The sequence below is a fragment of the Hoplias malabaricus genome, chromosome 6, assembly GCF_029633855.1.
Source record: "Hoplias malabaricus isolate fHopMal1 chromosome 6, fHopMal1.hap1, whole genome shotgun sequence".
Taxonomy (NCBI): domain Eukaryota; kingdom Metazoa; phylum Chordata; class Actinopteri; order Characiformes; family Erythrinidae; genus Hoplias; species Hoplias malabaricus.
Genome location: NC_089805.1, coordinates 40,870,731 through 41,144,073, shown reverse-complemented (window position 1 = coordinate 41,144,073; position 273,343 = coordinate 40,870,731). Strand labels below are relative to the sequence as shown.

Below are 273,343 nucleotides of genomic sequence, written 5' to 3'. Positions count from 1 at the left end.
ATGTTTGTGTGCATGTTTTTAATGTAGTGGTCAGTGTGTGTGTGTGTGTGTGGTTAGGTGTTAGTACAGTGCCACAGTTACAGTGACCAGTGTTAGAACCATAGTGACTCTGAGACAGCTCTGTTTACATAATCTCACTACAAACAAAACACACCAGGACAGGATCTCTCTCTCTCTCTCTCTCTCTCTCTCTCTTTGTGTCTCTCTCTCTCTATTACACACTTACTCTGATTTGTCAATAGGACAGTTATGATCTGAAATTGAGACAAATTACAGTCATATCAGTATCATCAAAACAGCAGCATGCAGCAGCACCAGGTACAAGTGGAGAAATGAAGTGTGTGTGTGTGTGTGTGTGTGTGTTTTGTGCGAGCGCAAAGAAGAACCAGAGGAGAGTAGGATTAACCCACAGCAATTTCAAACAAATATATTTAACATGTTTTTTCTTCTGATTTCAAACTGCTCACACGTGACTGTGTGTGTGTGTGTGTGAAACTATCCACAGGGGTGAGTGTGTGAGTGACAGAGTGAGTGTGTGTGAAATTGGTCAAGGTTAAGGGTAAATAAACAGTCCAGAATATCGGAAACATCCAAGCTGCTAGGAGTCAGTTTAACTGCTGTTTCACAATGAGAACCACCATCATCATCATCATCATCATCACTGGATAAAATGGCTGACTGCTGCTTTAAAGTTCACTTTAAGAGGAGACAGTATCTGTGATGATGTACAGTACCTGTGACACATCACCAAGAGAAACCATTATGTATACTTACCTGTACTTACTCACCTGCATACGGGTCATGTGAGAGGGAAAAGAGTACTATCTCTTGATGCTGAGTTTTACTTACCTGGTTGAATCCATTCTCCACAGAGGGAAGGGGGAACTAGCATCTAGAAGAGGGAAAATATATTATCTAATAAATAGTGATATTATGAATGAATGTTAAACATGCCATGGCTGTAACTGAATCTTGGTACAGTTGTTAGTTTGTTAATTTTTATTGTTTAGGAAACTTGTGTATAACTTGTGTATCCAAGATACTATAACTTATACCTCTTCAGGGAATGGTATATTCTAAGGGGCGGGGCTACCTATATATATATACCACACAGGGGTAAAAGGAGGGGACTCTGCTAGACCGTAGCGAGAGGAGCATAACCTAAGGGCATAATAAGACTCAATTGATTTAGTTGTCTTTATCCTTTTTGTCTCTGCTTATAGAGAATTTTGTTTTGTTAATTTTTTTTGTTCACAAGGAGCGCGCGTGTATATATATTGTAAATAGTAATTTAAAGTCTGGTGTGTAAATAAAGGTGGAAGGGAACCAAAAATCGAACCTCTCGGTGTTATTTCGAGTCGACCTTATAACATCTCAGGCCTCTCGCCCGACTCTACCCATAGAGAACACCTCCCACCATTTCACTTTGCGATGGTGTAGGGGTGAGCTTTATCACAGTATCATTCATTAATACATAGAGTAGTGTTGAAAATCGAATACTATTTCATTTATTCTTCACAGTATTTTCACACTATGTTCTGGTAAAGAGTGACACCGTGTGTGAAGGTTAATGCCCGAGAAACACACAGTTCAGTAATAAACCAACACAGTCAGGAGCCTCTGACACGAAAACAATAACACGCAACTCAGAGGACATATGTATTTATCCTGACACTACACACTGACACAGAGAGAGAGAGAGAAGGATACAATCAGACCAAGAGACAGAGGGGGAAAGACAGCGAAAGGAAGCTAGACAGAGAGAAATGAGATGAGAAAGGGATTGAGAATGAGACAGAAGTAAATAAAAAGAGAAAGACAAGAGATAGTGAGAGAGGAATGGAACACGAGTGAAAGTAAAAGAAACACATCAGTATGGGGGCGCACACGTGTCCTTCATGAATATCAGTGTGTGTGTGTGTGTGTGAAGAAGCTGGAAGTTGAGGTGTTGATCTCTGTCTCAGAGCTGTGTGTTCCTGGTGTTCCTCGGCCTCTCTGGACTCTGTCTGTGACCCGAGTGTCAATCAGGAACTCCATTTACCTGCCGTCTACTTCCTCCTGCCAATCACACACAATTTACCTCTCTCTCTTTCTCTCTCTGTCTGTCTTTCTCTTTCTCTCTCCAGACTTCATCACTTACCATCGTAAAGCAGAAGACCGAGGAGCCGGACGATTAACCTGTCCATCAGAGCCAGGCTCTTACAGCAGCTTCCTGCAGGACTCTGATGACCACGGCTGGTCAATCCCTCTCCAAGTCGGACCACTAGATCATTCTCACTGAGTCTCCCTTCAATCAGACACAGGTCACTGGACACAGCCTCGGGTCGATCCTCTCTGAGCGACTCGCTCCACCCGCGACATGTCGCAACGTCTGTGGACACGCCTTGTGAAGAGTGGACGTAACACCATTGTGGACACAACTTGTATAACCTCCATAGGAAACCCTCCACGGCCCTGGAGCAGCTGCACATGAGCTCATGTTTCTGACCCTCTTCCAAAAGCTACATAGTGCACTTTCTGCAGTGCTGAGCCCAGAGTACCAATGACAGAGGCTCTATTCTCACTATTACAGTGATAATGACCCGCAGTTCACCCCAAAAACAACATAAACACGGGTCCAGCGCTGTGATGTGAGACTCGGACGAGGAGGCGGAACAAGTTGAAAATGTCTGCACTTGACAAAAGTAAGGCTCTTTACCCATTTAAACACATCAGAAATGGCCCTTTATGGAACCAAAAGTTCTGTGATGGCGTCACTCTAAGAATCTTTAGTAGCACTTTTATTTTGAAGAGTGCAGCTCGTCTGGGTGATCAGACTACAGAAAACCACTGGGTGGTCTTGTTTCCCAGATTCGGAATGGGTGGACTCCAGATACACATATTAATGCACACGTGCACTGAACAGGGGACTTTTAAAAAAAATAATATATCCTCTTTAATAAACAACATCTGCACTTGCATCCTGCCTCCAAGCCTCCAGCACCATCGCAGGCAATTACAGTCCTTGGGCTTGACTCCTAACCCTGCATTAACTTATGTCATTGTAATGTATATCAATGTAAGGCTCTTCAACCACAGAGTGTTATCAGAACTATTGATAACCAAACACTCTCACGAGAATCAACCCCTGATGTTGATGTTAGCCAAACCCTTCTGCATTGACTTCACCATCCTGTGTGTTTCCGTGCGTATGAAAGACATCTGACACATGGCTGATTGTATGTTGTCGCTATGGAGAAGGATAAATCACAGACTTGATGGAAGCTACACACTCAGCGTCCTCTTTACTACAAACACCAGCTTTGAAGTTCCACAATTACAGACTTCAGATCTGCGCAATTCACCAGCGTCCACTCTGACTCACTCTTAATGGAGCCCAGGGCCGCCGCGCAGCAGCAGCAGCCCTGTGTCACTGACATGGTACTCTGTAGGAAATGGGAGATTTTGAATGGGAAAGTACAGTGATGTATATACATTGTGTTCATCGATACACCTCCCTCCATCTGCTCTATGTTTGCTCTATGCCTACGTCCAAACAAAAGCATACTGATCTGCAGTTACTGGGGATTATACACTCTTTTCCATTCTTTTGAAGAACTCTAGAACTTAGACACTGCTCCTTTAATTATACAGTAATTCACAAGCAGATATAATTGCTAAACACACCTGAAAAAAACAGACATTCACTGTATTTCACGCTTGCTTTTAATGTATTAATATAGGCAGCAGATTATCATAATTCAACAGTAATCTGCTGGAAACTTAAGCTGCCAGACATTTCTTATGGGATTCTTACACGGTAGATTGTGCGGGTGTGTGTGTGTGTGTGTGTGTGTGTTTTAGTATTTGTAAATCAGACACAATGCTGCTTAGGGGGATTTCACACAGGTCACTATCACTGCTGTGTAAGAGAGGGGTCCACTTCTGCAAGATATAGAGCAGCTCTGACCACTGATGAAGGACTAGAGAAGGACAGACACATGTCTAACTGAGCTACAGTCTCCCCACTCCCCACCATAGAAAAGATGGTTCTTCAAAGGTTCTTCAGTAAAGACAATGGTCCTATCTAGAACCTTGATCAGTCAAGGAACCATTTAGTGCATGCAGGGTTCTTTAAAAGTTGAATGGGCTCTTCAGACTGATGGAGGATGAGTTGTATATTGTTCTATTTAAATGGATGGATGAACAGATGGAAGAACGGATGGATGGATGGATGAATAACTTTATTGATCCCTGAGGGAAACAGCTTTCCTACAGCAGCAACAAGCACAAAAAGACAAACCTCATAACAGGACAAAACACACTAACACACACTAATACATTAAACATTAACAAACACTAACTTTAAACACATTGAACACTAACTCAAACAAATACAATAAACACTAATTCACACGCAATAAACACTAACACACGCAAAATAAACCCTAACACAAACTAACACATTAGCCCTAACAAACACTAGCACAATAAACACCAACAAACGCTAACACACAAAACACTAACACACACTAACACAGTAAACACCAACAAATACTAACACATCAAACACACTAAACACTAACACACACTAGCACAATAAACACTAATGCACAATAAACACTAACAAATGCCAACACACTAAATGCAAACAAACAATACGTCAACACACTAAACACTAACACACTATATGCAACACACTAAACACTAACACACACTAACCCAATAAACACCAACAAACTCTAACACACTAAAAGCGAACACACGAGACATCAACACACTTAACAACAACACGCCAACACACTAAACATTAACATAATAAACACAATAACACCAACAAATGCTAACACTCTAAATGCCAACACACTAAACACTAACACACACTAATGCAATAAACACCAACAAATGCTAAGACACTAAACAATAGCACACTAAACACTAACACACACTAATGCAATAAACACCAACAAATGCTAAGACACTAAACAATAGCACACTAAACACTAACACACACTAATGCAATAAACACCAACAAATGCTAAGACACTAAACAATAGCACACTAAACACTAACACAATAAACAACAAACGCTAACACACTAACACAATCAACGCCAACACAATAAACACCAACAAACATTAAGACACTAAACAACAGCACACTAAACACAAACACAATAAACACCGATAAACGCTAAAAAACTAAACACTAACACAGTAAACACCAACAAATGCTAACAAAATAAACACCAACAAACATTAAGACACTAAACAATAGCACACTAAACACTAACACACTAAACACTAACAAATGCTAACACAATAAACACCAACTAATGCTAACAGACTAAAGATCAACACAGTAAACACCAACACACGAACACTAGCCGATTAATCACTAATACACACCAACACACTAAACGTTAACAAATGATAACACAATAAACTCTAACACACACTAACACATTAAACACCAACAAACTCATTCTCCATCAGTCTGAACATTTCACTGTTTACCCATAGAACATTCATTGAGTGTTCATGGTTCTGTGTAGAACCATTATGTTTACAGAAGAACCTTTGAGGACGTGGCGCTACAAGAGCTGTGTTTCTGATAAAGTGGCCAGCCCAGTTTCTGCATAAGAAGTGCTAACCGAAGCCCTGCTTTCCGAGTTGGACTGAACACTGTGTCCATTTTAATGACAAGCTTCTTAGCATCAGCTTTTTCAGCAGCCTCCAAATTATCCAGAACAATCCCGGTCTCTCCGTCCAGAGCATGTGCGCATACAAAATTAATCATTTTTTGGTTTCAGTGCCTCAATCAGATCTGAAAATACAGAGCTCCGTCAGCAGAGCCACAGTGGCATCCCCTATTATTCATTAATTCCCTAATTAAAGGAGTTGGTTAGCTCTCTGTTTTGTCTCAAGGGAGGGCTGCCTTGCTGATGAATAAACACATTCACTGCACAAACGCTAATTAACCCCATTTACACTCAGAGACGTCCTGGAACTGCACCTCAAAACACTGCAGCAGGAAAAAACACCCACCTCACACACTTCAGACGCACCTGCCACAGAGCACAGACGCCTTCAGAGCAGCAGCTTCAACAGACGCAGTAACACCAGACAGACTCCAAAGAGCCGCCACTGTGTAACACCTCAGCGTGTAACACCATTTCTTCCTGAACTCTGTGGACACACTGTCTCTGTCATTGTCCTATTTATGGTCAGCTTTTTTTCCAGACAAATCAATTTGGACACAATTTTAAAAACTTAAAAGCTTTTTTTTTCTACCTCAAATAAAAGTTGCATCCAACTGCAGCTGCACCCAATTCTACAAAACATCAGCACCATGTGGAGCTCCACCGCCTCAATCACGAACTGAATTCTGTGACCTGCTTTGGTCAAAACACCACAAGGATCAAACTCCACAGCAGCATTGTTCTCCTGTCTAAACAGCCCTGTTCAGAGAGGCTGGTTTTAGCACCTGTTCCTTTAAATCATAATGAGCCATGTTTCAGTTCAGCACAAGAGCCCAGGAGAGAGGAGTAGCTCTGGGTTTTAGACGTTTTCGCATGTTCCTCTTTCTTCTCGAAGGGGCGGGACCACAAAGGAGGCACAGGTGGTAACACTGATGCTAAGGCGGAGATAAGAACAAACCAAACCAGAGCCATGTGCTGAAGGAGCACGTGAGAGACAAGGAAACACATGGAACAGCGCGGAAACGTGACACTCACATAAACACGGGTCCAGCGCTGTGATTGGAGAGACTCCGATGAGGAGGAGGGGCCTGCACTCTGTGTAAAATGTGTCACAAAATGAGAACGGCTCGTTTGGGAAACGTGAACAAGTTTTGATAAAAGGCTTTACACAGCGCTGTGGTCTGCTGGTTTCCCACCTGTAAAAATCAGCCCCACTGTGTACAGGCCTTTAGTTTGACCCTTCCCTGTGTATGAGGGCAGCCTGAAACACAGCTGCTCACATGCTGTATATTTCTATCACAGAATCCACAGCTGTAGCCCTCTTTCAAATGCAATTTGCAAATGGCCCTTTGAAGCAATCCCTTTAGCAAACTACACTGGACAGTGTTTGTGGGAGATCTATGGATAAATCAATGAACAGCAAACGCAAAAACAACAGCAAAACGGAAAGCCTCTGTTCCCCTTTAGAGCTTCTGCTGTATGAACGCAATAAACACCAACAAACTCTAACACACTAAACGCAAACACACGATACATCAACACACTAAACACTAACCCAATAAACACCAACAAATTCTAACACACTAAAAGCAAACATACGATACGTCAACATACTAAACACAATAACACCAACAAATGCTAACACACTAAACACCAACACACATTAACGCAATAAACACCAACAAACGCTAAGACACTAAACAATAGCACACTAAACACTAACACAATAAACACCAACAAATGCTAAGACACTAAACAATAGCACACTAAACCCTAACACAATAAACACCAACAAACACTAAGACACTAAAGAATAGCACACTAAACACTAACACAATAAACACCAACAAATGCTAAAAAACTAAACACTAACAAAATAAACACAAACAAATGCTAACACAATAAACACCAACACACACTAACACAATAAACACCAACAAACGCTAAGACTCTAAACAATAGCACACTAAACACTAACAAAATTAACACCAACAAATGCTAACACACACTAACACAATAAACACCAACAAATCCTAAAAACTAAACACTAATACAATAAACACCAACAAATGCAAAAAACTAAACACTAACACAATAAACACCAACAAACGCCAAGACTCTAAACAATAGCATACTAAACACTAACACAATTAACACCAACAAATGCTAACACACACTAACACAATAAACACCAACAAATCCTAAAAACTAAACACTAACACAATAAACACCAACAAATGCTAAAAAACTAAACACTAACACAATAAACACCAACAAACGCTAAGACTCTAAACAATAGCACACTAAACACTAACACAATAAACACCAACAAATGCTAAAAAACTAAACACTAACAAAATAAACACAAACAAATGCTAACACAATAAACACCAACACACACTAACACAATAAACACCAACAAACGCTAAGACTCTAAACAATAGCACACTAAGCACTAACAAAATTAACACCAACAAATGCTAACACACACTAACACAATAAACACCAACAAATCATAAAAACTAAACACTAATACAATAAACACCAACAAATGCAAAAAACTAAACACTAACACAATAAACACCAACAAACGCCAAGACTCTAAACAATAGCATACTAAACACTAACACAATTAACACCAACAAATGCTAACACACACTAACACAATAAACACCAACAAATCCTAAAAACTAAACACTAACACAATAAACACCAACAAATGCTAAAAAACTAAACACTAACACAATAAACACCAACAAACGCTAAGACTCTAAACAATAGCACACTAAACACTAACACAATTAACACCAACAAATGCTAACACACACTAACACAATAAACACCAACAAATCCTAAAAAACTAAACACTAACAAAATAAACATAAACAAATGCTAACACAATAAACACCAACACACACTAACACAATAAACACCAACAAATTTTCAGAAACAACTTCAATTTAAAAACAGCACAATGTCACCATTGTGTTTATTGAAATAGAAGCTAAAATTTAGCAACAGCATAAAGATATAAATGAAAGTTGTAAAAATACACACAATATATAAGTTTACTGATCCTACTCCAGCCGTTGTTCAACCCAGAGACCTGCGGCTGACTGCAGCCTCACCTCAGACGCAGATGACGGCCGTTAAAAAAGAAGTCTTGAAGGCGAGCAGGTGTCCGAATTACACAACTGAACAGGATACTACTTCCCAGCTGCACTGCTGATCGCTAGAAAACAACCTGGACAAACTGTCGTCACAACAAACGTCCCTATCTTCCCCTAGTTCCTGACAGGGGGGTTGTGGCTGTGGAGGTGACAGTCTTCTGTTCTTTTCTCATGTGCTGATGTGGTTTAATAGGATTCCAGTGTGCCATGGTTTACTTATTAAGAGATAAACATGCCTCCTTCTAGTGTACGGATTAGTAATTCAGAAAATAATACCAAGTGTACATCAGCGATGTGTGGAACTAAACCATACAAAGGTAACTTCACTGGAAGTTCATGAAACAGATTTTCCTTTAAGCCGTTTTACAGCATTCCTATTGGTCCACGCCTCGAGACGTTTAGACTCCCTGTAAAGCTGGGGATTTCCAATTCACGTCAAAAAAAGCACAACTCCTGCTCTGAAGAGTAACAGCAGAGAGTTGCTTAAAGAGATGGTAAACAGGAAGTTGTGAGAGGGGTTTAAACTAAGCTCTGTGTGTGCACGGTTTTCGAGATGTAAAAGACAACTTTTCCAACTACGTTGATTGTTCTCAAAAAATAAAGTCTGCTTGGGCTCCCACCCTGATTTTTAAGCTCGGAAATGTAATAAAACAGTAACTAAAAACAAATCTGAGACAACTGCAAATGTGTAGTGGCCAGAGCTTATGTGTAAATCTGTATTAGACCAGATTCCACATGTGGACCACACATCTGCTTTGTGTAAACGACACTGCAGCATCTAAAACGGATTTGATCTTTAGGAAAGTGTATTGCATTATGGCAACTCAATTTCCTTTTCTCAATCTCTGTTTTTATTTTAGCCCCAGGACAGGGGGGTCCTCCCAACAATGACACCCTCTCACACACACCCTCAGGGGTAAATATTCTGTACCTTTAGTTAGGGAACATAATTGTACATTATTCTATTCTAAATGTCGATTTTAAAATGTGTGTTGATTTCATACGTCCCAAGGGAACACAACTGGACTTTAACAGCACTGTTATACCTTTAGCGCCTTTTCTCAGAGTGTAATGTTCACCTCTGTTCACACAGACCACTGGAGATGAGAAGAAAACATTCAGCGTAAGATACTGGAGCACATTATTTTCTCCTATCAGAGTGTTTCTATTGGACCATTCAGTGTGCAAGTTTGACAGAATGTATACGGCCACTAGTGTGTCCATAGTACACAGCTGTGAACCTTATAGAGTGTCTGCATTAAACACACACACACACACAGAGTTTAGAACAATGTTGTTCAATAAGTGGACTCTGGTCCAGACCTCAGTGCAGTTTACTACGGATCAACAACAAAACAAAGATTGGAAAAACCTTTCCTCAAAATCTCTCAGTTCTGAGTCCAATCAAAGAGGTTGTAGAACATTTTCCATCACAACAATGCCCTCAGCAGCAGGTAGCGTGTTGACTTGAACTCGTCAGACGTTGCTTAGCAAATCAGGCTAAGGTCGGCTAAAACTAAAGTGACGCCTTCTAAACCGAACTGTCCAAAGGAAAGTGGACAGTGAAAACCCCTCAATTCTGGAGAAACGGACTGAAGAGTGCCTCCACTTGCCTCACTGGTTTGACCTCTGTAGAAATTCATAAGAGGGTCTCTAACATTCATATTTGAGGAACTCTAATTTAAGGGAGTGTGCCAGTGTCCTCTGGTGTGTGTGTGTGTGTGTGTGTTTGTAAGTGTGTATGGACACTTGTCTAGACTCTCACAGCCCCCACTGACACTGCCCTCTACTATTTAGCCCTTAAAATTCCTCTGCAGTTCGATTTCAGCACCATGGACAGAGACATGGCCTGAGATATGACTGTGTGTGTGTGTGTGAGAGAGAGAGAGAGAGATGCTGAAAATATAAACATGTTCCTGTAAACTGCATGTATCCATTTCAGCAGTGTGAGAATGTGTGTGTGTGTTCCCCGATATGTATCTGTTTCACTGATAAGCTCTGCTGCTGGATCCTTTTCTGCCTGTTACTCAGAGTCAAGGACAGTATCTACCGAATGAAAAGCGTGTAATGTAAAGTGCTGAGCAGGTCTCAGGCGTCGAGGAAAATGATGTGTAAAGTTATTTACTCTTTAAAAATGCTAATATTAGAATAAATGCAAATAAACTAGGGTTGGCCTGAATTCCCATCCTGGAGTATTCACTGGTAATGCTGTGTTTAGTATTCAGAAGAGCACGCCACAGTCAACGCAGCCCAAGCTACAACATGTTTCATCAGCGAAGACCTGTGAAAGAACAGTTACCGTTAATACATAACAACGGCATACATATGTTTTAATCGCTAAACTGAGGCATCAGCTGAACACAGCACTACACACTGCACAGCACTTGCCTCCCAAAGCTAAAGGAGCAAAGGCTCCTCGAAATGAATTCCGGGTCTTAATTAAATGACCGTGACATGCTTTGGTCAAAATACCACAATGATCAAATACTACAGCAGCATTCTCCCTCTGTCTAAACCGCCCTGTTGAGAACAGCCGGTTTCAGCGCCTGTTTCTTTAAATGATACAGAGCCACAGCTCAGTTCAGCGCAGGAGCCCAGGACTGAGGAACAGAAGCTCTGGATTTTAGCCGTTTTTGCTCGATTCTCTTTCTCCTTTGTTCTTATTTTTCCCCACTATATTTATTCATATTTATTTTTGATTTGAATAGTGATTATTTCCTATAATTTAAGTGAGAGTTCCAAGATTCAGTGTCTGTCTCTGCTACAGGAGCTAAATGTCCCTATGTAAAACATGTTTAGACATTGTTCTTGATCATTTAGGCTAGAATTAAATCTGCTACTCTTGTGATTTGAAAACTACTCTTTCATACAGCAATTCCGATATAAAAATGATCCATCTCCCCGCCGTCAGAGCACTGCACTATTCGGGAGCCCATATATTGCTTGTCTGTATGAACACATTCATTGTTCTCTGTCTCTCTCTAATTCCATCCCTCTGTGTGTGTGTGTGTGTGTGTGTCTGTGTGTGAGTGTGTGTGTGTATGTGTGTGTGTGTAGGGGGGGTATCTCTAGCTCTTTCCAATAGCTGTGTGAATAAAACATTTTCTCTTCTCCTCTTCGTGTTTTTACATCACACTGAAAGGTCAGCGTGCTTCTGTGGACACATTTGTGTCAAACGACTCATTTGGTATTCGTTTAGTTCTGTCGACACCAGAGAACCTCAGAGAGGGAGTCCGCAGTGATGAGGACACGGTCGGACAACGGTAAAGGAATATTTCAGTTTTCCTCCTGGGAATACTTGGGAATTCATTCATTCATTTTCTGTAACCCTTATCCAGTTCAGGGTCGCAGTGGGTCTAGAGCCTACCTGGAATCATTGGGCGCAAGGCGGGAATACACCCTGGAGGGGGCGCCAGTCCTTCACTGGGCAACGCAGACAAACACACATTCACTGACACACTCACACCTACGGACACTTTTGAGTCACCAATCCACCTACCGTGTGTTTTTGAACTGTGGGAGGAAATCGGAGCACCCGGAGGAAACCCACGCAGACACAGAGAGAACACACCACACTCCTCACAGACAGTCACCCGGAGGAAACCCATGAGACACAGAGAGAACACACCACACTCCTCACAGACAGTCACCCGGAGGAAGCCCATGAGACACAGAGAGAACACACCACACTCCTCACAGACAGTCACCCGGAGGAAGCCCACGCAGACACAGGGAGAACACACCACACTCCTCACAGACAGTCACCCGGAGGAAACCCACGCAGACACAAGGAGAACACACAACACTCCTCACAGACAGTCACCCGGAGGAAACCCACGCAGACACAGGGAGAACACACCACACTCCTCACAGACAGTCACCCGGAGGAAACCCACGCAGACACAGGGAGAACACACCACACTCCTCACAGACAGTCACCCGGAGGAAACCCACGCAGACACAGGGAGAACACACCACACTCCTCACAGACAGTCACCCGGAGGAAACCCACGCAGACACAGGGAGAACACACCACACTCCTCACAGACAGTCACCCGGAGGAAACCCACGCAGACACAGGGAGAACACACCACACTCCTCACAGACAGTCACCCGGAGGAAACCCACGCAGACACAGGGAGAACACACCACACTCCTCACAGACAGTCACCCGGAGGAAACCCACGCAGACACAGCGAGAACACACCACACTCCTCACAGACAGTCACCTGGAGGAAACCCACGCAGACTCAGGGAGAACACACCACACTCCTCACAGACAGTCACCCGGAGGAAACCCACGCAGACACAGCGAGAACACACCACACTCCTCACAGACAGTCACCTGGAGGAAACCCACGCAGACTCAGGGAGAACACACCACACTCCTCACAGACAGTCACCCGGAGTGGGACTTGAACCCACAACCTCCAAGCCCCTGGAGCTCTGTGACTGCGACACTACCTGCTGCACCACCATGCCGCTGAAAAGGCACTTCAGGAGGCTAAAACGTCTAGTTGTGTTAACTACATTTGCACGCTTGAATGATACAAAGGTATTCATCCTGCATCTGAAGCACCTCCTAAATTAGTTTTTCTGCCTCTGTTGCTATGTGCTAAGTTGCTAAATTTAAAATTAAAAAAGAAAATCCAATTCTGTGTCAGAAACAGTGCCCTATTCACTATGTGCACTATTGTGAGGTTCTGCCATTTTCCAGTAGTGTCCAAAATCATAGTGCACAATTTTCTGTGCACAGCTTTTAGTCCCACAATGCACTGCAACAAGCAGTGTACAACCGATGTACCCAAGGGAATATAGTATAAGCATAATGCACTGATATACAGAGCTGGTGCAGGAACGTAATGGTCAGAATACAAAATAAACCAAAGACACCTTCAGAAGGACATTTTAAAGAAATATATATAATATCTACTATTATTTATTTCACAAAACAACATGTTCAGACTCTTCTCATGCAGTTAGACTCTTACGGGCGTGGACTGGTGATATGACATTTGTAGTGGAAGTGTCTGAAATCATCCAGTACCCCCCTGAATTCATTCCCTGTGACAGTGCACTATACAGTGAGTAATGCAGGGAATAGTGAGTAGGAGGTTAATTTGAACACGCCTCTAATCAGAAAAACCTACTGCCTCCAGCGCTGAAAGACTACAAAACACAAAAAATAGTCCAGAGCATCACTGATGGCCACTATGAACAGTAGGTCTTTGTTGATTTTTTTGGAGGTCATATATTAATGAGGGACAATCTTAATGAAGATACTTTAAAGCTGAATGTATTACAGTAAACACTGCGTGAGTTGCCCATAAATCTCCCGTGTTCAGAAAGGCTCAAAAGTCAGAAAGGTGAACTTCCCCTTTAAGAAATGATACCCCTACCCTCTCTGTGTGTCCTTTTCTAATAGCAGTAAAGTGCTGGGGACGCAATTTGGAGCTTCCTGTCTTTAAAACCACACTCCCTGGATGATGTTTTGTAAAATGGCACAGCTGTCTTCATTCATTTTGGAGATGAGTTTTAATAGGAGCCATGCCTTTGGTCTCCCCTTGTTTTTCCTGCGGTGGTGGGTGGCTGGGTACTTCAGGTCGAGTGGTGGGCATGTGGTCCTCAGACATCACACTGAGCATAAACTGATAGCACTGCAACCTTGACTGTGAGCTTTAAAGCTGCTTAGACCAAATCTACAACAAAAACACACTGGTATAAGGCGCACCCAGAGCTACTTCTGAATCCTCCTCGCTTCCAGTGAATCCTGAAGATCTGAAAGCCCCTCGGTCATGTGCTCCACTCTCGGCTTGATTACGGCGGAGCTCTACTCCACCTGCACTTACAACACAGCTGCAGTAAACAAAAGCTTACACATTACCCTTAAACCAACAGAGTAGAGTCGGTGTGGCTGTATTACATCGTGAGGACTAACCCTGCATAACCTCCAGACTGAGCCTCCCAGGAGGAGGTCCTGCCCCCAGCTGTGATAGATGTGTGTGAGGGAGATCAGAGGTTTACTCCGGAGTGTGTGGACGCTCCTCCGTCAGATCTCAGCGCATGGCTCTAAGAACACTGAGGGGCCACAGCCACAACTCTGCAGTCACTGCTGTATCTGTGTATATGTATAAGTCTGAATAGCATTTCTCACACGTCCAAAGTTTTCTACTTGTACACCTGTTCAGTCACACCCCACAAAATGTCTACAGTGTATCAGCACTGTCTGAGCGAAACCTCATATCTGGTGTAGAGTGGATCAGACACAGCAGTGCTGCTGGAGTTTTTAAACCCCTCAGTGTCTGGACTGAGAACAGTCCACCGACCAAAAACACCCAGCCGACAGCGTCCTGTAACTGATGAAGGACTAGAGGACGACCCACACACACTGTGCAGCTACAGATCAGAGCTACTGTCTCTGACTCTACATCTACAAGGTGGACCAACGAGGGAGGAGTGTCTCAGAGTGGACAGAGAGTGGACACAGGGTTTAAAAACTCCAGCAGCACTGCTGTGTCTGATCCACTCTACACCAGCACAACACACACTAACACACCACCAGCATCACGTCAGTGTCACTGCAGCACTGAGAATGTCACACCTGGTCTGTGGTGGTCCCGACCATTAAAGTACAGTGTGAAAGGGGGATTAGAAAGTATGTAGATCAACAGATGAACTGCAAAGGGCTCCTGCGTGGAGAGAAAATGGACATTTTTTGCTATCGTTTGTAAAACAATAACTTTCCTTTACTTTGCACAGTGTTAATGTTGAGTGAGGGGCTTGTGCAGTCGGAAACACTCTGCACCTGTTACAGTCATAATCCCCCTGGCCTCTGCTGTGTGTAACCCTTTAGACGTGTTCACGCTGTGTGTGATGTACGCACCGTGATGTACTGTAACATGCTTAGTGGGTGTGTCCTGTGTTTATGCTGCTATTTGTTTACTATGTGTATTCTGTATTGTCTGCATTGTTTACCCCTACATTCGTAGGAGGAGGTTTTAACTTTTCATGCGAGTATTTCTATTGGTCCATTCATTAAGAAGCTTTCCCACAATATTATTATGTACAAAAATGATGCGATTTTCCGTTCCCACGGTGACAATACGCTGTATTATGCAATGCCTATGCATTCCCCTTATTATGCCTGTAATGTGGTTATATAAAGCAAGTTTAATGATAGTGTTACTAGCTATTTTAAGGGTGCCACATGACAGCTGGCCTCCTGGGCTCATACACAGCTCTGTCGGCTAATGACAACTGCCCCTGACCAATCGATTAAGAGAATGTAAACTGAAAATAAAAAGATCTGATCCCTGCAAGTGGCCAGGAAAGTGCATCAGACGGGGATCCTGCATCAAAGCAGTGCCTTCGTCCACATTAGAGAGAATAACACCCTCCCACAGAGCCAGTGCAGCACGCTGATGAATGCAAAACACAGAATAATGACACTTACAGGAGCAAGGAGCTGCTGGCTTTATTGGAGAAGATCCTAGATCCTTATCTGGGGTCCTTATCCAGTCCAGGGAGAGAGGGGATGCCGAGGTTTAAGGTTCTTGCAGTTGCGCTGGCAGTTATTGCAGTTGAAATAATAAAAACAGTAAAAAAAATAAAATAAGAAGAAAACTTCACAGCAGCTTAATTTTATTCTGAAACAGCTGCTTCAGAATAAATTCACTATTGCGTGGTTGAAGCGTCGAGGCTGGAGATGGACAGGTTCTCAGTCAGCCCACTGGTCAGACTGGTCATTACTAGCAGTCTCAGCTTTCCTGGGAAATGTGGGGGAGAATATCACAAGTTGCAGTGGTCACCTGCAGCCATCGGTAGCCTACAGTCGAGTGTCCATGGTCGTATTGCTTGCTGGGTTTCAACACTTGAACGATGGACAGCACACATATATATATATGCGCGCGCGCACACACACACACTCTCTCACACACCACCTCCGTACAGAAGGCTCAGAGATCCGAGCAAGGTTTACGCACGATACTCAGCAGCAACTGGGGCTGACAAATGTGCCATGCTTCCATCGACTTCTCGCAGAAAATGAGGCTTAGTCCACACCAGAGCAGGCTGGTGCTACCCCGCCGGATCAAAGCCCACCGAGAAAACACGACGGAAACCACGGAAAATCCACAGAACGAGGCGCGCACGGAGGACGATGGAGCATCATACCTGATTCTCTCTCTCTCTCTCTCACGACGTCACAGAGAGGCGCAACGTTACTCTTCTTCCTCCTCCCTCCCTCTCTCTCTCTCTCTCTCTCTGCAGTCCCCACTTTGAAGCCCACACGCTACACCAAAACGCGTTATATCCTCGTTATATATTTTTCCCACACCTCTATTCAGATACGCCCCGCCTTCCTACTCTGTGATTGGCTCCTAGTGCGCTGCTTCGCTTTTCCATTGGCCGGAAAGCTAGATGAGGGGGTGTGGAGTATGAAATAACCAGCCAATCACAGCTCAGAAGGATATTATTTGAAAGTCAGTACCTAATAGGAATACTATTAGCCAATCACAGTATAAGAGTACACACACACACACACAGTTAGCCAGTGGGATCACAGGAACCGGACACTATCGGCCAAAAACAGCAAAGCATAGGGGAAACGATTAAACTATCATAGCGAAGATTAGGCAAAACTACTGGCCAATCACGGCAAAGAATTGTGACATAATTAACTGAAGAGTGTTAAGGAGATTAGAGCCTTTTAACCAATCACAGCACAGTGGTTTAGCTCTCACAGTGTGGAAGAAATAAGACTTTCTCAACCACTGATCACTATTAGTGAATCACAGCACAGAAGACACGACACTATTTGTCAGTCACAGTAACAGAGAAGGAAGATATTAGCCAAAGCAGAGGGCTCAATATTAGTCCATCATAACACAGAATTAAGGGGGACATTGGGGCCAGCCAAGATGCAGGAGATGGGGCAGTATTACCCAATCACAGAATAGAATGAGGGACAGTATTACCCAATCACAGAACAGAATGAGGAGCAGTATTACCCAATCACAGAACAGAATGAGGAGCAGTATTACCAAATCACAGAACAGAATGAGGGGCAGCATTACCCAATCACAGAACAGAATGAGGGGCAGCATTACCCAATCACAGAACAGAATGAGGGGCAGTATTACCCAATCACAGAACAGAATGAGGGGCAGCATTACCCAATCACAGAACAGAATGAGGGGCAGCATTACCCAATCACAGAACAGAATGAGGGGCAGTATTACCCAATCACAGAACAGAATAAGGGGCAGTGTTACCCAATCACAGCACAGAATGAGGGGCAGTATTAGTCAATCAAAGCAGAGAATGAGTGAAAAATATTAGCCAATCACAGCACGAGAGAAGGGACACTTTTAGCAAGTCACAGCAAAGCAGAAGGGACACTATTAGCCAATCACAGCACGGGGACACAAACAATCAAAGGAGAGGGGCTGGGACACTATTAACCAATGGCAGCTCTGCAATCAAGATTCTCCAATCCAATTGCAGTTCAAGAAGTGGCTCACAGACCCAATCCTACATAAGAACCAATCACAGAAAAGAGGATAATATGCTATTAACCAATCACAGCACAGAAACAGAAAGGTGGACACTAATAATCAGTTAAAGCCCAGAAGTGGAGACTTGAATGACCATCCACTTCACAGGATTGAGATACTACTGGCCAATACCAGAGCGAGAGCCCAGACCTTCTCAGCCAATCACAGCACAGGAGGCGGTGTTAACCTGAATTGAAGTCGGGATGTGGGGGTGTGTGTGTGTGTGTGGGGGGGGGGGGGGGGCAGTAAAAACACCAACTCTCTCACTGCTGTGATGAAGACGAGGCTGGTGGAAGAGGGGGAATTAGAGCTGATTGGCTGATGGAGAGACAGATGGTGTGATCTGGTCCTGGATAAATAGAGCAGGCCCCCTCCTCCAGCGAGCTGATGGCTTACAGAGAGAGCGGCCAATCAGATGGCTCCATCTCGCGCCCCCCCTCGGCCCTAGTGTGGTGTCAGTTTGATGTATGTAGTCATTGTGCTGAGCATAATACACACATTTGGTGCTGCTGGAGCTTCTGGGTGAGATTTCATTAGGAACGGCGACAAAGATCAGCCCGTGCTGGAACCCCCTTTTGTCACTGCAGGGATTAAGCAGTTTATTACTATTCATTACAGCTCTTGTTCAGTGTGAGAGCCATCCACACACACACACACACACACAGACAGAGAGAGAGCACACACAGCTCTAAATCCTGCCGCTCCGTGCCTTGGCAGAGGAAAGGGAGGATGAGTCATGGAGGCTGAGAAGGAGATCTGAGTTTACAGTGAGACAAACATTCATCAAGCGATGCTGAGGCTGCATGAAAATGTTCAATTACAGAGCCCCCCCCCCTCCCCTCCCAGTCAAGGCTCCACAGCCTCTGGTCGATCGACCGGCCTCAGAGCAGCCGGACTAACTTCTACAAAGTATGGACACCTGCAAAACACCCAGGGCCTCGTTTATAAAATGTGTGCATTCATAAATTTTATCTTACTTCTTAAATCTGAGGTAAAGTGCTTAAATGAAAACAAGCCTCTCCTGTCATTTACACACCTGTGGACAATTTCACACACTCACCCAGTCACTCACACACTCACAGATCACACACTCTTCTACTAAAGAACTAAATAATCAGACTTAAACCTTGCTGGTTCACCTGGACCATTAGCTAAAACTACTGCTGTCAGAGTAAACTCGGACTTGTCCAGATGATCAGATCAGCCTGGTCCTAAAAACCCTGCACTGGCTTCCAGTTCAATTTGGTGTTGAAACCTTTAATTAAAACCCTCTTACTGACTAATAAAACCACGCATGGTCTTGCTCCTGCGAGACCTCATTTCTAATTACCAATCACCATGATTGCTGTGATCACAGGGCTCTCTGGCTTCTTACTAGTTCCCAGACTTCAGAAGGCATCAGCAGGGAGAGAGCTTTTTCCTTCAAAGCCCCCAACTCCACAATAATGTTCCCGTTAACGCTTGGGTCTCAGACACTGTCTAAGTCTTCAGGTCTACGCTCAGAGCTCACTTGTTTAGTTTAGCTTTACAAATCTAACGTTTCCTGTTAGGTAAAAGTTATAGACCGAGGAATGAGCACAGGGAACTGTGGGAAGCCTGTGTTTCAAGGAGCTCCTCCCCGTTTCCATTTGGTTCTCTCCTTTTAGTTATACTCAGATCTACTGGAGTCGCTGGCCACAGTCTGAAAATGTACTCCATAAATCAAAAGCACAACTAATTCCATCTCTCTACTCTTTTTTGGAGTAAACGACTGCCCACCTGTCCTGCCTGACACTGATGGAAGACTCACTATAGGGGTCTCCTTCTACCCACCTCAGACCAGCTGCTCTCCATCTACTGCTACCCGTGGACAGTCTCACACACACACACACCAAACTCCACGCAAAGGGTGACCCAAGGTGAGGATCACACCCTAGACTCTGGAGCTATGGAAGCGTCATGACCTGTTCAGTGTAAATGAGAAACTGCTGTCAGTTTGAGGGACATGCTTCATTCAATTGAGTTTTATTTGTTTAGCAGTGCCCTTAGTATAGAGAAACCCTCTAAAAAAATGAGGAAGAAACACTGAGATAAGACTCAGAAGGTGGTGGTCTCAGAGTCTCTCGGAGTACGAAACACTAAGAGGAACCAAAACTCAAAAAAATACCTCAGGAACCTATAGGACCTCAGGAAACGTTTAGAGCAACCAAGACTCAGAACAGATCAACTTTCTTACAGCATAATAAAGAATCCCTAAAAGAGGAGTCTCAAAACACACGTAGAGCATATAGGAATTACAAAAGAAGATCCAAGACTCAAAACTCACCAAATCATAAGGAAGGAAAAGGGAAAAACACAACCAGGAACCAAGGATCAAAACAGGAACTCCAGAGGAGAATAAGGAAGAAGAAATCCAAAGAACTCAATGAAGAACGTTCTTAAAATGATGAAGAAGAATAGCCGAGAACCAAGGCTCAAAAAGAGAAACTCTCTAAGAGAGTAAGGAACATTAGATGAGTCCCAAGACTCCAAGGATGGAACTGTCTTGTAGAATAAAGAACCAAGACTCCGAATGATTACAGAAGGGAGGAAGAATAGCTGAGAACCAAGAGTCAAAACGAAAAGCGTAAGAGCACGAGGAAGTAAAGCTAATCTGCCCGGCAGTCGTGTGAAAGTGAGTTTGCTTATTTACTGGCTGTGGCCGTCTGCGGAGCTGTAACGGAGGCTAATGGTTGCAGTATATTATTAAGCTGTCATAGCTGCTCCTGAGTCATGGGCGTAAAATTACTCAAGCACTGATCTAATGGAGCAGATAAGAACATCAGTCCCCAGTCACTACAGGCTCCAGTGCTACTGCCACACCTGCAGTAAGAGCACGGAGTAACAACAGAAACAATATCACGGTTACAGCATCAGCCCAAGGCACGGACCTAAAAACCAACAGACCACAGTTTAACCGCTACCCACCCAGCCCCCATCTCACACACCATAATTACAAGCCAAACCTGTCTGACATCGTCCAGGAGGGAAGACTCAGAGAGGGACTTTTGCATCAAGATCAAGGTGTTAGAAAGGGTGTAATACAATGGTTCCTAAAAGGACCATTCATTTGTGGATGGATGCGAGGCAGAAACATACCCTGGAGAGTGTGTCAGTGCTTCAGAGAACATCACACTCTCTCCCGGACAGACACACACCTGTGGATAATCTCACGCAGCCAGTCCACTTACCAATGTGTGTTTTTGGACTTCATCTAAGTGCGGGGGCCCACTCTGTGGAGCGTAAATTGGTTCATTCAGGGTCTAAAATCCAATCAGTTATTTCATTTTATGTGAGCCGCATACATCTTTTATGAAATGCATTCATTCATTCATTATCTGTAACCTTTATCCAGTTCAGGGTCGCGGTGGGTCCAGAGCCTACCTGGAATCATTGGGCGCAAGGCGGGAATACATCCTGGAGGGGGCACCAGTCCTTCACAGGGCAACACAGACACACACACACATTCACACCTACGGACACTTTTGATTCGCCAATCCTTGTCCGTGTTCTTTTGGACTGTGGGAGGAAATCGGAGCACCCGGAGGAAACCCACGCAGACACAGGGAGAACACACCACACTCCTCACAGACAGTCACCCGGAGGAAACCCACGCAGACACAGGGAGAACACACCACACTCCTAACAGACAGTCACCCGGAGCAGGAATCGAACCCACAACCTCCAGGTCCCTGGAGCTGTGTGACTGCGACACCTACCTGCTGCATCACTGTGCCGCCCATGAAATGCATTGTAATACCAATAATAACAATAAATAATTCTGATAAACACAGATTTCCATTGTTTTTTGCGCCTGATTGCACCTTTAAAAATATATTTCACACAGCCTATACACTTTGAAGTGAAGCAAAATACACTACAGTAGACCACTGAGCATATCACACTGATCTCATTTGTGGAAATTATGCTCAGTTTTCACAGTTTACAGACACACACACGCGCATACACACACATTAATGTAAACGGCCCGACGGTCACACACGGAGAAAAAGGGCAGCGGTGTCTGAATACACTACAGTAATCGCTCATCCACGTAGACTCACACTCTCCAACAAAAGCCTCCGCTCAACCCAAACACTGCATTACACTGGAGTGCTTCATTATTCCAGAGGGGAAATTGTTTTTCCTGTTTTTCTCCAAAGGAGTTCCCATTTACATATGCAAAGGAACGTCGTGGCGTAGAGCAATTTACATAAATACACTTCTATAATTCCACTGTGGGGAACAGGCATTTGCATAAAGATCTACACACTGTGTTTCTACAGCAGGACCATAAGTATTCAGCACACCACAAAGCTCATTGTCACTTATTTACAACCCATAACGTTCAATAGACATATTCTTCCAATGCTCACGTTCTGTACTGACACTATTATCACGTTTGTGGAGCGTACAGTCATTTATTGCCATATTTACATAGACACGTGAAACTCAAACGCACACTTGAGCCATTCCACAAGATTGTTCCCAGAACACAGGGTAATGTGACATATCCACATCAAGAAATCATACATGTTTGTTTCCCCCCCCCCCGTCTCTGGAGTCTCAATTATACACAGCTCTTACAAAGAGTGTAGGGAATTAGTGAAGGGGGCAAGACCTGGTGTAGCCCCAACACCGTCCCCTTACAGTTAGAGAGGAGGAATCCAAGCTCCACTCTGGCTTCAGATCTGAACATCCACAGCTGATTCTGTTCATCCGTCCTTCTTTATTGTAAATGATTAAAATGCTCAATGAACATAAACAAATGCTTCAAGTTCCAGCAGTATTCACTGAATCATCCTTCTCCTTGATGCATCATCCGTGTGTTAAAAGGGTCACATAGCATTAAAATTAGCCATCTCCAGCTCCACTCACTGACTCATTTGCTTTTATATCTCTCTTATATGCCCAAGTTGTGAATTATATTTTATTATTCACTATAAAAAATGTGAACCTGAAAATTCTCAGCGCTGTGAGCGTAAAGAAAGAGCAAGTGTGACGGATTTGTAAAGCCACTGCTGTTTAAGTACGAAGTAATGCTTTCTAACGTGTTTCATAGTTAATGTATCTAAGCAGAAGTGAATTAACAGTGCTGTGTTAACACATTAACAGTGCTAAAATATAAAAGTACACAGATCCATCCTCTGCATACTTCTTATCCCCATTTCACCCTGTTCTTCAGCGATCAGGACCCCCACAGAGCAGGTGTGATGTGATGGTGGATCATTCTCAGCGCTGCAGTGACACTGGTGTGGTGGTGGTGTGTTAGTGTGTGTTGTGCTGGTGTAGAGTGGATCAGACACAGCGGTGCTGCTGGAGATTTTAAACCCTGTGTCCACTCACTGTCCACTCTGAGACACTCCTCCCTCATTGGTCCACCTTGTTGATGTAGAGTCAGAGACAGTAGCTCATCTGTCGCAGCACAGTTTGTGTTGGTCTCCCTCTAATCCTTCATTAGGGTCAATATGGGTCCAAGGCCTACCTGGAATGATCTGCCCTTACCCACTTCCCCTGATGCCATTTTAAGGGTCTTTCCATTTCCAGTTAGAGCAGCAAGGGAACGAGTCAACACTGATGACCATTTCAGAAGCAGAACTTGCATTGTGATGTAATGCAATTTCCATAGCAACAGCATAAACAATTGTAGGCAACGCAGTTTTGCAAATTTTTTACAAATATTTTCATTGTGGTTAGGTTGTAAACACTGAAAAAAATACTCAACATTCAGCTCTTATGATCACTCTTAGAATCGTAGCGTTTCCATTTACACGATGGTGTAAACAGTCCACAACAAACCACAAAACAAATCAGCTGGACAGTATGCTTGTTTGTGTTTGTTGCCAATGTCGAGTGTGTTTCAACTAAAATACCCACTCCTCATGGCTCCCTCCTCCCCTTGACTGTGAGTGGCCACTTGAGTGACGTATGTGCTACAAACGGCTGAGTGGTCAGTAGAAGTGTGCGAGGGCAAGTGAAAATCAGATTTGAAATGACGCTGTGGGGTTCCGCAAGTGTCTGTCTTAGGCCCTGTCCTTTTGTCATCATTTATGCTCCCACTAGGCCAATTATTTGTGAAGATGATTTACAACTGTACCCACCTTTGAACTTTGGAAATCATTACACCCTTTAGGAAAACTCAAAGAGTGCATCATGGATATCAAGGACTGGATAACCCACATCTTTCTTCAGCTGAGTGACAGCACAATGGTGGTTATATTGTTTGGCCCAATCACATCACCTAGGGGAAAACCTTGGCTTTTTAACTCTAATTTAAAAAAAACTAGTTAAAAACTGTTTCATTTATGATACATTCATTCATTCATTCATTATCTGTAACCAATTCAGGGTCACGGTGGGTCCAGAGCCTACCTGGAATCATTGGGCGCAAGACAGGAATACACCCTGGAGGGGGCGCCAGTCCTTCAGGGCAACACACACATATTCACACCTACGGACACTTTGGAGTCTCGTTTATGATTCATAATAAAAATTAGATAAGCAAATAAATAATGTGGTAAAGGGCCATTTCTTCCAGCTTCGAATAATCTCCAAATTAAAATAATTTCTTAATGCTTCAGATCTGGAGAAAGTCTTTCACGCTTGGTTTTACTGGATTAGTGTAACGCACTGTAACTTTGGATGATTGAAATATGTCTTTGCGTTTAAAGTTGGTCCAAAATGGTGCAGCCAGACTACTATCAGATAGAAAGAGGAGAGCACATTACTTCAGTCTCTGCATCATTTCACGGGCTCCCAGTTCAATACAGAATCCAGTATAAAATAACACTGATGGTTTCTAAAGCTTTGAATGGACTTTGGACCTCCATATGTTGAATACCTGTGCCCTCAAGATCTTTAAGGTGGTGGTCCCAATCACTTTAGTCTGTTCCACAGTCTCGTCTCAAACAAAAAGGATTGTGCCTTTGAGGTTGGAGCACCAAGACTTTGCAGTGGTCTCCCAAATGACATTAGTCACACCCCATCTGTGACTGTTTTTAAAATTCAAGCTTAAAGCACATTGTATCATTTAGCATTCGGTAGTTGTTAAACTGCTGAAGAGTGGATGGTGAGGACGGTGTTAATGGATGTCTCTTGTGCTTGAAAGTGGGAACAGGGGGAAGAAATCTGCCATTTACTGTGAAGCACTTTGGTTTTAAATCGCTATTATAGGTAACATTTACTCACACTCAACTGTGGATATTATATACACTCACCCATTCACTCCCACACATCCAGAGGACCTGGAGGAAACCCGCACAGACACAGGGAGAGCACACCACACTCCTCAGAGTGACACAAGGCTGGTATGGAACCCAGAAACCCCGATACCCTGGAGCTATACGGCAGCAGCTCTACTTGTAGCAGCACCATGCTACCTCAGTGAAAACGCTGATATTGTTTTGTGACTCCTTGGTGGTAGAAATGACTGATTGTTCCTTTAACTTGTCCAGCTGGGACTAATCAGGCCAGATGGGAACCTCAGAACACCTCTGTAGATCCTCCTAGCGGTGACTGCACACAGATGGATGTGTGCTCTGTGCAGTTTGTGTTGACAAAACATCCTTAACATCTGCATCTGGGCTGTAGCGACAGCCTGGTGCTTTCTTCCTTATTCCCCTGCACTTTACACAAATATCAGGAGCTTCTGCAGCTCACACTCCTTAATCCGATGACACCAGAAACTGACAGGTGTGGATAATTAATTACTGATCCCCCAGCATCGCGCCTGATTATGTCTCCACGCCAGGCAAGCGAGCTAACCCAATAAAATAGAAACTCCGTGTCTCTCTCTCTCTCTGTCTGTCTGTCTCTTCCTATCTTTCAGTCTTCAAAGACAAGCATCTGCACTGAAGATCCATAGCAGCTTTCTTCCAAATGTCTGGCACCATGTTTGAGACGTGATAACCTCAAATTACAGCCTCAGTCATTAGAATAATCTCTTAAAGGTCAATACACGATTCGGTATTCAGTCTCAAAACACACTGTACATCCAAAAAGTTTGTTGGATCTGGCTTGTAACTCACTTTCTCATGTTTAGCAGGTGGAAAGTTCTCCAAAGAGGGCGTCATTAGCCTTGCAGTCAACGGGTTGGTGTTTCCAAAGGCCCAGTGCAAAATGATTACAAACTCTGGCAGCAAAAAATGTAAAGGCTGCAGCTTGAGTGGACACTTTCCCTGAAAAATTTTTTCTTTTCAATTGTAACTAATCACAAGGCAGACTTATAATATACACTATCAATAACAAGATATAAACACCTCTAGTGCGAGTCTCACAGACTATATTATCGGACAGAGCTAATTATGTAAATACAGGTTTTATCAGAAGTCACAAATGTGGGTTTATGGATACTACAGGAGAAGCTGAAGATTCAGGAAGAAAAAATTGGGTAACACTTTAAATTACAGCCCGCTAAGTACTGGGTAAGTACAGAGTAAGTACCTGTTGAGTAAGCTGCAAGATAAAATAAGTACTGAGTAAGCAAAGGGCAATATACTAGAAATATGTGTTTATTACTGGGTATATCTTACAGATACTTTACAAATAAGGTACGCTGTAAGTACAGAGGAAGACCCTGTTCAGTAAGGTGTATAAAAATGTAAGTACTGAGTAAGTAAAGGGTAGAAAGGATAGTAGAAATATGCGGTTATTACTGGGTATATCTTACAAAGACTTTACAAATACGGCACATAACTTTCCAAATCCATTCTACTTCTAAGCATTTTTATTAGATTAAAAAATTTAATTAAAAGTACGACAGTTCATGTGACCATTACTGTCATTTTTTTTATAAATAAAGTATGTATCCTTTTGAAGTTATTCACAGTGCAGGGAAGGGAACATGGTCAGCTACTTTCAGTACTAAAAACTAGCACTGTTTCATGATGCTTTGTACTCATTAGGTTCAGGACGGCTCAGTGCTTCTTTTATCTTATGGCTTACTTAACAGGTACACAGCAAATTCACCAGTGTCAAATCAACACTATAAGTGTTAAACTAACACTATCATGTGTTAACAGTAATAGTGTTGATTTAACACTGGAGAATTTGCTGTGTACATACTCTGTACTTACCCAGTATTTAGCAGCTGTAATTTAAAGTGTTACCAAAAACCAAGGTGGTTTGAGTGTGATTTCAAGATGTCACCCGTTTGTATGACAGGTAGCCACTACAAACTCATACTTTACTGGGAGTAAATCATTCAGAAACCCAGATATTCAGAAACATGACTGCAGCTCACAGCACAGGTGCTGATACAGTGAGATGATCTTCAGTGATGCAAATAAACCCTGAGAATTATTCAAAATCTGGCTTAGTATATTATGTAAAAGCAATGTGATTAATCAACTTAGAGTCACATACTCACAATCGCCTATTCACCCAGTCACACATGTTTCTGTGACAATGTCAAACAACCAAGCTACCAATCAAAATGGGTTTTTGTGAGGAAACTGGAGCACCCACACAATGTTTTGCTTAGTTTTAAGTGTATTTACAATTATTTACAAGTATTTATATACAGCAAGTCATGTCTCCAGGGGTAAGCTATGCCAAAATAACAAACCAAAGCCACTCTAGCGCCACCCAAAAAGCTTAAACAAACCAAAAATCAAACAAAGGACGGGAAACTAACCTAAGGCACTTACCCCCTTCTGGCAAAGACACAATAAACCACGACACTATCTACACACCCTATATCAAACCTGAGGCAAGTGTGGTGTGTTCTCCCTGTGTCTGCGTGGGTTTCCTCCGGGTGACTGTCTGTGAGGAGTGTGGTGTGTTCTCCCTGTGTCTGCGTGGGTTTCTTCCGGGTGACTGTCTGTGAGGAGTTGGTGTGTTCTCCCTGTGTCTGCGTGGGTTTCCTCTGGGTGACTGTCTGTGAGGAGTGTGGTGTGTTCTCCCTGTGTCTGCGTGGGTTTCCTCCGGGTGACTGTCTGTGAGGAGTCTGGTGTGTTCTCCCTGTGTCTGCGTGGGTTTCCTCTGGGTGACTGTCTGTGAGGAGTGTGGTGTGTTCTCCCTGTGTCTCCGTGGGTTTCCTCCGGGTGACTGTCTGTGAGGAGTGTGGTGTGTTCTCCCTGTGTCTGCGTGGGTTTCTTCCGGGTGACTGTCTGTGAGGAGTTGGTGTGTTCTCCCTGTGTCTGCGTGGGTTTCCTCTGGGTGACTGTCTGTGAGGAGTGTGGCGTGTTCTCTCTGTGTCTGCGTGGGTTTCCTCCCACACTCCAAAAACAAACGTTGGTGTGTGGATTGCCGACTCAATAATGTCAATAGGTTTGAGTGTGTGAGTGAATGTGTGAGTGTGTGTCACCCAATGAAGGACTGGCGCCCCCTCCAGGGTGTGTTCACACTCTGTGTTCCTGGGTAGGGGCCCTGAACTGGATAAAGTGGTTACAGACAATGAATGAAAGAAAATTAATACAACACTTGGTGAGTGGACCAACATTTGTACATGACTGTATGTGTCCTTTATCCGTTTGTTTGCTGAACATACTTTAGCAATAATCTAAACAACTGTTGCAGAATAATCCTCCTTCCACAGGTGACCTTTCACCAAGCAGACATCACAAACTTTCAGATTCTCTGAGTGACTCACGTTCCACAGATTCCAATGGATCTCTTCCAACACCGTCTGTCCAGCCAAGCAGGGCTCGGAGAGGATGACTTATCTCTGTCTGCCGCTCCTGTATCATCCCCTCCATCTCTATTTCCAAGCTCTCAGATTATCTCACTTTCTTCTCACACACTCCCTCCCATCCACTCAAAGCAAAGTCCTCGGTCAGCCACTTTCAAGGTTATTTAAAAACATGTGAGTACAGAGAGATTAAACACACACACACAAACACACAAAACATAACTGCCAAAAAATATGAAAGATTAGTCAAAAAATAAAAATAAAAAATCAAATCAATGACAAAGAGAATCCTGAAGGAACAGGACATTTATAGATGTATATGCCACTGCTTTCTGATGTGAATATCAAAACCCAGGTCTAAACATGTACAAAAACATATTCTAATCTTCTCTTTCTTCACTTAAGCACGAGGCTACAATCAGTTATAATCATCCAGGAGGACAACACCATCCCACAGGTAATGTGATGCCCCAGCCATCCGTAACTATGCTATGGTATCTACACTTGACTCTACTCGGCTCATCTCATTTTGGCGCCTGGTTCGTTTACCACTACCATGGCTCTCCTCAATATGTAGCCTGTGATGTCTCAACCAACATCACTAATGTGATCCATGGGCTTGGAATCCACAACAATGTAAGTGGTAATGCTAAACATTGTTTACTCATTGTGCAGTCAAATGGAGATTTTGTTTTTTGGGACTAATAGAGCTTAGATGTTAGTGAGTTCAGACAGATATGTTTTTTCATTCCCCGATGCACTGTCCAGCTCTCGCTGAAGTCTTTCATCAGTCAGCATTTTAAGAAATGTTTAAACCTCCTCAAAGGACTACGATGTAATTGTATGTGCTGCCATTGTGAGTTGGATAAAAAGAGACGTGACCAATGATGTCATCTGTAGCTGGGAGGTTTTACAAGTGCGCAGTTTGTGCTGGATGTCTGCATTTTGTTGTGACTGACAAATGGCCAATCAGTGCTCTGTGATGTTTATGCGTAATGTTTTAGTCCCTACTCGAATTACTTGGAACCACAAGTGAGCAGTGACTAAAAAAGGTCTCAGTTCCAGTACCAGGTACCAAAATTTGTTAATGGAAATGCAAAAATAAATAAATAAACAAACAAATAATTATTATTATAAAACCATGTAGTGTAGGTACCATGCAGTAGAAAAATGGCACAAGGGAACATAATTGTCCAAGTTCTATCTGGTGTAGTAGGACAACCTTCCCTCATCCCCAATCACTCAGAACATCCATCCATCCATCATCTTATCCGCTTATCCAGTTCAGGGTCGCAGTGGGTCCAGAGCCTACCTGGAATCATTGGGCGCAAGGCAGAAATACACCCTGGAGGGGGCACCAGTCCTTCACAGGGCAACACACACTCACACCTAAGGACACTTTTGAGTCGCCAATCCACCTACCAACCTGTGTTTTTGGACTGTGGGAGGAAACCGGAGCACCCGGAGGAAACCCACGCAGACACAGGGAGAACACACCACGCTCCTCACAGACAGTCACCCGGAGCGGGAATCGAACCCACAACCTCCAGGTCCCTGGAACTGCGACACCTACCTGCTGCACCACCGTGCCACCCAGGTCTTCAGTTTTTTTCTGTGGTTCTTCTAGTGGCAGTTTGAAAAAAAGCAAGAAGTGGGTGGTTTCAAATGTCTCTGTTGAAACATGTACTATATTTGCTATGGTCTCAGTGGGGACATACCAGATTAAATTGGGGAATAATTAAAGATTATGGAGAATGGGGAATGGTATGTAATATTAAACATAATGTTAAAAAAGAGAAAGGCTTGGTCTTAAGAACATCTGAAAGAGAAGAACAGAAATAATCTGCTCCTGAAAGACTGGATGAGGTACAGGGCTCAGCAAGACCTTTGTATCTCAGTGTCATCATCTTCATCATCCTCCAGTTCTCCAGTTTCTGTTCCCTCTCCACTAACAAAAATCAGACATTTTCTCTTCTCTGTTCTCAATCTCCTGGTCTTTATCAGGTCTTCATCAGACTGGCTTCAGGTTCGGAGAGCTCTCACCTCTCCATATTTATACTGCTGAATAATTGAAGTTGGGACATAGAGGATAATCTCCTTTCTCTCTTTTCATTAAGTGTGGGTTTGCTCCTCTTGGGTGGTTTATCTGATCAATCTCCGGAAGCCGGAAAAGCCTCAATATTAAAGCACAATGAAACAGTAGAACTCTGGTTGGGTGTTTTGTTGTGAAAGAACGGCTTATGAGATCAAGATACTCAAAGAAACAACAAGTACTTTGGATAACTCAACTAATAATCTACCTGTCGGTCTACTGGTCTGTTTGCCTCCCTCTACTTATCTGCCCACCTTTCTAAAGATACCAACTTGTCTAACCATCTGCCAACCTAATTATGAGTCTATTTTGTGCATTAGCTGCTATGCCATATGGACAAAATACTGGGACGCAATGGTGTTTCATTCGGTTTCTTTGCCACAGGTGTATATAATCAAACACCTAGCCATGTATTCTGCCTTTACAAATATTTCTGAAAGGATGTTAAGTCTAAAGAGCACACTGAATTTAACATGTTACCGAAATAGGATGAGACCATTGCAATAAGTCAGTTCCTAGATATTCCACGATAAACTGTGAGTGGTATTATTGAGGTGGAAAGGTCTTGGAACCACAGCAACTCAGCCACAAAGTGGCAGACAACATACAGTTAGAGCAGGGTTGCCAAATTCTGAAACGTAAAGTTGTAATGCTTTGCTGATTGGGATGGGTTTCATCACCCAGCAAATGCGAAGCTTCAGATGGAGTGGTGTAAAGCCTGCAGCCACTGGACTCTAGAGCAATGTGAATGAATCACACGCCTCTTTCTGGTGGTCTGATAGAAGGGTTTAGTGAATGCCAGGGAAACGACACCTGCCAGACTGCATTGTGACAACTGTAAAATTTGATGGAGGAGGAGAAATACTACTGGGTTGATTTTCAGGGGGTTGGTCTAGGCCCTTAAGTTCCAGTGAAGGGAATCTAAATGCATACCAAGACATTTTGGACAACTGTATCTTTCCAACTTTGTGGGAACAGTTTGGGAAAGGTCCTTTTTTTCTAGCATGACTGTGCCCCAGCGCACAAATCAAGGTCCGTAAAAACACAATACGTTGGTCCAAATGGTGAATAACGTGCTATGTTGTAACGTGCTGTTGTTAACGTCCACTCATTACACTCTTGCAGACAGTTCTAGCAAGTACTTTAGGAAACCACCACTAAAATAACCTAGATGTAGTCTTACAAACTTTTGCTAAAGGCTTTGGTTTTTAACATCACTTGACTTCATAATATTAAAAAAAATGATAAAATACGGACTTAAACAAGGCTTCAAGATGGTAGTCCACACAAAACAATATCAGAGGGGCGGATGACAGTTTTAACTACTAGGGGTATAAGCTTGTATTACCATAAACCATCACAGTACGCTGCCTCAAAAAATGCAAAAATGACAAACCAATTGGTTGATGTTAAATTCTAGTTTTAATATCCTGTTCAATAATTTAACATTTACATAATTACTACATTAATAGTAAGTATTATGTATCTATATCATACATCGATTTGACCTTCCACAGATTTCATATATACAGAGAGATGGTGTGGAACAGCAGGGTTTCGGCTGATCAGCCCATTTTCTCTAAACAGAGGGTAGATTACACGTCAGCAAGGTGTGGTGAAGTCAGCCAAACTAAAGGACAAGGGAATTTACAGCAAGGTTCAGTATAAAGAAGAAAAGGTCAGAAGAACGCAGGCATACATTACTGACCACAGCTCAGTCCGCTCAAACCGCAACCATTTCCAGCCCAGTCGGTTCCATCTAGGACTGAAAGATTAATCAATTTTATATTGCAGTGAAAACTTGCAAGAGTGCAGTTCTCAAACTGCAAGAGTAGTTGTTTCTATTCTAGTCTTATTACAGCCTACGTCATCCATAGTGTTGTCTAAATAAGTTTTAGGTTGAGCAGGACAAATCAACAGCAAACTTCTTTGACCTATCACCTATGTGCTGTGATATCACAATCATTAAAAGAGGCCTTAACCTTATAGAAAAAAGGAAGAAGAAAATCAAGTCACAGTTGCAATACTGGTCGAACTAATCTAACTTAGATTACATTTCCTAAATCAATCAGCCCTAGTTCCTTCATAAACACATGTCAAAACGAGTCCATGCACATCCATTTCGTACCACCAATCATCCTACGATTACGTTCCAAACGGTGCTTGTAAACATTTTTAATTCATAAATAAAGAAAACAAAAATCCAGCACTAACTTTACACAGAAAATGTAAGGATGCACCCGGTAAACATGACATCTCATTTGTTCTGGAGCTGTTGATAAATGTCATAAAAATCATTAAAAACAATGCCTGAACCTGGAGAGCGCAGACTTCACTCAAGTCAGCAGCATCTGGTAAACCATCGCACAGACGAAACTAAAGGCACTCCACAACCTGCTCTCCTCCAAAACGTTCACAAATCAAGTTTCCAAACGTGAGCAAAAAATAGGCAGAAAAGGCAGAACACAAAGTTGTAAATTTCAGTCAGAACAGCAGCTCATTCCAGTTGTGCAGAAGTGCTGAAATATTCAAACTTCAACACAGTAAACAAGGAAGGTGACTCCAGTGAGAAGGTGGTGGTGATTAGTGTTTTCACGAAACTCCAGCTCATTAAAGCAGCATCGATGGAGATGATAAACTACTGAACTCTATTCATAGCTTTCTCCAATTGTTTCCCCTTATTTTTCTCTCCTGTTTTTACCTCCTCTCCCTTTGCTTTTCTCTTTTCCTCCATCTCCCTCTATATTTTCTTCCTTACTCCATCTTCATTTTGTCTTCCTTTTTCTAGTCTCACCCCTTTTATAGTTTCCCTTTCAACCTATCCCCTTCTGATCTGTCCTTCTCTACCTCATTCCCTCATTCTTTCATCATCTCTCCCTCTCATTTTGTTAATTTAATCTCCCTATCATTTTATTTCTCTCGCTCCAACCCTCTCTCTTTCTCATATACAGGCCTTTGAGGTTGAGCTCAGAGGAAATGGTCAATGCAGCTGATACTATTTTTATAATCAGATCCACCATGTGCAGCAGGATCTATTTTCAGGCTTTTTCGGTTCGACTTCAGTTGCACCTCCTTTTCTTTCTCTCTCTCTCTCTCTCTCTCTCTCTCTCTGTGTGTGTGACTGATCTGAGAGTTAAATTGTGTGAAAAGATCAGAGCCTGAGAACTACAACTCCCAGCGGACACCATGACTTAGCCCCACTTTCCCCAAGGGTCTCACCTCATTGTTATTCATTAATATGTAAAAGAGTCGGATCCAGACTCTTATCCACTGCAGTTAGTGACAAGTCTGCAGCAGATCACAAACAGCTACATCACAACTGCTCTCTCCTCCACAACTCAAGTCTTCTCCCAACTGCAGCACTATTATTATTATTATTTTTATTATTATTATTATAGCCCTTTCCCTTTTTGGTTTTCAGGAAAACTTCTATCTTCAGAGAGAAGAGAAAAAACAATGTTAATGGAAACAACAGTCGAAATGAATACTACCAATATCATTTAACAAGTATTATTATTATTATTATTATTATTAATAGTTAGCTAGCTGATAACTAGCTGTTCTAGCTGACTACACTCAGTTATAATAATAATAATAACAACAACAATAATAATAAAATCCACATCATTACAAGAAAGTTATTGTTATTGTGTAATTATTATGATGATTCATCTCTTTCTTCCCTGTGCTGTAGAGTAAAAGAGAAGCTGTATCTCTGGGTGACAGCAGCGAGGCCCTGGAGGTTGTGATCCAGAGTCTGAGCAGTGTTTCATGTTCCCTCTCCCTCTCTCCCTTTTATTACAGCTCTGCTCTGTCTGTGTCTGCAGGAGAAAAACAGAGTCAGGACCTGAAACCCTGTGCTATATCTGGCTATAGTTAATGCTTATTAAAATACTGGCCTTTTCAATACTGACCTCGCACAAGGCTGCAATAATGAGGATGAGCTCTCTGACCAAACACAAAGCTTCTGTGGGTGTTCTGATGACTCAAGGCATTAAAGTGATCCAACCAATATAAATAAGCCTGTTTTAAAAAGGACTACACCCCAGTAAGGGTTCACTGATGTGTTTGTTGCAATACATCGCAGTGCATACTGCAATCACAAAATGAAGCAATTTAACCGAAAGTTGATCGCAATATGGCACTTTGTCCGTTTTACAGGGAAAGGCTGCAGGCAAGGCCCTGAACCTCCAGGCAAGTTCTCCGGTTTAAAGGCAGGGGTGTCAGACTCCAGGAGGACCACACTGCAGAGTTTTGCCTTATACTTCTTATACAATAGGTATTTGTTATGTGGCCCATACTTCACTTCTTCACTGTACTGAAGGAAGAGTGAAAATTGAATTTACACCTCAGATACACTTCTAATCTCCAGAAATTTGGGCCTTTTTTACTGGTCCATTTATCATAACATCTGACCTTAATTTAAAGGGCATGTGTGACTTTACAATTTTATATATATATATAAACCTGCCATTACATATATATATCTACAAAATTGGAAATACAAGGTTTTTTCCCAATTGATTCTATGTTTGTGTCTTTGTTTAGCACTGGAGCTATGGGGCTAATGGTGCTAGCTGTTTGTGTCTTTGTTTAGCACTGGAGCTATGGGGCTAATTGTGCTAGCTGTTTGTGTCTTTGTTTAGCACTGGAGCTATGGGGCTAATGGTGCTACCAGCTTGTGTCTTTGTTTAGCACTGGAGCTATGGGGCTAATGGTGCTAGCTGTTTGTGTCTTTGTTTAGCACTGGAGTTATGGGCTAATGGTGCTAGCTGTTTGTGTCTTTGTTTAGCACTGGAGCTATGGGGCTAATGGTGCTACCAGCTTGTGTCTTTGTTTAGCACTGGAGCTATGGGGCTAATGGTGCTAGCTGTTTGTGTCTTTGTTTAGCACTGGAGTTATGGGCTAATGGTGCTAGCTGTTTGTGTCTTTGTTTAGCACTGGAGCTATGGGGCTAATGGTGCTAGCCACTTCTCTCAAGTGTGTTCCTCACCACTTCTCACAATTGCATTCATGCCTTCATTAAAATGTCTTGTTAACATGGTTCAGGACACTGTGTAACCTACTGCAAACTATAAATATCAACAAGACTGCTGTCTAAAATGGCTGCCCGCAGCACTCAGCTACACTGTGATGTTTTGCTCGTTGTTTTTGGCTCACATTAAATTACACTGATTCCTAAACCACATAAACTCAACATTAATGAAGGTTAATGTGTTTGAGAAGGCTGAGAGAGCTTTATGATTTATTAAGGAAAATATATAACCGACTATTGGCTTTAAGTATAGGTTAGAAATACTAGCCTCACAGCTCCAATGCTCAAATAAAGAAAACAACTTTACGGATTACATCTGAGTTTAAGTGGACAACTGAGTCCACTTGTTTTTTTTTCCATAAACTATTACTTTAATAACAAATCTTACAGATTGTTTTGTGGTATTAAGGCCTTTTCACACAGAGTCTGATTTTTACAACGTCAATTTTTTTGAGAACAAACACATGTATTTTAATGGTGTCTTTCACAATGAGTCCAAAACTGACGGACTGCGACGCTGCGTCAGATTTTGAATTAGAAACTGTTCTAATCTCTGTGTTTGATAAATGCATTAAAATCAGGCCGACCAGTCAGAGTGCCATTGTCATGGGCACAGACCAAACAAATGAGCATGAAGATGGCAGCTGAAGAGCTCGTCTTGTTTGTGGCAGAACACAAAAGCTTAAAACATAACCAACAGGCTGAGAATTAAAATGAGGAGGTTAAAGAAAATATAATCCCTTTTAATGAGAGGAGCAACATGCAGAATCAGAGCCTCAAACTCCCCCAGTGACCTTTTGGAAACACTGCTGAACTCTGATGTTTAGTTTAGTGCAGCGTTTAAAGTAAAATTATAAATTCATCATTGTTGCTAATTAATAAATACATTTATTCTTCCTCTTCCAGCATCTTCCCCTGATTTCAGAGCGTTGAGACGAAACACGTCGTGTCGGACGTTAAAAACGCATCTGTTCTTTACGTGCGAAAAATTGTAATCGTTGTGAAAAGGCCTTTAACTGAATCATGGGCATAATTTAATATAGAATAATTCTTAAGTTAGGAGTTAAGTAATAAATAAGCCTGAAGTTTATTTAATCAAAGCCAAAGACCTTCATGTGTTCTTCAAGACTTCTGTGCATTAGAGAAAGAGAGAAAACGCACATCTCTGCAGGACCCTCCAGGAAATGAGCCTGACACCCCTGTTTTAAGGTGTGTTGTTGGCTATTCTCACAAGCTAACACTCCTGTGGTGTTGTTTAACAAAACCCTCCCTGTCCTTCTGTTGCTTCTCTGTCCCGGACTCTGCCTTTTCGGCCTCCTTTTCTTGCCTGGGTGCATTCGGCCCCTCCCTCACCACCTTTTTCTCCTCCGCCCTGACACCTATCTCACCCTCTGGCTCTTTCTCCTCTCCGATTATACTCCCAACATCGCTCAGGTCTCCCAGGTGCTCCACCGAGTCGCATTTCTCCAGGTCTGAGGCGATGGTCTGCAGGCTGATGACCGACATAGAGTCGGACCCTGCCCTCTCTGCCCTTTCCCTCTGACCCCAGCCCTGCTCCCTGTGCTTCTCCACCCACTGCCTCGTTTTCTCCTGATCCGCCCAGTCGTTATCCATCAGACTTGCCCCCAATCCTCCGTAAGCCCCAGCCTGTATCACCACCTCTGACTCCGCCCCCACAGGGGAGCTCCGCCCTCCTCTGGCTCTGTTGCGCTTCCTGGCCGCACGGATGCGGCCCCTCTGAGCATGGATCTGCTCACTGATCTGTTCCAGGTTCCTCAGGGCCACTGAGTAACGGGTCTTCACCTTCGCAACACGCTCCTCCAGCTGCACCACCTTGGACTTGTGCTCCTGGAAATGTATAACAGGTAAACAAGAAATTAGCACTGCATACATTTGTTCTTTACATTGTGATTTTAAATAGAGCAATGCAAAAATGTGTTCAGTCATATACAACTACAACTAGATAGTTCCCTGCAAGTCAGAAAAGACCTGGTGCCATTTAGAACACTTTTCTAAAGGATGCTGTATAGAACCACCTGCGATCCTGTAGCACATCCTCCATCACACCACTTCACAATGAAAAACTTACCCTTTAATCATCCACGAGGCCCTTCACATGTTCAGGGTTCTATATAGAACCATCTCCTTTAATAAAGAACCCTTGTAGAACCATCATTTTTAAGAGTGCACTCAGTGCCAAGTGTGGTCCAGAGAGATATAAAGCAGTGTGCCTGACTTTAATGTTGGACTATTCTCAGCATTAAAGTCCATCAATCGGGAAAAACACTGAATTAAATCAAATTTATCACAGAATTCCAGTAAAGTCAAAGTTTTGAAACATAAATCACCAAGGTGAGCGAGGCCAGGGGCGACAGTGGCAAGGAAAAACTCCCTCAGAGCTGAGGAAGAAACCTTGGGAGGAACCAAGGCTCACACGGGGGAAATTTATTGACAAAAAGCTCCCTATACCATCACATAGGTCTGCTGTTATGCTCATGTGTACTGATATAATCATAGTATTAATAATAGATAAGGAAAGCAATGATAATGGTGACAATAATAATAGTAGTAGTAGTAGTAGTAGTAATAGTCATAGTTAGGAGTCCATGAAAACTTCAGTGTATGTTGGGCAGCTAGTCCAAGGCAAGTGGCGGTAGCTGGAGCGTGGAGCAGCTAATCGAGATTTGGACACCCCTATTAAATCTTCAATCTTGAAATACCTATATACACACTTCTTACGCATCTTACCCACAGCGTAATACCCTCTTTATAATACATTATCAAAGCTTTTTCCTTAGGGACCACCAGTCTTCATGCATCAGTCTACTTCAATGTAAACCTAATAATAAAACACTTTCATATCAAACCACCAAGGTTTCAGAGTTTGAAAACTCTCTAATCTCAGACGACATAGTTCACATATGTTTATATTAAGAACTCTTGCAGTAGCTATAAATCGATGCATCCCCCGGGAGTAGCAGGAGTTATGTGGGTGAGATTTTTACCTCTAGGATGTGGTTGAACTGGGCCTTGAGCTCAAAGTAGGGTTTGGACTTCAGGATGACCCTTTTGAGGGCTTTCTGCAGGGTCTGGACCCGAGCCTCAGCCTCTTGGCAAAGCTGAGTTACTCGCTGGTGCTCTCTCTCGCTCCTCAGACGCTCCTCCTCTGCTTCATTCACCTGACAGAGAAACATATCAGCCAATCAGCATACGGCATCTCTCAGCCTAGAAGCCCTTCATCTTATTGTGAAGTTTATATCCAACAATGGGCAGTCAGTCCAACACATATATATGTATATATGTTCATGCATTTTTGCTAAGATATAACAAGGTGATGTTTCAGGTAGGGCGGCATGGTGGCACAGCAGTCAGTGTCGCAGTCACACACCTCCAGGGACCTCCAGGACCGTGACTGTGAGGAGTGTGGTGTGTTCTCCCTGTGCCTGTGTGGGTTTGTGAGGAGCGTGGCGTGTTCTCCCTGTGTCTGTGTGGGTTTCCTCCGGGTGACTGTCTGTGAGGAGTGTGGTGTGTTCTCCCCGTGTCTGTGTGAGTTTCCTCTGGGTGACTGTCTTTGAGGAGCTTGGCGTGTTCCCCCTGTGTCTGTGTGGGTTTCCTCCGGGTGACTGTCTGTGAGGAGTTTGGTGTGTTCTCTCTGTGTCTGCATGGGTTTCCTCCTGGTGACTGTCTGTGAGGAGTGTGGTGTGTTCTCCCTGTGTCTGCGTGGGTTTCCTCCGGGTGACTGTGAGGAGTGTGGTGTGTTCTCTCTGTGTCTGCGTGGGTTTCCTCCGGGTGACTGTGAGGAGTGTGGTGTGTTCTCTCTGTGTCTGCGTGGAAAATGCTGCTGTGCTGTGCTGCCTGTGGGATTTTGACCACATATGTTTAATTAACACCCTACAACTGTGTTTATTTGTGGAATAGGTCTATTATATATCCCCTTTAAAATATAATTGCTGCATTCACTTATATTGAAAGGTGCGTTTTTCATATCCTCCATGTTACTTGTTTTTCCCTTTAGTGACTATACGTTCCGTACTTTAAGATAAAAAGTGTTACTCCTCAAAGGCAGCACATTAAGACAGAACAACCCCAATCCAGACCCCAACAGAATCCAGATGAAGACATGTAACCTTGATCATTAAGTGAAAGTACGCATTAATCACCATCATTGATTGGCCCTAGAGAGCAAGTGTTTAAGCAGCAGGGAGGTCATTAGGATCCAAGCAAAAGCGTTAATGAGATAAGAGCCTTTACCTTTAACCGACTGTGTATACGACCTGCACTCTCACTGAAAGAACAGCATGTGTGTACTGTCTAATTAGCCTCTGCTAATACGTCATGGCGATCAGTTATTCCAGCTGATGCCGTTTCAGTGTGTGCGTATGCAGGTCATTTAAAACTACATTTGTGACGTTAAACTACAGCTCGTAGGACAGTTTAAAACAAACTATGATGATACCTTTTACAGTGAGAAAATCCACATGTAGTAACATATTCACAAAGCTAAACTGCTTCATATAATAATAATAATAACAACATTTTATTTAAAAAGTGCTTTTCAATACACCCAAAGACACTACGATAAATAATGAAAAAGATATACAAAAGTTTAATATAAATATATAAATATATATAAAATAAAACATAACTGTGGAATACAGTAAGTAAAAAAATCTAATGATGTGTTTCATCAATCTTTTTGTGCAATCACAGCCTCATGTTAAACACTGCTCCTTCACACCGGCCCTTTAAGATATACTCACTTAGCTTCACTCTACTCATCCTATTGTTATTGTTACTATGTGTAAATAGTCTCTGTACTTGTTCGAATTTCTACATTTCATATATTTACCTCATCTTTTATGATATCTTACTAAAATTAATAACGACAATATAGCATTGTTTTTTTTAGCTGTGTACATCTGGAGACTTTTTAAATGGCAAAAATATAATAATAATAATAATAATAAGACACATTCTACTGGTCTTAATGAAACATCTGTGATTTGCTTTGGTCAAAATACTACAAGGATCAAACACCGCAGCAGCATTCTCCCCCTGCATAAACAGCCATGTTTAGAATTAGGCAGCCCACTAAAAAGTGAAGGTGTGGTCTTGTTTCACTGAACATGTGATTGTTTCATTTATTAACCACTTTAAATGTCCATCACTTGTTGTGGGTAGTGTACCTTCGCCGTTGCATGATTGAGCATCTCCTGCCAGGTGGGGTCCAGCGTGTTCCTGTCGGCCAGAAGACCCTGCTCAGCCACGTACACCATCTCCCTGGCGGCCGTGTGCATTGAAACGGCTCTCTCGTAGCGCAGGGCAGCTTTTTGGGTTTCCTGCTGGGCCTGGAGGTGAGACAATCAATCACACCTCAACTCAGATACAGCCATCAATCACTCTGCTCTTAAACATGGGCACATCTGTCAGGAGAGTCTTAGAGCCTGACCTTTCAGAGAGAAATAAAGCAGACCAGGACAATGTGAATGCATGAAGGGCTCAGAGAATAAAAGCATGACTGAATAAAGGGGAAAATAATAATTCTGGCTACACATGACAGGGTGAAACTTTTGAATCCCATGCAGGGCCATAAGAAGTCACGTAACAATACCAGGCCAAGGTATTAGCCAATCAAAGAGCAGACACGCAATTACATGACATAACTAAAAGCCATTTAGTGAACAAAAAGGGCTGAGTCGTCAACGGGGAGCTGCTGCGCTCGAATAAAGAAAAGCCCAAACAATCAATAAACGCAGGGAACTTAAAATAGCAGCCCATATTTCAGAGAGTTAACTTGTGGGGAGCATGTCACCACCACCAAGGATGATGTCTAACTGTGTTCTGGACAGAACCCTAGTTGATGAAGACAGATGTGGACTCATGGGGTGGAAAAATACACAAGTGCCAGGGACAGTGCCCAAAAAAAGGGCCTCCACAGATGCACAAGGTTGCTCCAAGTTTAAGGTCACAACAGAGAGATTGATGGAAGCCCTTGTTAGACTGCAGGGATAATTTTTGTGAAGATATGCCTCAGCTGCCTCAGGAGGAGGGAGTAAGCCCTAAACCATTTTGTGGACTGAATACCAATCCTCTCAGTGTTCAAGAAAACAAGCTGCTTCTGCAGAATTTGGTTTAAACTCTGTGGTAATATATTTTTTTCTTTCTCCATCTTATTTTAACTGTACGTGTTTTGGAGTTTGTGCTTTGAGCCAGGCCACTCGAGAATAGGTAAATAAGAATAGGTTTTTTGACAAGTACTTGCCTGGTTTTATTAAGAATTACTATTATTATTCATTCATTCGTTCATTATCTGTAACCCTTATCCAGTCCAGGGCCTACCTGGAATCATTGGGCGCAAGGCGGGAACACACCCTGGAGGGGGCGCCAGTCCTTCACAGGGCAACACACACTCATACATTCACTCACACACTCACACCTATGGACACTTTTGAGTCACCAATCCTGTGGGGGACTGTGGGAGGAAGCCGGAGCACCCGGAGGAAACCCACGTGGACACGGGTAGAACACACCACACTCCTCAAAGACAATCACCCGGAAGAAACCCACGCAGACACAGGCAGAACACACCACACTCCTCAAAGACAGTCACCTGGAGGAAACCCACGCAGACACAGAGAGAACACACCACACTCCTCACTGACAGTCACCCGGAGGAAACCCACGCAGACACAGAGAGAACACACCACACTCCTCAAAGACAGTCACCCGGAGGAAACCCACACAGACACAGGGAGAACACACCACACTCCTCACAGACAGTCACCCGAAGGAAACCCACGCAGACACAGGGAGAACACACCACACTCCTCAAAGACAGTCACCCGAAGGAAACCCATGCAGACACAGGGAGAACACACCACAGGACAGGTGCTCCGGTTTCCTCCCACAGTCCAAAAACACACGTTGGTAGGTGGATTGATGACTCTAAAGTGTCTGTAGGTGTGAGTGAATGTGTATGTGTGTGTGTGTGTGTGTGTGTGTTGCCATGTGAAGGACTGGCGCCCCCTCCAGGGTGTATTCCCATCTTGCGCCCAATGATTCCAGGTAGGCTCTGGACCCACCGCGACCCTGAACTGGATAAGGGTTACAGATAATGAATGAATGAATATTATAATTTAGAATTTAACAAAACATGAGACTTAGTCATTTAACCTCAGTTTTAAAAAAATGATATAAAAATCTAATTAACATGGATTTCTACTTGCACCAGATGCAGCTGATCAGCCAAAACTTATTTGGTGTCAAAATTCTGCTTGTTTAGTTTAGCCCTGGAGCAGAAACATTGCCTTCAGCAATTAGCTACAAACTAATGGTTTTCCCTTCACTTTTCTTATTCACAAGAACTCACACTGTGACCTAAACCATGTCTCCAAGTCTCTGCTGTATCACTGAAGACCTGAATGTGGACGGAGCAGATTGAGAGAAGTTAGGGGCTTTATTTATAGAAAAAAAACCTGGGTGACTATTGACATCTAGTGTTTGTTTGTAACATTAGCTTCTTAACTTCACTTTAAAACAAATAAATAAATAATGTTGAACACTAACAACAAAAGAAGCAAACAAGTCTTGACCTACCGACAGCTTCTGCGTTAAGTGGAAAATTAGTTTTATGACAAAGCAATCCTTTATGAGGGGTGTCACTGGACAAAAGTCCACAACTGCTCTCTTGACACCTCTTCGATGGAGAAATAGTTTGAAAGACAAACACTACAGACTAATGGAAGTTCGTTAGGTCTCAGTAATCATGGTCTACACTCTGAGTACAGTCCACTCCTCCTCTCACCAAGTGTGTTTATAGTTCTTGAAGCGAAGGGCTGACCAGGTCAAACTTACAATCCAATTCAGTTTCAATTGTTTTCAATTACACTGTATGGCCTCTGCTTAGAGTTTTCCACCAGTCCAATTACATATCTGAAATTGGCTCCTAACAACGCTAATGAAAATTGATCTGCAAATCATATCTTGTGTTTCCAGGGGTTAATCATATTAAGGGTCACACACGCTGCATTGCCCCATAATGGTCATTAAGCCGAGGGATATTTTCTGAATAATTTTCAGCATACTCCCCCCCCAGCGGAGGTGATTATTATCATTCACGAGGGGCATGACAACATACACTAGCTGAATGCTTATTTGAGCATAAAGGACACAATCTAAAGTCTTTTGGGAAGGACACCCTCTCCCCGTATTCCCTCATTCACACACCTCTTTAGCCAGTCTCCGCGCTTCGTAGTATGGCCTGGCTTTTTCTATGCAGGCACCCAGCTGCGAGCCCTGAGCGTTGAGTTTACGTGCAGAGTCAGTGAGGATCCTCCTGTAGCTGGATCTTGCCTCCTAAAACCAAGAGTTAACATTAACAGTCAATAAATGCAATAAATTCTAATGCATATTTCTTTGGTTTTCAATACACTGTACAGGAAGTGTTTAAAAAAAAAAAAAAAAAGACATGTCATATAATATCAGGGCGGCACGGTGGTGCAGCAGGTTAGTGTCGCAGTCACACAGCTCCAGGGACCTGGAGGTTGTGGGTTCGATTCCTGCTCCAGGTGACTGTCTTTGAGGAGTGTGGTGTGTTCTCCCCGTGTCTGCGTGGGTTTCCTCCGGGTGACTGTCTGTGAGGAGTTGGTGTGTTCTCCCCGTGTCTGCGTGGGTTTCCTCCGGGTGACTGTCTGTGAGGAGTGTGTTGTGTTCTCCCCGTGTCCACGTGGGTTTCCTCCGGGTGCTCCGGTTTCCTCCCACAGTCCAAAAACACATGTTGGTAGGTGGATTGGTGACTCCAAAGTGTCCATAGGTGTGAGTGTGTGAGTGAATGTGTGAGTGTGTGTGTGTTGCCCTGTGAAGGACTGGCGCCCCCTCCAGGGTGTATTCTCGCCTTGCGCCCAATAATTCCAGGTAGGCTCTGGACCCACCGCGACCCTGAATTGGATAAGAGTTACAGATAATGGATGAATGAATGAATGTCATATTTGAATGCAAGATGCCCAAAATATATGATGTAAGCCCGGCCAATCAAAGTCCAGGTTTCTATAAATGACGAGTTTTTAAAGTCTAGCTCCTTTCTGACAAGAAGAGTAATGTCTAGAACACAGCATGGTCAGAGCAAGGATGAAGGAGCTTAAAAGAGATCTTCAAATGTGGGGAAAAAAGTGTTCTTACAAACAAAGATCAGAACTGTCCAGGCAGAGGTTTTTGTTGCTGTCTTTTCTGTGGCCCTTTACAGATGACAGCTACATAATAAAAATGTGTGATGAGAAAAATACTGATGCTTTTGAACTTTGGTGTGGTGAAGACCACAAACAAAACAAGCAAATGGATCCTTGACCAAACCTTTTTTTAAAAACACGGATGACCACACTGTTTGATTTTGGGCAAATTGTGGCAATTATGTTTGGAAAAGCTGAAGAAAAATTAGAGTAAAATGTCAAATTCATTTCAATCAGGTGAGGAAAACGTCTTTACATAAAAGGATATCCAAGCAGCTCTCGCGCACAGGGGTAGCTTCTCTCAAAGTAGTTAAACAATTTTGCGCATATTTTTTCACCACATTAGCCAACATTTGAATATTCCTCCTGCTGGCTTTTCAGCATCTCCTTGCACAAACAATTTAATCTGTTTTTGAGAGTCAGGGGCAGGGCTTTGGGTTCGGTAAATGTAACCTGAAATACGATGGTTACTGTTGTTTTTCTATGTTGTGGCCTTTAGAAATGTGGGCTTGGGTCCGGAAGGTCCTGGTGTGAACATGGGAGAGGGTGGAGTAAAGGAACAATAGTTCCTCCCTCAATATCCATGGTTAGAAGTGCCCTTGATTAAGGCACATACACTCGAACTGCTTTCTGGGCACTTTGGTTGGTTGCCCACTGCTCTGGGTGTGTGTATGTGTGTTCACAGCCACTAGTGCGTGTTTGTGTGTTCACTACTGCTGGTGGGTTAAATGCAGACTCATTTTCCCCAAGGGGATAAATAAAGTAAAATTTCTTCTTCTATTTATAAATACAGTTAAAGTTAATTATAATTATATAATATAATAATGAGTACAGAACACACTGAACCCTGGAATAATCAATAAATGGTAATATAGTGGTGCGAATGGCATCATCAACTTCATTGTGTGCCACAAATTTCTTTAATTCTTTGTGAACTAACATTGAAACACCTCTGAACAAGCAAACTATTGAAAATATTGTTTCAAGGCTGTTAAATAATAAATCTCTTTTTTTCCTTTGTACTCCAAAAGCAGGAGAGTAACAAGAACACTCACATCCAGCTGCAGCTCCAGTCTGTTGATCTCATCGCTGGCCTGGTTCAGATGTTCTAGCTCTTCCTATAATGAGTAAAAAAGAGAGTGACATACAGCAAATTAGAATGTTTAAATGTTTTTAATTTTGATACGTTAAAAAAATGAAAGGCTGTTTTTTTTTTAACTTAAGTGAGCTTGAATATTACTGAATAGTTGAAGGCAGTGAGTTGTTGTTTTCGTTGCTAAGCTGTTACACAGATTTTTGGTTTGGTTTTCACAGTAGTTTTAAATGTGGTACTAATTGTTTTATGGTATGCCAGGGTGTTGATCTGTGGTGTATAATATAAAAATATGGTTGCTGGGGTGCTGCTAAGTGGTTGATGTGGTGCTAGTACTTGTCGTGATAATATTCCGTGATACTGTTGCTATAGTGCAGCTAGGAGGTTGCTGATGGCAAGTCTAAGTCTGTAGCTACAGTGTTTCCAAGTGGTTTATAAAGTAAATATTTTGGTTGTTTGGAGGTTATCAGTAGCTTGCTTTTTTATCCTACATGGCAGATGATGTGTTGCTAGGTGGATGGCTGTTATCCTAGGTGGTTGCTAGAGGTGTTACCGATGCTTGTAATGTTAACAAAGGTTACTAAGGTATCCATGGGTTGCAGTCGCATGAATATTTTAATTTATTTATTTATTTATTTTATTTTTGCGTGGGTGCCATATTTGGGACTGAACTCAGCTGCTCTTCCTGCACTGGAGAGTGTCCTATAACACTCAGATGCACAGATTCAACATCAAGGGTGTAAAGGATTCCACAATGTAAATAAGGAGGGGAAAGACTGTTCAACTCTGTTAGCCACATTAGCATTTTCATCATAGGGTCTAATGGAAATCTGTTAGCACTATGGATGGGTGGTATTCAAGTTTTTTCATATTGTCATATTCAACCTGGTCTCACACTTACTCGTGATATAGTCACATATACAGGAGACTGCAATTCGTGACACAGTCGCATATTTTCGACATTTTATGCGACAATATCACGATCATAAGTGTATGAGTAATTACCATACAAACCCTATCATTGCCTCGTGTTATACGACAGTAAGACGACAACTCTTCCTCATTAATACTTCCATCCGTTAATACCACTGTCTTATTTATATTTACGGAAAATAAAACGTTACTAATTATTTGCTAAAATATTAACACAAATAAAAGTTAGAGAAATTTCCTTTTCAGTATTAACCTTTAGAAAATTAGTCAAAATAATGTTAAGTGAAGAGTTGTCGTGTTACTGTCGCATAACAGAGGGCAATGATAGTGTTTGCATGGTAATTACCCATTCACTTATGATCGTGATATTGTCACGTAATATATTGTAAAATAAGCTAAATAATAAAGCAATAAGCCACGAGAGGCTGTGCGTTACTTTGATTTTATCACGAGTAAGGTTGGTTTTGGCATGACGTGTAGCAATAATGTATTCTTCCGCCACACATTGTAGTCCATTAACAGCAAGCATTGTTGCCAAGCAACATGAGAGCGATACATAGACATTCCATTGAACAAAATATGTTCACGTGGTATATTCAGGGTTTTTTAATTGAGTAGAAAAAAGGACTTTTCCGTCCTTTTTATGAAGGGACTCTAACTCTAGAGGAGAAGCTGCAGGAAGTATAAGGCTAGCTTTCGGCTGTTTTTTTAGCTCAAGAAACTGGCTGAGTAGGATTAGCTTAACCAAGCATTTTATTGTCTCCTGATTTCATGTTGTTCTTGGATAATAAACTTCAGTGTTCACAGTTCAGCCCCCTCCAGTGTGTGTCCCTGCCTTGTGCCCAGTGATTCAGTTAGGCTCCGAACTCACTCGTCTGTAACCACTCTGGATAAGTGGTTATAGACAATGAATGAATAAACATATGTGAGTAGTATTTATAATAACCATTCCTTCACCAATGTAAACTCTGGTATCTAAGCAGTCTAACATGAAAATTTTGACACTAAACAAATCCCCACTTAATGATTAGGACTGTTGTTTGTAATATTTAGGAATTTAATTAATGTTATATTAATCTGGACAAACCATCCATCCACTGTTAACCCACCATTATCAAAAATGTCAATTTTTTAAATACTGCAAACTAGCTCATTACCAAGATTTAAAACTGTGTCCTCTGAGTATTTTATGTTTTCAGCTTCCATCCTCTCTCTTTTAACCCAAACTCAACCCTAAATTCAAAACTGTGGTGGGCTACTGGGCTTGTGCTGTTTTCCCTACCCATTTTCAGAGTGTGACATCACCAGTCTGTGAGCTCCTACAGCGCCTCCTTCCTGTGGCTCTTTTAAATGCATATTAATTAACTCTTTGGCCTTGTACTGAAATTAGTCAGACACGAGAAATTTGACACACAACACGTCATATATATCGCCCTCATTTTGAGATACCGTTCACTATTTTCAATACCATGTCACGCAGATTTACCCAACCCTAGTTAGCATGTCAAACTGTAATGTGTTTCTCTGCTCTTCTGATCAAATCTGAGTGAGTTATTCATACACAGATCATATACACGCTTCAGTAATCGTCTTATTCCACTCATGTGTGCAACATATACTTTTTCCCATTTACAGAGTAAATAATCTGGTCCCGCTGTCGCTGCGCTCTAAGAGTGGAACAGATATTCGGAGGATAATATTTTATTGTGACTGTCTGCCTAAATTAATTATTATGATTTTGTTTAGATTAATAAAATAGTTCTCCTTGTCTGAAAGTGTGAGGTGTTTCATCACAGCAGCAAAGCCAAGCCTGAATCCCAAATGTCTCCCTACATCCTCCGTAGGGCACTCACGTAGTGCATTGCATGTTTAAAAGATTTTTTTATTGAGCTATAAACTTCATGTTTCCCTGTCGAATTACCAAGTAATTTCTGTCTGGGTGCAGTAATATTAGTTTTGTTATCCGTAATGTGCACTATGTAGTGCTACTTTGGGATGTGAGCCAAGCTCCTCTACTGATTGACACAAACAAGCTCTGTATACCAATGTGACGCGTGCCTAAAGGTGTCAGGGTTCCTCACTTGCTGGTTGCTGCTAACACATGTGTGTATAATATGTCAATGAGGGTCTGTGTAATAAGGCTTCATAATATTATAATTTGTGACAGTTTGAGCTGAGCTTTTTTGACATTCCACTATTCATTTACTTTTTGGCTGATCTATGAACAGACGCTGTATGAAAATTGTCAATCCCCAGCCCACACAACTCAGTGGGCACCACGTGGTTTACACACGATAGCTGGCTTTAAGATGGGCATGAGCCTATGTGGGCTACATATATCAGATAATTGTGGGCCCAAATCGGCCCATAGTGGGTTGTGTATAGTTCAGATAGGATCAGAGTGGGGTTAAACATTGGTCCCATCATAATTTTTTATTATCAACATTTAAATTGCAATTTGTTGCCCTGTGAAGGACTGGCGCCCCCTCCAGGGTGTATTCCCGCCTTGCGCCTAATGATTCCAGGTAGGCTCTGGTCCCACCGCGACCCTGAACTGGATAAGCGCTTACAGATAATGAATGAATGAATGAATGAATGAATGAATGAATGAATGAATTGCAATTTAATTTGCAATTAATTTCTATAAATAAAGAGGACAAGACCTGATTTTAGAACCAAGAACGTCTGGCTTGAATTTTTGAAAACTGAAAGTAGCCCCTAACTGGTGTAAAGCTGTCAAAAGCTAATGGTACTTTTCCAATCTACTTGACCCTACTCTGCTTTACTTGCTTTTTGACCCCTGGTACATGGTGTGTTTTCCACTACAACGGCTTAACATACAATGACAATGACAGTACCATGCAGTGGAAAAGCACCATAAATGTGCCAAGGTAAAATACATTAAGTCATCATTATTCTTGATTACGTAGGGTGACCAGACGTCCTCTTTTACCCGGACATGTCCTCTTTTTTAGACTTAAAAAAAAAGTCCGGGCGGAATTTCACAAACGTCCGGGATTTTGTTTTTCTAGAGCTTACATAGAACTTCGAGAAGCGTTTCGTTCACAAACTAGCCCCTCCCTTACTCCGATTGGTTCACTTGAGTGAGAAGGGGGCGTGGTGAAGTAGCCTAAACTCTTCTGATTGGACGGTCTGACTGTAGAGCTACCGTTATTGGTCGATAACCTTCTCTGTAAACATTTAATTGGTCAGTCTGCACGTCAGTAGTCCTTGTTTACGTCAGACAAAGCTCATGTACCTACCCTCATCTCGAGCAGCTATGCCGAAACGTAAATGTAAGTTCTCGGATGAATTAAAAAAGAAATTCCCATGTTTTCCCATGTGTAGCAAATAAAGGTGTAAAGGACCTAAAAGCACACATAGGTTCAGCTAAGAATACTACAGCAACGAGGGCCCCAACCCAACTGACAAAACCTGCTGGTACACAGTGGGGCTGCCCATATTGGCTCAACACTTGGGTGTTGACTGGGTTATGTTCGAAAGTTTGTGGTTCTAGCTCAAAAGCTGTAGGAATGATTGTGTTGACTGCATTTTATAATAGAGTAATATTAAAAGAATAAACGAAAAATGTTCATAAAACCATTACATATATATTTTTTTATTCTTAATACCCGATGGCAATTTGCTTCCAAATGTGAACTGACTATTGTTAACCATTAGTGGCCACTTTTCCTTTAGGAAACCCTTCATGTCCCATTTGAAAACCAGCTGATGTGTTGGGAAACAGTCAAAGACCCCCGAGTAAAACACCAGGATCATCCAGAAAACCAAAACAAAAATATTAAAATCTATTAGACACCAACAGGAACAAACATAAACGTGTATTGTGTTCTATTATATTATTCTGCAGGTGTTCAATGTCTGTAACCACTAATCCATTTCAGGGTAGGCGGTAACTTAAATGAAATTGTGGGTTGTTTGTTTTTTCAAGGAGAGAAACCTGAAGACGCTATTTGGGGAACAGTGCAGTGTGTTTCCCTTTGTTACTGTGGTGCTATTCAAGCTAACGGTCCGATAAACAAAAGCCGCCTGTCCAGCATCACACTATCCAAAACTTAAACCCAAATAAGAGCCTAATTTACCTGTATTCTAGGGTCTAGCTCTTCTTCTTCATATTGCTCGTCCTCCTCGTCCTCTTCAGCCGCGTCCGGGTCCATGTTCCCGGTTCTGTTTGCTCCAGAGTCAGCGCTCCGTTCCCCGCGGTGCTCCTTCAGCGGCCCGCCCGCCTCTGGCGCCTCCGCGACCGGACTCAGCTCCCTCCAGCCCGCGGCCTCCGAGGCTCCAGAACCGGGAGGATTCTCACGCAGCCTCCCCGGCTCCATACGTGGCCTTGACGGGCAGAATATTCGGTTAATTTAAGGCGGATTTGTGGAGGGGGGGCATGTAATATCACGAGTGTTTTAAAGCGTTTTCCCGGTTGTTTACGTTCATCCTAACTGAGGGCAATGGTACCTCAACCAAGGCACGGCTAGTCTGTTAGCTTTGTTTACCGCAAATATACCGTTAGTGATAATGAGTTTATATACTCAATTTATATCGTTAAGGCCCATAGGAGTGCCAAAACCATCTTAAATGCCCCAATAATGCAATGAAATGTGAGCTACCTTGCTTTGCCTGTGTTAAGTTGCCTCTCATCCCCTGCCTTCCATCCCCTTCTCTCCTCTTGCCTGTCGGGCTTGTTTTTGATTGTGGCAAGGATTTCTCCCTACTCATCTTCAAGTCTATCCTCAGAATTTAGCACCAGTAAAAGGGTTCTCTGACAGAAATGGTACCTTTTTAGAGCGATATACTGGGTCATTTATTTTATAATGTCCTAAGAATCATACACAATATTTCAGTTCTAAACCAATATAGAGAAACATGGTAACACAGTGAGTTGTTTCTTAGGGTTGTCACAGTTCTCTCCCCCTTAAAAGAGATTAAGGAATTATATATTCTAGGTCCTAGCAAATGGTTCTTTGAGCACTTGAATTGGTCTTTGCCTGGGTTTATGGATCCCATATGAAAATGTGTAAATGGCTTTTTTGAAACTTTTTATAAAATATTCCTTATTGCACTGTTAAATATTCACTTGCTGTTATGAGTCAAATTTCCCCATTTTAGTGCCCTTCGTAACCATTGCACAGGTCTATTAAAATGTTAGATTCATTCACGTATAAATTCTCCAACTGATCTCATAAAAAGGCATTAGATATGTGTTCTTTGGGAACTGGAGACTCTCATTAAAACAAGAAACAATAAGACAGAGAAAGATCAAAATCACAAACTGACATGTTTCAATGGATCAATATTACTTTAATTTCACAAGCACATTTTTATAACAGAAATGCAATCCAAGCAAACACTCAAACTCATGTCAGAGAGACATGGTGATACTTTGGGACGTAAGATTTGTTGTCCAGTTAGACCTCATTTAACCTGGCAATGACCTCCAGTTGTAAGTTTGGATGCCCCTGGTCATATTACAACTGTTGATTTCTCCACATTTTATTGTGTATGTGCATAATGTATCTTTCACCAGCATCAACAAATAAATGTCTGCTAACCCGTGTCCCTTCAGTGGTCTCCTCTCCAGTTGGTTTATAAACTGCAATAGCAATCTAAGTGATATAAATGTTTACATCAGCTTGTATATTTAGACAAACCTGGTGGATATTTTATGACAACAAATGCAGCCAAAACAAACAAACAAACAAACAAAAAAACCCTGATGTTGTACCCTCTACCACAGTCACAAAATCCAACCATAAGGGCTCATTGGAAATGCTCTTAAGCCCCACAGAAATTCCAGGTATAAGCAGATATGTTTTGCTGTCAGACCACTCAGAACAGAGGCTAATGCCAGGTACAAATTGAATTTTTGTGATTTATGTGTGACTCTTCTGTCTCTTCCAAAACCTCTTCACCTCACTGTGTCCTTGGGGAGTGACCACCATAACCCTGTGAGGCACATTCTGCCACACCAGCACTCCTAAACCCTGCAGAGAAACAAAGGAGCAGCTGTCAATATGCATAAATGCAGGTTACATTCAACACATACATTTTCCTAAAGAGGAATCAACCCTTCAAAATGTCAGCATAATTAAATGGTTAATATATACGGTACAATTATTCAGAGTGGTTTCCTCTGTGATATACTCACAGACTTGTTCAAACAAATGCCTGAAGTTAATGTAGTTTAAATGCCTCTAAATGCTCTCAGGGAAATGTGCTGATTGACGTCATACATGTAGTTTTATGAGAGCACTTAGAAGTTTCTCCAACAATTTTTTACATACACACACACGTGCACACAAAAAATAATATAAAAAAATAATAATATATATAGGGTGGCACGGTGGCGCAGCAGGTAGTGTCACAATCACACAGCTCCAGGGACCTGGAGGTTGTGGGTAAAGGTCCCGCTCCGGGTGACTGTCTGTGAGAGGTTTGGTGTGTTCTCCCTATGTCTGCGTGGGTTTCCTCCGGGTGAATGTCTGTGAGGAGTGTGGTGGGTTCTCCCTGTGTCTGCGTGGGTTTCCTCCGGGTGACTGTCTGTGAGGAGTGTGGTGTGTTCTCCCTGTGTCTGATTTGGTGATGATTTTGGTGGTGGATCATACTAAGCGCAGCAGTGACACTGACATGGTTGTGGTGTGTTAGTATGTGCTGTGCTGGTTCGGGTGGATCAGACACAGCAGTGCCGGTTGTGTTTTTAATCAGTGTCCACCCACTATCCATTCTGTAAAACACACCTACTTATACTTTGCAGTTGTAAAGACTATGTTGCTGCACAGTTTGTGTTGGTTGTTCTTTAGTCATCAGTGGACACAAGACACTGTTGGGTGGATATTTTTGGTTGGCATTTTCAGTCCAGCAGTGGAGCTCATAAAATGGACAACGAGTGTAGATACACCGACTGTTATACTGCCTTCTATGACCGCCGAGTTCTGTGACCCCAGAGGGCGCTAATTCATGTCCAGCATAGGAGTCACAATTTGACAGTTGTGAATATGAATTTGTGACCCCACTGAATATTAATTACATAAATGTACTTAAATATGAATGTTTATAAGGTTTATATGGAGATTCAGTGGGGGTCACAAATTCTGACAGCAGCTGCCAAGGCTATGACGTAGTGCCCTCAAGGGTCAGAAAACTTAACACAGAATTTGGTGCAACAGGCATTTTCCCATGAAGTATCACTTGGGTTATTTTTTTCCGGAGATGTCAGTATTTTTCCTTTGTTCAACATTTTTATTCATCCCTGGCACCCACACCATGTCTGATGAAATTTCTCGCTATGAATGTGCTGCTCTGCGTCTCTGTGTGTCAAGGAGACGAGTTCATGTTCCTTTACTTCTTTGGTTCTGCATTAACAATGGCCGTCTGACTTCTGAACAATCGCAGTCGTTGCGGTCGGCGTCAATGTGACGGGTAGTTACATTTCTGGAGAGGTGCGTGTCAGGCTACACCGTAGGCTACGGCGTAGTGTTAGCGTTGGCGCGTTGCCTACGGCATAGGGTTGATGCAGAAGTATAAACGGGGATTAATCCAGTGATCATTCAGTCTGTGTGTGTGTGTACAGACAGACAGACAAGAGGGAGAGTGACACAGAGAAACCCTAACCCTAAGGGCTGCCAAAGGTCCCTTTATGTGTAATAACCTGATGTGTACATAAAGTTAAATGAATTACAGGCTGGAGAAGCCATGATATGTTGTTGATTTCCATTGTTTGTGTGTACTCGATGGGAGGATGGGGTCATGGCTGAACATGAAATGTTTGCACCTTTAAATAAAATGGCTATAATTGCAAACCATGGTTCCAATCACCACCACGGTAAAGAAATGTGCTTCTTTGCAATTAACTATTTCACATCAGAACCTCATGTAAATATCAAAAACTCTGTGGAATCAGCAAAAGCGAGTCAAAAAAGGCTGCAAGGGACGATTTTGAAAGTCTACAGAAGGTCATGGAAGAAAGCAGAGAAGAAAGCATCTGCAGAGCGTGATGAATCCCCTGGAAGGAAGAGCGAAGGATAAATTTAGTTACCAACCTGAGCTCTGTCCCGCAGAACCTCAAAATCAGCTTGTGACAGGAACTGGTTGTACAATACTCCTGAAACAAAGAGTGAAGGAAAGAGTGAGTGAACTCAGGAGGGAGAAGAGAATGGAGTAGCTTTCAACAGTCTCTGGATTACCATTAAAGGCACATCAGTGAAAATGCTTATTATCGCTCACATACGCCTGAGTGCCATTGACATTCATAGGTCAGAGGATGTCATTCAGGAGTAAAAAGAGCAAGTCTAGCAGAGACTTCAATCTACCTAGGAGCTTTTATGAGTCAGGCTTTGATTCCAGGCTCACTGAAGAGTCATTCCGAGAACATATTCAGTTAGTCTTTGACCAAATTGTTTCCGTGTGCAGTGTGGCATTTACCACTTTACACTGCAGCAGATAAATCAATCGTAATACCATTATTCTAAACCTCCATGTCCAGAGGTCAAATGCTTATGAAATATGTGATGGTTCTATCAGATGTTGTGCATTATAATATTCTTTATATTATGTCCTAGAGGGAGAACTATCAGGGAGAGCTGAATCCCCCCACACAGACCCTGAACCCAAGACCCCAGCACCCAGGAGCGGTGGCAGTGACACTACCTGCAGCGCCACTGTGCTGCCTTATCATATAATCTATTAATCTATAATCTATTCAATAAATATGTTCCTTTTATGGAGCATATCAAAGCTAAAAATCAAACAAATTACTGCTTTTTGTGACAAATAATGATGGTAATATTATACAAAAAATGCAAGTCTAGAATATGGGTGTATCATAGTTTTTAAAGAAGAGATAAAGGATTATTGACAGATGATACTCAAATATATTTGACATCGATATTCAAGAAAAAAAAGTGTTTTTCTGGCATCTGCTACTCATTTAATGGCGCTTTTCCGTTGCTTGGTACCTACACGGCTTGGCTGGGCACTGTTCTACACATTTCAGTGCGTACACACTTTTCCACAGCTCCAAATGTGGCTGGTAATGTCACATAATGTCATCTCTAAAGGGAACCTTGGGCTTTGAGAAACAAAACAACGGCAGTGGTAAAGTTAATAACTTTTTTCTTATTGTGTAATCACGTGTCATGTTTGTTTTTTTTTTTGTTTTTTCGGGCATCTGGTTCGGATGCCTCCTGGTGAGGTGTTCCTGGTGAGGTGTTCCGGGCATGTCCAACGGGGCGGAGGCCCCGGGGCAGACCAAGAACACGCTGGAGAGACTATATGTCTCGACTGGCCTGGGAACGCCTCGGTATACCTCCGGAGGAGCTAGAGTCAGTGGCTGGGGAGAGGGAGGTCTGGGTTTCTTTGCTCCGACTGCTTCCCCCGCGACCCGGACCCGGATAAGCGGTGGATAATGGATGGATGGATGGATGGATGTTTTTTTTTAATACGACAGAACACAGCTTCACACGTCAGTTCTTACAGATCAGTAGTCTTTTTGTTCCTCGTTGCACAGTCCAGCACTTGCTGTTGTTTCTTTTTTTTTTTTATTCAGCTACCAATCTAAGTAACATCTGAGTCTGACATAACAACGTAATTTCTGCTGTAGCTTGGAGATTTTAGAAATGGCTAGTTTGTGCTGGATGTCTGCATTTTGTCTGCATTAGCCAATCAGCGCTTTGCAAGGTTTACACACTACTAGGGTGACCAGACGTCCTCTTTTACCCGGACATGTCCTCTTTTTTAGACTTAAAAAAAGTCCGGGATTTTGTTTTGCTAGAGCTTACATAGAACTTCGAGAAATTTCGTTCACAAACTAGTCCCGCCCTCCCCTTCTCTGATTGGTTCGCTTGAGTGAGAAGGGGGCGTGGTGAAGTAGCCTAAAATCTTCTGATTGGACGGTCTGACTGTAGAGCTACCGTTATTGGTCGATAACCTTCTCTGTAAACATTTAATTGGTCAGTCTGCACGTCAGTAGTCGTCCCCTTCCCCCCTGGGACGTGTCCTCTTTTTTACCATCTCAGATCTGGTCACTCTACACATCACATTTTATTTCCTACTCGGCTCATTTAAAACTAAATGTGAGCAGAGACTAATCAAAATTTGCCTAATGGGAAAGCAGTGCCGAGTTGAGTAGGTAACATGTGGTGGAAAATCACCATAAGACAGAGTAAAGAACAAAGCTAAATATTGAAGCCTGAACTTAGTCCATGTTTATATATTTCACACACTGTCAAATACAACAGCAAGTCTATTAGAGATTATTTAACAATTTGGCATGGTTTCCAGGCAAGTGTATTATCATTTAGGCATGCAGCCAAAGCAGCACAGTGCTCATTGGTGGTGTACAAGCTTTCATTTTTATGGCAGCTCCAGTGCAAATCTAAAGAAGAAGATATTGGACGCCAAATATGTCTTGGCTTATTGAACAAACACAGGGGATCTTTTGTACCAATCTACCCCTTGAAAAACAAATCTGGAGTACGCTATAGTTCATATACACACATGATCTGTTGACAGCTGTATCATTCTCACGGACCTGAATGAATGTTTCCTCGATTCTCAAGTCTCCATGGTAACTAACTGAAGGCACACGGTGGATTTTAAATGCTAGGGACCCAGATTTTTTGTGTCCTGTGCTCAGCTTTATGTCTTCGTGGCTGGGCTTGGTGTTAAAGAGGATGGTTTGGCTGTTACAACTGTGAGTTTAGGTAGAATGTAAGTAAATGTGCTTATCATCAAAGCACATTAACTGTGTTATTACTCCTAAGCTTACAGTGGGATGCATTATATATTTTGCATAAAAAAAATGCTCTTTTCTTAAATCTTTGCCACTGCATGACATTTTGTTTTAAAAAAGAGCCCCTTTATCTTACACTATAAGAACTTTTATCCCAACTTTCCTTCCAGTAATTGTCAGCAGAGCATAACGCGTATTATTTATTTGTAGCATTTATTATGAGCACCCCACAGCTGGACGGTTCTGCCGTATATTATTATGGCAAGCACAGTTTGTCAGCTAGTCTGCTTAGCATGTGTAAAGTAAGACTTCACACATGATTTGGCAACGCTTTTGATAGAAGCCATCGTACCTTCTGTAAACTGCAGCCGATCTCTTTCAAGCTCCCACAGTCTGATCTGGTCTGTGATAGTTGGGGGAAGCACTGGAGTCTGACAAATAGAGTAAATCAAAGAGAGAGAAATATTTTGTTTTATTTCACTAAAGGTGGAAAAAATAGAGCTTTCTTTCTTCAAGCAGATGAGATAAATCTTGTGAGAATTAAAGGAAAATACTTTGAAGCTACCTGTTTGAGCATAACTGGGTGTGCTCTTGTCCTCAGGAAGTGGATGATCTACAGAGCACAGGGAACAAAAGCAGCCCCAATAATATATTAATTAAATTATATCAAATTATCACTAATTATCTTTAAAGGGAACACTAAACTGTCTCAGTCTGACAACTTCTAAATAGCTATAAAGAACTTATATATGAAGTAGTTACTACGTCCAAAAAAACTCCATTAACGTAAAAGCTGGGAAGCTGGATGCCGCATCGTCTGGGTTAATAGGGGACCATTCAGCGAGTTGTAAGCGCACAGTTCAAAACCCAGCACATGACATGAGTGACTTGCACATCTTTGACGGCAACTTTAATGCAGAATGATATTGTCAGGTATTGGACCAAAATGTTCCAATCCGGACAATGTCAGTACGAGAAGGCCAATCTTCATTTTGCATGGACTGCAACAGCAGGGTTCATTAGTAAAAGTGTCCGGGTACTAAACTAGTCTCAAATTGTCACCCACGTAAAACAACTAGTGCATTATGAAACAAGATGGACTATAATAGAGAACCCATGTTGTTGAGCAGATAAAATTCTATATCAAGCAAAAATGGCAAAATATTTCACTTTCAAAACTACAGCGACTGGTCTCCTTAGTTCCCAAATGTTTACAGAGTGTTGTTAAATGAAGTGATGCAACACAGTGGTAAACATGACCCTGAACCATTTTTTTTAATTCGTGAAATATAAATTTTCAAATATTTTTTCAAAAACAAACTTTCTCAGTTTTAACTTTAAATAATGTCGATGTATTATTCTTAAAGGCTAAGCACCACTTAATGGACCTCCATGAATATTTCACATTATTGTAGTTACTGACATATATAAGTATGAATTAAAATGAAAATAGCAGCTTAATTTACTTTAAAACTGACAATTTTATTAAATTGACAGAAAAACCCGAGCTCGCTACGGAAATTCTTGAACGCGACCGTGACGTCACTGGTGGACAACAGCTGAACAACGCCGCGGTAAAACACCGTTATGACTGACTGTTATGACAGTATCTAGCTCGCTAAATAACCAACATTATTCATGACAATAGCCTAGCAATAAGCTAAACTCAAATGTAGAGGTACCATTATTATTGTAAATGTGATCAAAGTCGAACTCGAACTCATCCGACACTATAAACCTCCGTAATGCAGCTACGTAGCCGAGTATAATCTGAGCCACCGAGTTTAGCGAGTCAAGCTAACGTTAACTAACACCAACTAAAACAGGCGAAATTTATTTGTTTGACACTTTCATATAGCTGGTGCTAAGCCTTTAAATAAAAATATGGTTTAAAACATTTACACCCTATACCATTTGTTTTTATTTACATTTTGCACAGCTTACCAACTTTCTGGAACTAGAAAACACTTTAAATGCAGTGTCTCTTACCTGTTGTGCAGTAATGCCGTTAGCAATAGCCTGCTGCACAGACTCTCTGGTGACTTGGGCTACAACAACGTTAGGAAAGCGATAGAGCATCTCACTGAAGAGAGCAACCAGAGCTATCTGCAGCTCAGAGTCTAAAAAAGAGACACAAAATGATCTGCGTTTTATGTTCGGTGCAACTATAATAAGCACTTACTGTTCTTCAGTTCAGCACTGACATTTAAAAGGCTCAGGAAAAAAAAGCCAGGGCAGACAGAAATAAAGGCAAAATTTTATATTGCAATTAAACTATTTATTACTATTAGCTAATATAACATACATCTAAAAAAAACTTTAGCGTAGAATGGCTAGCAAATAAATGAATAAAAATTAAAACACATTTGCTTCCTGTTCCAGTTAGGTGTAGCCTACTTCCACCTAAAGCTGGGTCTCCTGCAGTTACACCATGCTAACAAGATTGAGGCTAACATTTACATTTAGGGCATTTATTAAATCCTCTTATCCAGAGCGACTTACAAAAGAACATTTCTCTTCACCCATTTTCAAACACCAGTACGGATACCTAGTTACACAATGCCCACCTACTCCGCTTTGTCGGAATGTCAGATAAAATAAGAGATGAGCACAATCTAATGTCTTTAAAAGCTGCAAGATAAGTGCTGGTTTAAGTATTAACATGTCCATCCTCATATGCACACGCGCACACACACGCAGACACACGCACAAAACCCTGTCTTTTCAGACGGCTGATAATGCAACATCACTGGACCTCAACACCCTTGAAGGACAAAACCCCTGTGCAACAATGTCAGCTAACAGACACCTGCATTGGCTTCCCTTCCTGCCAACTGCCAGCCTTTAAGACAGTTTCACAACTACAGCATTATTTTCAATTACAATTATTTATTTATTTGTTTGTTTGTTTATTATGTATTCATATTATCTTAATATATATCTTATATTATATTATCTGAAATGTGTTTGACCATTCTGGATGCCCGCAGCACTAACAACACATGCAGGGATTGAATTGGATGCTTTCATTTGCATAAAAATTCTAACTTCATTGATATGCTGGGCATTTTTATCCCAAAAATGATTGCAAAACTTGAAAAATGGAGGAGAAAAAATACAGATCTCTGAATCTGTCACTGACCTTCAGGTGAAGGTTCTCAAGCTGGAGGTCTACTAGCTGGGAGTGGCTGGTAACTTTCTTCGTAACCAATTCCACCCCATTTTCTAGGACTCCCTCATTTACTCACTCATGCCACTGACCCAGGAGGGTGAAGGCAAGCCTGTGCTTCCTCTGAGAAACACATGAAACCAGCCACAGCCTCCATTTGAATTTTTACTAATGCAATGCTTTTGAACAGGTCAATAAGTGCGCCAACTGCAGCTGAGAGAAACACGCCTGCCTTGCGCTGCACACACTGAAATGAGAAGTGTGGCTATCCCAGCCCCCCCCAGAGAAAAGCCAGATGTGTTCTCTCAGGCTCCTGGACTCATATGACTGAGGCATCAACAGTGATAAGGCCAATGCAGAGTCACTCAGGAAACATTTCATTCATTAGTTTATAGTCTGTAATTGATTATTCAGTTCAAGATTACAGTGGGTCCATTAAAATCACTGGGCATTAGGCAGGAGGAACACAGACTGAACAGAGTGCCAGTCCATTACAGGGGCACCATACACTCCACACCTTTCGATACTTTTGCATGACCAGTCCGCCTATCAATGTGTGTTTTTGACTGTAGTTTTACACTTACTTGTGTAAGCATATACCCGATAGTTGGTTTCAACCACAATGAAGCCAGAGTCTCCTGACCCTGGTGTGGAGCTCAGACCTGAGGAGGATGAGGAGGAGGATGCAGGGTTAGCAGTGACACCTGCAGCTAGAGTTATAGCCAACCGTGTAGGGTAATACCTCCTCGACTTTCTCTGCAAAAATAGGAGAATGTGCATGACATAACATGGACACACTGAGACATCACTCAAATAAAGCACCGATACAGCACCCCCTAATGCTTGGGAAACGTGAGCGTGCGAAGGTGTAAGGCAGCGTGTAAGGCGGTGTTTCTCATCCCTGGTCCTGGAGGCACACTGCCCTGCACACTTATTGATTTCCCTTCCCCCCACAACACGCCTGATTCAACCAAAGAACAAGAACTTTCAGAGTGGCAGTGGGTGTGTAAAAGCAGGGTAACCTCTAAAAGGTGCAGGACAGGGTGCCTCCAGGACCAGATTTGAGAAACACTGGTGTAAGGAACAGACAGAATGCATGAGGGAGGGAGGAAGGGAGGAAGGGACACATGGAATGAGTTGAGTGTGAGTGATGGACAGCTAGAGAGAATAGCTGGGTGAGTGGGTTAAGAAATGAATGAGGAGGTGGGTGAGTGAGGGTGTGCAAAGCATTGTGTGCGAGTATGTTTTTTTCTCTCTCTCCAACCTGACCAACCTTTCTCTGGAAAACCAGGCCAAATTCTCGCAGGTGCTGCAGAAATGTCTGCAAAGACTCACTCATGCCCTCCACCGAATAGTCCTGTAGAAGGGAAAAGCAAAGAGAAATCAACTACAGACTTGCTTTCTTCATGGAACACAATGGTGCATGTTTTTTTTTCTTACTCTAATTAGGACACGGTATGTAATGGTAGCTGAGAAATTGCTGATTAGTTTGATTTACATTCCCTTTCACCTTGTAACTTAAAAAGTACCTAATAAAAAGAAGATCCCTGAAATGAAAAATGTTTTCTACTAACCCTGCCGAGAGTGGAGAAACTCAACTGGAACAAGAAGGAAAGAATCTCCACAAGGTCCATCCCTCTAGACTGAAAGAATAAAGGCACAGTGGTAAGATACAGGCTGTTACTTGCAAAAGGGTCTAAATTAAAGCAAACGTATGTATTTTTATTTCAATCGGAGTTTAACAAATGGTGTAAACATTCAGATGACATTTCAGAATTGATTTCCCAGTTCATGTGTCCACAAATGGAGAACAAAGCTGCAATAACAGCCCCTTTATCAATTCTTCATTCATTCATTCATTATCTGTAACCTTTATCCAGTTCAGGGTCGCGGTGGGTCCGGAGTCTACCTGGAATCATTGAGCGCAACGCGGGAATACACCCTGGAGGGGGTGCCAGTCCTTCACAGGGGAACACACAAATTCACATATTCACTCACACCTACGAACACTTTTGAGTCACCAATCCACCTACCAACGTGTGTTTTTGGACTGTGGGAGGAAACTGGAGCACCCGGAGGAAACCCACGCAGACACAGAGAGAACACACTACACTCCTCACAGACAGTCACCCAGAGGAAACCCACGCAGACACAGAGAGAACACACCACACTCCTCACAGACAGTCACCCGGAGGAAACCCACACTGACACAGGGAGAACACACCAAACTCTTCACAGACAGTCACCCGGAGGAAACCCACACTGACACAGGGAGAACACACTACACTCTTCACAGACAGTCACCCGGAGGAAACCCACACTGACACAGGGAGAACACACCACACTCCTCACAGACAGTCACCCGGAGGAAACCCACAGACACAGGGAGAACACACCACACTCTTCACAGACAGTCACCCGGAGGAAACCCACACTGACACAGGGAGAACACACCACACTCCTCACAGACAGTCACCCGGAGGAAACCCACAGACACAGGGAGAACACACCACACTCTTCACAGACAGTCACCTGGAGGAAACCCACGCAGACACAGGGAGAACACACCACACTCCTCACAGACAGTCACGCGGAGCGTGACCTGAAGCCACAACCTCCAGGCCCCTGGAGCTGTGTGATTTTCCGAGCGCTCCTAATTCCTCAGAATTCAACAGTACACAGGGGTCCTCTGTGTTCTTACACTGGGAATCAACTGTATAAAGAAACGGCACCACCATTCCATTATATAAAGGTAGATGATCAAGAGAATGCATTCAGTACTCCAGGCTTTTGTTTTGAACAGTTACATCAAAACAACATACAATCAATCAACTTTCCTTCTGGTTAAGGGTATATTATGAGGCTTTAAAACCACTACTGCTCTTTTGAAGGAATGTTTTCACTCTCTGTATCTATCTAGCTATCTTTTGTGGACAGTTTTTGCCACTTTAAGAAACCACAAAATCTGCAAAAGACTGGTTTTAACAGTATTCAGAAGAAGAGACACACTCTGCCAGACAAACCTGCACAGTGTTGAGGTACTGCAAAGTGATGTACCACAGCTGAGAGGCAGTGTCCAGCAGGAGGAACTGAAATCCAGCTGAAGTGATACACGGAGCTTCACCAGCCTCACTAAGACAAACAGAAGGAGCATTTAGACACATCATTGCTGTTTTACTGCCATTATCTCAGCTGGAACCACAGATACATGTGCATAATAATCATGTGCACACTGTTTAATGTCACAGAGATCTAACCCAGTGTACACCATATCATCGCTGTCCAAATAAAACATGCATCTCCCAAAATAGTAACTTTATAGGAGAAGGAAAAACCTTCTCAACTTTCAATGGAAGTGAATGTAAAAAGACTTCATTCCAGGCTATTTTGGAGCATTTCTATTGGTCTGTTCATCATGAAATTTTCACAGGATGTGACAGACCGCTGCTGTGTTAAAAAAATGTAGTTAACTCAAAATCGACAAAATGGAGATACATGTTTTTAATTGGACGGCGACGATATGTAATTATTCCCCTTCAATCAGGCACAGGTTTGATTTGATTGATCCGATTTGGGTTTGCAGTTTCTGACATGACACTAGTGGATGAATAAAAATGGCTGAAAAAATTAAAAAACACCACTTTAAATTAAACAAACGATTAACAAATATGTTGCATGGTTAATTCTGTTGTTTTTATAACAACTTGTGTCTGTTTTTTGTTGCAAAGCACTCCGCAGTGTGACGGTGTTGTACCTCTTCATGAGTCCAGCCTGAATGAGGAGTTGAGCGAGGTCCTGACTGACCGCTGAGCTGGGGGAGCCCACCATGAAATGCAGAATCACCTCCCATCGCTCCATCGCGTAACGATCCAGACTCTCCACGTCCCTCGCATGACGATCAGGACCCAGACTACTGCCCTCATCTGCCCACGCATTACCACTGCCAGACGGAGGGTGGAGGACAGAGAAAGAGGAGAATAACAATGTGTTCCCTATTCCCCCATTAAAGTAAGTCAGCATATACATATTCATGTGTTTTAGTTTTGTACCTGAGCTATTCTGCTAGGTAGCATTAGCAATGTGCAAACTGTGCGAACTGGTCGTGTGGTGTTCTCCTCCAAGTGTGTTGAGCACAAACAATGCTTTTAAACAACAATGTTGCATTAGCATCAGTTTAAAAAGATGCAGAGGACCTTCACATGATGGAAACACGAGTTCGGTAGTACTATGTGACAGGAGGAAGCCTAAATGCGAGGATGTAGATATAAATTAGGTTTTTAACAAACTAGAATTTGCCAATTATGTAATTTCTACTGTAGACAAGAGATGTTTATATAAAATAAGTTATATCTAATAATTTGTCCAATACAAAATATTATCTTTACAGGGGAAGGAAAAACCTTCTTAACTTTTAATGGAAGTCAATGTAAAATATTTAATTCCAAGTGATTTTGGAGTATTTCCATTGGTCCATTCATCACGATGTTTTCACGCAGTGTGACGGATAGCTGTTCAAAGGATGTAGTAAACTAAAACTCCACATAAAAGGAAATACATGTTTCTAATTGGACAGCAATGATATGGATGAGGCTGTGCCATATTTTATGATTCACAATAATATCAATATATATATAATTTTTAAAACGATTTTAAAAATCCACAATGTGATAATGGCAATATTCTGACTTGTTTACAAAATGACTTAATGCAGTTACGCCTGAGTACGCTCATTACGAGAGTCGTTAAGGCAGGTCAGCAAGTACGGCGGAAAATGGCTCTGTGGTGGAGGAATTTGTTTCAATAAGGGAGCAACTTAGCATTGGGTTTTAATATATATGAAAGATACCTGTAACAAAAAAGGGGAAACACAAATAATCTGAAACAGAAACAACCAGTTGATAACGAGGAAAGGCAATGCTCAGAGAAGAGCTCAATAGCCACTGTGATTTTGTATTTGTTTACATTTACTGTTTATAAACATGCACTATATTTTCTTTTAAGGTTTGTTATAGATTTACAGTATATTTGACATTCTATATTTTATACAACATCTGAATCTTGTTCAGTTATTTTTGTTTACAAAATAGCCAAATATTAAACATTGTGTTTGGTTTTTATCTACTGAGTACTACAATAAGAATGTAACCTTTATTTTGTCACAACACATTTTGTTCTTCAAATTAATAAAATATTTTTCAGTGTTTTCAGTGTTACCCTGAAATATCATATTATTTTAGAACCATTTCACCCACCCCTAGGAACATGCCAAGAAAGAAAAAGTATACTGCCTTTTACCCGACATATCAGCCAAACTTATCTCTAAGTTAGTGAATGCTTTATGACCCTAGGGTTGATAAGACCAGCTCTCACCCTCCGAGCAGCGCTATCCTGAGGTTGTCTTTAAACACGGGGTTCAGAACGATGCCCTGGAGGCCGCCCTGTAGCTGCTGGTTGTGCCACAGTCTGAGTCCAGTCAGCACACTAACACACTGGTCATGATCCCTAGGGAACATCCAGAGGAGGAATGTGTTATTGATTACGTACATTATCATGGTCAAGTTTGGGATTATAACTTGGTATGGTTCCAGATAAAAATGATTTCAGCGAATCAGTCTGGTGCCATTTCATAGGATTTTAACTAATTAGAAAAGAGCAGCACAAATTAGTAAATGCTAAATATATCAAGAATGAAGCATCGGACTGTGGTCTATAAGAACAGAAAACCCAGAGGACCGTCATGAACCAAGATATTAAATATTTAACATAGTCCTTGAATGTCTCATATTAAAAAAGTGAAATAGGAATCTTTCTCCATTTAGCAGAACAAATACAATGATTTGGTATATGTTTTAACATAAAAACAAAACAATAAACTAATTACACAAACAAGGAATACCACCAAAAACTATTCAGCCCCCATTAAAAATTAGGTTTTTAGCAAAATTTAAGGTGTTTGAAATAAACCAATCAAATAAGCATATTTTAACAGATCAATGCAAAGAATTTTACAAGGGGTTTCTCTAAATTTAACACAAATTGCCACTTCTAATGACTACTGTGCCTCAGAAGACAATAAACAGAAATCATAACAGCAGATATCTGCCAATAAAGTGTTGTCTCAATCACACCTGCTGCAACTAATCAAGGGCTTCATTAATTGCTTTAGATAAACCACATCAAATACCTCGACTGGCTCGGGGTTTGTTGAATGTGATGTTTGATTACATGTTAGAAATATGGCTAAATCAAGAGAGTTCTCCAAAAGATTAAGAGATCGCTGTAAAATTAATTATATCAAGTGTCTGTAAAAATCCAAGGAGAGAATGCTTTCTGTGAGGAAGCTGAAGTCTGGACGTCGTTGGATATTTCAACAAGACAATGATCCCAAGCATACTACAGTCCACCAAGGCTTGGTTTCAGAAGAAATCCTGGAACAGGTTGAGCCCCATAGAAAATCCTTGGTGGTATTTGAAGAAGGCGGTTGCAGCACGCAAACCCAGGAATATTAATGAACTGGAGGCCACTGCCCATTAGCAAAGGGCTAACGTTCATCAGAACCGCTGCCACAAGCCGGTGTCTGGTTAAGCTTTGCATTTGCAGCAGGTCATAACAGAAAAAAACGAGCTCTACTAAGTACTAAAAATGTTTGTCCTAAAGGTGTTGAATGATTCTGTGACAGCTGCAGTCATTAAAAGTGGAACTGTGTGTTGAATTTAAAGAAAACAATTATTATATTAGTTGTGTCAAGCTACTTATGTTGTTCTGTTTGATTGGTTTATTGCAATGGTATGTATAAAACTGTACATGAGTTTGTATAAAAACTGTACAAAAAAAAGAATGCAATGGGAGTTAAGGGGATATCTAATGTTTAAAACAATGCCTGTAAATATATAAAATGAACCATGACATTTCACAGCACCCAGTGCCAAAAAAATCCTTCAAATACTATGTACAAGAACTCACTTCTGACTGTCCTTTTTGACCCACAGAGCCACGGCAGCCTGTGGTAAAGGGTGATCCAAGAACAGCATGCGCATAACATAGTTCTTTGCCAGTGATGGGAGCTCCCTGAAGTGCAATAAAAAAAAGAGTTTTATACACAAAGTCACCCACACAACATCAGTGAAAAGTGGCATCTATAGAGCTGAAACAGCTAGACTTTTCATATTAAAATTACTGTCGTGTCATAAGTTCATGTTTCATTCATGCAAACTGGTGAATAATGGAAAGAACATAACATAGCAGCTGTATGGATACTGATTGCTGTAGTGTAGTGGATAACACTGCTGCTCAATCTGACAGATTAGTGCTGTATTCAAAATAGCTCACTGCTCACTATTCCCTACATTATTCAATATATAGTTTTTACAGGTAACTGAATTCGGGAAAATATGGAAAATGGACACTATCTCATGCAGTGCAGGGTATCCACAATCCAATAGGGTCATTTGTACACTACATGGTGCTTTGTTAGTTATTATTTGAGCGCACTGAAAATTGTTTGCTGGACAACAAATTGTTATCGGACAACACTACAAAGGGATGAAACCCCAAAATAGTGCATTACATAGTAAATAGGGCACAACAGAGGTTTGACAAATAGGGTACAAGAGATATTTGATCCACCTGGGCAGGCACACCATGCTATTTAGAAAAGACTCCTTAGGCAAGAGTCCAAATCAAACTCGGTAAAGGTAAATATTAATATAAATTAAATAAAATATCCATAAAATTAGTCTTTAAACAGACGCTTCCTAGAAATACACTTAGTCTGACTGATTTTATTGACAGCTACAAACATTAAGAGGCATGTGAGATGACAAAATTAATGTAAAGACTAACAATTTCTACACAGTGCTAAATCTGAACCTGTAAACAGCGAGGCATGTTGCTGGATGGTTGTAGAGTCGGTCGAGAATGTCTGGGCTCCGTTCTTTCAGATATTCATGCAGATTCTTACATTGCAACTGCACTCTGAGCTTCATCTTTACAGTCAAGCAGTTTAATGAAAGGCTCTGCAAAAAGAATATACAGAACAAAGATATGTATTATGTATCCAACATAAAGAATGAGTTCACAGCTTGGCTTTGGGGGCAACTGCCTCACACAGTTTTTTACAATGCCAGTTTAGCTAACTAAAAACTGGAAAATGCAAAGATGATGACATGGAAACATCAAAACTGCAGAGAAGCAGGTAGAAGAGAAGCGTTTTCAGTGTATCTTCTGAAATCAAGTTACTGTGCTGCAGTAACGGCTTCTACTCTGATGGAAAGAACTTAAGATTAGATGGAACATGGATAGGATTTGATTGCATATGAGTTGAAGCACTGATGCTGGAGGATTACTCCTGAATCACAAAAGCCCTACTCGGACGGGATTAGTTTCACATGGGAAGCTGGGTAATGTCATTTTTCCACAACACTTCAGTAACGTCTGTGGTGGATTTGCACTGGATAAGATCTCTAGGTGAAAACAACAGAGATGGGATTGGCTACTCGATCCATGCATTGGCATCGCACAGCAAAGTTACTGGAGATTTTAGACTACTGTTCTGAGATCAGCCCTCCCACCAAAAATATACAGCACTCTACGACCTTATCTTCTAGTCCTTCATAACAGACAATGTGCAAAAATGTGGATTACTAATCCTTAACACAGTTATTATAACCAATATTGTAAACCGTTTAATGGTAACTTAATGAGTAGGACACACATTCATAACACGTATGGAAGCTACTAATGTGCACAAAACCTACGCTGCAGGTTTCTGAATTGAACATTCATTCATTATCTGTAACCCTTATCTAGCTCAGCATCGTGGTGGGTCCAGAGCCTACCTGGAATCACTGGGTGCAAGGCGGGAATACACCCTGGAGGGGGCGCCAGTCCTTCACAGGGCAACACAGACACACACACATTCACACCTACGGACACTTTTGAGTCTCCAATCCACCTACCAACATGTGTTTTTGGACTGTGGGAGGAAACCGGAGCACCCGGAGGAAACCCACGCCGACACAGGGAGAACACACCACACTCCTCACAGGCAGTCACCTGGAACGGGACTCGAACCCACAACCTCCAGGTCCCTGGAGCTGTGTGACTGCGACACCTACCTGCTGCGCCACCGTGTCGCCCATTGAATTGAACATAATGAAGAAAAATAAACAAATGTAAAAAACGAATGACATATTTTACAATATTTTTTTCATCATCATTATGTTGAATTCAACAATAAATGTTAACTGTGTATTAAAAGTGCAGATGTGTTTCAAAGCATCCTGTTCCTCATAGAAAATATGTTAGAAACAAGTCATGTCATTTGACAATATTTGGCCAAATCAAGTGTTGTGAAATAAGGAACACCATGGGTTCTGCTTTGAAACTGCAGTGTTATAAAAACAGTCTCAAATGGGTGGACTCACACAGACAGGATTTATTATGTCACAAATCTAAGGAACCAATCTCTTCAGATTTCAGAGCACGGCTTTCAAGTTACAGACAATTTGAGATGGGGCAGGTGGAGATAGAGGTGGGGACTTACTGTAGATCTATTGAACAATGCACTGAAATTAAAGTGTATGAAGGTGTAGAGTAATCTCTTAAACATTTGGGATTTCTTTTCTAATTTTCTAAATATTTTATAGCTCATTTATAAACATCGTTTAGTATGAACCCAGATTTTTATGGGTTTTAATCGATGACTGGAAGAGAATTGTAACTTATTCTTGAATCCTGCACTAGTTTCTTTAACTTAATGTAATATATGAGTTTAAAGAACATTTAACACACCACACCCTCCCCGAAACAAACCCATAATTACACAGAAACCATAAACAATGCCTTACATGAGGAGTTCTTTGATTTATTTCTGAATATTATACGCTTCATATTTTATATTCGGAACTGTAAACAGTGGAGAACACTGAACTCCAGCAGCCTTTTAACTCACTGAAATTAATATTCTGTAATTAGCTCTGAGGCATAATGCGCGCTCTGAAAGTGTGTACGAGTTTTGATTTATATTTTAACAGGGATTTACCTCATTAAAAGATATTACAGATGAATTCAAGTCCACAGAAGAGCACCTCCATACCGCTATTGAGCCGCTGTACTGAAGCCATGTTGGTGAGGTCATGTGACTCAACAGAACCGCGCTCTCTGATTGGCTGACAGCTTTTTCACTGAGTGACGTCAACGGCAGGGTCTTCACATACAGATTTTATTCCTATCATTTCTACAATTTTTTAAAAATGCTATTTATATTGAACTATAGCCAAAATTAAAATACTTAAATTCATGGTTTTAAAACAGATTTAAAATTTATTTTTTATAAATTTATTTATAAATTTACAAAGAGATTTTACACAGCTCAATCAAAATTAAGGGAAAACCAGAGGCTAATATTTATTTACCAACACCCCTTCACAGAAAATCAAGTGTCTGAACAGTTAACATGTCCATGCACTAGAAACCATAACATAAATTAAATAAGATGTTAACAACATGGCTGAGCATTTTTGCTTTGCAACTTTAATGATTCAAGGATTCAAACAGCTTTGGTTTTTTACATCATGAACCCAAAGGGGGCAATCTCATCAACTTTTGGGGCAGGGTTTTCATACTGCATGTAGACAAAGGAGAAGAGTTACATCTTTTAAGTATTTTAATTACTTTTTTCTGTGAAATACCTAATATTTCAATTTAAGGGTTTAATCTTTGCCCAGAAAGGGACTTAAAGTGACCACTGGCTAATAAACTCTACTGCAATAATTTTATTTTAATTTATAATTTTTCTACACAATGTAGGGAGGGCTTGAACTCCTTATATGGCTTTTAAACCTGACTGGAAAGATATAGAATATATTCTAAATGTTGACATTGTCAACAAACCTAAACAGTAGTTTTTTTTTAATTAATAATTAAATAACTTGGGTGGTATGGTGGCGCAGCAGGTAGTTTCGCAGTCACACAGCTCCAGGAACCTGGAGGTTGTGGGTTCGATTCCCGCTCCGGGTGACTGTCTGGCGCCCCCTCCAGGGTGTATTCCCGCCTTGCGCCCAATGATTCCAGGTAGGCTCTAGACCCACCGCCCCCGAACTGGATAAGCGCTTACAGATAATGAATGATTAAATGAATTAAATAACTTTTACAACAGATAAGTATGCATTTCACTATGCCATTATCCCAAGCTGTTAAATCATACAAACAAAAATATCAAGAACAAATGGGAGACATCGTGTATTTTTATTATTGAAACATACGCTTTCTATACAAAGTTTGTGCACACTGAAACGTGTCTCCAGTTCTATCTGTAGATTTTGCTGGCTTTTAAATTTGCAAACATTTCTTCAATATAACATACAGGAATGGATACAGCAACACTCATGAATCCTCCTTTTCTTGATACCTGCAACACAAACAAGCAAATAAGAAGTAGTATATTAAGTAGTACACCAATTACAATTCATTAAAAGATTCAACTTCTGTTTTTTAAGATTCTCCCACTGTGGACTAGGCCATTCATTTCTGCATCTTTTTTAAAATACCCCACCCAAACAATGTCAATATCTAGAGTAAACCCGTCTAAGGTGAGTAGAATCTGTTCTCAGCAAAGAGGGATAAACTACCTATTGATACCCTTCAGCTGTCCACAAACATTCAGCGAGTGAAACACACATCGTGAGCTGTTTTTAGTGTTACCTGCAGTGTATACATGTGAAAAACACAGTCTGTCCTTCATCTGCTGATCTCATTTGTCTTGTGTGGTAAACCATTCCCTCTTTATTGCAGCGTGAACATTTCCTGTCAATCTGGAGAAGAGGTTATGGACGATTAATATATCTCAGTTCAGCACACTGTTAATAGAATATAATACTAGTACAAGGTAACGTACCACAGGGCCTTTGAGTTCAGAGTCCTCTTCATTGTCTACAGTAGAGGAGCTCTGCACCAAGGGATTGAACACCACCGACGACTTGATCACCTGCCCTGCAAGCTCTGAAGAGACAAGGGAAGTCATAACACATCCTCATATGACACCATCTAATAAACATGTCTGGGATAAAATGGAATCTCACTTTGGACAGGGATTTTGAACGAGCACCGAGGACATGTAATAACATCCTGAAGCACAGGGACTGGGAGAATATTACCACATTCAGGACAGAAGTTTATATCTCCTTGGAAACAAGACATCGTTCTCTATCAAACAGAAAAAAATACAAAAATAACATTAGAAATGGCAAGCTTGTGTTGTTTTAGTGTAAAATTAGGTGAGATCAACCTGATTCTATAAACATAAGACGGCTTGGGACTGGAATGTTGCTGTTTCAATTCCCTCAACTGTAAGAAAAAGTGGAGGTGTGCGCTCCCAAGCCCTAGTGCATTTGTGTGTGGGGGTGTGTTCACTGCCAATGTTGGGTTGAAGGCGACATTCACGACTGTAATAAAACAACCAAACATTTTTATAAAATTCAGAAGTTGTTTCCTCACCAATTGCTGCTCTCTAGTGCATTTGCAGCAGTCTGATGTGTTTACTAAGCCCCAGTGTGTGTAAATGAGTGAAAACCTAAACCGGCTCTCTCTCTCTCCTCATGACTGAGGCATCTGGAGTATTTTTAGACAATGGAGAGGACTCCAGGCATTGAAAAGCATGAACCCAATTGAGGATATTGCTCTATTCTTGCTCCATAGGTGGGTAATAAAGACTTCTTTATATCGTTTCAGGTGGAAATGTTACCAAACTCGGCAGTGCAGTGGTGCAGCAGGTAGTGTCGCAGTCACACAGCTTCCGGGACCTGGAAGTTGTGGGTTTGATTCCCACTCCAGGTGACTCTCTGTGAGGAGTGTGGTGTATTCTCCCTGTGTCTGTGTGGGTTTCCTCCGGGTGACTTTCTGTGAGGAGTGTGGTGTGTTCTCCCTGTGTCCACATGGGTTTCCTCCGGGTGACTCTCTGTGAGGAGTGGGGTGTGTTCTCCCTGTGTCCACATGGGTTTCCTACGGGTGACTCTCTGTGAGGAGTGTGGTGTGTTCTCCCTGTGTCCACATGGGTTTCCTCCAGGTGACTCTCTGTGAGGAGTGTGGTGTGTTCTCCTTGTGTCTGCGTGGGTTTCCTCCCACAGTCCAAAAACACACGTTGGTAGGTGGATTGGCGACTCAAAAGTGTCCGTAGGTGTGAGTGTGTGAGTGAATGTGTGTGTGTGTCTGTATTGCCCTGTGAAGGACTGGCGCCCCCTCCAGGGTGTATTCCTGCCTTGCGCCCAATGATTCCAGGTAGGCTCTGGACCCACCGTGACCCTGAACTGGATAAGGGTTACAGACAATGAATGAATTAATGAATGAATGAATGTTTCCAAACTCAAAGGAAGGCTAACACCATTACAGAAAGTGCTACAAAACTAAACAACACAAGTTACATATGAGTTTCTGTGGTAATTCAAACAGCGAATAAAAACTTACAAACAAGTCACACTTCAGAAACATATACAACAAGTCGGTTTTTACATTCAAACACGCCGTTCCACATTAGAAGACACTTAGCTTCTGAATGTAAACAACCAGAGAGAAATGCAATTACCCACAATTGTATATGTTCCATTGTAAGTACAAAGGCACTGTTTTTCTGCTCTGCAATTCAATTCCATGAGAAACATGTTTACATCAAGCATATTTTTTGAGTCAGAACATATCTGTACCTTGAAAGCAGGCATATATATTTGGAATAAGTTATTTTGCTGATCTGAAACACACAGAGTCTCCTATTTCTCTGCCCACTTTGTCTCCCATGTCCCCGTCCTACCCCTCAGCACTTCCCAATACAGAGTTCTGTGAAAGTCGCTGACATTTGTGCCAATGAGGAACTGTCCACATTCTCACTCCACTAGCTGAAACTATCATTTTTATTTTATTTTATTTATTTATTTATTGTTACACATATATAGCGCCTTTCTAGATACTCAGAACACTCAATCCACACACAAACTGGTGAGAAGCAGCAGCTAAACGCGCACAGCATACTCGACCGTCCACCTGGAGGACTGCATCGAGCACTAGGATATTCAATTCACATTCACTCACACACCAGGACAGTTATTAGAGAAGCCAATTCACCTACCCTCCATGTTTTTGGACTGTGGGAGGAAACCCACGCAGACACAGGGAGAACATGGAAACTCCACCCAGATGGGACTTGAACCCAAGATCCCAGCGCTGAGAGGCGAACGTGCTCAACACTTAGCCACCGTAATGATGTTCGCCTTTGGATTCATTGTGGATTCTCTGGAGCTCTGCCACCTCATCAGTGGAATCCCATTTCTGACACCAGTGTTGTGTTGTATAGGGTGACCAGACATCCTCTTTTACCCGGACATGTCCTCTTTTTTAGACTTAAAAAATGTCCGGGCGGAATTTCACAAACATCCGGGATTTTGTTTTTCTAGAGCTTACATAGAACTTCGAGAAGCGTTTCGTTCACAAACTAGTCCCGCCCTCCCCTACTCCGATTGGTTCGCTTGAGTGCAAAGGGGGCGTGGTGAAGTAGCCTAAAATCTTCTGATTGGACGGTCTGACTGTAGAGCTACCGTTATTGGTCGATAACCTTCTCTGTAAACATTTAATTGGTCAGTCTGCACGTCAGTAGTCCCCCCCGCCCTATTCTGGTTGAAGCACTTGCAGAAGATGAATTTATGAATGATTTATCTTTTCAGAAGTCTGCTACATTCACCACACCTGAAAACAATTCTGTCTAGGTTTCAGGAACACCGCGTTTAACAACAATCCACTCTTGAGTGTCTGTTTACACCTTAAATATGTCGTTATGGAGAAATTTTGAGAAATCGGTGATACTCCCCTGTAAATTTCACATGTGCGTAGTGAAAAACATACACAAAACATGGGGATATTTTAAAGGATTTAAAACATGTATTGACAATATTCAGCAAACTTCTCAAAAGCGTTTAACCACGTGTTATGGCAGAATATGAAAGTTATCCAAGTTAAAGTTAGGATGAATCTGCTGAAACGTTACTAACTTGATGTAAACACGTGTTAGCAACCAGAACGTAACAAAACAGATTTATCCTGCTTTTATTCCACTTACTGACAGAAAAGACACTCCGTGTGATGATGCGGAAGCAGATCTGACAATCAAACACGTTAAAATATCTATACCCAGAAGAGATAACGACCGCAAAGCGTTCATTGGAGACAGAATTGTGTTAAGGCGAACAGGAGGGCAGCCGTTAGTCGAGACCTGGGCTCCATCCCAAATATCCCCCTACTCCCTCTGTAGGACACATTATGTAGGGATTGAAGTAATGGCTTGTACACAATTATTGAACATATTGTGTAATAAAAAGCTCATTACACTTATCCGTGAGCTGTAGAGATACTCTACGTGCACTGTTTGTGTGTAAAAGCCCTAGTTTGATGACGTTTATAATCCGCTATGTAGGGAGTAGGGCGGTTTTTGATATCGAACCCAAGTGTTAGCTCGTCGCACAGCAAATGGCGTAAATGAGAAGCAGGGAGCAGGTGAAATAGGATCATATCGGAGAGTTTCTGGGTAAAACGAGGTAAAGGTGTTTTTAGCAGCTGATAAAATTAAACCAGATGGATTATGTACAATGTCTGTGGCTAGCAGTCGTAAATTTAACATACCAACAATTTGTCAATAAGCTCCAAATTGTGCATCGTGTTAAAACGTACAAAAATACCCACGTATCTCTGTTAACAAACATGAAAGTAAACATGTATTAAATAATTTAAGACTTAACATTGTCTTTAACGTTGTCCAGTTGCACAATAACGATGACATGCACATATTTTATTCTGCAGCTTCATGAGGTAATTTTACGTTCCACCTTAAATCATGCTTGGGTTCAATGCTCAGGCGTCCGAGTCTAGAATGTAACTGCAGCACCATTTAAGGAGGAATGGTCCATTCCAAAAAAGAACCTGGGAAATAGCGTTCCAGCTTCAGAAAAATAAATAAATAACAAGGGTGCATTCCTTAATAAGCAGCTGCGGATCATGTATTTGAATTGATTGCTTTAATGTGAGAGTTTAATCTAATCTTGTATCCATTAGTATGGGTTTATTTGGGCAAAACAAAATGGATTAATGTGAACAGAATTATTCAGTTGTTATTATTAATAATATGTAAATGTTTAATGTACTCAGCTGCACTGTAATTTGTGACATGTTTCTCACTCACTCACTCACTCACTCAATGATGTTTAAGAACTGCTCCACGAGAGACACTGTGCATTTCTTACCTTTAAGGCCAGTTGTAAAACTGACTGCCCACAAACTGTTTATGAAATTATATGTAATATGCCTTGAATTTGTGTCATAAGACACAAAAATGGACTAATTGTGATTTTCTTTTCATTTCTCCAGGATGACGGAGAACGACGTGGAGAACGAGCTGCTAGACTATGAGGAGGATGAAGTGGATGCAGCAGGAGGAGTCGGGGATGGGGTCCTTGTGGGGGACAGTGGAGCTGTAACCATGAGGAAGGAGGGTGTCAAAGGCTCTTATGTATCCATCCACTCCTCAGGTTTCAGGGACTTCCTGTTAAAGCCTGAACTTCTGAGGGCAATTGTGGATTGTGGCTTCGAGCATCCGTCTGAGGGTGAGGAGGAGTTATTCTATGGAGTGTGTTGGACTGGAGACACAATCATTAGTGAGGTCAGGTACTTATTGTGGATGTTTAGTTCTGGATCACACTCAAGCTCCACACAAACTCACACCAAGTGAATTGTATGGAGCTTCATAACATCCACACTACGTTCCACTACTCCACAACCCAATGCTGCACTTAGGCTTATTTTGTTTTCAGGTATTTATGGCAATTATACAGTTATACAGTGTGTGCACTACAGCACATCTGTGTCCACAGTGAGTGCACATTCCAGAAGCAAAATTGTCTGCAAAGCTTTGCATTTCTATATTGATTGTGTAGTTTCAGTGGCACATGTCAAGGTCTGTTAGATTATTGATTGACAGCAAGCTCGTGTGGAAGGCAGGAAAAATGGCAGTGCATGAGGTTCTGGTGCAGATGAATCGTGCACTTCCAAAATGGCACATTTTCTTAGTTTTTCCCATTATGCAGTGGTTGGTACCGACAAAAAAAGTCCACAGAAAATAGGTCCCCATGTGAATGTTTTGGAATGATTTTGAGCATAACATTACAGCTGTATGAAAGATTCTCACTATCTCTGCAGTTCAGCATGAGTGCATCCCTCAGGCCATTCTGGGCATGGATGTGCTGTGCCAGGCCAAGTCTGGAATGGGGAAGACGGCTGTGTTTGTGTTGGCAACTCTACAGCAGCTAGAGCCAGTGACTGGACAGGTAATTATACTGCCTGCTCAAAAGAATACAGAAACAATTCATTACATTCTGATCAAAATGTTAGATTTCCAAAATGGCCGCTTAGCTAATGAAGTAAAAAACCTGCTGTGTCCATGAGGACGGACTAGAGGACAACCAACACAAACTGTGTAGTAACAAATTTTACATCTACAAGATGGACCAACAAGGTAGGAGTGCCTCATGGGGGGGGATGCAGTGTTTAAAAACTCTAGGTGCACTGCTGTGTCTGATCCACTTCCTTCATGTCAGTTCCTGACCATTGTAGAGAAGGGTGAAACAGGGATGAGAAACAAATGGACTAAATGCTGTAACTGTAGAACTACAAAGTGCTCCTCTGTGGTCAGTGGCGCTGATACAGTTGACAGTGATTATAGACATAAGGTAGACCTTCCTTATCCAGTGATTGTTTAGGTAATAAATGCTATAAAAGTAAGAAGATGGAGATGAAATGGGTTTTTCTTCCTACAACGTCAATTAGGCTAGTGGCAGTTCCATTAAAAGCTAATAGGTGAATGCAGTCTGAGCCAGATGTGTATGGATTGGAATGGGACTGACTCAGTTATTCCTCCCGTGCAGGTTTCAGTGTTGGTGATGTGTCACACTCGAGAGCTGGCGTTCCAGATCAGCAAAGAGTACGAGCGCTTTTCCAAGTACATGCCTGCTGTCAAGGTACAGAACTGTCCTGAATACACCCGGGGGCTGTTCCACAAAGCAGAATTTATGAGTTAGACAGACAGTCTGAGACCAGATTTGAGTACTGCTCTTTTGCTACTGGAGGCTTTAACTGAAAATCCTGCTTCGTGGAATACCACCCTGGTCACTGGAGGTGGAATATAACATGTAACCTCTTGTGTGTTCCAGTGGTGCCTCATTTTGGCCGAACTAAAATAATTATAGTGATATAATTATGAATAGATACAAAGATAACAATGACAGCAGTAATAAGAAAGTGTGTTATTTGTAAATTTGTTTTTTCATTGAAAAATTACTATTCCCTTCCTCTGACTTTAATTTTAATCTTTAAAGTGAAACATCTCTAGAGATTCTCTTACAGAATAATCATAAATATGAATATTCAATAGTACGCAGCCATAACGCTAAATTATTCAGATACTACTGTGAAACTGTGAGTGAGGGATGTGGGTGCGGTGTATTAACCCTGCTATATCATAACCTACACTTCCTTCTCAGTATACACTCTGTTTGGCCTGTAGTAGCTTGTTTTAGTTTGTTCTGTGTTTCTCCCGCTCTCCCTGAGGTGGCAGTGTTCTTTGGAGGTTTGTTTATAAAGAAGGATGAGGAGGTGCTGAAGAGAGAGAGCCCCCATGTGGTGGTGGGGACTCCTGGCCGAATCCTGGCTCTCTCCCGCAACAAGAGCCTCAACTTGCGCCACATCAAACACTTCATCCTGGACGAGTGCGACAAAATGCTCGAACAACTCGGTGAGGGGCATTTTATTTATGATTTAAAGCTCCAGAAAGAGTGTCCCCACAACATTACAGCACTGAGAGCCAGAGTTTGTTCAAACAGCAGTCCAGGCTGCATAAATGATGGGCATTTACTGTGTGTGTGTGTGTGTGTGTGTGTGTGTGTGTGTGTGTGTGTGTGTGTGTGTGTGTGTGTGTGTGTGTGTGTGTGTGTGTGTGTGTGTGTGTGTGTGTGTGTGTGTGTGTGTGGCGTATTAGCTGTTTCAATAGGAAATGTGTGTCTCTCTCTCTGTCTCTGTCTCACTCTCTGTCTCTGTCTGTCTCTCTCTCTCTGTGTCTCTCTCTCTCTCTCTGTGTCTCTCTCTCTCTCTCTCTGTGTCTCTCTCTCTCTCTCTGTGTCTCTCTCTCTCTCTCTGTGTCTCTCTCTCTCTCTCTGTGTCTCTCTCTCTCTGTGTCTCTCTCTCTCTCTGTCTCTCTCTCTCTCTGTGTCTCTCTCTCTCTCTGTGTCTCTCTCTCTCTCTGTGTCTCTCTCTCTCTGTGTCTCTCTCTCTCTGTCTCTCTCTCTCTCTGTGTCTCTCTCTCTCTGTGTCTCTCTCTCTCTGTGTCTCTCTCTCTCTCTGTGTCTCTCTCTCTCTCTGTGTCTCTCTCTCTCTGTGTCTCTCTCTCTCTGTGTGTCTCTCTCTCTCTGTGTCTCTCTCTCTCTCTGTCTCTCTCTCTCTCTCTGTGTGTCTCTCTCTCTCTCTGTGTGTCTCTCTCTCTCTCTGTGTGTCTCTCTCTCTCTCTGTGTGTCTCTCTCTCTCTCTGTGTGTCTCTCTCTCTCTCTGTGTGTCTCTCTCTCTCTCTGTGTGTCTCTCTCTCTCTCTGTGTGTCTCTCTCTCTCTCTGTGTGTCTCTCTCTCTCTCTCTCTGTGTCTCTCTCTCTCTCTGTGTGTCTCTCTCTCTCTCTGTGTGTCTCTCTCTCTCTCTGTGTCTCTCTCTCTCTCTCTGTCTCTCTCTCTCTCTGTCTCTCTCTCTCTCTGTGTCTCTCTCTCTCTCTGTCTCTCTCTCTCTCTCTGTGTCTCTCTCTCTCTCTGTGTCTCTCTCTGTCTCTCTGTGTCTCTCTCTGTCTCTCTCTCTCTGTCTCTCTGTCTCTCTCTCTCTGTCTCTCTCTCTCTCTCTCTCTCTCTCTCTCTCTCTGTCTCTCTCTCTCTCCCTCTCTCTCTGTCTCCCTCTCGCCCTTCAGTAAACAAACAGCTATTGCATTTGACGCAGCCTCAGATATATATCCGTGAGTTCTGTTTTTTAGACAGATGGGGCCCACAATCAAAAAAATAAACTTAAAGCTGCGCTTAGTTACCTGTGGAAAGATTGAAAGCTTCATGCACACGTTTGCAGTTCTTTTAAATCTAAACCAGTTAATACCTTGGGCTGTTGCTGTGCAGTTTATTATAACACTCCCTGTCAGGTGTGATTTCCGCCTGTCAGACCTGCTTCCACTGATTCTAACAGCAAGAACGGAGTGATTGAGTCTGACATATAAGTGTTTGTGTGTAAAGGTCTGTGTAACTCAAATGAAAAGCCTGGCACTTTTGATTTATCTTTGATTATTTGTGAAGTGTTTGTGTGTTTCAGTGGTTGAGATGTAAACAAAGTCATTCAGTTTTGGGAAGTATTTCAACAACAGATAATGGTTTAGAAATGTACACTTGGACTTGGAGCTTGTTACAGGGCTGAGTATAGAAACCAGGGCTCATAATGTCTACAGCCCGTATATAGCCATTATACTGTATTTACCCTCTACCTCCACATTAGAACCGCTATATTTTGACTGTGTTTATATATTGTGTCATGCTGATACTGCAGAAATAGTGACAAATCGGATGCATTTTAAAGTATGAAGTATAAATACCTATTTCAGTAGATCTGACATTGTTTCTACACTTACTGTCCATCTACACTTCTCTCCATTGATTTGGCAGTGACTTGCTGGCAGCATGTTAGTTTGTATTGCTCTGGTAAGAGTGGATCAGACACAGCAGTGGGGAACCTCGTTGGACCACCGATAGATAGTACATACAGTTTGTGTTGGTCATCCTCTAGTCCTTCATCAATGGACACAGGTCGGCAGGATATTTTTAGTTGATGGACTACGCTCAGTCCAATGACACTGAGATATTTAAAACTTGAGCAGCACTTCTGTGTCTGATCCACTCATACCAGTCCAACATATATACATATAAACATGATACACCGCCTGCTCTGTGGTGGTCTTTTGGGAGCCTTTAATTGATAAGGGGGCCTACATCAGGACATCAGAGTCTACTCTAAACCTATAAGGTCAGTGGAGATTGTAGGAACAAAGTGGCCATTTTAATGCAATGACAGATCTGTGTACACCTCTGCAAGGAATGGATTTATTCAAATAGGTTTTAGGCCAAAATCTCATTTTTATGCCATTTTGAAAATGTGTTTCTCACATCAAGGAACAGTTTTGTGTAATAGCTTTCTGTGAGGGAGCTTTTAGAGGCATTAAACTCTGGCATCTGGTTCCTATCAGCACCAATGTGAACACATCTGACTCATGCCTCTTCCTCTGGACCAGCATTTCATGTCCAACCACTCTGAACGACTTTGTATAAAATACCACCGTTTATTCCACATATATTTTTGATTCCTTTGAAATCCCCAGGTGGGTTCTGAGATATTCAAGTGGGATTATGAGTTATATCCTCTCACACTCTGTTTTCCTGTGTTTTTTTTTAATTCCTCTCAGACATGCGTCGTGACGTCCAGGAGATTTTCCGCATGACCCCCCACGAGAAGCAGGTCATGATGTTCAGTGCCACCCTGAGCAAAGAAATCCGACCAGTCTGCCGAAAGTTCATGCAAGATGTAAATACGCATCCTCTCCTTCTGCCACAGCAACAGCTCCTCCCACTGACCCTCCCCTTAGCAACAAACCCCACCTCAGATCTCAGAAAGGGGTGAGGTTAGGGGAGGAGTCATGTCACAGCCACTTTACGTTTTCCAGACACTAAGTTCTAGAGCTGAATGAGCTGTTCTTCAGTCAGTACTTTTAACAGGCCGCTAGCTAACAGGGGCACGCTGAAAAAACGTAAATACCTTAAATCCCTTCTTTGGCTGGCAGTGCTAAACAGTGACAGTTGGCACGTTGTAGCCTCTCTGTTTTTTGGCAGTCGTACTGTGGCTCATAGATAATAGACAATCCATCCAGTCCATCCTAAGGCAAATACAAATAGGAATCTCTTCCAGAACCACATCCTTAGAAGATCCTACATGCAACACGCTGCTTACTCACAACAAAGGACATGGGGAGCACTCAGATTTGACAAATTACCTTCAAATTAGTGAGTAGCATATTGACAGGGTCTGAAAAGCAGAAGAAGGGCTGTAATTACTGAGCTCTTCAAAAAGCACTCGTTTTGAAGAGCTCAGGTGCTTCCGTTTATGGGAGCCTTTTATTTATTCAGGCCAGAGAAATGGGTATAATTAGGGTAACAAAAGGGCTCAAACAAACCGCTACGTGACTGTCAAATACACAAGATGGAAAGCAGGGGATTGTGAGAGAGCCCTAATGAAAACCTGACGTAGGAAAACAATGGAGGAATACTTCCAGTTTCACATTGTTCTCCCTTTTTATTGTCCATTTATTAAGGCTGCTGGCAGGCTTGTCAGCTCGGAGCTTAGTGCCCACAAATCCTCCTTTCCTTTCATTAACGCAAGTCCCAGGTTGGATCACATGAGGTTAGCAGGCAATAGCCTAAGACTCCTGAGTGTGGACTGGAGCTAATTAAGTAACACGTGAATTATACCCCAAACAAACAAAGAAGGCAAAGTTAAAGTCGATAGAGAGAACAGAGCACTATGGGCTTCGCCATCCATTCCCTTCGGAACAAAGACGACAGCGCAATTAAATCGCCCTCTTTCAGCAGAGGAAAAAAAATAGGCCCTAAGTCTAAAAACTACTTTTCCTGCCCAGTGGCGGTGGCTATGAGCCAAAGCCGCCTGCCTGAAAACAGACGAGTGTTTATAATCCAGCTGTGTACAAAAAAACGTCAGCTCCAGCGGTGCCTGGTGAGCTTCAGAGAGAAGAAACAGACCAAATGGAAGAGAAAGAGGAGGAGTGCGAGGGCGTGAGGAAAGAGGGAGAATAGAGTAAGGGAGGCTTTAAGCTGCGGAAGAAGTCACGGGAAGGAAGAAATGATGAAGAAAGTTGGACGGGTTGTAGTAGAGAAAATGGCACAGAGAAGGTACTCTACTATAGGAAACCGTCTTTGCGAAGTATCAACCAAAGCCTGCATCACCTTGATGTGAAGAAAAACCATAACATAGCTCAGAGCCAGTCAGGATTTATATGAAGTGATCAGGGGCATCCCAACACCAAGATAAGACCGTAGTACACCTGCACTTTAGCACTGAGGCTAGAAACTAGGCCAGAAATGTCGAGTCAGGCTGTAGAGAGCAGTTATATCTCAGTGGCAGGTACAAAAGACAAGGACAAACTTCCAATTCCACCTCATAATCCTTCTCTCCCTCGGCTACACTGATCCCAGTCGTGTTCAACTCAGACTGGACACTGACCTGTGGTCAGTGTGCCTTGGGAAAAGGAGGATTCCAGATTGAGATGAGGCTTTAGACAGGAAAGCTGCACCTGTCGGGATATTCTGACAGCCGTGCTCTCACTGCCAGCTTTCTGCAGGTAAGTGGAACGGTGTGCATTCAGCGATGAAGCTAAAGACTGACAGTAAGAAGTGTTCGCATTTTCATTAGTGTCTCTGTCAGTCATCAACCATCTCAGTTTCCACATCTGGCCCTCTGCTAAATCACAAGATTGATTTTTTTTCAAAACTTTATTCACTCCTCGATGAATGCACACTCGTGGATACACTCTTGGGAGTGAGTGTCGGCGTGCGTGCAGTAGGCCCAGGCATTGCTTTAATCTGGCCCTGTACATGACCATTTGCTATGTAGGAGATTGGGCAGCTGATTCATTCGACCAATAATTAGGAGCAGGCTAGATGAGTAATCTTTTTTGCAAATAAATCCCCCACAAAATCAGAGACCCCCTTTTGTTTATTTCATTTCTACAAAAAACAGCTGTTTAGTTTGTGTTTGAAGCTATTCATTTTTCAGCATCAGGACTAAAGTTGAAAACTGAAAAATACACAATAACAAAATATTATAGCTTATCATTTTTATACGTGTTCTCTCTGTGACTGCGTGGGTTTCCTCCGGGTGCTCCGGTTTCCGCCCACAGTCTAAAAACACACGTTGGTAGGTGGATTGGCGACTCCAAAGTGTCCGTAGGTGTGAGTGTGTGTGTTTTGCCCTGTAAAGGACTGGTGCCCCCTCCAGGGTGTATTCCCGCCTTGCGCCAAATGATTCCAGGTAGGCTCTGGACCCACCGCAACCCTGAACTGGATAAGGGTTACAGATAATGGATGGATGGATGGATTTTTATACATTTTGTCAGCTCCACTAACCATACAGGAGCACTTTGTAGTTCTACAATTACAGACCGTAGTCCAATTGTTCCTCTGCATACTTTCTTATCCCTAATTCACACTTTTATTCAATGGTCAGGACCCCCACAGAGCAGGTGTGATGTGGTGGTGGGTCATTCTCAGCGCTGCAGTGACACGGACGTGGTGGTGGTGGTGTGTTAGTGTGTGTTGTGCTGGTGTAGAGTGGATCAGACACAGCAGTGCTGCTGGAGTTTTTAACCACTGTGTCCACTCTCTGTCCACTCTGTGAGACACTCCTCCCTCGTTGGTCCACCTTGTCGATGTAGAGTCAGAGACAGTAGCTCATCTGTCGCTGCACAGTGTTTGTAGGTCGTCCTCTAGTCCTTCATCAGTTGGACATAGGACTCTGTCGGCTGGATGTTTTTTGATGGTGGACTATTCTCAGTCCAGCAGTGACACTGAGGGCTTTAAACACTCAAGCAGCACTGCTGTGTCTGATCCATTTGTACCAGCTCAACACACACCAACTCATCGGTGTCACTGCAGCGTTGAGAATGATCCACCACCAAATCACACCTGGTCTGTGGTGGTCCTGTGAGGGTCCTGATCATTTGAAGGTCAGGGTAAAGTGGGGGTAAGAATATATGCAGTGAAACAGGTGGACTACACTCTGTAATTGTAGAACTACAAAGTGCTTGTGTATGATGAGTGTAAATACATGGTAGGTGTTCGTAATCCAGTGAGTGCAGCGGTCTCAGCGTCGGCTCTGTTTGTGTGGGTGGGACGGCTGCCATCACCTAGCTAGCCTGGGCATCTGTCAACTAATGTGGCAGATCTGGACCCAAAAGAAAAATAATAAATATGCAGGGATATTTCTAAAGTTTAGTCTTAGAAGTTTCTTGCATTTTCTAATTGTCCTTATTCAAGTAATTCCAAATAGACTACGTAATGTCAAGGGCCACTCACTGGGGCGGTCACTACATTGTTCTTCTTCATTTAAGTGGCACGCTTTGTCTATTTTCCTAGTGTTCTAGTGTCTTCTCACAGTGGAAGACTGGACACAAACAACACTTGATTTTTTTTCAAAAGTGTTGTTTATCAAATGTTTTTGTGCGAGAGCAGGTCTGGTGTGTTTGATAGTGGTCCTGTGGATATCTGATGTCCATAGAGTTATCTCCTGAAAAATGAATAACTTGCACTTGACGGCCATTTCAATGAGGGGTGTTCTCTGACTTTTGACGGAAGTTAAGTGGTATTTTGTTGTTTACTTTCTCATTAATTAGTCTACATAGTGTGTGTGTGTGTGTGTGTGTGTGTGTGGTTGGTGGCTTTGGGATGGGAGGGGAGGGTGTATCTAACCCCCATCCCTTCTCTCTCCTCCTCCCTGTATCATACCTTTTTCTATACCACCTCCTTCCTGAAACCCTCAAACATCTTTTTGTCTTTCTTTTTCTTTCTGCTTTTGTCCCATTTTGACTCCACTAACGTCCATCATGACTTTACACATTCCTGTTTTAATACTTGGTTAACATTTATTAACCTTTTAAATCACCTCCTCACCACATCCTGTCTGTGTCCTCACACCTTACTTTCTGTAACCTTCCATGCACCATTCTACCCCCGCCCTCTTTCTGTAACCCTAACACCCTTGATCCCCACCCCCACCCCCACTCTCACTCCCCTGCCTCACCGTCTGCTGGTCAACATAGCCGATGGAAATTTTTGTGGATGACGAGACCAAGCTGACTCTCCACGGTCTGCAGCAGTATTACGTCAAGCTGAAGGACAACGAGAAGAACCGGAAACTCTTTGATCTTCTGGACGCGTTGGAGTTCAACCAGGTATCTCCACATTTCATCACCTTTTCTTTAAAGGAACACTAGGTAAGATTAGGTATTTTTGCTCTTGGGCTCCCCCTACAGCTGCAGAGGGTAAATAACTTATACAGCACTGTCCTGAAATCAAGGAGGAACAGGGAGGGAATGGGGGTGATATCCTACCCTCCTCCAGAAATTACATAGTGAAGCTTCTGCAGTGCTGAGCCCAGAGTAGCAAGAACAGAGTCTCTGTTCTCCCCAATGATTTTGAAGGTTTATATATGACCTAGTGTTCCTTTAACCGAGACAACGAGCCTTGATGAGGTTAAAAATATCACACACTTAACAATCTGTTCGTACACAGACACATAACACAAAGATTACACATCAGCAATTAATTTGAACCACAGCAGTTATCTAAAGCTTCTTTTAATCTCAGAAGAATTAACCTTCACTAAAGACGCTCCAGATAAGAGTAACCTTCAGACAAGTCTCTGTAGTGCACTTATTGCTGTGCATCTTGCTGGCAACACTTCTATTCACTCACTGCTGTGAACTGGTCAGAGTGGGCAATACGATGGTACACTAAACGGTCAGTTTTCAGAGGCCTGTTCACTTAAAGTTGTCCCCCCACCCCCCTCTTTGTTGCTTAACATTCTCTACACTTCGTAGAAGATTGAATGTGAGGAATGCATTGTAATCTGCCTTAGATGAAGTGATGGTGTGTTATTGAGTTCTGGAACCCAAACAGCACTCCAGATCATCTCAGTGACGTTGGATGGATCTACATCCATCAATCCCACTACACTAAACACTGTTAGACTGCACTAGCACTTTATAACAGTGGACAGTTTAACTGCTATGATCTCATCTGTGTGTCTGTACATCTGTACTACACTTGTAGCTTTGTTTTTGTTTTTGTGTCATCACTTCCATGATTTGTTAGGAATGGTACACATCTGCAGTACTTCAGTGAATCACACAGTCTCGTACTTTCACTTTAAGAATAGCTTTTACAGTTGTATTTGTAATTTATACATACACATACATCCTTGATCTACTGTATATTCTCTGTTTATTAGAAATAGTATCTTTCATAATCATATTTTTATTTTATTCTAGTTTGTCTTATTTTGTTTATATAGAACGTGTTAATCTACATGCAGTCTGCTGGAGCACTGGCATTCCTGTGTGTGAACATCTAACACACTATAAGGGCTTGGTGACTTTAGATTAATTTTGCTGGCAAATATTTCCTGTGGAGATTATACAAACTCTGAGGCATATACACTGCATACACAATGATATGTCTCACAGTGAATATATAGAAACCCTAACAGTGCATGTATCTTAGGAAATAAGATTGTTTTATTAGGTGAACAAATAGACGCAGCAGGTAGTGTCGCAGTCACACAGCTCCAGGGGCCTGGAGGTTGTGGGTTCGATTCCCGCTCCGGGTGACTGTCTGTGAGGAGTGTGGTGTGTTCTCCCTGTGTCTGCGTGGGTTTCCTCCGGGTGACTGTCTGTGAGGAGTGTGGTCTGTTCTCCCTGTGTCTGCGTGGGTTTCCTCCGGGTGACTGTCTGTGAGGAGTGTGGTGTGTTCTCCCTGTTTCTGCGTGGGTTTCCTCCGGGTGCTCCGGTTTCCTCCCACAGTCCAAAAACACACGTTGGTAGGTGGATTGGCGACTCAAAAGTGTCCGTAGGTGTGAGTGTGTGTGTGAGTGGGTGTTGCCCTGTGAAGGACTGGCGCCCCCTCCAGGGTGTATTCCCGCCTTGCGCCCAATGATTCCAGGTAGGCTCTGAACCCACCGCGACCCTGAACTGGATAAGGGTTACAGATAATGAAGGAAGGAAGGAAGGTGCACAAATACATCTTACAGCATTTTTGTGTTTGAATTGTAATTCAAAATGCAAAATTCTCCTGCTGTTTTGTCCTCGCATAGCATTTAAAAAGACAATTTTCCTTTTATTAAAAAGAACAAAACAAAAAAAACCTAAAAACATAGTTATTAATTTGCTACATTAACGATGGTTTATATTGAAATCACCATCTTTAAATCATTTAAACCAAAACTCACACATACATCTGGACACAATATTATCCCCAAGAACAGGACAAATCGATACATATGCTTTTGCAGCACTTTTTTCTGATGGAACTCATAATGAATGCAGCAACGAATAACTTTTTCTTGCTTGCCATTTTCAAACTACTTAATATTTAGGATTTTATTTTGTTGAAAAACTTGAAAACAGCACCCCCTCCTGGGTGTGTTCCCTCATTGCGCCCCATGATTCCGGGTAGGCCCCGGACCCACCACGACCCTGAATTGGTTAAGTGCTTACAGACAGTGAATTAATTAATGAACTTGAAAACAGCAGAGATGATATGACAGAAGAGCAGGAGAATGTTTGAACTTTGAATTGCATTTATGCATTACACATATGCTGTGAAACATAATTGTAGTCCTAATAATGTTACCATATGCACAGTGTATATAATGCTAAGAAATGGGCTTTAGGATTTTAGCTCTGTGTTCAGAAATGCAGGGGCCAACAGAAAGAGCTGTTCTTGTGCTGACGTCTCAGTTGAAACAGTGTGTGTCCAGGATGTGACGGGTTTGTGAAGACTTTCTTTTGCCTCGTTCCTGACTCATGAAGAGTACAGCACCCAGAGGAAGAGAAGTCAAACCCAATGATTTCTCTTGCAGCTCTGATTACCCTTTCATAAACTGGTTGTGTCTGGTTTGGGGCCGGATCCAAAGCAGACAGTGATGTATGTGCAGGGGACTCAGTAACAGCCCAGTAATATTATTTTAAATTGAGTGATGTTTGTTTATATTGGTATGGTTTTTTGAAGTATTTTTCTGGGTTTGCATTGCAGCAAACTCCCACCATCCATCAACACAGCAGCCTGTGTTGGGACTGCATAGGGTCCCTAGCCCAAGGGATGTGTGTTGCAATTATCCAGAGTGGAAGTGAGGTGTTTGAAGCTGAAGTGTGTGCGTATAAGCTGAAGGGGTTCTACCCATCCCACCGGAAGATCCCCAGACAGCCCAAACACTGAGATGAAAAGAGTTCAAAGGGGATGATAAACAAAAACATAGGGCTATTGTGTAGCAATTCTCAGTTCTTCTGGCGAAGGGAATTGGGCGCCACTCAGCACACGAGTAGGTCTCCCACCTGCTCCCACTCTTGCCGCTCATTTCAGCTGCTATTCCCTTGGTCCAGTCACACCACCTCCCTTAGCGTTTTCACTCAGAGCTGCACCAAAGCAGGTGTCGCAGAAGTTTACTCCTTTATGGAAATCCATTTGCAGATTAGGAGAACCTCCACATCTGCGAGTGTGACCTCATATGGAGTGACACTTCCTGCCGGTGTGTTAATGGGGAGAGAATGGTTTGAGGAAGGCTTTGGGTTTGAATACTGAGGCCTTGCTATATATTGGATCTCAGGGAACACCTAGCCTTTCTTTAAGTGTGGCACTTATTTATTTATTTATTTAGTGTATTTTGTCTGTTCCTGCTTGTTTGCAAGCCTTCACAAAACTCCATACAGTTGTGAGGAAAGGTTTGGGCATTAAATAACAACAAAAAGGGTGTGTCCAGTATATCAAACTCAACAGATACATTTAAATACATAATTTGCCTGAAGGTTTTCAAACTCCTAGAACTGCATCATGATTCATATTAAGCAAAAATATTGTGATGATATTTTTTCGCCGTATTGCTCACCCTTAGTGTCTGGTAAGGCTGTGCCATATCGTATCATGCGCAATAATATCGCAAAACTTTTTCAAACGATTATCGTGATATTTTGACATTATATGTAACATGGCGTACAATAAATACGTGAATCGTTTAAAGGCTAAGCACCACTTAATGGACCTCCTTGAATATTTCACATTATTTTAGTTACTGACAGATATAAGTATGAATTAAAATGAAAATAGCAGCTTAATTTGCTTTAAAACTGACCATTTTATTAAATTGACGGAAAAACCCGAGCTGAATGCAACCGTGACGTCACTGGTGGACAACAGCTGAACAACGCCGCGGTAAAACACCGTTATGACTGACTGTTATGACAGTATCTAGCTAAACAACCAACATTATTCATGACAATAGCCTAGCAATAAGCTAAACTCAAATGTAGAGGTACCGTTATTCTTGTAAATGTGATCGAAGTCGAACTCGAATTCATCCGACACTATAAACCTCCGTAATGCAGCTACGTAGCCGAGTATAATCTGAGCCACCGAGTTTAGCGAGTCAAGCTAACGTTAACTAACACCAACTAAAACAGACGAAGTGAGTGTCCTTACCCTGTTTACCTCCATGTTACAGAGGCTCTTGAACACCTTTCGTTGGTGTCCTTACATGCCCATATTGTTGGAAAAGCGCCAGTGAAATGAGCTACAGATAACGGAGTGAGCGGATGGTCCTTTCCAAAGTGCCCGTTTAAAGTGGACAAATTTAGTCCATGTTCTGGATATTTTGGGATCTTTGGGCCATTTGTGCACAGATGTCCCACTGTATATTGAATGATTGCAGCCAAAAACAACACACCTTTTCGTCATTTTGCATTAAATTAAGTGCAGCTTCTAGAGTTGTTGTCCACCATCTACGTCACAGGCAAGACGCCTATTAGAGTTTCCGAACACCGCTGGGGGGTGGGGGGGACCAACGGTCTTTTAAACCTTATTCCTTCAATTAGTAAGAAATAACAGGTTTTCTGACTATCAATAAACACAAGTTAGGAACTCAAATTCCACTATATTTATTTGTTTGACACTTTCATAGAGCTGGTGCTGAGCCTTTAAGCACAGCAACATGAACGGTGGAAATTGTTTCTGCGTTCAAAGAATTTGCTCCAAAAGACTAGTGACTTCAGTCGTGTGGAGGTTGTTTGGAAAATAAAATATCAATATTCTATATATATTTTATTCAATGTCAGTTGTTTACAAAATAAACAAATGCTTACACATTTATTTGTTGTTCCTTCTGAATATAATCATTTAAATAAGAAATTAAATACATTATTAATTGAATCTAATTAACAATAATAATATATCATTTATCTTGTTGCAATAGTCTGTTCTGGAAATTAATAAAAAGTATTTTTCAGTGTTTTTTCGCCATGTATATAGTTATCACCAAAATATCTCCCTGAAATATCATGATATAATTTTAGGGCCATATCGCCTACCTCTAGTGACTGGTATCTGAATGTAATACTTTGACTGTGTTCTTGCTCTGTTCTTTTAATAGTTTGGTGTGTTGTTGCAGGGCCTTTGGTTTGCTGCTCAGTGGCGTGACCTTGACTTTGGGAGAAAACCACTACATAAATAAAAGACTGTTATTATAGTAATTATGTTAATTGGTCTGACACTGTAGCGTGGGTTTGGTGTTGTAGGTGGTGATCTTTGTGAAGTCGGTTCAGCGCTGCATTGCTCTCGCTCAGCTGCTGGTGGAACAGAACTTTCCTGCCATCGCTATCCACAGAGCCATGCCCCAAGAGGAGAGGTGGGACATACAAATGAACACATGTTTACTACAGGAACACACCGGGGTTTCTAACCTGCTCTCCATCAACACACCAAGTGTCACAGACAGTCATTTTATTTAATGGCAAATCTGTTTTTGTAAAACCTCCTCACAATAGAAGCCAAATTCCATGAATACGACAAACATACATATATTTATTTCTATGTTTATTTATATACTTGCATTTATCTAGAAACAACTTTTGAAATAAATTCAGGTAATATGATTATATCTGGGCGGCACGGTGGTGCAGCAGGTTAGTGTCGCAGTCACACAGCTCCAGGGACCTGGAGGTTGTGGGTTAATTTCCCGCTCCACGTGACTGTCTGTGAGGAGTGTGGTGTGTTCTCCCTGTGTCTGCGTGGGTTTCCTCCGGGTGCTCCGGTTTCCTCCCACAGTCCAAAAAAAAAACACATGTTGGTAGGTTGATTGGCGACTCAAAAAGTGACCATAGGTGTGAGTGTGTGAGTGTGAGTGTGTGTGTGTGTGTGTTGCCCTGTGAAGGACTGGCGCCCCCTCCAGGGTGTATTCCCGCCTTGCGCCCAGTTATTCCAGGTAGACTGTGGACCCACCGCAACCCTGAACTGGATAAGGGTTACAGATGATGGATGGATGGATGATTATATCTATATAATTTTGGTGATTTCTATTAATCCGCTACTCATCGGATGTTGTCACAGTATATGAACGAGATTGGGGACGTGGTTTTGTTTAGACAAATACATCTTTCAAAGATAGCTGTGGTCAAACTAAGCAAGAAAAAATTCCTGCTTCTTCGGTGTAGAGTTCTCACGAGTGCTCTGTGTTTGCCGTGGATGTTTGAAAAAGAGGAATATGTTTTTACTGTTATCCTAGTGTTTGAAAACTACAAACTGGGACAGGGATTAAGTCTAGTCGTGGAAATAGGAGAAACTCCATTTAAAATCCTATATTCCAGAAGAGGGTTTAATCCCTGTCTGGGAAACCACGCTATGTGAACAGATTTGAAAGGTATTCTCTCATATCTCTCTTTTTTTTCCCCACACAAGTCTCAGCTTAGACTCTCTTTGGCAGTTTCCCTTTGGCTTCTGTTGTAAGTGTAGTTTTCTGAGTGAAGGTAAACTGATTTAATTTATTGTCAGCAGTAACTCACCACGTGACACAGATGGAGCAGAGCAGGCTGAAAAAGGCCGTAATGTTCTTATAACCCCACGGTGGATTTGATTGTTCCCTCTAGACTTGCGCGGTATCAGCAGTTTAAAGACTTTCAGAGACGGATCCTCGTGGCCACTAATCTGTTCGGCCGAGGAATGGACATCGAGAGGGTCAACATTGCCTTCAACTACGACATGCCTGAGGACTCTGACACATACCTCCACAGGGTTGGTCAATGTTTTGATGTTGAATATTAATTTTAATATGAATGTTCCTGTGGTGATGTAGGTTTTAAGTGGTTAGTCATTGGTACCTCATCACCCCGCACTCTCAGGTGGCGAGGGCCGGCCGGTTCGGGACAAAAGGCCTGGCCATCACGTTTGTGTCTGATGAAAACGATGCCCGCACGCTGAACGACGTTCAGGACAGGTTTGAGGTGAACATCAGTGAACTCCCAGAGGAGATCGACATCTCTTCTTATAGTGAGTCTGGCATCTCTTGGTTATCTCTAGGTCTTTCATTCCTTACTGTTTTTATTTAGTTATGAGGTTGTTTACTTCTTTATTATTTAATTTTTTTTAACATTATAGAAAGTTAAAGGTATAATTCATCAAGAGCTCTCACAGTCGATGCCTGGTGATGCTACTGCTGGTGAGGCCTGATTGTCAGGTATCTAGGGTGACCATATTTGAGTTTTCAAAACAGAGGACACATGGGGCATGTTGGCAGCACAAATGCTTCCATAACCATGCAGCTATGCTGCTGAATAATACATAAACAGACACTCTTTAACAAGGTAAATAACAAATGCCTTTTTGGACAGATTCCCTTCTATTCAACATTTGGCCCTAAGCAAAAATAATAAATTAATATTTTTGTCATTTCTTGACAGTTTATTGTCATTAAGACCTGTTATATTCTGTTTATAACAAACTTCAAAATTGAAGTCCTGTATCAAAGCGACTTGTTTACACCAGAAAGCTCATGATCATAACAGAAACTGACGAGTCTAACTTTTAACTGTTTTTTAAACGTTACTAAAACCAAGTACTACATTTTGTCAATCAGAGGAAATACAGACTTGATAAATGATCCAGAAGATCATCGCTAGGATCCAGACATTTATGTAACAATACATATATTTCATATTTTATAAGGTCTGGCTGATAAAACGTGCTGTATGTGAGAGCTATAGTTCAGTCTCTCCCCTGTTCTGATTTTAATGATCCGGAGATTTGGCCTGTTTTCTTCTAAAGTTAATGTTAAACAGAATAAACTGCGCAGATGTAACTGGATTAACTCGTCAGAAAGTCAGTAACGGTCAGGTGTGTTCGTGTATTTGTGCCGTTATAGGGACGGAGGTGACGACTTTGTTTTTTTAAATATAGAGCAGAACCCGAAACTCTTCCAAATACGAAGAAAAGACTATGATAAAGTGCTTTAACAACTTTCAACACATTTCTGTTCGAGGCTCCAGTAAAACACAGATGTGGAGAGGAGCTCGGCAGAAATTAATGTAAACACAAGAAGGCGCGCGCGGCGAAGTGTGTCCCATTTCTGCTCTGAGCTCCGCCCCCTTGAACACTTGATCCCTGCGCGCCCCTTTTGCTCACCTACAACAACGTCATCATAAGTCACCGAAGTGCACACTTCAAGAAAGAAATTAGGACTTTTTGTAAGAATTGGGACGGGGGAAGACGGTGGACGACAAAATCCCGGACAGTTTTACAATCCCGCATTTTTTAGGTCCAAAAAAATGACATGTCCGACAAAAAGAGGACGTTTGGTCACCCTACTTGTATCTGAGTGTAATACTTTGACTGCATTCTTGCTCTGTTCTTTTAATATTTCTTGTAGAATGCCCTTCGCTTTCCCCCATTCACTGATAATGATTCTAACCAATGGCCGCTAATTGCCTTCTCCAGGGGAGTTTCACACTAGTATTAATCTCTGGGGTCAAACCTTCGCCTCAGAGCTGAATTCTTCTAAATGCTGAAATGCTTTTTTGATTTATTTGTATTAATAATTCAGTCAGATACTTGACCGTAACAGAGGTCATATTTACAGGGCTATTAACAAGGAGGAAAACACACACACACTTACAAACATTAGCAAATGGAATAGCACAAGGTCAAACTGTTAAAACCATGTTGACTCATCTGTGGAGCTGTTAGATTTTTATTATTCAGTGCAGTCAAGTGCCTCACGATACAGTCCTTTGCAAAAATACAGCCCAAAATATTTGTATTGACTTTGTAATTGAACACAGTCTCTACAGGGAATGTGCTGCTTTTTCTGCTAAACATGTAGCAGTTTCTATGTATTTGCTGAATTTGTAACACTATAAAAGGCTTACGAGCTTTCGTTTTCATCCCAGTAGGCTCAGTTTAGTGCAGTACAGTTAGGTTTCGTTTGAATTCTGCAACTCGACTTGGTCAGAGTTATGTGGACCCCCCTCTTACTAATTGAATTTGTTGTATTTTCAGACACACACACAGCTAACATCAAGTGACGCTTGGTGTAGGGGGGATAAAGACCATTTAATAACCGCATTGAAATGGGATGTTTGACAAGCACTTACTGTTCTGATGGGTCAAGTGTCCACAAGCTTATATAAAAACTATAGTGTATAATTAGTGTTAAGAGAAATCCTCTTCAGTATGTTGCTGTTGCACCTCTGGAAACCAGTGTGTTATTAAATCTTTACTGTTAATAGTCAAGAAACATATGGAACTGGCTTGAAATTCCACACACACTTCACTCATTACACATATACTTGCCCTTTACATGTTCATTCCGTTGTAAAGAATGTCTTAGGGTTATTGAAAAGCATTGTATATACAGTGTTTCACCGCTAAGACATTTTGTTCACTGTATTCAGTAAAATGATCATTTCATCTGCTCTAACCTCCTTTCTCCCTGTGTTTCAGTCGAGCAGACGCGGTAAAGAAGAGAAAAGCCGTGGAGAAGTGAAGAGAAGGGAGACGTGTTCCGTAGCTTGGTGTTTATCATGGACTGTTATAGTGAAGTTAAGAGAGAATGTAAAAGTGATACAAAGCTATAGCTCTAGTTATCCTCCAATTCCAGAGGGTGCTGACATGCTTCTGAAGTTTGATGCTCTGTTATGTGTAAAACATGCTCTGATTCTTTTTGTGCAAGACATTTTATTGTGCTTTTCAGAAATAATATTTTGGGTTTTTTTGGGCCTTGTTACTGATATTTAACACCTTTTTTTTATTATTATTTATACCTCTGCTTCTTAAGGATTAATTACTATAAGCAGATATTGACAGCCCTTGTAGGGATCATTCATTCATTATCTGTAACCCTTATCCAGTTCAGGGTTGTGGTGGGTCCAGAGCCTACCTGGAATCATTGGGCGCAAGGTGGGAACACACCCTGGAGGGGGCGCCAGTCCTTCACAGAGCAACACACACACACACACACCTACGGACACTTTTTGAGTCACCAATCCACCTACCAACGTGTGTTTTTGGACTGTGGGAGGAAACCGGAGCACCCGGAGGAAACCCACGCAGACACAGGGAGAACACACCACACTCCTCTCAGACGGTCACCCGGAGGAAACCCACGCGGATACAGGGAGAACACACCACACTCCTCTCAGACGGTCACCCGGAGGAAACCCACGCAGACACAGGGAGAACACACCACACTCCTCTCAGACGGTCACCCGGAGGAAACCCACGCGGATACAGGGAGAACACACCACACTCCTCTCAGACGGTCACCCGGAGGAAACCCACGCGGATACAGGGAGAACACACCACACTCCTCTCAGACGGTCACCCGGAGGAAACCCACGCGGATACAGGGAGAACACACCACACTCCTCTCAGACGTTCACCCGGAGGAAACCCACGCAGACACAGGGAGAACACACCACACTCCTCACAGACAGTCACCCGGAGGAACCCCACGCAGACACAGGGAGAACACCACGGTGCAGCCTTTGAGGGATCAACATATACCTAATAAAACAGCTTAGAAATGTTGTATAAAATATTTAGAAGTGTCTTCTGTTAATTAGTTCTTGCTGTTGCTTGTAAACACTTACAAGCCCTTTATTATGAAGCTAACAGCAGTGGTCAGTGTAGTCAGAACTGTCATTGTTTATGACTTCTGATAAACAAACATGCACAGCACACAGCTTCTGATTTACCACTGGAATCCAAACATATATTTCCATTTTATAACTGTCCAAAAACACACACATTTCAAATTGTAACTTAAAAGGAGATAGAGAAAAATGTGAAGGACGGCTGCAGTATTCAATTTTTGTAGCAAACAAAAAAAATCCACAAAAATGGAGATACGTGTTTTTAATTGGATAATGACGATATGTGGTGGCACTTAATGAAAAGAGAATTATTTCCAAATATCTGAATGATTTCTGTTCATCCATCTGTCTAAATATTTTTCACAAAGTATGTAGAGCATGTGAAATAATGATTTATGAGAGTTTGGTTTGGTCAATAACTGAACTCTTGATTGTCGTATGATGTAAAGAGCTTGTGAAAGTTTACAATTACATAATTATTGACTTCATTAGCCACAAAACAGTCAATAACCCATTTACGGAAGATCTTTTTAAACACGGGTTATAAACACAGTTCTATAACAGTGTTAATGTATGCTTCTGTTCACTGAGACGTGATCATCACTGGTTAATTGTTAAGAAGCAGAGCTAAATGTCTTCGATGCAGTTGGAGTGGCATTATTTCTTTTCCTTTTTTTTGTTATTGAAGTGAATATGAAGCCGTGAGTAGATGTAAACTAGCTCCAGATACTACAGTGTTCAGTAGCTCCTGCTGAGGGCATGTCCCATGAGGAGGAATGAAGGAGTGTAGTGTGTGAAGTAGGGTAAACCACAGTAATCAGTGTCCTGTGTTCGTTGGAAAGTCAAATCCAATGTTGTTTGATTATTCACAGCTTTGTTTGCTCGATAACTCTGTGCGTGTTTCTGTGCTGAATTAACAGTAGTACTGAGCTGCGCTCTGTTAAAGGTGCATTAAGTGTTTCTTTCCTTTCTTATTTTGTATTTTGAAAAAACATCTTAAGGGGGAAATCCACCACAATTCCACATTTCTGTATATTTCCGTTGTTATAGTCTCAAGTAACTGGATGTGAAAGGGTTAACTGTTGTATAACTTAAGGAATCTGACTTATTTACAATGGTGGTGATATACAACGTGGCCAAAAGTTTGTAGACACTCGCTCGTCCGAGGTATCATTCTCAATCAAGAAACACGTACATTGCATTGAGGATTTGATTGAATTCGGTCATTCCAATGGCTTCATCCTGTTCAGGGTTGCCATGGGTCCCAAGACTACCTGGAATCATTGGGTGCGAGGCAGGAAAACACTGTAACGGGGCTGTGAACATGTGAACAAGGCCTGTCTCTGTTGTAAAACAAAGTGCCGTGTCAGGGAGGGTTTCTGGAACCATGTCATGTGGTAATTTACAGTGAAAACCTTGTAGAGGAGTTAAACTCTTTATCACCACCACTGTGAACAATACTGGCTCAATAAATATCTCTAGAAATGAGTGTTCTACATCAAACCCTTCAGAATGTCTTCTCACCTGAATACGCTATTGATGCAGAAATGTGGAAAAATCAATGGCATTCCTCTTTAAATTGAGGCACTCACGGGAGCCCCTTTTTTTTTTTTTGACCTGATGTCAAACCCATAAAAGCAGACACAGTAATGTATTAAGATTTGTTTACAGCACTTTCAGATCACACTGAAAGGAAACATCAAGCACTCCCTTTATTTCCACGTAATGCACCTTTAAGCACTTTTGGTACCTGTTCTTAAGCTGTTTTCCAGTATTTAAACACCAGTGCAGATGCACACAGCTGATTTCATAAATAAACACAAAACTCAAACTGCTCTTTTATCTGGAGTCGTTTCCTCGGCCTCGGGGCTCTTTTATCTCGACTCAGACACTTCATTACCTGCCGTCAGCTCGACAAGCTATTCGCTCCTCACTGATCCGCACTGTGCCGAAAGAGGGATGCGCTGAAGTACATTCAGAGGACGTTTGTGGCGCTAATCTGCGCAGCTGGTTGATTGAAGGTTAATTACTGTGTTTGAATAATTAGATGTTTTTCCTTCAATTTACTGAGGGGTTCCCAACTGTGCAGTGTTCATTAATCTTCTGTAAGCACGGAATCACTGGAGCCAAGGCACATTCTGGACACAGCACCAGGCCTTCACACCCAGTCGCTAACACTCACCCAACTAACACATCTGCTAACCTGCTATTGTGTGTCTGGACTGCTGGAGGGACCGGAGAACCTGGAGGAAACCCACACAGACACAGGAAGGCAAACCCTTAAAGACAGTGACCCGGGGTGAGGCTGTGGTACAGTGATGGAGCCCCCTGCAGTGCCTTTGAGTGATGAGGTGGAGTGGTCCAAAACCTATTTTTTGTAAAATTTACTTTAAAAAGTTAGAAATAAATAATAAATCCCCTCCTTCACCACAGTAATCAGTGTCTGTACGTTTATCTTCAACGAACCATTTCACACCAAAACACACAATGACTTTGTTTACGTCTCAACTGAATAATGCTGAGGTTTTACAGCTTCTTAAAGGCAGCATCTATTGTTGCATGGACACTGTTCTGTGGTTTGTTTACGTTCAGTTCTCCTTGTCTTTTAAGGTGGAACGGTATGATTTAGGGGAAAAAAATAACGTAAGTTTGTAAGTATTTGTTCACCATTTGAATTACCACAGAAACCCATTTGTAACTCAAGTTGTTTAGTTTTGTAGCACTTTTGGTCTGTGTCTACTTTCATGCAGTTAGCAGCAATAGCAGGAGCAGGAATAGCACAATATGCTTATTTTGGTTCATGCTTTTCAACATTTGGAGTTCTCTCTGTTGTCTTAAAACACTCGTCATTTTTCTTTAAAATTGTCAACGTCGCCTTTAAAAACCTTCCCCTTCAGGAAGAGTGGCACTTCAGAGAAAGGTTTATGTGGTGTGGGCTGATTTTTGCGATGCTAAAGGGTCAGAGGAAGTGTGCAGAGTGGTGTCAGCAGTAAGGCATTATAAAGGGAAGTCAACAGGATGAGAAAAAAGTGAGAAGGGAAATCTGTGCTAACAAATTGTGTGTGGATGGTGGGTGTGTGCAAGTTCAGCGCAAGGGGACAGGAAACTAAAATACAAGTGCAGAAAAGCCTAAGTTATTATTATTATATTTTTTAAACTCAATTTATATTCTCTAAATTAGCTTCAGATTTAAAATAGATTGTTATTCCTTTCATGATTTAGTTGCACTATAGGCCTAAAAGCTGTTTGAACAATACTGTGAGGATCTGAAGGCATTTAGTCATAACAGAGCAGGAGCAAACAGCTCTATCACATGAGACAATAGTTACACGGCTCCGCCACCCAAAGCTGGTGGGCCACTTTAGGCTGGTGCTGCTGCTCCAGGAACTCCTCTGGTAAAGGTTAATGATTTTCTATGAAGATTACAATGTGTAATCTGTCTGTGTACACCATTACCATTAAAGCCTACCATTATTTAACCCATTTCCCTAACAACTGTAAGAGAAATGCCATGAGGTGAGTGGTTAATACATAGATAATGAGAGTCCTAAACTGTCCAGCTTCCTGAGCTGCCTTAATCTTTTTGGTGGGTGACTCTTTAAAGAGGTGGGAAAATGCAGCTGCTGTAAAGTAAAATTCCTGAGTTGCAGCAGTGCATGCTGTTTAATGGTGGAAAATAAGCACGGAGGAAAACCTTGGAGAAAATGGGACCAGCAGTAAAGGATTTTAACCGTTTATCTTAATTCAGAATCTTTTAAAGGCTAAGCACCAGCTCTATGAAAGAGTCAAACAAATAAATACAGTGGAGTTTGAGTTCCTAACTTGTGTTTATTGAGAGTCAGAAAACATGTTATTTCTTACTAATTGAAGGAATAAGGTTTAAAAGACCGTTGGTCCCCCCCCCCACGGTGTTGGGAAACTCTAATAGGCGTCTTGCCTGTGACGTAGATGGTGGACAACAACTCTAGAAGTTGCACTTAATTTAATGCAAAATGATGAAAAGGTGTGTTGTTTTTGGCTGCAATCATTCAATGTACAGTGGGACATCTGTGAACAAATGGCCCAAAGATCCCAAAATATCCAGAACATGGACTAAATTTGTCAACTTTAAACGGGCACTTTGGAAAGGACCCTCCGCTCACTCCGTTATCTGTAGCTCATTTCACTGGCGCTTTTCCAAAAATATGGGCATGTAAGGACACCAACGAAAGGTGTTCAAGAGCCTCTGTAACATGGAGGTAAACAGGGTAAGGACACTCACTTCGCCTGTTTTAGTTGGTGTTAGTTAACGTTAGCTTGACTCGCTAAACTCGGTGGCTCAGATTATACTCGGCTACGTAGCTGCATTACGGAGGTTTATAGTGTCGGATGAATTCGAGTTCGACTTCGATCACATTTACAAGAATAACGGTACCTCTACATTTGAGTTTATCTTATTGCTAGGCTATTGTCATGAATAATGTTGGTTATTTAGCTAGATACTGTCATAACAGTCAGTCATAACGGTGTTTTACCGCGGCGTTGTTCAGCTGTTGTCCACCAGTGACGTCACACGGTTGCGTTCAAGAATTTCCGTAGCGAGCTCGGGTTTTTCCGTCAGTTTAATAAAGTTGTCAGTTTTAAAGCAAATTAAGCTGCTATTTTCATTTTAATTCATACTTATATCTGTCAGTAACTACAATAATGTGAAATATTCAAGGAGGTCCATTAAGTGGTGCTTAGCCTTTAAAGTACTCCCAGATATCACTGTGAATATTAACCTATATCCACAGAACACGAACAAAGGATTTTCTCATATACTGACATATCAAAATAGTCTTTTATTCTCAATGTATTAAATTTATAAACAACACATCAGGCAGTGGTTTTATACTTCATCATACAGACATCTGGACATAAACTCTCGCTCGCAAACGTCAGTACAGTTCATTTAAATTATATTAGATTTCCCCCCCTCTCATCCCACCTACTTAAATGAATGCATTCGAAAGAACATGTAAAGCAACACATCTAACGCTCATTGGTTTTGCAACAAACCTAACATTTTGGGACATCTTTGAAATGCAATGAAATTTCTCCCAAAGTCAGGAGAATGAAGTAGGTTTCAAGTACGTTACTTCAATAAAAAGAACAGGAAAAAAAATTAAAATAAGAGAGAAAAATCACAGACTCTATCATGAGATTTGGTGCTCCAGATGCAGGAATCTTTTAGGCTAATCATTCCCGGCACAGAACGGAACTTCACTTCATCACTTTTCCAGAATAGTGCTACTGCACAAAAGGGTACAACCTGCTTTTGTTTGAATGCCTCCAGACGTCGAACCAGACGATGGTTACAACATTGTTCTTCATTCATAATCTCAGTAACTTCATTCCAAACAATGGAAAAGACAATCGTTTCTTCGGTCACTGAGACAGGAGGATCCTGGTTGACGACAGTTTTAATCAAAGACCATCCAGGAAAGTAGTGGCAACCCCATAAATACTCGTCACTGCACTGTAGACCGAGTTGAACACTGGGAATTACAGCAACATTAAAAACAACGATTCTACTCAGTGCTCCCCCTAATCTCGAATGTAGTTCTGTGCTCAAACTGTGCTTCTTTACTTTTGCACTGAGGCTACAAGTCTAGCACAGCTTTGAAAGGTTTTGCGGTCTACTAAGTGTAGGCCTTAATTATCACACACTTGTCAAACCACATCCACGTGTTGAGCAGTTTCACAGAGGCCTGCTGGTGTGGTTTCTGAAACCGAGAGACGTACTGTTAGCTATAAATATGGACTAAAGTACACAGCATAGGGAAGAACAGTAGCAGTGCAGCGCAGCTGAAGATGCACGTTTGTCTGTTCTTTTGTGCAGCTATAGTTAGAAAACATTCAGACGCTCAGCAACCACGTTAGTGAGTCTATTGATGTTTACTGACCCATTCACTGTGGTCTGAGGCAGGTCTGTGATTACTGCTTGCAGTTAGAGCTGCGCTGATGGGTTTTGTGTTACGGATTAGACAAATGCAGCATATAAATGTGTTTTGGAAGTTGGTTTACTGGTCAACCAGCATGACCCCGCCGGGTGAGCAGTTAACCTAGCACCAGACTGGCATAAAGCAGCTTAAACTAGTGTGAAGCAGCATGGCTGTGCAGAGATAATATCATATAATATACAGAACTGCACACACACACACACACACACTGAACGATCACTGGATCTACGCCCACTGTCTATTCTCTCAGCTCCACTGAGCACACAGGAGCACACTGTAGTTCTACCTTTACAGACTAGTCCACTCGTTGCTCTGCATACTTTCTTATCTTCATTTCATGTTGCTCTTCAATAGACAGGACCCCCAGGACCACCACAGAGCAGGTGTGATTTGGATGGTGGAGTTGTGCTGGTACGAGTGGATCAGACACAGCAGTGCTGTTCAAGTTTTTAAACACTGTGTGCCTCTGTTGCTGCACAGTTTGTGTTGGTCGTCCTTTAATCCTCTCCGGGACATCTCCGGACATTTTCGTCCCGAGTTTCTATAGAAATTCTCTGGAGGCATAAAACACCAGTGTCACTGCAGCGCTGACAACGATCCATCACCTAAATCATAGCTGCTCTGTGGGGGTCCTGACCATTGAAGTGCAGGGTGAACACAGGATAAGAAAGTATGCAGAGCAACGGATGTACTACAGTCTGTAACTGTGCTCCCGTGTGAACAGTGAGTGTAGATACAAGGTATGTGTTCCTAATCTAGTGATCGTTCAGTGTATAGGCTACTGACCTCTGAGGTGTTTGTCTCCCAATACCCTGTACAGAAGAGTGATTTCAGTATACAAAAAATACTGGCGATTAGACTGGTTTATCAACCACTCAGATATCCATCAACATCCCTGCTGTGTATATGCTTTCATTACATTCTGTAGCCACAGTGCAAAATTAAATTAAAGAGAAGGATCTTATGCATTAAACATGTCTTGATTCGTCTTAACTGGGGTAAGAACTGTCGTCAAAAAACTGTCGCCCCAGATTTAGCAACAAAATTCACATGGTCTCCATTAGAAACGGCAGGACCCTGCTACACTCCCTTCTGAGTATGACTGGTTGAGTAAAGGTGCACCAGATGCACAGCCTTTCTGTTGTTCCCAGTATGACAGGCTTTTCCTTCCTCCATTACCCTTCCTCAAAAAAAAAAATAAATAAATAACTTTACTTTGACCTTTCCCCATGTCTTTTAACCATGCATTAGCCTCTAGCTTTTGTGTGCCTTCACACCTTGCCTGTTTTCTTTGGTTTGAGAGGGTCTTCTGCTCTTCTCTTGCATGGTTGTCATAATTTGGAGTTTAATCATCTTGTCCGTGCCTAAATTCTGCCCTTTCAGCTCCAGCTGGTGTCATACTTTGTCCAGCCTTTAGGGGGTGCCAGAAAAATCCTTCGGCCACGCGACAGAAAGCTGACCACTCCTCTGTAGCCAGTGCGGGGGACACCTGACTTCAAGTCATCCATCACTCCCAGATTACGGGCTAACACTTTGAAGCTCTCTCTGCTTGAATACTGCACTCTGAACGGGCCGGAGCCCTTCAAACTGCCCTGCTGCACCTCCTCCACCTTCACCAAGGGAGCGCTGTACACCTCCTTATTGAAGGTGTCGTCATACTGCTCCCTGACTAAATAAGACAAATCCTGTGTAGTGAAAGGCACAAATTCAGTGTTGAGTTTAATGTATCGCAGGTACTGGTCAAAAAACTGACCCAAACTGACTCCTTTCCGGCCGAAAGTCATAGTCCTGGAGATCTCCGGCCGAATGCAAGAACGGTCTTTTCGCTGCTCGGGATGTCGCATCCAGTCGTCCCAAAAGGCCTTGGGCCATTTGGGCTCCAGCTCTGCCCACGCCTCCTTCAGCAGCATCCACCCGAGTCCAGGAAAGAAATCTGTCCGGTAGAGGAGGTCGGGTTTGCCTGGGTCCACCAGCCCGTCACGTCCGTTATCGTTCCAGGCGGAAATGCACCACAGAGTGGGGTCGGCGCGGAGGATCGGGTAAAGAGCACGGAAATATTCGAAGAAGTCTGGGGCCACCTAGAGGGACACAAAAGAGCAGTCTTTATGAAGAAAGTGACCAACCAAGGAAATACATTACAGACACATCATATTAAAACAAACACTGTGTTTCACGTGGTAGGCCTGTGTGTGGCCCATTTGCAAAGAAACTGTCTGTAATACCGCTCCATTAGCAAGAGCTCCTGGGTGGATGGAAGCAAGGATGTGCTCCCACCGAGTGAAGCCAGTCACCGCATCTTTTGGGGGGCAGCAGTTCTTTTGGAACTGTTGCTAACATAATGCCACTGGAGAGCTCAATGCACCTCAAAGTCCCCACACATACTTTGATGGAGAGAAGGGGGCCATCGTAACCCACCCACAGCACAAAGCTTCTGGCCTGGGATGGCTGAGGCATCACCAGGGATTGATGACAGCACCAACACGTATTCTGCTGCACCAAAATAAAGATTTTTTGGATGGACATTCATTCATTATCTGTAACCCTAATCCAGTTCAGGGTCGCGGTGGGTCCAGAGCCTACCTGGAATCATTGGGCGCAAGGCGTGAATACACCCTGGAGGGGGCGCCAGTCCTTCACAGGGCAACACACACACACTCACACCTACGGACAATTTTGAGTCACCAATCCACCTACCAACGTGTGTTTTTGGACTGCGGGAGGAAACCGGAGCACCCGGAGGAAACCCACGCAGACACAGAGAGAACACACCACACTCCTCACAGACAGTCACCCGGTGCGCCACCGTGATGCCCTTGGATGGACATATTTTCATTATTATAGTGGAGGTTATAAAGGTGCGGAAACAAAAACAACCTTTCCTTAAATACTGTACAAATAAATGGCGTCCATTTTGAATACACGTGGGCGGGGGAAATCAAAGGTAAAACTAAGGGGAAGAACATGGACTCTTTACAACAGAAGTGTGAAACATCCGTTAAGGGCATGAGTCCAGCACCGCGTGGTGATTTTCCTACTCAAACACGGCTGATTCAAATCAGCAGTCATCCAGTGTAGTGTGTGCTCGAGCAGAAAAATAACTGGACACTGCTGACTTTTACAGCCAACAGTGTTTGAACACACAGGTCCCTCAAGGTGACGGTGACATTTCTCACAGTAATTATTTGAAAACGTTGACTGAACATTTGCTGATCCAGCTGGCTCTTTTATACTCGGGTTTATGGAGATGGGCTGTGTGTCCCTTTGGGATTCCTAGTTGCACACAACCATTTCCACTTTAACTGAGCCAAGTTGTTTAAGCCAATGGTCAGTTAAATGTGCTAATCTGGGTGAACAAACCAGGATTACAGCTGTCAGCTGGGCTCTGAAAAAGATCATCCCATTTGCTAGATGCACTGGTGTGACCTGTGGGGGTTTGTAACATGATGGGGGTTTTATTTAAAAAAAAATATGGTCGATGATATCTGCACAATCCAGTTTTTCCAGTGTCCCTGTATTGTCTGTTTCTTGGAGGCACACACAGATCAGCAGTTGGTTTTTGTGCACGCTGGGACAGTTATTAGCATGAAAATAATAGGGTTTAGAGTGATGCTAGAAACTCAATACAGCCTGTAACCCAAGACGAACGCCCCGGCACACAACAGGCCCTGAATTAAACATTTAATCATACATTTATATAATTATAATCCTATGAGCCAAAGCATCTATACGGAGGAGATTAGTAAAAGCCATTTTAATTCATTAAGCAGAAACTATGTTTTAATTTCCTTATTAATAAGTCTCGTTGACGCCGATGGACCCGGCTGCTGAAAACACAACCTCAAGGACAAAAATCTTTCAGACATTTCTTTTCTCAGGTGGAAATTAGACTTTGAAATCAGTTTGGCTTCGAGACTTTTCAAAAGAACAGGAAGTTCAGAAACTTGAACATAAAAGACCCCAGCGACAATGACAGGCTCTTTCATCCTTCTTCCATATAAATTTTATTAAAGAACAAAAAAAATGTAATTTCAAGTACTGCACACCAGCCTCTGAGGTATTTCTGTTTGGTCGGTGCACTGGTGTTAACTGCACATGGCAACAGAGCAGTCATTTAGAAACGTGAAACTCCTTTTAGACCTTACTCTACAAATATTTTACAGACATGTGCGAACACACAGTGAGAGCATGTGCACAGCTTATGGTTTTAAATAAGAAGCTATCAGCGGACGGTTCACAGTGCACATGTACACATAGAACCCGTCTCTTCAGGCTTTCGTTTACATGGATTTTAGGAAAATACTGGGGGAATGAATTCGCTCCCTAGGGGGGAAAAAAAAAATAAAAAAAATAAAAATAAAAAAAGGTGTTTGTGTTCCCACTCCACTACACTTCTGATAAATAACGCTATTTATTATAATACTATTCAGTAAAGTTTGTGGTGGCATGGTGGTGCAGCAGGTAAGTGTCGCAGACACACAGCTCCAGGGACCTGGAGGTTGTGGGTTCGATTCCCGCTCCGAGTGACTGTCTGTGAGGAGTGTGGTGTGTTCTCCCTGTGTCTGTGTGGGTTTCCTCTGGGTGACTGTCTGTGAGGAGTGTGGTGTGTTCTCCCTGTGTCTGCGTCGGTTTCCTCCGGGTGACTGTCTGTGAGGAGTGTGGTGTGTTCTCCCTGTGTCTGCGTGGGTTTCCTCCGGGTGACTGTCTGTGAGGAGTGTGGTGTGTTCTCTCTGTGTCTGCGTGGGTTTCCTCCGGGTGACTGTCTGTGAGGAGTGTGGTGTGTTCCCCCATGTGTCTGCGTGGGTTTCCTCCGGGTGACTGTCTGTGAGGAGTGTGGTGTGTTCTCCCTGTGTCTGCGTGGGTTTCCTCCGGGTGCTCTGGTTTCCTCCCACAGTACAAAAACACACGTTGGTAGGTGGATTGGCGACTCAAAAGTGTCTGTAGGTGTGAGTGAATGTGTGAGTGTGTGTGTTGCCCTGTGAAGGATTGGTGCCCCCTCCAGGGTGTATTCCCACCTTGCACCCAATGTTTCCAGGTAGGCTTTGGACCCACCGCTTACACACAAAGTCTTAATGTTGTATTTTTACCGTATGTTTTCGATAAACTTTGAAAATAATGAACATCAATCTGTAGAATTATTGTAATAAACGATCTTATTAGGATCCAAAATATGAAAACAAATTTTACAACCTTACGTTACAGCTTACACTTTCCCTGATGTTAATATAAATCGCCATACAATTAATAACAGGATTGTCTTCTGTATAACTTATTCATTTATAATGACAACAGTTTTACCTGCCAACTAGGCAAAACATTATCATCGAGTGCTGCTCTGCCAAACTGAGGCGCTGGCACTCTCTGGACAAGCTCATCCATTTTACTCTGTAATGGAGAGCAGATCTAATGCATCACAGTAATATTAGCTCGAATGAAAATACATCAGAATTTTGCGCACTTATTTGCATAGTTCAGATGGTTATGTTTTCTTTGTACAGCCTATAATTATGTGCTGTGTAATCCGTTACATATGTTATTGAACTAGTTATGAATTAGCAGATTTATAATAGATTCACAATACCCGACTCGGCCTGTCACAATAGCCACTGTTTTGTGGTTGATATATTGTCCTAGAAATAACTGCGACAAACAATATTCATCCCAGTGATATGATACGATATAATATAATGATGATATTAATTAATAATATAAGAGTCCCTGAATAGAGAGGTCAGAGAAAACCACGACTGGCTAAAATATAGGTGACATTCGCCCAAACACACAATGCCCAAGACGTATTCAGCCACTGTGAAAAAGGTCCCATTCAATTCGTGTACTTAGTACTTAGACGCACTGAATTATTTTCTAATGGTTATTCACAAACTCAGAGATTTCCAACCGTAGACCTGTATTCTTACCTCCAGATCATCCTCCACAATGACCACAGTGGAGTAGCTGAAGGTATTGAAGATCTGGTTCAGGGCCCAGCGGTAATGTCTGGCGATCTTGTAGTAGCCCTGGAACTTCCTGTGATCTGGCCGCACTGGAATATCCGCGAGATCCGGTTGGCTGATGTGGGTCACCTGACTTCCATAGGAGCCAATGACCCGTGCCGTATCGGCATGACCGCAGTCCTGGCTGACGATGATTGGATGAAGCTCCACCGAAGGGCGGTACTGTATCAGTTTGTCCAGACTCCTTTTCACTGTGACCCTGTCACAAGCGATGACCAGGATTGGGATGACAGTTTGAGAACTAGACTCAGTAAGGGCCACTTTATTTTCAGAAGATTGTTTCTCATCGTCCAGGTCCTGCTCTTTCTCTGCTTGAGGCGACGTGATGACCGGAGTCTGTACTTTTTCCGGAAAGTCTTTGCTTTCATCCAAGGTGGGTAACTGGGGCACTTTCTGCGGCTCTTTAACTTCGTCCCTCTGGTTCTTGGTGTCTTTCGCCTCTCTCCTCCCCATGTCTTTACGCTCTTCCCATAGCGAGCGGTGACTCTGTATCTGTTTCAGGAGTTTTTTCTGAGTCTCCAATTCTGATTCCACCTCTTCGGCCAATCGGATTACTTCACCGGCCAGTCCGCTAGCTCCGCCCTTTTTCCCTTTACCTGCCGCCCATTCCTCTCCTGCACCTGGTTCAGCTCCGCCTCCTTCTCCCAGTCGACCAATGGGCGGTCTTCCCCAAAGGAAGAGAAGGAGCAAGGCATTCCAGGCCACGAAGAGAAACGCTCCACACAAGATAAGGGTCCCTTTCTTGCGAACCATGGCCCAGTGACACCACAGGAGAGACCGAAGTGAGGAAAAGGCTAGAGAAAGACGAAGAGAGAAGAATTAAAGCACAGGTCAAAAAAAGAACACAGTTGGCCACTCCTATTTAGATGCTTTCTTTCTATACTGTGCTGTAGGGCTGTTGCAAGCAGCATTTTACATGTCCCTAGTGTCTTATACCACATATATAATCCTGAATAACAAAATCATTTACATTTAGGCCACATTTTTCTCTCCTGAAAAAGAAAAGAATAACTGTACCCAGGCGTTCACTGCTTCCCTATGGATTCCCCAGACGCTACATACTCAAGAGTCAAATGAAAGATGCCTTGTCTGAAATAACACTGCTTAAAAAAACAAAAGGTTAGATATCATTCTGTAGTGAGTAACGGCTTATTTAGAATGGCTCCACACAGGCTGAGGGACTCTAAAAGGTAGTATTCAGTATGGAAGGGGAAGCAGAATCTGTAATGTTATCCGTCTACTTCTGGACTGAACAGAAGGGTAAGAGAGAATCACCCCCCCAAGGCTGAACGCAACCAAGCGAAACATCTCCATTTTATTTACAAAGTCTGTAGGTTAATGCACATATAGCAGTCGTACACCTGCCCTCACTCACTGAAAATTGTTCAGCAACTGCAGAGATGATGAATCACACTAAAGCTCGTGAACCTGGTGAGAGATTTACAAGGCTCTTCTCTCTATGTTCACTACAAAGTTAAAAACACCGTCTGTGTGTGATTTCGACCAAAATAATGGCCCATTTAGAGGGAAATGCTTGTTTTTTCATTGCACAATATACACCAAATTTGTGCCACATCATTTACCCCTATCCGGCAGTGAAAAACCCACTGTGCCCATTGAGCTTTTGAAGGTTAAAGTAGCCCCTGCCACATACACTGCGCCCACAAGTAGACAAGAGACTCTGATACTTCCAGTGGGTTAGTCTGGCCTCACTGTCAGGACTGGGCCTGTATATGTACACACACGTATAGGCATTTCTGTATATTGTTTTGGACTGGCTCTGGTACTGGTCCAATGTGAAAGACTGCCACTTCCAATGCGACATGCCAAAATAGCAGACTCGTGATTGGTCCTTTGTGACCACATGCAAAAGACAAGACTAGTTCGAACAGTCTGTTATCTCCTCCATCTGAAAAACGATAGAAACGGAAATGTAATTATTTGATTTCATTGTACCATTCCTTTAAAAGAACATCAGCCTTAAAATATACAAACTCCCTTTTCATGAGAGTAAAAAGCCAACAGAAGAGACAGACACTGAAAATCACTCAAATTATTTTGCAGTGTTGGAGTTCAAGAAAACAAACCATAATCCAATGGAGAGAATGCACATAAATCATTATAAAGATGACAACTCTACCGTAAATGGAACACGAGTTCAGATTTGGGGACACTTCAGGAACGTAATACTTCCCACAATGTTTTCCCCAGAAAGGTACAAAGCCTGCTTTTATCAGAGGAAGCCCATCTAGAGGAATTGAAACTGACAGTTTGATAAAGCTGCCTTGTGCCATTATTATGAGTGCGTATGCAGTAATTACACTGGCAGTCAATGCTTATTTTTTATTTTCAAGCTCAAAGATCTTTAATAACAACACAGCCGCGGTAGAGTACGTCTATGAAATGCGACGTCCCAATTATACGCGTCTTCATAAGGGTAGTTTGGCTACAGAATACGAGTGGTAGCCTATTTTTCTAAGTAGGGCAGAAGTATGCCTGGTTTGTATACAAGACACAACGTACATTTCCTTTTATACTAGACCTAGGATGTTGAAGGAGGGAGAAGTAGCACAAAATCTAAACGCTAGTGCTTTGTTGCTACAGATCCAGAGTCTGGAAGATGCAGTATCCTGTATCTTATGATATTTAGGAAGGGATGGACAGTAGGGCTGTATGCACGATGGGATTTATTAAAATTTGTGTTTCGAAATGTGCTGAAATTTTGTGTTTTTTTCTTTTTTAAAAAAAAAACAAAAAAAAAACAACAACATGGTAAAGTGCTTTAATTAAAAACCTAACCGCAAGTTGACATTGTATTCTGCCTGTGGCCAAGTCAGATTGCCCATGCTAATTAGTCTCAGATGGGCAGAGATGCGTTTATTAGCATATCTAAAAATACACAGGTGAAGGGATTTATTCAGTAACATGGCACCTTATGCTCTTAGAAACAATTAGCACAGAGCATCAGCCATTATCCAGAACAGAATGCGATGATTGTAGGGTATAGTTTACTATTATTCCTCCTCTTAGAACTTGTTTAAACAATTTAACAACTTATCTGAAGGGTTTTAAAATTAAACAAAAATACGTGGGCTTCAAACGACGGCGTGTCTTTAACAAATCCCATGTGCTCATGATTAGGGTTTGAGCACTGTTCAGTGTAACCCAAGTCTAAACTCTACACCAGGGCTTGGGATTCATCATAATTAACAGATACCCACACAATTTACATAAAATATACACTTATAAATCATTAAAACTCTGTGTCCAAAGCAAAAGGTTCAGTTTGTAGACAAAATCTAAGCAAACGAACATTGTTGACCCAGGTCTCTCTGACCTCTCATGATTTCATCATCATACCTAGCAGTGTGGGATCACGAGGACACCGTCTTGATCAGACTGCTGCTGATTGTAACAGTTTATGAGTCAGTGAGTGAGTAGTGTACATTTCAGAACAATCCTGCTCATTGATAATAATAAGTGACTATTAGTTACTTCAGTTTAATAACAAATACAGCTGACGTATTGATAAAACTATGGTAGGGACCGTAAAAGTGTTCAGCAAAAACAGGAAAGAGTCCTGCCAGCCTGTGGTCTACAGCGATGCTGACTAATGCCTTCCTGAAGCCCTCGTTCTCCGCCACAGAAACGTGGCACTGCCACCTCTTTCCATCCTCCTGTGGATTTATGAGGTCATAAATATTTTCAGAGTAAGCACTTTTTCATTAGCGACAAAACCTTCGCTGCTCCTTCAGCACAGGGGAAATTTTACAGACGATATTCAAACAAGAGCAACCACTATTCATATTGACTAATGGTGGAGTAAACACTGCTGGGGAAACGATATCAGACACTAACAAAACTTTGATCCACTTTGAGAACTCGCATACATTTTAAAAAAGCTTCCAAACCCACAGCAAACAGTCCCTGAACTATACACAGAGCCTGGATCTTAAAATTTAAACAGCAAATACTTTTGGGAACCCCGGAGAAAAGCCTCAAGAGCCAGACAAATGCAGTCACACCTGTAAAATGTGTAAATGTGACTTTAAAGAGCTGAAAGAATGTTCTTCAACACCACCTGGGGGTTCATCTAGAAAACATTTGATCGTAGAAAAGATCGTAAGTACACGTTCATGTTCTTATAAACGGGTGAATATGAAAGTGAAATGGGACACCAGGTTGCTACAGAGATTATTTTAACCAACCCCTGAGGTTTTATAAATCACACGTATTCAAAAGCTGAGAATCAATCTTAAGAACAAATTCAGGATGAGATTTAAGTTCACTTTATAAATCCGGTTCCCGGCCTCCTTCACACAGTGTGATATAAAGAATTCCAATAAAGCTGGTTCTGCTCCTCTGACACCACTCCCTCCCCCCTCACACCCGTGAAACAGCTGGAGGACTTTAAGCCTGAGAGAGGTGTTCTGAAATGACCAAGTCCATTCATCCCCAGTGTCTGACACGAGTCTGCACAGGAAAGTCAATACAAACTGGAGCGTCTCGCGTCCCGCTGCGATGCACAGGATTAGCTCATAACAGCTGTTGACTCCAGAGGAACTGCCAATGGTCTGTCACAACTTACATACGAACCGGAATGCTAGCATGTATTTTAATATGGAGGACACGGCTGCAACGATCAAGGAACTTTTATGGCTGATTCCAATTGCTTTACAGCCAAACTGGCTGACTTTTATTAAACTCAAAGACAAACACATTCATCAAGACAGCACACTATTTTTCATTACTGTCTATTAGCCTCGTCAAAGTATAAATCGTTATTTGCTTTGTAACACTGATTTTCAATTTGTAAAAATGTAATTGTTTTTTTCCCCTCCACATTTACACAACTGCTTTCCAACCTTAGAGTTAAACAGGCTGTTTTTGTTACTGTGGCTTTTAGACCGATAGGTAATCGGCAACACTTTTTATAACTTCTATATGGAAGAGAGAAACTGCTGAATGTTGAAGAAGCACAAAGATAAACAGTTGTAGGTAAATGATTAGAAGCCACTAGTCAAATGAAAAGTTTTCTTGCTTATCTCAGTGAAAGTAAATTATCATTGGACGATACTGAGCACAAACCAATATCACGATTAATTTTACATTTTACCATGATTACGATTAATGAACTATTATTTTCTTTTTGTATTTTTGACTCTCAATTCTCTGACAAGTCTGTACTGTACTGTAAATAGGCTCCAGTATTAAAGCTGGGATATTTTTTCTTATGTTGCTGGGAGCTTGTTCCTCTCGTTTTTTGAGCACTGTTTATATGAGGTTGTTTCCATGAAGCAGATAGGGGCAGAACCATGTGATTACAGCTTGGTAGCATGGTTTTAAACAGACAGTGCATGAACACACAGTGGGGTCATAACAGAATAAAAATAACTGATATAATTGACATAGACAAGATGACGCCGATTTCGATTAATTTTAAATTAATTGCCCAGCCCTACTCAAAAGTGTCAAAAGTGTTTGTGTGAGTGAATGTGTGGGTGTGTGTTGAACTGTGTCGCCTCCAGGGTGTGTTCCCGCCTTGCGCCCAGTGATTCTGGGTGGGCTCTGGACCCACCGCGACCCTGAACTGGATAAGAGCTCACAGACAATGAATGAATCAATGTTATTTTCTATTTATATAACAGTTTAAAGCATTGGAAATATAAACAGGCACAGTTCACTAAAACATGCATGTGTGCGCTGTAAAGATATAAACATTTTTATAAAGAAAACCAACCACACGTGTAATAAACCATCTGCATATGACTTCATGTAAATACATTGTTTTTTTTCAAACAGTGAAAACTGAACTTGAAACAGACTGGGTTTTGCTTTCCATCTAAGTTTCCATATGCAGTCTGTAGGGACTGAGGAGTGAACAGTACAACAGGGGCCTGTCATCAAGATGAAGCATGGCCAAGCCCTTAACCTCAGTGTGAATCAGAAATCATTAGGTAAAACCTCTCTGTACTGTGACATATTCAAGTGAAACACTATCCACAAATCAAACATGATGATGTTTGCAAATATTATTTTCCACCCTTTGTTTCAGAATGATGTCATCAATCCTATGAAGCTTATTTGAGGTGAGTTTCCTGAAAAGAGATTAAACCTAGTTTTTTGGACTCACTGAGACAAAACCAGCCCATGTTTATGTTTAATCCCTGTGTGTGAAACTGACTCTGGATGTTCCGAGTGTAGCACAAGTCCATCTACAATAATTAAGGAGAAGTTGGAGTAAGGAATGGGTCAGTGAATCCAGCTCTGGCCAATAGTAAGATGCACAGAAGGTGTCTACTAAGTCCCTGTGACAATAATAACACCAATAATCTTTGGGATACAGTTGAGCGCTAATCTCCACTCTGCTCCTATTCAACGACAAGACTATCGTGGCTTTTGCGCGCTGAGTTTAAAGCAGGTTAATGCACAGGTAAACGGTCCTAGACTTACTTTAATGCATTAGTCGGTTGATAATTATTTAATTACTCTTATCTGGGCAAACAGCTGCAAAAGCAAAGTCATGTTCACTGCATATTTCAGCTTCTCAAACTGCCCTGTTTATCCACAGACATGTTTCCCACTCTTAAAAACGTCTAACTGAAAGTAGATAAAGAACATACCCACACTCCCCTTGTGCCAGCAAGAGAAGATTTCATCAAAACCACATGTAGACAACAACACAAGAGCTTTACACAGGAGGTAGAGAGAGAGAGAGAGAGATAGAGAGGCTGTGGTAGAAGCAGATATAAATTCAACAGAGGTAAGTTAACAGGAAATTACTGTTCAGATGAGAGCAGTTTAAAAGTGGTGAAAAGTACTGATACATTCAATTCTCGCTTCAGAAAAGATCAGCTGATGTATTAAAGAGCAAGGACAGCACAAGTCGGATTAGTGAGGGTAGGAAACGGTTAAATATAGTCAAGTAATACCTGGATAAAATGCAGTACACTACCTCCACGTCTTTCTTTCTCTCTCTTTCACGCTTACTCACAAACTGACAAACTGAGAACTGAGAGAAAGAGAGAGAGAGAGAGAGGAGGTGGAAGAGGAGGAGGAGGAAAGAAAGGGGAGGGAAATATTGCTCTCCTGCCTTCTATTAACCCCTTCCCTCCCTCCTATCCTTTAACTCTTGCTAACGTGTGACTGCCTGGTAGGCCGGTTTGGCCTGAGGTCAGAGTTCACGTCTACAAGCATGAAACCTTTCATGAACCAGAGCGGTGTCCTGACAGTTTACAGAAGCTGCTCTGCTTGATTTGGCCTGACCTGTAGCCCGAACCCTCACTGCATGCACTAGAAGAACTGACCAGCACGTGACCTCTAGACCAGCAGAAAATGAAGGAAAACAAAGTCCAAACTAAGCACTGCTGTATTATACAGAGTATATTACACAACATATCACCACTACTTTAACTACTTTAATGTAATCTGTATAAAAACTGTACATTAAAAAAAACTTTGTGGCAACAAGTGGTTTTAGTCAATAATATGAATAAAACATTGCTTTATTTATTATTTCATTTGTTTGAATTGAGGTATTCAGGTCAGTCTTTATAGACAGTACTTAGAGATCCGTCACAATTATTATATAAATTACATTAACACAATTATTTACGTTCCTAGCACTAAGATATTCGAGCTGTTAGATATTAACAGCTAGGAGCCAAGACTTTAAGCTTGTACTTTAATGATCACAAAAAATAAACAAGGATTCATTGATAAGAAACTGCAGACAGACGTCAATAACTAATATTTTTCATTAATGAATTTGATGATTACAAAATGTTGAAGTTGGGACTTAATGCAGCATTAAAGAAGAATATAATACCTATTTGTAAATGTTTACAAATGCAGTAAATTTAATAAAAATGCAGATATTTCAGCACAGGACTCCAGCACTGCTCTTCCAAACTATAATTAATACAATACCATTTGTAAAATCAGAAAAACAAAACACCTGAATGATGCAAATATCTGTCAAGAACAATGTAGTTCTGATATCTCTGCGGATCTCATGAGATGAAAGTTTAATTACAATTATTTAGATACCAATGAAGCCTAAGTTTTGTGACAGGGAAAGGAGTTTAATTTGTTAATATCATATTCGGTCCAATATTTCTAATTATATTTCAATTAAAATGACCAGTACACGCCACATTATACCACATGACGTCTAAGAAGACCAACCTAATCTGGCATAATTAAATTTAGACGAATGCCCTCCTTCACCTTTTCACATTCTCAGGGATTTTAGAGGGAAATAACACGCAAGAACAGGTTCTCTGCTGGCAATCTCCACTCCAGTATTTATGCTACACCTTCAGATATCTCTCTTTTGTGTAGCTTTAACTTTAAACACAAACCTTCAATCTTGCTGCATGTCATTTACTGAAGTCAAAACCAAAGCCAAAAAACAGACCAGTCTAGTGAACAAACAGAAAACCGCACATCAGGCTGCTCGAATAATAGTCCTTTAAAGACTGCTGCGTGCAGGGAATATCAAGGTTATACCTTTTTTGTGATTTTCATATGCTAGAAAATGAATCATGAGCAAACAGTGTTTCAAAAATGATCTCAAACAGGCAGATTCAGACAGCCAGGTTTTCTTACATCATAATCTTGAAGAACCAATCCCATCAATTTGTGGGGCAGCGCTTTCAAGCTGCGGTAAAGCGTCAGAATTGTGGGTAAAGATAGAAATGGGGACTAATTGCATATTTGTTGATCTGCATACTGTACGCAGGCAAACGTGGTAACATCAAAACTACTTTTAAAACTTAAATTAAACAGTAGGTGCTAATTAAAATAATTTAATTCTGTGATAAACAAAGTGTGGCTAGTTGTTATTTTCTCATTGACCAGGTTTGAAAAGACAACTAAGTTCACCATTTAAAGCCATTTATATTAAGTATGTTTGTGCTTGTAAATATAAACTAAATCGTTTAAATAGATTAACATATATACTGTAAAATAAAAACAAATAAACACCAAGGTTTTTGCATTTTTTGAACTTGAGAAAATGTATGTTAAATGACATTATCATATTTGACTATTTCTAATCAATACTTTTTAAAATAATTGTTACTTTTACAAATAATCACTCATTGCTCAAATAGCATGTCAAAGGTTGTTTTCCAAGGTGTATAACAACTTTTGCAGTTTTGTGTAAAACACGCAAACATTCCCAACAATATTCCTAATTAGTTTTTTTATTTTTTATTGGGGACTATTTAAGAATATCCTCAAAATGTGCCTCTCAATTTGAGCACTGCTGCCTTCACTTCTGCTCACGAGTGTTTACTAACAAATTAACAGCACTCTTTTCAGCTACAGCCTGCAATAAGGAAAAATTGAATTTTCCGTTCCACCTTAAACGCGGCAGCAATTCCATTCTGGCGCCGCGTTTAAGGTGGAACGGAAAATTTAAAAGCCAAGCCACACATTATCTATGCAAACAGATGAACAGAGGTGAACAAACAAAAGAAATAACCCTTACCTTTCTTCATTTTCTCCACTTCAGCAGGCAAACTTTGACCTGTGGTGTTAAGATGGATGGAATAACCTCACTCCAGACTCTTGGCCGGGCATTGGCAGCTTCTCACACTCTCTTTCTCGCTCTCCGTTATTTCAGCTCCTTCACTCCTGCATTTCTCCTCATTTCCCTCCGCCTCTCCTTCTCACACACATCTACGGACCTGCCATTCAAATGTAACGGTCTATAACCTCACCTCAGCACACATAAGAGGCCTGTAGCGCTTCAACGAATTAAGACACACCAACAGTTTAACCGAGAAGCCTCTCAGCGTTCACTTCCATTCGACATCGCTGTGTGTGTCTCTCTGTGTATGTGTGTGCGTATGTTTGTGCATTTTCTCCCTATGTGTGTATGTGCTGTGTACTGGCACTTCCGCTTTGACTCAAGCCAAACCACGCCCCTCCCCGAGTCCCTCCCCCCTCAGGTTTCCCCTAGCAACAGCGCCTTAACAACCGTTGCGAGGTAGCCTACCTGTGCACTGGCTAATGCTAATGTACCCTGGTGAACAATAAAAAAAAGAAGTTGTACTCAAGGACTATTTAGTATCTGAAGTAATTTTCATTTTCTATCCATTAAGTTTTACTCCGGGTGCTCCGGTTTCCTCCCACAGTCCAAATACACACGTTGGTAGGTGGATTGGCGACTCAAAAGTGTCCATAGGTGTGAGAATGTGAGTGAATGTGAGAGTGTGTATCGCCCTGTGAAGGACCGACACCCCTTCCAGGTAGGCTCCGGACCCACCGCGACCCTGAACTGGATAAGCGGTTACAGATAATGAATGAATGAATGATACTCTCTGACAGATACATTTAAACACTCAACTTTACTCCACCGCTTTCTGCAATAAGTATGAATTTAAATAAACACGTTGTTTATGAAAGAAGATTTACCTCACCTTTAACTAAAGAAGCCAACATCCTAGCAACTGTAACTAGGACCAGGAATGTGTTCAAAATTAATGCTACTCCAATGGTTTCTACTTGTAAGCATCAGAGTTGGTAATTACAGTATGATAAGCATTTAAATGACTGGTTGGGGAACCTTTTACACTGACAAGCTAAAATTTGGAAAGTTAAGGTTCATAAAAAATCCCACTAATAAATACTCTTCATGGGCACCCATCTATTTATTTAGTTATTCAAAAAAAAATCCAAAACATTTGTTTTTGCTATGTTTCTTTAATCTTTTGAATTTTGACTATTTTACATGTTTAAATTCTTGGATTTCTTAATTTTTATAAGTTATTTTATTGTAGTACCTGGCTACATTGTCAACGAGGGGCACCCTCAGTGTATTTTCTGAATTTAATAAAGGTGAATTCATGACAACGTTCCAACAACAAAATAAGGTCATGTTTGACAAATAATCAAGGATCTCACACAAAAATCTGTAAGAATCATCTGACATTTTTGTACATGAAGTTCGTCTCCACACAAAGAAAACTCACTCCACGGTCCCTGACATGTCATTTCAAATAGTGACATTTTATTAAATGAACCAGAACTGTTGGAAGTGTGAGGGAAATAAGTGTCCAAAAGTTTTCTAGAGATAGGCTATTGCATGAATGAAGCTGGTTGGTAGGTTTACTCCCAGTGAATAATTTATTCGTACAATATTATTGGTACATAGAAACAAAATGTACAAAAAACATGAATTTTACACTATGATCCAGTAGATATTTACTCTTTCTTCTTGTGGCTATTTCTCTAATCCCACATGTCGCACTCTCAGCTAACGTTTTGGAGTCTTTTTCCCAGACGTCAAAACTAAAAGCTGGTTATCAATGCTCTTCACTTCCTGCTCCAAGGCAGCTATCTGTAAATTAAATTTAAAAAAAAATAAAAAAGACAAAATAACCATGTTAGTTTTTTAAAATCTGAGTAATGGCTTGCTGCTTTTAATAGAGAGACAATACTTAATATCTAACCATAACCTTTGCCAGTTATTAGATCTTTTCAAGAGCATGGAGGCTCACCTTATTGTCCGTCTCTTGCCGAATATGCTCAGGAACTTTTTCAGTGTAGTTTGGGACTCTAATTTTAGAGAGAGATTGCTGAAGTCTGCTGAGAAGCTTTTCTCTACACTGGGAAAGGAGGATTACCTGTTTGTCAGCAGTACAGCAGTTCTAAAAGAGAGTTGGGGAGATCACTGCATCAATATTCACTCACACCCTGCGTCCTAAAGCTCTTCTCAAGCTGGATCAGTTTTACTTGGAGTGGTACTGTAATTAAAGTGTTGACCCACATGATATTAATTTATATTTAACACTGCACTGAATTTAATCCAATATGATGCAGTAGTCGTTTTTGCAGCCTGTTAAAGGAATTGTGGAGTGAATGATTTTCTGTAACTGGCCAAGTCAGGGGTCCCCCACATTAAATTAATAATAAAACCCGCTAACAGAGGCAGAAATTAAGAGAGCTGTTAACGACAATAGTGGTCATTACTCAAAGCCAAGGCTACGGTCTTAGAAGGCTGCAATTTTTGGATTTTACTAAAAAAAAAAACAGGTTCAATGAAAAGAATCCTTCGTATACAGCTCATAAAGGCAACCTTTGGATTTGGAAGACTATACTTACGCACAATTCTAACTCGTGTACATCTTGGTGGAAACAATACCCTAAACACTTAGTATCATTCAAATTGTCCAAACTGGAGTTTGGAAATTGATCCAATTCTCTCCTTAAAACATTTCTTTATTTCCATCATTAAAAAGAAAGTTTCATGCTGAAAAGTTTCTCACCCCAGGCCTCATTAGACAGTTCCATTTAAGAGACCTGTTGGCTCCTTCAAAGGAGTCTTCAGATGACTGTCCAACTGAGGACCCATTCTTCTGAGAACGCAGCCTAGGCTTTGACAATTGTCTAAATTATATTACACAGCCTTCTCTAATAAAACTCATCCAGCTTCAATAGCGCTTACGTTTCAACAATGTTCCTATTACCTGCACATCAAGGTGTATCTGGATGGAATGGTCTGCCACACCAAAGGGACTGCCCCCAGGTGGAGGTGGGGCAGGGGTGAATGTGAGGGGTGTAGCATTCTCATGAGGACAGTGAATGTACAGGTTAGCGACTCTGCCCAGGACACACACGACAGGGCTGAAGTTGTGGAGGGTTTGAGCCTGGGCTGGAGAGCACACTGCCCACACTTGGAAAAAAAAGAAAAACCAGCATAATGAGAGTTTTCCTGAAAACAAGACGCTATATCTTAGTGGGTGGCAAATGATTAGGGTTCATCCACAACTGTGATAATGTTAGGGCACATTAAACTGCTAGGAGAGGACATTTAATGTCCTTTAATATCCGCAAATAACAAGGAAGGAATGTATTAGTAGATAAAAATCCATCAATATAAGGTTGGTGGTTCAACTCCACTCGCTTTATAACATCAATAAACAATACAGTACACATTAATTTAAATAATCTTTTGTAAACGTACGAATTTTTAACCACTTTATTGTCGATATTCTGCTTCTGTGAAAAATTCCATTTAAATAAAACAAACACCGTCCTGAAACTCACTGTCTGGTTTTTCCTTGGTGATGTGATACTGGGCTCTCAGTGACCGGGCCACTCTGACAACTTCCTGAACAAGAGGGAAGTCGGCTTCCTCCTGAGGAAAATGCCAGTGAGCCTGATGGGAAACAGGTGACAGAAAGATAAGAGAGGGATCAGGAAACAGCAGAATACCAGAGAGTAATATAAACAACACTCAGTTTTCTCTGCTCAGCAATCATTGTCCCTTGATGACAAATTCATTACTGCTGCATAAAACAGTATTTCCTGTAGCTATGCAGTGTATTCTGGGTTATAATTCACACTTATTAACACTGCTGTAATAAAAAAACTTCTGTTCTGTTTCTCTGGGCCATATATCATTGAAGGTAGATAGAATATAAAGCGTTCTATGATTTGGAATTTCTTGCAGCTTTCAGTGCACCATTTCTATACATTTGCTGAGTTTAATACAGGGGTTGGACAATGAAACTGAAACACCTGGTTTTAGACCACAGTAATATATTAGTGTGGTGTAGGGCCTCCTTTTGCGGCCAATACAGCGTCAATTCGTCTTGGGAATGACATACACAAGTCCTGCACAGTGGCCAGAGGGATTTTAAGCCATTCTTCTTGCAGGATAGTGGCCAGGTCTCTACGTGATGCTGGTGGAGGAAAACGTTTCCTGACTCGCTCCTCCTCCAAAACACCCCAAAGTGGCTCAATAATATTTAGATCTGGTGACTGTGCAGGACATGGGAGATGTTCAACTTCACTTTCATGTTCATCAAACCAGTCTTTCACCAGTCTCGCTGTGTGTATTGGTGCATTGTCGTCCTGATACACGGCACCGCCTTCAAGACACAGTGTTTGAACCATTGGATGCACATGGTCTTACTGGTGCAATGTGCAGTTAATGAAGATTGGCCTCCAGGCTGCTCCAGTTTAGCCATGAAACCTCCCACACTACAATGACAGGTGTTTCAGTTTCATTGTCCAACCCCTGTACATCTTCAAGTGAAAATCAAATGTCATTCATTCATTCATTATATGTAACCTTTATCTAGTTCAGGGTCCCAGTGGGTCCAGAGCCTACCTGGAATTGGGCGCAAGGTGGGAATACACCCTGGAGGGGGCGCCAGTCCTTCACAGGGCAACACAGATACACACACATTCACTCACACACTCACAGCTACGGACACGTTTGAGTCGCCAATCCACCTACCAATGTGTGGTTTTGGACTGTGGGAGGAACCCGGAGCACCTGGAGGAAACCCACGCAGACACAGGGAGAACACACCACACTCATCACAGACAGTCACCCAGAGGAAACCCACGCAGACACAGGGAGAACACACCACACTCCTCACAGACAGTCACCAGGAGGAAACCCACGCAGACACAGGGAGAACACACCACACTCCTCACAGACAGTCACCCGGAGGAAACCCACGCAGACACAGGGAGAACACACCACACTCCTCATAGACTGTCACCCGGAGGAAACCCACGCAGACACAGGGAGAACACACCACACTCCTCACAGACAGTCACCAGGAGGAAACCCACGCAGACACAGGGAGAACACACCACACTCCTCACAGACAGTCACCCGGAGGAAACCCACACAGACACAGGGAGAACACACCACACTCCTCACAGACAGTCACCAGGAGGAAACCCACGCAGACACAGGGAGAACACACCACACTCCTCACAGACAGTCACCCGGAGGAAACCCACACAGACACAGGGAGAACACACCACACTCCTCACAGACAGTCACCAGGAGGAAACCCACGCAGACACAGAGAGAACACACCACACTCCTCACAGACAGTCACCCGGAGCGGCAATAGAATATTTTACTTTGTTTGAAATATGTTTCGTGGGTTTAATCCATGACCAGAGGTGGCTTTACATACGTTGGGAAAACATAAAATCACCAAGAAAATAGACCAAGTAATTTTGATACATATCCATTGGTCCATTCGTCATTAAATTCTCACACAATATAAGGTCACGAGGTGTTTTCATGAGAGGCTGCAAGGGTTTGATATGACAGTGACAATAGGCTTTCTTTTCTCTTTGCTCACCAGCTCTGGGGTTGCTGGATAGCGCTGAACACACACACTGCTCTGAGCTGCGTTAGACTCGGGGCTGTAAGGCTGCATTCTCTGCCAGAGCTCCTCAGTGAGAAACGGCATGAAAGGTGAAAGGAGACGCAGAGAGGTGGACACACAGTGATAGAGCACAGCGGCAGCAACCTGCTTCTCTCTCTTTATCTCTCCATTGCTTTCTGTGGACTTCTGTTTCAAAACTGGTTTGATGCACTCCTTAAAATGAGAGAAAAAGAGGAGCACAAAACCAAGAAAGTGTATGAGAACAGAGGGTAGATAATTGAGATGTACTGAAATATAGTGCAATCAATCTTAAATACACCAACAAGTTGTGTTTGGAGCTTGAATTAGAGCCATGATGTCATGAGGCTAAGTACAGTACTGAGCCATTGTCTAATGGCCAATGACTATTAGGCTAAACAAATCAAAATCTAATTTTAAGCACATTTTCATGAAATCAGTGCTGATAACTGTGTGTAACTACATACGAACCAAACGACATCATCTCTGAGCTCCAGAATCCTGGTTTAAGCTGGTGAACCAGTCATTGTGAAGGAAACTCACCAGGTAGACATCACAGAGGCTGTGGAGCCAGAAGGAGTGTAGAGAGGAGGTAACATTGTTGAGCTCATAGCTCTCAAAACCTCGCTCACACTGCTCCACTGTGCTGTAAAGTCTAGAACAGATCCACCTGTCTATCCTTGACATGGGAAACGTCTGATAAAAGAGAGAAAGAAAAAAAAACAAGGCAGAAACGATGTGGGCACATAGCTATAGCCAACTACATTACAGACATTACACCGACAAGCAGTTATACTTCTAACATATCTGATGTTCTTCTATATATATTAATATTGTTTGTCTGTGTCTGTAAATCCCAAGTTTTAACTCAGCTTTGTCCCCACACACAGTGCTCTTCTCAACCTGCCACTAACACAAACACTGCTGGACAGCCCAACAAACCGGAGGAGAATGCTAACTGTGATCTTCTGATGGCTGGGCCAAACCTTGACCACTGCACCACTCTGGAGCCCCTTGAACTAGGTGATTTGCCTCTTGGCAGAAGGGATACACACAGCTGAATGGGTGCAAAGTGCTGTGTCCCAGTTCTAACCTCAACTCTCTGAAGCCTTGAGCACTTATGTGCCTTTTGTTCACCCTTCCACAACATCATCGAACATCAAAGTGCACACACACTTCAAGGACGGCTTTAGAGTTAGGGCAAGGGTTTGGGTGGGTGCACGTTTCAAAACTACAATTCACCGTACGTTGAATATAATATCTGACTGTGATGGAACTATTTTCACACTGGTTTAACAAAGACAACATAAACAAAGAACAGATCTTGTCTGAATCCATTGAAAAATAGTGTATTTCACTGATAAATCTTATTATAATCAATTATAATTTATGCTAAATTTCTTAATCAGTGCAGCTGAATGCCTCATTGAGATCAATGCATAATACTGACGTATTTATACCTCACTGTCACTGACTCATAACATACACAAATACTAATAATGCTGCTGTCTAGGATATTAGCATTGGCTATATAATGAGGAGAGAAGAAAACAAAGCTGAGGGGCAGAGGAAAGATGTAATGAGACGAGACGTGGTGTGTTCTATATTTAAACCCAAAGAAGGAGAACAGAGGGGAGAAATCATTAATTTATAGCTGAGGAATATGTAGATTACCTCTCAGCTCCCCTGGGGGGCGTTTAGCCAGCGGTCTGTTGGTTTGGGTTTTAGTGTTTGTTTGTGCTCTACCTCATGTAGCGGAGTTACTGGTGCTCCAACCTCCAGCAGAACTCCAAGAGAGAAACGGACTGTCTGCCACATCTTATTACAGAAGTGTCTACAGCTCAGCACCTGAGACACAGACAGACTGATGTCTTCTCCTACAGACAAAGAGAGTTTGTATTATTTATTTTTGTAAATGTAAACAACATTAGAGTTTGATGTCTGCAATACACTTTCACGTTGGTGGCAAACATATTCATTCATTCATTATCAATAACCGCTTTTTCCAATTCAGGGTCCTGGTGGGTCCAGAGCCTACCTGGAATTCAGGAACTCACCCTCACAGGGCAACACTCAGTCACTCACACCTATGGACACGTTTGTGTCACCAGTCCACCTACCAACGTGTGTTTTTGGAGCGTGGGAGGAAACCAGAGCACCCGGAGGAAACCCACGCAGACACAGGAAGAACACACCACACTCCTCACAGACAGTCCCGCTCCGGGTGACTGACTGTGAGGAGTGTGGTGTGTTCTCTCTGTGTCTGTGTGGGTTTCCTCCGGGTGACTGTCTGTTAGGAGTGTGGTGTGTTCTCTCTGTGTCTGTGTTGGTTTCCTCCAGGTGACTGTCTGTTAGAAGTGTGGTGTGTTCTCTCTGTGTCTACGTGGGTTTCCTCCGGTTGACTGTCTGTTAGGAGTGTGGTGTGTTCTCTCTGTGTCTGTGTGGGTTTCCTCCGGGTGACTGTCTGTTAGGAGTGTGGTGTGTTCTCTCTGTGTCTGTGTTGGTTTCCTCCAGGTGACTGTCTGTTAGAAGTGTGGTGTGTTCTCTCTGTGTCTACGTGGGTTTCCTCCGGTTGACTGTCTGTTAGGAGTGTGGTGTGTTCTCTCTGTGTCTACGTGGGTTTCCTCCGGGTGACTGTCTGTGAGGAGTGTGGTGTGTTCTCCCTGTGTCTACGTGGGTTTCCTCCGGTTGACTGTCTGTTAGAAGTGTGGTGTGTTCTCTCTGTGTCTACGTGGGTTTCCTCCGGTTGACTGTCTGTTAGGAGTGTGGTGTGTTCTCTCTGTGTCTACGTGGGTTTCCTCCAGGTGACTGTCTGTGAGGAGTGTGGTGTGTTCTCCCTGTGTCTGTGTGGGTTTCCTCCGGGTGACTGTCTGTTAGGAGTGTGGTGTGTTCTCTCTGTGCCTGTGTGGGTTTCCTCCGGGTGACTGTCTGTTAGGAGTGTGGTGTGTTCTCTCTGTGTCTGCGTGGGTTTCCTCCGGCTGACTGTCTGTTAGGAGTGTGGTGTGTTCACTCTGTGTCTACGTGGGTTTCCTCCGGGTGACTGTCTGTGAGGAGTGTGGTGTGTTCTCTCTGTGTCTGTGTGGGTTTCCTCCGGGTGACTGTCTGTGAGGAGTGTGGTGTGTTCTCCCTGTGTCCGTGTGGGTTTCCTCCCACAGTTACAGTCAAAACACACGTTGGTAGGTGTCTGTAGGTGTGAGTGTGTGAGTGAATGTGTGAGTGTGTGTGTTGCCCTGTGAAGGACTGGCGCCCCCTCCAATGATTCCAGGTAGGCTTTGGACCCACCACAACCCTGAACTGGATAAGCGCTTACAGATAATGAATGAATGAATGAATTAATAATAATAATAATTATTATTATTATTATAAAAAAATGAATGCATCTTAAAATTCACTGGTTTTGTTTTGAAAAGTAAATTAACATATAATGTTCCAAAAGGTTCATCTAAACATGCTGAAATATCTGTGGAATATCTGCGCATATGCTTCCTGTTGCTGAGTTATCTGCAGCTCATGTTAAAGTGCACACAGAGGTAAACTCACCCTGGGCTTTGTAGGAGCAGAGGGTGAATCTCAAAGCGTCTGTCCCACACTCTGGAATACCGTTTGGGAAATCTTTCCGCTGCACAGAGGAACCATGAGGAACTTAATGAAGCAGCTCCTTTAAGAGAAACTGAAAATCACTGGAACACACAACAACTTTTACTGACCTGTGCTTCCATAGCAACGGCTTTCTCTCTCTGGTCTAAGTTACCCTCCCTGACCTTTTCTTGAAGTCTCTGAAAAACCCCAAAGAGTAACAGTTTCAGAGATGTACACTAATAATAAATGATCTGCTTGTCCATCCAGTGTGAGGCCTTTAGATCCCACATTCAATGTAAAATGCAATGTACACAGGAATTAATGCTGATGTATAATGACTAGTAATAGGGTGACCAGATCTGAGATGGTGAAAAAAAGGACACGTCCTGGGGGTGGGGGGTGATGAGCTCTCGCCCCTCACTGCTGTTGTATGCTTAGCTGAACCTATGTGTGCTTTTAGGTTCTTTCGTTTCGGCATCGCTGCTCGAGACGAGGGTAGGTACATGAGCTTTGCCTGACGTAAACAAGGACTACTGACGTGCAGACTGACCAATTAAATGTTTACAGAGAAGGTTATCGACCAATAACGGTAGCTCTACAGTCAGACCGTCCAATCAGAAGATTTTAGGCTAATTTACCACGCCCCCTTCTCACTCAAGCGAACCAATCGGAGTAGGGGAGGGCGGGACTAGTTTGTGAACGAATCTTCTAAAAACAAAATCCCGGACGTTTGTGAAATTCCGCCCGGACATTTTTTTAAGTCTAAAAAAGAGGACATGTCCGGGTAAAAGAGGACGTCTGGTCACCCTAGTAATAATGATTAATGCACAAAAATAGTCTAATATTCATGTCATGTGCAATTTCTCATTTTCTGAACTATTAATAGAAGGGTGTTGAAAATAAAAGTTTTGACTTTGACATCTGACGTAATTAATACTGTTTTGGTCTTGACTCTGATTGGGTCTCCCTGGCTTAGACTCACAGAACCAAAGATCTTCGGTCTTGACTCAGACTTAACAACTACAAAGGTTTAACACTGACATTCAGTGTCACAGCTTGACGTGATTTTTCTTGTGGCTGTGACACAGACTTAAATTACACCATACAGAGCCATAATCAAAACAAATCAAAAACCTGTATTGCTCATTTATGTCTATTTTTGCTTAATCTTCATTAAAACGAGCACATAGTGCTGTTCATTTTTGTTTCTGTTGTTCAACATACAACTTCCTAAAATGATTTCAGTTTGTTTATCAGTACATTTTGAACTTTTTTAACAAATTAAAAATACCTTGATATTACTGATAACCGTGATAATTAATCAGTGCTGGGTCCCCTCCTCTTTGCCTTGTACACCGCCTCTCTAGGCCCAATCATACATTCACATGGCTTCTCCTATCACTGCTATGCAGATGACACACAGCTCTATTTATCCTTTCCTCCAGGTGACACTTCAGTGGCAACTCGAATCTCTGACTGTCTCTCTGACATATCTACATGGATGAAGGAACATCACCTCCAATTGAATTTATCCAAAACTGAACTACTGGTCCTCCCAGCCAAGCAAGCTATTCTCCACAACATCAGCATCAAGCTAGAGTCCCTATCAGTGGCTCCCACCAAGGTTGTAAGAAACCTGGGTGTCATGGTTGATGACCAGCTGACCTTCGCAGATCACGTTACCGCTGTAGCTCGATCGTGCCGCTTCTCCCTATTCAACATAAGGAAGATTAGGCCATACCTAACTCATCATGCAACACAGCTCCTTGTTCAGACGTTAGTAATCTCCCGTCTTGACTATGGCAACGCCCTCCTGACAGGTCTTCCGGCCTGTGCTGTGAGACCGCTACAGATGATCCAGAATGCTGCAGCACGCCTGGTTTTGAACCAGCCTAAAAGAGCACATGTCACGCCCCTATTAGTTGAGCAGCATTGGCTACCCTTAGCTGCTCGCATCAAATTCAAATCACTAATGATGGCCTTCAGAGTATTCACTGGTTCTGCTCCCATCTTCCTCAATAGACCCTTAAAACCATACGTTAGCGCCCGCCCTCTCCGTTCCTCAAAGGAGCGCCTACTAACACGACCAACCCCCCGTACAGGTCAGTTGAGGCTATTCTCATCTCTGGTACCACGCTGGTGGACGGAGCTTCCAAGCACCATCAGAGCAACAGGAACCCTCTCCGCATTCAAGAAATCCTTGAAAACCCAACTCTTCCGAGAGTATCTCTTGCACTGAAAGTCTTTCTTTAATGCACTTATTACTTCCTGCGTATTGCACTCAGTGTAAGGTATTTTGTATAAATCGTGCTGTAGTTCGAATGTTAGATCCTCTTTTGTAAGTCGGTTTGGATAAAAGCATCTGCCAAATGAATAAATGTAAATAATTTGGGCCCTGATAATCGTGACATTAGATTTTCATACTGTTTCATGTCTAGCTACTACAAAGTCTAGGTCTTGACTGAGATTTTATATCCAGGTCTCTGTTTTGACTCAGTCTTGGCTTAAGCACTGGCCTCATGACCAGAAGCTTTAGAAAATGATATAAAAAGGCATCCTATTAAAAAAAAGTAGAATTTACAAAAGATTAGACGTACGAACGACTTATCAAAGGCAGCTGAATGTAAAAGAGAAACATAAACATAGTTTCACCTCTAGGTATCCAGGGCTTTGGCAGTATTGATTCAGTAGAAGCAGCATGCTTCAAGGACTATAAGGATTTACTGTCCTTATGATGAGTGTGTGTATACGGAGCTGTGGAGGATGTGCAGAGTCATACAGTGTGTATAATAAAACCCACTGGCAGCGTACCTCCAGAGAGACACCTGAAATTACATCCAGAGGGTCGATGACATTTCCCAAAGACTTACTCATCTTCCGACCGTGCTTATCCCTCACCAGAGAGTGAAAGAGCACCTGAGAGAAGAATGCAGAATGAAAAGGAACCTGAAGTCATGCCAGCAGTGTTAATAACACAGTATTATTTAGATGACATTTATTTTGCACATTTCCACTGAAGTATGTCTCATATCCCGATCTGAGTTTGTATTTGAGTTCCCGCTTCTCTTTAGATCTGACATTAAGGTGTAATGAGACAACTGCTGCACCTGTTTAAAGGGCAGCTGGCCGGTCAGCTCTGTGCCCAGCATTACCATCCTGGCCACCCAGAAGAAGATGAGGTCACTTCCAGTCTCCAGTACGGTGTTGGGATAAAACTGCTTCAAGTCCTCGGTCTGGAAATGGAAAAGTATAAACAGCATAGCCTTTTCATAACTCATCAATAGATGAGAGAATTGCTTTTCAAACATTCGGGGACACTCAGGGCCTGATTAACGGCCTCTGATGTCCTTAAAGTACTAGACCCCATGCCCAGATATTAACAAACCTTTATCACACACACACACACAAAAATACACCTTTATCTTTAAAGTGACATACAATGTAAATTCCCATGAAAGCTTTGAAAGGATGTAAAACAAATGTAAAAATAAAGACACAGGTTTTTGTTTGTGGATTCAATAAATGAATCCATGATTTCTTAACCAATGGAAAGGCAGAGGAGTGGTTTACCTGCTGAGGCCAGCCCAGCATAGCGAAAGGAAAAAGACCTGAAGAGAACCATGTATCCAATACATCGGGATCTAAGAGAGAAAAGCACGGGTTGGATTTATTGAGATAAAGGTGCCTGTCGGGTGAAAAATGTCACTTTCCAAAGAACAGCTCAAGCCTAATCCTGGAATTAGGAGTCTTCCTTCTAGGACGTGATTCAAGCGACGCTGCCCTTTTGCACATAAATTTGAGGATCTGGAGCTCACAAACTATAAAAGACATCAACCCTGTTTTTATGTGGTTTGCCTTAGTCTGAAAACAAGGGAAAAACTCCTCCACCATTTTTGAGCAAGGCACTTAACCCCCCAAACTGCTCCCCGGGTGCCAAAGTGATTTGCAGCTCACTGCCTCTAGTGTGTGTGAAGAATTACTCACTAGTCTGTGTTTGTGTTCGCTACCATGGATGGGTTAAATGCAGAGAAGCAATTTCCCTTAAACCAGAAGGCCACAGGAAGAGAACCAAGGTATAAGAGCTAAAAGAAGAACGTCAGTGTCCTTTGCTTGATGCTGCTGCTTGCTTGGGTGTGAGCTGTGTGTGGCTCATTCTCATTTAAAGGAAACCTGCCATTCTGAACAGGGCTGTTTAGACAGAGGGAGGGTGTTGCTGTGGTGTTTGTTCCTTGTGGTGTTTTGACTAAAGCAAGTCACAGACTTTTCATTAAGACCCCTGTGATAAATATCCCATCTTTACTATTTTTTCTCTCCACTTGTTGGTGCACAGTGTCACATTCAAACTAAAAATGTGTTTAAAGTTCGGGAAAACAGGAGTGTGGTGTGTTCTCCCTGTGTCTGCGTGGGTTTCCTCCGGGTGACTGTCTGTGAGGAGTGTGGTGTGTTCTCCCTGTGTCTGCGTGGGTTTCCTCCGGGTGACTGTCTGTGAGGAGTGTGGTGTGTTCTCCCTGTGTCTGCGTGGGTTTCCTCCGGGTGACTGTCTGTGAGGAGTGTGGTGTGTTCTCCCTGTGTCTGCGTGGGTTTCCTCCGGGTGACTGTCTGTGAGGAGTGTGGTGTGTTCTCCCTGTGTCTGCGTGGGTTTCCTCCGGGTGACTGTCTGTGAGGAGTGTGGTGTGTTCTCCCTGTGTCTGCGTGGGTTTCCTCCGAGTGACTGTCTGTGAGGAGTGTGGTGTGTTCTCCCTGTGTCTGCGTGGGTTTCCTCCGGGTGACTGTCTGTGAGGAGTGTGGTGTGTTCTCCCTGTGTCTGCGTGGGTTTCCTCCGGGTGACTGTCTGTGAGGAGTGTGGTGTGTTCTCCCTGTGTCTGCGTGGGTTTCCTCCGGGTGACTGTCTGTGAGGAGTGTGGTGAGTTCTCCCTGTGTCTGCGTGGGTTTCCTCCGGGTGACTGTCTGTGAGGAGTGTGGTGTGTTCTCCCTGTGTCTGCGTGGGTTTCCTCCGGGTGACTGTCTGTGAGGAGTGTGGTGTGTTCTCCCTGTGTCTGCGTGGGTTTCCTCCGGGTGACTGTCTGTGAGGAGTGTGGTGTGTTCTCCCTGTGTCTGTGTGGGTTTCATCTGGGTGCTCTGGTTTCCTCCCACAGTCAAAAAACACACATTGGTAGGTGGATTGGTGACTCAAAAGTGTCTGTAGGCGTGAGTGAGTGAGTGAGTGTGTGTGGCCCTGTGAAAGACTGGTGCCCCCTCCAGGGTGTGATCCTGCCTTAACAGCGCCAAGTAGGCTACAGACCAATGCGACCCTGAACTGGATAAGCACTTACAGACAATGAATGTTACTGAGATATAGACATAATACAGATATAATATTTACCTTGTGTGAGGATTAGAGCATCGGGAGAGACTCCAAATTTCACAGCAGCTCGTTCCCTTGCCTCTGCTTCACTCCTGCCCCACACCCACTGCTCCTGGACACACGAGCACAGTCACAGCTGATGAATAACTCTAAGTAAAACACACTGCATAAATACACTGCGAAAAGAGTGCCTACAAAATGCTGCTTAAAGGAATACTTCAGCAAAAATCAAATGTACACAACTGTACACTTCTCCTAGATGAAGCTGATTGGACAAAACATCAGAGTTGTGCTGAGTTAGATTTTAACTTGAGCAGCAAAGCTAACATTGCTAACAAAGACTAAAGCTCAGTGGTCACCCAAATAGCCCGAATTTTCATCAATTTTCTAAACATATCTATGCCTTAATTAAGGTATTTTAGGACACAGCCTGCAAAAAGTCATAATATGTCTCGCTTAATTAAGACACAGATGTGGTCAGAGAGTAATTTATTTGGGCAACTGGGGTGACTATTGGATTTTAGTCTTTTGCTCTGGCTAAAGCAACACTATGTAATATTTTTACCTTAAAATTACAGCTTCAAAATCATTGTGATGCTTCAGTGAACTGTAAGAGCGAGAAAAGGGCCTCTGTCCTTGTACTCTAGATTCGGCACTGCAGAAAGTGCAGTGTGTAAATTTTGGTGAAGGGTAGGACACAAACCCCCAATGATTTACACTAAGAGAAGCCCCAAGAGCAAAAAATAACTAGGGTTACCTAGTGTTCCTTTAAAAGCTAAAGAAGCTAAATTCTGACTCAACTGATCAACTACATTTTTACAAGAACTAACCTGTATCTTTTGCCCAAATAGCCCTTTAAGTCTGCTGAGCTCAAATATGGGACAGAAACAGATATTTCAGATATTGTTTTCTTTATCCTTTGCCTCCAAGAAAATAGATGTGAAGAGGTGTCATGTGAATGGGGAGTTTTCGTAGATTTCAAAGCACAGATTTCATTAAAAATGACTGTGTTCCCAGAGAAATGACAGATAAATGAGTGGAATTCCAACTAAAGCTTATACAATCTTTCTTACAGAGATGTTTTTGATATTCTTTACATGTCATAGATATAATTACAATATGACAAAGTCTCACAACACTGTCTGATATGTAGAACAGGTTTACAGATGTGAGGTATAGGTGCCAACCACAGATCTATCATCCTACTGATCACTGGCTGTGATTTACTTTACAAAAAATGTAGAGGGTCTATGACTTTGTGAATCATATTTTGTCATCCATATGTAAATGAATCAGAGTCATGGTGTTATTCACAATACAGCACTCCCTCTAATGTTCTAACAAGACATTAATACGCTTCCTGTGTAAAAGAAACTATAATTACCTCTTGAGAATTACCAAAGTCTGGTAACGTGACTCTATACGCTGGAATCTGATGACCCCACCAAAGCTGCCTGGAGATGCACCAGTCACTGAGCAGAGAGAGCGAGGGAAACATAGTTTATGAATTCATATACAGACGGTAATGTGTTGAAAGGGATTATCACAGCTGTGCTTTGTCCAAGGAGCACATCCACAGAATTAATCTTCTGGATTTCCACACGCTTACCTGATGTTAGAGAGCCAGTTCTTCCATGTTTTGGTATAGAAATGAGGAATTATTTCTAACTCTCCCTCATCCACAGCCTAAACGTGATAAACATGGAAAAAATGTAGAAGAAAAGTACAAAAGCACAACGTCAGGTTTATTCATTGTGAATAGATACAGCTGTGCTGACTGACGGATTTAAATGATCCATACAGATCAGAGTGTTTCTCCAGAGCTGGGGAATATGGCATGAGTAACATATCGCAATTCTTAAATGATTATAAAGATTTTGATGACAGTCTTCTGATATCCTGGGTACAGTGGGTTTTAGTCTGGATTCTGAACACTGCACTGAGCGGAATGCACTCACTGCTATAATCACTACCACAGCTTTAAAATTTTACCAAACATTCATGTGCTGTAACGTCACAAGCACAACCCAAATAAAAAACATAGATGTTAATTTATATATCTTTTATAATTGAGAAAAATCAACATTAAACATTTTCCCCGAGGTACGTAACAAATCCGTCCTCACAATACAGATCAGAGAACGTTTACGGGACACGGATCAGATAATTTTTCAGATGACCAAAAGAAAAAACCCAGCTGGCACCTGACTTAATTCAATATTTAAATTTGTTTGAAATAATGTTACTGTCATTAAAAACAACATTGAAAAAATTAATTCATTTACTATCTGTAACCCTTATCCAGTTCAGGGTCCAGAGCCTACATGGAATCATTGGGCGCAAGACAGGAATAGACCCTGGAGGGGGCGCCAGTCCTTTACAGGGCAACACACACATTCACTTACACACTCATACCTGCGGACACTTTTGAGTCGCCAATCCACCTACCAACGTGTGTTTTTGGACTGTGGGAGGAAACCGGAGCACCCAGAGGAAACCCACGCAGACACAGGGAGAACACACCACACTCCTCACAGACAGTCACCCGGAAGAAACCCACTCGAACACAGGGAGAACACACCACACTCCACACAGACAGTCACCCGGAGGAAACCCACGCAGACACAGGGAGAACACACCACACTCCTCACAGACAGTCACCCGGAGGAAACCCACGCAGACACAGGGAGAACACACCACACTCCTCACAGACAGTCACCCGGAGGAAACGCACGCAGACACAGGGAGAACACACCACACTCCTCACAGACAGTCACCCGGAGGAAACCCACACAGACACAGGGAGGACACACCACACTCCCCACAGACAGTCACCCGGAGGAAACCCACGCAGACACAGGGAGAACACACCACACTCCTCATAGACAGTCACCCGGAGGAAACCCACACAGACACAGGGAGAACACACCACATTGAAAAAATTTTCAGTTAATTTCGTTTGTTGTTTGAATGTTGAAACAACATCACAGTATTAACATTGATTCACCTTTCAAAATCAAAACCAATTTTTAACTGTGACTCATTCTGTTTCACATTTAAAGCTAATATTAATAATTAATTAATGCCGAATTAATAACTAATTAATATCCACCTCTAACACACATTCGTACCTGAATTGCCTTTTCTGCCATTTTCCCACAGCGAACAAACCACTGTTTTTTCAGCAACGGTTCAACGATGTCTCCAGAGCGGCTGTGGGACAGAGTGAAGAGGGAATATGAACCGGCCAATAACCAAATACACTAAAAATAATATGAAATCCAAATATATTCTTAGGATTTATTATAATCAATGAGCAACTTATAACAATTTGTAGAAGCAACATAAAAATAACTCTATTTATCTTGCCTCACCTGCAAATTGGTAAAGACATGGGATGATCCTTCTTTCCTCTGAACAACTTAGTCTCCATCAGGGCACTGATCACTTTTTCCCTGGCCTCGAATCGCTTCACTCCCTGAGAACATGACAAACAACAAGGAGATGCACAGAATATGTGCTCCATAAACAGTATCCTACTTTACAGGACCCATATCTGCCGTCTTGAAAGAATAGTTTGATATTGTCCATTATAACCATTATACTTTCAAAACGTATGTTATTATAATGGACGCCAAGCTGCAAAATCATGTTGTGTAGTCACAAAAAACAACAACTCTTTTGCCTATGTCCACCTATTCAGTCTAACGCAGTTTAGCTCCGCCCCTACAGACTGAATGTATAAAAAAATCTGCAGTGCCCCGCCACTTTGTTGATAAAGTTATTTTGAGACAAACCCCTGACTCCAATCTCCAAGTCATTGGCTTCCAACCTCCACTGAATGTATTTAAACGTTATAAATATTCCAACAAAACTGCATCTTCTTATTGAACAAAAAGTGACAAACCATTTATATAACTGACATGCATTACATTTGTAATCATTTGTCTCGCTGTGCACCCTGCAAACCTCCCCCATTTTGGGGAACACTGCATTAGTATTTATCACATAACTCATACTTACTTAATACTAAGATTAAAAATTTGACCATCTGTATAATGGATACCACTTTAGAACACATATTACACAGAGCTACACGGTTCTGTACCTGCAGCCAGGAGCCACAGAGAGATGTCATGGCTCCGTCTCCTCCAATCACAGAAAGTCGTGGCAGGGCATGCCTCTGAGAGAGCAGGAAGTCAGTGTAATCATGAGCAGGGGTCAGCTTCACAGCTCCTATGATATTACAGGAGAAAAAGATTTAGACTCAAATGGTACTCCCTTGAGAAAACAGTAAGGCTTTACCATATCATAACGATGGCAATAATTTCAATATAATTATTTAATGATTTTTAAAAATCCATATCATAATAGCCAAATGCTGAGTTGTTTAATTAATGACGTACGCATAATTTATTTACAACCAACCACAGATATGAAAGAATCCTGTAACAGCAAATTGGGAAATTCAACTAGTAATTTGTTTCTCCACCTCAAGCAGAATCACCCAGTTGAGTACGAGGAAAGTCAAAAGCACTGTGGAGGAAACCCACGCAGACACAGGGAGAACACACCACACTCCTCACAGACAGTCACCCAGAGCGGGAATCGAACTCACAACCTCCAGGTCCCTGGAGCTGTGTGACAGCAACATAACCTGCTGCGCCACCGTGCCGCCCAATAATATTTTAGAATGATCCAAAAGCCAAAATACAAGAGGCATACCTGTACCCAGCTCCATGTCCACCATTGGGTCTGTGATAATAGGCAGCAGTCTGTTTGTAAAAGGGTGTCTGCAGTGTTTTCCATGGAGAGCCTGATAAAGAAAGAGTAATACACCTGAAAACCTGAATGCATTTAAGAAGCTTAATGTACTATTACACAGTAAATCAAGTTTAACTGAAAATTGTAGCACAAGAGCACTAATGTGGACCTTGTATCGAGTATCATCAGGATGCACAGCAATGGCCACATCCCCCAGCATGGTTTCTGGACGAGTGGTGGACACAGAAACCTCTCCCTCTAACAGTGATACAAACACACAAAGATCGACAAACTCCAGCTTAGAAAGAAGAAAAAAAAAATACAAATTTGGAGAATAAAAAGCCCTCACCCTGTTCCTCTAAAGGATACGCAAATGTGACCATAGTCCCAAACTCCACTTTCTTCTGATAACCAGGAACAGACAGAAGAGTCCGTCCAGGCAACTGCTTCGAGTCAACCTTAACACAATGTGTTTTACATTAGTATTCAACTGCAGAAATGTGTATTAGTTATTTAATAAACAAAAAATCTATTACTGTTTACCAACTGGCCATTTTGCCCAAAACCTCTCTGTTAAAACAACACTAGGTAACATTTAGTGTTTTTGCTCCTTGGCTCCCCCTACAGTTCATTCATTCATTCATTATCTGTAAGCGCTTATCCAGGTCAGGGTCGTGGTGGATCCAGAGCCTACCTGGAATCATTGGGCGCAAGGCAGGAATACACCCTGGAGGGGGCGCCAGTCCTTCTCAGGGCAACACACACACACACACACACATATTCACTCACACACTCACACCTACGGACACTTTTGAGTCGCCAATCCACCTACCAACGTGTGTTTTTGGACTGTCGGAGGAAACCCGCGCAGACACAGAGAGAACACACCACACTCCTCACAGACAGTCACATGGAGGAAACCCACGCAGACACGGAGAACACACCACACTCCTCACAGACAGTCACCCGGAGGAAACCCACGCAGACACAGGGAGAACACACCACACTCCTCACAGACAGTCACCCGGAGGAAACCCACGCAGACACAGAGAGAACACACCACACTCCTCACAGACAGTCACCCGGAGGAAACCCACGCAGACACAGGGAGAACACACCACACTCCTCACAGACAGTCACATGGAGGAAACCCACGCAGACGCAGGGAGAACACACCACACTCCTCACAGACAGTCACATGGAGGAAACCCGCGCAGACACAGAGAGAACACACCACACTCCTCACAGACAGTCACATGGAGGAAACCCACGCAGACACAGGGAGAACACACCACACTCCTCACAGACAGTCACCCGGAGGAAACCCACGCAGACACAGGGAGAACACACCACACTCCTCACAGACAGTCACCCGGAGGAAACCCACGCAGACACAGAGAGAACACACCACACTCCTCACAGACAGTCACCCGGAGGAAACCCACGCAGACACAGGGAGAACACACCACACTCCTCACAGACAGTCACCCGGAGGAAACCCACGCAGACACGGGGAGAACACACCACACTCCTCACAAACAGTCACTAAGAGTGGGAATCGTACCCACAACCTCCAGGCCCCTGGAGTTGTGGGACTGCGACACCGTGCCGCCCCCCCCCCCTACAGTTAAAGAGAGTAATTAATTTTTACAACACTGTCCTGAAATCAAGAGACCGGGGTGTGTGTGTGTGGTGGTGGGGGGGTACCCTCCTCCAAAAGTTACATAGTGCAGTGTCTACAGGTCAGTAAAGCATTACAATGTTTTGAAGCTGTAATTTTAAGGTAACTTTACTACCTAGTGTTGCTTTAATGTACAGTTCATGTTAATCACCATCTGGCACTATATCCTTGGTTGCTTTAATGAGTAAGATATTAATCAAATCTCAATATTATAGCTGTAATTCAAAGTGCTTCACAGATTTGTTACAAAAACTAAAACTAAAGAATGAAAAATAGATCAGTAATATCTTGAAAGTTTAAAAGGAGAACAAGTAAAATTAAAAACTAATTCTATAATATAAATAAAAGTACGATGTAATTGACTATAAATCAATACAAGAAAGTACAAAAGCAAGAAAAGGTAAAATAGGATAACTGTAAAATAATAATTAATTTAAATAAGGAAGATGTTACACCATAAAGTAAATGTTGAACAGTTAAGTCTTTAGATTGTGCTTAAAGAAGTCCACAATCTAAGCTACTTGTGATGAATGGAAGGCTAATAAACTACATAAACAGATGAGCTACGGTCCAAAACTATACAGAAGATCCAAAGTGTAGTAGGAACACAAGGTGGAAGTTCACTTCGATGCACCTCAATGTCAGAAATGGCAGACTCCAGAGCACAGCTCCAGTTGACCAGGCTTTCAGAACGATAGATCAGGCCCGAATCACACATTCGAACAAAGGCCTCCGTCACTGCACTGCTGAAACCCTGCAGCAAGGAGAGACGGAGAAAAGCACAAACAAAAGGAGGACGCAGGAGCAGGAAAATGAGAAGATGTAAAAGAAATGATATGTGAAATGGTGCTCAGTGAGGCGTGATGTGCTTATATAAACAGGGAAATTGGTGTGTGGTGCTGTCATACTGGATCCATGGTGAAACAGGCCCGGCTCCAGTCCAGTGAAGCGCCCAGTTTCCTCAGCTGATGATAAATCTCATCTCCTTTACTGTAATGCAAAACACATTGGACTCACCACTCATTCAGTTACTAGCACAGAGGCTCTGAGTGAGCCCTGAAATTCAGCCACAAATCTGTCCTACTTTTCTGACATCCTCTCCATGGCCAAAATTAAACACTGCTCTTCCAAATTCCTTTTTTTTTCCTGAAATGAAGCCCTTTGACGCAATAACTGCTTCTGCCCTTCTCAGAAGGATTAAGAAGATGTTGGAACATTTCTGTGAGAAACTGATGGCACTGTGCCACAGACATTAGTGACGTAATGTACTGATGTTGGATCCCAAATGTTTTTGAAGGTATCCCATCACTCCAGAAGACACAGTTCCAGTGCTGCTCAGGATCTTTATACCTCTCTTGCCAAATTAACGAAGCTAAAAGCAATTATTTGTCACTGTATAAAGTACAACAAAATGTGTCTTCCTCATTTAACCCATCTGTGGCTCTGAACCCACACCCATGGGCAGCCATCCCTGACGTCCGGAGAGCGGTTGTGGCTTTGGTGCCTTACTCAAGTGCCCCTCAGCAGTGGATTGAGAGAGGAAAACAGTGCTGTTCCTTCACTCCCACCTCCCCCTATTTTCCTGCTGGTTCTGGGAATCGAACCAACAACGTTTCAATTCTAAGCTCTTTTCTCTAACCTTTAGGCCACAGCTGCCCAAAGTTTCCAGATTTGTGTTCAAATTTGGTTCAACTTATAGTTTAGCTTATTTCACTAACTAAATGGTGTATCTACAAACTAGCTGTTCTTTACGTGGGGTGGCATGGTGGTGCAGCAGGTAGTGTCGAATTCACATAGCTCCAGGGACCTGGAGGTTGTGGGTTCGATTCCCGCTCCGGGTGACTGTCAGTGAGGAGTGTGGTGTGTTCTCCCTGTGTCTGCGTGGGTTTCCTCCGGGTGACTGTCTGTGAGGAGTGTGGTGTGTTCTCCCTGTGTCTGCGTGGGTGTCCTCCGGGTGACTGTCTGTGAGGAGTGTGGTGTGTTCTCTCTGTGTCTGCATGGGTTTCCTCCAGGTGACTGTCTGTGAGGAGTGTGGTGTGTTCTCTCTGTGTCTGTGCTGTGTGGGTTTCCTCCGGGTGACTGTGAGGAGTGTGGTGTGTTCTCTCTTTGTCTGCGTGGGTTTCCTCCAGGTGACTGTCTGTGAGGAGTGTGGTGTGTTCTCCCTGTGTCTGTGTGGGTTTCCTCCGCGTGACTGTCTGTGAGGAGTGTGGTGTGTTCTCTCTGTGTCTGTGCTGTGTGGGTTTCCTCTGGGTGACTGTGAGGAGTGTGGTGTGTTCTCTCTGTGTCTGTGTGGGTTTCTTCCGGGTGCTCCGGTTTCCTCCCACAGTCCAAAAACACACGTTGGTAGGTGGATTGGCGACTCAAATGTGTCCGTAGGTGTGAGTGTGTGAGTGAATGTGTGAGTGTGTGTGTGTTGCCCTGTGAAGGACTGGCGCCCCCTCCAGGGTGTATTTCTGCCTTGCGCCCAATGATTCCAGGTAGGCTCTGGACCCACCGCGACCCTGAACTGGATAAGGGTTACAGATAATGAATGAATGAATGAATGTTCTTTGCATTGTGTGAAATTTACCATGAAGATGAATGGACTAATTGCCCATGTTCTAATATTTTGTCCCAATAGAAATTATATGAATGATTTAAAAGTGAAAAGCAGACAAAATGCGAGTGACACACTCTTTTTTCCATGTCCAGACTTCCTGCAGGAACTCCTCTCTGCTGAAGTCTTGTCGACGCTTGCCCTGTTCCCTCAGCAACTTCCTCTCCACCACAGACTAACACACACACACACACACATCAAAAACATGACACTAAGAACAGCTACTTACATGCACCTTGTTAAAAAATGTTGTCTAATGTAATGTGAAGCACAATAGCACCCTCTAGACAATATCTAAATGTGAGTCAGTATCTGTAATTATCCCTCTGGGATCAATAATATATTTCTGATCTGATCTGATTTGATCTGTTGACACCCACCCTTGGTTCAAAAATCATAGGTGTGTATGTATGTGAGTGAGAAGTCCTTTGAGGTTCTTTGCATCAAAACTTTAGTTGCTGGGCTGCCATACAATTTTGAAGTAAAGGAACTTCTAATCAGCTACAAAAATAAGACTCAGTGACTTTTGCTTTGTGGTTGTGCCTCTGTATTCTTTACAAAGTATTTTTATTTATTTATTGGACTTCCCTTCCTTATTATCTTTGTACACATTCTTAGATGAGTCTCTTTAAAATAAAAGCCACTGGGTTTGAAGTTCAGATTCCAGACACAATGATAGAATGGCACCAATGTCCAAATACATTTTGGAGAACTCTGCTGTAAAGTGTACATATTTAACTGAGTGACTCTGATGGTGGTACCTGTGTTGCAATTCCAGCATGATCACAGCCCGGCACCCACAGCACTCTGTAACCTTGCATTCTCCTCCTAAACAAAAAGACAAGAATGAAACCAGCAAGCTCAAGTTCAGAACCACTGAACATCATCATACATTTTCAGTACAAACTACTACATACAGTCCATTCAGTTCAGATTCAGAAAAGATTATCAGAGACACTGCCACTGGAATAAACTGCCATGTTTGCACTCATTACATTCATAATAGCCTACTGGTAAAATGTGGATATTTTAATGTACAAAAATACAGAATGGATTTAAAATGGACCCTATCGTGTATCTCACAAAATATTAACTTTACAGGAGAAAGAAAAAACCTTCTTATCTTTCAGTGGAAGTCAATCTAAAAGCATTTTATTACAAGTCATTTCTGAGCATTTCTATTGGTTCCTTCATCATGAAGTTTTTATACAATGTGAAAGACAACTGCTGTGTTCAAATTATGTTGTAAACTAAAAATCTAAAACAAATGGAGATACACATATTTAATTGAGCAGCAATGATATACAACATTGGTAAATGTCCTAAAGCAAAGATTAAAACTGAATATATTTAAGTCCTCATGCCTCTGTATTAACTTAAATAAATACAGCAGTCTGTACCAGCGCACGAGAGCATCCTCTATGGCCACAGTGAGAGCATGACCCAGGTGCAGGGAGCCAGTCACATTTGGAGGAGGGATACAGAGAGAGAAATATCTGTCCACAGCCTGGGGCAGAGCACTCTGATAATAAAACATCAAAACACACACAGGGAACAAACTCTAATTAATATATATATATATAAATTAAATATATTATGAATTCTGCTCTTGAGCTTCAGAGTTTAATGGAGTTATTCTGACCTTTTCTAAATAGTTTCTGGTAATTAATGAATATGGAAATGAACAGAGATGTGTTTGAGGACACAGACTCTGTCGAATATAAATCGGGGCCATTTACATGTTTCTCAGGGCTGAAAAATTCTTGTTTCTCCCACCACGAATACCAGTGCGACTCCACATACTCTGGACTGTAGGACTGTGGGAGGGGTACAGCGGTGTCTAACGAAGACAACAGAAAGAACAGACATTTTTAATGGTATTATGTCAGTTTGCCATTAACTTTGTATCACCATAATGTCATCTTTACAAGAGAAGCAAAACAACCATCTTAACTCTAAATGGCTGTTAACAGAATAGAATTGGTCCCGTTTCTATTTGTTCATTCATTATGAAATTTTAAGGCAATGTAAAGAGCAGTTGGTATTTTCCAATTATATCCAAAACTATTTTTAACAAATACACAATGTTTTGTCCCAAAACTGCTAATATTCAACCACAGAGAATCAGTTGTTTAAAAGGTGATGTTCATGCTTTAAATAAAAAACACAAAAAAATTCAGAGGATGTTTCCTCACCAACTGTTAGCTCTGCAGTCTCTTTGTGTGCTCAAAACCGGTCTAATCTGTATATGACAGTAAATGGGTGTCTCTGTCCAGTGTGCTAGGCTTTATCTCTCTCTGCTTACAGCTAAAAAAAAAGGAATCTGGAATTTTGTAGACAACAGTGAGAACTCCAAACTTTGAAAAGCACCAACTGAGATGAGGATATGGTACTATTCCTGTTCCATAGGGGGGCAACAGTGAGTTATTTTTTGCTGTTTTGGGTCACTTAAAGTGGAAAAGTCTCCAAATCTGAGAGACACAGTGCTACAAAGTGCTACAAAACTGAACAACTGGAGTTATACATTAGTTTATGTGGTCATTCAAACAGCAAATAAAAACATACAGACAAGTTAGACTTCAGCCATGTTTTTTTTCCCCTTAAATATACTATTCCTTATTAAAAGATGCATCGCTTCTAAACATAAACAAACCAACAATGAGTTGAGAGTAGTTCTTGTTTATTATTAATAAAAAATATTATTATTATTATTGGGGCGGCACAGTGGAGCAGCAGGTAGTGTCGCAGTCACACAGCTCCAGGGACCTGGAGGTTGTGGATTCGATTCCCACTCCAGGTGACTGTCTGTGAGGAGTGTGGTGTGTTCTCCCCGTGGGTTTCCTCCGGGTGCTCCGGTTTCCTCCCACAGTCCAAAAACACACGTTGGTAGGTGGATTGGCGACTCAAAAGTGTCCGTAGGTGTGTGAGTGTGTGTGTCTGTGTTGCCCTGTGAAGGACTGGCGCCCCCTCCAGGGTGTGTTCCTGCCTTGCGCCCAATGATTCCAGGTAGGCTCTGGACCACCGTGACCCTGAATTGGATAAGCGCTTACAGATAATGAATGAATGAATTATTATTATTATTATTATGCACAGACCGATCACTACTGATGTTTGTTCACTGTATAAACACTCCGTTTATAAATGTTTGTAGACTGTAGGTTGTAGGAACTAATACACACTGTAGTTAGTGTCCCCTTTGTGGCAGTTACAGCCTGTACCCTTCTTTGAAAGCTTTAAATTAGATGCTGGAGAAGTGAACAAAGTCCAGAAGACAGTACCTTTTCTATCTCCAGGCACGGTGGCAGCTGTGTACTTTATCTTTTCTTTTTCTGACCACTTCATCCCAACATCATCAACATTCTAAAAAAAAGAGCAGATAAAGACAAATAAAAGTATAAACATTCGATAATAACATGCTCTCTCGGTTAACAGTGATAGATTATTGACCTACACTGTCGAGAATGGCCTCTTCTCTCTTTCTCTTTCGTTTTGCTTTTTCTGAATGACTCCTATAAGGATGTAAAGGCTGTGAGGAGGAGGAGTACGAGGGGGATGAGGAGGTAGGGCAGAGCTTTCGTCCCCAGGTGGACCATACTTTGGGTAAACGCCCACCACCTGCCCTCAGGGATCTGCTACAGGTGGACTTCCACATCGCCTGAACACAAACAGGTGGGTTTCATGAGAAAGGCAAGAGGTGAACCTTTAGATTTAAATGGAAGGAAAAAAAATATCCTATATATGGAATGTAAGAATAGAGGAGTCCAATAAAAGGTAATATATACAACAACCAGCTATAACATTAAAATGGCACTCTTGCTTCTACATTCTTTGTTTATTTAATCAGTGCCACTGAACATACAGGTGCACATTGAAGATCTACAAGTAAACACTGTGGTCCATCCATTGCACTGCATATTTTGTTAGCCTCCTTATTTTTCATTGTTCAGGACCCCCACAAACCAAGTAAAAATTGTGATACTGCATGAGTGACACGGCACGAGTGGATCAGACACAGCAGTGCCCACTCATGGTCCACTCTATTACACACAAACCTCGTTGGTCAACCTTGTAAATGTAAAGTCAGAGACAGTAGCTCTGATCTGTTGCACGGTGTCGTCCGGTGTGTTGGTCGTCCTCTATGTCCTTCATCAGTGACACAGGACGCTGTCGGCTGGATGTTTTGGTTTTTTTTTGGTTGATGGACTATTCTCAGTCCAGCAGTGACACTGAGGGGTTTACAAGCCCTGCAGCATCTACTCGTACCAGCACAACACACACTAACACATCAACACCACGTCTGTGTCACTGCAGCACTGAGAATGATCCACCACTCCTCTTTAGAGGTACGTAAATAAGAGGGTGAAAAGTGGAAAACAATGTATGCAGAGCAACATATGGACTGCAGTCTGTAACTGCAGAAATACAAAGTACAAAATATGTGGTCAGCAAAGCTGATAAAATGGCCACAGAGTGCTGAAACAATGCAATGCTGTTGGTTAGTCAGTGTATATAAAAAACTGACGCTCACCTTTTATTTAGAGTACTGTGTTGTCTCTAGTAACACTGTCAGGATGAACTATAACTATTTTCAGCAGTGTTTAATGACTGAAAAAGACTGGTGATTCATAAAGGAATCCACAGGTTTTAAAGAACATGGTTCGGATCATAAAATATTGAACATCATGCTTATAATCAATGTAAAAAAAACTAAATTGGTCAGAACGCGCAAAATACATGATAAAAAATACATATATATAACACAAGAGAGAAAGAACACCTGAAAACGATTTATTAAGAACAATAACAAATTAGAAATATTAAAATAAATGGGCGTTTATACAATGAATAATAGTAAATGAGAGGAGAAACTCAGAGTTACCTTCAGTGTGTGTTGGGCTCAGGGCGCAGACATGTTGGGAGGTGGGGCCAGGGTTGCCAAGTTCGCTGATATCCCTCCAAAGGTTTGATCTAAGTACAGACAAATGAAAATTAATCCAATTGCAAAGATGACTAGCTGGCAAACCAATAACTGTTCGGCGTAATTATTATTAATATTCACACAAGAAAAATATGGAATGCCATTATATTTAACATATTTTACATAAACAATTAATTATAAGCAATGCTATGCCAAGACACAAAATTGTAGAGGATTTCAATATTTTACAGTATTTAAAAGGAGGGGTTAAAATGCTTAGTAAGTTTTTAGTCCGGAAGGTAGTTAATTGCGAGCTGGTGTACGAGTAGATATTCCTATCACCTACAGAGACTGACTAATATGTAGAAAGTTTTTAAACACTGTTTCTTTAAAGGCTGTGCTAGTATCAGCTCCTAGTGGGCGAGTTTTTGGCGCTGTTCTACTGGAACTGGCAACCTTATCTGCACCCTGTTTCAACATCTTCTTTATTAAGAGAAACCGGGGACTGCTTCTGAGATAAACGGGGATCCAGTGTGGAAACGGCGTCTTAGACCCACAGTTAAAAACTTAAACCAAAAGCTCTACACTTGAGTTTAGCGCATTAAATATAAAGTCGTTTTCTCACCGAGGTGTATTTCTGTGAGCACCCTGTAGAGGCGGGGAGTTGTTCCGTCGGTGAATTGCTTCCTCCGGCCTGGGCCCAGTGCTCCGAGCTCGGCTTGATTTTTCGGAGCCCACCGCTGATTTTTTGTTGACGCTGGGTCCCCTGTTTGCACTTTTATATGTGTTTATAAATACAAAACAGCTACACGAGAGATCGGCGGAGGTGGTCTGACTGTACAAGGTTTGCCGTTTGGTGCAGAAAAGAAACTTCGAGAGCATGGCGGAGGTCCCCGGTCCGTCCAGCGAGACGATCACGGAGACGATGCCGCCCAGCGCGCCTCCTCCTCCTCCACAGCAGGTGAACCTCACCGCGGTGAAATCCAGCACTGGGGCGGAGTGTTTTTTTGATAATCCCACTCTAGGGCGATGTTGTATTTGGGTTAAAGGATAAAATGTTTGTTAAATCTTCTGAAATGAGGTACGATTCAGCAGTAGTAGATACTAAAAATCAACTAAACGTGACAACTGATAATATAACGGTTATATAAGAAGTAGGCGCCTTATTCACCAAATTATTAATTTTCGAATTATCTTTTCCACCTTAAATGGTGCAGCAGTTAACCTTCTTGTGCTGGTTCCATCATAAATGGTGCAAGCTCTCGTTTCCACCTTAAATTTTGAGGTAGTTGACATTTTATTATGGCTTCTTTTCCAAATTAGATGTTTTGGCTTTTTCCAGCATTTAACGTTACATTTTGGCAAGTGTTCCACATTAAACTGTAGCTACACCACATTAATTGAATGGTCCATTCCACCTTAAACAGCGCAGCAGTTAGCTTTCAGTTCAGAAATGTGGTCCACCTTAAATGGTACAGCCTTTTTATTCGACTTCCCCGACGCCCCAAGGTAACTTCTATTATAATTTAAGGTGGAAATTCATATACGAAGCAGACTACTCCGCTTTTGTTGAAACATGGTAAAGGTTTAAACAACCAATGACTGTTTTACTGCTCAAAGCAAAACAATGTTTTAAGTGCCCACATATGTTATCGATTTAAACGCTAACAAAATGTCTCTGCTCATAATAACTACATATTTAGAAGATATTTTTAAGGGGAAAACTCGCCCCACTGCCTTAAAATTGAGTTCTATGTAAATATACACTTTCACCTTCTATTTAGTACACACTGGTCTATGAATATCCGTTAGTCCTGGTGTCTGTCGCACCATGGGCAGATTGGTCCTTAGGCTTAAGACTCAACAAATCCGGCCTGTCCGATTCGGCTCATCTGGGGTTGTCATTGTAACACTGCACTGAAATAGTTGAATGCTTATTTCACTTATGTATTTTCGCATATAACCTACTTTAAATGGCTGACGCCTTTTTGGACACCTGTCTGCAGATGCAGATTAGTGATGTCTGTTCACATATGTCTGCACACACTTGCCTAGGTATTTGTACACCCTGTATAAATCTTGCTGAGGATTTAGATTAATTAAATATGTAACTTACAGGTTACCCCAGTTTTGATGGTAATGGAAGCTAGTAAGAGTTTCAGTACAGTTTTTAAAACTTGAGAAAACATTGATAAAGCACCCTGTCGCTCCCTGATTTGCATTCCCTGCCCGGTTTGGACGGCACATCGTTGATCTTCCTGCTTTTCAACAGGAGAGCAAAGCTTCACCTTCAAAAGTAAGTATCTTTTTTTTTTTTTTTTAAACATAAATAATTCAAATTATTTTTTCTGTCTGTCATTTACACTTAAAAAATTTGTAGTACCTGGAAAGTGTGTTTATTTAAAGCTGTTGAGTTCAGTGAAGATATGCTGAGGTAATTTTTCTCTCTAAAATACAAACTGTTTTGTGAAGTACAAACCTGTTTATCTGCTGGTAACCGACACTGCTCTGAGGTACATACACAGCGGTACAGTCTTTGTTGACAGAGGCTGAGGCAGATAAAAATTAACGTTTATTTCTGTTGATTTGTAAGATGATATTTGTCATTGAGCTAAGGTTCACCTTTAGCATGTTAGCATAGTTACTACAGTAGTAGGCCTTTCCCTTTTCCACAGTCACTGATGATTTACATGATCAAAGTTTATTCTGAAGAGCAGCGTTTACCCTGTGTTTTGATAACTGTTGTATGCGCATTGTGTGTTACAGAATTTCTGTGGGGAGAAACATGTCGGAGATAAGAGAAACACAACAGAGAAGGAGAGAACGTTCCTGTTTCTTTAATGAATGCTAAAAATATAATAAAGTTAATTGAAGCTACTGCAAAGTCCACTGTCATTATTGTGTACTGAGAAAAATGAATGTTTTGTGACATTTGTAAATATAAATACCTTTTGACAACTGATATTAGAATGGGTTAATTCAGTATCATATCTAGCATTGAGCTGTACAGGTCTACACACCTACGTTTTTCTTCAGAAGTGTGGTCCAAAAGGGATTCAATGCAAATCAGGGCACGACTCATCTCTCTTTTTCTTACAACAGCCTTTTTATAGTTATGTCCAAGTACAAAAACATGACATTTTCTAGAGATTCTTAGCATTTTTCTGGTGTGATCCAATAGTGATATACCCCTGGGCACCTGTTATAAATATTTACACACGTAGGACTAGTGTGGGGAGGTATTGGAAAATACATTTCTGACGTTAGTGTAAAACACTGCTCAGTGCTGCAGATGATCCAGGGCACAGTGGGACCAGAGCCAGCCTGCACTCTGAACTCTACATCATTGACTTCATAGAATTGAGCTGCTTTTACCTGCTGTTGTTAAGTGACGTTCACTTTTCCGTGTGTTTTCTCTAGGCACGTAGCTGTTCTTGCGTCTAACTTAGATCAGGCTTATCATGCTGTGCTAGCAGTCCTCCCACACCTGGTCTGTGTATGTGGGTGGCTCTTCTTCCAGGCTGTTGCACTAACAGAGGCTTCTTGCTATTCATAGACACCTAGCATTTTTGCTGTCTTCAATTTCTGTACCATGGCTTGACTCCCTTGAGCTTTGCAGGGATGTAGCACCCCTGTAGTGGAGTGTGATAAGAAATAATTAATGGGCTGCTACTAGAGTTGTAAAAATGTTCTGTGACCTTGTGATTTAGTTATGCAAAAATGTGAAACTACAGTGTGAGAGCTGGTTTTCTTTATGGAATTAAGGGTAGTTTCATGGTTTGGAAACAAAAATGAACAAAAATGCCTTAATTAATAGAATAATGTCAGGAATAATCACATGACCATGTTGGCACAGTTGGGCTTGCACACAGTTCCAGGGTCTCGGGGTCCTGTGTTTAAACCCTGCCTTCCTCTGTGTCTGTGTGGGATTCTTATGGGTGCTCAGGTTTTCTCTCATGGTCCAAAACTCCATGTTATTACGTCAACTGGCTGTGTGTGAGAGAGAGAGCAGGTTCCATACCCCTGTGACCCTTAACAGGATAAAGCAAGAATGAACTAAAATACCCTGATATTGTCATTTATGACATTACTCAGATGCTCTTATACAAAATGACGTAACCATTCTAAAGATATTGCAGATGTAGGCAGCTGTAGCTTTAGGGGTCTTGCCCATGGACTCTTGGTATAGCTTAATGTGGTTGGCTAGTCTGGCAATCAAACTTCAGGCAGCCAAGTGGTGGGCAGCAGTATTTTCCACAGCAACATGCATGAATTATTAAGCTCGGTTGCACCGTGGGAATATTCAAATCATGAGAGAAATTAAATGAGTTGTTAATTGATATGTGGGTTGAGTGCATCAGTACAGCTAGCTGCTCACACCTCACATTGCTGGACAAAGAATAAAAATGGATGACAACAACATAATTTGCGTAAGTGTTTTTAGGCTCTGAGAGTGACCTGGATTTGTCATCACTGTGTCAATCAGGGCTGTGCAAATAAATCATTATCAAATGCAAGCAATCAGAATTGTTTCTCAGTATGAAGCCAGAATATAGGGTTCTCTCTTTGCCTTTTTAGTTGCTGAGATAAAAAGCTGGGGAAAATGTGGTTTGTAACCACAATCTACTGTTATTTTTCATATCACTTACTTTTTTGGGGCCATCACCTTACCATCTGGAGGCTGGCATGTTTACAGTAACAATTCTGAAAAGGGTTCCTGTGCAAAACCCCCTCAAAAATTATAACAGAAAAATAAATCATACTAAAATAGATCATGGTCACGGTGGCGCAGCAGGTAGTGTCGCAGTAACACAGCTCCAGGGGCCTAGAGGTTGTGGGTTCGTTTCCTACTCCGGTGACTGTCTGTGAGGAGTGTGGTGTGTTCTCCCCGTGTCTGCGTGGGTTTCCTCCGGGTGACTGTCTGTGAGGTGTGTGGTGTGTTCTCCCCGTGTCTACGTGGGTTTCCTCCGGGTGCTCCGGTTTCCTCCCACAGTCCAAAAACACACATTGGTAGGTGGATTGGCGACTCAAAAATGTCAGTAGGTGTGAGTGTGTGTGTGTCGCCCTGTGAAGGACTGGCGCCACCTCCAGGGTGTATTCCCACCTTGTGCCCAATGATTCCAGGTAGGCTCTGGACCCACCGCGACCCTGAACTGGATAAGCGCTTACAGATAATGAATGAATGAAATAGATCATACTACAAGGGAAACTGACATTACCTTATGGATTTTTGTTTTTCCCCTTGATCTTTTCTGCTCCATAGGAGGGAAGAAGCTTGACCATTAAGCTTCGAAAAAGGAAGACCGAGAAGAAAGTTGAGTGGTCCAGTGACACGGTGGACAACGAACATCTGGGTAGGAGGTCCTCAAAGTGTGAGTATGGTCATAAATTTATACACATTTTATATGTATAAAAGTGGAATATGAAATATTTTGATTATTTAGTTTTGTGCTGAATTACAAAGCTATTATTAGCTACGTTAGCCTTGAAATTGGTGTGTAATTGATTGGTATGTGTTACGTGTATTTGTACCAAACTCTCACAGTGTAGTTCTCACAGAGTACTGTTCTCGTACTCAACCATGAGATCACAACTGCGGTGCAAACCGAACTGTGACTTTGTGTACCCATACACCCTACGTGTAATCATACGGTGTTTCCTCAAGCTCGGTTGATTTGTTAAATCACTTTGACTCTGTGCAACATGCTGTTTTCCACTAGAAAAATAGAGAAAAGTACTGGATAGCATAAAACTTTAGTAGCTGCATTTTATCTAGCATTTTTTTTTTGTCCTAGAAACCTTCAGTGTCTGAAACCACAAACTGAACTTTTCACTCAGCTATTGCCTTGATCGAATGTCCAAACTAGCAAAAGGTGTCTTTTTAAGAAATGTTTGAAATTCTAGACTTGGGGGAACAGAAAGGCAGACTTCAAAGTGTACTTCAAAGTTTATAGCCCTACAGACAAAGCCAAAAATAGAAGTGTGTTCTGATGTTTTAAAAGCTTTAGAGCACGTTCTTTCATCTTCACATCGAGCATCCACTCTTCTTTATCAGGTTGCTGCATTTACGAGAAGCCTCGGCAGTTCGGAGAGTCCTCCACGGAGAGCGAGGGGGAGGACGAAGAAGGCTGTGGTAGCGCACACTGCATTCTGGGACATGGGAGAGCTCATGGACAGAGAGGGAGTGGCGGGGATACAGCGCCTCCTGGCTCCGGGGGCACAAACCCTCACTAATCAGGAGAGAGGGGGAAAAAATGTAAAGAGCAGGGTGGACGACACGTTCATAATTTTACATCCAACTACTCACATTGAATTCAGTCACTGCATTGCTGTGTTCCTGTTAGCAGTTTGATGACGGAGGCTTGTAGGTAAATGCAGGATGACACTTTTTGTTTTGTTTTGTTTTTTTTTCCCTGCTGTCTTGTAACAATGTGAATAGTGGGAAAACTTTAACAGTTCTCGCCACTTGGATGCTGTGGAATTTTTGGGGTATTTGTACATAGGACAGTTGATCTTATTTTCCTTTTTTTATTATTATTTTTCTTCCTTTTTTGTGTTCTTTATTTATTTGTCTTAAACATAGATACCAGATCATAATTTTCTCTCCTCCCACAGTTTCTTCGTCTTTTAATGCAAGTAAAAAGGATTAAGAGCGCTAAGGCTTGAGACAGCGATTGTGTTGTGTAGTGGTATATCGCAGTAAAGGCTTCGCAACATCTGGCTGCCAGGCTCTGCCTCTGGAGATTAGAAATCAAGGTTTTGAGAAGGGCTGAACAATATGGATAAAATATACAACTTAGTTATGTTTCTACAGATTGCAATTGTAGTGTGCCCTGCAGTATACTAAAACACCTGTATTATTTTGACCAAGAAAATACATAAACGGCATTGCACAGATGATTAAAACCAGGATGCACCGTTTATACATTCTTATGACAGATTAATCAAAAGTGAGATGGGACTTTGCTGTTTAATTCAGTGAGTCGTTTATAAGGCATAAGTATGGCAGCACATTGATACACACAGCGAGGCACATATCTGATTTAAAATTAGAAAATTGGTCGCTACCAAAATCGCAAACGTGTATTAGGTTTTATTGATATTGAGTTGATATGAGTTTTACTGCATTAGTGCCCCTTTTTAATATTTCTAATACTAATTTGTAATGAATATGTATCAGGGTGGATGGATATGTACAGGAATTGAGCACTTTCATAAGTGTGAGTGCTGTTATAACTGAATTTCACGACAGCTGTGGTTCGCTCCTGTCATGAGGCTGCAGGTCTGTAATTCTAAAGCTGCTGTTATTTAAGTAACAGCACCATCTTGAGTGCCATACTGCTCTTATACGACGGTTCCACAAACCCCATTTGAGTTCATTGTAATAACCAAGATGTTCTCCGTTTATTTAATCATTCATTTGGGTCCACCCACACCAGGACTGGACTCATTCTGAACAACAAAAAAATCATTTTCCTGCACACTGAGACCTCATGCCTATGACCGAATCACAGTCCTGTGATAGTTCTTAATGAATATTCCAGTGATGCATGTAGAGTTAGAAACCTGGTGCTGTTATAATACACTGTATCAGCACTCGTGTCCACTGTCCAATCAAATTTCTTGAACAAACTATTGTGTAGCATATGAGCGTTCCCATATCGGTGCATGCCTGTCAAAGTTATTTCCCTCCATTGGCCCATGTGAATGCTTTGATTCATGGAAATTCCTATTGGATTGGTCAGAATTCAGATGGCTCATTTGCATATTGCTGCCATTGGTGCACCACAGAAAAAGCCACAATATATTGTCCAGCCTTTGTTGATCATCCAAAACCTTAGAGGCTGTGAGCCCAAAGAACAAACAGGAACCTCTGGTCATAGTATTGAAAATAGTATTACGCTCGGAGTAGACACTGAAGAAAAATAATTTAAGCTTATAAAGATGTAACGCAGTGCTTTTTTCACAATTCTTGCAAGGATCTAAGCGATTTGTACTGAGTGTGATTGAGTTGTGTTTTCACTTGCGATGCACTTCACACAGTGAAAAGTAAACGAAAATGTGGGGAGATTTTCACTCATCCTCGTTACCACAGTGAATAATTTTCTCCATCCATCATCTCATTTACTAGTGACATCACTGATTCTGTCCTTCTTTGACAATCAGAGTATAATCTCTAGATGAAAGATTAAATTAAATGCACCGTGCATGTACATACAATAAACGGGAAGCTTCACCATGTGACCACTGTTTCCAGAGAAGAAGCAGAGCTAAAAAAGAGGCTGAAATTTCATTCTTTTTGGTGTTTAATTAAAGCTGATTAACATAATGTAAAAGGAGCAAAGACCATGAACATCAAACCCAGTCGATAAGCGATGATTGAGAAATTATGTAATATTCCAGCAATGTCAGCATGATGTCAGAAATAAAAAAAAAACAAAGTGCTTTTAAAAGATATGTTTGGTATCATATGCTGAATGGAATGGAACTGAGACTAAGACTTGGTACAGTATTTAGCTCTCAACAATGTCCACTATGAAAAGAGTGAAATTAGTTCATATCCGTAATGGAAAACCTTCACACAAATCTCCTGAACTCCAGTCTTGAAGACCCCCTGCACAGACTGCAGCTACGTTCTGAGCCTCTCCTGGATCAGGTAAGTAACTTGAGCAGGTTAAACAGTGCAGGGGGTCCCCATGAATGGAGGTCAGAACCATTGCCTTAATGGAATACTCTCGACTGAATCTCTGTCAAATCTTTAGTATACGGGCAGTACCAGGGATCTCATAAAGGAGGAGGTGTCTAAAAGGGAAAACGTGATAAGTCCGGCTTTTTTTTTTTAGATGAGCCAATCAGCTTGCAGGTAAAGCCTCAAGCAAGAGAGAGCCTTTTGCCAGAACCAGAAAAACAAGTTAATTAAGGTGAGAGCCAATCTTTACCCATTCACAGGGGTAGATGCCTGGTCTTATATCTGTGGAAATAATGGATGGGGGTGCTGCTAAGATTATACCCTTTAAGTATTTTGACTACAAATATATTCAACATAATTCTGCCAATCTTTGTTTTAGCTGAAGCATCTGCCCATAGCCTTGTACTATGCAGAGTTAGTGGGATTTGGGCTCTCTTTATAATCATAGGCAAACCGTGAAATAATATTTGTGGTAATTAATTGTGCTGTACACATGCTGCGCGCACCATGGCACGGCAGGTAGTGTGTCAGTCACACTGCTCCAGGGCCCAGCCTTGCTCCGGATGAGGAGTTTGGTGTGTTCTCACCTTGTCCATGTGGGTTTCCTCCCATGAGCCAATCCATGTAGGTGGATTGACTACTCAAGTGTCCATGGGTGTGAGTGAATGTATGAGTGTGTGAAGGACTGGCGCCCCCTCCAGGGTGTGTTCCCGCCTTGCACCCAGCAACTCGGGCTGGGTTCCAGACCCACCGCGACCCTGATTTGGATAAGCGGTTACGAATGAGTGTACACATGGTAGATAGAGATTAGTTGGATAAGAGTAATCTTTTAAGGTGGACTCACACTGATACAAGACTGAATTGTAGAATAAGAATAAATGAACACATTTCTCATTTGGATTCACTTGTGTTGTAAGCAGCACACTTCAGGTGAAGATCTGCGTCCTTATTGGTGCATGCAATTACTCAGAGGAACATGAGATGTACATGTATGGCCTATGGTGTTACATAAGCCCTGCAGGACTGAACATGGGGGAAATGTCTGTTGTTTATAAATGAGCCGTCGACAAACAGCTCTATAGGTTTAAAGCAGCCTTGAGATGTGGTGGGGGCCTGAATAAACAATGGTTCTGTACACTTCCTTACAACTGTTTACAGCTCATTCCTACATGAAATTCCTCACCACCCAGATGTATGCCACCATTTTCTAGTACATGATCAGACAGCTATTGAGGCTTCCTGTAATGTGAATGCACTTGGATGTACATAGCAAAAGTCATAACGGATGATTTAACATAAATAAACAAACCAAATATATTGCCATGTCTTGTCAGATTTACTTGGGTTATGGCTGCTGGATTACACTTATTTGCTTCAACATATGGGATCTTTTCACCACACCAGCAGTGTTCAGTCTTAGAGGTTTGTTGCATGTTCTGCTTTTCACAATCCAAACGTGAACACAGTGCTGGGGTCTTAATAAAACATCTGTTACCTGCTTTGGTCAAAAACCCACAAGGATCAAACACCCCAGTCTAAACTGCCCTGTTCAGTGCCTGTTCCTTTAAGTGATAAAGAGCAGCTGTTCACCCTGACTCTAAGCGCACAGCAGTGAGAAGCAGAAACTCTTCACTCTGTGGTGATTTCTTCTCTTTTTCTCCTTCATTATTCAGTGCTTTTATTTCTCCACTTTCTATGTTTTGCTCATTTCACCCTGTTTTTGTGCTCTTACATAAACCCAGGTCTAGCGCTGTGATAAGAGAGACCCACAAGAGAGGTTCAGGACAACTCTAAAGTCTCTGTACACTACCTTAATGGAACGTCTATGATCGTGGAGAAACACAGCTCTAAGCTCAGTGTATTTTAAGGTGGAACGGTATGTTTGAGGGAAAGTAACAAATATTGTTTGTACGTGGCTGAATTTTAACTTGTCTATAAGTTTTAATTCACTGTTTGACTCACCACAGAAACTCATTTGTATCTTAAGCACTTTCCAGTAATGCAGTTATCCATCTCCTAATTTTGGAGACTTTTCCACCTTAAGTGATCTGAAACAGCAAAAATAAGTCAATGTTACCCACCTATGGAGCAGTAATAGAGCAGTATCCTCATTTGGGTTTATGCTTTTCAGCTTTTTGGAATTCTGTCCGTTGTCTAAAACAATATTGGACAGAGTCGGTTTGTTTTATCATTCATTTACAAACACTGGGGCTTCATAAACACGTTAGACTGGTTTTGAGCACGCAAACGGACTGGAGAGCTAGCGAATAGTGAGGAAGCATCTACTGAATTTTATAAGAAGTGTATTTTGATTACAACTGTGAACTGAGACTTTAAGACACAATCAGAATGTATGTTGGTCGGTACATGTTTCAGATACATTAATGTGCACATATAGAGAACAGATTCTAGAATACAAAGAATATATGGTTACAGCTTGGTTTAGTACCATTTTTCAAACAACCAAACAGCAAAAATGCCTCATTAACTTTATCTATATTCCTCAGATAATCAGTGAAGGTCAAGTAGTAGTCCTGTAGTTAAAAATACATTGCAAATGCAGAAGTTACACTGGAGACTGTAATAAAACTAACATTAACAGCATCCATTTTCAGCTCTCTCCCTCTCTTGCTGACTCTAGCTTGTTTATTCTTGTCTGTTTCTGAGAGAACCTCATTGATTTACACTGGATCCTCCAGCAGATGGACCTGAGGTCAGCAATTCAGTTATGAAATAATGACACACAACATCGTGTTTAGATGCTGCAGAAAAAAAGATATTTATTACAGCTATAGCAACTATTTTAGGCTCAGTGTGCCAGACAGTGATTATGTAAGTTGTTGGTCTTCATGTATTAGGACAGTTTGAAGGCTCATATTCACACAACATGTGTCCATCCACTCTCAAACAGGACTTGGGCATCTTTCCGTGTGTACACAGCATGTCTATACACTTTCATCTGGTTTCAACTGTTTACTAAAAAGTGACATCCAAAAAAGGTGCAAATCACAATAACATTACTGTGTTTTGATATCAACAGAATATGTTGAAGTTTTAACTGCGTGACGAACATCAGAAGGTTTAGAGGTACACATAACAGAGCATTGCAAAAATATATATTTACTGTGATAATTCTGATATTTTAGATTACATTACCACTGATCATGCAACGACGTATCTATGGCAGACACTTAACGGTGGTATTTTCTATATTTTAAGAATTAATATAGCAGCAAGTCACTAATTTTGATGTAAATGTATAGTGGAGTAAATGTGTCCTGAGCAGAGTATTTAGTCATAATTTGTGTGCGCGTTGTACTCTGCTCTTTGTTTTCATAGAAGGGCCAAGCCAGGTGTTGGCCTTGCCCATGATTTGTTGCCCTTTCCAAGAGACAAGACTAACCACAAACATAGCATTGTACATACAAAGTGGCTGAGGGCAGAACCAAACGTTCAGCTAAAAACAGCCATCTAAATATTCCTCCAATAAATTATAAAACCCTTCATCAGCTAAAAAGAGCTATCAGTTATAACTGCTCCATTGTGCTTGTCTATGACTAGCAAACGGGAGGAAGGATTCATTGTTGAAAGGGCAAGGCCTGGCTGAATACGAAGCATTTGTTATGGCGCAAGATTCCAGTGCTCTACTGCAACATCTAGTGACAGAATATCAGATATATCACCTTTAATAAATAGAAAAAAATACTGCAGTCTCTGCAGACATTTCAGGAAAGCAATTGTGGTGTTTATCTGCAATTATAAATGTGTAGTGGTGTGAAACATGCAGTTATAAGACAAACCATAAATTGACAACACATTACAAATAACATCAGGCATGTAGAGGCTAAAACAGTACAAAAGATGATTCAGGAAAGTAGACAGAAGATAAAACAGCCAAGATCAAACAACTGAACTTAAATAGACAAGATATGCAGCTCATCTCAAAGGAATAAAAACACAGATGCTATCGTCCTCTGTGAAGTAATGCAAAGACAGGAAACGTAGTGCAGGAAAACTGCTTTGCAACATGATCAACATGAGAAACGAATGAATGAATACAATTAGGTGTAATATGGAGGTAAAAGCCTGGCTGTTCTGTACCAGACGCAATTACAACGTTTTGCTTCCTTTTTAGGCCGACACATTTCAAGTTGTTTTTTTATGAGGTCCATTAGTGCTGGGTGATATTTCATCTGTACCTCTACAGCAACATCTGTAACAGCTAGAACTAAACAAACAGCACGTTTATTGTAATGGATTTCCTTTCAAAATAAAACACACAGTCCATTATGAATGTCAATAACACCCAACACTAAGACCTGCTGAGATTGAAGTTCCCAAGTACCCTCATGAAAGAAGACTCCATGTGTTTGAACATCTTTTGTAAATGCATGTAAAAAGCACAAAGCACCTTGTTACTATAAAGTAATGACAAATGGGGAAAGGTACAAAACAAATACTGGAATTGGAGTGTAGTAAGAGTCAGGAACTGTTGCATTAAAATACACATCTCACTTTAAATAGCTGGTGTTTACAGGAAAACCCTAAAGCCTTTAGATCGATCTCCACATTCAGACATCATCATTTTCCCAGGTGTTCTGTAGTCCTTTCAAAAAAATGATAAAAACAGACAGCTCTGCAGACACCCACTAAAGTCTGTGGGGAAAACGTTCAGGAGAATCTTACGTCAGAATCCTTTCATTCCTCATTGTGCTGAAGAAAGTTCAGTATGTTATGCTTTTCATTCACAAATTTCTTGGAATTACACAGACCAGATTTGAACAAATTTTCAAATGATCCATTTCCTGCTGCATTGCACGGTTTCTCTTAGTGTCTCAAAGTCCATCACAATTGTGATTAAATGAAGTGTAGATTGGGGTTAGGTAGGTTTTCTGTAGTAAATGTAATTGAGAACAAAGAGTGCTGGCTAAGGTAACATCCTCTTCAGATGACGGTCTTCTTACAGTCAGTCTTTTTTGGCTCTCGCTCTCTGACTCAGTCTGTAGCTAAATCATAGCAAGGCACAGGTCTCCTCGCGTTTCAGAACGCCTGTAAAACACAGATGTTTGTTACTTGAAGATTAAGAAAGAAGAGGGAATATTTTTTGCACCAAAATGGGGATATTCCCCCAAATCTATTAAAATTGTTCACAGTACTGACAAGAACCAGACATATGTGGAATTGAATACCTTTTCCCTATATATACACAGACTGTATATATAATACCTTTCTTATTTGACTAAAAGATCTCTCTAACAATGATCTAACTGGAACCAACTGCTGCACATTGATACTTCGCGCTGGTTTCAAGGCCCTTGGAAAATGCCGCAGTTGTTTTACGGTGGTTGCAGGATTTAAATAGCACTCCCTGCAGCAAAAGGTTAGGACACTGAAACAAATGGGTTAGACTTGGACTAAAAACAGTTGATACTGAAGAGCTTTGAAAATCAACCATGAGATAAGGAAAGCAAATATGGACACAGCTTTCATAATTTATTTTAACATAATTATATCTTCTCAATCCGCGAATGCCCTTACTTCTGTAGAGACAAAAACTGCAGTTGGTCAGTAGCAGTAGGTGTAAAGATAGAACAATACACTGTTTATAATCTGAACTAAATGTTTTAATAACAGCCTGCATTATTTAACATTTTCTTAAGTGACAATTTTGACTTAACTACGCAGTTTGTGAACTGAATAAGCACTTTTTTCAGACATAACGATCCCCCTCCATAAATATATATTAATAATAACGTGAGTACATACCCAAAAGTGATTTTCATGGTGCATTTTTTTCACTCTTTGGTACCATTATTTGCTACATTCTTTTCACCACCTTTCTCCTCTTCATCCCCCTCTTTTCCATCAATCACTTCCTCCTCGGTGCCCAAGATCACACTCTGTCGCACACTGACAGAAATAACCAGGGCTTGAACGATGCCATAAATGAAAGCAAACTGAGGCAGATACTCCTGTACCAGCCACAGAAGAGTAGCCATTCCCACAGAGGAGACGAAAAACATGGCCATGCCGTGGATCCACAGTTTTAGGGCGCCTTGTACACCGAGGACATCGAGAACAAACTTGGTGGGAGGGGAGACTATACACAGAAACCCAACCACAAACAGGTCAAAGAGGTGGCGGAGGAAATTGAAGCAAATCTCGTAATGTTCCGGCAGGACGTCTGCTGTCCACGTCTGAGCCAAGACCCGGAAAGGCGATGGCTGTTTTGAAAGCTGTGTGGGAGATGGAGGTGGTGTGCCGTAGTCTGAAAGTTCCCCATCTTGTGTGTCATAAGCTTGGTTCCAAGCGGTGCACTTCCTCTGCTGGAGTTCATCGGCTTTCGCTGATCGTGGCCAAAAGAAGTAGACGGTCGGGACCATCCTGCTCCACCAGCGTGGCGTACTCTGTGGAGCCGTGCTTTGCGTCTCAGCCGCACTCAGATCTTCTACTTCTAAGGGTTTATAAGTCTCTTGTGCCTCCCAGAACTCCTCTGGTGGCATATTTTGGTCACTCTGATTCTTCTGCCCACCCCAAACCCATGAGGTCAAACCTCCAAGGCTCCACCTGCTTTTCAGCTGCACCTCACTTGTGGAGCTTTTGTCAGATTTGGCTTTGTTGCTGCCCCAGTGGCGGTACAGGTTTCCGGGGCTCACCCAGGCCCAGACACGTCCCACTACAGCTGTCATGGCTTAGATTTTGTTGGTGTTGTTTTTTGAAATCTGTCTAAATTCAACTTAAGTACTGAAATAGCAATCTATTTTCTTAAAATTAAATCTGAACTACATACAGATTAAAAGAAGTTCCATTTACATCTAAAAATGACACACTACTGAGGATTCACTCTGTATTACAGCAAGCAATGTAGGTATACAGGCCAAAACATGTTTTTAAACGTTTTAATAACTGATCTAGTCCAACACTGTCGTCTAAACCGAGGTCCAGAACACCTGTGGGGAAAAACAAGCTCACCTGCCTGAATGAATTTATAGAGACACACCCAGGATTGAAGTGAAAATGGGAGAGAAAAGACAGCATTTAAAAAACGTAGCAAACGGAAACAAGCTTAAGAGCTCTAAATTGACCTTTTAAAACCCTGCATTTAAACTGCCTCTTACGCTACACTCGGGTACAAGTTTAATTCACCCGTTTGAACACAATACTCTCAACAACGGCTAAGAGTCTCTAAGTTAGCGAACCCTTAGCGGCTTTACCGGCTCTGAGCTCTGAATATTCAAAACCTGTCACCGCCCCGACTCACTGCGACGCTGATCCACCGAAGAACATCTTTCAAAAGAACCTAGTGTTATCGCAAACATTAGTTTATTAGCTCCCCGCATCTCAAAATGCCTCCCCCTGTCTAGGTCAGGTTTAGCTGAATGCTACAAACTTCCCTTCGTATGTGGCCCACTTGGCGGTGACGTCAGATTCGCCGAGAACGAGGGCTGTGTTCCAAAAACGAACAGGCTGCCTATCTAGTGCACTAAGTAGGCCGAATAAAACACAGCTCTCGTTGAGCATTCAGATACACATTTAGCGCACTACCCGTGGCACGCAACCCGCACAGTGCTCTATGTAGAGTGCAGGGAGCCATACGAGTTTCAGCCACTCAGAATTGAACGCAGGGATTCTCCAAGTAACCGTCGGTGTTTACCTCAGATGTGGGTTTCTCAGTTTAGCCGGCTAACGGCTAAGAGAACAAAGAAAAGGGCTGGAACATTTTGACATTAAGTTCCCAAATCTTGCTTTTTGGAGACCTATGAATAAGTGGTGTATTAAGACACCATCTCTTTTCACTGAATTATGCAAGACGTTTTACCCATTTTTCCCCTTACATTAAAATCCAGTCTAAATATACTGCTATACTCATTAATGGGTATATTAAAAGTTAAACCAATGACCCAGAAAAATGCGGACGTTTAAAGCACGCCAAAAAAATATCGTTTTCTGTAACAAAGTTGTGACCAACTAGTCTTCAATGACAAGCATTTTCTCCATACTGTTAGTATGAAGGATTCAAACTCCAGTGACCTGGTGAAGGATGAGCCCCCTGCCAAAATTTCCATAGTATTAACAGTCAGGAACAAGGTTAGGCTCTGGCACCAAGGTCCATTTTCACTAGTCACCATTAAAGACAGTCACTAAAAGAATACTTTGATCCAAATAAGTGTACAAGACCACAAGACTTGAGTTTGAAATTTTATTAGAGGCATGCGACATTCTTTATCTTACAGCCACAAATACCAGCCAAGTTCATGTTAATGTAGATGTCATCTCAAGTGTGTTTTCAATGAAAGCAAACAAACAATTACTTCAAAGTTTTATTTGATTTGGCTGACCAATAAAAGGTCAACAATAAGCAATCCAAGAAAAACCATCTGGGACACGTCATCTTCAGAATTCTTCTTCCAACTCCTTCCTATAAAAAGAGACAGAAGTTACACATCTGAAGAAAATTGGAACAACAATCTAGTTTGAGCTGAGTGTTTCAGAGCGCTACGAGAACCCTTCATTTTATATCAGCGTGTATAATGATCTCATCATGAACACAACCATGGCACACCCAAGTACAAATACACAAGGTATCACCACTTGCCTGGTGAGCTTCTACAGTCCAGGTGCATACAGCATCCTGACATCGACCTGGAAATAAGAAAACCCTCATTAACTCGCTATTAATGTAAACACATCAATATGTAGCACAAGCCATGTGTTCAGTGCACTTAAATTAACATCAAGTTCTCAGAGACTCTAGTCTAATGAATCATCATAACACAAGCTGGAAGTTAAAACAAACTCAAACTTAACAATACACACCTCCGACAGGACTTCAGCTCTTCTCAGAGAATCACATCCCAAGCCCCAAAACTCACAAGCAGCTTTCCTGCTGAGAGAATAAGGCAAACATTTTTTTTAAAACAGACAATGCACTTAATACATTCAGTTGACAAAAATTCTTCATCGCCATGTTCTATACATGATTACTAAGCAATAGTGTTTCATTTTCTAACACCCACATTCAAATGGGAGATAACCTGATTGTGTGATATCACCAGCTGTACCATAACATCCAAAGATGTTCAATTATGAAACCTAAAGGTGATTTACTCCTTAGAGACCCAACCAATTCAATATAACTCTTCCAATTGGTGGAAGAACATTTTAGTTCATGGTATTAACTCTTGACAAAATAACACAAACAATATGGCGCAAAGTTTATAATAGGTTATATCAACGTTGAACAAACGTACCATTGTATCTTTTGTTGAAATTACCGCATTGCAGTTAGGTGCCGTCTTCAGGCCATTCTTTAAAACCTGCAACGATAACAGCCTTTTTTATTATTTCAGTGATGTATAACTTTTAAATTCACAAAAACAAAATTGTAGAACATTATCAGAGCACTTATGAGCTTCATGTTAAATCAGAGACTCTAGTCTTGGGAATCATCATACGTTCAACACAAGGTGCACAAAAATCACCACTTAAATCTGTTTTTAATTTCACTTACCGCCTTCTAAACATCTGCAGCAGGATGAGCCCATGTTCGCTACCTAAAGGAAAGTCTATGGAAAAATCATTAACCACTGCAGGCCACGAGGCAGAGGCCATTGTACCAGTTTCTAAGGAAAACAAAGGGAAACATGCTGCTAGTCTTTAGTTTCTCGAATGCTTTAACTGCACTCATTTAACGTCGACACATGTCTACTGACACGCTAAACTGAATAAAGAGACGAATTTCAGCAGTAAATTTAAGCGCTGCTTGTTTCTGTGCCGTGCTCCCGCGACAAAAAAATTCTCAGAGAGGGAAGGAAGGGGCAGGCGAGGGCTCTTATACGGGGTCCTGAACCGGCGGCAGAGAAACTGCCTGATTAGAAACACCTTTGTACCATACAGTGAGGATTCAAGAAGCACGATTAAAAAAACGGTCCCAAACTTGCCTTAATACTAGGGTGGCCAGACGTCCTCTTTTTTAGACTTAAAAAAAAATGTCCGGGCGGAATTTCACAAACGTCCGGGATTTTGTTTTTCTAGAGTTTACATAGAACTTCGAGAAGTTTCGTTCACAAACTAGTCCCGCCCTCCCCTACTCCGTTTGGTTCGCTTGAGTGAGAAGGGGGCGTGGTGAAGTAGCCTAAAATCTTTTGATTGGACGGTCTGACTGTAGAGCTACCGTTATTGGTCGTTACCATTCGTATATACCGTTATTTTATTGGAGGACAACAAATATTTGAAATATTCAAAATATTAACAATGGTCGCATGTTTTTAATAGGGAACCCACAATGGCACATCTGCATGTTTTTAAACACTGCTGACTACTTGTTTCTACATATCTTTTCAACGTAATCCAAGTGTTAATACTTGTTCAGCTGTTGTATGTGTTTTCATTAGCCCCTGTCCTTCAATGCTCCTGTTGACCACTAGGTAGTTCAGAGCACTGCAGTGATGAGTGAGTGTTGCACTGGTACAAATGGATCAGACATTGGAGATTTAGTGAACATAATTGTACCTTATTCTATTAGAATTGTAGATTTTAAAATTGTGTTGACACCCCATTTCATCTTCAGGAATTATGTTTTATTTTACACAGTTCTATAATAAAACAATACAAAAATTCACCTCTCTTTCTGGAGAAGAGAATATAATGTACCTTTAAGGTACACAGCTAGACTTCAACACCACCGTTGTATGTTTAATGGTACATTTACTCTGCTTGTACCTTTAGTTTCCCGTACAGTACATTTTCTTTGTATTGGTTTTAGATTTTCTGCTTTCATATGTTTTCTTTTCCCATCTTTGTCTTTCAGAAAAAAAGCACATAAACTATTTCCTAAACCATAAAAAACAAACAGACATGAAATACATACACGTATATAAAAAAAGATAAAGGACAGTTATATTATTTTCTAAAATGAAGGGTATTAAGAAGGCCCTACTGCTGTATATGTTTATCATTTTCTAAGAAGGCTTACACTAAATGTTTGGATATAAAAATGTGCTTTTTTCTTATGCGGAGGAGGCATCTGGGTCTTGTGAACCATAAAAAATTCTGTTATGACTGAGTGTGCAGTCATGTGCAAATGTTTTGTGTGCTTCGGGGCAAATGTTTTGTTTTATTTTCAAAATCATCAGTACATCTGAATGCACAATTACTGTTTATTTGCTTGATTTAACGTATAGGAGAAAATGAAGCAAAATGAGGCCTGCACAAAAGTCAAGGAATATATATATATTTTTTTTTTCATTTTGGAAAACAGGAAATACACAGAAATTGTTCACTGAAATGTGCAGGTTTATCATATAGAGGATAAAGAAAATCAATTAATTTGAATCGGTGTGTTTTTGTGTACATTTCTTTGTATTCCCCCTCCAGTCATTAATTAAACCAAAAGTCATCATTCATTCATTCATTCATTCATTATCTGTAAGCGCTTATCCAATTCAGGGTCGTGGTAGGTCCAGAGCCTACCTGGAATCATTGGGCGCAAGGCGGGAATACACCCTGGAGGGGGCAACACACACTTTTGAGTCGCCAATCCACCTACCAACCTATGTTTTTGGACTGTGGGAGGAAACCGGAGCACCCGGAGGAAACCCACACAGACACGGGGAGAACACACCAACTCCTCACAGACAGTCACCCGGAGCGAGAATCGAATCCACAACCTCCAGGTCCCTGGAGCTGTTTGACTGCGACACTACCTGCTGCACCACCGTGCCGCCCCCAAAAGTCATCAGTTCATCAAAATTATACATTAAATTTATCTGTAAGGGAAAAAAACACTGTATATTACCTTAAATATAGCTCTCATGTAAATGTATTGTAGACTACATTCAGTATCCAAATATACAAACAACAAAAACAAACAAACAAATACGCAATTACACTTCTATATCCACCCAGCCTCTTCTGTTTGCCTGCAGTTCATTAGCTCCAATACAATGGGATTGGTCCTTTGGTTTATGACATATGAAAACCTGGCAGTCAGAATCCACCTGTGTGAGACTGTTTTTGGTACATAGCATAAAAACATACACAACACATTTGAAGTTTAAACACTGTGCTTTCACTGGGGGGGGGGGGGGTTTCTTAAATTACTTAACGATAACTGTTTTCAAATCAGCACATGTCACTGATTTGTTCATGTGCTTTAATCATTAATAACATTGGGTTTGGTTAAAGCTGTGCTTGTTGCTATGTAAACACGCTGGATGTGGTTGCTAAGAGGAAACGGAAGTGAGGCGCACTGGAGACGTAGCTACATTTATTTTCTGATTAAAGTGGGTTGGGCGTTTTCTGATTTGTATTATTAGTAGTACTATTTCTTATTGATTTAAGCTGAAATAAAGACGCTGCTGGACCCGTGTGAGTGTTGAGAGGCAGAGCGGACAGTGGGGAAGCCTGGGGGAACCCTGTAAGCCGCTTGCCTGGCTTTTTTTTATCCTGAATGGAGCTGTTTGTTTGAAGGGAGCGACAGCGGCACAATGAAAGAGAGCACAGCTCCACAGCAGAGCACTGCATGACCGCATTAGTCCACCGCTTCAACCTTTATCTTGGTCCCAGCTGCGGCTCTCTGGCGCCTTCCGGGCGGAGTGGATTGAGAACCAGGCGGTGATGTTGTTGCTGAGGCTCCGTCTGAAGGGTTTTAGAGCGACGGGTTCAGATTTGAGCTTTCTTCCCACCAGTCTGTAGAATTTATATCATTTTTAGCTCCCTCTCTTTTTCTCGGTGATGGAGTTTCCCTTCGACCTGAACGCCCTCTTCCCGGAGACCGTCTCTGTGTTGGACCAGAACCTGTGCGCTGGACGAAAACCCTTTGGAAGGTATTTACATTTTTTTCTCTATCCCACTCAAATTAATGTCACTCAGGCGAACAATGCAGTAACGTTAGACTGGTGCCATGAGGGTTTGAAAATGTTGCAGGTGTTGTCTTGCTTGTCTTCAGACGCTAGGGGGCCACCCTTTTGATGCACACCAAGTGAATGTAATTGTACTCTAATATTCTACACCCTTTGTCAATTCCATCAGCTCAAGTGACCATGTAGTTGCAGTTTGTAGTTATATCATTGCAGACTATAGTCCATCTGGTGCTCTGCATGCTTTATTATCCCTTTTCAGTCTGTTATTCAATGGTCAGGACCCCTACAAGACCACCACAGAGCAGGTATCATTTGAGTGGTGGATCAATCAGCGCTGCAGTGGTGGTGGTTTGTGTGTGTTCCGCTGGAACAAGTGGATGAGACACAGCATTGCTGCTCGAGTTTTAAACCCCTCAATGTCACCGATGCCCTGATAATTGCTCACCAATCAAAAATACCTGTAATATTCAGCCTGGAGGATGACTAAAGGATGACTGCAAGTTGGACCAGGAAAGTAGACGTGTCAGATAGCGTAGCTAGGTTTTAAATACTGCTGTTTCTGATCCACAGAATTTTTCTTGAACAAATGTTTAAGCTATGTTGTTTTGGCTAGCGTAAGATGAACCCACTGTTTTGTGCTGTTTTTCAGACCTGACGCTCAGAACCAGATTGCCATCGTCATCGATGAGTTAGGCAAGGCTTCGGCCAAGGTGATTACATTTTATTACATTTAGCACCAGTTTCCCCAAATCCGGATTAAGCCTAAGCCTGGGGGCTAACTCATAAACACTGATTAAGCAGTATTTATGAGTTGGCTAGATATCTTAAGCCCACAGTTGAGGACTGTCCAATAAGAATGTCTCCCAGCTCTTTCGTACTGGACACATTTGATTTGAGAAATCCTGCTTTATGGAAGTGGCCACTGGACTAGGAGAGTTTCTAATAGTGGTTTCCCATTGGCAAAGCTTTTAAGTCCAAGACTAGGAGTAATCCACGTCCGGGAAACTGGCCCAGAGTGTTTGTTTCATTTAATGATTTTTGATGGTTGCCTGCAAAATCACGTTAACCACAAAATAATATTTCCTCTCAAGGCCCAGCAGCTGCCTGCACAGATAACATCGGCAGCAAAGCTCCAGTCCAATAGACATTATCTGTATCTGCTGAAGGATGGAGAGCGTAATGGGTAGGCTGCATCTTTCACTCAATTTCCCCATGACAGGGAATGTGGTTATATTCCATTTCAGTTCAAGCAGTTCACGGTGTGTGGTTAGTTTAGCAGCTTCTCCATCTAAAGGTTTTTCTCTATGGGGAATAATGAGCTGTGTTTTCTGTTAAAGTTACAAACCATGGTTTCCACTTTGTCTTGTTTCATTGTGTAACCAGCTCAGCGCTCACTAACCGTGTCTTTGCCTCCTATTGTTTGCCTCTCCTCATTAACAGTGGTAGAGGAGTGGCAGTGGGATATCTGAAGGTTGGATACAAGAAGCTGTTTCTGCTTGTAAGGGCTTCCCCTCTCAGTTTACATAGTGTGTGTCTGTGTATGTTTGCTGAGAGTGTGGTAACATTTATCTTCTTTTACCACACTGCTTTAACCCTCAGGACCAGAGGGGGGCGCATGTGGAAACAGAGCCTCTGTGTGTGCTAGACTTCTATGTGACTGAAAGCCTGCAGAGACACGGGTATGGACTGGAGCTGTTCCGCTTCATGCTGGAGGTCAGTCCTTTGTTCTGAAAACTCATAGAGTTGGGCTTTACCAATATAAATGAATTGTCATTATTTTGTTGTGATAGCAACACTATTAAAATAAATATTGCGTAGTAAACTTATTGTGATAAGAATATCACAAATCAAGTGTATGCTTCATTGCTATGGAACATCTATAAAAATCATGGCATTCTGAGTTTTTCAGCAGTTTTAAACTCCTTTAGTCCAACATATGAAATCTCAGAAGCAAGGATTATATAATGATTCATATTGTGTAGTGTGTGATTTGTAGTACAGACCTGGACAGCTCATTGAAACCATGCCCTATTCCTCCTGAAAAGTGATGAATTTAAAAGCAATTGCATCACGTTAACCTGCATGTCTTTATATGTCATTGGTTAAACCAAGAATGTGTGAAAAATACAAGGTGTCCTTTATTCTACAAATATATGCTAAAATGGCCTGGAAAAATGGGTTGGTTTCCCCAGATAATGTTATAAAATAATAGATTATGTTGATATTTCAGCTCTCTGAACATTTCTTTAATCTGCAGCCTGTTTAAATGCAGAAAATTAGTAACTCTTCTGTGCTCTATCTTTGTGTGCATCACCTTGAACATGTTCCAGAGAAAGCAAAAGGGAGAGATTTGTCTGAGGGGAATCATAAAGACAATTCTAGACAAGCATGTTAAAGGTAGAGGCAATAAGACCATTTCCAACAGTGTCATATTGCTGTGGCTACAGTTGCAAATATTAGTAAGATGTTTAAAGTCTATGGCACCGTAGCCAACTTCACTGTATGTGGCTGCACTGCAGCAGGAAAATCCACCACGGCTTGAACAGATGGAGAGTGTAAACGCTAGACAAAGAGCTAAGGGAACATTAATAAAGACATACACATTGAACTTTGAGTGAGGCTCAGTTATGTTTGGGGCAGCTTTACTGGAGCGCCTACAATCTGAAAACGTTAAGATATTCTGGTGCAAAACGTACAGCCATGTGTCAGACACCCATGGAAGTCTTGAACCATGTGTCTGGAGATGCTCCTCCTTCAAACCTGAGGCAGAAAGAGCAGGAGTTTGTTGACAGGTGCAAACATCTGATTCAAGAGCTACAGGAATCACTTGTTTGCAGTGATTGCCTCTAAAGGTTGTGGAACAGAATTATTGTTGCCCATGTCATTTTCATTTGTTTTACATTTTAAATTATTTTTATTTTTGATATTAAATAAGGGCTGTGCAAAGATTACTTTTTTCCAATTTACATTTATTTCATAAAATATAACATTATGGGTTTTTCTTTGTTCGTGGAAATATTCCAACAAATTAGTCCGTGTTTTTAATTGTTTGACATTTTGCCTCTCCCTAAAATACAGGAGGTCCTCGTGTTACGTCAGTCCTGAGTTACGATGTTTCGTGGTTACGACACATCTCCCATTTACTGTATAAAGCCTTGTTTCGACTTAAGTGGTTTTGCGTCGTAAACGTTGTAACGCGAACTTCGTGTTTGGTGTGCGCGGCGGAGGAATACACGGTTACGCGGCTCGGGACAGAGGACGGCGGCGTCACCTCAGTCGCATTGTACGCCATTTTAGCTCGCTGCTACGTCATTCTCTCTCACGAGTGCACGTGTGTGTTTGATTTTGTGAACTTTTTGCCTTTTATTAAGGCTCCCGAGCGTAAGGCAGACTCTTCTGATGGCAGTGCATCGAAGAAGAGGAAAGCCATCACCATAGAAGTGAAATTAGACACCATAAAGTGATTGGATAAGGGGGAAACATATTTTATGTGTTTTTTGATAATTACTGTGTTAGGATAGGATAAGTGCTTACAGTATGTTATTTACGTACAGTACGTACGTATGTTCCGACTTACACCGAAAATCGGTTTACGACGCGACGTAGGAACGGATCAATGTCGTTAAGTCGAGGACCCCCCTGTATAGTCAAATTTGCTCAGTTTCCTAGATCTGTATATGAAAATCCCCTCTAAATCAACCCTAGTTTGCATTGGTGGCCTCACTCTACTTTCAGGTTCTTACTGCATTTTTTCTGTTTTTAGCACAAAAAGGTGGAGCCTGAGCAAATGGCATACGATCGACCTTCCCCCAAATTCCTGGCCTTTTTAGAAAAACACTTTGAACTTAAACACAGCGTGCCTCAGGTATGTTTGATCTGTGTTATCTGCACAATGCATCACTTGCCATTGAGGTTTTCACCCTTCAAATATGATTCCTTGCAATGCGTGTGCAATGCGAGTTCTTTACTGTAAACGCTTTTGTCACAGTCATTGCACAGCACCATTTAAGTCAGTGGAGAGGCAGCTGTCATCATATGTTTTTATTTATTACTGATTTATTAAGCAGCAGTTTTAAACTGAACTGATATCTTAGTGTTTCAGTTAATTTTTAAAAAAAAGTGATTTTATACAAATGCTTGATTCAGATGTCAAGAAAAAAAAGTTGGTAATGTATAAGATATGCATTTGAAAGAAATTCCACCTACTTTCTCAAGTGACTCATATTAGCAAGCTGTTTATTTGCTGTAGCAACTGCAAAAAAGGAATAATTATAACATATAGTGATTCAGGGGTCAAGAACTACAGAGAATTTATTAAAAAAATGTGTATAAACTTGTGTTTTTATGTCCTGTCTTAGGTGAATAACTTTGTGGTATTTGACGGTTTCTTCAGGAACAGATCAGGTGAGATCTTGTGATATTCCGGGGGATGTGGTTCTAAAGTTTAAAGAAAATTGATCGCACACCGTGTCAGTGGAAGAATAAACAGATTTAATAAACGGAAGCGTGCCGTTGTCTCATGTCATGTTCAGGGCGTGGTGTTACGATTCAAATTTTTCCATTAGCATCCCTGGGGCAAACTGTGTTTCCAGGTAGAACTTGTCTTTCTTGTTTTATAACATAGCGTCCACTGCGTACCTTTGGTTGGGAGTCGGGGCAGCAGTGACTCAGCCGTGAGGGAGATAAAATTCCAGATTGGCAACATGCCTTATGATTTTCTTGATAAGTTGTATAATGGAAGTGCGGTTATCTGAACAAGTCTGAGCTTGTGGTCCATGGCACATTATGCTCAGATACCTGCTGGTATAATAGGTGTAACAGGATGCTTTCTACTGTAGGTGGTAATTCTGGTTTTGATTTGATTAAAAGGGTTTGAGGGGATCAGTTTTGATCGTGGCTCCATTTTTGTTTTATCAAACTCTCAGGCACTCCTCCCTCCCCTGTGACGGATCAGGGGTTGTACGGCTTTTTGTAAGAATTTTCAGTTTCTATTGTCTACCTCCCCACTCCCCTTGCCCCTGGCCGTTTCTCATGTTTTTTTGCACACCACCTTGCTCTGCACGGAGTATAGTAGGGCTGTCATTATTTACCGGAATAGTCGTCAGTCTTTCTGCTCATTCTTTTGATGTTTACTTGAATGCACATACCTTCCTTTTCTTCAAAACTGAAAAGGACTCTTGGATGAGAAATGATAAACCATGTAAAGCATTGCAGAGATGTTTAAGATTATTGATACCCCATTTCCAGAAAAGTTGGGACGCTGAGCAAAATGTCATTAAAAATGAAATGCAGTCATGTGCAAGTCTTTTTAATCATATATTTCAACTGTTGAAACTTGGGAAATTTAATTATTCTTTTTGAAAAATGTTTGCCCATTTTGAATTTGATGCTGGGTGGCACGGTAACGCAACAGGTAGAGGAGTTTGGTGTGTTCTCCCAATGTTCGCGTGGGGTTCTTCCGGGTGCTCCGGTTTCCTCCCACGGTCCAAAAACACACGTTGGTAGGTGGATTGGCGACTCAAGTGTCTTCCTGCGAAGAACGGGTGCCTCCTCCAGTGATTATGGGTAGACTCCGGACCCTGAACTGCATGAGCAGTTACAGACAATGAAAGTATGAATGTATTTATTTGATGCCAGCAACACATTCCAAAATTTGGGAGAGTAAAAAAGACTGGTAAAGTTGTGTAATTTTAAATTGATTGAATGAGGTTAATTGGCACTTGGTTAGTGACATGGTTGGGTTTTAAAAGAGCATCTCAGAGAGGCCTACACTTTCTGTAGTGAAAATCACTGCATGGGCTCAGAAACACCTCCCAAATCACTGTCTGTGAACACAGTTAGTCACTGCATCCACAAACAAAGTTACAACTCACAAATGCAAAGAAGCAGCCATATATACTCAGGATCCAGAAACGTAGTTGCACTCTTTGGGCTTGAGCATGTTTCATATTGATTGAGCTAAAGTGGAAAAATGTCTGTGTTCTGGCAAATCAAAATTTGAAATTCTGTTTGGAAATAATGTATGCTGCATCATCAGGGCTAAAGAGGAGAGGGACCATCCGACTTGTTTTAAATGCACGGTTCAAAAGCTAGCATCCATGATGCTGAACGATATGTACAGGGTTTGGAGCAACATACTGCCATCTAGGCAACGTTTTTTTTTCAGGGAAGGCCTTGTTGATTTCAATATGACAAGGCCAATCCATGGATTAACAGCATGGCTCCTTAGTAAAAGGGTCTGGGAGCTAAACTAATCCAGACCTGTCACCAACTGGTGCGTTATGAAACCAAAAACACTATAATGGGGACACAGAGCTGTTGAGCAACTGAAATTCAAAAACAAGCAAAGAGTTTTGAACACAGTGGTAAACAAGACCCTGTCCCAACCTTTTTGGAATATGTTGCTGGCATCAAATTTAAAATGGGCAAATATTATTCAATACATTTGTCCTGATTTTTTTGGAAATGGAGTTTTTTTGATGAAAAAAAGAAGAAAAGATAAGAGAAGATGAAATCATTTACCAAAATAAAATGTTTCCGTTAATAAAAATGACTTATTTAAACAAGCTTAATGACATAACTTTGAATCACTACATAAAGTGGCTTCAAATATGGAAAAGAACAACTGGAAATAAGTTTAAGAAAAATCTCATACTACTTTCACAATTTCAAAGTAAGACGTATTGATTAGATTTAGATGTTTTTACTTGCCAAATCTGCATTATTTGCAGTGCAGAAACCTCTAATAATAATAATAAGCATCATTATCATCATCTAAGCTGCAATCTGATTACGACTCCTTGATGGAGAAGCTAAATTTAAAGCCATAATTGCTTTTATTGAGGTACTCAAGATTAATCGTGACAGCCCTAGAGTAAATCATGTCTAACAGAGCGCTTAGTGTGCTGCCGCTGTTGTTCATGTTTTTTTTCCACCCTCCGAAACCGCACGTTCCCCTCTGCTCATGCAAGCCCATGTTTCCCTTTACACACTCCCCACACCTCACTGTTATCCAAACAGTCCATAACCATAAACCCGCAGCTTCCCAACGCAGGCAACACAGAGAATGCCTGTATACTTCCCCCAGTAGAGCAGCTGAATGTCGGCCAGTGCACACATTCACAGTAAACACATGAATATTTGTACACATAAATATTTATGAGAAGTGCTGTGTGCATTTTTTAAACTTAGTTTTTGTTAGACATATTCCCAGAATTCATAGCAGTGCTTCACAAACCTGTACTTTCGTATTTTGTAACCAACTGACTGTTTTTGCAGTGGTCCCATTGAGAAAGGCTCTCCCAAGAAAAACAGAGGGAGAGATCAAGCCCTACTCGCTAATGGAGAGAGAGGGTGAGTGGAAATAAGGACTGTCAGCTACATTCAGAAACACAATGTGTGGAGTGCATTGGGTTTTATGAGGCACTGACCATGTTTACTCTTTGCTCTTTATGGTTTAAATAATGCTCTGAAAGGTCAAAAACCTGAAAGTCTGGCTGTAGAAATGTATCTACGCGTTACACGCTCTGCATCTTGTTCAAAGAATGATTAACGCATTACTGACTGCTTCTTTGGCTATTTTTAGCAGCAGATCTAAAGTGATTGTAAATCTTAACTTGTCCTATTTATAGTAAAGAGTACAACGGCAAATGTCTGTTGTGAGCAGAAACATTTCCAGTGTTTTATGTTTACACATACGTTACTCTTTCTTTCTCTCTTATCTCTATTTATTCTCTTTCTCACTGTCTTTATCTTGTGTGTCTCTCTCTCATGCTCATGTCTCGCTGTCTCACTCTTTCTTGTGTGTTCTCTCCCTCTCTCTTTCTCTTCACTCTCGTAATCTTTCTATTTTTATAGTTGTGAGAGAGGAGCAGAAGGTCCTGCCGTGGCCGTTTGTCCGCTCGGGGGTCCCTCCTCCGTCACCTCCTTTGGGGGTGTCCTCCCAGTTCTCCCGCTCTCTGAGTGTGGGATCCTCCCCCAGCCGCGCACCTCATTGTCCAGCCCCAGTCCCAGGCGTCCAGCAGGGCCACACCCTGTTGGCACAGCCTCTCGACAACTGCAGGACAAAACGCACCAGGTAAGAGATGACACGCACACCTGGGAGTGACCCCATTTATATCAGTTTAACTGAGAAACATTCAATAGATGTTCAGTTAAAAGGACCTCCAAATAACATGAAAGTTAAATATACATTTGTTTAAAAACCTTTACTAGACTTGGTATACTTTAGATTTACTATTTCATTGATCAGGAGAATTATTTAGCATCTACATTGTTCAGGATATTATTGAGAACTATGTAAAATGTGTAAATATTGTAGTAGACTGGTTTCCCACATTTAGCGTAAGTTTAAGGCTGGACTAAGCAGAGCTATTAATGTTGAAACGCTATCACTGACACAATTCAGTCTCAAACTAGATTCAGTCAAGGTCTAAGAACCTGTCCTGTGTTTAATACAGCTGAGACTTTAAGCTGAAGCTCAGTTCTGAAGATTGATGGCTGTAGCTTTGTTAGCAACTTGCAGCTTCGAGCTGCAGACCACATATAAGAGGAGGCAGGTACTTGGCTGGTGTAAAGACAATTAAATTGTCAAAGCGTCACTGAGAAATAAGGTACACTGAGGGTCTTTATGTCCAGTTTGGTCACAGTACACTGTGTTTAAACTGCATGAGTGATCTGGCAGCAGGAGCTGGAATTTCCTCTCATTAGTGGATCATTGTGTGTGGCGCCTCTTCACTCTTTCCAGCCGATCTTCTCCTAGCCCACTTGCTCTTCTCTAAATGGCTTCTTTTCCTCTTTCTCTCTCTCTCTCTCTCCCCTCTCTGTATCCCATTTATGTCCCTGGTGTGACATACTTATTTAATTTACATGATTTTTCCCCCCCTCCACTCCTACCATTCCCTTTCACTGTTTCGCAAACTTTGATGAAACTAAATTCTTTTCCACCACAAACAAATTCCATCTTAAAAAAAATGCTAAATCTGTCCTCTTTCTTCCTCCTTGTTTTTTTTTTGCTCTTGCTTCTTTTTTCCGCAGTTCTTTAAATAGATCTCAGCTCAGCTTCCATTGACCTTTATCCTTTTATCCTAGACCCTAGACAGCCTTGAAGACGGTTGTGTTTTTTAACCTCTTAACTAGTTCTTCTCTTTTATTTGGTTTTGTAATAGTGCTGTGAAATGAGACCTGAGTGCTGTAGAGCGATTGCTGGGTTTTTACATAATGGGGTAATGAATGCATGAAAGGAAGAAACTAGCAGTGCGTAGTTATTTGAAATTTTCCTGCTCTTGCTCCATCGAAGAGCAGTATATTTGGTAAAGCCTGATCTTTTAGTAACTAGGGAAGTGAAAATCTACCCCGACACGTTTCTTTACTGTTATTGTGAGAAGCTGTTACCTTTTCCCCTCTTGCCCAAGGGTTTTGTTCCACAAATAAACGTTGGACAAAAAAAATAATCCGTAAATGTTTTTCTTTTTTTCCCCCCAAAATGAATCTTTTCTTGGGTACGTTTAAATGATACGAGTGTCTGTGTGGGTTTCCTCCATGTGCTCCAGTGGCCAAGAACACACACTGGTAGGTGGATTGACTACTCAAAAAGTGGTCACAGGTCCGAGTGAACGAGTGAGTGTGATGGACTGTATTCTTGCTCCCAGTGATTCCAGGTACGCTTATCTGGAGTGGTTACCAAACTGAACGAGCAAATCAATGAATTACAGGTCATCTAATCCTATTCCCACCACTCTGTTTTTAGTCACAGTTTTGACTTATTTTTCTTGGCATTTAGATTCCAACAGCTTTTGGAATGATTTACTGAAATACATTATTTTATTACATTTTTTCCCAATTTTTAAAAATTTAATTTATCTCTTGAAATGGAATAAATAGTAAAAAAATTGTAATATAAAAAATACATACATTTTTTCCCCCTCCATTAATGACTTTATCGTAATCATTTATCGTCGTTATTTTGAGATAATAAGATTTTGACAGTGTTTGCCAGAAGAGGAGAGAAAACAATGGCTGATTATTTCTCCTCTTCCTGGGGTTTCCATAAGATCAAGGTCTACAAACTAAAAGAAGTCAAGTCTGATTGTTTTCTGTAATAATCAATGGAGCATAAGGACAACAACAACAAACCAGTGTCGATGGGTTTTAAACCCTTCTTGTTTTCAGGACGTGAACATCACAGAACCATTGCATGTCTTCCTTCACTTGATATTATTTTGTTCATGAAATTTTATCGTTTTAAGTTTTCTAATTGTTACTTTTGTGTTGTTTTTACTTTTTCACAATTTCATGTTTCCTTCTGATTTCCTTTTTTGTTAATTATTATTATTATTTTCTCTTTTATAACATGTCCCCGCTTTGGTCTGAATTGGCCTCTTTGTCCTTCGTCCATCTGTCCTTACTCCTCGTCTCTGGTCTTGCCTGACCCCGTTGCACAACATTCTTCCCCTCCACTGTGTCCACATTCCCGCTCTCTCCTGTAGCAATCAGGGTTTAGCTGCCAGAAGCAACCTCTACAGTCGCCATATCAGCAGCAAGGACCTTGGGCTGTTACTGAACACTGTGAAACTGCCAGGTAACACGCCATTTCAACCTTGAGTCATGTGGCACTACACACTGCATGTCCAGAGTTATTGTGGTCCACGCAACCGTCCATTTCACAGCTGCTACTTTGTGAGCCATTGTCCTATGTGCTTCCTCAGGGCTCAAGCCAGTGCTCAGTGACAATGTGTGTGGACAGGCAGACGCATTGGAACACACAAACACAGCAGAAAGGTTGGCTTCACCTAGAGATGGCTTACTGTTTGCTACCTCTCCAACATACAACTCTCTCAGTCAGGAAAAGACCAGATGCATGCCACGCCAGTTCCAAAAGTTGGGGAAAAGGTGTGAAATGCAGATAAAAAAAGAAAGCGGTGGTTTCTTGCAAATGCAAAGACAAGAAAAACGATGTGTAACTTTGTCAACTCACCCTGAGACCTACTTTCACAGCACTGTGGTAGTTTTAGGAGAGAAACATTCTGAAAACACGGTAAAGTACAGGACAAGCCTAGTCCTTTATGAGCAAGGCTGGGTCACTTTGCTCCACTTTGCCAAATTATACATCAACGAATAAACAAATAGTTTCAGGGGTTGCAGGGATTTTAGGTTCCACACTCCACAGTGTATTACATTTAATTAAAAAATTCAGGGCGAAATCTCTAGTCTGTGCTTAAAGGTCAGGGGGCAAAAGGTGACTACTAACTCCAAGCCCAGTTGCACAGATGGAAGACTGAAGTGCAGCTGTTGTGTAAGAAGACACATGACAAAAAAATCCACTTTCAAAAGTGGGTCAATTGGTATCTTCACTCCCCAAACAATTGTTAGATTTTGGTACAAGGAAAATTGGTGGAACACAGTTGTAAACATGCTCTTCTCCCAAATTTCTTTTGAAAAAGTTTGGAAAAAAACATTATAAAAAAAAATTCATAAGGTAAAGCTTTATTTATTTATTTATTTATAATAATTACATCAATTTAGCTACACATTGCTTTCTGTTTTTACTGGCATTTCACTTGAGTCCCAGCTTGTTTGGAATTGGGGTTTGTATATAAACATTCTACGGTCAATATGCTGCTTATTACATTTCAAATAACTTCTTCGTTTTTCATTCTTCAAACCTCTTCCACATATTTCTTTGTTTTTTTGGGAGCATTGTTTTCTTCATCTGATACTTCACTGACATTCACATTTCCATTCAAAAGGATGTCGATCAACTCGTTTGGTGTCTGAAGTTGCTTGATTGGTTTTGCGCTGAAGCTGTGACGTTAACGTAGATAATAAGTAAACAAAGCCAAAGTCCTTAAAGGAAAGTGTGATGGTTATTTTGGCAGTGTTCCCAAGCAGTTATTTCCCCACATACGAGACCAGACTCCTACCACTTTTGAATGAGGAGAGTCCTCGGAAATATGTGAACATAAAACCGAAGACCGTTGATAAAATCAGACAAATGGCACATGTAGTTTGTACTGTTTACTGATACTAGTAGTAGTAGTAGTACCTGATACTTCAGGTTGCTCTGGCCACTACACAATGATGGCAGACATCTTCTACCACTTTAAAATGAAAATTAAGCTTACTGGCTTTTTTATTTATGTATTTGTTTATTTTGAACGACATGTACTTTGCATGTTTTGCATCGCAAGCTGTTCCAATCATTCAGGTTTGTCATGTAAACAGCATTTCTGGAGCATCTCATTTGTGTTTCAAATCTTGCTTAACCTCATGTAGACGTGGTCGTGTTTTTTGACACTGACAAGAAGTACTTTAGCTCCAGGCAATACAGTGTCTGTCCTTCTGCCCATTATTATAGACACCAGTATGTCACAGCCATACGTCAGAAACCATAACAAGTCTATTGGATAGTACTTAATATGGTCTGGTAATAACAGGAACGTGCTTTTTATTTTTAGGAAAACAGCTGTTGGGCCCCAGTTACTAAAGTGAGCATTAGACAGTGCTGGGCACTCGCCTCATCTTATTTAACAGTAGACAACACTAAGTGAGCACCAGATGCTATCGACTGTGCACCAAATAGCAAGATCATATGATGGTGATCTGTTCAGCCGTTGTTCTTAGTTATTAATCTTATATCCTTTAAGAGGCTCTTTACGAACCCAGTGTCATGAAGTGAATCATGGTGAATCAGTACTTAACAGCCCTCCTAAGACGAGTGTGATGATTTAGGTACATGATTCTAACCGATGGGATGCAAATTTATGGATGTAGAGGAATGCTAATGAAGTAACTCTGGACACCAAACCTTTCAGCTGACTGACAGTTGTGTGCATTTGATTTCATTTGAACTGTCACTTTAATACAGTCTCTCTCTCTTTCTCAAAAAACACAGCACTCTGGTCCTGGGTCAGGCTCCACCTCTGGCAGGTTCCAGACCTGTTTCTAGACCACCGTCCTCCTTAAAGGCTCTGGATCAGAAAGAGACCACCTTAAACAAGCAGAGCCAAGTCCCAGAGAACATTTTGAGGACAGGGAGTGATCCCCGGCCTCAAGGATCGGAGGATGTGAAGAGAAACAGAGCAGCACAGATGGAGAGAGGGTCAGTGAGGGGCGGCTGGTCCTGGACGGTGGGAGAGACATGCACAGCCCAGTGGGTCAGACAGAAACAAGAATATCGCAGCACCAGACCCTGGTGACACTGTGCACGCAAGCGCAAAGAGAAAAGCTGGAGGGAGATCAGACGAAAGAGGGGAAGCAGAGGACAGAAGGGGAAAACAAGGCAGGGATTATTTAAAAACAAAAGAAGGGAGGGCCGCAAAAGCTTCCCATGCTCAGAGAAGATAGAGTTGAATAAAAAATGTGAAAGAGATAAAAAAGCCATAAACAAGCTGCACATTTCATAACAGAGGCAGGAATATTGAGACTCAGGTGTGGCAGCAAATGTTGCTATTTCTTAAAAATGTTCATCGTAGCCGAGCATTTAATGCCTCAGTTTTATACGAAAATTGAAAAGCAGTATTACAGAGATTCAGGGACTTTTCTATTTCAAAGTAAACTAAAGCTAATGTAGCATTGTTATAATAATAATAATAATAATCTGTCCTTCAGACGACATTGGTTTATATGTGAAGAAGCTGAGGACCAACAAATGTGAATATTATCTGTATAATTAAATCGTTATACTTTAAACAGTGTAATGGGGTGGTTTAATGTGAGCTGCTCTCTATAATAGAGACTAGACGAATAGGACATTTTCACCGTGATGTTGAGCAGAACCAGACATCTGTAGACTGACATGCCTCTTTCACAGGAGTATTACATCACAGGAAGCTGTTACATGAAGCTATTACAATACATAGCCTGATACGTGAGACACTGGGTAATTTTTGTGGTAACATTTTGGGGCAAAGGAAAAAAAACAAAAAACACAATGTGATGGAAGGCAAATTAATATTCAAAGAAAATTACTCCCTCCCGTCTTCAAAGTTCATTGGTTATTTTGGATTGTAATTCATTAAATGTCTATATTTCTGTTCTTATCTCAGCCCCTGGTTCCTAGCACACGCTCTATAAGGAGAAATGTATATAACTCATGAATAAATCTACATTTAAAAGTGATTTTTAATTAATTTATTTAATTTCCCTAAGTCTAAGCTTGTTTTTGGGAGAAAAAAAAACAAACGTCCAATTTTCTGGCCCAAGAAAAGATAAGAGACCGACCAGACTGTTATCAACAAAAAGGCAAAACACATCTGTCATGGTCCCACAGTGTGGGTGACTCACACGTGTGTATCATTGATGTGGAGGCGTATCCTGGGCATGTAGAAAGACATATAGATGCTGTCCAGAGAAAAACATGAATCTTCATAATAGTATCTTTACAGGAGACGTCCCCCTGCGCCCCTCAAGTAATTTTGGAGCATTTCTATTGGTCCATTCATCATGGAATTGTTAGTGTTAAGGACAGTTGCTGTTTACTGTTGTTGTAGTAAACATTAAGATACATGTTTTTCTTTGAACAGTGATGCTATGCCGCCATCAAGGTAATCCGTTTGCTCAGGAAGTCCATGGTTTTTTCAGCAAAACAAAGCCATGCTTATTTCCGCAACAGCATAGTTTCATAGACAGAGTGAGCATGTTCGACTGACCCGTAGACCAGATGGGAATGGTGAACTGTCTTGTAGCAAGCACAAATAGGCAAATAGTCACTCTCCACACTGCTGCAATCAGTATTTCAGTTCCAGAAAGATTTAAAAGCGCAAGTTAAATATATAATGAAAGGTAAGATATAAATGCCTGTGTCTTAGTGTTGCAGGCATTAAATTGTATTTATATTTACAAAATATACTCGTAGATCAGTGACATATTTGGAAAAAAATATCTTTGCATTTTATCAATTAAATAAGTTTAAAGAGGATTAGGAAATCACACATTGTGTTTGTTTTTATTATATATATGCCGCAGTGTTCTAGGGTCCAGGAAAAATGGCCTGGAATTGTGGCTTAGCCTCTGGTGGGAGTCTCCTGTGCTACAATCTTTATTTGGACTCAGTAGAGCTCTCTCAAATGTTTTTTTTAAGGAAAGCGTTATAAATATAAAGCTGCCCATTAAAGACTAAACTATCACACAACAATGAAGCTAAAACCCATTACAGTTCTGTAAAGATGGTGGTGATAAATATGACAACACTTCCAGGTATTTCTCAACCGGCTTCAGCTTAAAGCAAGTCTCCGCTGACACTTCGGCCTGCTGGTACGTTCTGAGACTTAACAGGTTTTAAAGGACACGGGGACATTAAACACATGCGGAGTACTTTCAAAAGGATAAAAACGAGCTTGCAGTCAATAGCTTTTTGATTCTGTGGCGCTCAGAACAAACCACAAGCCCAGAGACCATTGTCTGGGATCAGAAGTCATATAAAATATTTATTTCTAAACACATAAAAACAATTCAAACTCATAAAATAAGCATCATGGGTAAATTCTATTCCTGGTCCTCACTCTTCAGCTCATATTACACCAGTCGTGTTTGCTAAACAAGCTTCAGGCCGAAAGGCCCTCCAGGGCTGTGTGCCAAGCAGGTTACTGTAAGGAGGTCTTAAAATCAAACTTCTACATTCTGTGAGCCTTATGTCAGGCGACTAACAGTTTTGTTTTTTTCTACACGTTCCTGGTCCTCTGACTTGGTCCGATGTTGCCTGATGGGTTTTTCCTTTCTGTCAGCATGTTGTACTACGTCTGCTGCATCCTCTTTAATGATTACGAGCCTCTGTAATGTTCCTGACCTCAGCCGGCTGCCTTTCTGGATAATAATGCACTACACTATGAAACCACATCAGCACTTTTTGCACACACTCACCCTGCTTCTCTCTTCCATTTCCAACAATATATTAACAATCTTTAACTTCAGAAAAAAAACAAAAACACAGTAGTTGTGCTCATCATATCAGTAAATTCTCGTTTTTTTTTTAAAACCAGTGTTCAGGATCAGGCATCCGAGCCAAAATGTCTACGTTTATCAGTCCATCTATTTTCAGTCAACTACACGTCAGTTGGGGCCCCCTCCGCTTCCTCACACTGCTTGTGTGATCGTGACCTAATGAGCATCCCCCAGGAGCATGAGGTAGATGTCGGACTGGAGAAAGCGAGGGTAACAGTCTGTGTCCAGTAGAGAGCGAATGCGTTTCTGGGCATGGCACAGCGCGGTGTGGGACGGAGCTTTCAGAAGCTGCAGTGTCAGGTCCCGAGTCTTACTGTCCAGATTTATCTGAAAGAGGAGAGCAAGAACGAGAGTGAGAGTTAGGAACATGGTCCTGCACAATATGTACCTTCTCATATCGATAATTGGTACTGATAGGGAATTCACCTAGAAACGTCACCCAGTCAGAACCTCACCAGACATCCAGAAAGCTTTCAAAATCCTCTAAAGTTACTTAACAGAAGCATGTACAATTACACTTCCTGATTCCTACAAGCTTTATGATAATTTTGAGGGGTCAATTTGATGATAATCAAATAATCGTGTGCTTTAAAGAGGTAAACACAGCGGCGCTTGGAGTAGGTTCTCATGTCTGTAAGTGGCTCTTGGCCCTTTAGGTATAAGTAGGACGTAAAATACTGGGTGGAGCTGCATTCCCTCCTTGGCTCAACCCTCACGTTCCTGCGCCTCTTAAAGATGAATGTAGATCAGCAACTGTACCCTGAAATATCTTCCTCGAGCAGATTCCTCTCACTGCTCCATGCTGTGCTCTTCTACACAGGCGGAGCTGCAGTAGGTCGAATGTCATGTAAACGGTTAACCCAATAAAATTCACGGTGGTCCTTCTGACATTTGTGTGAGCCAATAACAAAACACAAACAACCCCAAGTGAAACCAGTCTGCTGCAAAAACGGAGGACTATAAAGTGCCTGGGAGTTGAAAAACCGGACTGTTCCTCCTAAAGCCCGAGGTGGCCACCTTAAAGTCGGGGACACCTTAAGACCTCACAGTGCACAAAGATTCATCCCTATTTTACAGCTATTAATGTTAAATATAAAATTAAACCCCCTGCTGCTTTTGGAGAGTAAATAAAACAGATGTTTATGTTTGGTTTGTCACAGCTCCTAACCAAAATAATAACAGAGTGACGGAGGGGAGTGTCCCACCTCTCTGGGAGCCCCAGGCTGGATGTAGGTGGTGATGATCTCTTTTGCTCGTCTCTGCAAGCTGAAGGTGTGTGACGACTGTCTGTACTGCTCACAGGCCAAATAGAACTGCAGGTTTTCTTCACTGTACTCAGAGCGGAGGAATGCTCCGAACACAGACACACCCACTGACGAAGAGAGAGAGAGAAAGAAAGAAAAAGAAAGGAAAAAGAGTGGGGGTGGGTTTATTGAGTTTCTACTGTCACTAAACAGACTCTAAGGACTGGCTGAAGCAAGGGGGAGGTGGGGGTTGGGGAAAGGAGACACAGATGGGACGCTCGCACACGTATAACGTGTCAAACACACACACACACACACACATACACACACACAACAAGATTATTTTACAAACAGAATAAAACCAAACCATTTCCTTAAAGAATCTTACACCTGTTTTATCTGCTTTTTCCTAATATTGCCCTTTTTTGTCTACAGCCGACACAATTTCTCCCCTCTGCGTCACTGATTGCAACATTTTCTCAAGGGAAAAAATAATTATGGCTGGGAGGGAAAAGGAAGGGGAGGGGTATGTTGCCAACACAGATGTTACAAGACAAATATTACAGTCTGTGTTCGAGGAACCACAAGAACACAACTGAAACTGCTGGAAAAAGGACACAGACAACAGATTCTTAACTGCACAAATACAGATCTGCAGTAGCACCAATGCTGAATCAACACGTCCAATACCCAACTCCAAACTGTGACTGTCTCCTAGTTATTATTATGACAAGCCCCAGTGCGACTAGTCACAGGATGGCAGTGTTTTGCAATACATTGAGAAATGCAATCAAAAATAACTGTATATAAAGTGTACCTCCACTCAAGGAAATACCACGGTGCATAGTTTCTGAAAGCTCCAACAATGGAAACGTCAAAAGATAAACAGAGCGTGGATCAAGTCTGGCTCGGTGACATAACACACATTGTAAACCACAAAACGTCACAGCACTGATTTTATCTGTCATGTCTGCTATGACATTTACAACTGCTTTAAGTCTGAGTCAAGCCTCCAGTCTCTGTGGTGCAGATGCGAGTCAAGATCACTCTAAGTCTCGAGGCTCCAAGTCGGGTCTAGCGCCTCCGAGGTGGGAATCCCAAGTTAAATCTAGAGCCCCTGTGTTTGTGTGTAGTTGACTGTCCCTGTTATGTGTAGAGCGTCAAGCTTGGAGTCTAAGATGTTAAGGTCTCTGCGTCAAACATGAAAGGCACCTTCCAAACTGTTAAAGAATCACTAGGTAGTGCTTTTACATTAAAGTTACAGCTTCAAAAAAATGCTTCAGTGACCTGTAACAGGGAGAACAGGGCCTCTGTCTGTGCTCCTCTGGGCTCAGCACTGCAGCAAATGCATTATGTAACTTTAGGAGGGGGCTAGGAAGCCACCCTTCCCCCTCCCCTATCCCCATTGATTTCAGGAAAGTGCTGTAAACATAAACTGTGGCTGGCTTCGTTGTAAGTGTGTTGTTTTAGCATGTTAGGTTGTTTTATATGACAGAGATTTAGGCTTCATTTGCACTAAGACTTTTATGTCGATGAGCCTGAATATGGGTGGAGCACTGTTTTAAACTGAATACATACTGAACAACAAATATCTGAACACCCGAATACTTGGGGCTAGCCCTAGTGTTCAGAAAATCAGCACCTGCTTTAAAAATAAGGCTGCATTGCGACCCTCAGCATGGCTCCGTCGCATGGCTAAGTCGTTCGCTAACTCGTGCATACACAGTGCCACTAAGGGCAGAGAGTACACGAGGAAACCAGAGCTTTGTGGAGGTGTTCTAATTTGAGTTGTGAAGCTGACAATATTAATTGTAGCTTTGCCATGCTTCGTTTAAGACTTTTATGTTGACAAGGCTGAATACATGTGGGTTGTCTGTATCGGTAGCGACGTTTATCCTAAAAAAACAAACCCGAATCTCAAAATTATAAACCGAATTCCTACCCAACGAACTAATAACCGAATGGCCGAATATTCGGGGCCAGCCCTATTGATTTCCACACTGTGTCCACTGTACACAAGCTGACAGTCAGTGATTTTAGCTCCTGTTGATTTTCCTGCAGCATCAGCACAGCTGCAGCTTTAACCAGATTCATCTTATTTCCCCATAACTGTGTTTTTTGAGGACGTTACCAGCTCAGTCAGTGTGGTAAGAATTACAAACTGCTCAGTGCAGGTTGCGACCCCTTTCCAGTTAAACAAGCCTGAGTAAGAGTACGGCAACTTAACACCAAGGCAATTTCCTGGAAACAAAATCGGTTCAACTGTGATTAGATACGTGCAATGAATTCAGCAAAATAAATAGCAGTGACTGCATCTCATACCTCTGCTTTCCAGCAGGGCATTGAGGGACTGGCCCCACTTCTCCACTTCTTCTCTGCTGAGCCGAGTCTTGCCGTGGCCCACCTGACTCCACTGCTTCAGGAAACGAGAGCGCCTTTCTTTGGTACTACTACTCGAATAAAACACATCATTATTTACAACATGATACGGGACGAAATGAGAGGAGGTGATATACAGAAACATTCCCAACGGCCAACTAACACTCAGCAACAAAAGCTAGTCCCAAGCCATCCCAAAGGTCCAGAGAACAGCAGTGTGTAGGGGTTTAAAAAGTGTCTACACCTATTTGTACACAGTGTAAAGACTTTGTTTATAACTAAAGTGTGTGTCCAAGTAACGCAGACTGGAAGTGTGAATTTTGCAGCGTATATTTTAAGAAGAAAAGCGAGGACAAGGAAATAGGAGAACCAAAATGAGGAAGAGAAAATCAAGAAAACGGGTCAAAGGACAAAAGAAAGCAAGCCATGCAGCTGCAGGATGATAAAGCATGAGCAGATAGACGGAGTGGAGTGTCTTGGTTTCAGAGTCCACACCCATACAGTGTCACACAACATCACCCCCCCCCCCCAACAAGGAAGAGCACACACACAAATAGCACAGCTGTTAATGATTGTGTTTCGGGTCGTTTTAAATTCAGACTTTACCTGGTTTCCCTCTCTCTGTGATCTGTAGTTGCCAGGTTTGAATGTGAGGAGTGTGGGCTCTGCTGGGAAAAGGAAGGAGGGAGGTTTTTATTCACACACCACTAAACACATACACACAGATGAGGTCAACTTTCTTCGGCTAGCTCTTTCCCAAGAGGCTACTAGAATCCAGTTCATTAGAAAATTAGAGAAACCAGAGCCAGGTCGGAAGTGCTGTTTATACGATGCTTTGGTTTATTTGCTGAGAGTCACTAATGTGGTAGAGGAGAGCAGAACATGAGAACCGGAGTCCTTGATGGTAGCCAGCAGTGTTAAAGACAAAGGACGGGTTTCTCCGAGTCTCAATGTGGCCTTTGAAATGTTTGCTTTAGTCTTGAGCTGATCCCTTGCCAAACGTATCACGATGTCATGGATTAAAGGCTTGCCTGCAGTATCAGCTCTGATTCGACAGAACCACACCACATGTGGGTTCACCCACACATTCTCTGGAAGCTTTAATTATTCTTAAGAAAGTTTCAGCAGGAAAATAAACTTTTATTTGTTATGGCATGGATAGATAACCAGCTTCTCTCCACTGGTTTTATTCCAAGTGTGTAGGCCTGTCACAGTAACTCCATTATCCATTTATCATACAACATCTTACTGCCATGTTTGTTTACATAACAAGAATGTCCCCAACATTTCAGCCAGTTGTGCTGTTCTGTCCTCTCTGGTCCCTCTCTACTCTGGTCGAGTCACGTGGAGGTGTTTGAAAACGGTGCTTTTATTTAGAATATTTTTATTTTATTAGAATTTTATTTCAAATATTTATCATTCCAATACCTATATATTCATTATAACTATGTTTTAGCTGCATTATTACACAAATATATTATCATTTACATGGCAATAACATTCTTTATCGCTATTATTTCTGGGACAATATATTGGCCACAAAAATGACTTGAATAAAACATGTTTTTTACTCTTTTACTAAGGAAAGTGGTAAATGTCTGTATGATACTAAAACAAAGGCAGGGGTTAGATTGAAAAATGCTATAATGCCACTTCAGAGATCCATACACTCTGAATGGTTCTAATCATGCTGCCCACTTCTACTTTAAACGAGCAATTACAAACACAAAAATATGAATTTTATAAATGGTATATAACATAAAGATTATGTTTGTTCTAAGAAATCCATCCATCCATTCATTATCTGTAAGCACTATTCCAATTCAGGGTCACGGTGGGTCCAGAGTCACCCGGAGGAAACCCACGCAGACACAGGGATAACACACCACACTCCTCACAGACAGTCACCCGGAGGAAACCCACGCAGACACAGGGAGAACACACCACACTCCTCACAGACAGTCACCCGGAGGAAACCCACGCAGACACAGGGAGAACACACCACACTCCTCACAGACAGTCACCCGGAGGAAACCCACGCAGACACAGGGAGAACACACCACACTCCTCACAGACAGTCACCCGGAGGAAACCCACACAGACACAGAGAGAACACACCACACTCCTCACAGACAGTCACCCGGAGCGGGACTCGAACCCACAACCTCCAGGTCCATGGAGCTGTGTGACTGCGACACTAACCTGCTGCACCACCGTGCCGCCCTGTTCTAAGATATGTATCATATAAAATGATGTTAGGGTAATTACGAGAGGCCAAATCACTTCCCCTGCCTCCAAAACTACACTTTTGTCTCCTTTACTCTTAATGTGTACCACCAGAGGCAAGTAATGTGTGTAAGTAACCGGGATAAGTGTTTCTTCACTGAGTAATCACACCTCCGCCAGTTACATCACTGGTTTACACCAACTTCAAGGCATGTCTAATAACTGTCCAAACAACCATTTGTAGAGAAATGTCACTTAAACAAAGACAAACATCCATAGCGCCTCAAGAGGTTTTAATAATACAAAGGAACTGAGAACCTCAGCGCGTTGGCTGAGGTAATGGCCTAGAAATACACAGCTCTTACAAATGAAGGGCTTAGAATGGTTGTTCTTGCATAAAGCCATAGAAGAACTCTTTGGGTTCCCTAAAATACAGTAAATGGAAGCATCAAGAACCTTAAAGAGTACATACTACATGCCATTTCCACAAGTTAACACACTTCTTGTATATTTTGAAAATGTGTGACATGATCCAACACCACAACACTGTTCTTCAGCCCTGTTCAGTACAGGAAATGTCAGCGCCTTTTCCTTTAAATGAGAATGAGCCCAGGAGTGAAGGGCAGAAACCCTGGATTTTAGGCCATTTTCACTTTGTTTTCTTTCTCCTCCATATTTAATCGCTAAACTAAATTTCTCTGATTGTTTTCTTGTTTTTGCTCCATGTAATTTTGGAATAACGGTGGATCTGTGATTGGAGAGACTCAGAGGAGAAAACAGGACACAATTGAAGTGTCTGAACTCTACGTAAGACCCAGAACAAACTCAGAATGACTCGTTTTATCCCATGTTTTCAGACAGTTCACAAATAAACGACCTGGCCGGACTTCCAGAGCCCAATACTAAATGTGCTAACGCACTCAAATAAGTGATTATTTTTCAAAATATATATCCCTTTAAAAGGCCATACCCTGGGAAAATGTCTTTGCATTTTTTAAATCAATGTACACAATGTTAAAGCCCATAAATTTAGGTCGGACATAGAAATGAAGCTGCAAGAACTAACCTGTTTTGAACGGTGTATGGTCACAAAAAGCCAAAACATTTACATATACACACCTATTCTCCCTACAGAAGTTCAGCCCACTTACTTATATTACAGCAATAAGAAACATCTCAGTCCTGAGCATATGCATTCCAATAAGTTCCTTAGGGGGTCTCAGCAAAAACTATAGGAACCTTACAGGAGACTGGCCCTTTAAATTAGTAAAGAACATTTACAATATTTATTTTATGAAGGGAAACCCTCATATCAGCATCACATTATGTGTCATGCCATGAAAACAATATTGCTGTGCGAGGTTCTTCTTTACCTGCCCAAAGAGGCTCTTCAGGTGCAGTTTAGCAGCAGATAACCTGGCTCTAACATGACTCTGGCGTTGGTGATGCTCTTGGTTGAAGGACAAGGGGCTGGATGAAGCCGTCGGAGAGTGAGGGCGGGCGTCCTCTTTGCCCACACTCTCAGTGCTGCCGCTGGTTCCTGGGGCCAGCTGACTGTCGCTGTAGGCTTTGAAGCTTTCATTGAGGTTGGTGACCATGAGGAAACCTGAGGATTTTTCCAGGTCCGTGAGGTTCTCCACGCTAACGCTGTGATCTTTAAGAAGTTCCTTCTTAGGCTCCTGGACAGCAGGAGTCGAGGGCAAGGACTTGGCTTCTCTGTGTGTCTCAACCTCCATCAGAGTTTGTTGTCTGTATATGCGCTTTTTACCGTCATTATTCTGGTTCTCATCCTTCAAAGACACCTTTTTCCAGTGCAAGAGGTCCAGGTCCAAAAGGGACCCTTCTGAACTGAACCGCCGCATGATTGATTATTTTGAGTGAGGGAAAGAGAGTGAGAACGAGGGGGGAGAGAGAGAGAGAGAGTGATGGGAGTCTTCTGAATGAAGAGGAAGGTCGAGGAAATGCCAGCAGTCTGAGGAAATAAAGAGAAAGCCAGCACAGTGAGCTCAGGGGATTTCAAGCAACACTGTAAGATTTCAAGCATATTTCTGTAAATAGGTTAACTAGAAAATGAGTCAGTGGCCCAGGGGGGATTATGAAGGACATGACTGTGTGTGTCAGGATGGCTTGGATTTGACAGAGCATTTCACCTGACAGATTTGCATTTTTAAACAGGCATTTGCACCTTTTTTTGAATGCTAAGCGAACCTGTACACTGGGGAGCGTTATAACATGCTAAACATCTTCACAAGCTTCAAGTGCCACATGCATGGTGCTTTACTTAAAGGAACAAGATGTAATATTTTTACTTTAAAATGACTGCTTCAAAATCATTGTGATGCTCCACTGCCTTTTAATAACTACAACAGAGCCTCTGTGTTTGCTACACCAAGCTCAGCACTACAGAAAATACACTATGTAACTTTTGGAGGAGGGTAGGAAGACTCACTCCCTTCCCAGTGATTTTAGGGTAGTACTGTTAAAGTGACTGTAGGGGGAGCCCGGGAGCAAACAATACATAAATAAATTGACCAATTTCAAATATGATTTCATGAACTATTTGATTCACGGTATTTATAAAAGTGTAAAGTTAACTTTCTCAGGGGATACTTTAAACTACAATAAACACCCTACTACAACTACAGTGTCAAATGCAAGAGTTTAACACTTTTATTTGTATAGAATCCTTTCTTTTTTGAAAATGAACATATGGCCACTACATTAACATGCAACGATTCATCATGATTTATTTTTATTTATATATTTTTAACTAATTTATTTATTTTACAGTTTCTGTTTTGATATTTTATTCCATAGTAAAACAAGTGCTACGTCAAATGGTCATTTACTCACTTATTGTGGAAAATATGAACCTTTAATATACTTTTCCTCAGCCTCAACATATTCAGTGTAAAAGTAATTTATACAAAACATGCACCTGTATTTATTTTTTTTCATTGGTAGGTCAGAAACACCTTGGTAGGTCAGGTTTTTCTATAACACTTTTAAGACTTACACACTTCATTTTATAGACAGACTGATGACTTTAACGAGCACTGGCATAATTTATTAGATTTTACCAGAACTTGCCTCAGCTGAAGTTGCCTTAGAGGAACACTCAGTTCCACCTTAAGTGGTGCAGCTGTGACATTCTGGCGCCTAAATCTTCTTCACCATTTAAGGTGGAACTGTCAAATTCCAGGAAGAAGCAGGTGGAGTGTGCTTAATTTAGTATTTCGTATGAAACTCGTCAAGTTTAAACCAAAGGCGGCGATAAATGCTGTATTTTCTTTACCTTAAGGTGACTCCAGGTTCCACATGGTTCCCACAAGTGCAGGTCACACACAGCACTCACAAACAGTGTTTCCCAATTCTCCAACCACCTTAATTTCGCAGTGAACACAGAGCACAGATCTGAACAACCACGGTAAGCTCCACAGGAACGTTTATAACACCGACTCTCGCCTAAATGGGGCTCTTCCAACTCGAAGGCACATTCATGTTTCGTGTGAATTAAAGCGCCGCCTCGTTTCCGAGGCCAAGCCCACAGACCAGTCCAGTCTTGTCCAAATCTGAGAAGCGACTTCTACACTTTTTCTCTGTAGGTGTGGCTCCTGGGATCCTGCTCATTTTTTCCACCAGCTTGTTTTCTTTGATTATTAGTGTTTTTATACATATTTATTAAAAGTCTAATATGAAGGTCGAAGGCTATACTTTTCCCCCTCTGAGATGTAATACAGCTCACTACTGTTAATGTCCTATAAGGATCCCGCCCAGTCTAACACCCCCTATCTGCTGTATTCCAAATATTTTAGAGATATATATGATTAAGAAATTTTGTTTTTAAGTGACAAATATCTTTTAAAGATCCCGCCCATTTTGCCAAAGTTACTTGTGGGTAATTCTCAGCTGTTCTTTTCTCAGCTAAAATATGAAGAAATCACTTGTTGAAGTATTAAACCTTTTCTTTCAACTTATTTTCTCAAAATTAATACAGTGGCCTACTACCACTGTCATTTACTTAAAATGGCTCACCACAGCTGCCATAAAAATAGTTAAGATTAAAAATAAAATCTCATTTCCACAAAAGATATTTAAAAAAGAAGATTCACATTTGATCAAATAAAGCAGTCTTCTGTGTTTTTAAGGTGCCCCCCTTCTTCTTCTTCTTCTTTTTCTTCTTCTTCATTTCTTCTCCTCCTTCTTTTTCTTCTTCATTTCATCTCCTTCTTCTTCTTCATTTCTTCTCCTCCTTCTTTTTCTTCTTCTTCATTTCTTCTCCTCCTTCTTTTTCTTCTTCTTCTTCATTTCATCTCCTTCTTCTTCTTCATTTCTTCTCCTCCTTCTTTTTCTTCTTCTTCTTCATTTCATCTCCTTCTTCTTCTTCATTTCTTCTCCTCCTTCTTTTTCTTCTTCTTCTTCATTTCATCTCCTTCTTCTTCTTCATTTCTTCTCCTCCTTCTTTTTCTTCTTCTTCTTCATTTCATCTCCTTCTTCTTCTTCATTTCTTCTCCTCCTTCTTTTTCTTCTTCTTCTTCATTTCATCTCCTTCTTCTTCTTCATTTCTTCTCCTCCTTCTTTTTCTTCTTCTTCTTCATTTCATCTCCTTCTTCTTCTTCATTTCTTCTCCTCCTTCTTTTTCTTCTTCTTCTTCATTTCATCTCCTTCTTCTTCTTCTTCATTTCTTCTCCTCCTTCTTTTTCTTCTTCTTCTTCATTTCTTCTCCTCCTTTTTCTTCTTCTGCTTCATTTCTTCTTCTTTTTCTTTTTCTTTTTCTTCTTCTTCATTTCTTCTTCTTTTTTTTTTTTGTTAAAGTCATGAATTCAAAACCTGCACTCAGTTCAGTGATCATTAACTCCAGCTGGGATCACACACGTTTTACACTTCACGTACTTTGTGGGGGAGTGTGGGAAAGAAAAGAAAAACAATGTGGCACTAAATCTGCCCTTTTAATAACACTACAACTCCCCTGGGCTAAAATATGAATTCAACTCCAGTGAAAAGATTAATGGCAAAAAAGCCTTAATAAAAAAAAAAAATAAAAAAGCACACTTCAGATGTTCTCAGGGTAACTCTGTTTACAGTGATGTGGTGTAGTCAGCCCAGTAGAGGGCGCTCTACGCGAACACAACGAAATATACGCCTCCTGTATTCGTCTTGTATTCGTTTTTTTCAGTGTTCATTTTGTTCAATGTCACTTTTGCAACAAAACTTTGTATCTTCATTTTTGTAAAATAAATAAATAAATAAAGAAAGAAATAATGTGTCGGTTACATTGTGTCATTCCACGCTTTATATTGATACATTGAAATGCTCTGATATCACACACAATAAAACGTATTTCTTTAACCGACAGTTACAATTAAAGGTGCACTATGCATTTTTACCCACGTGCCTGTGTTATTGTAGCCCACCTACCTTGCTGCTAGAGGCTGCCCGTCCTGAATCCTGAACGATGCTGACTTATGCTTAACTTGAACAGTGTTTACGTACTTGTAGAACTATTTTCATAAGGCTTTTGTGTATGTTGAACTGTTTTTGTTTATTTATTTATTTATTTGATGTAGGTCTATTTCAGCTGACACTGGCATGTTCCTCACAACCCAATAATGATATGGATGGATGGTCGTATAAACAGCAGGTGTGTGGGTGAAAAGGCTATAGATAGATGTAGATAGAAATGTGGGATATGTGAATGTATATGTATCATATGATGGTGTGAGATTTCTGTACTTTAATCTGTGATGTTAAGAGCCATATCACTATAAGCATTCTATAAAAAGTTCTTAAGTTCTTCCATGAAGGAAAGGCCTATATGAAATATATGATAAGATAAGTACTGTTAATTATTAGGCTTATTAACTACACATAACTGACATCAGTTATTGTCCAGATGCCCATTAATTGCCTTAATTCATTCATCTTTTGATACTATTCCAGTGTTTTTAGTGGAAAACTGCGCAGAAGCCTCAACAACTATTTTGCCTTCTTTAGTCTCAGTGCCTGTTTTCAGTTTTTCAAAGATACCTGCAGAATTCAGTCTTAAAAGTTAGTTGCATTTTCTGCTTTCTTTGATCTAAGTAATCCTAAACACGCAGATGTTGAAGTCTGGACTTTGAGGGCGGCCAGTGCATTGCTCTGAGAGTAACAGTGACTTCTTTATTTGAAATGAAGTTGTCATCTCTGTGCCTTTTTCCTTTTCTCAGAAATGGCTTCTTAAAAGTGTCCTTTCAGACCCAACACGCTGAGTGGTTTTCTCACAGCAGGTCTGGATTGTTGTCTGAAGACTGCGAGGCTGTTAAGTGGGGTTCCTGTTTCTCAGATAAAAACGTCAAGCACAGTTTAACTGGTGATGACAGGATGTTTTGCACGGCTGTTATTAGTCCCATTTACTTTATTTCTGTTTTAGTAATCACACTCTTAGCATTTATTAAATTAATTATTATCCATTAATTTACATCTCTACTTTGCAAGAGGGTCCTGTTTTTCCTCCTAATATACCTAGAAATATTCATTAAATTAGTCATTCATTCATTCATTTTGTGTAAGCGCTTATCCAGTTCAGGGTCGCGGTGGGCGCCAGTCCTTCACAGGGCGACACACACACTAACACATTCAATCACACCTACAGAGACTTTTGAGTCACCAATCCACCAACCAACGTGTGTTTTTGGACTGTGGGAGGAAACCGGAGGAAACCCAGGCAGACACAGAGAGAACACACCACACTCCTCACAGACAGTCACCCGGAGGAAACCCACGCGGACACAGAGAGAACACACCACACTCCTCACAGACAGTCACCTGGAGGAAACCCACGCAGACACAGGGAGAACACACCACACTCCTCACAGACAGTCACCCGGAGGAAACCCACGCAGACACAGAGAGAACACACCACACTCCTCACAGACAGTCACCTGGAGGAAACCCACGCAGACACAGGGAGAACACACCACACTCCTCACAGACAGTCACCCGGAGGAAACCCACGCAGACACAGAGAGAACACACCACACTCCTCAAAGACAGTCACCCGGAGGAAACCCACGAGGACACAGAGAGAATACACCACACTCCTCACAGACAGTCAACCAGAGGAAACCCACGTGGACACAGGGAGAACACACCACACTCTTCACAGACAGTCACCCGGAGGAAACCCACGCAGACACAGGGAGAACACACCACACTCCTCACATACAGTCAACCGGAGGAAACCCACACAAACACAGGGAGAACACACCACACTCCTCACAGACAGTCACCCGGAGGAACCCACGCAGACACAGAGAGAACACATCACACTCCTCACAAACAGTCACCCGGAGGAAACCCATGCAGACACAGAGAGAACACACCACACTCCTCACAGACAGTCACCCGGAGGAACCCACGCAGACACAGAGAGAACACACCACACTCCTCACAGACAGTCACCCGGAGGAAACCCACGCAGACACAGAGAGAACACACCACACTCCTCACAGACAGTCACCCGGAGGAAACCCACGCAGACACAGAGAGAACACACCACACTCCTCACATACAGTCACCCGGAGGAAACCCACGCAGACACAGAGAGAACACACCACACTCCTCACAGACAGTCACCTGGAGGAAACCCACGCAGACACAGGGAGAATACACCACACTCCTCACAGACAGTCACCCGGAGGAAACCCACGCAGACACAGAGAGAATACACCACACTCCTCACAGACAGTCACCCGGAGGAAACCCACGCAGACACAGAGAGAACACACCACACTCCTCACAGACAGTCACCTGGAGGAAACCCACGCAAACACAGGGAGAACACACCACACTCCTCACAGACAGTCACCCGGAGGAACCCACGCAGACACAGAGAGAACACATCACACTCCTCACAAACAGTCACCCGGAGGAAACCCACGCAGACACAGAGAGAACACACCACACTCCTCACAGACAGTTACCCGGAGGAACCCACGCAGACACAGGGAGAACACACCACACTCCTCACATACAGTCACCCGGAGGAAACCCACGCAGACACAGAGAGAACACACCACACTCCTCACAGACAGTCACCCGGAGGAAACCCACGCAGACACAGGGAGAACACACCACACTCCTCACATACAGTCACCCGGAGGAAACCCACGCAGACACAGAGAGAACACACCACACTCCTCACAGACAGTCACCCGGAGGAAACCCACGCAGACACAGGGAGAACACACCACACTCCTCACAGACAGTCACCCGGAGGAAACCCACGCAGACACAGAGAGAACACACCACACTCCTCACAGACAGTCACCCGGAGGAAACCCACGCAGACACAGGGAGAACACACCACACTCCTCACAGACAGTCACCCGGAGGAAACCCACGCAGACACAGAGAGAACACACCACACTCCTCACAGACAGTCACCCGGAGGAAACCCACGCAGACACAGGGAGAACACACCACACTCCTCACATACAGTCACCCGGAGGAAACCCACGCAGACACAGAGAGAACACACCACACTCCTCACAGACAGTCACCCGGAGGAAACCCACGCAGACACAGGGAGAACACACCACACTCCTCACAGACAGTCACCCGGAGGAAACCCACGCAGACACAGGGAGAACACACCACACTCCTCACAGACAGTCACCCGGAGGAAACCCACGCAGACACAGGGAGAACACACCACACTCCTCACAGACAGTCACCCGGAGGAAACCCACGCAGACACAGGGAGAACACACCACACTCCTCACAGACAGTCACCCGGAGGAAACCCATGCAGACACAGGGAGAACACACCAAACACCAAACGCCCTTACCTAGAAATATATTCTGTAAAATAAATAAATGCAAGAAATTGTTGATTTTGTTGATATTGAGGTCAGTCAGGTCTCTAGGCAGATTAGTGAAGGTTCATTTAGCTGCAATAAATTATAAAATGGACTCTTTCGTTTTAGAGAATGAACCATTTGGCCCAGATTGGATCTAATTTCGGGAAAGTGTCTAGGTCTGAATGGAGAGATGGTGGCTTTAATGCAGGTCACGGGTGCACAGCGGCAGATTGAAAATATAATGGAATAATTAGACTGAGCCTTTTTCTGAAGGTGATTGGTGGATGGGGCCAAGCTAACGCAGCGTACACCTTTGCTTCTAAAATCAGTGTCTAAATAGCTACAGATAGGTGAGGAATAAAAGGAAAAATGAACAAAAAATGTCTAAGTAAGCCACTGGGTCAAAGTGAGCCACCAGATGTCTGCCTTGGAATAGATTCTACAAGTGTCTGGGGCCGGAGGGATGTGTTGTCATTTTAAAAGATATCCCGCATTTGGTGTTGCCCCAAATAACAGCAGCACACAGGACTGCAGTGTTTGAGTGTCTTGCAGTGTCTTGGTGTATAGCACACATTTATTCACAAACTTGCTGAAATCATGGAAGTGAACAACTCAGCTGACGGTGTCAGGGTTTTTTAAACTGTCAGAACTCTGAAGGGTTTATGTACAGCAGCCTTATTATAATAACTGTATAATTTCTCTATATCTCCATAACATTCCTCCCTGTGTGGCCCTACTATAACAACATTGCTGTTTCACAAATGCACAAGCCTCATGCTTATTGAACGTGTGCCTCCATCCCCGCACACTCTCAGAAAGTAAATGTACTGCACTAGGGTCACTGCATTGGTGCAGTTCAAGGGGACGTCTTCAGTGTCTTCAGCTAGGGGCAGTAATTGTAGCATATTCTCTTTTGTTTGATTCCACATGCTCTGACTTGACTCCAGATATTCAGATATTTCAATATATTTTTCTACGTAACATATTAGGAATGTCCTTCTTTAGACCTAGGAACGTGAATGCAGTCTGCAGTCTAATTTATAAGGTACATGACAGAATCTTTAGGCCATAATTATGTCTGTGAAAGCACAATTTTGTACCTCAGCTGACACAAATCTACACAAATATGTACCATATCCTCTCACAGTGTATTAACTAGTGGGTGGCAATTTTCACTTAAAGTGATGAACTTTGTTGAAACATGGACAATAATAATAATAATAATAATAATAATAATAATTCATTCATTCATTATCTGTAAGCGCTTATCCAGTTCAGGGTCGCGGTGGGTCCGGTGCCTACCTGGAATCATTGGGCGCAAGGCAGGAATACACCCTGGAGGGGGCTCCAGTCCTTCACAGGGCAACACACACACACACACATTCACTCACACACTCACACCTACAGACACTTCTGAGTCGTCAATCCACCTACCAATGTGTGTTTTTGGACTGTGGGAGGAAACCCACGCAGACACAGAGAGAACACACCACACTCCTCACAGACAGTCACCCGGAGGAAACCCACGCAGACACAAGGAGAACACACCACACTCCTCACAGAGAGTCACCCGGAGGAAACCCACGCAGACACAGAGAGAACACACCACACTCCTCACAGACAGTCACCCAGAGGAAACCCACGCAGACACAGGGAGAACACACCACACTCCTCACAAACAGTCACCCGGAGGAAACCCACATGGACACAGAGAGAACACACCACACTCCTCACAGACAGTCACCCAAAGGAAACCCATGTGGACACAGGGAGAACACACCACACTCCTCACAGACAGTCACCCGGAGGAAACCCACGTGGACACAGAGAGAACACACCACACTCCTCACAGACAGTCACCCAAAGGAAACCCACGTGGACACAGGGAGAACACACCACACTCCTCACAAACAGTCACCCGGAGGAAACCCACGTGGACACAGGGAGAACACACCACACTCCTCACAGACAGTCACCCGCAGCAGGACTAGAACCCACAACCTCCAGGTCCCTGGAGCTGTGTGACTGCGACACTACCTGCTGCGCCACCGTGCCGCCCTTATTAATAATAATAATAATAATAATAATAATAATAATAATAATAATAATATTTCACTTATAACACACTTTACATTTGAAAAATAAATCTCAAAGTGTCACAAGGTAAATATTTATTTAGAATATTTAGAGTCCTTTTTTAATATTGTCACTCGTCTGTGGTGCTCTCAGATGGTCAGGGAGTGCACTCCCCAGACGGGCGGCAGCAGAGCAGGAGGCCCGGTCACCCATGGTGCTGAGCTTAGTTCTGGGGAGTAGAAGGCGATTTGAGGCATTGCCGTAAATGCACTGGTGAGTAAGAACGGACATCGTGTATGCAATCCGGGCAGAGACAGGAAGCCAGTAAAAAGAATGGAAAATGGGAGTAATGTGGTCTGTTACTGAATGTACTGTAACCTCCAAAGACTCTTGCTAGGAATCCCGATGAGACCTGCATTTCAATAGTCCAGTCCACACCCTTAACTCCTCCAGACAAGCAGTGAGTACTGATAAAAGGGGTTGATAATGATGGTGAATCTGCAGAGGAGTGTGAGTCAGTTTTCACATGAAGTTGAATGTCATCAGCATAGCAGTGAAGTGAAATTCCGTATTGACTAGTGACACGTAAGAGAACTGCACTGCAAAAAAAATGATATCTACGCAAATAAAACTGACTTAAATCTAGTCTAAATATCTAGTGTTACTCATTTGGAAATTGTTGTAAGAATATAATAAGATTATTCAACTTATTTCTAACTTATTTTGACCTGTTTTAAACAATTTTATCTACAGAAAGCGTCTTATTCCATTGGTAGATATTTTTGCTTCTTTTAAGCATCATTTTACGTTATTTTCTTAATTAAGAAAAAGTATCAGTATGGACGTGTAAGAACCGGCTCTTGTAGTTTCCTACAGGTCCAGATTCGGATGTAACCACTGAAGTCACAGTTCCTCTTTAAACTCTAGGTGGCAGTGTCCAGATAGGTGTCCACTTTTGGGGACTGAAGCTTCTATTTCTCAAGGGCACTTCCTACGGCTGGACTCACAGTGACCAGGCCTCAGTGATGTTTACGAAAGGCTGCCACGGCCATTAATTAACCGTCAGTGTCATCAATCCAGCTCCAAATTATGTCACATGACTGAACAACCTCAAAGCGTGAAAATTTAATAGTCAACATATAAACATACAGCAAACTGGATTATGGGTCATGTGCCAGTTATGAGACATGTTTAAAGTTTCACTTTTCGCTCTTTGAGGTTTACTCTTCTGGAGAGGGATTGATGATTCTGACCGTTAATGACCCCGAGAGCACTGTTGGTGACTGAGGGCAAAGTTGGAGGTCCACTAGTGTTTGATTAAACAGACTTTTAGACAAAATGCTACGTTTTAGCACTTTTCCATTCACAGTCTAATTTATATATTTTTTCCTTCATTAGTTTTTTTAAATCTTTTATAAATAAATTAGTAAATAATTTTAATCCAGCACAGTGTCAACATTTTCAGCATTTAATCGTTTTATAACAGGCTTATACTCATTATTATACCTCTCATAGTTGTTGGTAATATTTGTATTAGATTGTTTTTCAAAATAAAAGTCCCTGTGAATTAAAAATCTATTTGAGGAGATTATAAAGGAGTTATATCCTGTACAGGACAGTAATCTGAGTGGTCTAATATTAGACCAGCAGTGGTCTACAACCAGTGGTGTGTCAGCCATTTTATATCAGGCTTATACTCATTATTATACCTCTCATAGTTGTTGGTAATATTTGTATTAGTTTGTTTTCCAGAATAAAAGTCTCTGTGAATGTAAAATGAGTTTGAGGAGATTATAAATGAGTTATATCCTGTACAGGACAGTAATCTGAGTGGTCTAATATTGGACCAGCAGTGGTCTAAAGTCAGTGGTGTGTCAGCCATTTTATGCCAGTGGACCGATATATGCTCGCTGTCTGGGGAATATGGATCACAGCACATAATGTATAGAAGTGTTCCTGCCTTGCGCCCAGTGACTGAGAGTAGTAGTGTCTCTTTGGTGTTTCTCTGTCATAGAATAACATACAACAACTATTACAGGTCTCCTGCAAATAAACGCGTTGACATTAATACATGCATGAATGATAAAGCTTGACTATATATTATATGTTTAGAGAAAGAGGAGTTTCCTGTGGTTTAAGCTTCCTTTTAATGTCCACAAGAGGGCGTACACTACTTTATTATCATCTGGGCTAAGCGGAGTAAATAAAACACAGGTGGGGATCAGACCCAGGACCCCGAGACTTTGGAGCTGTGTGGCAATGAAATCAACACAAGGCTATGATCAGAAAGCTCAGTGCCTTGTTGGACTACAGGGGTATTAGCCCCCCTTCATGAGCTGTGGAGCAGTAGAACGATGTCCTCTGGTTGGATATAGCTCCATCCCATATCCAATTACCACATCAGTACTTAACATCAGTGATGTTTTGTGTTTCAAGAACAGGTTTGTCGAAATCTGGAAATGGTGTGTGTATAAACTCCCTGGTCTGTGGTCAGAGAGCTCTGAGTACAGTGAGGATCTGTTATAGAGACAATATTGTTGCCTAATCTTGTCAACCGATGCTGAGATAAAAGAAGCTGTGTGTACACTTTGTCCTGAGGGGTGTGTGTGTGTGTATATATTTGTATTCTTTCATCACCTTCACCAACTGCTGATTTCCATCAGCACACCCACTATGTCTTTACATCCCCATCAGGCTTCAGGACTCGTCCAACAGCATCTCGTCTCCTAACAGATAAGCATCAACAATATGGACTGAGTGCATTCGGACCGTTCAGGGATGTGGATGCGTGGTAAAAATAAACAGCAGTCTGTGAACACCTGGAATGAGTGAGATGTTACTGGAAAATTCCACTTCAAATGTATAGAGCGTTATTAATAAAAAAGGGCTTTATTATTATTATTACTATTATTAAAACCTCAGTCCCACAAAGTCCAATGTTAGGACCTTTCTATTCTTATTATTAACTCTGTGTAAATACAAGAAAATCAGGTGAAGAAACACCATCTAATGAGTGAATTCAGCTACTTTAGTGTCCACCTATTGTCGATTCAAGCCTTCAGTTACAAACACATATTACATAATCTTCATTGGACAGTACTGAGGATTGGACACTGAAGCAGCTACACATGAGCCCATATTACCAATGCCCAGTGCAAGTCAAGGGCTAGAAGGGTATACATCCACCTCAGCACTTGGCTGTGGAGCAGTGGACATGTATCTAGTAATCTCTGACGATGCTGAGGATCTATTCATGGCAGCATACGTTGAATTTATTGTTATGTTCATGGAGTCAAATCATGATGAGTCTTGCTTTGTAACAAGACGCATTATGATGTTAGAAGCAGCAATCAGATGGTGAATAATCCCTGGCATTCAAACAATGTTTGATTGATGTTTCAGGGCACAGTATGATCCATGAAACATTCCCCACACCATTACACCACCAGCAGCAGCTTGAACTGTTTACACATGGCAGGTGGGGGCTCATGGATTCATGCTGTTTACATTCAATTTGGATCCAACCATCTGTAAATCCCAGCAGAAACCAAGATCAAGACTGGGGAATATTGAGACATTCCGTTCAGTTGAGATTGAGCTGAATGCAGCCTTATATCCCTGTTCATTGCTGGCAGTGTTACAGTGGTGTGCTATTCTGTAGATATGGGCAGCACAGTGTTTGGGATTTATCTTGTATCGACAAGGCTGGAAGTTTCTTTCATCTACTAACTAGTATCATTATGGTATTGTAGATTCTATTAGGAAGATGTGTTCTCCTCCGAGCGTGTTGAGTCTGATGAACAGAGGTTAGCGTTCTCCTCCGAGCGTGTTGAGTCTGATGAACAGAGGTTAGCGTTCTCCTCCGAGCGTGTTGAGTCTGATGAACAGAGGTTAGTGTTCTCCTTCTCTAGTCACTGGTTCAAAGTACAAGCTGAAAAACCTGCCCCTTTCTTGGATATATTTAGCTAAACAAGCTGATTCATTTTCCTTCAAAATAAGATTTTTCCTGGGACTTTAATTTTGAAATCTTCCTGTAGCTTATAGATTTGAGTTTAAAAGTCTCCCCAGAGATAGGAACCTAGTCTAGTAAGAGCAGAAATACCTGCTCAGCCAGCACGTGGACAGAGTTTCCTGTAGGGAGTCTGGCAGCTGAACATTCAGCACAGCACTTAGGCTAATGCCACTCTGATATTGTGACTGCAGACCACTGTATGCAAATCCCACAACCCATCAAACCCCTTATAAACTGCCTACTCACTCTGTACACACCCACTCTGTGATGGAAAATGACACTGTAGTGCTCTCACACAAGTGGATAACTCAAATGTCAAAAAAGTTACCTTATGAAGTAGATGTTCCAGAAGAGTGTTTCAAGAGCACTTGCCCAAAATGTCAACAACAACAAAAGTACCTGCCGTATGGTGTTTGTCACTTGAAATACTTTTCTCTAAGTGGTGCTTACTATAGTCACTCATTGCATTGAAGTTATTTTTAAAGAACTCTGTTCCTTTTGTGATGGACATTGTGGTTATACTCTGGGGGGGGGAGGTTTCATTTTGCTTTGTTATGCTGGACTCTATGCTCACAGTAATATGAAACACCGCAGGCATAAAAACCGAACCGGGACCATTGCAGAGCACAAAGAGCCTCAGATGACAGCTGGGTATCTGTTGTATTCAGCTATCATATCAAATCAAACCAGTTTACCTGTAACAGACATGCAAAAGCCTGGTAGCAAGACACTGCTAGAAAATGCCACACAGTACTGTGTTTCGATGGCTGGTATGTGGGCAATCAGCATGAGAATGAATGATGACCACGTAAACCAACACTAAAACAGCACAGACCTGATTATACAGACCTCAATTTTTTTTGGTGGCAGATATAAGCACATGCAATTTCAGATTCAGCAGGTGGATTAACAACCTCTTCAGTTTAAATGAAAAACCATCAGCTGATAGCAAATGCTAACACTGATGGCATGGTTTAGAGACTCTAGATGCACTTGAAAGCAAGCATCTGAATGTCATAGTAATTTAAATAGAAAAATAAATAAATAAAATAGAAAATAAAAATGATACTCTTGATTTTGAGAATGAGTTGGGTCCTCTGAAAAATAGATCCTTTCACAAAAACAATAAACAAACACACACACACAGACACACACAGAGAACGATTGTACGACATTTGGGGAAATGTGCAAAAACATGTTCTGTTAATTGTGATAGGAATAAAATAATTTAGCTTAAATTAACTCTATAAATAGATAATTAAATACCGATCATTAAATTGTAATTGGATAATTGCCCCTGAATTAATAAAAAAGAAAAAAAAAGAAAAAAAAAAACTTTGTGCAGAATCGACTCTGTAAGTTCTCATCACGTTAATGGAATACGAATCAGAGTCGACTCACAAATCTCTAGAATCAGACAGATCCAATTCCTCTTTGAGGTGGATTCACTGCGCAGGCTCACTTTCAAGACCGTATCCAAGCAACGGAAAACTGTCGTTTCTTTCAAACAAATTAAGGCTTTAAAAACTATTTAAATGGACTTGTTATCTCAGGCAGGGTCCAGACCCCTCTCTACTCTCTCTGTGTTCAGTTTCATTCCGCCGAGGAGACACGAGCCGAAAGAAAGAAGATATTTCAACCGTATTCCTAAGGTAACGCCAAAGTTGACGGTTAAATGTGACGTCAGCAATTTTGAATAATTTTCTAGGCAGTACAGTGAACTGCAGAATATGATGAACTTGATCAGGAGTATCGCTAGTCATTTTACCAACGAAATCAGCACGAGTGCATTCTCTGTTAGAGAAAACTTGTTAATGGAGTTGCTGTCTGTGTTATTGTGATACCTTCACCGTTACTGCTGCGTGATATTTGAATTATTATAGCCTACTTTAAGACAAAGTGGTAGTGAGTCAGACATACACTGTTATTTGTTGTGGAAAACGTCTTTTCATGTTTTAAGTAACTTAATTAATGGAAACCTTGAGGCTGTTTTGAAAGACCATTTACATGTGTTTACAATATGTAGGTTATTACCTTAACTTCTCGTGCATACTTGAAATGTCATCAATGGGACACAAAGGACATCCTTTACTGGAATTCTCCAGAAATTCGTCTTTCTTTCCGAGAGCTTCTTTGACACCTGTTCTCTTATATTTCAGGCTCCTGAAATGTATTCGTATGACTGTATACACTGGCGAGCTGAAGGTTATGAAAACAAGTTGCACCGAGATGACAGAGAACATGCCAAGAGTCGTGGGCTGGACATTTACAATGAGGTAAATGTCTCCCAGAAACATCTAAGTTCGTAGGTATCCGACAGCAGTGCTGCAACCAGTATATTCTTCTTTAAGGAGTGTACTCCAGAGCAGAACTGTCCAATCACAGTACAGTATGGTTTACACACCCCTTTCTAAAAACCTACATGATCAGAGGGGCATTCTTATCCAGAAAGGACCAGTGTGGCTTCTGGATTTTAGTCCATTCAGGCCAGAGCACACCTGATTTCACTCCTTTAAATAGTTGGTCTCAGTAAAACGACTGATCATGTGACCTCCCGGCCCTTTGTGGATAAGATTGCCCACCCCTGGTCTAGAGAAATATTTAATGTGGAAAGGAATATAGGAAAAATATTTGGGCCACAACAAAGTCTTCTAAGAGTGAGCACTAAACGTAATCCTTCTATCCATGATTAACTGGATGAGGTTCGTAAGATTTGTGTTGTGGTTGAAACCTTCAGGTCTGAAGACCTCCAATGGTAGATGTTGTGACCCCTTTTTCATAACACACAGTCTCCACGTAAAACTGGCTTTGGCCTGTGGGGCACGTTGAAGAGAAAGACCTTTGCCTTTTCAAATAATTAAAGTCAAGGTGAAAAGTAGCAACTGCCTAACAGTAACATTCTTGTTTTCCGCCCACTCTGACTCTGCCTTCCACATTCTCAGGAATCATCAAGGCCTATTCCTGTGCTGTCATCCTCTGAGTATGGTCGGCACCAGCCGCCAGCCCTGTACAAACCAGAACGGCAGTTTGTCCGAGTCGCTCGCATACGCTCAGAGTTTTACAGGAAAAACGGAATCACCAAAACACTGGAGGAGGGATATGGGTCTGTTGTTCCTGTCTGAGAGGTAACCTTTGCACCTGGGATGTACAGTACTCACATGGAAAAACTGTGCCACTGTTACAAACCCAAAACGGAAAGCAAGATGAACAACACTGTGGGAATTCTGTACAATTATATTAAACCTGAACATTATTTAAAGGAGCAGCAACTGACTTTAACCAATGGTTCTTCTTAATGTTATAAAATATCCATTATACCGACACCTAGTGGCCTGGATGTGTCAGAGACTCTCTAGTTTAGACATGGTCACCTACATGCAATTGGTAGTCCCACTCTCAGGAGCATGAACTGCTGAACAACCCTGTTCAGAACAACCACTTTCTCAAACAAAGAACTAATACCCTTTCCATAGGTTCGTTAAGTGATTCAGGTTCTGTATCTAGCCATTTCTTTTACTAAAATCCTTTAAGGAACCCACTTTTGTAACTGGTGAATCCAAGTTGTACTAGAAGACATCCCAGATAGCTTCCTACACCCTACGTAGTGCACTCTGTATGTAATGAAAAAAGGGCTTACGCACCCTGTGTATTAAAGGTTTGATGTAAATGCTGCTATATTCATCCATAGCCACCAGCACTAAGGTTTAGTTCAGTATTCGTGGTGTAGAAGTCACACTACAGAGGGAGCAGGGAGCAGAGAGCAATTTGGGATTCAGCCTCTGACTAAACTGTGTTATAATAAGCTTTAGAAAATAAAACTCCTTGGCATGTAAACAGTCACGGCTGGGGTCTCTTTGTGTAAATACTGTTTATAGAAGTAGAAACACGAGGGGTCCACGTATCAAAGGACACCCAGAAGCTTATATAGAAATTCTTTAATGGATAAGAAAATGGTGCCACCAAAACATGAACACACATACAACTAGTTTTTATTTAAATATTTTACAAACCCTCAGCGGTTCTCCTCTGAGCAGCGCCGCTCCCACAGTGACATGTCTGGATTTCAGACTCTGAGCCTTTAGAGTCCACACACTCCTTGGTGAGAGATGTAGCTCTGCTTGTTTACTGGAGGTTGAAAAGACAAAATACTGTAGAAACATCCAGTTATGTCAGGGCTGGAATCATACTCTGCGTGTGTGTGTGTCTGGGTGTGTTTGTTATTGTGTGTCTTAGTGTTGGGGGTATTTTCTTATGTAAGCAGCTGTACTTGTAGGCATGTTGTTGTTGTTCTTATATCAGAAGTTCAAGGCATTACATTCCCTTGTGATAAGGTTCTGGTCATTTCTGTGTGTACAAAGAAAGTCTTGAGGTCCCCTTTGCCTTTCACATTGATGATCCCTCGACAAGAGCACATATATCCCAAGGTCTGTAGGATCCGACTTGTTTCCTCAGTTACCTGGAACAGTCAATAATGGGTAACAATATAATATCACATAAAGAAGACCTTAGACAATATAATATGATAATTTCTCTCATGTTTCTTGGATAGAAAAGTTTAAAAACAAAATTTAAGACTGTCCACACAATTAATATAGAGAACCTGGAGGAGTGGCACGCTGAAAATGAACTGTTTACATCACGTACTTTTTATTTAACTGCTCATTCACACTGATGTTATTCTTGTCCAAAGAAAAACATTCATTCATTCATTCATTATCTGTAACCCTTACCCAGTTCAGGGTCACAGTGGGTCCAGAGCCCACCTGGAATCACCGGGCACAAGGCGGGAATACACCCTGGAGGGGGCGCCAGTCTTTCACAGGGCAACACAGACACACATTCACTCACACATTCACACCTACAGACACTTTTGAGTCGCCAATCCACCTACCAACATGTGTTTTTGGACTGTGGGAGGAAACCAGAGCACCTGGAGGAAACCCAGGCAGACACAAGGAGAACACACCAACTCCTCACAGATATATATATATATATATATATATATATATATATATTTGAATAAGCACTCAAATAATATTCATAATATATAATTTTACATTATAATAACACAAAATGGAGTGAAACCACAGAAAAGAAATAGATGAAGCACTGCTATACTGACTGAACCGTGTAGTTAAGAATAGCAAAGTACCTGGATTTTACCAAGCACTCCTGTGGTCTCCATCCTGCTGGCAACATTCACAGTGTTCCCCCAGATATCATACTGTGGCTTCTGTGCTCCTATTACTCCTGCTATGACTGGTCCATGGTTTATTCCTGAAAACAGGAAACAAGCGACTAATATGTGGGCTTTAATGAGGCAGCTCTGCTGTCACCCGGTAAGAGGAAGTCTATGCTGCTCTCTGCATTTTTTCCCACAATACATCTCGTTCTGCACTGTACGTCCAAAATGCTCAAATGTTTAGGACTGCTCCCAGAAACTCAGTGAAGTGATTCAGTGACATGGTTGGCGTAATCTGAAGCCCTACTAATTAGACTTTGTCTGATTACTTCATTTTATATCAGGCCTCGTTTTCGAGATCGGTCCAAACAGATTCGAGCATTTTCAGGCTGGTCACATGCAGTGAGAATAAAATAAAGAAGGGTGAAATGTGGACAATGATCCTCTCACTCACCCACTCGCAGCTTAAAGTCGTTGAAGGAATGCTTGTTGATAACGTCAAGTTTCCCCATCAGTGCAAAGGCAAATTCTACCATTGTGCCAATGTGCATGTACTGCCTGTCATGGTCCTTGAAGGTGGAGAGAAGGGATCATTTCAGTCTACCACTTTTTAATACTCAGTTTACTTGTGGCCACTTCCCAATCACTGGACTGGAGCTGGCAGGGTAAGGGAAGCACATGCTTACTCCAAGACAGTGTTATTAGGAACTGTCACTCATGCAATGTAATCTGACAGCTCAATGCATTAGGAGAACACTTACCACCTACTCTGTTATGTCAGCTAAAACTTGCAGTGCATTGTTAACGAGATGTTATGTTTGATAGAGTGAAATAGACTGAATATCAAATTCAAACACACCCAGTTTTCAGGACCACGGACAGTACCACAGCTCTAGTGCAAACATAATTAGAACCGAATTGACTGTTTTATGCCAGTAGCCTCTCTCTATAAATCACTAAGGGTTCAAGTCCCATCTGGGTGGAGTTTCCATGTTCTCCTCGTGTCTGCGTGGGTTTCCTCCGGGGGCTCCGGTTTTCTCCCACAGTCCAAAAACATGGAGGGTAGGTAAATTGGCTTCTGTCTAATAACTGTCCTAGTGTGTGAGTGAATGAGTGTGTATGTGTGAGTGAATGTGTGTGCGCCCAGATATGGATTGGCACTCTGTCCTGGGTGAAATCCTAGTGCCCGATGCAGTCCTCCAGGTGGACGGTCGTTCCTGGTCGAGAGTACGCTGTGCGCGTTTGGCTGCCGCTTCTCGCCAGTGTGTGGATTGAATGTTCTGAGCAGTGTGGATTGTAAAGCGTCCTTGGGTGTCTAGAAAGGCGCTATATAAGTGTAACGATAATAATAAGTGTAACGATAATAATAATAATAATAATAATAATAAGCCATTAGTTAGCAGTTAGCAGGAAAATGCATCTCCAACAGGACGTCCTTATGTATGTACATAGTGTTGTAGTTTCCCCCTCTGCCTTGACACTGGCCAGAGTGCCACTTTAAAGGAACTCTAGATAAGACTGTGTATTTTTGCTCCTGGGATCCCCTAGAGTTGCAGAGTGTAATTCACTATTACATAGTGCTGGACAATAACTCAATGTCAATATTTATTGCCATATATAATGTTTCAATAATGCTGATATGACTTTTAAACACATTTCCAATATTTCAATATCCATATACATTATTTACAGCATCTGTCAATGGCTGGCTTTAATAAAAGTGCACTGCAGTCAGTTCAGTGTTTCTTTTAAGGATTGTTTTCAGTAGACGGGAGGCTCCTCTCCTCCCGATGAGATTGTTTATCATTAGAAGCACAGACAGACAGCTGCTTCAATTTAAAAGTCCTCTGCCTGACATTTCATAACATTCCAATGCAATAGTGGCAATATTTTATAAATACAGCATTTCATTCATTCATTGTCTATAACCCCTTTTCAATCGCAGTGGAATCACTACCCGGAATCACTGGGCACGAGGCAGGAACACACCCTGGAGGGGGCGCCAGTACTTGTACAGTACAGTGACACACACTTACACCCTCACGTCTAGGGACACTTTTGAGTCACCAATCCACCTAATAATGTGTGTTTTTGGACCGTGGGAGGAAATGGGAGCACCCAGAGGGAACCCACGCAGACACAGGGAGAACACACCACACTCCTCACAGACAGTCACCCGGAGGAAACCCACGCAGACACAGGGAGAACACACCACACTCCTCACAGACAGTCACCCGGAGGAAACCCACGCAGACACAGGGAGAACACACCACACTCCTCACAGACAGTCACCCGGAGGAAACCCACGCAGACACAGGGAGAACACACCACACTCCTCACAGACAGTCACCCGGAGGAAACCCACTCAGACACAGGGAGAACACACCACACTCCTCACAGACAGTCAATCGAACCCACAATCTCCAGGCTTGACACCACCCGCCGCGCCACCCATACAGCAATTCCCGCAGTTTAATTTAGACATTTTGGTTTCCTCCCCTCTGGGTTAGACATGAGAGGCTCCGTTCTCCCATTACAGCCGACTGGAGCATCACAATGATTTTGAAGCTGTAGTCTTAACGTAAAAATACTACCTAATGTTCCTTTAATGCTCACTGTTTACAGAAAAAATAAACTTAAAAATTACCTGAGTGTACTCTGGTCCAGGAGTGACATTAAGTCCAGTTGCAGCCATGTAGGTGCTGCCTATAGTTTTTATCTTCTCCACACCACTAAATTTCGGTTTGGAGAGTAACTGCCAATGATAAAGGGACAACAGATTGTCAGTATAAATAAATAATGTTCTTGATGTGAACATATCAACTGTCAATTCAATATTTTTCAAACAAAAATAAACTGTTGACTACAGAACAGTTATAAGTTATTACAGTTGTTTCTGGCTTCATCTATAAAATGTATCCAAGCGAATTGTTGTTGTTCTTGGTGGGTGTTCTCTGGGTTCCAGACATCACCTCTATTTTCAGGCTTCATTCAGGTTAATAGAAGTGTGCCACTGTGCTGATCAGTGATGGCAGTTCCATCCCAGAGAATTCAGCTCTTATGCAGCTTTTTAAATCATAACAAAGTGAAACTGACAGCGGCGAAATAGAGAGTGAGCATCCTGACTGGTTCTGCAGCATTCTGTACCTCATCAAAATCTGCTATAATCTCGTTGAGGAGTCGGAGACACTCCAGCCCCTCCTTGTTCACGTCAGACTCCGTGTAGAATTCCTTGAAGTCCGGGATGGAGGCGAACATGACGCACACCAGATCGTACGACTGGTGGTAGAGGTCCTGTGGAAAATGAGCGCTGTGTTGAGGAGGGGGCTGAGACATGATACAAACCCTTAACGTTCCCCGTGGGCAATAAGAAGGCGGTTTGGATGTGATACACAGTATTCACTCTGATTCTGTTTAACACACTAACCTCGTTCTTCCAGTTACGGCCCAAAAAGTGTTCAGCCACATGAGCCGGCAGGACGTTCTCCAGGAGAACGCGGTTCAGGTTCTCCATCGTCTCGATCTCCTCACACTCCCGCTTGAACTTGTTCCTCCAGAGAAAGTCTAACCTACAGTAATATTCATTCTGTTACAAGAGGACACAGAGGTAAAGAGATGCAGACATCTGATCACCTTGTGTGACTTTTCACAAAGCAGAAATACAGAGAAAACACAGCACACTGGAGACTTTACCTGCTGCACCAGGACATTATCACCAACCTTTAAACACATTTCTCTGTGTAGCAGTGCTGCTATGAACACGTATTCACCCCAGAGTGTTAAAAACTGACTGTTGTCTCAATGCCGATGTTTATATTTTAGTGGACATTTTGTTCAAACAAAGCTTTACTGAATATTTAAAGACTAATCTCTTCTATGTTTTCACCAGACCTTGTTTTTCTAATCTTCATCTTATTTTTCATTAGTTCTGTATTAAAATATAGTTTGATTTAACATGTAAAGTTGTTCTAACGTACTGTACTGCTGTGTGTTAACACAACGTACTGACTGTGGGTTTGTTCAGGTTCATCAGCCTTCATCAGCCTGACACAACTGAAGTGACACCCTATCTTCATTGCCTGGTGATAAAGTGGTTAATAATTTATTAATAAAGTTTAAAAAAAGGAATTATAGCTGAATAATCTGTTAATGGTAATGTTAAAATTGATAGATCTCATAGAGGAACTTTGGGGATTAAACACCTTGCTTCAGGACCTGAAATATGTAAGAACCCAGTCAGTCCTGGGCTTTGAACCCAGGAATTTCTCATCACTAGTTCAGTCGATATCATCAGACAAGCAATATATCAGACAGCCCCCAGGTTCATAACCAGGCAGTGCCCTTAAAACGTTGGTAAAGCGGATTGTACTCACACTGTTGTGCTCACACTTCTTGTATTCTACTTTTCCGTGTGTGTGTGAGAGTGTGTGTGTGAGTGTGTGTGCGTGAGTGTGTGTGCGTAAGTGTGAGTGAGTGAGTGTGTGTGTGTGAGAGTGAGTGAGTGTGTGTGTGTGTGTATGAGTGTGTGTGTGTGAGAGTGAGTGAGTGAGTGTGTGTGTGTGAGTGTGTGTGTGTGTGTGTGTGTGAGAGTGAGTGAGTGTAAATGTGTGTGAGTGTGTGTGTGAGAGTGTGAGTGAGTGTGTGTAAATGTTTGTGAGTGTGTGTGTGTGTGTGTGTGAGTGAGTGAGTGAGTGTGTGTGTGAGTGTGTGTGTGTGTGAGTGTGAGTGAGTGTGTGTAAATGTTTGTGTGTGTGTGTGTGTGAGAGTGTGAGTGAGTGTGTGTAAATGTTTGTGAGTGTGTGTGTGAGTGAGTGTGTGTAAATGTTTGTGAGTGTGTGTGTGTGTGTGAGAGTGTGAGTGAGTGTGTGTAAATGTTTGTGTGTGTGTGTGTGTGTAAATGTTTTTGAGTGTGAGTGAGTGAGTGTGTGTGAGAGTGTGAGTGAGTGTGTGTAAATGTTTTTGAGTGTGAGTGAGTGAGTGTGTGTGAGAGTGTGAGTGAGTGTGTGTAAATGTTTGTGAGTGTGAGTGAGTGAGTGTGTGTGTGAGAGTGTGAGTGAGTGTGTGTAAATGTTTGTGAGTGTGAGTGTGTGTGTGTGAGTGAGTGTGTGTAAATGTTTGTGAGTGTGTGTGTGTGAGTGAGTGTGTGTAAATGTTTGTGAGTGTGAGTGTGTGAGTGAGTGTGTGTAAATGTTTTTGAGTGTGAGTGAGTGAGTGTGTGTGTGTGAGAGTGTGAGTGAGTGTATGTAAATGTTTGTGAGTGTGAGTGAGTGTGTGTGAGTGAGTGTGTGTAAATGTTTTTGAGTGTGAGTGAGTGAGTGTGTGTGTGAAAGTGTGAGTGAGTGTGTGTACATGTTTGTGAGTGTGTGTGTGTGTGTGAGTGAGTGTGTGTAAATGTTTGTGAGTGAGTGTGTGTAAATGTTTGTGAGTGAGTGTGAGTAAGTGTGAGTGTGTGTGAGTGTGTGTGTGAGGACTCTAATAGAGAACTCTAATATAAACAACTCTAATATACACAAAGAACACTAACTCTCTGATTATAAAACTGGCAAATACTATCCACCACAAACCGTTCGTATCATCGTTTCGCTCTAACACTACGTTAAATATTTAAAACTAATACCCAGCTGTTTTGGGCTAATGTTATATGGTACTAGTCTTATTCAGGGCGAGGAAACGGGACACACCACCCCAGGAAAGTCACTACAGTGTATTTCATTTGTTTCTGTACTGGATCTTTGCTGAGGCCTGATTACATTCAGTTGTAGATTAGTTACCTGTGACTCAGCTGCTGCCCAAAGCTCTTGCCCTCACAGCGGTCATTTCTGGTAATTATTTGTCAAAAATGACCAATTAAAAATGACTCAGAAATGAAAGGTTTACAAAATAATTTTCCATAAAAAAGGCCTGTGATATATCTGCGTTACCTCCCGCTGAGGAGCTGCTTAATGATGCTGATAAAGTGAAATGGAACTGAAAATATCCTTGGGGTTGCTGCTGCTACCTTGAAGGCTTATAGAAGCTCGCTGCTGGGAGTCTACACCTGAGGGAACATTTCTGTGAGACTTTATTTTCCATACATAGAGGAAAATACTCTGCAGTGTGAATGCAGCAGCTGCGTTTGTGCCGTCTCTGCTCGGTGTGCTCGTCAACGAGGGTGGCTTTCTTATGCAGATTAGTCAAACTTAGCACACAATCCAAAGACAAAATCATATAATAAGCAACATTTCCATAAATGTCTGTGTTATGTGGGAAGCTTTCTCTGTTTTGAAAGCTGCGGTAAATCAGAGAACCCACCTGCCTCGCCAGCACAAGCAGAGTAATGAAGAAGATGAACAGAGACACGGAACCCATCGTCTTCAGGTCCTTCAGAACTCCTGGCCTAGAGAGAGAGAGAGAGAGAGAGGGAGAGAACACAGAATATGAGAAAGAGACAGAGAGAGAGAGCACTCAGAATATAAGAGACAGCCAGAGAGAGAGAGACAGAGCGAGAGAACACTCAGAATATGAGAGAGAACACAGAATATAAGAGAGAGAGAGTGAGAGAACACTCAGAATATGAGAGAGAGAGAGAGAGAGAACACCCAGAATATAAGAGACAGCCAGAGAGAGAACACTCAGAATATGAGAGAGAGAGAGAGAGACAGAAAGTGAGAGATAGAGAGAACACTCAGAATATAAGAGAGACAGAGAGAGAGAGAACACTCAGAATATGAGAGAGAGAGAGAACACTCAGAATATGAGAGAGAGAGAGAGAGACAGAAAGTGAGAGATAGAGAGAACACTCAGAATATAAGAGAGAGAGAGACAGAGAGAGAACACTCAGAATATGAAAGAGAGAGAGAACACTCAGAATAAGAGAGAGAGAGAGAACACTCAGAATATGAGAGAGAGAGAGACAGAAAGTGAGAGATAGAGAGACAGAGAGAGAACACTCAGAATATGAAAGAGAGAGAACACTCAGAATATGAGAGAGAGAGAGAGAGACAGAAAGTGAGAGATAGAGAGAACACTCAGAATATAAGAGAGAGAGAGAGAGAGAGACAGAGAGAGAACACTCAGAATATGAAAGAGAGAGAGAACACTCAGAATATGAAAGAGAGAGAGAACACTCAGAATATGAGAGAGAGAGAACACTCAGAATATAAGAGATAGAGAGACAGAGAGAACACTCAGAATATGAGAGAGAGAGACAGAGGGTGAGAGATAGAGAGAACACTCAGAATATGAGAGACAGAGAGAGAGAGAGAGAGAACACAGAATATAAGAGAGACAGAGAGAGTGAGAGAGAGAGAACACAGAATATAAGAGAGAGAGAAAGAACAGAATATGTGTGTGAGAGAGAAAGAGAGAGAGAGAACACAGAATATAAGAGAGAGAGAAAGAACAGAATGTGTGTGTGTGTGAGAGAGAGAGAGAGAAAGAACAGAATATGTGTGAGAGAAAGAGAGAAAGAACAGAATATGTGTGAGAGAGAGAGAGAGAGACAGAAAGACCTCTGTGGAGTGTGTTCAGAGAAAAAAAAAGGTCTCCTCAGCAGCCCCTTGGGTGGGAGTCTGACTCAGGGTCCTGAGCTCAGTGGCCAGGAGCCAAATGTCAGAAACTCACATCTACATATTGTACATCAGTTCACCCCTGGACCCAAACTAATTTCTGAGTCATCTACACAGAGGGAGGGCAAGGAGAGTGGGAAAACAACTACGAGAATGGACAGTAGAGAAACATAAGAACATTAACAAAGGGGGAAATAAATAAGACAATAAAGAACAATATTTAAATACGGAGGGAAAAAAAGGAGAAAAGTGATAGAAACAAAAATATAAAAGTAAGGCTGGTATCAGACAAAACAGAACGATAAGGAAAAATAGAAAGAAAAAAAATGTGAGGAAGGCAGGGAGGAGGAGAGAAAGAAAGAAAGAAAATGACAAGTAAAACAAATAAGAAAGAAACAATGAAAAACAAAAGATTAAAGATAAACAAGGCGATGATTAAGAAAGAAACAAAAAACTGAAAATAAAAATCAAAGAAAAAATTAAAGTATAAAAATAGGAAAGAAAAGCAAAAGCACAAAGAAGGGAGACTTTAGAAAGAATGAAAAATAGAAGGAAACTGAAGCACAGCGCAGTCCAAAAGTAACTGGACGGTGTTGTTTGTTTTGTTTGACCCCCAGCTCCTCCAGTTCAGGACAGGAGTGGACGCAGAACTGAGCTGTTGTTGGGTTATTAGTGAACTGTGCTGTAAAAGGGAACGCAATACTAAAAGTCACTGATATAATGAGGATGACTAGACAGAGAGATGCCGAACAGAGTAATAGATTTTCCAGTGGATGGCTGGGATTAATGGGCGTTGCCTTAGATTACCTGAACACAACCTTCCTGCTCCTGCTGTCAGTCATCTGGAGAAAATCAATCCAACACCATCTACACTAAGCCTGCCATCTCAGCATCTGTCTCTTATAATCCCGAGTTACTGAGGGAGATGGGTTTTTTTGTTTGTCTCCACTCAGCTACAATGACATCTCACGTAAAGTCTGTGTCCAGATGTTTGTGGACACCCCTTAAAGTCTGAAATCAGTTCCTTCTTGTGGATATATGCCATCAGAATCTTACAGCAATCTATTACTGAAAAGCCTTTCCAAGCAGGTGTCCACAAAATGTCCGTCCACACAGTGTGGGTGTGTGAGTGAGTGCAGGTGTGGTACCTGTCCAGGAGCTGTGTTTCATAGAGCGCTGTGCTGTACTCATCCAGAACCGAAGCGTGGGTCTGGAGGATGATGATGTTGTAGCCCACAACGGCGGCCGACATGATTAACATCTTCAGCTCATAGTTGATCCTCAGGAACACGGAGCAGGACACCAGCCCCAGGATACAGCTGTAGATGAAGTACTGAAAGATAAAAAAGACCAGAAAGAGCAGGAGATAAATGGACAATGTGTTGGACCAAGAAGGAAGCGTTAATGTTGCGGCTGATTGGATATTTCCACTGATCACAGCAAATAAATCCAACTACAGCTCGAAGAAACAAGGCTTTTCATCAGTGTTGATTAAATATGGTAACAGCTGCTTTCTGCCGGTGGTCGTAAATTGTGGATGTGCTATTTTTAAAGAAAAGTGACAGTGACTTGTGAATTTATTTCCAGTTTGTGCTCTTTGTGCGTTTGATTGGATCTTCTGGAAGCGTCCCCTAGTGCGCCCTATTCACTCGACAGTGATTTTTTAATTCACTGCTATCAGACAGACGGGTTAAAGATCTGAGACTAGAGAATAATAAATCTTTATGAATGTTCTCGATCCTGACACCCCTCTGACAGACTGGGGGGCACAGCAGGCACAATAAATCTGTCCCCATATTCAGCACAAACCTTCAGCTACATCAGTGCTTACCGTTCTTCACAAGATCATCACTCACAAGTAAAATAATGCCCATGTTTTATTAAAACCTACATCATTTGCGAACCATGATGTGACATCAGCATTGACATCACCTACTGAGTCAAGGGCGGCTAGTCTTCACACAACTGAATGGAACGAAATAATGGAATGTAACACAATACTGTTTATACGTACAGCACTGTGCTAAAGTATTAGGCACCAGAGATGATGAGATTTAAAAAGCTATTTATCTGAGCAGTAAGGGTTTATTTACTAAAACACAAAAAACAAATAACAAATAAAGCCCAACTTTATAATAAATTAACTAACTAAATAACATTATAAATAATAAATATATAAATAAGTTAATAAATAATGATTTTATATAATGTGTGCTGTTGATTTAACACATTCATGGAATCAAGGTGTAACGTGCTGTTTTGTGTTCTGTTCTGCTATTGTTCCTTGTTTGTGCTCCCCTTGTCATGTGACCGTTCCCCCCTGTCTTGTGTCTGTTTCCTGCTTGTTCCCTGGTCATAATTACAAAGCTTCTAATTAATTAATTAATATTTTTAATCAAGTCCCACCCCTAATATATATATATATATATATATATATATATACAGGAGGTCCTCGGGTTACGTCAGTCCCGAGTTACGATGTTTCGTGGTTACGACACATCTCCCATTTACTGTATAAAGCCTTGTTTCGACGTAAGTGGTTTTGCGTCGTAAACGTCGTAACGTGAACTTCGTGTTTGGTGTACGCAGCGGAAGAATACACGGTTACGCAGCTCGGGACCAAGGAGGATAGGTGTTAGGATAGGATAAGTGCTTACAGTATGTCATTTACGTACAGTATGTACGTATGTTCCGACTTACACCGAAAATCGGTTTGCGACGCGACGTAGGAACGGATCAACGTCGTAAGTCGAGTATACTTAATTCCTCCTCAGTTTTAATTATGGACAACTCCACCTGTTAGGTTGGTCTCCCTCATCACATCACATGAAGCCATCACCTGCATATGCAAGATCACTGTAGTTCACCACGCTTAGAGGAGACCACTAATTGCTAATCCAATTACACCATTATTATATCAGCTAACAGACTTCTGCATTGGCTAAAACCACACTGCACGTGAGAGGCATGTTGCCTAAAGAATGTGAGCTCCTCACTTTGGAGTCGAATAAAACAACAGGTTGCTTCTCTGCTTTGTTTGAACTTTGTAACTGTGTAAAGGCGTATGATGCATGTGATGATGTTATTTCACCATCTGAAGCTCAATCTGTTTTGGCAGAATATCTCTGAAGGTGCTAGACCTGTGCGATGTCCTCAGAATCCACCTCACGCCAACCAACTAACGCAACATGTTTGGTCTGTTTTGTTCTGCCCTGGCTCGTGATCAGCTGGCATTCTTCTCTTGGGCTACAACAAAGCTGTGTAGGTGTTATGTGCTGCTGAGGACCAGAGCTGAGGAGCACTGCCATATTTTCCAGCTTTTAGCTGTGAAATATCAATCACTTTGCTGTGAATTGTAAAGAGGTGGATGCTGAATGCCACCGTAAACACACACAATAAAAAATAAATAAATAAATTGACAGTTAGTACATGCCAAAATGAGTTGATGTCAGTATAATGTAGGATATTACTCTTCTTTATACAGGAATTAATAGCAGTAAAAATGAGTATACAAAGGTTTCAGCTAACAAAGCCAGCCTCGAGGGGCTGTGAATTAAAGCTGATTTATGCTTCTGCTATGACTCGGCCCCTAACGTTGCTTTGTAGTGTGTTAGCGTCTGCACTGCTCTGCAATAACACTGTCAGACCACTAGGGCTGTCTAAAACACCTTCATCTACACTATTTATCCATTCATTCATTCATTATCTGTAACCCTTATCCAGTTCAGGGTCGCGGTGGGTCCAGAGTCTACCTGGAATCATTGGGCGCAAGGCGGGAATACACCCTGGAGGGGGCGCCAGTCCTTCACAGGGCTTCATCTACACTATGTAGTACTATGTAGTGGTGTAGTAGTACGCCTAAACGATATATACATTTTTAAAGTGCACTATTTAGGGAGCAAGGCACTTTTTGGGACAGAGCATAGTTTACATGAGGTGCCGGGAAAAAAAACAAATAAATAGCCGGCACAAAGGTCCATCCTTTGTTCAACAATTATATTAATTCTGTGACGGCCAATCGGAAACCTCTGAGGAAATATCTGACAGAGAACTTGTGACGCGTAGTTAGATTTCTGGAGAGGTGTGTGTCAGGGTTCGCTTCAATGTGTTGCCTAGGTTCAACACAGAAATATAAATTGGGCTTTACTCTGATTTTGTCACAGGGATTGGTACGCCACAAAGCCGAGCCCCTTAAACTTCCTTCACCATGATGAAACTGCTGTAAAGCACGGTCTCTCATGGCTAATTGCGGTCAATATGAAATACTGTAAAATACTGTAAAATCTTCCACCACACAATGTAGTCAGTTAACAGTGGGCACTGTTGCAAGGCAAATTGAGGAAGTAGATATGGCTTAAGAGAGCAATATATAGCACTGCATTTCTGTTCTGATATCACACTTTTCTGGGAGAAATGAATAAAAATAAATTAGTTTAAAACAGAGGTGCATTAATATGAAATTCTGATTGTGAGGTGGTCATATGTGTGCACACCCTGTAATTTACAACGGCGTCAAACATGGCTCAGCTTCTCAGATCAGATTTTAGGACACAGCCTAAGAGCTGTTTTATAACACAGTGTAAGAATAGTAACTCTGATTTAACAGCCGCAGTAGGAGTTGAAACACTGTTATTAAAAGCACTGTATGGTGTAGATTTTTAAAATAAAATTACTCTATTTAGTAGTTTCCAGTTAAGTCCAGCACCACAAAGTTCTACCAAACTGGATGACCAATAGCACTTGCTTTCTAAACGACTGCAACGTTGTAAATTCAACAGACTACGAGGAGAAAACTAACTGCTCTCTGTCACTGGACGTTGGTGGAATCTCCAGGAATAAAACCCATGATGATGAACATTTAATAATTAATATTGAATTACACAATATAAAAAGATATAAAAAAATTATGCTGTAATGATGAAACATACTTACAGGCAAGTAGAACTTGTCTGAGGCTTGACCATAAACAGTGTACGCACTCTCATTGGAGACGTTCGGTGTGGTTAATGTAATCAGCTTTTCATTCTCCAGAAAGAACTGGACAGAGAAAAAAAAAAAACACACACACACACACACACGTCAAAAAAACATACACTGTCTAAGATATTCTCTTTCTGGTTAGTGAATTCAGGCTCCTTAATGTTAACTAATCACTGATTAGTCAACAACTTGTCTCCATAGTAGAGCACAGCCAATGGCATGAGATGCTAGAAGAGCTGCACATGAGCTTAAGGTAACCATGTTAAATCCCAGGTGTGTGTCTGAGGGGTGTAAAAAGCCTTGTAAAGCGGATTTACTGCATTCTCTGGAGTGATGGAGCTCCATCCAGGACGTTTGGGATGAACAGTAGTGGTGTTTCTGATTCAGATCTAATAATCCAATATCAGCACCAGACCTGAGTAATGTTCTTGGGGCTGAATGCCATCAGATCCTCACAGCAGTGTTCCAACATCTAGTGTAAGACCTTCCTATAAGAGAAGAAGCTCTTACTGCCACAAATGTTGTTAAAATAGCCTTGATTACAGAGGAAACATTGAATGAACGCATAAACTGACATTTGGAATGTCTCAAATTGTTGATGAAGTTATTAAAAAAATCCTCACTGACACAAGCCTTGAGCATGAGTGAAGGGAAGCAAACGGACCTGCATACACGCATGTACACTAGTGCACACACACACACACACACACACACACACATATGAGATTTGATTAGGGTTCAATGCTTTGACCCAGAGATGCAGGCAAACAAGGCAGCTTAATGTGTGAAATTGATTTGTGTCCAAGTGCTAAACATTTAGCCTCACACTCAGGACTAAGCCAGAGGGCCGACACTGATTTAACTCAATCACTTAATCAGATGATTCTCTGGCCCTCTGTAGACACACACACACACACACACAAGATCAGATTCTCTCCTGTTTGTATGTTTAATTGTGGACACAGATACAGCTACTAACCGACACTGTGGACTGGAAACTAGAAACCACAGAAGTATCCCTACAGACTACAGGTGGAATTTGTGAAGGCCCAGACCCACACTGGCCCACCAATGGCTACGCCCCTGATACCACTGAACCACAGCCTTTATTAAAGAACCACACCCCAAATCTGCTAGAGCACTGTGGACAGAGATTACTTTTAATTGTGGCACAAATACAGCACGGCTCTCAGCTGAAATGCTATCCCTGCTTTGCATTTTGCTTTGGCACATTCACAACGCCACACAGTGGAATAAATACAGTGGAGCTGATTGCACTTTTCAGTAGTTTGTTTTCAATTACGACATGAATTCAGCATTTTATTCTTTAAATAGAAATTGACACGCAATGTTTTCTCTGGTGAGAGACAGAGCGACATTAAATCAATGTAAATAATATTTGTTTTCCTCACGTCTGTGTTGAAAAGTAATCTCTTGTGTATTGCATTTCAACGAGACGTTTATTTATAAATTATCTCATGATGTAAAGCAATACTGACAATCATTCATTCATTCATTATCTGTAAGCACTTATGCAGTTCAGGGTCGCGGTGGGTCCAGAGCCTACCTGGAATCATTGGGCGCAAGGCAGGAATACACTCTGGAGCGGGCACCAGTCCTTCACAGGGCAACACACACACACACTCACACCTACAGACATTTTTGAGTCGCCAATCCTCCTACCAATGTGTGTTTTTAGACTGTGGGAATAAACCAGGGCACCTGGAGGAAACCCGCGCTGACACAGGGAGAACACGACAATAATTCAGCATTTAATTTTTAAAATGCAAATCCTCATGTATTGTTTTTCTGTAAAGAGGTCAAGCGATGTGAAGACAATGTAACAGCAGTTTTGCTTTTTCGTTTTGGCACGTATTCTTCATGTTAGTTTCACTTCACATTGTCCTATTTCAGTGATTGCTTTTCAGTTTGGCACTAATTCCTCTCCACAGATTTTTGCAAACATATTTGCAAATATATAAAGGTATTAGCATTTTAATTTTGGCATTTATTTCCCATAAGAAGCACACTCTGGTGAAATCATGTCATATTGCACTGAAGACATCATACTTAGTTTATACTGCCTCCTACCATCATTTTTATGTGCTATAAAGAGGTGTCAGGCAGCACGGTGGTGCAGCAGGTAGTGTCGCAGTCACACAGCTACAGGGGCCTGGAGGTTGTGGGTTCGATTCCCGCTCCGGGTGACTGTCTGTGTGGAGTGTGGTGTGTTCTCCCTGTGTCTGCGTGGGTTTCCTCCGGATGACTGTCTGTGAGGAGTGTGGTGTGTTCTCCCTGTGTCTGCGTGGGTTTCCTCCGGGTGACTGTCTGTGAGGAGTTGGTGTGCTCTCCCTGTGTCCGCGTGGGTTTCCTCCGGGTGACTGTCTGTGAGGAGTGTGGTGTGTTCTCCCTGTGTCCGTGTGGGTTTCCTCCGGGTGCTCCGGATTCCTCCCACAGTCCAAAAACACACACTGTTAGGTGGATTGGCTGTGTCCGTAGGTGTGAGTGTGTAAGTGTGTGTCTGTGTGCCCTGGCGCACACTCCAGGGTGTATTCCTGCCCAGTGATTCCAGGTAGGCTCTGGACCCCCCGCGACCCTGAACTGGATAAGGGTTACATATAATGAATGAATGAATGAATAAAAAGGTGTGAATATGCATCAGTGCATCGTTACAGATTGATCTGAAAGTAGTGATTCAAGAAGGAAACATACACTTTTTGTTTACTATCGCAATAGTACCACCAGTCACTCTAGTATTTTCAGGATACTGTCAGATACTCAGTACACCGAAGTCAGGTACATATGATGGAGGATTAGTTTTGAATCACAAATGCCACTCCAACTCATCCCAATGTTGTTCCATCACTCCAGAGAGCAAGAATCCACAGCCTTACAGCACAGTTCCAGGGGGCATTATACCCTTCTAGCCCTTGGTCCTGCTCAAAATGAGGCTCTTATGCAGCTGCTCCAGAGCATCCCAGTCTATTGAAAAAGGTTTTCCATGAAAATCTGAAATGGGTGCACCTTAAATTGGTGTAAATCCCTAATCAATCACTAATCTATCTATATCTATGTATATAAAAATTGTAGACACAAATAGTGGTAAGGTCTGAGATTAAGGATAAATTTCCCAAAAGGACAGTGGCTCTGAGGTGGTTCCTCCAGGGTTTTCCTGAGCATCTGATTCATAAAACCACTTCTGTATACTTTCTGTAACATCGTATAACAGTGTCTGAGTCTGACGGAGAGCAGAGTGGAGGAACCGATGGTGAGGGCCACGGCGGATGTGAAGCCCTTTGGCTGTTACGATACTCACCATGTTGAACACAGCCATGACCAGGATGAGTGCTGTGGTTGCCATGGTGAGCACGAGTCGGATCCAGGGCTTGTTGGCATTGAGTGTGGAGGAGTTCGGGAGCCAGGGCAGAGAGCAGGAGGCCACAGTGCTCCATCGCTACGGCAACGAGAGAGAGAGAGAGAGAGAAAGAGGGGTGAAAACAAGCTTTAACTCCCACTAATGTCATTAGCATATTGGTTCCTCAGCGGAGAGCCCAGGGTCATGTTTCAGACGAATAAGAAGCACGTCAAACCAGCGTATCTATATTAACCTCTGAGGCAACACTGTAACAAACCCAGACAAATCCAGTCCTCCTTGTTTACAGTGGTGTGCAAAAGTTTAAGCACCCCAGGGTAAATGAGGGGTGGGCTTTCTCAGTGAGAATGAAAACACATCCTTTGGATAATTCTACACAGCTACTGAACGCTGAACATAAAACAGACGTTGTGCACCAAAAAGTGGCTACAAATTCTACAAAATTTAATTTGACCACGCTTTAACACGGCTATGTGAAATGATCCGTGACCCAGAACGGGTTTGTAAACAGATATGGACCCTGGGGATTAAGACCAATATCAGTTCCACACTCTGACCATGGGTCCGTCCCCTGCCCTGAGACATACCCTGACATTTAAACCTTTTTTTGGGCTTCTTTTCTAGCGTGTTTGTGTGTAGTGTTGCGTAACGTTTGACAGGGCATTGCTGAACTATGCTGTGACCATCTGTTCATATCTGAAGCACTCGATCCTCAATGACTGCATAACAGCGCTCTTCTGAGCTCCTGCTTCAGGGCTGCCAAACATGTGAAGAGCAATGAGGGGAAAAAAAGAGGAAAAAAGCCCAGCACCCCCTGCTCACCTGGGGAAAGCGTGACGGTAGAAGTACTCAGGAACACATCTAAGATGCACAATGAGCTCTTTTCAGCGTCAAACAAAACACCTCTCAGTGATGCATTTCACCCAGGCTTCCTTCACAGCAGTGGGGCTCGGGTTTTTGGAAAAAGCATCTGCTCACATCCTGAGAATGAGTAAGAGCACTGCCTACCGCAACGCAACACAACACTCCTGATTTTTCTGGATGGAGTCAAGGGGCCTCAGAAACCCATTCATAACCCCAGACAGCACACAGAGATTTTGGAACCAAGAAAAAAAGCCTTCACTTCTTTCCTACTGGTCCCTAAATTGTAACAAACCTCAGATTATTGGACAGAAGCATCCAACCTGCTGCGGAATAAAAGATCACATATGACCTAGTAAACAACGCGGTAAATCATTCAAACGGCTCCCGCTGCTTTTCTGGTTCTGACAGGGTCTTAAGGTCAGCTTTCAGCTCAAGGTCGACTCCTTCAGCCTCATAAATTCAGTGCAGTGGCTTTACAAGCACATAACTAAGTACGTTATGTACTGTACACACTGAAGCACAAGCTGAGAATGAAGTGCAAACTGAGGAGGACTGCTGACGTGTTGATGCTGGATACATCTCGCACAAAATACAGATCCGTTTATATGCACACTGCTGAAAAAGGGTAAAGAGGGGTTCTAGTTCTCTGAAACAGTGGTCCTGAAGCCAAATTGGGTTTTTAAATGTCACAACAGGGTTAGATTTTGCTGTTTTTTTACCCTTGTGTAGTGTAATGTAAATGTTCCGCATCTGTTCAACAGACATTTTTAGATCGGCATGAGCAGACTTCATTTACATTCAGGAACAGTACTTCATGTGAGCATTACCTCATGTAGATGTATTTAGATTAGGGGTGGGACTTTAACGGGTTCATTCATTCATTCATTATCTGTACCCCTTATCCAGTTCAGGGTTGCGGTGGGTCCAGAGTCTACCTGGAATCATTGGGCGCAAGGCTGGAATACACCCTGGAGGGGGCGCCAGTCCTTCACAGGGCAACACAGACACACACACACATTCACTCACACACTCACACCTACGGATACTTTTGAGTCGCCAATCCACCTACCAACGTGTGTTTTTGGACTGTGGGAGGAAACCGGAGCACCCGGAGGAAACCCACACACACCAACTCCTCACAGACAGTCACCCGGAGCGGGAATCGAACCCACAACCTCCAGGTTCCTGGAGCTGTGTGACTGCGTCACTACCTGCTGCACCACCGTGCCGCCCACTTTAACGATTAATTACGGGTTATTAAATGATATATTAATTTTAATCGCACTTTGCACCATCGAAAGTTTCTCAGTGCATGAGTTCCAGGCGTACAGATGAACATTATCGAGATGACGGAAGAGACTACGCTGGAGGATGAGAATTTTAAATACAAGAAACTTCCAGATGGAAGCACAAACCAAAATGTTGTTATTTGCACTTTATGCAGGAAGGAGTTTACATATCACAGGAGCACTTCCACCGTTCGTTACGACCTCAACGCAAAACATGTTGGGGCTAGTGCGCAGGTCGGTAATGTTAACAGTACAGTCATCCCTTGCATTTGGCGGGGGATGCGTTCCAAAATCACCTGCGAAAAACGAATTTCCGCGAAGTAGAGGAAAGATATTTTTATGTATTTAACGAGTATTTGGACTTTTAAAACCCTCCCTGTTACTGTTAACAACCCACCCTTTGCATTAAACAGTCGTTCTTTAATGTTTTTCAGCTGGAACTACATGTGATATCCTACCAGTTTCTTTAATAGAGTCATTCCTAAGGTGTGATTTAGCGTAAGTAAATTTCACTCGGATGTGGACATGAACAATACATGTACTGTACGTAAGAAATACTTGTAAATGATATAATTTGTCACCTACAGGCCCAGTCTAATACATGGACATAATAAAAAGCCCCCTTGAAAAAACCTGCGAAGTAGCGAATCTGGCGAAATGTGCACCATGAAGTAGCGCGGGATCACTGTAACGCAAACAGTGTCGCCAGGCAACACTCGACCACATGTCAGGATTCACATTAGAAAACAAAATGTCAAAGTCCACGTCGGACAAATTGACCAATTCACTGGTAGTAGACTGGTGGGAAAATAAACAAGATTTTGAATTTAAGCTTATATTCATTGATTCATTCATCAACCAAACTTCAATCAGTATTTCTCATGCCAAATATTGAAATGTGATTAAAATGTGATTAATTTCGATTAATTAATTACAAAGCTTCTAATTAATTCGATTAATTACTTTAATCAAGTCCCACCCCTAATTTAGATTAATCTCAAATTAACCCATTCATGTCCAACAATGTAAATTTAACAGAAAGCGTTTATTAAATACTATGGGATAATACATCCCCCAACAATTAACACAGTACCCTAAAAGTTCCAAACCAATTAAATATGTGTGTGTGGAGTGGGGGGGGGGTGCTTTATATTAATCCATCCATCCATACATCCATTCATTGTCTGTAACCCTTATCCAGTTCAGGGTCGCGGTGGGTCCTGTGTCTACCCGGAATCATAGGGTGCAAGGCAGGAACACACCCTGGAGGGGGCGCGAGTCCTTCACGGGGCAACACACACTCACACACTCACATCTATGGACACTTTTGAGTCACCAATCCACCTACCAACGTGTGTTTTTGGACCATGGGAGGAAACCGGAGCACCCGAATGAAACCCACACAGAAACTGGGAGAACACACCACACTTCTCACAGACAGTCACCCGGAGGAAACCCACGCAGACACAGGGAGAACACATCACACTCCTCACAGACAGTCACCATATATATATATATAATATTCAGCAATGTATAAACTGTCATGGAAAATGAAATATGGCACTGGAATATTAAAAAGAACTGTAACGACAAATCTGCCATGACACTTTTCTAAAAAGGTTATTTCAATATTATGTAGCAGGGAGCAATTTGAACAAAACTACAGCTAGTCACAAAAATACCAGAGGATTACAATAAATATGACAAATGAACTGACCCCTCTTTCTGCCACACTGCAAAATTGTGCTTAAGCACGCTCAGAGAAACCTGTGGACCAAATCAAAGCTAACATTTCAGCTACGAGCCCTAATGAGTTCAGTCTGACATTCTTCACTTTAATCTCATTTGTTTCACTCCCCATCCAAAGTGCAACAACAGAGCAACACAATCTCTGTCGCTGTCCAATTACTCCCTTTCTGCAGAGTATTTGTAGATGGATGGAGTTGGCTTTTGTGTGAGCAACGTCGCTGCTACTGTTACCGACCGTGACGACACAAGAGAGGGATGGAGAGGCTAAAAAAAAGGCCATTCGAAAAAGAGATGACCTTTTCAAAGCAAATCAAGACATTTCCTTTTCATAAATCCTTTTCAGGAATAAAGTGAGAGGCTGGAACAGGAGCAGGGATTTGAGTGTTTTTCTGCAGAAAACCAGGGAAGGTTCTTCTTCTCTGTTAAATGACAGCTTTTGTGATAAAGAAGAGTTTCTTAATGGAGGAGTTTAATGCAAAAAGCTCACAGACCTGTGATCTCCTCTAAACAAGAGAAAAAGTAACGGAAGTATAAAATAGACATTAAATATACAGTAATGCACTGTGTACTGATAAGACATGGCTTAAGCTCTCACATATAATCTTTACGTTCACTTTTACAAAGACACCCTTATTCTATCATTAGCTATGGACTTTTACCGATAATGTTTTCTTCAAACAGCGCTATCAGCACGTTACAGCTAAGATAATCATTTAATCAAATCCTAATATATAAATAATAAAGAAATTAATACAAATATAAACACGTAACCAGCTAAATTTTATATTCTCACAGACAGAAAAGTTTGGTTGGTTTTGTTGTTTACTTAAAACACTTTTCAGAGTTACAGAATGTGTTCTGTTTATTCTTTCTGTCTTTTATTTTATAAACAAACGGAAAAACAAACAAACAAAACATCAGATTAGCCATTAAATAATCCTTTTAAAAGACACGGCTGTTCAGATTAAGATGAGTGCTTTGCTTACCAGTATATGACCAGAAAAACAAATTATGAGAATCACAGAGAGCAGCAGGAAGGCCAGTCCAAATGATAGCCCAAGGACAGCGGTTCTGCAGAAAACCAAAGCTGCACTTATTACACAGCAAATGTAGAACAAGAGTATTTGCTTTTACTCATTAAGATTCATAAAACAAACACACACACAAAATGGCAAAACCAATTCTCTATTTATACTGCTATTTTAAAATAATGGAACCACTAGGCAATATATGAATCCATTAGTAATACACAGTTACCTGCATTTGCCTCTAAAACAGTTTCCATTCCTTTCCTTTTAAGGCTGTTGTGCACATTTTGAACAATTTCTCCTGAAAATTGGACCATTAAGCCAAATAGAGCCACTATTATGTTGAGCACACTGACTCATTATCACAATGAGCAGCTAAAGATTTCTCTAAATGAAAAACCAAGCCACTGATGAAGGGTTGTGGGATATAACACACTGTCCGATTATTTTCACATTTTACCACTGCACTTCTCTCTAAGTGGGGTTTCAGGTTAAAAGTTGTAATTATTTCTTTGAATTTTTTATAATAAAAATGCTTTCATTTGACACCGGGATTTACACTTGACAACGGTTATAATTTCGCCTCAAACGTTAACAGCCCTGAACTTATAGAGTGTAATAGGGGTAGTTATGGTAGGGAGGGGCACGGCTGTTCAATTAAGTTTTGAAAATAGATTTGTCAATTGACACAGTCCATTATATGCAAATTAGATTTTCTACCATTATGTCTTAATTTAAAAAAAAAAAAGTCTGAACTCTGTGCTCCACCAGGGGGCACTGTAAAAGTATACATTGACAGAGGATCCCTAACATTAACCCTACCCCTAACCCTAACCTTAGCTTGTTAGGTGAAGAATAAGAGTCCTTCCTTTTCTCTTTCTTTCTTTCTTATTTGTATTATTATTATATTTATATTTATTTATTATTATTTTTAACAGAGCACTTTTCAGATACAAACATCTGAATGTGCTTTGCAGCTGTTGAACAAACAAATAAACCAAAAATTCAGGACATAAAAGAAGAAAAAATAAAACTGGGACAAAAAATAATGATAAATTGAACTAAAATAACAAGTAAAATAAAATAAATTATAGTAAAATTAATGACATTCTGAGCTTAAAACAGAAGGAGTGAAAAGATAAAAGTAATAAAAAATTGTAATAATACAACTGACTATTTATAAATAATAGAAATGTCAGCAGCATTTTAATTAAGAACTTGGTTAAAAAGTGTTAAAAACATACAGAGCCCACATTTAGAACCAATAAAAGCAGCAAGAAACCTCTCTGCTCTTACTGTGTAGTGTTTCAAATTCAAACGTTAATGAATTTCCATCCCTAATTCAGAGTGCCAAACCATACAGTGGTTTTCAGCTGTGATTATTACGTTTTTTATAATGAAATAATTAGCTCTTACTCTTACATTCAACAATAAACAAAGTCTCATACATCTTTTACACAGTGATAGGAAATCGAGTGACTAAAGATACCTACAATTCCAAACGGAAGTATTTTACTATGCACAGTGTGAACATGCAGGAAACAGATAGCTATATGTACGTAAACAAGTGCTGCATGTTTGTACCTATATGGCTGGATCAGATGAGCTTCATTTTTTTCAATAATGTAAATATTGTACAATAAATATATTATTTATTTTATTAGTAATATCTGCTGGAAGTAATAATTCTCAAAATAAGGGCCTCTAAAAGCAGTATTAATATTGACCACAAAAACATAGTATCAATCACCCGTCCTTTATGAAATTAGCTCATTTTTGTCTTTAGCTGTGGGCACCATTGACTTTCAGCCACTTTCTTCTGATTTAGGTTGAGATTTCCACACACTGCGTCTACTGCACACCTTCACTGTAGAAGCCATTGTTAATAAAAAGTGACCACAAAGGTGGGCTTTGCATATAAAACTTAATGTTGAAAAAAAAAATAGTGCTGGTCCTCGAGGGCCGCTTATTTAATGGTGTCATAAACTTGATATAAAGATGGAGCCGGGAAGTGAGGACGCATTACAGAGAGAAACTGATGTGTGCTTGCGGGGCTCGGGAAGTGCTTGAGGCCGTTGCACACAGTAAATTACAGCCAAGACTTGCATGGATTTTTCCGTCTGACCTCATACTTAAAGAGGCATAATTTCTAAAGTGGCTGGGTCTCTGATTCCTCAAAATCTATATCAATCTGCGTCTCGCACTTTGATCTTTTCCCTGTTGGGTTGTGTCTCCATTTTTCTTCCCGTTCTTGGTGTCGCTAGGGGGGCAAAATAACCACTCACAATTCCATTACGACTCTTAGGTGAGCCTGGCTGGAATAGGTTATGGAGATAAATTATAATATATAAGGATAAGTTATGAAGTAAGATACAAATTTGCACCAATTGGCCATAGCTTTAATATGACCTGCTGTGCTCATTGTTCATTTCTTCAGCTCCAAGGTCAAAACATGAAGCTCAAATACATCTTCACGGTGCACCAACAAGGTGGGTGTGTTTATCAGAGGGGGCACTGGGTTTAAACTCCAGCAACCCTGCTGTGTCTGATCCACCCATACCAGTGCAACACACACTAACACACCACCACCACGTCAACGTCACTGCAGCATTTAGGATGGTCCACCACCCGAATGAAGCCTGCTCTATGGCCGTTCTCTAAGGTGAAAGGTGGCTTACAAAGTCACAGATACACTACAGTCTGTAATTGTAGATCTACAAAAAGCATCTATATAGTGGAGCTGATAAAATGGACAGTGAGTTTAGAAACAAGATGGTCATTTTAAATTTCTTTGGATATTACATTAACGTTTGATGTGTTTGAGTGAGGTAACAGTTTAAAAAAAAAAACGTAACAGTGACCAGTAGGTAATTTATTATGGAATAAGAAAATAATTAAGCATCAAATACAAATACGATTTTGTGAGAAAACAACAAACACTTGTTCTACAAACTAATGGCGTGTCATCATGCTTCTCACGGTTCAGATTTTTTGAACACGTTGTTTTTGCTGTTGTGCTGCCAGCTTTTGCCGTTCTGACACAAACCTCAAGAACGGGCATTTATTTTCAGGAGTGTATCCCCATTCGCTAACAGGTTTTTGAGTGACAGCTCAGCACCCCAGATGAAATACATGCGCATGCTGCACTGAACGAAGTCTGGGGCACTGAGCTGCCACTCAAAAACTCATTAACCTATGGGGATACACTCCAAGTAAGACCCGGCCACGAGAGAGACTTGTGTTAGAACTGCAAACAAAATGTCCGCCGGCGTAAACAAGAGAGAAGGCAGCGTGACTGCAAAACTGACATTGAATTAAAAAAATCTGATCAGTGAGAATCAGGAAACAAGGACTGTTAGCAAAAAAAAAAACACTTTCCACAATTACACAAATAATTTATTTACAATTTATAAGTTTTACGTTAGAGTTGACGTTTTTTATTTGTTTCAGTACTTTTTTATTTTCTTTTAAATTCTTATATTTGTCTGATATTTAAGAATATTTTGTTAGAAAATAAATTCTATATTTTATCTGATTAAGTCTTTACCCTAAACATTATTGAAAATTAAACCTCTTATCACCAATTAAAACTCTTTAAACATACGACAAACAAACTGAAGGAAAATACGCAGTAATGAGAAACTAACCTTGATACATAGTTATCGTAAACTGACCAGTGAGGTGCACAGTGGGTGTCTTGCATGCGGCTAAATAGTCACTCACAGCTAAGTAATGACTGTAAAGTAAGGTTTTTTGGAGTAATTTAAGGAGAGTACTTACTTTGGCAAGACTAAAACTTGCACTATGAAAATACAGAAGAAGATGAGGCATGCACAGGTGACGTAGTACTTGAAGGCAGGCAAAGTTGTGGCTCTATACTAAATGTATAGAAAAAGACAAAAGAGATTTCGATAAGAGAAGTAAAAAGGCTAGGCTTAGCTCTAGGTTCTGACACCACCTCTACACAACATTAAGGCTAGAATTTGGATAACTGAGAAAGGGAATCAACTATGTAATCAGAACTACAGTGAGGACGTACCTCCTTCTCCAGAGTCTTATTGTGAAAGAACAGAGATATCCTCTGAATGTCCTCAGACTTTAGCCACTGTCTGGAAAGAGAAAGCACAGAGAACAGAGGGGGCATTTCTACCAAATCCAACATGATTACTGCCCATCGCGGGGGTTAGGCAGTGTGCCAAACCTATGAATACGCTCATTAGTGGTCACGGAGGGATAGCTATGAGAGAATTCCTCTGTAAACTGAAATAAGAGGAGAATGAAACTCACTTTTGTGAGTTGATGCCATCAATTGTGCGAATCATCCTTTCATTTAGCTCCTCTTCAAAGCGCTTCTTCTGGGATTTTGTTCTAAATGAAATGAAATAGAAAGTGAAGCTTGAGTAGCTTGAGAAGAACAGACAGAATCACACTGCATTATTGTGTATTGTAAAAAAGTGTATGGAAGTGTGTTATAGTTAGTGCTGCCAATTGATGAAAAGAAATTGCACTGTTTAATTGCACAATGATTTAAAATGAATCACGATTAATCGCTTAATTCCTCCAGGAAGGCTTTACATTAAAGGTATTTGTTGGTATTCAGCCAAGAGAGCGAGGGCAGGTGCAAGTTAAATGATAATTCTGGCTGAAAAACGTGACTTCACTTCATCCCAAATGTGTCATAAGGTGCTCCGCCATGAATCAGCAAAGCTATTAGTTTGTATTTTGAATGAAACCAAGGTTTGAAGTACAGTGCTCGATAATGTGGAAATTACCATAATGCTGCCATTAAAGGAGGATCTAATCGTGACAGTCCTAGAGCAATGTTCTTCTTGACTTGAGAGAAAACTAACCTTTCTGATCGTCCATGAAATTGGTAATGTCCCATTGGCATATCCTGAAAGGGTTGACAACATGACCATTACCTCTTTAAAAAAAAAGCCATAGTTCTTATCCATGTTACTACACTGGAAACAATACATCAAATTCATTTCATTAAAACGTGTTCATAATTCTCACATTAAGAAAATGTCAACTGTGTGTTTGCAACTGACTCACGTGTGTGTTGATCTTGCCATTCTCGTTGGTCATGCTGTCCCGATGGTGGAGGTTTGCGAAGGGTTTGGCTGCTCCCCATGACTCCAGATACTGAGTCATCCTCACAGATGCCCTCATCTTCACCCCATCCATAACAGGACGAGGACGACAGTGAAGCTGAGGACTACGTCTCTCTCCCTGAGGAGTACAGTACATCACACACACCGCATTTAAAATATGCTCTGTTCCAATTAGCGCCCCACTCCCTAAATAGTGCACTTTAACGATTTATAAAGTGAATACAACTACACCACTACATTGTGAACAACAGAGAGTAGAGGAAGATATCTGACATTCAACATAAATAGGCCTTTACTACAATATTAAAAAGTCTAAAACCAACAAGGCGGCACGGTGGCGTAGCAGGTAGTGGGTTCGATTCCCGCTCCGGGTGACTGTCTGTGAGGAGTGTGGTGTGTTCTCCCTGTGTCCGCGTGGGTTTCCTCCGGGTGACTGTCTGTGAGGAGTGTGGTGTGTTCTCCCTGTGTCTGCGTGGGTTTCCTCTGGGTGACTGTCTGTGAGGAGTGTGGTGTGTTCTCTCTGTGTCTGCGTGGGTTTCCTCCGGGTGCTCCGGTTTCCTCCCACCATCCAAAAACACATGTTGGTAGGTGGATTGGCGACTCAAAAGTGTCCGTAGGTGTGAGTGAATGTGTGTGTTGCCCTGTGAAGGAATGGCGCCCCCTCCAGGGTGTATTCCCGCCTTGCGCCCAATGATTCCAGGTAGGCTCTGGACCCACCGTGACCCTGAACTGGATAAGGGTTACAGATAATGAATGAATGAATGAATGAATAAAACCAACAAGCGTATTGTTTCTAGTAAATGTAATTGGACTGTTTTTGGTTTTAGTTCCTTGAAATTGTCGCTTTACTGAAGGCTTAGTGGAGTACGTATGAGGGTTTAAAAATATTCTCATCTACAAAATGGGTGGGGTGTACTGCAAAAACCTGGAGGAATCACTGGCCTAGAGGGTCGTATTACAGTGAGATTACAGTCGAACATCCCATTTTAAAAGGATAACAAGGTGTTAGAAAACTTTTGATGGCTAATTAGAGCTTTAATTAGACCTTATCCTGACAACTCAGGACACTTTCTGCATGAGCACACACTATTTTGAGAGCGTGAACCTCAGCAGGACTGCACTGCGTCTGTATGTCGATCACATAAGTGAAGCAAATTACACTGAGCTACATCGGTGTATAATCAGCTGTTTGAAGTATGAAGGAAAACAAGCAATTAATCAAGAGCAAATTTACAACGGCACAAGAATAGTAGCGTAATCAATCTTAAATTTAGAGCCGACCGAGGGTGGAGAGGTGGTGTAGGAGGAGCTGTGGGTGGGATGGCTGATGGGGTTTAGAGGTGGAGAACAGAAACCTAAAGGTTTCCCTCAGGAGAAGAGAAACTGCTGTTGAGCCCATAGGCAAAAACACACACACACACAGAGACTGATAGAGCCAAAATAAATGACCAGATTTTAAAAGAAGCAGAGGGTGTTACGTAGGAATAAACGCTGCCAAACTGAGTGATATCTGTGGGCTGCAAAAAACCCACACACATCTAAAAACATAAGCATTCTGGGACCATCTGAGTTGCAGTGTCTGCTTTCGCTCAGCACTGTGCCAAACCGCCTCAGTGAACAGCCGCTTTTCAAAAGAGCCGCTTATAGAGGCCCGGCTTATGCTCGAACTGATGGTGGAGTACAAGGCTATAGACAGGCTGCCAGACACAGAGGGTCCAAAATCAGATTACTGAAGGTGATTTCATTTAATGAAAGGAAGTGACACCATTGTTCTTCCAAGAAACCATCAAACCAGTGCCAAACCATTTTACCACAGCGATATAATACAAACACAAACATCTGCGCATTGCACATTTAAGGTGGTCAAGAGCCTTGGGGGTTTATTCTTTTTTCCGCACTCATATCCTACTGAACCAGAAAAATTCAGATGAATGTAACTTTCAGTTCCCGCCACTTGAGAAAGGGTGTGAAAGGGAAAAAGAAAGGGGAGATTTTTAAACATGTTTTAATTGAATGAAGAGCAATTGTGTGCTCAAGGTTGCCAGTGCAGCTCTGAAACTACGCATGTAATATTTTTGCATCTTATGGCATTTGGTACATGCTCTTATTTTTATTATGAACAATTATGACTAGTGTAGTGTTAGGAATCTTGCCCAAGGACTCAAGAGGCTCATAAACCCCGTTACTATCCTGGTGAGGGGCTACACTAACTGCAGTTTATATACACTGAAGGATCTCTGGATTAAGATGATCTACTCTCATTGTCCATCAGTGTTTATCAGCTCCACTGACCATGCAGAAGCACTTTGTAATTCTCAGCGCTGCAGTGACACTGATGTGAAGGTGGTGGTGGGGTGTTTGTGCCTGTAAGAGTGGATCAGACACAGCAGTGCCTTTAGGGTTCTGTGCCTATACAAGTGAAACACATTCATTCATTATCTGTAACCCTTATCCAGTTCAGGGTCGCGGTGGGTCCAGAGCCTACCTGGATTCATTGGGCGCAAGGCGGGAATACACCCTGGAGGGGGCGCCAGTCCTTCACAGGGCAACACACACACTCACTCATTCACATCTACGGACACTTTTGAGTCGCCAATCCACCTACCAGTGTGTGTTTTTGGACTGTGGGAGGAAACCGGAGCACCCGGAGGAAACCCACGCAGACACAGGGAGAACACACCACACTCCTCACAGACAGTCACCCAGAGCGGGAATCGAACCCACAACCTCCCTGGAGCTGTGTGACTGCGACACTACCTGCTGCGCCACCGTGCTGCACCAGCGAAACACAGCACTGAGAATGATTCACCACCCAAATCACACCTGCTCTGTGGTGGTCCAGTGTGGGTCCTGACCACTGAAGAACAGGGATTAACGGGGATAAGAAAGTATGCAGAGGAACAGGTGGACCACCGTGTTTAACTGTAGAACTACAGTGTGTTCTTGTGTGGTCAGTGGAGCTGATAAACTGAATAATGAGTGTAGATGCAATGTAGCTGTCAGGATGCCTTCTTTACCTTGGGGTTGATGACCAGGTATGTGACAATGCCATGCTCTTTCAAGTAAGAATCTCGGCTCTGTCCGTTTCCTGCCTCCACTTTATAAGCCCCCTTCAAATGTTCCAGTGTAACAGAGGAGATGTGAACTCGCCTGTGGAGCGGAAAGAGAGAAAACACTACAATAAAAAAAATCACGTGTACGAGAGATATTACATCAACCCTGCTCCATCACCACCGCTGACAGAGAGAGGACGGTAAGTGTATAATATGAACGAGGCGCCCAGATAATAAAAGAGACAGAGCGGGTTTTATTGTCTTTTTGTCAAACAAAAGCTCATCATCACTCACAAGCACTTCTGGAGCGCTCTCCACAGAATGTTTATATTAATGTGAAGAGCTCTTGATAGATTTAACAGTGCTCATCACAAACGCAACAACACTGGCATAAAGAACAGAGAGAGAAGTCACAAAAAGGCACGCCTCACCCAGGCACACCTCCAGCCTCCATGTGATTGGCCAGAGTGACGTCATGTGACCACACGTCGTACTGCCATTTCTGGAGGCCGATGACGCCGCACAGAACGTTCCCAGAATGCACTCCAACGCGCATGTTGATGTCGACCCCAGTGGCGTCTCTCACCTTCCTGAAACAATGACACCTCACATGTCAACACTGCAGCAAGCCTGCATTATAAAACACATACTGCTTATTTTTATACAGCACCTAACACTGGCTAGATCTAACCGTGTGGATTAGAGAGCAAACATTGCATTCATTCATCATCTGTAAATGGTTATCCAGTTCAGGGTCGTGGTGGGTCCGGAGCCTACCCTAAAATCCCTGAGCCGAGCCTCCGACGGTGCACCAGTCCCCCACAGGGCGACACACACTCACACATTCACTCACACCTATGGACATATTTGAGGCGCCAATCCACTACTCTCAAAACTGTTAAAACACACATTTCAAACAGGCAGCCTTGGTACATTTCTGCAGAAATCATACTCAAATCAAATCTAATGTATTTATATAGTGCTTTTTACAACTGAATATTGAACTATATAGAAAATACTGGCAGAATGTTTACAAAATAACAGAATAATAATTGGACGACACGGTGGCGCTACAGGTAATTTCACTCTCAAACAGCTCCAGGGACCTGGGGTTGTAACTTCAAAACCTGTCTCAGATCACTGTCTGTGAGGAGTGTGGTGTGTTCTCCCTGTGTCTGCGTGGGTTTCCTCCGGGTGACTGTCTGTGAGGAGTGTGGTGTGTTCTCCCTGTGTCCGCGTGGGTTTCCTCTGGGTGACTGTCTGTGAGGAGTGTGGTGTGTTCTCCCTGTGTGTGCGTGGGTTTCCTTCGGGTGACTGTCTGTGAGGAGTGTGGTGTGTTCTCCCTGTGTGTGCGTGGGTTTCCTTCGGGTGACTGTCAGTGAGGAGTGTGGTGTGTTCTCCCTGTGTGTGCGTGGGTTTCCTCTGGGTGACTGTCTGTGAGGAGTGTGGTGTGTTCTCCCTGTGTGTGTGTGGGTTTCCTCTGGGTGACTGTCTGTGAGCAGTGTGGTGTGTTCTCCCTGTGTGTGTGTGGGTTTCCTCCAGGTGACTGTCTGTGAGGAGTGTGGTGTGTTCTCCCTGTGTCTGCATGGGTTTCCTCCGGGTGACTGTCTGTGAGGAGTGAGGTGTGTTCTCCCTGTGTCTGCGTGGGTTTCCTCTGGGTGCACTGGTTTCCTAAAAACGTATGATGTTAGACAAACTGGTTGTTCTACAGTGTCTATAGGTGTGAGTGTGTGAGTGAATGTGTGAGGGTGTGGTGCCCTGTGATGGTCTGGAGCCCCATCCAGGGTGTGCTCCTGACTTGTGCTCAATAGTTCAGGGTCCCAACGTGACCCTGGACTGGATAAAGTGAATGAATGGAATAATAATTGGTCCAAACACAGCTGACTGTAATTTCAGCTGAAGGTCTCCAGTTGTTAGCTTCCTTTCCAAACTGAAAAAAGGGTACTGTTGAAATATTATTTAGTTCTGAAGAATGGATTAAGGATGACTGGTTGTGGGGTAGGAACAATGGCAGGGGGAGAGTATGTGTGGAAGGCAAAGGAGAGTAAGACCAAGTACGGAGGTCTCTAACGACATAAAGGCCACACTTATTGACAGTAAACCAAGCTAAACCAAAGTGTGGTTTTGTCAGTGTGGATCAGACACAGCAGTGCTGCTGGAGTTTTTAAGCCTTTCAGCATTACTGCTGGACTGAGAAAAGTCCACCATAAATATCCACTACCTAAATAGTACACGCTCTGTGGTGGTCCTGACCATTGAAACATAGGGGCAAACAATTTAATCAGAGCAACAGATTCCACAACAGACTACAATCCATTTTTTTTACTTAGATTCAGTAAATAAAAGAGCAGCTACCACTGCTGTTCAAACACGACATCAGTGGACTGCTCATCGCATTCTGAGGAGAGCACTAAATAACAGCCCACTACTGTTTAATTGGCTAAAATTCTCCTCTAATGTGAGGCATTGTGCTGAGTGATGATTTAGAGAGCCATCCTACACTCCCAGAGAGACGAGGCTAATAGTGCTCTCTTGACCTCTCATCAAACTCGCAGGCTTATTAAAGCAGATCACTAACACCCCTCTGTGTGTCCCCATACAGCCCTCCTTGTCTTTCTCCCTCTTTCACCGTCCCCCTTCTCATTTACTCTTTCTCTGACCCAGTTCCACCCTCCCTCTGTGTTCGACTGAGTAACTCGAGGCACTGGTTCCCTCCACACTGGAAATATTTTTAGCAGCACAAATATTAGAATAAGACAGTAGTTTGAGTATCTGGTACAGGTAGAGTGTGTGTGTTTCAGTGCTCAGTGCTGTTTCCTGGCAAGCTTACACATGGCTGAAATTAAACTATGTGTGTGTGTGTGTGTGTGTGTGTGTAATCTTTTAAAGCAGTTATTTAAAACACATCTTTAAAAGCACAATATCAGTGTGATCATGTTCTGAATGTTTCTATCTCTCTTCTAAGAATTTGTTAGATATAGACAGAGAGAGAGAGAGAGAGAGAGAGAGAAAGAGAGAGCGAGAGAAAGAGAGAGAGAAAGAGAGCGAGAGAAAGAGAGAGAGTGAGAGAGAGAAAGAGAGAGAGCGAGAGAGAGAAAGAGAGACAGAGAGAGAGAAAGTAAGCAAGAGAGCGAGAGAAAGAGAGAGAGAGATAGAAAGAGAGAGAAAAATAGAGAAAGAAAGAGAGACAGAGAGAGAGAGTGAGAGAGAGAAAGAAAGCAAGAGAAAGAGAGAGCGAGAGCGAGAGAGAGCAGGAGAAAGAGAGAGCGAGAGAAAGAGTGAGAGAACATTCAGAGAGAGCAAGAGAAAGAGAGAGCGAGAGAAAGAGTGAGAGAGCGAGAGAGAGAAAGAGAAAGATGGAGAGAGAAAGAGAGACAGAGAGAGAGAGAGTAAGCAAGAGAGCGAGAGAGAGACAATGAGAGAGAGAAAGATAGAGAAAGAGAAAGAGACAGAGAGAGAGAGAAAGATAGAGAGAGACAGAGAGAGAGAGAGAGAGAGAGTAAGCAAGAGAGCGAGAGAGAGACAATGAGAGAGAGACAGATAGAAAGAGAAAGATAGAGAAAGAGAAAGAGAGTAAGCAAGAGAGCGAGAGAGAGAGACAATGAGAGAGAGAGAGAAAGAGAGAGTAAGCAAAAGAGAGAACGAAAGAGAGACAACGAGAGAGAGAGCGAGAGAGAAATCGAGAAAGAGAGAGAGAGAGAGAGAGAGAGGGCAATAGAGAGAAACCGAGAGAGAGAGAGAGAAACCGAGAAAAAGAGAGAGAGCGAGAGAGAGAGAGAGAGAGAGAGAGAGAGAAAGAATGGGGTGGTGTTTTACTTGATGGCCTCACACATGTCCAGTCCCATTTTTACGCAGTTCTTGGCGTGGTCAGGCAGAGACTCGGGGAGTCCAGACACACAGTAATAACAGTCTCCTAAAATCTTAATCCTCATACAGTCATTGTCCTGAAACACAGGCAGAAAGGAAAAGCACTGTCCTCATGTTCATCTGAATTACAGTTTAGATCATAGGTAAAAAAAAATAGATGCCAGAGATTTTTCTCTGAATTATTAAGTAGCGTCTGTAAATAATTATATTCATATTATTTTTATTTAATAAATGTTTATACTGTGATTTGGAACGGAAAGAATGGAAGTCAGCACTAAAGGCTGAATAGATAGAGAGACAGTGAGAGAACTGCAGCAGTCCTTTATATATTCCACTGGGAAGTACAGTACGTGTTGATGTCTGGACAGTGAGAAGTTGTGCTGTGTGCAGTACCTTGGCAATCTGGTCAAATTTTCCAAACAGCTCATTGAGCATGTGAACCAGTTCTCCAGGGGAGCAGTCACTGGCCAGCTGAGTGAAGCCAACAATGTCTGCGTACAGGATACTGTCGAAAAAGTGACAGAAAACACACGGGAAATCAGTGGGAGAGGATTGTATGACTATTATACACAGTCTGAGGAGAGTATGTAACAAAGTAAGGGATTTATTCAGTGGTAACTGGTGGGTAAAGACTTGTATTATATGTTACTTAGTTATTTTAAAGCCACAGACCAAAACTAAGGAAACAACATAATCAGTGGTAACGTTTGGCCAAACCATGACCAGAGGCAGTTGCTTGGTGCAGCACACACACACACACACACACACACCCAGGAGAAAAAAAAAGAGGCACCATCTGTTATTGCATCAAATTTCGTCATTTCACAACTTCTGGTTTTATTAATGCCCTCCAACATACAGACTGAACCCACAGACTGAGGCACACTGTAATGGCACGACTGTGAAGCCTGAGCCTTAAGATCTCTGTAAAATCCAGAGTAAATTAGTGCCTCTCTACTCTGACACAAATAGGGCTCTTCAGAAAGATGTCGTGCTGTGGGAGGTCAGAGGAAACATCTAGCCATCTTCCTCTTCCTGCAAAACAAACACGAGTGCCCCTCATAATGAGCAGCGCCATCCCTTCAGCATGCTCTCCCCATGATGAAAACATATTACAGGGGAAGAGTGAGGCTTTGAAGCAAAGGAAAACACAACTTCAGAAATGGAACGGACTCCTTGTTCTTCGTTGCGATCGAAGGAAAACGATTCTGTACGAAGACGCTCTCCAATACCTTACTCCTTTTAGAGGGTGATACGGCACATTTATGTCTTTTGCAGTGATTAGAGATGAACAGAAGTCTCTCTGCTGTCCTCAGTGTGGGAAGATGTCCCGTCACATCTGACGGGAACGACAGATGTGTTTATTAAAGCTAAAATCATCATTACAAATACACTATGAATACTGTAGAGGTTGCCAGTAACTGTGCAGGGCTGGCGGGTTGCCAGTACGGTACAGGTGTGTTTGGTTAGCCTGACAGATGTGAGTGTGTGGTGTGTTCTACCTGACATTCGTGTGCCTCTGTACGTAGAGGTTGTGAAAGTTGTTGGTGTTCTCAGCTTGGCCGCAGTTGGGACCCTGGAGTCTCTGGATGATCTCCGCCTTCATCACACGAGCGATGTGAGCGGGCAGCAGCGACAGCAGGAGACGCTCCTGACGGACAAAGAGCAGATACTGAGGCATCTGAAAACATCGCTTTCTTATTTTTGAATGCTGTACATTATGTGATCTGTGTACAGTATTGTTCATTGTTTCATTGTGTCAATGAAAAGTAAAACTGTAATTCACATCCTTTCATTCATCCATCTTCTGGAACCACTTCATCCTACGAAAGGCAAGGCAAGGCAAGTTTATTTATAGAGCACCTTTTGTACACAATGGCTATCCGAAGTGCTTCACAGAACAGTAGAGAAAAATTACAGCAGAAGAATTAACAGGGGCGGCACGGTGGCACAGCAGGTAGTGTCGCAGTCACACAGCTGGAAGTTGTGTGTTCGAGTCCTGCTCCAGTTCTCGAGCCCCCTGTGTTCTCCCCGTGTCTGCGTGGGTTTCCTCCGGGTGACTGTCTGTGAGGTGTGTGGTGTGTTCTCCCTGTGTCTGCGTGGGTTTCCTCCGGGTGACTGTCTGTGAGGAGTGTGGTGTGTTCTCCCTGTGTCTGTGTGGGTTTCCTCCGGGTGACTGTCTGTGAGGTGTGTGGTGTGTTCTCCTTGTGTCTGTGTGGGTTTCCTCCGGGTGACTGTCTGTGAGGTGTGTGGTGTGTTCTGCTTGTGTCTGCGTGGGTTTCCTCCGGGTGACTGTCTGTGAGGAGTGTGGAGTTTTCTCCCTGTGTCTGTGTGGGTTTCCTCCAGGTGACTGTCTGTGAGGAATGTGGTGTGTTCTCCCTGTGTCTGTGTGGGTTTCCTCCAGGTGACTGTCTGTGAGGGGTGTGGTGTGTTCTCCCTGTGTCTGCGTGGGTTTCCTCCGGGTGACTGTCTGTGAGAAGTGTGGTGTGTTCTCCCTGTGTCTGTGTGGGTTTCCTCCGGGTGACTGTCTGTGAGGAGTGTGAGAAACACTAGGTAAAATTTGAATTTTCTGCACCTTTGGCTCTCCCTAGAGTAATTCATTTTTACAACACTGTATTGAAATCAACAGAGAGGGGGAGGGATTGGGGACAGTTTCCTACCCTCCTCCAAAAGTTGCATAGTGCAGTTTCTGCAGTACTGAGCCTGGACTAACAATGACAGAGGCTCTGTCTTCCCTTTTAAAACCCAGTGGAGCATTAGGGTGATTTTAAAGCTGTGAATATAAGGTATACATTTTACGTAGTGTTCCTTTAAAAAGCTATTACAATAGAATTAAAACAAATGAAAAGATAACAGACAAATAAAAAAATAAAATATCACTCAAAAATAAAAGAAAAAGAATAAATCCTAGAGTCATGGGCAGGGATTTTCTTTTATTTATTATTGTTTTAACCTTAAAATTAATATATAACCACCTTTTTAAAGAACGATACCCACAGCCACATGACAGATACATCTAATTCATTCTGGAGCATGTCATCTCATACACACTGTAATGCTGTGTTACAGTCCCCTGGCTGTGTTCAAAGGTTGGGAAGACTGGCTTAAGCCCCTAACAGCCTCATTCAGAGGAAATGCAGATGAGCTGTGTTAGTGCAAACCGTGGCAAAGGGAACACAAAAGGAAGGTTAATTATTGTCTGACTCAGGTGCGTTTTCCTGGCATTTAAAAACACAGGGCACAGACATGTTTTCAAATGAACACTATTATCAAAACCTGCCATTTCCCCTCACAAATGTATTCATGTGCAGCAGAGTGTTGCTGATGAGGAAAGAGTGCAAAAATCAAAAAATATAATGGAAATGTACAAATCTGTCTAGACTTCCTTTATAATTAATACATTCCGCTACTGTAAAGACCCCCTCCAGGGAAAATCAATATTTAAACCTTGTTAGCATGTCTGTGTTGTTTCTAATCTCAAAGATGTATCATAAAAACTATCGATGTTTGAAACTGCTGTGTTTCCACTCAAACAGGCAGATTCAGACAGTCAGGATTTCATATGTCATAAAGGTAAGGAATCAAGGTGGAGAGGAGTTATACGTTCATAGATCGGCACATGCTGATTGGACATGTGTAAAGTTATATCCAAGCCATGATTAAGGCATTAGAATATGTTTCTTGGAAATATCTTCTAAATGTGTAAACTGTGATGAACACACAAATGGTTTTAGTGGTTTAATGACCAGATGGGAGCTTCTAAGTACACCCATCAGTGACATACAGTGTATATTTACTCCTTACTCTTAAATGCTGTGTAAAAGTCAAAAGCCACACTTTCATTTTTGAAATATCCAATCAAATCAGGCATTAGGTTGATGTTATTCATTTCCCAGCTTCAGGAAAAATTAGACATACATTTAACAGAAAAGCTACACAGAGCTTCATTCATTCATAATCTGTAACCCTTATCCAGTTCAGGGTCGCGGTGGGTCCAGAACCTACCTGGAATCATTGGGCGCAAGGCAGGAATACACACTGGAGGTGGCACCAGTCCTTCACAGGGCAACACACACACTCACACACTCACACCCATGGATACTTTAGAGTCGTCAATCCACCTACCAACATGTGTTTTTGGACTGTGGGAGGAAACCGGAGCACCTGGAGGAGACCCACGCGGACAGGGAGAACACACCACACTCCTCACAGACAGTCACCCAGAGGAAACTCACGCAGACACAGGGAGAACACACCACACTCCTCACAGACAGTCACCCGGAGGAAACCCACGCAGACACAGGGAGAACACACCAAACTCCTCACAGACAGTCACCCGGAGGAAACCCACGCAGACACAGAGAGAACACACCACACTCCTCACAGACAGTCACCCGGAAGAAACCCACGCAGACACAGAGACAACACACCAAACTCCTCACAGACAGTCACCCTGAGTGGGACTCGAACCCACAACCTCCAGATCCCTGGAGCTGTGTGACTGCGACACACTACCTGCTGCACCACCGTGCCGTCCTGACACAGAGGTTCCAACAACTAAATTCAACATAAAATATTCCTTCTGGATTTTCTCCATTGTTGTCTCTACTGCAGCTCCCAATTCTCACTAAGACGTGGACTTCACTTTTTGAACTTCTGCTTTTTTAACTTTCCTCTGGCTCACAGGCGTGAATTCTCTTAGATGTAATATCTCCAGAAACTTTTCATGTTCACATTCACAATTAACAACTTACATAACTGAAAAGTGGTCACTTTTGCATTTTACTGTCGATCAGTTCGATAATTACGTTACTGAATACATACATTAATAAAAACATATTTCAGGCCATCAGTCAGCCCACCTTCTCCTGTGGTGCCACGGTGGAAATGAAGTGTGCCCTTACCGAAGCAATTAGTTACTTCATACGGCTGGAGCTAATGTAGCGAGAGAACAGTCCAGTTAGAGAGCAGCTCCAGTGGAGTGGCAGTAAAAGCAGAAAGCCGTGTGGTTCTGCTGAAGCTGATCAGTAAAAACACCAACACATTCGGCCCCACGCAGCACACTAGTGATGTACTGAGGAAATCCACCTCACTGGTAATTACAGTACAACATAAGAGCATGAAGCGAAAAAGCAAAAGTGTGTGTGTGTGTGTGTGTGTGGGAGATTTGACTTGTGGGTCATAATAGAGGTGAAAAAGGTAAAACTTCAACAGGTTGTGTGTATCAACTTATTTTGCAAAACTCATATTACACTTTTATTATAATATTCCTTCTTTATTACGTTTATTTAGTGTAATATTTATTTGAACTCCTGTCAAATTGTCCATTAAATCAAAGCAATTCCTTTTTTTCAAGATTTTTTTTCCCTAAAGAAAAACATTCATTCATTCATTCATTATCTGTAAGCGCTTATCCAAGTCAGGGTCACGGTGGGTCCAGAGCCTACCTGGAATCATTGGGCGCAAGGCGGGAATACACCCTGGAGGGGGCGCCAGTCCTTCACAGGGCAACACACTCACACATTCACTCACACACTCACACCTACGGACACTTTGGAGTCACTAATCCACCTACCAACGTGTGTTTTTGGACTGTGGGAGGAAACCGGAGCACCCGGAGGAAACCCACGCGGACACAGGGAGAACACACCAACTCCTCACAGACAGTCACCCGGAGCGGGAATCGAACCCACAACCTCCAGGAGCTGTGTGACACTACCTGCTGCACCTCCGTGCCGCCCAAAGAAAAACAAATATAGCAAAATCTATTCACATAAGCATCAGGAAACATGAGAAAAGCAGGAGTCTCCAAACCTAGAACCTAGAGCAAACAAACTGCCCTCCTTCAGATATAAAGCTCTTAAAGCTTTAATCTCTGAGACGCAGGGGAAACCCAAGCTCTACTCTAGAGCTACTCATCTGAAGCAAAGTGTCCATCCTGTCAATAAGCGGTTATAAAAAAAAGGAAACAGACAAAAGTAGAAAACTGGATGAATCTTATTCTGACAAGTGGAAATGCAACCATTTCTATAGTTTATTCCCGCTGTTGATCTTTGAAAGAAAGTCTGAAAAGAACAGAAGGCAAAGGCAAAGGGGTGGTCTCTGACTTTCGCACGGATTTGCTTGTTCAGCACTCTGTGTAACAGCTCCTAACAGAGCAGAACAGATGCTCTACATCTGTCACCCTGCTCAGATCTTCACTTCACTCCTACTTCCTACAGACTCTAATCCTTTCACACAGAGTAAAAACTAACAAACGCAGCGAAGCAGGCAGAAGGAAGTCTTACACAAACTTCCACCCCACCCCAAAGGAAGGACAGGGTGGGGGCTGGTGGGCTATTTTTGGCCTAAACAACTCTCAGCTTCACACATTTACCCTTGGTTTATTTGGAGCCGGTTGTAGTGACATAATGATCCTTTGTGCTCAAATGCTCGAATGACTCACCCTCAACCACCCCCCCGACCCCCAACCTCATCACTCTCAGCTTCCCCTGTGTCTCCTTAAGCAGCACTCACTCTAACAGAACTGCACACACAGCCACATTTACAATTCTTCATCAAGCAGATTAGTGATAACTAAATATCTACTGATTGACTGCTTAATATTTTGTTACATTTCAAAATATATTGACTTAATATTAAAGAAGGCAAATAATACACATACTTTCTGCATAAATAATTAAGATGAAAGCAAAGTCAGGATATTAGTGGTGGAGTGAGGAACACAAGAACATTTATTTAACAGATTTTTATTTAGAACAAGGTTTTTAAACCATGAACTTAATTTCATTTGTTAAATAAAAACAAATATGTAATTTGATGCTTGCAACAACTAAACATAAATAAATAAATAAATAAATAAACTGGGACAGGGGCAAGTTTAAAATGGGCCACATCACATTATCTTTTAATTAAATTGTTCAATCATTTGGGAATGAAAATCCTAATTGCTGCAGTTTTTCAAGTGCAATTTTACCCAATTCTTGCTGTAAACAACAATCTGAGCTGCTCAATAGTCTGTGGTCACCCTTGTCTGGTTCTCTTTCTCATAATGCACTGCACATATTCAATATTAGACAGATCTGGCCCAAAGCAGGGAAGCTCACACACACACACACACTCTAAGCCTATAAAGTCACACTGTAGCTTTTGAAGAATGAGGCCTGGCATTGTCTTGCTGAAAAAACCATGGACTTCCCAGGATAAGACATTGCCTTGATCGCTCTAAATCTCAAAACATGCCTCTATACCAACAGTGTCTTCACATATACCAAAGTCACCCCTGATGTGGGCTCTGCTGCACCCCCAGACTCTGACAGATGTTTACTTTTGCACCTATTGCTGATCAAATCCGAATGGCCCCGTTCGTCTTTGGCACAGAGAACCTGACATTCATTTTTTCTGAAAAGAAGCTGAAGCATGAACTCGTTGGAACACATCACACATTTTACAGTCATTCAGAACATCCCAGAAGAGCTTGTGCCAGAGCGTTTCTGCATAGAATTAATGTATGACTTCAGGTTGCATTTCTTGATGCAGTGGCGGACTCTGGTAAGTGACAACAATTTCCTAAAGTACTTACAAGTCCATGTGGCTATATTTATCACTGTAGCGTTACATTTCTTATACAGCTCATTCAGCATTGTTGTCCAGCCTTACCCTACATGCACTGGTTTATCTCCAGAGTTTCTGGATGATTTCATGATATAGAACTTAAAATGCTTTGGAGAAATGTGACAAACAATCTCACACTTCATCAGTAACATCTCCTAGTAGAAGGAAATATATATATGGAGTTCTGAAATAAACTGTAAAGACCCAAACCACAGTAAATAATCGCTGTTTTATTCCCAGATAGTGTTCACTGGGCAGGTATGTGATATTTCATCATAATTAACATCACATGTAAAAGCTACAAAGACAAAGGCAGGTTCTCTGGTGTTAAAAATAAAATGGCTGTGTTTGTGTTTTAGACACAACCCTGTGACCCTGGTTTCTATCGCTGTAGAGATATCTGAGTCTGTAAGGTTCTCTACAAAGAATAATTTCACATTGAACCAATGTGTATAGTTCAAAGTCTGAGGTTTAGAAAAACGTAAAAGTAAATGGCTGGAAGTCTTGTAAAAGATGTGCCATTTAAACTAGTGTGTGTACCAGGCTCTGTTTCTTCATGTAAAAGAGAGAGCAGTGGGAGAATCTGAAATCGGCAAATGATTATCATGCAAAATGTTAACTGATCACAGTCGCTCATCAACGAGGGGAAACTTAATGAATTATGTATATGTTTAATTAAATGTTAATCAAGTAATGATTACACCCCGAGATACCTCATGAAATACACACATCTAGGGGTGGCCAAGTATGTTCAGTCATTTGTGAACGTACAGACCACTGCAGAAAAGAAGAGTTTCGTGTTCTCTTACCTGCTGACGCTTCTCAAATTCCAGTTTGATTGGTGACTTGATGCAGTTGCAGGTGTCATGGTAGGTCTGTCTGAGAGCCAGCTCCATCAGGTGCTTGTGATAAGCTCCCGCCATGTTCCCACAGATAAAGATGATGATGTTGGCTAGAATCTGAACACACACACACACACACGGAATGAGAGAAAACCTCAGCGAGCAAGAAATGCTGAGATGACCGAGAGATAATTCTGTTCAGGAATTATAAGAAAGTATGGGAATGTGTTTCTACTCTAAAATAAAAAATGTATGTTATGCAATCAGACTCCATGTTCTCCTCGTGTCTGCGTGGGTTTCCTCTGGGTGCTCTGGTTTCCTCCCACAGTCCAAAAACACATGTTGGTAGGTGGATTGACTACTCAAAAGTGTCCGTAGGTGTAAGCGTGTGAGTGAATGTGTGAGTGTGTATTGCCCTGTGAAGGACTGGCGCCCCCTTCAGGGTGTGTTCCTGTCCTTAAACAGCAGATTAGGACAAATTCCCTAAAGTGCTTGGTTCCATACCTGGGAGGCAGGAACTACTTTGTAGAAATAGAAAATAATATTTCAGAGAACATGCCAGTGACCTGTGGTGTCCCCCAGGGTTCTATTCATGGTCCACTTTTATTTAATTTATACATGCTTCCTCTTGGCCAGATTCTACAGTCTGTCCTATCACAGCTGTGCAGATGATACTCAGATTTACATGGCCCTGTCCCCAAATGATTCGGGTCCAGTTGACTCATTAAGCAAGTGCCTTAAACACATCACTAACTGGATGGGACACAACTTTCTGCAGCTGAATAAAGTTAAAAGGGAAATTATTCTATTTGAGGTCAGCAATGAGACACAGATTGGCTGCGTATCTGGACTCGAGAGCCCTCAAATCTAAAGAACTGGCTCGCAACCTTGGTGTATTAATGGACTCAGATCTCAGTTTTAGTGTCATGTTAAAGCGGTTACTAGATCAGCATTTTACCGTCTTAAGAACATCAGTAAAATTAGAGATTTTCTGACTAAACCAGACCTGGAGAAACTTGTCCATGCTTTTATTTCTAGCATTGATTGATTACTGTGATGGTCTCTTAGCTGGACGTCAGCAGCGTTTAGCTCCGGCGCCGCTCTTAAATGGAACCAGACTGAGAACATTAGAAGAGCCCTGACTTTATACACTTTTAAATCAAGACTGAAAAAATTCCTGTTTGAGCAGCTACAGCTCGGTTTAAAACACTCTGCACTTTTTATTCTGTAACGGCACTTTAGTTCCTTTCTTTTATCGTATCATTTTAAATTGTTTGAATCATTACAATTGTTTTAATGGACTTTTATTCTTGCTTTTAAATTAACTCTTTTTTTCTGTAAAGCACAATGAATTGCTCTTGTATGAAAGGTGCTCTATAAACAAACTTGCCCTGCCTCGCGTCCAAAGATTCTGGGTAGGCTCCGGACCCACCTGGACCCCATATTTCTATTCTTTGCTGACATTTAGTTTCATATTGCACAACAAATGTGAGATGTGCTCTGCAAACATTTTTCTAAAGAGTAGAGTGTAAAAAAACACAGAGTGGCAGTGTCATCCGCATGTATCTAGTGGCAGGATGCTTGTGACAAGTGGATAAAACAGACTCGCTGCTGAGATCAAAGGCTACATCCATTACCACAGTTGTTTGGGAGCATTTGTGAGAAAATAACTGAATAAAATAAGTGAAAATAACTGCAAACTTCTACCAAACCAAATTTGAAAAGGTATGTCCACAAATGACATTGTGTGCAGTGTCCACTCCGGCCCTGTCTGTGAGCGTCTGTGATATCCAGTGTGTTCTTCATCTGAAAAGCTAACAGCACATAACGTGGTGAGGCTTAATGAGCAGCAAAGAGCAGCATTTTCTCCAAAAGCAGCGGTAATGAAGGCACTGTCCAAAATATTAACCACAAATTAAACCATGTTAGTGATGCAACAGATGTACAGTAGGAAAGTGTAAGGAAGCCTCTGTGCTTCACTGAGTGTACGAACCGCACACAGTAAAGATTCTCCCAGCCTGTGTAGATGTGCTAAATCTGTCAGTCATTTTAATTAGCCCCCAAACCTCCCACCAATATTTTCCAGACGGCCATTATTAGCAGATTAAACTGGTCCAGCAGAGGCAATTACACTGTGCTCTTCATCAATTAAGAACACACAGTCAGCGAGAAGCTCTTATTTTATCCAGCACCCACCTGGGAAAGCTATGTTTTGCCTTTCAGGGGCAGCTGATTTGGACTTTAGACACTCAGCAGGGATTCTACAGAGATGCTGTTTAATGTTTCACTTTGCTGTTCCTGTAACAACTCTTTCTCTCTCTCTCCATCATCATCTGCTTCTTCTCTTTCTCTTCTCCTCTAATTTTCTATTTCAGGATGTGATGCACCTGTTCTGAAGAAAAAGTTATGCTTGAAACTGTACAAAAGTCCTGTGTGTCACAACCACACAATCCTCAACAATGTAAGTATAAGCACATGTTGTGAAAGGTTCCATAGCCCTGATAAATGTGTGTTTTGTGAATATAAGTGAGCACGTACTCTGCAGCAGAGGTATTCAAACTCATTCAAAACATGACACATGAGACTGCAGAAAAAAATTGTTATGCAATTTTTTCACTCTCTTATAATGTCTTCATTCATAGTCTGTAACCGCTTATCCAGTTCAGGGTCGCAGTGGGTCCGGAGCCTACCTGGAATCACTCTGTGCCTTGGAGGGGGTGCCAGTATTCACTAACACACTCACACCTTTGGACACTTTTGAGTTGCCAATTTGTTTTTGGACTGTGGGAGGAAACCGGAGCATCTGGAGGAAACCCACGCAGACACAAGCAGAACAAACCACACTCCTCACAGACAGTCACCTGGAGGAAACCCACGCAGAGAGGGAGAACATACCACACTCCTCACAGACAGTCACCTGGAGGAAACCCACACAGACACAGGGAGAACACACCACACTCCTCACAGACAGTCACCCGGAGGAAACCTATGCAGACACAGGGAGAACACACCACACACATCACAGACAGTCACCCGGAGGAAACCCACGCGAACACAGGGAGAACACACCACACTCCTCACAGACAGTCACCCAGAGGAAACCCACGCAGACACAAGGAGAACACACCACACTCCTCACAGACAGTCACCCGGAGGAAACCCACACAGACACAGGGATAACACACCACACTACTCACAGACAGTCACCTGGAGGAAACCCACGCAGACACAGGGAGAACACACCACACTCCTCACAGACAGTCACCCGGAGGAAACCCACACAGACACAGGGAGAACACACCACACTCCTCACAGACAGTCACCCGGAGGAAACCCACACAGACACAGGGAGAACACACCACACTCCTCACAGACAGTCACCCGGAGGAAACCCACGCAGACACAGGGAGAACACACCACACTCCTCACAGACAGTCACCCGGAGGAAACCCACACAGACACAGGGAGAACACACCACACTCCTCACAGACAGTCACCCGGAGGAAACCCACGCAGACACAGGGAGAACACACCACACTCCTCACAGACAGGCACCTGGAGGAAACCCACACAGACACAGGGAGAACACACCACACTCCTCACAGACAGTCACCTGGAGGAAACCCACGCAGACACAGGGAGAACACACCACACTCCTCACAGACAGTCACCTGGAGGAAACCCACGCAGACACAGGGAGAACACACCACACTCCACACAGACAGTCACCCGGAGGAAACCCACACAGACACAGGGAGAAAACACCACACTCCTCACAGACAGTCACCTGGAGGAAACCCACGCAGACACAGGGAGAACACACCACACTCCTCACAGACAGTCACCCAGAGGAAACCCACGCAGACACAGGGAGAACACACCACACTCCTCACAGACAGTCACCCAGAGGAAACCCACGCAGACACAGGGAGAACACACCACACTCCACACAGACAGTCACCCGGAGGAAACCCACGCAGACACAGGGAGAACACACCACACTCCACACAGACAGTCACCCGGAGGAAACCCACGCAGACACAGGGAGAACACACCACACTCCACACAGACAGTCACCCGGAGGAAACCCACGCAGACACAGGGAGAACACACCACACTCCTCACAGACAGTCACCCGGAGGAAACCCACGCAGACACAGGGAGAACACACCACACTCCTCACAGACAGTCACCCGGAGGAAACCCACACAGACACAGGGAGAACACACCACACTCCTCACAGACAGTCACCCGGAGGAAACCCACGCAGACACAGGGAGAACACACCACACTCCTCACAGACAGGCACCCGGAGGAAACCCACACAGACACAGGGAGAACACACCACACTCCTCACAGACAGTCACCTGGAGGAAACCCACGCAGACACAGGGAGAACACACCACACTCCTCACAGACAGTCACCTGGAGGAAACCCACGCAGACACAGGGAGAACACACCACACTCCACACAGACAGTCACCCGGAGGAAACCCACACAGACACAGGGAGAAAACACCACACTCCTCACAGACAGTCACCTGGAGGAAACCCACGCAGACACAGGGAGAACACACCACACTCCTCACAGACAGTCACCCAGAGGAAACCCACGCAGACACAGGGAGAACACACCACACTCCTCACAGACAGTCACCCAGAGGAAACCCACGCAGACACAGGGAGAACACACCACACTCCACACAGACAGTCACCCGGAGGAAACCCACGCAGACACAGGGAGAACACACCACACTCCACACAGACAGTCACCCGGAGGAAACCCACGCAGACACAGGGAGAACACACCACACTCCTCACAGACAGTCACCCGGAGGAAACCCACGCAGACACGGAGAACACACCACACTCCTCACAGACAGTCACCCGGATGAAACCCACACAGACACAGGGAGAACACACCACACTCCTCACAGACAGTCACCTGGAGGAAACCCACGCAGACACAGGGAGAACACACCACACTCCTCACAGACAGTCACCTGGAGGAAACCCACGCAGACACAGGGAGAACACACCACACTCCACACAGACAGTCACCCGGAGGAAACCCACACAGACACAGGGAGAAAACACCACACTCCTCACAGACAGTCACCTGGAGGAAACCCACGCAGACACAGGGAGAACACACCACACTCCTCACAGACAGTCACCCGGAGGAAACCCACGCAGACACAGAGAGAACACACCACACTCCTCACAGACAGTCACCCGGAGGAAAGCCACGTGTATTTCATGTATTTTCCCAATGTCTAAAATCAATAATATTGCCTTAACATTAAGCATTAATATATTCACACATGTAGAATATCAGCTAATAATCCTTTGACAGAGGAACCTGGTCTGACTTTGACATTTGACTATATGTGTGATGAAAACAAACAGAGCATCTTTAGGCATGCTAACACACAGTATGTTAAATAATGTGTAACAATGCATGTGTATTTCAGGGGCACACATATGTGGGTTACTGCATAGTTTACTATGTGTAAATGTCTGGTGGAGTGCTGAGTATATGTGGAAATGTGGGACTTCCACAGCAGTGAACAGCAGTGTTTATTAGGGCACAGATTCAGAGCACTGTTCATTCTGCTACCTTTAATTACAGAGGAGCAGCCATAAAAGGCTAACAACAGATCAAGGCCAGTGAAGAGCTTTAATTAGAAAACACACACACACACACACACACTGCAGGTATCACATAGCTGACTTATGGTCTGTGCTCATCTGTGTCAAGCATTCACATGAACCCATGCACACACTCTTTCCACTAGATGTTGGAACTAGTGCAGATGTGTGATCAGTTTGAATCTAAACCACCATTTCTGTTCATCACAAAAATATCAAATGGTGCTCCATCACTCAACAAGAGAAGACCGTTCCACTTCTCTGCAACCCAGCATTAACCCTAACCCTAACTGGAACACTGTAGATAATCTACAGCTTGTTACCTCTGTGAGACTCTGTAGAAGGTGCAGGAGATGAACAGGTCATGATTTAAACATGAAAACGGCCTCAGCGTAGTTACTTTCACAAGACGAAGATGTGTTGTGAAGTTAAATGAAGGATAGAGTCCTCTGCCTTGTCTCAAGAGTCCTGCTAATCCAGGAATGGCTCATTTTTCAATGGAAGCACAAAAGGGGACAAGGTCTAAAGGAGAGAGGTCTCAAGGGCCGACTTTAATGATGCTCCTGCTCGGCTACAGAAAGCCTGACCCTGCTAGCTTCTTGCTAATATAGCACAGTAGGAAATGTACCTGAAAGTGTTTACTCAAATGTTAAGGCAGGTCTGGATGTAAAGATGTGTTCAAAAAGGAATACAGGCAAAGCGCTAACTGTCCAAACTGCACGTGACTTGGGCGTAATGGGGAAACAGCGGGTGGGTCGCTCTTTGAGGGCTCAGTGAAAGTAAATGCATGGCTTTTCCACAGCATCCAAGCCTTTCGTGTTGCCATAGCGTCGCCATGGTAACCACTGCCACCATTAACCTCTGGTTAAAACAATACATTTCAAAACTGCTTGGACTTCGTCACTAAACGGACTGGTGCAAAGAGGTCTGCAGGGACGTTTCTACACTCACAGCACCTGCTCAGATACATCTAGGATCCCAAACTCCTGCCTCGTGCCCAGTGATTCTGTGTAGGATTCAGACCCAGTGCCAGGGTGAAGGGGTTAAAGAACATGAACGAATACAGAAGATGAACTTCTACACTTTCCTTGTATTTATTTTTCCCATCAAATATTTTAGAGCGTTTTTACAGTAAAATGTCGTTTTTTTCCGTTACTATTTTCCACTTTTTCAGATTCTGTTTTTTCTTTTCTAAGATCCAGTTAATGGCTCTGTCACTGTATTTTTAAGATGGCTATATGTAGACAACCTCTGTTTTGACTGGCTGCTCTGAATTAAGCCACATTCGAGCTGAAACACACCTAAATAAATGACTGAATGAAAGGTACATTTATACAGCCCTTGCCTAGGTCTCCTAGGCACTTTGGATTCTTAGGAGTCGCCTCAATCACCATCCGTGTGCAGCCAATTCGCTCCAGTACACTCACCACACATCAGCTAATAGGTAGAGGAGGTAGAGGAGACTATCGCTCCTCATCGCCTCAGTCTTAATGGGCAGGGCTTTTATTTACATCCATCTCCAAAATAGTACATTTACAGAAGAAGGGAAAACCTTCCTTAAATTTCATTGGAAGTTAATGTAGAAAAGATTTAATGGCAAGTAAATTTGGAGCATTTCTATTGGTCCGTTCACCATGAAATATTCACACAGTGTGAAGGACAGCTGCTGAGTTCACACTAAAAATCCATATGGACTTTGAGCTGTCCATGGTCTGGATACTTCTCACCAAATGCCACCCTGAATGTTGAACTCTGACTGTATCAGGCTTCACTGGAGATTCACAGTTCACACAGGGGACCCCATCATTTACTTACTTCTGACTCAGTAATCCTGCTTCTTTCCATTTCAACCAAATATCGTACATTTCTGTAATCCGATTGATAATCTGGGGCGGCACAGTGGTGCAGCAGGTAATGTCGCAGTCACACAGCTCCAGGGACCTGGAGGTTGCGGGTTCGATTCCCGCTCCGGGTGTCTGTCTGTGAGGAGTTGGTGTGTTCTCTCTGTGTCTGCGTGGGTTTCCTCCGGGTGACTGTCTGTGAGGAGTGTGGTGTGTTCTCTCTGTGTCAGCGTGGGTTTCCTCTGGGTGACTGTCTGTGTGGTGTGTTCTCTCTGTGTCTGCGTGGGTTTCCTCTGGGTGACTGTCTGTGAGGAGTGTGGTGTGTTCTCTTTGTGTCTGCGTGGGTTTCCTCCGGGTGACTGTCTGTGAGGAGTGTGGTGTGTTCTCTCTGTGTCTGCGTGGGTTTCCTCCGGGTGACTGTCTGTGAGGAGTGTGGTGTGTTCTCTTTGTGTCTGCGTGGGTTTCCTCCGGGTGACTGTCTGTGAGGAGTGTGGTGTGTTCTCTCTGTGTCTGCGTGGGTTTCCTCCGGGTGACTGTCTGTGAGGAGTGTGGTGTGTTCTCCCTGTGTCAGCGTGGGTTTCCTCCGGGTGACTGTCTGTGAGGAGTGTGGTGTGTTCTCTCTGTGTCTGTGTGGGTTTCCTCCGGGTGACTGTCTGTGAGGAGTGTGGTGTGTTCTCTTTGTGTCTGCGTGGGTTTCCTCCGGGTGACTGTCTGTGAGGAGTGTGGTGTGTTCTCTCTGTGTCTGCGTGGGTTTCCTCCGGGTGACTGTCTGTGAGGAGTGTGGTGTGTTCTCCCTGTGTCTGTGTGGGTTTCCTCTGGGTGACTGTCTGTGAGGAGTGTGGTGTGTTATCTCTGTGTCTGTGTGGGTTTCCTCTGGGTGACTGTCTGTGAGGAGTGTGGTGTGTTCTCTTTGTGTCTGCGTGGGTTTCCTCCTGGTGACTGTCTGTGAGGAGTGTGGTGTGTTCTCTTTGTGTCTGCATGGGTTTCCTCCGGGTGACTGTCTGTGAGGAGTGTGGTGTGTTCTCTCTGTGTCTGCGTGGGTTTCCTCCGGGTGACTGTGAGGAGTGTGGTGTGTTCTCCCTGTGTCTGTGTGGGTTTCCTCCGGGTGACTGTCTGTGAGGAGTGTGGTGTGTTATCTCTGTGTCTGTGTGGGTTTCCTCCCACAGCCCAAAAACACGTTGGTAGGTGGATTGGCGACTCAAAAGTGTCCGTAGGTGTGAGTGTGTGAGTGAATGTGTGAGTGTGTGTGTTGCCCTGTGAAGGACTGGTGCCCCCTCCAGGGTGTATTCCCGCCTTGTGCCCAATGATTACAGGTAGGCTCTGGACCCACCGCGACACTGAATTGGATAAGGGTTACAGATAATGAATGAATGAATGATTGATAATCTGAGAGTGGGGGTTTGCTCTTTATTTATGTAGAAATAACTAGAGGAAAATACATGTGTTTAAACAATCCAGAGATGATTATAAACATCCCGTCAAGCTTCCAGTGAGAGCTGGCTTATCAGGTCACTCTGCAGAGGAGTAGAGCGGAGTTTGGCATGGAGCAGTGGCCTGAGTGAGGGATCCTTCAGGATTTAGCTTTGGCAGCTGCTCAGCTCTGGCCTGGACAAAGTGTGTCATTAAAGAGGGGAAGCCGTCTGGTCTGACAGTCCCTCAGCAGGCAGAGGAAAAAAAACACACACCCACCTTTCCGTACCACAGCAGTCTGGACATCATCATCATCATCATCATTATCACACACGGTCTCCCGAGCTCTGATCGACTTTTATAGGACGAGCTCTGTCCTATTTACAAACTTTAACAGTGTTCTAGGGCCACGTGCTGGTAACACTTGCCTATATTATTGTCCTATCTATTAAAATAGAAGCACCTAGGGACACCTGCATCATCAACACACACTATACATGTACAGTTTGGGGACACGTAGCTATATTTGTAAGATAAATGAGTTTGTTTCTGCTGAGAGGTTGAAATTGACTTCATATATTACGTGTTAAACAGGCTCCAAGGTCGAACACTGATGGCGCGGTGGGGTAAGAGGTAGTTCCGCTGTCACACAGCTCCGGGGTCAAAGGGTTGCGTGTTCGAGCCCTGCCTCGGAACACTGTCAGTGAGGGGTTTGGTATGTTTTCCCTGTGTATGTGTGGGTTTCCTCCTCCCACAATTCAAACACATATGCTGGAAGGTGGAGTAGTTGTTCAGTTGTGTCCATGGGTGTGAGTGTATGAGTGACTTGGTGAGTGTGTGATATCTTGCAATGGACTGACGCCCCATCCAGGCATGGTGCCCAGACGGTGAATGAATGATTGACAAAATTAAACAAAAATAATGAACACATACAGCAAAGAGGACGTGTTTCCCCATTTTCACTTAGAAAATCAACCAGGCATCATTTGACCAAATATCTGAATGTGCTTGTTTACCTGCCAGACGAGGGGCTCTGCGTGGGGCGTGGTGTTGGAGAGACAGATGCTGAGCACCAGAGTGTGTGAGGAAGAGGTGAGGATGCTGGCGATGACAGCGTCCCGCATCGAGAATGGCAGCATGGTGTAAACAACAAAGACTATAAAGAGAAAGAAGGAGACCTGAGAGAGAGAGAGAGAGAGAGAGAGAGAGAGAGAAGGAGAAAAAGAAAGAGAAATGGTGACTCCACTTGCACTAGCGTATAGTCAGTCTATAGTCTTTAGGAAAATTGAAAACAGACATTGGTGACAGACAAATGTTCCTATGGATTGCACTAAAGTCCTGTGAAAAAGAATTACAACATTAAAATAATCAAATAATATAGATAAATATAAAAATCATAGACTCTGTAACGGCATTTATACACAACATGTTTCTGTGAAATTTCTGATGGAGTTATGTAATTGTAGAAAATGTGTGGAAGAACATTTTGTAACATGGGTTGTGCTGTATTTCTATTCCTATTTAATCTAACTCTGAAAGGCTAAGCAAAGGTCTGATCTCTGCTGCTGAACACTTTGAATATTTGAGGCTTTACATTGTGACTTTACAAAATAACACCATTTTGTTGGATTTAATGTTTTTTTACTTTTTCAATTTTAACAAACAAATCCAATTTAGTGCGACTTTAAAAAATAACAGATGTAAAGATAACAGATTTAAAACTGTACAGCTTCAGTGGCACGAGAGAGAGAGAGAGAGAGAGAGAGAGAGAGAGAGAGAAAGAGAAAGAGAAATAGAAAGAGAGAGAGAGAAAGAGAGAGAATGAAAGAGAGAGAAAGAGAAAGAGAGAGAGAGAGAAAGAAAGAGAGAGAGAGAGAGAGAGAAAGAAAGAGAGAGAGAGAGAGAGAGAGAGATGACAAAATGTCATACAATTTGTAGAAAAACCGAAAGGGAGAAAAAATACAGAAGCAGACAGCACAAAAAGGGAGAGACTTCTTGGGATTAGTGGCATAAGCTGTTCATAAAAACACTAGTGTTGCTTTATAAATGGTATTCATTGATCATGTGTGTTCTCTGAAGTCCCTATGACGGTACTAATACTGAGTGTGTTACACTGTTACATATTGAGGCTGCTCTACTCATCTCAGTTCTTGTCTTCTGTCATTGATCACGGAGGTGCTGCGTTTGTTGTGTAAGAACAGGGATGATGGCAGACAGAGTGGTAGATGAAGACAAAGCCTAATGGATTTCTGTCCTGGTCACAAACTGTACTCTTCCGTGTTCTCCGTTATTGATTCTGACCACTACTCACACGCTGACAGGAGCAGCAGAGGAGAAGATTAAAAACATTGCCAGACTCTTGGACTGGGTGAGATTTAGGCTGACAAGATTAATCTGTTAAATTCAATGAAAAAAACAAAACAAAAAACAAACAGATGTAATTAAACTGTAATAATTAGTTGGTTGTCGGATGATAATAATTTTGCACCTGATGGACGCATACTTTCTTTCAATTCCAAAGAAAAACATGGATCTTTAAAATAGTAACCCCACAGGTGAAGGAAAAAACTTACATTTCAATGGAAGTCAATGTAAAAAAAAGATTTTATTGCAATTAATTTCATAGCATTTCCTGTGGTTCATTCATCATGAAGTGGTCATGGAGTGTGAAGGACAGCTGCTGTGTTCCAATGATGTAGTAAACTTAACATCCACAAAAATGGAGATACATGTTTTTTGGTATGATACTTTTAGGTGTCCATTTTAAACTATGCAATCATTATCTTAATAGAGAGCAACAATCATTCACTCTGACAGAATACAGCATGCGTATTTCACAGAAATGTCTATGTCTTAATAAGTAAGCTACAGCTGTGCTGTGGTTATCTCACAGGTGTGTTCTGATCCATATGCTTTTATCTCTCATTGCTCACTAGCAGCTATATGAATGTAAACAAAACATCCACGCACAGAGCCTAGAAAATATATCAGACTTAGAGAATTTAAACCAAGCAGGTCTCTTAGATCTATGACCTCGGATCAGCTAGTGGAGCTCAGAGCTCAAACCAAGCAGGAAAAAGCAGCATTTAGTCCTCATGCTGCACACAACTGGAAAAAAAAAATGCCTGAAGACGTTACATGTGCCCCATTTATAGCAGATTTTAAATCTAGGTTAAAATCTGTTCTCTTTTCATGTGTTTATGACTGAGCTCTGTGACTTTCAATTTAATTTTGTAAAGACATTGGGGTAACACTTTAAATTACAGCCCGCTAAGTACTGGGTAAGTACAGAGTAAGTACCTGTTAAATAAGGTGTAAATAAAATAAGTACTGAGTAAGTAAAAAGCAATTTACTAGAAATATGTGTTTATTACTGGGTATATCTTACAGATACTTTACAAATAAGGTACGCTGTAAGTACAGAGGAAGTCCCTGTTCAGTAAGGTGTAAGAAAATGTAAGTACTGAGTAAGTAAAGGGTAGAAAGGATAGTAGAAATATGCGGTTATTACTGGGTATATCTTACAAAGACTTTACAAATACGGCACATAACTTTCCAAATCCATTCTACTTCTAAGCATTTTTATTAAATTACAAAATTTAATTAAAATACGACAGTTCATGCAAGTGACCACTACTGTCATAGGTTATATACCTGCTAATGACTGGGTATATACAGAGTATGTACCTGTTAAATAAGACATAAGATACAATAAGTACTGAGATAAGTAAAGGGTATGATATAAGAAATAAGTGATTATTACAGGTATCTTACAAACTTTTACCAAATAAGGAAAAAGAGCAGAATAAAAACACCCATTTCCTCATTAGTCAGCTATGCACATATAATGCCTCAATAAATACAGACCAAACAGTGTAAATATCTCTGAAGTATGTGATGATGATTATTGTGGTAAATCACACGTCCTGAACCTTATGAGCGCAGAGCACTGAAACTCTGCTAAAGTCTGTAATGAAAGTAACTGACCATGCCCTTCTCTGTAGGTGCACTGTGAATAACTTTAAAGGACATTAGGGTGACGCTTCTGTTGTGTGCTCAGCTGAACCTATGTGTGCTTTTAGGTCCTTTACTCCTTTATTTGCTACACAAAACATGGGAATTTCTTTTTTAATTCATCCGAGAACTTACATTTACGTTTCGGCATAGCTGCTCGAGATGAGGGTGGGTACATGAGCTTTGTCTGACGTAAACGAGGACTACTGACGTGAAGACTGACCAATTAAATGTTTACAGAGAAGGTTATCGACCAATAACGGTAGCTCTACAGTCAGACTACAATCAGAAGATTTTAGGCTACTTTACCACGCCCACTTCTCACTCAAGCGAACCAATCGGAGTAGGGGAAGGCGGGACTAGTTTGTGAACGAAACTTCTCGAAGTTCTATGTAAGCTCTAGAAAAACAAAATCCCGGACGTTTGTGAAATTCCACCCGGACATTTTTTTAAGTCTAAAAAAGAGGACATGTCCGGGTAAAAGAGGACGTCTGGTCACCCTATGGATATATACTTTATTCATAAAAAATGCTAGGTTAGTTCTGCTAACTCAGTTTAGTAGATTAACTGTCAAAGTAATCAATAAACTGTTCAACTACTAATCTGATTGATATTAATTAGAAGTCTTGGAAAAGCAAAAGCACCTGTCCAACATTAAGGATGTCAACCCCGAGTTTTGCTTTACCCACCCGTGTGACTGACTTAGTTGCTGCTGTGTTGAGAGACACAGAGATCAGGTCTTTGTCTCAAGGTTGGCTGGGTTAAACACACAATCCCCCTTAAAATGCATAGCCAATTTTGGTCTGTGAAATGTACAGCCCAGGTCTGGTTGGTGGAGCAGGATTGAGAGTGACAGGCCAATTTGGCTGCTACTCCCCCACCCCCATCAGCTCTGGGAGCGGACGTCCAGTCTCCACTCTGCATTTTAACCAGAACTGCCCTTCAGCCACTGAAGCTTAGACGAACTCAAGAGGATCCGCTGCACTCTACCTACCGCACCTGTTCACTTCATATGAAGACGTTTTCTACTGTTCACATCGTCGTGAGTCATTTTAACATGATTCTTACGATTCAATTATTTCGCTGAACAATGCACTCTAAATTGCAGCTTTTTTTTTATCCTGCACTTATTGTTCGCTTAGTTTATTGTCTGCATGTATTGTATGTGCTGAATATGTGGTGTTTATGTCACCTTACCCACTTGCCTTTCAACTGATACACAACAAACTCAGGCAAACCAAGTGACATTACTGCACTCTACCTACTGCACCTATTTACTTCACACAACACACATCACACTTCACTTCATATGGAGACACTCACTATTGTTCACACTGTCAGCACTCTTGACAGTTTAATTTGCTGTGAAAGATGAAGTATACTTGTCTTACTCTGCCCCAACAATACATTTTCAAAACAGTTAGGACTGTAGTTAAGGACTGTATTTTATTGCCTTTTGTGCTGCACTTATTGTATAATGACTTGAATAGTTTATTGTGTGTATTGACTTGTGTCACACCTTAACCACTTGCCTGCTTCTCTTTTATGTTATGTGCAGTGCAGTTGCTCTTGGGGATCCATACTTTGTTTCTTGATAAGCACCTGGATTTATACAGGAGTGATAATAAATCTTCATATAAAGGTTTAAAGTGCACAATTTATACCAGTTTTCCCCAAGGGTCTTAAAGAAACATCTGTGACTTGCTGTTGTCAAAATACCACAAGGATCAAACAGCACAGCAGCACTCCCCCCCCCTGAAACCCCTGAAAAACTTCAATCTGTCATTTTCTCCCATGCCTTTTTTCTGTTATGAAAGTCATTCTATTGCCACCTAGTGGCCTGGCTGTATCAGAGATCCTGAAACAAAACTCTTACAAAATGGCCACCCTCATGTCGGGACCTGCACCGTGGAGCATAATCTGGCTCACTCTGGGACCACCACACTGTACGATTCTTCATGTCATGGGAGCTACACTAAACTAAGACTATAAAAATAGACTGTAATAAATATATTTCAACCGCGACCCTGAAATGGAAAAGCGGAAAAGAAGATGATGATGAAATATATTTCATGGCTTTTGCTATTATTTCCTGTTTCTCTGGACACCCACTAAAGTTCCTCTGTGGCCATGTTTTAATTCAGACTTACCCTCATAAGCTGGTCCACAGTGTGTTAAATATAAATGTTACAGAGAAGATGATGATGATGTTAAAAACTAGAGTTCATTACGCTGGTGTGAGCTCCTATGGTGGCTGTATAAAGTGCAGCACAGCTGCAGAGACGGAGACTCATCCTCTCTCCAGTGTGGTGTGGATTCTCAGCTCTGGAGCAGCGTGTGGGTATCGATCAGTTCTACTGTAAGCCGTCTCATTTTCACACACCATTGAACTTCACATACTCCTGCCAATACGATTCTCTCCGAGACTCAAAACTTCACACACTACACCTCCTCTGTTCCTCTGGAGATAGTCCCTCGGCAGCCACCGCCCTGCTGCTGTAAATTCACCAAAGATGACGGGAAAGGACCAAAGTATCCAAATAAATGGGTAGAGACGGCAGTCTCAAAATATCACTAGTTCAATTTAATAATGTCATCAAATATTTAAAGTGATAATAATTTTAGCTCTTTATTAATACAGCCCTTAGGGAAATTATGATATTTCATCTAAGACATTTAACTGTAATTATGTATTATGTCAGACTTTGTTAAAGATCCATAGAGGTGGTATTTTGGGTCCGGTAGTCGATACATGAGTTAGAAATGGACCACAAGCTCAAACAGTCTTGGTCCAGTTTAAAGCCCCTTACTAAACCTGCAAGACAAAAGTAATGACACATATCTAAACCTGGATGTAAACACATCGCTCAAGATTGTTATTCTACAATGCCCTGGAAGAACTTTCCAGAATTTAGGAAGCTAGATGAGAAATTGATCTTCCACCAATTGAGCCGTAAGTACGAGTGTGTAGTCGCTCTGCTTCGGCTGAGTGCACTCTATAAGACTCCAACATTTCAGCGAGATTTACCACAGGCTATTAAGGTTTTGAAGTCAGTGCACAACGTAAAAGAAAAGTTAACACTGGGGAAATATATTGTGCTCTTTTCTTGCTAAGCATACAATCACTTTGAAAAAGCCCTTACTGAACAGATTAAAACTCTCTCGCTCAAGCATCGGCTCCCTCCGGAAGTGATTAAAAACAAAGCTGTCATTGAGAGAAAGAGACCAAATACCTTTGAAAGAGAAAACATAAATACGACTGCATATCATTTTGCTTAATGACGATGGCCGTTGCTCATTACTGAACCAGGAGGGACGGAGTCTGCTTTCTGAAGCTCAGTGGCCTAATGGCACAAAGAGAAACGGCACCACTGATCCCTTCTTAAAACTGCTCTGAATTTCAGGCTGGTAATCAGTGAGAAATCTTACCCAACTCCTCTTCAAATGTTTGGAATCCTTTTCCATTTTAAAAATATTGCTTTAATGAATATTCAAAATCTTCTGTGAGCTTATTATACAAGAGAAATTTTCAAAATCTTTCAATAAGTCAATGTAAAAATATTTTATACCAAGTGATTCTGGAGACTTTTCCATTCGTCATGAAATCTCTGCACAACCTGAAGGACATTCATTCATTCATTCATTATCTGTAACTCTTAACCAGTTCAGGGTCGCAGTGGGTCCAGAGCCTACCTGGAATCATTGCGTCAGTCCTTCACAGGGCAACACACACACACACTCACACATTCACACCTGTGAACACTTGTGAGTCACCACTCCACCTACCAGCGTGTATTTTGGGACTGTGGGAGGAAACCGGGGCAACCGGAGGAAACCCACATAGACACAGGGAGAACACACCACACTCCTCACAGACAGTCACCCGGAGGAAACCCACGCAGACACAGGGAGAACACACCACACTCCTCACAGACAGTCACTTGGATGAAACCCACGCAGACACAGGGAGAACACACCACACTCCTCACAGACAGTCACCTGGAGGAAACCCACGCAGACACAGGGAGAACACACAACACTCCTCACAGACAGTCACCCGGAGGAAACCCACGCAGACACAGAGAGAACACACCACACTCCTCACAGACAGTCACCCGGAGGAAACCCACGCAGACACAGGGAGAACACTGAAGGACACCTGCTGTGTTTAAATGATGTAATAAACTAAAAATCAACAAAAACGGAGATACATGTTTTTCATTGGACAGTGACAACATGCCGAACAATAATTTCATAATACTTGATTTCCTTGGTCATCTTTGATTGTTCTAAAATTTGGTTCCATCATCTAGAAATTATCCAAAATCTATTCAGTGTATTTACAGCATTCTCGTGTCCTGAGAGTTGTTCGTCATAGCTGTCAAACCTAGCTCTCCCCCCTAACAGTGTTATTGATGCTTCTCTTTTTCAACCCAGCTTAATGATGTTTATCCAAATGATCTGCCACAGAACAATGACTGACACAATTCTCACACCGTCCTGGTTCAGCAACTGTCTCTAAGTACTATTTTTTCTGCCAAATGTAGGAAAAATCCAAGTCTGCACTGAGAATGGCAACGGCAGTATATGAGGCAGAGTTATTAGACTATGAAATGGCTGAATGGGGACCCTGAAGGGTCGTGGTGTTATTCTTGTTTCAATCCTGAAGCTAAAAGTATTCTGAACAAAGACTCTATGGAAACTATTAGTAGTGTGGCTTACACTGGATCTACAGGAAGTTAAAATTTAACTGGGTATCTTGCTCCCACTCATTTTAACTTAAGTTTAACTCAAGCAAATACATAAAAATACTAAGATCCTTTTAGGGGAAGGGTCTGGGGGTTCTGGAGTACCAACAACAGAGGCTCTATTCTCCCTATTACAGGTCAGTAGAGCATCACAGTTATTTTGAAGCTGTATTTGTAAGGTAAATACTACCTAATTTCGCTTTAAATGTTCCATACCTGACCACCAGCCAGTATCCCATCAGTTTACCAATGATCTATAACTCTCTGTAGTAATAACTATAATAAATAATGACATTTCAGTACCACCCTAGAGTCGAATCAAATCGAAAAGCTCAACCTCACCCTAATTGACTAATTAACGGTGTGATATGAATGGACTCTCAGATGACGCACTTTCCCACTTTGATGCAGCGTGATTGGCAGGCATCCTTTGTTATCAATCTTCAGAGGAGGAAAAAAACAACCTTTTGATCTCTCCATTTCTTCTCTTTCAACTTTCCATCCTTTCTTCCCCTCCTACCGCGACCCTCCGCATCTTTCTCTCGCACCCCTGGATATAATGGCCAGGTTCGGCCTCCAAGGTGCCCATTGATTAGAGCTGAATGACATTAATTGGAGAAAGTATAGGACCTCAGGGGCCTTCAAGGAGCTTTTCTCTGCTGCGGACTGCAGGGTGGGGGGGGGTAAGATCCACTTTTTTCCCACCCTTCTTCTGATTAGAGGGTTCGATTATATGCTTTCATTGAACGACATAAAAAGGCTTATGGCTTTTAACATGGCTCTAATGGAGGCTTGTGTGGCGAGGGGTAAATACTGCCTACAGTATGGAGCAGCGTGTCGTACACTGCAGCCTTTTCATCTGAATCAATAAAGCCTCATGCTGACAGGTGTCCTTGCTTTCTCTACTCGTGTTCTCTCCTGGAAACGAATGCGAGCTGCTCGACCGGCGACTGGATGTAATCATTGGAGGAATAATGCATTTCTTATACGCAACAAGGCATCACTGCTGTTATCGGTTCACTTCAGCATTGCAGTGCATGAAGCCATCAGTCAAAGCAATCACTCATTTACACACACCCACCACACACACAAACCATGTTTCAATGCTTTAAAAATACCGACTGTTATATTCAGAAAGTCTGCATCTTTTAAGATGAAAGTGTGTTTGAGGAGAATAACGACTGTTGTTTGTACGTGGCTGAAGTTTATCTTGTCTGTAAGTTTTTATTCACTGATTGAATTACCACAGAAACTCATTTGTAAACTCAAGTCTTTTAGTTTTGTAGCACTTTCAGTCTGTGTTTACTTTCATGAAGTTAGTGCTCTCCTGAATTTAGAATGGGTTCCTACCTAAATGATCTAAAACAGCAAAAATAAGTCCATATTACTCACCAATGGAGCAGGATTAAGGTAATATCCCCATCTCTTTTCATGATATTCAGTGTTTCAGGTTGCCTTGTCACGTCTGTCCTGCGAGCAGAGAGACAAAGCCTAGCGTGTCTGACTGAGCCACTTTGTTTTTTTATACTTGTTTACTTATTTTAGAGTAAACACATTATCGTGAATATGTGCGGACTGGAGGGGAAAAGCACTTCTGAAAATATTTTAAGGTACTGTGCGTTCACTCATCAGGGGGCAGGGTTTCGTAAAGAGGGGAGAGCCAAGGCCGGATGACCCTCTGACTGTTCCATGAACTCCCGCTGACACAAAGTCTTGGTCTAAAGCAGCCGGCGGTCAGTGTGTTTGTTAAACCAAAACACCCCTGACTTTGCTCTTTTCCCCCCCGAGGATAAACACAAAGGCATTTAGAGGCCTGGTGGGTCTGACTCAAACACAATTGTCCTGCCATTGTGTTTTTGCCTCCACACTGAACCCCTGAAACGCCAGAGGCCTCGTGTCATAAGCTGAGCCAATTTCTTCCATGACGCCATTTGTGCTTTCAGCCTAAACGCTAAAACCTGCCGAGCGTCCATAATATCTCCCCACGAACAAAGGACCCCAGCCTCCAGCTGTCAACTGTAATAAGCTACAGAGGGCTGTGGGAGCAGAGAGAGTACAGCAATGCTTCAGAGAGCCACCTGACCACACTGCCTTTGAACAGAGCGATCGCACTATGAGCTTAATGGAGTGAGGTGATAAAGAGTTAGTTCTGGTGTCTGCTTTTTTTATATACTGCACAAATAGTAACCCAGAGAGAGAGGGAGAAAGAGACAGGTTGAAATAAAGACGTTTGAAGAGACAAAGAGAGAAAGAAAGAGAGTAAGAAAAGAAAGGCAAAAGAAAGACAGGAAGTGAAGGAAATAGGGAGAGAGCAGAAAAGAGAGGGGGTAAAGAGAGAAATGGCAAAAGAGAGGAGGAGGAAGGGTAAGAGAGAAAATGACAGGAAGCAAGAGAATGAGAGAGACAAAGAAAAAAGACAGTGAGACAAAATAGAGAAATTGAAATAGATTTGGTGAGCACAGAGAGAGCGAGAGAAAGAGAAAGAACAGAAGGGAGAGGTAGAGAGAGAGAGAGGATTAAAGAGCGAGAGAATAAGAGGGCAAAAGAGTCTGAGAGGTTGAAAGTAATTCAGAGAGGAGAGTACAAAAAAGAGGGGGAGTAAGAAAGTGAGATGAAAATAAGGGTAAAAGGGAGTGCAAGAGTAAGAGAAAAGGAGATGTCAGTAGAGCAGA

General features: G+C 42.0%; 13 protein-coding genes, 1 long non-coding RNA gene and 1 other non-coding gene across 24 annotated transcripts in view; 4 read left to right on the top strand and 11 right to left on the bottom strand.

Annotated features, from left to right (window-relative positions):
* gabbr1b (gamma-aminobutyric acid (GABA) B receptor, 1b) overlaps positions 1–17,088 on the bottom strand; it is a 209,313-nt gene extending 192,225 nt beyond the window's left edge. The window contains exon 1 of the mRNA XM_066673693.1: positions 16,304–17,088. The gene's annotated coding sequence lies outside the window, so the exon portion shown is untranslated. The remainder of the gene's footprint in view (positions 1–16,303) is intronic.
* A 15,470-nt stretch (positions 17,089–32,558) lies between these two features.
* Positions 32,559–52,278, bottom strand: sh3bp5lb (SH3-binding domain protein 5-like, b). Of its 3 annotated transcripts, XR_010803674.1 has the most exons (8): positions 52,055–52,278; positions 51,533–51,779; positions 46,459–46,521; positions 44,406–44,534; positions 41,366–41,527; positions 39,185–39,358; positions 35,059–38,027; positions 32,559–34,965 (listed from the first exon to the last, which is right to left on the bottom strand). XR_010803674.1 is itself a non-coding variant. In XM_066674810.1 (7 exons), exons 2-7 carry the CDS (start codon positions 51,770–51,772, stop codon positions 37,407–37,409), a joined length of 1,389 nt encoding a protein of 462 aa, XP_066530907.1. In that variant the 5' UTR covers positions 51,773–51,779; positions 52,055–52,278; the 3' UTR covers positions 32,559–37,406. The 3 variants fall into 3 exon arrangements, 2 of the variants coding, with proteins under 2 accessions (XP_066530907.1, XP_066530908.1); XM_066674810.1 differs by having other exon boundaries at positions 32,559–38,027; XM_066674811.1 differs by lacking the exon at positions 52,055–52,278 and having other exon boundaries at positions 32,559–38,027; positions 51,533–52,045.
* A 457-nt stretch (positions 52,279–52,735) lies between these two features.
* On the bottom strand, positions 52,736–71,513 carry gtf2h4 (general transcription factor IIH, polypeptide 4). The gene is made up of 14 exons (XM_066675203.1): positions 71,385–71,513; positions 69,212–69,357; positions 68,306–68,410; positions 66,713–66,844; positions 65,097–65,282; positions 64,366–64,474; positions 62,917–62,985; positions 62,616–62,699; positions 61,927–62,098; positions 60,163–60,293; positions 58,739–58,786; positions 58,526–58,604; positions 55,484–55,545; positions 52,736–53,428 (listed from the first exon to the last, which is right to left on the bottom strand). The coding sequence occupies exons 1-14, from the start codon at positions 71,478–71,480 to the stop codon at positions 53,318–53,320; spliced, it is 1,530 nt and encodes a 509-aa protein (XP_066531300.1). The 5' UTR covers positions 71,481–71,513; the 3' UTR covers positions 52,736–53,317.
* Positions 71,514–71,766: 253 nt separating this feature from the next.
* Positions 71,767–76,621, bottom strand: polr1h (RNA polymerase I subunit H). The gene is made up of 5 exons (XM_066675920.1): positions 76,443–76,621; positions 73,423–73,546; positions 73,239–73,342; positions 73,046–73,155; positions 71,767–72,752 (listed from the first exon to the last, which is right to left on the bottom strand). Exons 1-5 carry the CDS (start codon positions 76,542–76,544, stop codon positions 72,728–72,730), a joined length of 465 nt encoding a protein of 154 aa, XP_066532017.1. The 5' UTR covers positions 76,545–76,621; the 3' UTR covers positions 71,767–72,727.
* Positions 76,622–76,695: 74 nt separating this feature from the next.
* Positions 76,696–100,602, top strand: ddx39b (DEAD (Asp-Glu-Ala-Asp) box polypeptide 39B). The gene is made up of 11 exons (XM_066675919.1): positions 76,696–76,917; positions 77,744–77,979; positions 78,572–78,699; positions 79,297–79,389; positions 79,979–80,162; positions 82,899–83,017; positions 87,321–87,452; positions 92,844–92,953; positions 94,191–94,335; positions 94,443–94,590; positions 97,039–100,602. Exons 2-11 carry the CDS (start codon positions 77,745–77,747, stop codon positions 97,053–97,055), a joined length of 1,311 nt encoding a protein of 436 aa, XP_066532016.1. The 5' UTR covers positions 76,696–76,917; position 77,744; the 3' UTR covers positions 97,056–100,602.
* A 2,410-nt stretch (positions 100,603–103,012) lies between these two features.
* mgat1b (alpha-1,3-mannosyl-glycoprotein 2-beta-N-acetylglucosaminyltransferase b) lies at positions 103,013–120,050 on the bottom strand. Of its 2 annotated transcripts, none has more exons than XM_066675337.1 (3): positions 119,678–120,050; positions 110,086–110,975; positions 103,013–106,248 (listed from the first exon to the last, which is right to left on the bottom strand). In XM_066675337.1, exons 1-3 carry the CDS (start codon positions 119,685–119,687, stop codon positions 105,550–105,552), a joined length of 1,599 nt encoding a protein of 532 aa, XP_066531434.1. In that variant the 5' UTR covers positions 119,688–120,050; the 3' UTR covers positions 103,013–105,549. The 2 variants fall into 2 exon arrangements, with proteins under 2 accessions (XP_066531434.1, XP_066531435.1); XM_066675338.1 differs by lacking the exon at positions 119,678–120,050 and adding an exon at positions 117,114–117,171.
* A 972-nt stretch (positions 120,051–121,022) lies between these two features.
* Positions 121,023–150,383, bottom strand: vars2 (valyl-tRNA synthetase 2, mitochondrial). Its single transcript, XM_066673596.1, has 31 exons — positions 150,353–150,383; positions 148,198–148,286; positions 146,770–146,973; positions 146,597–146,678; positions 145,058–145,158; positions 144,719–144,840; positions 144,080–144,146; positions 143,396–143,493; positions 141,631–141,712; positions 141,357–141,476; positions 139,391–139,499; positions 139,211–139,299; positions 139,003–139,093; positions 138,386–138,513; positions 137,652–137,755; positions 137,409–137,490; positions 135,887–135,963; positions 135,662–135,749; positions 134,296–134,389; positions 132,504–132,574; positions 132,041–132,166; positions 131,745–131,849; positions 129,062–129,130; positions 128,895–128,973; positions 127,101–127,231; positions 125,898–126,050; positions 125,310–125,549; positions 123,241–123,352; positions 122,661–122,866; positions 121,692–121,841; positions 121,023–121,531 (listed from the first exon to the last, which is right to left on the bottom strand). Exons 3-31 carry the CDS (start codon positions 146,968–146,970, stop codon positions 121,448–121,450), a joined length of 3,261 nt encoding a protein of 1,086 aa, XP_066529693.1. The 5' UTR covers positions 146,971–146,973; positions 148,198–148,286; positions 150,353–150,383; the 3' UTR covers positions 121,023–121,447.
* On the top strand, positions 148,536–158,228 carry ppp1r11 (protein phosphatase 1, regulatory (inhibitor) subunit 11). The gene is made up of 3 exons (XM_066673597.1): positions 148,536–149,197; positions 153,500–153,608; positions 154,292–158,228. Exons 1-3 carry the CDS (start codon positions 149,117–149,119, stop codon positions 154,468–154,470), a joined length of 369 nt encoding a protein of 122 aa, XP_066529694.1. The 5' UTR covers positions 148,536–149,116; the 3' UTR covers positions 154,471–158,228.
* A 1,489-nt stretch (positions 158,229–159,717) lies between these two features.
* Positions 159,718–164,320, bottom strand: c6h6orf47 (chromosome 6 C6orf47 homolog). The gene is made up of 2 exons (XM_066675874.1): positions 162,692–164,320; positions 159,718–161,974 (listed from the first exon to the last, which is right to left on the bottom strand). The coding sequence occupies exon 1, from the start codon at positions 163,612–163,614 to the stop codon at positions 162,721–162,723; it is 894 nt and encodes a 297-aa protein (XP_066531971.1). The 5' UTR covers positions 163,615–164,320; the 3' UTR covers positions 159,718–161,974; positions 162,692–162,720.
* Positions 164,321–165,119: 799 nt separating this feature from the next.
* On the bottom strand, positions 165,120–166,896 carry LOC136700364 (uncharacterized). Its single transcript, XR_010803730.1, has 4 exons — positions 166,437–166,896; positions 166,177–166,242; positions 165,743–165,812; positions 165,120–165,568 (listed from the first exon to the last, which is right to left on the bottom strand). It is a non-coding gene; the product is annotated as an uncharacterized lncRNA (long non-coding RNA).
* On the bottom strand, positions 165,637–165,700 carry LOC136700559 (small nucleolar RNA SNORD52). Its single transcript, XR_010803775.1, has one exon. It is a non-coding gene; the product is annotated as a small nucleolar RNA SNORD52 (small nucleolar RNA).
* Positions 166,897–169,163: 2,267 nt separating the features above from the next.
* Positions 169,164–183,983, top strand: atat1 (alpha tubulin acetyltransferase 1). Of its 4 annotated transcripts, XM_066675167.1 has the most exons (12): positions 169,166–169,752; positions 170,438–170,498; positions 170,880–170,971; positions 171,229–171,286; positions 171,388–171,501; positions 173,552–173,653; positions 174,147–174,192; positions 177,067–177,141; positions 177,646–177,865; positions 180,276–180,367; positions 180,495–180,567; positions 182,681–183,916. In XM_066675167.1, exons 1-12 carry the CDS (start codon positions 169,661–169,663, stop codon positions 182,982–182,984), a joined length of 1,329 nt encoding a protein of 442 aa, XP_066531264.1. In that variant the 5' UTR covers positions 169,166–169,660; the 3' UTR covers positions 182,985–183,916. The 4 variants fall into 4 exon arrangements, with proteins under 4 accessions (XP_066531266.1, XP_066531265.1, XP_066531267.1 ...); XM_066675169.1 differs by lacking the exon at positions 180,495–180,567 and having other exon boundaries at positions 169,164–169,752; positions 182,681–182,894; XM_066675168.1 differs by lacking the exons at positions 180,276–180,367; positions 180,495–180,567 and having other exon boundaries at positions 169,164–169,752; positions 182,681–183,983.
* Positions 183,984–184,873: 890 nt separating this feature from the next.
* Positions 184,874–195,140, bottom strand: si:ch211-152p11.4 (regulator of G-protein signaling 1). 2 transcript variants are annotated; one of them, XM_066675711.1, is made up of 6 exons: positions 194,872–195,140; positions 192,950–193,548; positions 189,957–190,018; positions 189,294–189,421; positions 186,933–187,099; positions 184,874–186,054 (listed from the first exon to the last, which is right to left on the bottom strand). In XM_066675711.1, the coding sequence occupies exons 2-6, from the start codon at positions 193,436–193,438 to the stop codon at positions 185,884–185,886; spliced, it is 1,017 nt and encodes a 338-aa protein (XP_066531808.1). In that variant the 5' UTR covers positions 193,439–193,548; positions 194,872–195,140; the 3' UTR covers positions 184,874–185,883. The 2 variants fall into 2 exon arrangements, with proteins under 2 accessions (XP_066531808.1, XP_066531809.1); XM_066675712.1 differs by having other exon boundaries at positions 184,875–186,054; positions 189,957–190,015.
* A 12,793-nt stretch (positions 195,141–207,933) lies between these two features.
* On the top strand, positions 207,934–210,325 carry cfap90 (cilia and flagella associated protein 90). Its single transcript, XM_066674130.1, has 3 exons — positions 207,934–208,156; positions 208,664–208,780; positions 209,447–210,325. Exons 1-3 carry the CDS (start codon positions 208,040–208,042, stop codon positions 209,624–209,626), a joined length of 414 nt encoding a protein of 137 aa, XP_066530227.1. The 5' UTR covers positions 207,934–208,039; the 3' UTR covers positions 209,627–210,325.
* The window catches only part of adcy2b (adenylate cyclase 2b (brain)), an 82,648-nt gene continuing 19,625 nt past the window's right edge, over positions 210,321–273,343 (bottom strand). The window contains exons 1-24 of one of the 3 annotated variants that reach the window (XM_066674129.1): positions 269,710–269,757; positions 262,926–263,087; positions 252,974–253,123; positions 246,053–246,201; positions 244,944–245,055; positions 244,500–244,627; positions 241,115–241,273; positions 240,648–240,780; positions 237,572–237,748; positions 237,367–237,410; positions 236,804–236,884; positions 236,556–236,625; positions 236,297–236,394; positions 232,475–232,559; positions 227,530–227,667; positions 224,166–224,270; positions 220,382–220,566; positions 217,978–218,062; positions 215,114–215,272; positions 214,834–214,980; positions 214,334–214,441; positions 212,141–212,255; positions 211,657–211,781; positions 210,321–210,960 (exon numbers count right to left, since the gene is read on the bottom strand). In XM_066674129.1, coding sequence (XP_066530226.1) covers positions 210,808–210,960; positions 211,657–211,781; positions 212,141–212,255; positions 214,334–214,441; positions 214,834–214,980; positions 215,114–215,272; positions 217,978–218,062; positions 220,382–220,566; positions 224,166–224,270; positions 227,530–227,667; positions 232,475–232,559; positions 236,297–236,394; positions 236,556–236,625; positions 236,804–236,884; positions 237,367–237,410; positions 237,572–237,748; positions 240,648–240,780; positions 241,115–241,273; positions 244,500–244,627; positions 244,944–245,055; positions 246,053–246,201; positions 252,974–253,123; positions 262,926–263,048 — 2,829 coding nt within the window. In that variant the 5' untranslated portion in view covers positions 263,049–263,087; positions 269,710–269,757 and the 3' untranslated portion in view covers positions 210,321–210,807. Of the gene's footprint in view, positions 210,961–211,656; positions 211,782–212,140; positions 212,256–214,333; positions 214,442–214,833; positions 214,981–215,113; positions 215,273–217,977; positions 218,063–220,381; positions 220,567–224,165; positions 224,271–227,529; positions 227,668–232,474; positions 232,560–236,296; positions 236,395–236,555; positions 236,626–236,803; positions 236,885–237,366; positions 237,411–237,571; positions 237,749–240,647; positions 240,781–241,114; positions 241,274–244,499; positions 244,628–244,943; positions 245,056–246,052; positions 246,202–252,973; positions 253,124–262,925; positions 263,088–269,709; positions 269,758–273,343 lie in introns of those variants that run through there. The other 2 variants (XM_066674127.1, XM_066674128.1) reach the window with 2 other exon arrangements.

Coding starts and splice junctions, on each gene's coding strand:
- sh3bp5lb (XM_066674810.1), bottom strand. CDS start 51,772: ATGGAGCCGGGGAGGCTGCGTGAGAATCCTCCCGGTTCTGGAGCCTCG. Junction 44,535..46,458: donor GACTGGAGCTGCAGCTGGAT/GTGAGTGTTCTT, acceptor TCTTGGTTTTAG/GAGGCAAGATCCAGCTACAG. Junction 39,359..41,365: donor TCAATCATGCAACGGCGAAG/GTACACTACCCA, acceptor TTTCTCTGTCAG/GTGAATGAAGCAGAGGAGGA.
- gtf2h4 (XM_066675203.1), bottom strand. CDS start 71,480: ATGACCTCACCAACATGGCTTCAGTACAGCGGCTCAATAGCGGTATGG. Junction 69,358..71,384: donor CTGTAATATCTTTTAATGAG/GTAAATCCCTGT, acceptor TTCTTTTTGCAG/AGCCTTTCATTAAACTGCTT. Junction 58,787..60,162: donor ACGGCATTACTGCACAACAG/GTAAGAGACACT, acceptor TGTGCTCTGTAG/ATCATCCACTTCCTGAGGAC.
- polr1h (XM_066675920.1), bottom strand. CDS start 76,544: ATGAACGCTTTGCGGTCGTTATCTCTTCTGGGTATAGATATTTTAACG. Junction 73,547..76,442: donor ACGGAGTGTCTTTTCTGTCA/GTAAGTGGAATA, acceptor TCTGTTTGATAG/AGAACGATGTCTTGTTTCCA. Junction 72,753..73,045: donor TTCACATGTATACACTGCAG/GTAACACTAAAA, acceptor TTTGTGTTGCAG/GTATCAAGAAAAGGAGGATT.
- ddx39b (XM_066675919.1), top strand. CDS start 77,745: ATGACGGAGAACGACGTGGAGAACGAGCTGCTAGACTATGAGGAGGAT. Junction 79,390..79,978: donor AGTACATGCCTGCTGTCAAG/GTACAGAACTGT, acceptor GCTCTCCCTGAG/GTGGCAGTGTTCTTTGGAGG. Junction 92,954..94,190: donor GCCATGCCCCAAGAGGAGAG/GTGGGACATACA, acceptor TGTTCCCTCTAG/ACTTGCGCGGTATCAGCAGT.
- mgat1b (XM_066675337.1), bottom strand. Junction 106,249..110,085: donor TTGTGGAGGATGATCTGGAG/GTAAGAATACAG, acceptor GTGTCCCTCTAG/GTGGCCCCAGACTTCTTCGA.
- vars2 (XM_066673596.1), bottom strand. CDS start 146,970: ATGTGGAAGTCCACCTGTAGCAGATCCCTGAGGGCAGGTGGTGGGCGT. Junction 144,147..144,718: donor GAGGATGCTCTCGTGCGCTG/GTACAGACTGCT, acceptor CTTTTTGTTTAG/GAGGAGAATGCAAGGTTACA. Junction 139,300..139,390: donor GTATCCTTTAGAGGAACAGG/GTGAGGGCTTTT, acceptor TATCACTGTTAG/AGGGAGAGGTTTCTGTGTCC.
- ppp1r11 (XM_066673597.1), top strand. CDS start 149,117: ATGGCGGAGGTCCCCGGTCCGTCCAGCGAGACGATCACGGAGACGATG. Junction 149,198..153,499: donor CTCCTCCTCCTCCACAGCAG/GTGAACCTCACC, acceptor TCTGCTCCATAG/GAGGGAAGAAGCTTGACCAT. Junction 153,609..154,291: donor GGGTAGGAGGTCCTCAAAGT/GTGAGTATGGTC, acceptor CTTCTTTATCAG/GTTGCTGCATTTACGAGAAG.
- c6h6orf47 (XM_066675874.1), bottom strand. CDS start 163,614: ATGACAGCTGTAGTGGGACGTGTCTGGGCCTGGGTGAGCCCCGGAAAC.
- atat1 (XM_066675167.1), top strand. CDS start 169,661: ATGGAGTTTCCCTTCGACCTGAACGCCCTCTTCCCGGAGACCGTCTCT. Junction 171,502..173,551: donor TGTTCCGCTTCATGCTGGAG/GTCAGTCCTTTG, acceptor TTCTGTTTTTAG/CACAAAAAGGTGGAGCCTGA. Junction 180,568..182,680: donor CACACAAACACAGCAGAAAG/GTTGGCTTCACC, acceptor CAAAAAACACAG/CACTCTGGTCCTGGGTCAGG.
- si:ch211-152p11.4 (XM_066675711.1), bottom strand. CDS start 193,438: ATGCGGCGGTTCAGTTCAGAAGGGTCCCTTTTGGACCTGGACCTCTTG. Junction 190,019..192,949: donor TGAAGAGCCTCTTTGGGCAG/GTAAAGAAGAAC, acceptor TCCTTTTCCCAG/CAGAGCCCACACTCCTCACA. Junction 186,055..186,932: donor AGCCTGGGGCTCCCAGAGAG/GTGGGACACTCC, acceptor CTCCTCTTTCAG/ATAAATCTGGACAGTAAGAC.
- cfap90 (XM_066674130.1), top strand. CDS start 208,040: ATGGACTTGTTATCTCAGGCAGGGTCCAGACCCCTCTCTACTCTCTCT. Junction 208,157..208,663: donor ATTTCAACCGTATTCCTAAG/GTAACGCCAAAG, acceptor CTTATATTTCAG/GCTCCTGAAATGTATTCGTA. Junction 208,781..209,446: donor GGCTGGACATTTACAATGAG/GTAAATGTCTCC, acceptor CCACATTCTCAG/GAATCATCAAGGCCTATTCC.